Source organism: Talpa europaea, assembly GCF_964194135.1.
Source record: "Talpa europaea genome assembly, chromosome: 12".
NCBI lineage: Eukaryota > Metazoa > Chordata > Mammalia > Eulipotyphla > Talpidae > Talpa > Talpa europaea.
This window is the reverse complement of record NC_140079.1, coordinates 71038360-71326717: the sequence shown is the minus strand read 5'-3', so window position 1 is coordinate 71326717 and position 288358 is coordinate 71038360. Positions and strand designations below refer to the sequence as shown.

Sequence of the window (288358 nt, the reverse complement as noted above, 5' to 3'; positions counted from 1 at the left end):
GTGCTTGATTCCTCCTTCTTCTCTAGGTTTTACTAGGTTGGCAAACAATAAAATGAACATCAGACAGATGGAGAAGAGAAAAGAACAAGCAAAGAAATTATTTATTGACATATACACCTCTTGTATAAATGGGTGGGATTGGGTAAAACTGAGTGACTCACAAAAAAGATTTAAGTCCTTAAATAACTACAGTTAGAGACAAAGGATGTTGGGGGAGAGGACACCTACTTTCTCCACTGGTAAATTAAATGAGATTTAATCTTCCAGTCAAGAGTTAGATTAGTCTAGTTGTTAGGGGAAAAGGATGTTCTGAGCTCATCCCATACAGGCTTTGTGGACTCACCCCCACTCCAGACCAAAGCCATCAGGACATTGGGAAAGACAAATCCTGTCACCACCAAAGGGAGGGTGGCAGGGACCTGAGGGTGGAGTTAAGCAGCCAGGGTTGGTATAAAAAACCAAATACGTGGGCCTTCCGGGGGCTCGATCTCTCGCTCACCTCCTGGCTTCACGGCTCCCGGCTTGCGGCCAGCTCTCAGAGTGCCATTTGGGATTCCAGATCAGCGGACTTAAAACTTTGTCTTCCACTTCTCTCTCTGAGTTGGACATTTCCTCATTTGCCCTTCCCTTGTAAATAAACCTTTTATTAACCTTTCGTGTGTGCCTGCAGTAGAGTATTGATAGTCCTTTTAAGCGCGCGGGTGAGGACCCACAGTCAGGCACCCCGTTTTGTATCGGGGCTGCCCTATAACATTCTGGGTACAGCAAGGATGAAGCCCTTACAAAGGGAGAGTTTTCTTTATACATTTAAATATCACTTAGAAAAGGACAACTTCCACCCACTTTCAGAGACACTCCCTTGAAATAACCCTTAGTCCCAAGAGAAATATTTTGGTGGTGGCAGATTTTGTTCTCCTACAGTTGGGATTTCTGTATCAAAGAAATGAACAAATTGGTTAATAATTTTGCCAAACTGATGCTGCCTTATATAACAATCACATCGTTGTCATAATCACAAACACTGGATGTTTATTCATCTAATGAATAAGAAATACTCATTGTTTTAAAATCCGTGGTCTAGTTTTTGTGGATTTTTTAAAAAAGTATCATTGTATTTATTACGAAAGCAATAGGTGCTTGTTGCAGAAAAATCAAAACCCACAAAACTCGATCAAAAATATCCACAGTTCTGAGGTAGAACAGGAATTTAGCACAATGGTTACAGCCCTCTTCTCCCCCAAGCAGTATTTCTGAAAAGAGCTGTGCATGTTTCAGAACAAAGGGTCTTAAACCCTATTAATTTGATTCAAACCCTATTAGTTTATCTCATATCAGGTGCCACTAGTTATAAAACTTCTCCTGTCTTATCTAACAAAAGGTTAGGGGTCAGGTGCTTTTGATAAACAAAATTTTGATAAACAAAATTATCCCAGTCTGTAAATTCCCGCCCCTTTTGTTAAACTAAACTCATTCAATATTCCATCTGCAACCCCCGCCCCTCAAACTAAGTATACCAGCAGCTTGAAGACTCAAGAGGCAATACGTTCAGGCAAGGCCTGAACTTGCCCTCACTCCCTCATGAGTGTGTCCTCTCACCTACAATGAAGCTTCATTTTTAACTATTTATACTGACTCCTGCATGAATTCTTTCCACCAGAGAAGTCAGGAATCTCGGGGTCCTTCACCACACCTGGACTCCGATGGCTCTACCTTTCAAGTTGGGCACATTTCCCATTGTTTGGGTAAGGTGTCATGTGCATTTGCTAACATTTACTAGTGCAAGTTCTATGAGTTATGCACTTGTGTAAGCACCACAAAAATGAAGTTATAGAACAGTTACATCATAACGAAAGTGTCCTTCACGTTACATTATTGTCAACTCTTCCCCCAATTCCAAGCTCCTGCCAACCAAGGATAGTGTCTCAAATTACACTTTTGCTTTTTCAGAGTTTCACAACATGGCATTAAAAATGAATGTAGAATTTTGAGTCTAACTTCTTTCACTTAGTTTAGTGCATTTGATGCAGTTTTGCAGAGTGCGGGGTCCGAGGATTCACTCTGGGAAAGGTTTCACCAGAGCTCCCATTTTAGCGGCACGCGGCAGTTTCCCCAGGTGCGTTTCTCCCATGAGACAGACATTAGTTATATATAAAGAGCGGGTTTATTAGGGAAAGGAAAAGGGACATGTTTTGCTAAGAGAGGCCTGCATGGTTGCAGGCAGGCAGTCTTGGCAGGTCACGGGCAGGCAGGAAGCTGCTGCCCTGCAGAGGGATAGAGTGGGTGAAAAGAGGCACCTGCATAGTCACAGGTGGGCAGTGGGAGTGCTGCCCAGAGCCCGTGCGGAGACTGCACTGCTATAGTCCTTTTCTCTTTGGGAGGGGTCACTCCTCCGTGGAGTGGCCTGCTTTTTGCCAATGTTGGGTAACAGGCAAAACTAGAAAGGGACCAGAGATTCCAGGGTGAGCCCAATCTCCATGTCTTTTCTCTCAGGCCTGTGCTCCACCCCCTAGAGTGTTTGGGTCTCATGCCTTGTGATAAGGCACTGGTATCTAAAGGTCACGACCTCTATGGCTGGGTTAATGGTCATGTTATTCCCCTCCCCCCCCCACCTCCTTGTGTGAGTCAGGTTTTAGTCTTGGGAGACCTCCTTTCCAGTTTTTCTATTCTTGTCCTCCATCGCATTCATGAGTTAATGTTGCTATGTGTGTCAGTAGTTTATTTCCTGTGATGCTGGGTAGAATCCAATCGTGTGCATCCACCAAAGTTCTTTAAAAAGAAGGGATCATGCTCAGCGAAATAAGCCAGAAAGAAAAAGAAAAATACCGGATGGTCTCACTCATAGCAGGAATCTAGAAAACCTAAATAAGGGACCAGGAAAAAGAATAACTATAAGAAAGAAAAAACCAAAAATCAACAAACAACTATTGTTACAGGGCAGCCCTGATATAAAACGGGGACATCCTTTTCCCCCTAATGCTATGAATCAGAGACACACTATGGGGGGAGGGGCGGAGAAAGGAGGGATGGGGGTCAAAATAAGGGGGTTGCAATTGTATGGGGAATATAAAAACAAAATTTAAAAAATTTTTCAAGCAAAATTCATCCAAATAAACTTAGAGATCTAATTGACTTTATTAAATTGTTAGGGGGAGAAGATGTCCTAAACAAACTCCACAAACTTAGGTTTTACAGACTCCACTCCCGTCCAAGCAGAAGATATCCAGGCACCAAGGACTGCAAATCCCAAATGTCATCACTACTGAAGGAAGGATTGCTGGGAACTGAAGGTGGAGTTAAGCAGCCAGGCTTGATATATAACCAGAGACACATGGGCCTTGGTTGCTTGGTTTTTCACCAGCCTTCAGCATGCTTTTGGGGTCCCAGCTCAGCAGAACTGGTAGGATGCATTCTCCCATTTATCTCCTCTCTTTTTCCTTGGGTTATTCCTCTCTTCACTTCCCCTTTTTGTAAATAAACCCTTTATTAACCTTTTATGTGCGCCGGCAGTTGAGCCTCATTATAAGTCCTTCTTAAGTGTGTGGGTGAGGACCCACACTCAGGCCAACCCTTTTCACGTTGGGGTTCCCCTGCAACAAAATGATTCATGAATCAGGCAGCATCTCATCTAGCAAGTGGAAGGCATGCATGGGAGTTGCAATAAATGGAAGATTTTTATAATCACAAAGAGAGTGGGACACGCTATAAGCAAAACACAAGGAAGATTATTTCTGGCAAAGTCTCTTTCCCTTAGTGGGTGGCCAGGGGTTTTATCATACAGATTTACCTCACTACCTCTGCCTGGGAAAATCCAGATTGATTGGTTTAAAATTCTACTTTGGGGAGAGGATGGAGCTACAATTAGGGTAGGTGTGAAGTGTTGGTAGGGCTCAGATGGATGACTCCATTTAGAGCCTGTCGTTCCTTTTTTTGACAACCAGTTTCTCAGATAAGGAACAATTAAGTTGATTACAGTTTTGCATAATTCCAAATAAAACCTCTAGAAGTATTCACATGCAGATTTTTTGTGTGAACATATGTCATCATTTCAAGTGGTTAAAAAAATGGGGAAAGATTGCTGGATCACTTGGGAAGTTATTTTAAATTTAATAAAATTGTCAAACTGTTTTCTAAGGTGACTGCACCATTTTTCATTTCCACCTGCAGTGTGTGAGAGCTCCAGTTGCTCTGTGAACTCCTCAGGGCTTAGCATTCTATAGGAGTATGTTTTCTTTAAAAACTGCCAAACTTTCAAAGTTCTTGTAGGACTTGGCATTCCCACCTCCCCTGAAGAACAAGTTAGTTCCTCCTGGGCTTCATCAGCACTTGGTGTGGTCTTTCTTATTCAATTGTCACCTTTTGAATTGGTGCCTCGTGGAATCTCACTATACATTAAATTTGCATTTCCTAAAAATGAACTAGGTTGTGCATCTCTTTATGTGCTTACTTGCTACCTATGTGGCTTTATTTGTCCATTAAAAGAATGTAATTGTTTTCATGTTGTTGAGTTTTGAGAATTTTCACAAATTATGGGTACAAGGTATGTAGTAGCTATGTGACTAGCAAATGTTAAGCCATTTCTAGTGTTTCCATTTCATTCTTTCTTTGCCTCCCTTTTACTCTGGAAGTTGTCTCTCCAATGGCATGTGCTTTCTAGCCATTTTATATGCCCTACCTAATAGTGCCGACATCAGTCCCTGTCTGACTTTGGTTCTTTTGATTGTCTCCTGGCAGATTTTCTTTTCTTCTACTTTGTGAGCCTCACACTTTCATTGAAAGTCATCTGTGAGGATAAAGACTGAGGCACGTCGTGCGTATGTCTGGAAATGAGCATAGATTGTCATTTACTATGTCTTTTCTATGGGCACTGACTTAATCTGGTGCAGAGCATATCTGGGTCTGAGATCTGTTGTTGCTTTTTACTTTCAGTGTGTGCTATGTAAACTATAATGAAATGAGCCAACACTTTATCTGCAAGTACAAACAAAGCTTTTGCGGGCAGAGAGGCCTTTAGGGAATGACAGTCCATGTGCATGTTCCAACATGGGGAAAGAATGCAAACCTGGCTCCTGCAGGTAAACTAATAAAGTTCTTTAAAAGGGAAAAGAAAAATATGTGAAAGCAGCGGTGATTGCACATCCGTGCAGTGATTGTCTTTTCTGAAGCTGGTGTCTGCTAGCATTGATTGATTTCTATGAATAGGCTGGCCTCATCTCTCCAAATTCCCTCTAATTCCAGGTGTCAGGATGCTGTTTGACTGAGGCTGATGTGTTCAGTTATTCCCAGTTACCAAGCAATCCTGCGTGGCAGACATGTATGAACTCTGTAGTCTCTTAGTGACCCCGGATTCAATTTGGATGTTCACTGTTAAAAATTTTTATTCCATGACTTCATGTCATTTCACAACCACAGGCTTAAAATTCCTCAGTTGTTGTACCATCAGTTTACAAGTCTTCCCTTTACACTTGAACTAAGAAAACATTTGTTACATGCTCTTGACCATCTAGTGAGGAGGTCCCGTTTAGCTTGGTGGTTAAGTGCAGGTTGTAGGGAGAGCAGAGGGGACTCCTCTGCTGTTCTGGTCCAGCCTCGGTCTTTGGTGGGCACTGTCCCTGAGTCTTAGGGGTGAGGCTTTCATCTCCCCAGATATCGGAGTACTCTTAAATTCTGCACTGAGAATCTATTCCTACTTTTTCCAGGTGTAGAATAACCTGTTCTTCCCTTTTTCGGTATTTCATCTACCCCCTAAAGATGACAGAACTTGCTTCTCTTCCACCAGAGGATTTGTATTTATAGGGAAGGGCCAAGTAGGGCTTCTGCCAGTCTCACAGTGACTAATTATTACCATCCCCTCCACATACGCAATCACACACGCGTGCACACATGCACACACACACACACACATCCTCAAGTGGAATCCAGGCAGAAGTACAGGGTTGGGTGCAAGTCCTCCTGGTGACTGAGGCTCCCAGTGGCATGGTATTTTCATGCTGGCCCAAGGTCCACCTTGAGGAAGTCATTCTTGATTCTTCTATCTTGTCAGGTATTCAGTGTCTACTGACTGCCTGGGAGTGAGGAGGTGTTTTTCCCTTCTGGGAGGTACATCTGTTTGCTCAGATTTTTGCTTCAATGTTTCATTTGTGGCCCCAAACCTCTGATGTGTTCAGAAATCTGTAATTTTGCAGATGATTTTGCCTTTATTTTGTTGTTGAAAGGGTGGGAGCAAGACTCTAACTGAATGCATTCCAAGGAAAAGCTGACTCTTATTCATTCTTTAATGGTCTGATAATGCTAGTAATGTTGACAATGTTTTCACATTATAAGCCTTTCATAGTTGTCTTCTGTGAATTATGTTATTTATGACTTTAGCTCATATTGATTTCTACAACTACACAGAGTACATATTTCATATTCATCATCATACGCATTCATCAGATATTTATTAGACTGCAATATCCCTGAATATCTACATAGAGAAAAGCCCAATTTTTTAAAAAGATTTATTTATTTATTTTATAGAAGAACTGGGGTACATGTCAGAAGTGCGGGAGGGTGAGAGAATTCACCAGAGCCAGAGCAGGGAGCAGAGCAGGCAGATGGGGTGAAGACACTGCTGAGGGGAGCAGCGGGCAAGGCAGGAGAGGTCTGTTGCACCATGTGGTGTTCTCCCTGGCTGGCAGGGAATTGAACTGGTGCTGCAGAGGCTGTGGACAGCTTCACATTGCGGCGCTCAACCGCTGCGCCCCTGGGGAGGCCTGAGAAAAGTCCAATTTTTAAGTAAACTTGAGTGTGAGGCTGCAATGATGAGAAATAAAATTTTATTGTAATAATATGTTTAGTAGTTATCCAGAAATTGTTGCATGCTGTCTACTATGTTGGGGCAGAGGCCTGTGCACTGCCACTTTCTGGAGCTCATGGTCAGGTGAAGAGGCTGGACCAGGTATTCTTCAGTGAAATGTTGTTAAGGACAGTGGATCTGAATTGATCCTTTTCATTTAATTTTTTTTGGCTTTAATAACCTGGATGGAGAAGAAAGCAGATACAATCTGAGACGTAGCTGATAAGTTACCCTTCTATGCCGCAGCAACTCTGTTCTCCTATAGTGCATCCCTCTTTCTCATATGACCATCTCCTTCCCTCCCTTCTGATCATGTTTCACTCTCCTGAAGTTAATTTCTGGCTGATGTAGAGAATCTAACTTTAAAAGGACACGTGCACCAGTGTGTCCAGTCTACCTATTCTTACAAAAGAGACAGAACCAGCAGGTAATGTGGACACATGGGGGAGGATAAGGAGTGCAGTTGGGTGTAGAGTTAGGAGAGGTGATGGGCAGGAGCAAGTTATTCTGACTTAGTTTCCCTGCTGGACATGCAGGAGAGATTAAAGAGAAGAGTAGTTTATCTTGACACAGTTTCTAGATCATGGTAGATGTAGGGATGGCTGGATAGACTGAAAAATGTGTTCTGAGGTATACATGGTTTGTGTCTAGTTGTCTATACATCTATGAGAGTAGTTTACCCACAATGGGGCAGAGTATCTTCAGTAGACTTAACAGCAACATCACTCAGCTCTTTGCGGATTGTGTGGGCACCGTAGTGTGTATCTGCTCCAAGCTCATGTTCTGTCCATCTAACATGTGCATTTCCTGAAAAGGAGGTTCCTAAGTCTGTGAGATGAAAGTGAACTATCAGTGTCTCCACACCACATCCTGTCCAATAGCACCTGCCAGCTCTGTGAAAGCAAATGGAAAGTACCATCCCTTGGAGAGCTGACTTCCTTCAGGAGTCCCCACCTTATAGGCACTATGGTCTCCTGATTTCAACTGTAGTTTTTCTCCAGATTTTGACAGCTCGAAGAATGTGAGTCGAAGTTTATCCCCTTCCTCACAGTGGCTCATTTTCTGTTCTCCAAACACCAATACTTCCATCCTCCCTGTTTTGTCACTAAGCTCAAATGATACATGATTTTTTTTCTCTGTTTTCTGAAAAATAAAGTAAACACCCAAATCTTTAACAATCTCATTAAAGAATCCCATCACTCAGACATCAGAAGTGCTAGCAACAGCTCAAGAAAGGGAGGTAAAAACCCAGCTTTGAAAGTGGCAGTTCTATGTAGAGTAGATGACAGCAAATTCCAGTAGCAGACACAGTTGTTTTCTTAGAGCATGTTGCCTCTTGAGTTTCCTTTCCAGGCCCATGCTTCCTTCTGGGGGCTGGGTTGCCATTGAGCAGATGACTGGAAGATGGAGAAGATGTGTTTCTCCATCCAGAAGCCAGAGCAAGCAGAGAAACAATCCAGAAGGTGGAGGAGAGTCATTGAAAGCAACAAATCCAGGAAGGCAAGGCAATGATATAACACTTAGAAAAGAGTCTAAGAGTTAGAATGAGGGCAAGCAGAGTAAGTCACCAAAATGTGCCACCTATGCACATGGATTGCTTTGAATTGAAGGCAATCAAGTTCCTCAGAAAAAGTATTTTCCCAAAAACTTCATAATTCTTAAAATAAGTTAGAAAGAGACTAGGAATAATGGTTTCCTCTCAGAGACTTATCTGCATAGGATGCAACCATCTGTATTCCTTACCTCAGGATAGCATGTAATCATCAACTGCTTAGCTGTCTACGAGTCCAATAGTTTATGAAGGTCTTGCATATACAAAACTAAATTTTTGTTTTTCTCCTGTTAATTTGACTTTTTCCATCAGTCTTGTCAAAGAATCCAGCAGGGTAGAATGGAAAAGTTTTGACGGGTACAGAATAAAGTACAAAAAACAATTTATTGAACTTAGAAGATTGATGTACTTTCAGGTTTAGGTTAATGGGCTAATAAACCTACATTTGTGAATGGTTGACCAGACTGAAGTCTCAAAACTACAGTAAAGAACATGACTTCTTATCCAAAGGAACTTTACTTGAATTCTACAGAAGGACAGATTCCCCCCTCAGTTCCTTTGCAACTAACCCCAAGACAACAGAGACTGTCAAGAAGAGTCAGCAGGCCCCCTCTGTTCCAGATCAGAAGAAGTGATCACACAGTAATCCCCTGAGACTCAGAGTCAAATATTTCATTATTCTCACTTTGAACAAATCTTCTCATATTTACTCTCTTCTGTTTTCTTTTAATCACATCTTCAAAATCCTGTCTTATATGTTGGTCTCCTTGTTTAATTAATCTGATTCATTACTCAGTTATGGAAATATATTCAAAACAATGGTCACTTTAAATAAAGATAATATATATCTAAAGCACAGAGATGACTCAGAGGGAAAATATTTGCATATGAAGTAATCTCTTTTTCAGAAGCTATAGTGATAGAAGTTGAAATAGGACTGGGACAGCTGCTATAGAATAAAAACTCTGCTTATGTATTTCAGTTTTAACACATTCATTCTGCTTCTCTATAGTTTGGGGAGAGTCTATTTGTTTCAGGATTTTTTTCCTATAGCAAAAGGACTTTGAAGTGAGCAATTTTTAAAGTTTCTCAAGTGCATAGTAGAGAATGATCAATTCTTACTAATGAATATAAAATTTTATTTATTTATTTGTTTGTTTGTTTGTTTATTTATTTATTATTCATACAAGCACTGGGTACAGTCAGAAGTGCAGTGCGGGAGGGTGAGCGAATTCACCAGAGCCAGAGCAGGGAGCAGAGCAGGCAGAAGGACCGAAGTACACTGCTGAGGGGAGCAGCGGGCGGCAGGAGAGGTCTGCGCGCCATGTGGGACCCTCCTCCGGTGGCCGGGGAGCAGCCGGGGATCAAACCAGCACTGCAGAGGCTGCGGGCAGTTTCGCAACCCAGTGCTCAACCGCTGCGCCACCGGGGAGGTCCATTAATGAATATAAAATTATACATAGACACTTACCTTTTGGATAACAAATAGCCCATTCACAATTGTTCCAAGGGGCTGAGTCTGAAGCTTACTGATCTTTGGGGTTTCACCCGCTTTTCTCTTGATATGCAGTGGGACACTCATCTGTTGATCAGATTCAGCATCACACACAAGCGTGTTGCTGTTCACTTCTAGGAAGTGACTCTGCCAGTGATATTTTGATATTTTAATTGTTTTCTTTGGGGTGAATTTGTCTTGGAGCTCCATGTTGAAAACTTTTACAAGAAAGAAATTCCTCTCATTAGCCACTGTAGCATGAAACATCTTCTGCATCCCTCCGTGGGTCTTAAATTCTAATGGCTTCGTTACTTTCAGCACCATGACCATCAGAGGGTCTTTCTGTAGCCCTTCTCCCCTGGTAGGTTCCTGCTGAGCCACCGCCTGCTGCTCCTCAGGCTGGAGACAACACACGGGAGACATCAGTTAAGTAAAGAAGGTACTACTGAGGGAACCTTCTTCCATATACAATGCAAACCTCAGAAAACCAGCCACATAGCTGAGACCAAAAAAAGAGAAACAAGCTGAGGCAGAGGGACATGCCCGGTCCTTCTGAGTCCATTGATGCCATTAGAACCCAAGATGCCCTGTTCCGCCACCCACTGTGGTCTCAAATACTCATCACTCAGGCATGAAAGTCAGGAATGCAGGATGCTCTTGCAAGGGCAAAAGCCACTGCGCTCGCCCACTGTACCTTGATATGGGGGGAGCCAGCAGGAGCAGTGCCTGGTCCCATAGAGTCATTTCTGGGAGGTGCAGCGGCAGCAGGGATCTTTTTGGCTTGACTTCCTTTTTTCCCAACTGTTTTTCTTTTTTCCCCTTTGTATCGTACATCAACTGATTAAAAATAAGTAAATACATACATACACATGAACCCTAAGGAGATGAACAAAGGCAGCAAAGAAAATTTAAATATCATTTTAACTCAGGAAGAAAACAAAAGTATTCTTCATAATCTCTGTAAAATTAGGATTTTGAGTCAAAAGTCTCTCTCTCTCTCTCTCTCTCTCTCTCTCTCTCTCTCTCACACACACACACACACACACACACACATACACCTGCTGTACTGACCTATTGTGGATATAAGGTAAACACTTTCAGAGGTATAGGTACAGGAATACAATGATAAATGAAGAGATTTTGTTCTGATGATCAAGGACTTGCTTATTATGAACAAACTCTGCTACAGAAAACAAGTACAAACAATGGAAAATACCTCGAAGAATATTTTCCAAAAGCAATGGGGGAGCATCAAGAAAGGAAATATATAGATGAACCAGCCTTCTAAAGAGATTTTTCCAGGGCCTCCCCGGTGGCGCAGCAGTTGAGCGCTGGGTTGCGAAGCTGCCCGCAGCCTCTACAGTGCTGGTTCGATCCCCGGCTGCTCCCCGACCACCAGAGGAGGGTCCCACATGGCGCGCAGACCTCTCCTGCTGCCCGCTGCTCCCCTCAGCAGTGTGCTTTGGTCCTTCTGCCTGCTCTGCTCCCTGCTCTGGCTCTGGTGAATTCTCTCACCCTCCCGTGCTTCTGACTGTACCCAGTGCTTGTATAAATAAATAATAAATCTTTTTTTTTTAAAAAAAGAGATTTTTCCAAACTCCCTGGTTTCTAGCAGAACCTAAGAAAGTTCTATGACCCATTGGGAACTCACTAGCTACTCACTGAATGGACAGTGAGTGGGTGGGCAGGGGCCTTAATTGCTCCTCCTGGGGCCACCACAAGGCCACTGCACAATCTGGCTTGGACATCCAGGTCTATGCTCCAGTCATATTTCGTCATGAAAAGTCAACTTCTAGACCTGATTTTTAAAAGACCATGTCTCAAGAAGGCCATGTTCAATTTGTTAAGGCTCTCAGGTAGAAGAAAGGAGAGAAATGCCTGGAGCCATTCTTAGCTCAGGTAACAAGGGAATCACTTTCAATTTACCAGCAAGAATGACTTCATGATCAGAGCTGTTTAAAAGTGGAATGAGCTGCCTCAGAGGTAGCTGGTTCTGTCACAATCTTTTAAAGTGCAGAAAGTGGCTAGCTCTCTGGCAGGGAAGTTAGAGAGATGCCTGCTCTGACCCTTTTAGGGTAAGTTAGTGTATGAAGTCAGTATTTCAGAGAGATGCAGGTGAGGTCTCCCTGCTGTGCTGACAGCATAGGAGGGAACAACCAAGAGCGGCCCAGGGAGTGACCTCACACCCTCCACAGCACTGTAGCTGTTTCCATTTCACAGAGTAACACCAAGGAAATTCTGGGGAGACCACATCTACCCACCATGTAACTGTCATTATTCTTAATAATGGTGTGCAGATGTTTTATGATTTCATTTATCACATTCACCTTTGATTTTAATTGATTGGACTTTCACACATGTCGACCACATTCTCCCTCAACTTCCTTTCCCTGGCTGAGTCCTCTAATCCATCTCTCTTCCTGTGAAAGTCTGTCCCATCTACTTGTTATCAACTGTCTCTCCAAACAAGATTTTTTCCAAATCTGCTCTAGAGTTCTGAAAACACTATGAGGTGAGGTTGCGAAGAGAGGAGGAGGTAGCACTCTGTGTAGATGGGCAGCAGTAATGGAGAAAAAAGTTTCACCAAAAGATGAAAGGCAAAACCTACAGAGAGAAACAAAAAAAAAAAAAAAAAAAAAAAAACTGGCGTCCTACCAGGAGAGTGAAGGGCAGCCCAGGGCACAAGTGTATTTGCTGATCCGAAGTCGACCTGAGAGACCTGGGATGGAATTCTAGAGCCATAAAATAGAGACTTAATTGATTTCTTAAATCAATTTAACAACTACCAGTCACTCCTAAATTTTCAAGCTTCTTCCAAATTGCATCATTTTTACCTAGTTGGAATAACAAAATCATTACAACAAAACGAAGGAAAGATTAGAGGGGAAATTTGGTGCTATCCTCGAACAAGAAAAGAAAACTCATGTCTTCAGTGGAAAAAATAATAGACATTGCTAAAAATCTTCAGTTTGCCAACACTTCCAGATTCCTGGCTCAGAATCAGATAAACCCAGACTGTGGGTTACTTTGTCAGTTATGTGTCCTTGCTGCCACCACGAGGCCATCTCTAAGTACTGCCTCACCTGACCTCAGAGCACGGGACAATGACATGCAGATACTACAGTCATCTGCACATTACACTTTATATCCTCACTTACACTTGTCATTTATCCACGACAGAAATCATTGTAAGTGTGAGAAGCCATTTATCCCTGTCATGTATATATCAAACTATATAAAAGTTGATGCAGTTTTTGCTGCTAGAGTTGTATGTAAAATCCCAAAATGGTTGCATTGGGAGATCCTTTGGGAGGAGTCCACAGATAAGGTGATCCTCTTTTGCCTCTTTCTATCCATTTCCATCCATTCAGATATAAAGTCAGGATGTAGCAATAGCTCTTAGGGAACAAACTAAGGAATATAAGCCAGATGCAGGTACTTTCAGTGGCAACGGTCAGTGATTTATTCAATAATATGACAAGCAGTGTTTTAATGGGAAATTTATATTGTCATCAGTGCTAGGAGATATGGAGAAGAGGAAAGTATCTCTGGATTAAGAAGCAGAGGACATGTGATTGGAAGACTGCTGATGAAATGTCAGCTCAGGCCATGACGTGTCAGGATGAGGAATGCAATGGACAGATGATGTGGTGAAGAAGCTGGTTCCCACCCGCCTCGTTTACAATGTTTCAGTTTATAACTTCTTTCCATTAGCTTCAAACTTCCAGTAAAATTTGAGAATATTATAGACTTATAATAACAGGACTTTAAGAATTGAATGTTGAAGTCCTCTGTCCATGTCCATAGCATAGTGAAAAGATTAGAAGATGGCAAATGGATGAGAGATGAAGAAAAAAATACTAGATTTGTGGAATCTGTAGAAAACACTTCACTCTCAGTCCACAGGGGTCAAGGGGCATGCCTTAAGTTGGAAAGACACTCTGACAACATGCACAAGCCCGTTCCACCATGGAGCCACAGAGGGGGAGGTCCAGGACAGACAGACGAAAGGGCTGGAAAGGTGGGTGAACATTACCTTTCTCCTTCTCCTCCTGAAGATTTTCTGCCACATATCTGTAATTCAACTTCTTGAAAATACGTATGGTCTTTGTCACCGCAGAGGTGATCCCAGCACTTTGAATCATCAAGTCAGCTACCTCTGTCCTGTTTGCACTTGCTAGTTTGCTTTTGGAGATCTTAAACTCATCTGGAAGGAAGAACTTCAGTCTCTTCAGTTCCTCATCAGTCAAGTAATCCAGGCCCACAACTAACAGTATTCTCTTATATTCACTCTCCATCTTGCTATGCTGGGATCAGCCTGTAAGAAATTCCAGACATTTAATATTACACCGCTAAAAGTGAGTTCAAGGGCCTCCCTGGTGGCCTAGGGGCTAACTCTCAGCACTATCACTGCTAAGGCCTGAGTTTAATCCCCAGTCAGGGAGCTAACCCACACATGGCACAGCAGACCTCTCCTGTCTTACCTGCTGCTCCCCTTAGTGTATTTCAGTAAACCCACCTGTTCTGCCCCCTACTCTGTCTCTGGTGGATCCCCTCATCCCCCCCCCACACCTCTGGCCTATGCCAAAAGAAATTAATGTCTTTTATTATTTTTTTAAAGTGAGTTCTACATTCAACAGTCATACAGTGAGTGGTTAGTATCTGTTCAAAGAGAAAACAAACAGGACAAGGGGGATTTCGTTGAAAAGGATTTAAGAACATCTTCATTGAGCAAGAGGGCTACTCTGCCATGAAAGGACACCCCCCAGGCTGTAAGTGGGCCTGGAGTTCTTGAAGAACAGCATACAATTGACTTTGATTTTTTGAACTGATTCTCAGGAGCATGAGATAGACAGCAAAGTACAGCAGCTCGATGGACATGATTTGATAAGGCTGCCATAACTCTGCAGTCCAGCTAATCAGTTTGCTCATTCCTGGACTGTGATTTGGTATCATCACTAAGAAATCTTTATGTAGCTCACTATCAGAAGATTTTCTCCTATGTTTTCCTCCAGAAATAGTATAGCTCAGGGATTTTACCCTTAGGTCTGTTGTCTATTTTGAGTTACTTAGTGTGTGCTATGAGCTATAATGCAAGATGGTTTGGGTGTTTTTGCATAGAGATATGAATTTTCTCAGAATCAAATGATGAAAAGATGTTTCTTTCTTCATTGACTTGCTTTTGTATCTTTGTTGAAAAGCTATTATCCATGTAGAAGTGGTCAATTTCTGCAATGTTTATTCAGTTCCATAGATTTTTCTATCTTGTTGCAAATATCACACTACAAAAAAATTTAGATATGGTAATTCAGCAATGATTCCAGATAATTCCTTATAGTACTCAAGAGGTGATATCTTAACCTGTATTTTAAGAATACAGGAACATTATTTGGGTGCATAGGAGCTTCTTCCCTTGGGCCCAAAATTCCTAAACCCAAGCCTGAAACTAAATGGAAAGGAATTTCTGCATATAAACATTATGTCTCCAACACTTTTAAATCATTTTCCTCTTCTAAAGATATGAATGTGTCAAGCAAAAAATACTAAAAAATTTGAGTCTGAATTCATTTTTCCCTTATTGCTGAGTAAATCTTAATAGATTATAGATTTTTAGTAATTTAATGTAAGAATCACCCAAATTAGATATGAAGGGTGGGGAATTTTGGTGTTTGCAACAAGAATCTTATCTCCAATTTCAAAGAAAGATAGTATCAGGAAGAGTCTTGAGAGTAAAAAAAAAAACAAAAAACGGGGAATTCCTGAAGTGGAACAAAGTAAAGGAATTCTCAGTCCAGCAAGGTCCTTGGAGAAGCTTTCTGGAGAATGGTCTAGCTTAGAGGAAAGGGTCAGATGGGTGATGGCAATGGCAGAGATAATGCAGAGAAGCAGGAAAGTATGTCTGTCCATCACAGTGGGGTCTGAGAACAGAAGCTTAGGTGAACCAGAAACTTCTTTCATCCACGTGCTTCCCCTGTGCCATGCTGTGAAGATGAGAGTAAGAAGATTGATCAAAAAATTGAAAATAGGATTATTTTATGATCTAGGGGTGCACAGTAAGACAGAGCTGACCCACCTCAACAATGAAAGAAAACCTACAGAATGGGAGAAAATATTTGCGAATAATATATCCTTTAATAGAGTTAATATCCAGAATAACTACAGCCCGTTGAATTGTTCAGTTGGACAATTCACAGTGGGTGAACTGTGAGAGATATAAACTAAACTTTAATAAAATTTAGTAGAGAAAACTTAACAAAGAGTCAATATCCAAAATATATAAGGAATTCTAACAACCCAATATCAAAGAAAAAACAAAACAAAACAAACCCAAATAACAATTCAAAAATCGAGTAAAGGACCTGAATAGACATTTTCGCAAGGAGGACAATGAATGGCCATTGTGTATAAAAGTATGTTAATCATCACTAATCTCAAGGAAATGCAAATGAAAACCACAATCAGATGTAACTCACACCTGTTAGGATGGCCAGCATCAAAAAGACAATAAATCATAGAGGTAATAAGGATTTGGAGAAAACTGAATCCTTGTATACTGTTAGAGGGAATGCAAACTGATACAACCATTAAGGAGAGTAAAAAGATTGATCAAAAAATTGAAAATAGGATTATTTTGTGATCTAGCAATCCCACGTTTGGGTTATATCCAAAGGAAATGAAATCGCTATCTCAAAAAAGATATCTACACCCGGTATTTTATGGAACATTATTCATAATAGCCCAGACAGGGAAACATCCTAAATGTTTGTCAATAAATGGATGAAGAAAATCACACACACACACACACACACACACACACAGAGAGAGAGAGAGAGAGAGAGAGAGAGAGAGAGAGAGAGAGAGAAATACTCAGTCACAATAAAGAAGGAAATTCTGATGTTTGAAATAACATGGGTGAAACTAGAGCATATTATGCTTACAGAAATAAGCAGACAGAGAAAGATAAATATTGTATGTAGAATCTAAAAAACTTCAAAAATCAAGCTCCTATAAGCAGAGAGTAGAAGGATGGTGGCCAGGGTCTGGGGGATCTGGAAATGGGGAGGTGGTGATCAGTTAAAGATGATTATATACTGAAGAGGGACAGCATCTTGACCACAGCTGATAATTTCATGTTGCATATTTGAAATTTCCTAAGAGTTTATTTAAAGGATTCTCTCACACAAAAAAGGTAACTTTGTAAGGTGATAGATGTGTTAATTGACCTGATGGTGTTCATCACTTCACAATGCACAACATCAAATCATCTTGTACATTTTAAATATGTTACAATTTTATTTGTCAATTATATCTCAATATAGCTGGGGAAAAAGCATTTACTGAATACCTAACATGATGTATGAGACTCTAGGAAAACAAAAAAATTAATAAGACAAGGTCCCAGATGCTGGTGGCCCTGCCAAGTCTGGAAATAGACTTGTAATTTAATAACCACCACATCGCATGGTGGTAAATGTTGTAATTGAAGCACGTCCAGATGCTATGGGAGTATCTGTAAGAGAAGGGGCACTAACCAATCTTGGGAATTAGCGGGAAGTGGCAGAGCCTCCTTTATCTTCTGCTGCTGGGTTCTTTCTCACATTCCTCTTGATGTTGAAAAAGCACCTTCTCTGGCCAACTTGCTCCCCACCCTTGCTTATATTACACAGTGATAATATACTCACACAGGAATAATATATATATATATATATATATAATATAATAATAAGTAATAGTAATATATCCTGACATGCTGACATGCTATCTTATCTTAGTAAGCGCAAGCTCTCTGCTGAGTGAGTTTCCAGTAAGAACTAGTTCTATCCATAAACCCCAGAGAGACTCAGCGACTGGAGGCTTTGGGTTTCATGAAAAGTGGGTTAAGATGAGGATGGAAATAAGCGTGTTTCATGAAAGTCTGTGAGGCACAGGTACCCTCACCGCCCCCCTGCCAAGCCCCCGGCCAACTGGTCGCTGCGAACATTCACCCTGGAGCCTTATTTTCCCAAGAAATGTATCAGAGCCAGTGCCAGCTACAGAACCCCAGGCACAGAGGATGGAGCGGGGGCCACAGGCTGGAGAAGGCAGCTTACATGCGTGAACACACAGACAGCAAGACTTCCAAGGCCTCCCTTCCTGGACAGGGAACGACACCAGCTCATGTGATGAGCAGGATTTCCTTGAGGATGGATGACAACCAGCTCAGGCCACAGGAAACAGACAATGGGGAAGGAAGTTATCAGCACTAAAATCCAGTCTGAGGGAAGGGGAGCAGAGGAGGACACAGAGAAAGGCACACCATTTTTAAACTACAAAACACCAAGGAGAGAAGGTTTAAACCCTTAAAAACAGATGACATCCAGGGATGATGGTGTTGGCTGCTGGGAAGCAGCACCTTAGTAAAACAGAGTATCCTGTTAGCCCTGGAAGGAAAACAGCCTTCAGCCTGGTATCCTACACGCAGCTCATCACCTTACATATGTGTCAGGAAGGAATAAAACTTTTCAGGGAATGCCAAGTTTGGCAGTGAAGAGAAGTCTCAGAACCTAGTCAGAGAACAGCTTGTGCAAGTTGAAGCCAAAGGACAGAGAGTTCAGGAGGACACAGGCCGAGGGAGAGATGCTGGTCTGCCTGTGCTCTTGGAAAGAGGGGTTATTGACAACGCATCTGAATTTATTTTGGGGGGAATTTTATAACTTGGCAGTTAGGGAAACTGAGTGATCAGGATATAAACAGCTGGACAAATGCTTAAAGAAGCGTCATTGATCTCAGGAAAAAAAGGTGTCGAAGGATGCATGCAGTAGGAAATGTAATCTGCTACACAGCCAATGTGTTGTTTACAAAGCACAGGATTATAAACACCAAACGCTGGCTTAGCCTAAAATTGTGAAGTGCCTTTATGGGGGAAATCTGCATATGATGAAAAGCAATCCCGGGCTTTTTCTTCATTCTGAGAGTTGGATTTTAATTTGATAGTGACAAGTAGCACAGCCTGGCAGAAACGGTCCTTTGGTCCTTAAGATTTTCTGCATAATCAGAAGCTTTCCAATTTACTCTTGCTCCTTATTTCTCATTTACCAAACTAGATAAGGAAAAATGACCAAAAGCAGAAAGAATTAGTGCAACTGGTAATAAGCCACAGAGTGGCCCTAATTAGGACATGAGATGGACAGGGTAAGGGCTAGAAGGTTATCCACACACAAGGTTATCTGCATATTGTCTTAACTGAAGCTTGGTATGGCTGAATTGAATCTGAAAAAATGGAGTGACATGCCTGTGTGTGGGAAATAAATGTTGTGTGTGTGTGTGTGTGTGTGTGTGTGTGTGACCCTGGATCCTATACCCTGTGTGACTGAGATGTTGTTCAATACAGGAAAATGCCTTACAATCATGGGACAAAGGAGCTCAGGCACTTGGAGCCTCGTGTGCCCCTGGGACCTGATGTTCATTGGTTCAAGCCTGTCACGGTCATGAGGTTTAACTGTGGTTTTCCCAAAAAAAGTCCCAAAACAGATGCTTCCAAGGAAGTAAATTGTGCTCCTCCATCAAGCTCCAAATTCAGTGAATCTGTGGTGTTCAAATATCTGCTATTATGTACTGATGGCTAAAAATCACTGGTTTTAAGTTTTCTTTTCTTTTTTAAAGGTTTTATTTTATTTATACAAGAGCTGGGGTACAGGCCAGATGTGCAGGAGGGTGAGAGGATTCACCAGAGACAGAGTGGGGAACAGAACAGGCAGACTGATGAAATACACTGCTGAGGGGAGCTGGGGGTGACACAGGAGAGGTCTGCTCGCCATGTGGATTGCTTTGAGGCCGGCGGGGATTGAACCAGCACTGCAAAGGCTGCAGGACAGCTTCACAATGCTGCGCTCAACTGCCTGCACCACCAGGGAGGCCCCAGGTTTTAAGTTTTCTCCATTGTCAGGACTTTATTGCAGTCTACCATCAAACCCATGACATCTACCTTCCCTCTTTTGTTCCTTATTCCAAAGAAAAGTCAGCATTCTTCTGAAGAAAAGGGTTATGAGACAAGAGATGGACAAGGTTTTCACAACAGCTCCTGGTCTGGATGAACAACTGTCATTTCAGTAATATTCCTAACAACCCGCAAAGTACCATCATCACCCCCATTTTACAGATGAGGAAATAGAGGCTTTGGTGTGTTATGGGTAGTAGGGGTGTTTCCATTTTATTGAAGTGTCCCTAGTTTATAACATGGTACAGATTTCACAGCTTTATAACTGCTGTCTCCTCACCTACATTCCCTGTCCTTTGTTTTTTAATTCTCTGAGTTAGATGTTTTCTTTGGCCACTTTAGATCCATTCCAAAATGTTGCCTTAAATTTTCCTAGTGAAAGCTCTTACTATTTTCCCTATACGAATGTTTTTGAAGGCTATTTTTTTCTTGTTTGTTCTTGGACAATGATCAGGGCCCCAGGACCTCATCAGTGTCAGCATCAGATGTGTGGAAGGCACGATTCAGCTCCAGACACCACTGGGACAGTAATTTTTGATCCCTCTTGGAGGTAAAATTCTCTTTTAAGAGGATGCTCAAAACTTTCACTAAGAAAACTCTAATTAACCATATTATCATGAAGTAGCCCGTCTCAGACTCATCTTCATCCTGTGACCCTCTTCTTGAGTAACTTCCTACTGACCTTTCTTCCTTTTGGTTTTTTCTTCAAAAGAAAACACAAGGTTAAAGTCACCAGCTGTGAGCAGGAAAGAGGAATCACGGTGAAATGAGGGAGCTCTGAAGGCTGAACTTTCAGAACTTATCTCATGTGGTCCTAGGGAGAGGTTGGAGTCAGGAAAAAGGAAGATGATGAAAGATAAAGTAACATAAATAACACAGCTAGAAAAAATGAATGATGGGGTGAGATTAAATTTTCTGTATGCAGCCACTTTTGGTCTCACAAGTGAGGAGGACAGAGAAGCTTTTCTTTAATCAGATTCAAACTGTATGGTTTTGTGACACCTGAAAAAAGTGGGGCAGAGTCCATGCACAAAGACACAGTGTGTGAATGTGAGTGTGTGAGTGTGTGAATGAACAGGAGTGCATGGGAATGTGAGTGTGAGTGGCATGAGGAGCCTTTGTGGGGGCTGCAGGGAGAGGAGCATGGATGAGAGGAGACACACTCCATGTGGGAAGCTGAGAGGCAGAGGGTGTGTTCTCAAGTTCTTCTCTTCTTCGGTCAAAACACAACCCCATGGAAAGAGCAGCTATTTTTCCAGGTTCAGAGAGAGAAGCTGAGCTATGGGGAGAGACTACCTGCCTAGATTAAAAAGCCAGAAGTAGAGGAATCAAGAGTTTGATCCAGTTCATTTTTCTCCAGAACCTAAAATATAACAAAATATCAATCTCCTCTGCAGAAATAAAATACCAGGAAACATTCACACACACACACACACACACACAGAGTTCTGTGACATTTACCAATAGCAGACTTTCTAGGGATGGATAGAAAACCATAAGATCTACCTCCACATTTGCACATCAAAAGGCATCTGGATTTCCTGAAGGTCATTGGGGTGACACATTAGTCACATTGGATTCTGGGAGGAAAGCTGGATTTCATATCCGCCACAGATTACCTAGAAAACTAGACATAAAATATTGAAAAGAGGATTTGTCACTGCATTAAGAGGTGCACCTCTGGAGTTTTGATCTGCAAGTAGAGTACAGTTGGAAGAACAATCTGCATGGAATGTCCTGCATTTTGTCCTGACCAGGTCTCTCATCACTCACACAGGGGCATAGAAAACACAGATGTGTTGAAAACACAAAGATGGATGAGAAAGTGTGTGTGTGTGTGTGTGTGTGTGTGTGTTACATATGAGTTAGCACTACAGATAGCTCAATAACCTAGAAGGACCAGAAAAAGTATGCACCAAAAATCAGTAAGATTGATTTTCATAACTTTAAGCTATGGAACAAAGGGAAAAAAATCCTCAAGTGTCTTAGTGCATATTTTTTGACAGGGCCAAATTATACTAATTTCACACTTCCACATGAAATTTAAAAAATTCAGATAAATCCATTTCAGGTGGACTGAAAACCTGAGAGAGACAGATTTAATATCCAGAATACACAAAGAAATCCTGTAAATCTGCAAGAAAAAGACCACAAACCAAGAGAAAAATGAGTGAAAGACTTAAGAGCACTTTACACAAAAGATGCACAAATGTATGAAAAGTCTAAACTCATTGGGTGTCAATGACATGTGTACACTGAAGTGAGATGCCATTTCACAACCACCGAGGAGCAAGCATTAAATACGAAAAATCCAAACACTGGTGAGGATGAGGATGTGGATAGATGGGAGAGCCATTCCCTACTGGCAGAAGTATAAGGAGAAAGACCTGTTTGGAATACAATGTGGCATTATTACTAATTTTGAAGCTGCTCATACCATTCCATCCTACAGAAACTTTTAGCAGCACTGCTTGTTTAACCAAAAGAAAAACAAGACTAACTGGAAAACAAACAAATTGTGGTATACAATTGTGTCACTTAACAGAGGGTTAGTGTTCTGAGAAATGTGTCCCTAGGAGTCTTTGTCCTTGTGTGAACATCATAGCAGTCATAGCAGGCAATTACACAAATATAGATGGCCTATCGTATTCGGACCACTGCAGGATATGCAGCCCATCATTGACAGAAGCATTAAGTGACACATGAGTGAATTCAAGTGGAATATTATATAACCATGAAAACGAACAACAGTACAACAATAAGAAGAATGAATCTAACAAGTTGCAGAAAAATATAGATTCTATGATTTCATATACTTAAAGTATAAAATTACAAACTGTTCATTGATACAGAACTTAACAGAAAAGCAGAGGGATAAAAAAAACTCACAAAACTCAGGGTACTAGTTACTTCAGAGGAGAGAGTTCATGAGACCAGAGGGGTGTGTAGGCTTCGGAAATAGACTATATTCTATCTCATAAATTGGGTTGTATATGGGTATTTTTTGTGCTGTTTTACCTCTCATCTTAAACATGTACTTATAAGTATGATTTTGTGTACAAACATAGTTTTTCAACAATTTTAAGAAATCAAATATCAGGTTTTTTTTTTTTTTGAAGTATGGGTTATCTGGCATACCATAAAGCAACTTCACAAGTACTTATTGAAGGCTTACAATTTTTAAGACAAGTTTCCAAAATTGAGGATCTTTCTCTACTATCTTGTTCTGTATGCCTAACTTATTTTCAGTGAGTTTTTCTCATTCTAAGCTGCTTATGCTTGCAAAAAGATAAAATAACTAGAATATTGAAAATTATGATTTCTTTCGTTAAGCTCAGTTCTTTTGCTTTTGGGTGGTGTTAGTCATTACTGAATAATTTTAGTCATCACTAAAAAATCAGAAAATGCAGCCAGACAGAAATAGGAAAAAAAAAACCCAACACATGTAACCTCACCATCCAGAGAGACAATTTGGATGTCACATTTGTGAAAATCCTTTCAGATCATTTTCCTTGCTAGATACAAGGAAATAATTATAGTTAATATAATTATGAAAAGTGTGCTAATTTGTTATACATGTTTTATAATCTCACATAATTTTGTCAGGCTAATTCAAAGTGCTGGAAACTCAGAATGTGGCCCTTCTCTCTTTTCCTCTGCATCCTGAGGGATTTGTAAAGCAATCCAGTTGAGCCTTGATGGGGAATGGTTTTCATTCTGCATGTCAACTCCAATCAGTGGTGGCGGGTGAGCTCTTAGAGATGCTGTGTCGCCGCAGCTGAGCTGTGAATTCTGTCCTTGCCGAGGGCGGATTCCAAAGACAAGGCAGGTGAATGCTCAAGGCCACACCTGACAGCCAGCCCCAGGACCCCTGTTTTCTTGAGAACCCTCTGCTGTCTCTTTCCCCAACTAGGAGTTCTAGAACGTTCTCTACCAAATTCTGCACCCTCTCCCTCTTTCTTCTGTACAGCTTGTCTTGAAAAGTACCTGGTTGACTGACATGGAAAGTGTTGGTAACTTGATATCTCAAAGACAGCATGTTACATTAAAATATCAGAATAGGGGCTTCCCTGGTGGTGCAAGGGGTTAAGCCTCAGCACTATGAAGCTATCCATAGCCACTGAGCATGAGTTCAATCCCTGGCCAGCCAGGGAGCTACCCACATGGTGCGGCAGACCTCTCCTGACTCGCCGCTGCTCCCCTCAGCAGTGTATTTCAGTCAGTCTGCCTGTTCTGCTCCCCACCCTGTCTTTGGTGAATCCTCTTACCCCCATACCTCTGGCCTGTACCCCAGTTCTCGCATGCATAAATTAAATAAATCTTTTAAAAAATCATAATAAATGCCTGAAGTCAGCAATGGCCACAAGCATTTAAAATTTTAATAACCTAACCAGCAGTGACACCATATATGATCAAGAATTCCCAAGGAACAAAGTAAGAACATGGAAAAGGAGATGTCACAGTCTCTACTCATCCCTTATATTGATGCTTTTACCTAGATGCCTGCGTCAGGGCCTGGACGGTGATAGGAAGGATCAGTGGAGAAGAAAATGCAGAATAGGGAATTGAACTAGGGTCTGCTATATTAAATCTCAAAGAAATGTGGGCCATCACATCACACTGTCCATTTTATATAAAATCCCTGACTGTCATAAACCAGTTTTCCATTACTCTTGGTGGAAAGGGTCTTGGCAGTCAGAAGAGGGCACTGGTTCCCGGTACAACCTGAGCTTTTTCTTGCACCCAGTGCCCTGCTAACAGCCCAGCCCTCGCAGTTGAGCTTCAGGGGAGCCTCTTAGGCTTAATGGAGAGGGCATCACAGAGTGTGTTTACACCTGCCATCCTGGAACTTCCTCTCTTGGCCTTGTACCTGCTGCAAACCTGAGTCTTAACTGTAAAATAAAGGTGTAACATCTACCTTGCAGGGAGCTGAGAAAAGAAGTAGGTTAAGTGTGAAAACTGCCCAGAACAATGGCTGGCTCAGGGAATGAGCTTAATAAATGGTGTTGTGCCATGTATTCCGGCAGAATAATAAAAAGGACTTAATCGATAAATCACCATTTATTTTTACTTCAAACTTTTTAATGGATTTGGATGCTATTTATCCACAGCCTCCTTTCCCAGTGTGAAGAAACATTTTAAGTGACTGCCTCGCCAGCTTCTCATCACTTCTGTGGCCCACTTAGCTCTCCATGGGGAGTAACCACTGGCACATGAGTGTCCTCTCAGGCCCACATGCTGTGGGGACAGTGTCGCTCATGAACATTCAGGGCTGAGCAGCCGCCAAGAGCACAGGTGACACCCTAGGTGAGTATGTGAGGGCCAACGTGGAACTGGGGTACTCCAAGGCCTGTGTGGCTTCCCTCTCCTGGAGGGGTTTTCAGTGGCCTTTGGGAACAAAAAGATATCTCTTTGTCCCTAAATCTCATCCCTGCTTGTTATCTGGGTAAATCCCTAGACACTGGGCTGCCCTGGGATTGAGACAGCTCTAGGAGACAGAAAGGCAGGAATTTGGGGAAAGCCTCCCACCTCACTTCCCTCTTCTAAGGATGAATCTTTAAAGTATAGGGTATGGGAGAGTAAGCGTTAAGCCCCAATCTTAGCCACATCACTGAGTCTTCTAACAGTGATAACTAGGCCCAGCATTCTTATGTCTACCCCTCTAAGGATACACCTATCCTATGATGTCCTCGCTGCTTGATAAAGCATTTCACAAGCCCATTTTATGTAATTTTAATAACCAAATTGAGGTAAGTGATATTTCCCAAAACTTCATACAAAGAAAGCAAAGGCTGTTCATTCCAAGGGGAATTCTTTTCCACCCTCCCATTTTACACTTACACACACACACACACACACACACACACACACACACACACACACTGGTTCTCTGCAGCCCCCTCAGCTGCCAGGCTGCAGCAGGGACCCACATCTTGACAAGTCCCACATTCCACGCACACATGCATGTACACACACCTGTTAGTCATGGCAAACCCAGTTAGACATGGGACATATGTAGACACAGTAGGAGTGATTTACTACACCCTGGGCAATGCAAGTGAGCTCCAATGCAGGGTTCCAATCCTCTTGCCCTTTTGGTAAAGTCACCTGGGGAAGTCACTCAGCCTGTTTCAGTTTTCTTGTCTGTACAATGGGAAAGAGGGTGGTACCCAAGGATCACATCCATTAACACATATGACAGGAGCTGGGTGCTTGTTAGATGGCAGGAATGCCACTAGCTCATGTCGTTGAATCAGAAATCCATTTTCTAATGCAAGAACCGCAGGCATTAGGACCATGCACCAGCCAGACGAGACAAACAAAACAGGTGGCTTCTGCATGCAGGGAAGTGTTTCTTTCCCAGGAGAGAGCACCCTCATTTTCTTATCTTCGAGGTCTTCAGACAATTTATGGAAATACATTTATAGACATGGCCATGGTATAGTTCAGAGCAATAGCAGGAAAAGCATTTTCTATCACTAATCTGGCTTCTTCAGGACAGCAGTGATGCTTGCTCTTATTTGGAGACTATATACACCACAGTAATAATAATTTTAGCCTCTTAAATTCATCAGTGCAATACCAACTCCTTTTGAAGCAATTTTCTCACATTCAGCCTCCATCCCAGCACAGCAGGGACCAACCTCTGTGAGACACACAGGCGAATTACACACCAGCCTCTTTTTATCAGACCCACTCACACACCAGGCACCACTCTGCCCTGAGAAATACGAAGAAACTACACACACACACAGACTGTCACCTCCCAGAGCTTGAAATCTGAGGCAGGAGGGTTCCCACTCACCAAATGTGGCTACTGAAATGTAAAGTAAAATCAAGTACAAGTAACATGGATTTTCCAAGTCACACCAGCCACATGGCACATGCTTATCAATGATCAAGGCTCATGTCTCCTGCTTGGGCAGCTGGGACAGGGGGCACTTGTGAGAAGCTTTAGAGAAGAGATAAAGGCAGGTGAAAGACAATGAGAATGTGGTGTGAAAATGCTGTGATGGAGAAACAGGATGCTGAAGGAAACCTCCCTCCCCCTACTGATCCCAGAACACTTCCCAGACACAGTGACATCCCAGCCAAGCACTGGTTTACTCAACAAACACCCACCAGGTACCACGTGCTGGGGATACAAAACCAGTAAACAGAACACTCCTGATGGATAAACAAACACACACCCAAGATAATTCTGTTTGTGACAAATTGCTGTGGAGGAAAAACCATGGGGTGCCGAGGAGAGGCTGCTAGGTTGGCTCAGAAGCCAGGATCCCGCTGAGCTGGGGACCTGAAATCCACAGTGACACCGGCTTCATAGGCCTGTGATTTCCATCTGCTCAGCAACCCCAGAGGAGGCTCAATAAAGGCAGACAGTCGGGGTCTTGCAACAGAAGGATGGTGGAACAATAGAATTTAGAAGCTGGGATGAGTTATTGGCATTCTGGAGCGGGGAATCATGTTTAATAGAAAAAAATAGCAATAGAGAAGGCAGGTAGGGCTAATAGGAAGCAAGAAAAACAAGTCAAGGCTGCAGATCTGGAGGAGACAGGAGACCAGGACAGCAGGGTGACAAAACTGTAAGGGTAGCCAGAGACGGACGAAGTGTGTGCTCACGAAGTTCACACTGTGGGACAGTTGGGCACAGGGCGCAGGAAGGTAAGCAGGGAGTGTCACAGACCCACCTTACTGTGCCTTCCCAACATGGTGAGAATGACCACGTGTCTGTGTCTCAGAAACACTTGCCTTTTTTGTTTTTTTTAAATCACCTGCCAGAGCGAAGACAGGTGAGCCCACACCTACACCAGGTTGGCATCTGCTCAGCTCAGCACCCATGTACTCATGTTTCTTCCCCAGAAATTTGGACAGACTTTCAGATTCCTCTCATGTTTCCCACAGAAGCCAGGGAAGCCCTGACCTCCAATTGTGACTTGTGCTGGAGCAGGATGCTAACCTGGCAGCAGGGAAGAGAGACCCTAGAAACAAGGTGAGGGAGGCCATTCAGGTGAGGTCCAGTCCCAGCACAAGTAACCCCAATGTCACACATGAACTTGGCCCTAATAAAGCTTCCTTAGTGCTTAAAAAACAAAAGCTGGATGTGATTCTAGCTCACGGGCTGAACCATTCATGTTGGCTTCTGCTGTGGAAACCACTGGTACTCTGCCAGGCACCAGCGGCTGCATCTCCCCTAGACTCTTAGTGCCTACTGAGGTAAAAGGGGATTGAATAATAACACCTAGCAAAGATCCATGTGAATCACCACAGGCAAATACCACAGTATGCTGGCTGTCCTCCCGTGAGGCCTGGGGGTTCTCCCTCCCACCCTCCACACCCCACTGTCTCCTTACTCCCTGTAATGAAGCTTCCCCCACCTTCTCCCTAAAATGCTTCCCCCTGGGCATTTTGCTGTTGCCACTGCATTTCCATTTTTTTTAAGCCTGTTTTCCTTATAGACTATGTGCTTCTTGAAGCAAAGAAGAGTATTGTGTTGGTCTTTGCTTTCCTGATGCTCGGGGTAAAGCCTATTATATAGAACATCTGAGGGAGGGAACAAAGACACAGGTGGGGAGGAGGAGATGATACCCAGGGTCAGGCTGGAGATGACTGGTGAGATCCCAGGTGTTCTATGATGAGGGGGTGCACACATGACCCCCTAGACCTTCCTGACACTTGTGTCTCTCCAAGACCTAGAGAACCTGGCATGTTCCTCCCGACGGTGAATGGGGTGCTTCCACCCTCGACATTTTACCTACAGGAGGTGGTGGGGCTTCAAGAGAGGGGGCTGAGGTCACTGTGCCCCGATATGGCCCCAGAGGCAGTGAAGTCTGCTGTGTGGCCTTTGGGGGAATCAAGTGAGACACGGTGGTGGGAATCTTTGTAAGGCCCACAGGGCACTGACATGAGTGGAGATTATTGTCACTGAATCTGCCTCCATGTGGTCTCATATCCACACCCCCTTGGGGGTGAATGGAGCATGCTTTCCTCCCCAGCTCATTACTATGGGATTTGCACCCAGCACAAGGAAAGGGGAAGGCTAACCACTGTCTGCACCTCCAGGTCAGGCCTGTGCCTGACTAGGACTCATGAGGATGAGCTCATAGTGTACCTCGCACCCTGGGGTTACAGGTCTTCCTCTCTTCTTGTTTTCCTCTAGCACACTCTTGAGTGCAGAGAGGGGAGAGCTTCCCCTTGAAGACCGAATCTGAAACCTGGGAGGACATCGTAGGTGAATCTTTTTCTTGTCAATGTCTGCCACTTGTCCCCAATCCAACTACACCCAACTGAACCTGGGCCATGGGATCCAATTAAAACAAGGGGCTTTTTTGGAACTTCAGAAGCAACAGGCATGAAAGCTATTCTGAAAGCAATTTCCCCAGGAATGGTAACAGATACTCTATCATCCTGAATTTTCTGATATGTTAAGCAGAGCTAACAGGGATAACCTACATGTTCTTTTTGCTTAATAAAGTCATTCACCTTTCCCTAAGTAAGATGTAGGCTCTGTGTAACTCAGGGCATGTGAATGTTAAAATGTTAATGCTGAATATGGAGATGAAGATTATGTGCTCAATGTTAGAAGATCAGGAAAGTTCGCTGGGAGGAGAAGGAAGAGACTCTTGGGGGTGGCGTGGGGCGGGTGAGGCAGAAGGCTTCTCCCTGGCAATGGCAGCGCAGTGGTTCCTGGGCTGGGCTCTGCACCACGCTGCCCAGGACAGCAGCCCCACGCCACACGTGACGAAGAAATACTCGACATGTCCAACATGGGCGCTGGATCTTACATTGTGCTTAATTTAAGTTTAAAAACTCATACTCAATTTTATGTCAGGACACTTAACCATGACTGGGATGGCTTGAATATATAAATCTACCTTTTTAACTCTGAACTTTATGAAATCTAAATACAGAGGTAATATCTCTAATTAAAATTTAGCATCCAAGTTGAGGTAAGCTGTAAGAGTTAAATGCAAACCATGTTTAAGTAGATTCAGTACCAAAAAAGTAAAATATTGTATTTGTAATGTTTATAGTGATTGCACATTAAAGTGTTAATTTTGTGGATACATTGGGTTAAATAAAACACATTAAAATGGACTTGTTTTGCTTCTTACTTGTTTAATGAAATGACTAGAAAACTGTGCCACTCATGTTATGTTTCCATTGGACAGTGCTTGTCTGGAGAGTAGACAGCAAGGGCTCAAATTCCATTTCTATAACTTTCCAGCTGAAAAATAGACTCATCCAGGATTTTTTATGAAAATGGACTAGTAATAAAATCTACTACACAGAGTTGATGTGAGAGGTGAATTAGTCCATTTAGTTAACCCAGTTAACCCATGTCAGACACTTAGAATAGTTGATAATAGTGTGCTTAGTGCTTGTGTCATATTATTATAGTTATATTATACTATTTTATTTTATATACTATTATATTATATATAATACTATTATAATATTACAATACTATTGTTATATCAATGTTGTATCAATTATATCAATGTTACATTATTATATTATATTAAATTATGTTGGCTGGTAGTTGTTGTGGTTTCGAGAGCAGAAAGAAGCCAGGACTGTGAAATGTCATACAGACAGTCTTCTCTCCCTTATGAAAGCCTGTATAATCTGTCCGTGTGGACAGGTTATTGTGTCATACAATATTAAATATCACGTTATATCACTATGGTGCAGGACCTGATGACGTCCTCTCAACTTTTGTGAGTCCAGACTTTCACCGTCTCTCGGACACCTTCCCCGAGGCCCCCCAGGCACAGCTAATGAACTGTGGCTTGAAGTAACATATTCCTACCCTGAGCCAGGAGTCTGGAGGTGCTTTGCCCTGGAACCACCTGCTACCCACCAAGCCATGCATCTTCCAGAAAGTCACTCATCCCTCTGGGCTCTGAGTCTTCATAAATGAAACAGGGACAATGAAAAGTGCTGTCGTGAGGCTCAAATAAGACAGTGGGGCTGAGGGCCTGAGAGCTACAGGGCTGTGACAATGGCAATTCTTTTTCACTTTTAGAGTCACAGTGGCAGGACTAGCTTTTCTCTTTTTTTTTTTTTTAAATGTTCCTCTTCTATTCTTCAAGCTGCTTTTTTTTTTTTAGATTTTATTTATTTATTTATTTATACAAGCACTGAGCACAGTCAGAAGTGCGGGACGGTGAGAGAATTCACCAGAGCCAGAGTGGGGAGCAGAACAGGTAGACGACGAAATACACTGCTGAGGGGAGCAGCGGAAGTGGCAGGAGAGGTCTGTTGCACCATGCGGGACCCTCACTGGCGACCGGGGATTGAACTGGTGCTGCAGAGACTGCAGGCAGCTTTGCAGCCCAGCGCTCAACCGCTGCGCCACCAGGGGAGGCAAGACTACTGGTCTTGTCCTCAATAAGAAAACTGAAATGATCCCTTATCTTATGCATATTGCATATCTCATGCATATTTTAGAGGCCAGCACTTCGCCCCTTCACACTCCCCTTCCCACCACAAACATTCAGAATTACAATGTCTAGAAAGCATCAGGGAAGACTTTGGGGTGAGGGTCCTGGTGACATCACATCACTTGTGGTGCAGATAATTACACACCATTATTCTTACTCACTTGGCACAGGTACAGTCAGGAAGGACCAGTCTTATGGGGGATTGTGGTTGTCCTGTAACCTAAGGCTCAGCATCTACATAAACAGCCAGAATACCCAAGACTCATGGGGTTTCATCTGTCAATTACATTTCAATTTTTAAAAAAAAACAAACAAAAAAAAGTTAACGGACATGACTCATTTCATTAGTGAAGCCACATCCGTGACTGAGCTAACAGACAGCACAATTGATTGGGCAGTACTAGAACCACCTTTGGGGACCTCAGACCGGACTCATGGGGTCCCCAGGGATGTGTACCCAGACCCCACCCAGCTCTCCTCGGAAGAGAGCTCTCCCTTCTCAGCAAAATCAAAACCAAATGGCGTAGGGCCTAGTCAAATATGTTACAGAATATAGTGCAAGCCTCGTTAGAATGGAACTGGAGAGAGGTGGTGGTGGGATGTTATGAATGTACCAAATGCCACAAAATTGTTCACCTTAAAAGAGCAAATTTTATGTAGTGTGCATTTCACCTCAGTAAAGACAGAAAGAGAACTTGCTGCTAAATATTTAGACAAAAATTCTATCTGGAAGCAATTTACTTGGACTTTAAGAAAATGACTCGTCCCTACAGAATTCAGAACAGAGGACTTATGAGCCCAGAATCAAGGGAAAAATGTAAATATTGATCCTAAATATTTTTAAAAGGGAGAAAGCAAAACACAGGGAAAGTATAATATGAAAATAAATAACACCAGATGTGAATTTATCAATAGTCCCAATATAGGATTAAATGTGTCAGCTCAAAGAGAATGTCAGGTTGGAGTGACACAGTTCAACTCCTGTGCTATCAGTGGAGAACACACCTAAATCGTGAACGGCTGGGAAGGGAAGAGGGAGAGATAGCTCAGCCAAATATGAGCCAAAGAATGCCACTGGAGCTGTATTTATAGCAGAGGGTCTTTAAGACAAAGAGCATCATTCAAGACAGTCTCCGCACATGATGAAAGGTGGAAGTCACCAAAACAATAGAACCATTCTCGGCCATTCTCATAATCAACATTATTAAATAGACACACAGATTGATAGTCCCTCAGGACTAAACTGACCATGGAGCTGGGGTGAAAGCACACCGATCAATAAGTTCAAGTAGCTAAAATTCAGCAAAATATAAAAGAGTAGGATATCACAGTTAAAACTTTCATTTGATAGACATGGGGAAATATTTATAATATACTCAATAGGACTATAAAAGATGTGTTGACTTAAGGGAAAGTTGGCACATGGATCTAATTGGTTCCCCAAACTCCAGTAATTTAGCTGTGATTATGGAAAAGTATGGTCCAGTCTTAAAGAAACTTTCTGCCATGCAATGGCCAATAAGAAACAAAAATGAAAATGTATGAGAAAAATTTTTTAAAGCCTCCATCTCTCCTCTCTGAGTTTGCACAGTGAGTTTAACTGTTAAGCATTTTTTGAATTGCAAGAATAATGTCTACTGTAGTTTCGTACTCTGGAGTTTTGTTTTGTCATTTTTTTACAGTACATTTTTTTTGGCATTGAAGTGCTGCCCAGCCCTTGAGTTTCTCCTCCTTCAGCCACACATCAAAAACCTCTAAACATAAACACATGTCAGTGAGACGCTAGCAGATCAACACACCCAGAAAACCAGAATTTCTTGCACACTCAGCCTACGCCACACCCTACATACTGTTTTCTATTCCTGCGCAGCTAAAGGCATTTCCTGTGGCTAAGGTGTCGCTTGTGGTAAAATCAGAGGCGACTTCTATCCCTGGATTTCCGGAGACTTCCCCTCTTGAAAGTCATCACAGGGCTTTACCCACTGTGAAAATCCATAACTTCCTCCTTATTTTCTCATTAGCAGCTGGTTTCCCTGGGCTGTTACTGGAGAACTTTCTTTTTTTTAAAAGACTTATTTATTCATTTATACAAGCACTGGGTACAGTCAGAAGCGCGGGACGGTGAGAGAATTCACCAGAGCCAGAGCGGGGAATAGAACGGGCAGACCGACAAAGAAATACACTGCTGAGGGGAGCAGCGGGCGCGGCAGGAGAGGTCTGTCGTGCCATGTGGGACCCTCGTCAGAGGCCAGGGATGGAACCAGCGCTGCAGAAGCTGCAGGCAGCCCCACAGCCCAGCACTCAACCGCTGCGCCACCAGGGGAGGCCCACTGGAGAACTTTCCACAAGTCTTACTTACCTCATAGGATTTCCCTCCACAGCAGACTAGGTCTGAGATAGGCTTCACGGAATGGAGAGAAGAAAGGACAGGAAAGGCTCCTGCTTACTGACAGAGAGCCATGATAGGAAGGAGCCTGACAGGTAACCAGAGGAAGTGCTGCTGGCTGGCTTCTGCTGCCTGGCTTCTGCTGCCCTGCTGTGCAGAAGAGAAGCACAATTACCACGGGTTTTTTGGCTCCACCCCAATAACAGTTTTTTGCTTTCTGTTTCCTTCTTCATACAGATCTGAACAATTCTCCTCTGCAGTGAGATCTCAAAGATATCTTCCGTATAGGGAAATTGAAAGCCAAGAGATTCTTTTGCCAAGAAGACAGGGTTGTGATGGTGGCTTCGAGAAGGGCAGCAGCACCGGCACCTCCCACCGGCAGCAGTGGAGGACCCTCAGACTACACGGTGGGGTCTCCTGTAAAATCCAGGGGTGAGTGAATGAGTAATGCCTAGGTTAGGGCCACCTGCCCCAGGTGTGCCCCCTGGGACAGTAAAGCTCCAGGCAAGAAAAATTTCCAGAACAAAGTTAAAGTTGACACTGTGGCCAAGTTTCAGGAAAAGTTGGTGTTGAGAAAATTAGACAAAGGACAACGATGTGTCAATGGTATGTGGTCTCCCACTAGAGCCCCCAGGCCCCAAAACATTCCATTTATTCTTAGCAACTCACCATAGAAGACAGTGGACACCTTGTCTCCTATGGTGAAGATGACCCTGTTGGGGGACACATCACGCCACCCCATGGTGCGTTCACTAGGTTGCTGAGCCTGCATTGACCTGCCAGAGCCCAGGACTTTGTGGGGGCACACATTGTGGGGGTTTTTATAGCTCTCTCCATGGAAGTCAGTCTCAGCCCACAGGAACTTGCAGAATGTTCTTTATTAACCACCAAGATCTTGAGTATAAAGATATCTCGCTGGGCCTGCAGTGAGGTCGTCTCTACAGGGGGGCAAGTATTCTGCCTGGAGGTTGGCACAGTCTCTGGTGTTATCCAAGGGGAAACACAATCTAAAATTGGGAGAATCGCTTTGGAAAGCAATAAGATACACCCTGGTGAAGTCAACTAGGGTAGATCAGCAATCTTATTCCCAAGTACAAGCCCTCAAATAACAAAGTCTCATTATGAGGTTGATTAGAAAAACACAATCCAGCTAGAATGAAGCCACCTTATCAGAGGAACAGCTCTCCTCCATCGCTTGCCTTAAAGTCAGTTTCCAAGGGTGTCCTTGACACTGTTAAGAGAAGATTTACTGTATGTGATGAGAAAACTTGTGCACCATGAGATACAAGACTGAGTAAGGGTGAATTCTCCCTGTCTGCCTTGCTTCCTGTGTGTCTACTGACCACCCACCCTGCCCCCAAGTCTGGATCTATCTCGCTTTCCTGGTGCTCTCCTGGTTCACAGGCCTTCAGACTTGGACTGGACCCCTTCTGGTAGCTCTCCTGGGTCTGCACTTTTCAGCCTACAAAATCACATGAGCTGATTCCTTATTCTCTCTCCCTGAAGAGGCACACACAAATACATACACAAGCACACACATGCACATGCACATACACACACATTACAGCTTCTATCTCTCTGGAGAACCGTAACTAATGATATCCCCAGGGAATCCTCACCCCCACTTCCTCCAACTGCTAAGAGTACAGGGGTGCAGGTCAGACACTGAGCAGCCCCCCATTCTGCTCTGCCATGTTCCCACATGACTGCACCCACCCTGGGAGAGGAGATGGGGTCTGTCTAGAATCCTGTTTCTCTTTTCTTGACCTCCATTAACCTTCCACCTCCATTAACTTGGTTGCCTCCACTGCAACCACTTTCTTTTCTCCATGTGAAACAATACAAACACTTCACGCTCTGCCAACAGCCTTGTGCCACTGCAGCAAGTTCATCAATAACCATGTTTGGACAGCTTCTTGATTCATCTACTAGCCCCTCCTGACTTCATTCCTTGCTCATGCAGCTTCACTGCTCTGGTCTCCACCCTGAGCCTCCATGTTCTCACCCCAAAACACCAGCCCTGGCCTGAACCTCATCTTTTCTTCAAGTCCACAACCCTCCCCAATTACTCAGTTGTCAGCTTTTTCCACATGTGAACAGGGTTGCTGATCACAGCTGAAAACACACAAACTATAAATCAGGTGAAAGTAGACTATTAAAAAGTTCATGTGTAGCAGACAAGACTTCTTAGGAGTCAGATTGGAAAGTATGAAGAAACACATACTTTAATGAAATAAGTTACAAGAGAAGAATTCGGGGTAAAGAGACAGTAGACAAATGTAAGGGATTGTTAAATCAGACTTCTCTTCATGTGAACAGTTTTGGTCTCTATGTAATCTATATTTTCTGCACTATAGCTAATAATCTATCTCCTATTCATGTCATTGCATGTCATTTTATTTCTCTTATTTCATATACTGATCATGGATGAAGTTCACAGACAATACATTGAAATGGGAAAATGCAGTAATTAACCAAAATCAAATCAGAAAAGAACACGTTGTCTCCTGATTTGAAGAACAAAGTAAAATATTATCTGAAAAATGAAACACTTCATACAAGATCACTGGCTTTCTAGAGAATAAAGATTTTAGATTTTGCTTAGGAAAGTAAAAATCAAAATCAACAAGCAACTATAAACCAGAGACACACTACGGGGGGTTGGGGTGGGGTAGGAGGGATTACGATCAAAATAAGGGGGTGGGAATTGTATGGGGACTATAACCAAGATGAAAATGCATACGTGGTGCAAAAATGAAAAATGATGTAAAAAATATATAAAATAAAATAAAATAAAATAAAAATAAATAGCCTTTAAAAAAAAAAAAGTAAACTGGTGATGTTGGACACATGGTCCAGCAGGTGGCGCCCTGCACCAATAAATGAGAACTCTGGAGGGCAGGCTTACCTGTATTTTAAGAATTAAAATTGCCTCTCTGTGAAATATATATTTACACACTAAAGAGATTGTGGAATCCATGTACTCTATAAAACACACATACACGTGAACATAGACACATTTCTCCACTAGGGATCGGAGTCAACAACAGCATATTATGAAGACAAGCATTAATGAGCTGGTCATATAAATATATATGTATTTATGTTTGCAAATTGAATATCCTTCTCATAGACAATTCATCACTTCCAAGTGGGTCTTTAACACTGCCTAGCAGATATTTCACTATATTACCTCTGCTATACTATCATTCTTTCTTCACAATAACTAATCCAACCTTCAATGCTCTCTTTAAATATTCAACATCCTCTTTCCCACCACAGTTGTTCCCTGAAGATGACATGGCTGCTTACTTTCAAAGGGGGAAGGAGGGAGGAAAGAAAAGGAGGAGGTGTGCAGAGAGGAGGGGGGTGATAAATGTGATCTCTTCACCAGGACTCTGTAGCCTACTTCCCTCCACCTTGGAAACCTTGCCTCCTCTGCCCCAGCCCCCACACGCATATTCAAGCTCCCCTTCCCCATACCTTCATTACTAAGGGTTTTCAAATAAACTCGCACCTCTCTTATTAAAAATAAGTACAGTTGCTCAACGGATTTGGGTCGTGAGGGTTCATGATACTTCTCTGGTCGTGTTTATGCTTAGATTTTCCATAATTTAAAGAAAGATTTATTTATTTATTTGTTTGTTTGTTTATTTATTTATTTATACAAGCACTGGGTACAGTCAGAAGCGCGGGAGGGTGAGAGAATTCACCAGAGCCAGAGCGGGGAGCAGAACAGGCAGACCGACCGAAGTACACTGCTGAGGGGAGCAGCGGGTGTGGCAGGAGAGGTCTGCGCGCCATGTGGGACCCTCCTCCAGTGGCCGGGGAGCAGCCGGGAATCGAACCAGCACTGCATAGGCTGTGGGCAGCTTCACAACCCAGGGCTCAACTGCTCAACCTTCACAACCCAGGGCTCAACCGCTGTGCTACCGGGGAGACCCTCCATAATTTAAAGTTTTAAAATAGGGCCTCCCTGGTGGCACAGTGGTTGAGCGCTGGGTTGCGAAGTGCCCGCAGCCTCTGCGGCACCCGTTCGATCCCCGGCTGCTCCCCGGCCACCGAAGGAGGATCCCACATGGTGCGCAGACCTCTCCTGCCACCCGCTGCTCCCCTCAGCAGTGTACTTCGGTCCTTCTGCCTGTTCTGCTCCCCCCTCTGGCTCTGGTGAATTCTCTCACCCTCCCGCGCTTCTGACTGTACCCAGTGCATGTATAAACAAAAAACAAACAAACAAATAAATAAATAAAACATGCCTCTATTAAAAAAATAAATAAATAAATAAAATAGAGTTTTAAAATAGGAAAAGCTCCTGCCTTAAGTCCTGCCCTCTCCTCCACCCTTCGACTCCCTGTCTCATCTTCCTCCCACACTCCAGAGCTCTTGCCCTTGTGCCATTTAGACCCCGAAACAGCTCTCACCACTGATCTAACAGTTGATTTTTTTTTTAGATTTTTTTATTTTAACATTTATCATTTTTTTACATTTTTAGGCAATATTTGCTTCCCCCCACTCCCTCAGATTGAGTCCCCATAGAATCTCCTTCCCCAAGGCACCTGTGCACCATCACCACAGTCCCCGGTGCTCCTCCCTCCCTCCCTCTGATCCTTCTCCCGCCTCTTCCCCTGCAGTAGTCTCTGGTTTACAATTGTCTGTTTTTGCTTTGTTGTGCTTTGTACTGTTGTTATTATTTTTACACTGATGTCTTATTGGGTTCCCCTATATTCCTGTTAAAAGTGAAACCATCCTATATTTTTCTTTTTCCTTCTGGCTTATTTCACTGAGCATAATTCCTTCTAGCTCCATCCATGTTGCTAACAGCTGATTTTTAAGCCTAATCATTCTTGATTTCTCAGTAGCCCGTGCTGCTCACACAGTCCCTTCTGGAACGTTTCTGGCCTTGGCTTCAGGAAAGATAACCTCGCGGTTTCCCTCTTGCCTTTGTTGCTGCTGTGCCTCTCCCTGGCCCAGACGTTAGGGCTTTCCCAGCTCATTCCTAGGCCCATCTTCTCTGTCTCCTCAGGGAGCTCATTCATACTTTTGGCTTTGAATTCCACCTGCCCAGGTGAATCCCAAATCAAATCATCATTCAGACCCGGACCCAGCTCTCAACTTCATCTGTACATGACCTCCCTCCTCTTGGAATTCTCAAATATATAGTGAAATATCTCAACATTAAAGCTCAAAGCTGGACTGGCCATTCCTCCTGCATCTGGTCTTCTTCCCATGTTTCCAGCTTGGTCAGTGGGGTGTAGGTCAGAGGTCCTCCAGACTCCTCACCACCTCTCCTGTGTCCCAGGCCCAGTCCATCACCAATCCTGTCCATCTTTGCTTACAGATATCTCCAAAACCCACTTTCTTTCCACCATTACCGTCATCTCTGTCACTTCCTAATCCAAGCCCATGTCGCTGTCCCATCCACATCTCTCCCTCACGACCATCACCTGCACTAGCTCTGCTCCACTCTTTTTGAACAGCAGCTGCAGAAATCCATCCAGAATAGAAATCTAATCAGGTTATTCTCTGGCTTAAAACCCTTCGGTGGTTTCCCCTTGTTTTTCTGACAAGAACAAACTCCCTGCATTTTCTACAAGGCCCTCTGGGGTCAGCCTCCTGCCTCTCTCCCCAAACTCATTTCATGCCACCTTCTGTCCTGTTCTCTTCAGGCAAAGCGCCTTCATTACCGTCCTTTCTCCACTCCGGACCCCATTCCTCTGTTTTTCTGGAGGGCTCTTTCTTGCATTCTTTGCCTCGTTATTTCCCACCCATCCTTTAGACTCAAGTCTGGCAACGCTTCCTGGACCTGCTGCAGTGTGCTCTCTGAGGTTAGTAAGAGTTGATTGGGTTGTCTTGCCTGAGGCGGGTAGTGGGGCCTAGCCAGGCCCTGCAGATTCCTTCTGGTTCTATATTCTACTAATCTGTGTAGAGACATCCATATCTTTTTGAAAGAGAGTCATTCCGCCCCCGCCCCCTCCCCAAATTTGTATGTTTCAGGTCTTTGTAAACCCAATCCTATTTTCAGTACTTAATCTCTAAGAAACATCACAGGGAATCATTTTATCAAGTCAAGAACCATTCCTTTCAAAATTACAGATTCTCTGTATCAAATGCCCTTAAAATGAGATGCCCACATGTGGTCTCCTAGGAGGTCAGCTCCCCTCCACAAACCTTTCCTCCATAGATTTCTCCTTTGTTCACACCAATATTACATGTTCTGTGAGAACATCTGTCTCTTTTTGCTCACCATTGTATCCCACTACCTAATACAACACTTAGCACATAGTAGGTGCTGAATAAATATTTGGTGACTGAATAAATGAATGAATACTTATTCTCTCTCCAGTTTCCATCTACTTAACTGGTCTCTAAGACATCTCCCTTTTATTGCTATTGGATATGAGGGGATCACAAACTCACTAATATTGATATATTCCTTGCAAATCAAAACCACAATGAGATACCACTTCATACCTGTGAGAATGGCCCATATTTAAAAGTCCAGAAACAAATATCAGTGAGGATGTGGAGAAAAAGGAACTCTCATCATTCACTGTGTGTGGGAGTGTAGACTCGGCCAGCCTCTCTGGAAAACAATATAGAGTTTTCTCAAGATATTAAAAATAGATCTATATCTGCCATATAATCCAGCAATTCTGCTCATAGGCATCTATCCAAAGAACACAAAAATGCTAATTCAAATGGATATTTGTACTCCTGTGTTCACTACAGTACTATTTACAATAGCTAAGTTATAGAAACAACCTAAGTGCCCACGGATAATTGAGTGGATAAAGATGTTATATATATATATATATGTGTATGTATGTATGTAATGGAATACTATTCAGCTATAAATAAGGTGAACTCTTGCCATTTGCAACAACACAGCTGGGATCATGCCAAGTGAAATAAGTTAGGAGGAGAATGACAAATACCATACGGTTTCAGTTCTCTGTGAACTAGAGGAACAAGACAAAGGGTCAGTCAAAACCAAACTAGTAGCAAACTCTAGAAAATCAAGGCTACCAGAGTGGATGGAGAAGGGTGAGGAGCTAAGTGCAGAGTGGGTACAGTGGACTATGGTGGACTATCAGACATTAGTGGTGGAAGTGGCTAGGTACCCACATCAGAGGAGTCGCATCCTATATACCTCTGGCTCATATTTAGTATTGTAAGACAATATTACCTCAATAAAATAAACAAAAATAAATATTGATATTCTGTGCTTGTATAACTAGGGTATGCCAGGCATTACTTTTACTGTAAGATTTGGAGTCAGGTCATTATTTTGAAAAATGCATGTATAATGAAATAGAACCCCAAATTTGACTAGCATGTAGCACAAGTTATAAGACTTCAAAGAAATGCTGCACTTGACAAAGGCCACTTTAGATTCCGGTTCCCAGCACTGGGGGGTAACCCATCCTCTTCCCCACTGCTAGGGTGACACTCACCCACAAAAAATGAGAACATACTATTAGGCGATTATACATAATTTGAAAAGAAAAAAGTTTCATATTCCTTCCAAATAAATACAATTGGCTTTAAATTATCTGTTATTTTGCAAGGTACCATTTCTCTCCTCAAAAGTGGCATAGAGGTATAGCAAATGGAGGACAAGATTATTGGAGATGCCAGTGATTCCCAGAGGTGCTGCTGGGAGGTGCAGGACTGAGCTGGGGCCCTGCAGGACATAGCCACTGGCTTGGGTTCCTCCTCCTTCCAGCTCCCCAGGAGCTGGTCTTCAGCCCCATCTGCCTTCCCTGGATAGACACACTGGACTTCCTTGCCTGAGTAAAAGCCCTGCGTTGTCCCCAGCAGAAAGGCTCCCAGGACCTAGCCTTGGGCCTGCGAAGCCTTATTCCCAGCGCTGAACAAGACTTGTTGTGGGGTTGCTGCGCTCACAGCCCCAGAGAGAAACCTGGGGCTTCCACTGTGATCGCAGGGAAGGAAGCACTCTTGGGGAGCAGCTACCATCTCAGAGAAAGGATGCATTTCTTACATCCCCCTGATGCCACTCTGCCTGAGCATTTCAAGGGACACAAACATGTCCTTGGCTATGCCCCCAGAATGTTCACTCAGGATCCCCAGGACTAGTCTGATGCTGCAACCTGAAAACAATGGGGAGGAGGGACACCCACAAACAGAAAAGGGCGCTGGCATTTGCTTTTGCACCTACTGAGTAGCTAGTTACACAGACACTTCACTTTGACTTGATTTAATGCTAAGTATTATCTGGCTCCTGTTCAAGGCTCAGGAGACCCATAGGGTCAAGGTCACATAAACAGAGAGCAAGACTCCAGCCCCAGAGGCAGTGTTCCTGCCCTCCTCTCTTGTCTCCAGCTTCTTACCATGCCCCACATCTCAGCACGCTTCTTTTGGTGCAGCCTTCACAGACAACACCCCAGCACAGAAGCAAATAGATTCACCTTCCAAGAAGCACACGGGGAGAATGGAGCTCTGTCCCACCATAATTTATAGGAACTGCTAAGGACACAGGCATGCAAGGGTGTTTGGAGAGTGAGTGCCATTCCCTGTGGTTTTTATTTTTTTTTTAAATATTTATTTATTTATGCATACAAGAGCTGGGGTACAGGCCAGAGGTGCGGGGGGTGAGAGGATTCAGCAGAGACAGAGCGGGGAACAGAACAGGCAGACTGACTGAAATACACTGCCGAGGGGAGCAGCGGGTGAGTCAGGAGAGATCTGCTGCACCTTATGGGTAGCTCCCTGGCTGGGGATCTAACTTGTGCTACAGTGGCTGCGGACAGCTTCACTGTGGTGTGCTTAACTGCTTGCGCCCCCAGGGAGGCCCTCACTGTAGTTTTTAAACACAAACAACATGAAATTAACATTTCACTAGTAGGCAACACAAAGTTTTAGTGATGATAAATAAAAATAACTAGTTCCCTGGATAAAATATAAGGAACCCATGCCAGGTCAGTATCTAGAGATGACAAATCCCTTTCAGACAGGGACATTATTATGAAACCCACTTCTGCTGGGACCAACACCACCGGGAACCACAGTCCACACTCTGCTGCTTCAAAAAGGCTCTGGGTCCAGTGCACCTCAAACCTGCCCCCTCCCAGGCCACTGCCTACTCAGTCCACTGCCCGTGCCCTTCGCACTGTGCCCCACCTCCCAGTCCAGTCTCTTCCCTACCAACGGCCAAAACTGAGCCTTGTAACATGCAAATGGTCTTCCTTCCCCCTTCTGCTCACACCCATCAATGGTTTTCATTAATAGGAAGGAAAGCCTGGCCTACGATCCTTACCTCAGTGCTTGCCAATGGTCTCGGCTTGCCCCCAGGAAGTGGTTTGAAGATCTGGAGTGGTTTTTGTTGTTATGATGACTAAAAGCTACTTCTGGCTGGAGAGAGGAAGGAAGCATCAACCTAGTGCAGGTAGGTGTGCCTCACACAAAGAACCACCCTAGCAGAGGTTTTTGGAAGGACCTACTGCATACCTGTTGTATCTGAGCCTTGAGTCTATCTCATTTTTATCTACTAATAGAATTCTCTGTAGGTTTTAAAACTTCCTAAAATGCCCAGGAATGCATAAAACTATGTACTTTGCAAGGAGATTTAATTTGTTTGATCATAAATGTATCAAGAAGTGCTTCACCAGTTCTGAAAAAACAACACTGCAGTGGACAACGTCCCTTGTGGTATTAAGGCAGCCATGAGACACTCCTGCCTGGTCTGCAGGTGCAGTTGTGACATGGAGGTGGTCCTTCACCTTGGCATAGGACAGAGTCTGTCATCAGCATGGGAACTCACACTCATGGCAAAATTATTTCCTTTTATTTCTCCATCATATCACAACTAGGATATTACATTGATTTATTTTAATCATGTGCCTAAGGAGACTACATCACCTGTGAAGTTCACAGCAGGATGGTAAAAAGGCGAGAAAGACTGGGCTGATGTCACCAGCAAAGCATCACAGGGCAGGTATGTAGGGCTGAGCCCACCACCTTCCATGACATGTCCCATGTCAATCTCTGTGCCTAACTGTCCCCAATATGGCCCCTGCAGGCCACACTGACCTTGGAGCTTTCCCTCAAAGTCTTCAAGTTTGCGGCCACCTCAGGGTCCCTGTGCTTGCTTTGCTCTTTCTGCATCTGGATTGTCCACCCTCAAGATCTATTTGATCTTTCTCCTGGAGAGGTCTCTAGGACCCCCATGCTTCCCACCTGGGGCTCTCTCTCCAGCCCCAAGTTCCGCCATGGGGCCCCTACCTGCGATTCTGCAGAATACATTCAGCTATCTCTCTTTGTCTCTGCTTCTTGACAGGTGGGCATTGCTATTTTAGATCCCAGGGCCTGCAACATGGAAAGTGAAATATTTGTGAGGTGAATGAATTAATGCATAAAAAGATTGCCTGTATTCCTTATCCCTTGGAGCTATGGCTCTTTCTCTTTCCTATCTACATAATTTATAGCCAATCTAAGTCACCATTAATCTTTTCAAATATATCCATCAAATGCCAACCACAGACCATGTTTCAGGTGCTGAGAAGACAATAATAAATAATATGTAGCAGCCTGCAAACTTTGTAATTAATGATCACTTTCAGCACCTCTGCAGCATTTAAGTCCTAAGGTGAAGTAACTTTAAAAACCACCCATTTCTATCTTCTATTCTGCGTGTCTTTAAGATACAGTAGTCGAGATATTCATAAATGAGGAGTTACCTGTTGTGTATTAAGAAGAATGCTTTTATCACATATAGAGGAATGTTTATCAATGTGGAAAATCTTGCCCTGTCCTGGGGGCCACCTTCAAGTCCCCAAAACAGCAGCACTTCAGACTGAGGGAGTGATGGCTGGGTGATATTTGAGTAAATAGAAGCTTCTAGCTTCCCTGAGGTGGAGTGGCCATCAGGGACCTCTACTTACCTGGCTGAGAAGAAGTCCATGGAGACTCCACCAGCTGGAGAAACCCAGTCTGGCCTCTCTCGGGGCAGCAGGAGTCAGCAGCGGCCCAGCTGCAGGCACACAGCCACCTGGACGTCCCAGGCGGGGCTGACCATTCAGACTCTTGTTTCCCTGCTTTGTGGCCAGACACCTTTCCCGAATACTAAAGAGAGAGATGAAAGCAACTCAGACACTCACAATAGCCTATAAATTTGTCCAGAGTCTCATGATGGCCTTCTCATCTGTTTCTGCTTTTAGAAGCTAGATAATGTAACCTCGCTTTTCTAAGTGAGCTAATTAAAGTTCAGAGTAGTATTGCCACTTTGTCAAGCTGCAGCTTAAACCAAGATCTCCTGATTCCAAGTTAGAAATGGAAATGACTGACTAAGATCAGTTTTGGGATTTTATTCTCCCAGACACAGATCTTCATCTGTGGTATGAGCTGGCTTCCTCGTACCTCATCAGACATTTGACCAAACCTCTACCCACAATGACACCTCCAGTTCCTACCCCCAGTTCCTGGTCCCCACAATTTTGTGAAGCTTTTATTTCTAGAAAACTTCTAGAATTGAGCAAACATCCCAAAGGGGCTGTTACAACCTATACCCTTGGCCTAACCTCTGCAGGTGTTGAAAGGCAAAACTTCCTCTGAGTAATTTCATCACAACTGAATGATACAGGTGCCTAGAAAGGGAGAGAACTCTGGATTATGGCTGAAAAGTGGGCATGGCCCTTTCCTAACCTGCCTTCTCCTCTGCCTTCCCAACACACACACAGATAAGAGGTTAAAGCAAAAATATCTAAAATAAGCTGAGCTAACAACATGCAAAAAGGAGGGGTCTGTCAGAAATTTCTCATGTAACCAGTGTCAGGCAGAGGGCATATCCAGGGGACTGGTGGAAGAGAGGTACTATGGGAACTGGTGTCTCCCAAGGTAACTCAGAAAGTGAAAGCTGTGTAGGCCTGAATGCAAGAATGCAAGTCCCTTTAAAGCACTGCTCAGAAGAGTTTCAGGAGTCTCACTCTGTACAAACACACACAAGCCCTAGACACTAGAAACGGCTTCCCCTCCAGGGCTCCAGCCCTGGTGTGTCCCACCTCTTCTGGCCAGTCTGCTCACCCCCCCACCCCCCGCCCCAGCTTCCTCAGAGCACTCGCTGGCTGTCCTCTGACTGCCCATCCCCAGCCCCACGTGGGGAGAGGCTGACACCCGCAGTGGGAGGAGAGGTGTCTGCTCAGGTGTCCTGGGTTCACCTGAGGTGAAGGTCAGCTCCTGGCAGGGCTGCTTCCTGCAGCAAGCAGGCAAGGGCTCTTGAGCCTCATAAGCCCAAAATAGAAACCCACGCAAGGTCCACTCTGACTGAATGGGGCCCGACGGATGAGACGGGCAAGAGCAGACGTGCAGGCAGAAGAGAGGTGGTGAGAAGGTGACTTGTTGGGAAACAGAAATTATGAAAATCACAGAGACAGCCCTCCCAGCTCACCCTGCAAACTGGAAAGGCTACAAACATCTCTTAGGAAAGAGTGTGTGAGTGTAAGACTTAAGAGTTCCTGGGCACAAGTGCGTCCAACGTACAGCTGGTAATTTGTGTCCTGCTGTGCACTTCATTCCAGAGACAGAGAGCAGTGATGACACCTCAACTCACAGATGAGGGAATGAGTGATGAGCTTTAGCACAAAGAGCCTTGGGATTGCAAAAGTATAGCTGACCAGATAGAGTGGGCGGGCATTACCCCCGATGACCTGTCCATCACCTGATCACCTTAGTTAAGGTGGGTGCTGCCTTAGAGGACAGTGCACAATTCCCACTGCTATGGGACAACCTGCCTTATGTTCTCAGGTAAAAAGAGGGACCCCCATAGTCCCAGAGCCTGTGGCCTGACCTCCAGGTCACCATGTGCCAGAGAGTCTCCTATGAAGCACAGGACTCATCATCTGTGCGGTCGAGCGCAGCTAGGAGAAGCAGCAGACATCTGAATCTCTGCTAGACAAGGAAAACCAGCGAGGGAGGAATGGAAGAAGAAAGAGAGGAAGGGAAGGAAAGGAAAGCAGAGGCAGGATTCCTCGGGAACGGAGCATCCTTACTTCCCCAGGGAGGGATAGACATAATGGAGAGCCTAGGATGACAGCATACAAAATAAAAGAGGCACCTGCCTGGTGACCATCTCTGCCGGGACTCGAACCCGGAACCTCTGGATTAGAAGTCCAGCGCGCTCGTCCATTGCGCCACAGAGACCTCACCACACACACAGCATCAGCACCAGAACTGAAAAAGCACGTACCTTCTGCATCACCGAGCCATCTCAGCATCCTGCTCTCCCGCGAGCGGTGGGGGACGGGCGGCTGGAAAATCTGGAGTGGAGATCCACAGCCGGCTCCATCGAGCTCCTCAGCACTGTTCCTGGGGTCCCCGGGACCCAGAGGTTGGAGGAGGGAGACAGGGACCTTCCTCCCAGCCCCTGAGGCTCCGATGGAGCAGGACAGGACATTGCTCTCCTCTGCTCTCCATCCCTAGGGGAGGATGCACAGGCTCATTCTCATGCTAATTCAGCAGAGAGCAGAGCCAGTCTCCACTGCACCCCACTCCCACTGTAGCTGTTTCCCAGTCCCGCTATTCTCAGACAGGGGCTGGGCAGAGCTGGGGGATTCAGGAAAACCTTCCAGCAAGACAAAGGAGCGGCTTCCGTGAAGAAACAGTGTGAACACGACAGAGAAGCAGGAGCCGGGGCGCTAGCAACCAGTCCAGCTCAGTGCTGAGAGTTGTGTCTGGCAAGCCTGGGGAGGGGTGCCGGCTCTGCTGCGATGCTCCTTCAGCATCCTCACTAGAATTCAGCATGGGGGAGGAGACGGGGTGCTGGTGAGTGTGAGTGTGGGTGTGAGTGCAGGCAGGGAGGAGGGAGAGTGGCAGCTCCTTAATGAGACACAGATGGTCCTTACACAGCCGCTGGTGGGTACCTGCTTCCCTCCCCCACATTCCCTGGCTCCAACACCCTGCTGCTCTTTCTTCCCAGGCTGCCTAATTGAAAGAATGAGGATTTCTCAGCTGCCCGGGCTGGCTGGAGCTTCCTAGGACAATTAAATCAATGATTGATGTACTATAACATTATACAAAGGCCTCCATACCCAGAGTCAAGAAAACAGTTCCTATTTTTAAAGCCTCCTGGAGAAGACAACCCCATCAACACTGCTGGTGATTGTTTCCACGATGCCAGTTCTTCCCAGAGTCTAACCTAGCCCACCTCACCCTCGGCTGTCTTCTCCCAGCTGTTTCCCAGACATGTCAGCAGTGATGACACTCCCCATGACAGCACGTTGATTTAAAGGCTTTGAATCAGTGCTGGCCACCCACTGCCCCCACTCAGAAGATGATAGTAAAAGCAGAGCATGGCTCAGATGCCCCCTCCTCACTGTGTGACCCCTGGCCCCCAGCTCTGGGTATCACCAAACCGACTCCAGTCCTGACTCCAGACCGTTCCTTCTCACCTGTGAGACCAGGCGATGGGCAAGTGAAGAACAGTCTGACACCATGGGCTAGATTAGGCTGTCAAGGGCACTCCTGACTCTGCAGGACCGCTACTTTCCAGCCCATTCATAAAGCCCCCAGAGTGAGATCTGGGAGCAGATGGGGCCAAGGCGGCCAGTCAGGTGGGATGGAAGGAGAAAACTTCTTCTGTCACCTGGGAAAAGCAGCCACCCCACCTGAGTTGTCCTTCCATCTGAGATAGGAACCAGAAAAGTGGCTGATGGAGTATGCTAGGAACCCTCAGCCAGGGTGCAGAGGCTGGGCCTGTCTCAGCGCAATCACTCTGGGCATAGCCACGAGCCTGACACACACGTCTGGGCGCTGACCAGCAACGGCGGGACATGGAGCTCAGTCACCGGCAGCATGAGCCGCTTGGATGGAGTGCAGATTCCCGGGATTCTCCCCCGGACTTGTCAGTGTTCTGTTAGATATACACATACACCCCCCCCCAACTGCTCTTCATAAAGACATTGTCTAATACCTAAGAAAGCCACCCATGCCCTGAATTTTGCTCAAAGCTCCCCCTTCTCCCAGGAGACTGTTTGTTCTCTGCAACCTGGACAAGGGTCCCGGCTCTCTAAGTTCCTGGAGCTTCCGTATGGTTGGCAGTGTTCTTGCTTGGCCCCTGGGGGCCAGTGATGAGACCTCAGTGATGTTTAATTTGTAGGCAAATGGCATTGCAAGATGCATGGGAGAAAAGAAGGAATCAAGCTTATAGTCCATCAAATAAGGTGTTGAATTGTCAAATCCACACAAAGACACTGGGAGCAGAAAGGCCAGCGTTAGCTAGCTGCCTTACTCGCTTCAAAATCCTGAGAAAACCACCTAGCTTTTCAGTCTTCCATGTCTTCATTGCCGGCACTGGAGGCGATGATCAATGGTTTTGATAAACAGCAGCTGAGATCTCAAGGTGCACTCTGCTCCAGGAGTTATAATTCCTGACTGTTGTCTGGGCTGTCTCCTACCCCCGCAACACTCTTCTTTATCTTCCCCTCTCCCCGCCCCCAGCCACCTCTCCACTGGAGCATAAAACACTCTGACAACCGCCTTCCCAGGACCCCTTGTAATATCCTCAATCAACAAAAATACCCTGCTCTCGGCCCAGGAGCTTTTTTCAAATAAGAGCCGTCTCTTTGACATCTCCTGTTTCACTCCATCTCCCATAAATCAGATAGAACTTCTCGATAAGTGTGAATGATGCCTTTGAACTAAGTTTTTCAATTTAAAAAAGGAGGGAAACAATCAAAGAAATCAGTAGTTTTAAGGGGGCAGGAAAGATGAGGTTGAGCCATTCAAAATCACTGACTATGGTCCAACTTTTTATCTTTGCCTCATTTCAATGGCATTTGTGTCTATGTAAACCCTCAAGAAGATTAAGCCATTTCCTTCCAAAAAAAAAATCTTGATTCTGATGTAATTCTCCAAAGATCTGTGACTCAAACATTGCTCACGTCTCCAATGGAATATCACTCTGACCCACAGACAAGCTGGGGATGCTCACACATTATTTCATTCATAAAGTGTTGCTGGGATACAGACCATAAGTGCCAGGAAAAAAAAAAAAAATTACCGCGTTGGACCAGAAACAAAAACAATTCAATCCCACATCCTCCTGTGATCCCACTTACAGCTTCCCGAAAGGTGCCTATCCAACCAGTCTGTTTTAAATGCCAAGGGGTGTCGGATTTAGTGAGACAGAGGGAGAATATTGGAGAACAGAACCCTTATAGGCTGTGATTTCCTCTCAGTCCTTACGTGTCCTTAGTAATTCACATCTGCTGTGGGCAAATCCTCTAGAAGTAGTTTCCAAACACTATCTCCGATGTCCTGAGCTGCCAGCTCCCCGCCAGGGGCCAGCCCACCTCCTCCATCCCTCCGGGGAGACTGCCAAAGGTGCTTTTGCAGTGTCGGGTCTATGGTGCTAGGTCCCTCTGCAGAGCTAACAGGTGTTGGCTCAGAACCCCCAGCCCCTGGAGCAAGGCAAAATGGACATGCCCATGAGCCAAAAGCCCTCCAGGACTTTTTCAGGCAGTTCATCCTCTGGGGTCTTGCCTCTGTTCATTGGTCTAATCCTCTCATACATTTTTTGACCCACAACAGTGAAGTATTTATGTTCCTAAAGCTTCTTCCTTGCTTTTTTCCTCAGCCGAAGGCTCATTTTCCCCCACCCCCTTTCTCGCCCTCCAACCAGGAAGAAATGAGATAATTGGGTAGTAACTGGAATCAAGTTAAAGAAAGAAAACACAGAGCAAACTTTGGAGACTATTGCAGATTCAGTCCAGTCCAATTAGGTGGAACAGGCCTCTCACATCTCCCCAAAACTAGACTGGGAACCAATGGGCTGGACCTCCCAGGATGGTGGAGGCCACAGCAGGGCCCAGGCAGAGGCCAAGCTCGGGGGGAGTTTAAAGGAAGGAGGAAAATCTGGAGACAGGAACTCCCCATCCCAGCGGTTCCACCTCCCCCTTTCTCAACATCTCAGAAGCTGAGGGTTCAAGTGAGGCTCTCCGAGGACGTGACTTCTCTCTGTGGACAAGAAGGGTGAGGACAGGCAATCGCCGTCATGTACCACCAGGTCTTTCTGGGGACTTGGGGGAAATATTCTCTCTGCTTCGTGCAAGTACCCTACGGGCAAGTCCCTTTCCACCCTGTATTCAGGCCTAGAAGGTGGCCTCCCTCGACCTGCTCCTACTCCCAGGCTACCGCCTCGTGCTCTCTTCTAGCCCCAGTCCTGTCTTCCGGCTGCTTCTCAAGTCTCCATCCATTTCTGCTCCCTCCACAGGGTCCATCACCCTCAGCCACATCCTGGTTGTTGCCCCCTTCCATGGCACCTGCATCTCCTCCTCCATGCTACCTCACTTGGCCAGCACTCTGCCGCAGGCTTGCCCCGGCCCTGCCATCAAGTCCCTCTCCTCTGTGATGCTGGACTCCTGGTCACAGCCCCATGTTCTCATGGTCAAGGGCACCATCCAGCATCCACACCACTGAGCCTGGTCTTCCAGGCTCAGAGGCTCAGCCCCCTGCTCCCCTCTGCCTCTGCCCCACCCCCCTGGCCATTCTCCTCAGAGCTCCCGTGCATCCCAACCCCTGCCCCAGCACCCCCGTCGCTGCCGTCCCTGCAGTCTTGGTATCATCGTCCCTTCATCCTCAGGCCCTTTCCCTGCCACTGCGTTTCACTCTCCAGACCTCATGACCCACGCCCTGCCCCTTTAGTCCAGACCTTTCCTCTCCTTCAGCACAGAGCACTGTTCTTCTGAACTCCATCTCCCATCCATGTGGTGCCAGCCTTTTGGGGCCTGTCCAGAGGCCCTGCTCCCACGCACACTCCAGACATCTGGGGTCTTCCTGGCCCCACACACACCTGTGCTAGATCTACTTTGTCTGGGGCTCTGCAGCTTTGAAATTGGGAGGTCCCCGATGAGCCCTGCTAATCCCCAGCCTGATGTGACCAAGGGGATGGCTGGCAACCTGGCGCCTGGGTCTTCACCGTGGTTGCCACAGAGACTGGGCCTGGGCAACCTTCTCTTCTCCCTCCCTCCCTCCTGTCTTTCTTTTTTACATTTTAAAAGGACAAGCTTGTTAGGAAAAGGAGACAGATAAAAGAGATACCTGCAGAGAACTGCTGTAGATGGGCCTTCTAAAGGCCCGTGACTCTGTGACTTTAGGCCAAGGGGTGTAAGCACATTGGTTTTCCCTAACATTAGGAGTAAACTGGACCTTGCTTTTCACCTGGCCGGGGATAGGTCCCACCCCATTTGGTCTGGAAGGAGCCTTGAGGTGAGATGTTCATCCTTTGTAATGTGACAGTTTAAATGAAAAGACAGTTCCAATCCTGGGGACTAGGGTGTCCTTCCCCAGGACCGTCTGCTGACAAATCTTACCAGGTCTATGCAGTTTATCCTTGTCCGCATGACCAGCCTCCAGTCTGTCCGAAAGGACACGTAGCCCACACTCGGCACACAGGGTCCCTGGGGAGCTTGCCACCAGCCCACTAATGCCCTGCAGGCTCAGGCTAGGCTTGGCACAGTGATTCCCAGGGTCCTTCCTCACCCGTTCTTCTGCCTGTGCTTCTAAGAAGCAGTTTGAACAGACGTCGTGATGACGATACAAGTATTTTGAATTCTCTGTCTCACTTCACGGTCACAACTGTGCTAGGCTGTGGAGGGGTAACTACCATGCTCCTCCTCTTATGAAAGAAAACCTTGTCCAGCATCGCTGGGCTCAGGGGTGTTGGGGTGAGAGTCCTGCGTGTTCTGACCTCTGTCACCCTGTCACTGTCTAGGCAGGCCTTCTGGGGGACACCACCATTGGGCACGGGCTGCTCCCTTATGGTCTGCCCTGAGTTCTAAGACCTTTACCTCAAGTCTCTTCCTACCTTTGCAACTGTAGGTGGTGCCCAGGATTCAGAAGCTGGCACAGGGACAGGAGGGGCTAGTCAGGCCTGGGAAGGGTCCAGAGACAGGATGGGGGCTTTGGGGAGAGAACAGGGAAACTAGGGACAGGGCAGGAGGCCCAGGGACAGGACAGGAGGCCCAGGGACAGGACAGGAGGCCCAGGGACAGGACAGGAGGCCCAGGGACAGGACAGCAGGTCCAGGGACAGGACAGCAGGCTCAGGGACAATATGGGGTCTCAGGGAGAGGATGGAGGCCTCAGGAACAGGATGGAGTACTCAGGGAAGGATGCAGTGGGGAATGAGCAGGTGTGGGAGGGCCCAGGGACCCAGCAGCCTGCCCATCATGTGCAGGACACAGAAGGCACAGCACCTGAAGGGCATCTGGTCTGGGGAGGTCCATCCTCCCTCAGTGACCTCCTGATGCAGGGTCGTGAGCTCCACCTGCGCAGGCGGCCTTGCATCACTTGGCTGGCCGTGCACAGAGCTGCAACTTGGGTCCCACTATCCGACTTCTGTCTCAGGGCTGTGGTGTCCAGAACCTCTCTGGGGCCCCACTGGAAACTGTAAGAGTGTGTGGGAGCCAGAAGGGCTGGAGGGCGGTCAGAGCTCAGTCTGAACAGTCCCAGGACGTCGCAGGGACCAAGAAACCTCTTTCTAGATCACCGAAAGCTCAGTAGTTAAGTCTCATTTTCAACCTTAGGTGTCGGGGGCATTTTTACTGGACACGCTTATTGCCTTTATAAATTAAAAAAAAAAAAAAAGCTAATGTGAAGGTTACACTGATAATGCTAAGCAGTGAACGATGCTCTTTATTTTCTCTATTTCTGTAGTCTATAATTTTTGTCAACTCTCTCTATCTGTGATTACATAGATTAGTAAATGCAGGCCCACAGAAACTAAATCTCTCACCCAATATTACAAAAATAGACTGACCACCGCAGTCCCACTGGAAATGAGAGACTTGAGGCCTGACGTTTCTGTCAGCCTGCACGGAAGTGAGTCTCTGACTCAGGTCTTGTGTCTGATTCCTAAAATCACACAGTATGATGTCACCCAGTTCACAGTACCGGTACCTCGGTTAGGCTGCTAGGAGTAAAGGAGACCCCGAGTGCTGAGAGTCTCGACACTTACAGATGAGGGGCTCGGCCTTCTCTCCACCCCCGCTGCCCCTCAGGGACTTCAGCCCAGCTGCCACTAGAACGCTCTCCCTAAAGCCACTTCTGCTTCCCAGTCACCAGATCGAGTCTCACCTCACCTTCTGCACATCCCACATGGTGACCACGCCGCGTTCTTGAATGCACCCCCACTTTCTGCAGCATGTACTCTGTCCTGCATCCTGGCCCAGCACACCTCTTCCTTCTTAAACATCAGTGTCCTCAACAGCAGCTCTGGGTATGACCTGCTGCAAAATCACAACAAGCCTATTTTCACTGTTTTTTGTCATAAAAACAAAAATCCTCTTTGGATTTCTTGAAGTGAGCGAAAACAGGGACTAAGGTGGGTCTTTGGTAAAGGTGTAAAGCAAAGTGGTGTAACAGAAAGTTTGAAAAAGCAGGACTATCTGTGCTAAATAGAAGAGACAGGGACTAGCACAGGCTGGGCAGGCTGAGACAGGGCCCGCCAACAGGATTTGGATTTGCAAATGTGCAAATCCAAACTTTACAACATTCCAGTTGCACCTACGTGTTATTTGTACAAGTGTGTGTTTAGGACCATAACAAGGAAATAATTCCTCCTGTGGGCTGTGTTCAAAAACATGCCCTAACGTGTGCCTGGTGCTCTTCTCTTTCCCCGCTGAATGAACCTGAATGGCACCACAGCATGTACTACCAAGTACTTGGGCAGAAGGGGGTGTCTGAAAACTCCCCTGTTGTACCTCAGTGCCAGGTATCTGACCTGAAAGCCCAGTGGGCATATTTACTTTCTTTAAATAACCAACCTTGGGGCCTCCCTAGTGGTGCAAGGGGTTAAAATGCAACCTCTGAAGCTAACCACAGCTTCTGTAGCATGAGTTCGATCCCTGGCCAGGGAGCTACACACATGGTGCAGCAGACCTCTCCTGTCTCGCCTGCTGCTCCCCTCAGCAGTGTATTTCAGTCAGTCTGCCTGTTCAGCTCCCCACTCTGTCTCTGGTAAATCCTCTCAACCCCCACACCTCTGGCCTGTACCCCAGTTCTTGTATGCATAAATAAATAAATCTTTAAAAAAAAATAACCAGCCTTGCACGACTCTTGGGCATCTCAAATTCAAATGTGCAAATCCAGACTTAGATTTTCTCATAAATCCACTCTTCACAATCTGCTCAATTTGCTAATGGTCACCCCTTCCCACTTATTTATTAATTTATTTATCCCGCAAAACCATAAGCAAGTGTTGGATACCAAAAACGTGCTCAGCCTGGAGACACAAAGGTAAGGAAGTCACCACATCTGCCCCTTGACCAACTGCCGTCAGAAAGAACAGAACCAGAAAACCAGGCTGTCCAAGGCTGACATGGCCCAGCGGGTCATCCTCCCAAGATGAGGGCAAACTAGCCCTTCTTTTAAGCTTAACTTTCTGTGCTCCCCAGCATCCCCACCCCCAAGCCTACTTAAGTTGTGCTCTGCCCCAAGGCTTACAGCTCCCTAAAATGCAAAAGAAAACTCTTTCTGGGTCAGTGCTAAGCTGCCCTGGGGAAGCAGGGCTCCCCCTCTCTGGAATGCCTTCCCTCTTCCTCACCCTCACATCTGCCCAGAAGACTCAGCCCAGTGGCCTGGCTGTCTGTAACATCTCCCTACAGATGGACACACAGCCATCCCCTGGCACCAGCAAGCCCCATGCACGCGGCCACCAGCCTGGCATGCCGTTCTGCCATCACTTTTGTGCACATCACTCTCCCCCAGGTGTGATCAAATTGGGTTCCCTCTACCCATCCACTCAGCAGAGCTGATCCACAGTCGGCACTCAATATCTTTTTGCTGGGGGAAAAGAATAAACACAAATCGGCTGTTGTGAATAGTGCTTCCAGAACACAGGAGGGCCTAAGTCTTTTTGTATTAGGGTTTTCATATTTGGGTAAATACCTAGCAGAGGTATTGCTGGATCATATGGTATTCCCATTTTTATTTTTTTAAGGAGCTCTGATACTGTTTCCCAAATAACCAGAGAAAACAAATTGGCAAAGCACAGCAAAAATAATTCTTAGATTCAGAAAAATATACTGGCTACCAGAGGGGATGGGGGGAGGGCCTGGGACCAGAGCGGACATTGGCCCCGGGGCTTGGGAGAGGGTAAAGAGAAGCCTGCGCACATCTGGAGGTATGAAAATGTACCCCCTAATTTATGTTACGGTGCAAACAACTGATAAATTAATAAAATTTGAGGAAGAAAATAACCAAAGGGACTATAATAGGTGTCTGTCCTCCTAACCCAGAGATGTTCCAGAATACCACAATGACTGATTTTTATACTGGAAATAACAGAAGAGAATGCTTATAGGAGACCCAAGAATGGAGACTTCTGCAGCTCTGTCTCCACGCTGAAAAATCCAGCTTCCTGCAGAACACTGGGATTTACATGCAGCCAACAGCCTGATCCCCACCCCACGGGCTCCTGCACTGAACTCATCTGGAAACAAAACCAATCTTCCTCCATCCCAGAGGGCCACACAGAAATAGTCTCCTGATACCACGATCTCTTTCCATGGCTCAGTGTTTTCCAAGTCACTCACTCAACCCCCACTGTGCCAGTCACCTTGCCCCCTTCCTCGCTGGCTCCCATGAGGGACCCCAGAGGCAGCGCCTCCCTGCCATCCTGAGGCCACGACCTCAGGGCCCTCCGATATTGCTCCTGGAGTCGATCATCACTTTTTTAACAAATCACCTTTCAAATGTTTTAATCACTTAACACATAAGCACACGGCTACTGCAAAAAATTAAGTATATGATATAAATGACAATAGTCCCCATACACGTTAAGTCTCACTCCACCTCAAAATAATAACTGTCTAAGTTTAATATGTATCTGAATAAGAGAACTCATCAAGTGGCCCTGATGGCCAGGCCCTGCTCAAAACCCTTTGAATTGATTCATTTATTGAATGTTCACATCAAACAACCATGGGCGTAAGTTATCATGGTCTCTGTTTTACATTCTCAATTTTCAGAGAATCAAACACTGGGAGGTGAAGCATCGAGGTCCATGTGCCACAGTCAGGAAGTAGCTACTCATTTAAGCACACATTCGTGTGTATATGACTATAACACAGACACACATCGTTTTAGGCTTTTTTTTCCCCCCTATTTTGCCCAAAAGGAATAACAGCATGTGTATTTTTTTGTTTCTGTATTTGCACATAATACATTCTGGAGATCTCTTCTGTGGGTACCTGTAAGTTCATCTCATTCTTCTCACTGTTATGTGCTATTACAAAATGTGGGTATAACTTATTTAACCAATTCACTATTGATGGATGTTGAGGTTGTTTTCCATTTTTCACTAGTGGAAACCTTGGCGTGGTCCCCACGTCCACACATAAATCACAGCTCTTGGGTGAACTGATCTATTGCATAAATTTGCGCTGCTATAATGCAACCGGTATTTCCATTTTTAATTTTGATGAAGTCTGCCAAAATATCTCCCCAAAGCTGCACAACTTAGCACTAAATGAAGGTGCCTATTTCTCAGATGTTTGTCAATGCTGCTAGTGTCCATTGTTTTCATTTTAAGGATCTGATGGATCTTGGTTGCTTTAACTTGTATTTCTCAAAATCCAGATGCAGTGGATCATCTCTGCCAGTGTTCAATGACAACTATATTTTTTCTGGGAATTTACAGATTAAGAAGGCAGTTCCCTGTGGACACAGGGTGACTGGCACGGTGGGGTTTAAGGGAGGGCAGAGCAGCGGCCTCGCCCTGTTCCAAGGTGAAGGGCACAACAGGGGCAGCTCACATGAACTCTGCATTGGTGTCCTCCTTTGAGCTTCCCGACAAGCTTAAACCTGTGACTTAACTTTTAAATTCCACCACAGGTGTCTACAGTTCTGCCTTGAAGCCTGGGGGTTCTCATTCACTTAGGAAAGTCTGAGGAGAGGAGAACTCGTTTTCCTATGGCTTTTTTTAATATTTTATTTTATTTTATATAATTCTTACATCATTTTTCACTTTTGCACAGTGTATGCATTTTCATCTTGGTTATATTCCCCGTGCAATTCCCACCCCCCTTATTTTGGCCCTTATTTGATCCCTCCTCTCCTCCCCCGCCCCCGCCCTGTGAGTGTGTCTCTGGTTTATACTTGCTGGTTGATTTTGATTTTTCTTTATTATAATAATTAACAAATTCACTTTGTTTTGTTTTGCTGATAAAATGTGGTCCTCCGGCCCAGCTTTCTGAATTTGTTTGGCATGTGACATGAGTGTTCCCCGCGCAGGCCCAGCCTGCAGGCAGACCACCAGCAGGCCAGGCTGCACTCATGTGGGCCGTGGACCAGGGAGGTGGGGCGGGGAGGGGAGGTGGTGGCCACTCTCTGCTTCCCCCCAAGTCCCCACGCAGGTGTGACCCCGCCTTTTCTCCTGTTTCTAGATCTGTGTGTGCCCCTGGCAGTGCATCAAGTTGTTGCTACAACTTTAAAGTCATTTAGGAGAACTGGAAAACCCACTCCCTGCCCAAGCCCATGTGTTAAAAAAAAAAACAAAACAAAACATGAGTATTCTTGACTTTACTTTTCAAGGGAATGTTAGAATTTACAGAAAGAACTGACAGCCTTACCTCACAGAATCTAAAGCTCTCCCTTTAAATGCCCACTTGATTGTGACATACTTTGTTCCATTGTGACCGTAACAAAGGAGCAAAAGCAAGGTGTAAATAGTATATACAGGATATTTCCATTTGTATAAATGAAAAAGACATTCATTACACATACACACACACACAACATGCAAATACTTGTTGAGTCAGGTAGTCTTGCAGAAGAGAGTTTTAATGATGATATTTCTTTTGGGGTCGAGTAGGACTAGTAGTGTAGAATTGAAAAAGACTTACTTTTCTTTTTATTTCCCTTGGTACATTTGTTAGAACTTTGACCAAAAATAAAATAAAACTAATTAGTTCAAGAAAATACATATGTATATTGGCATCCATGCTTATACACATATAATAAATACATATGTCTTGATCATCTAAAAAAATAAATAAATAAATGCCGACTCGATGTTGGAAAGCCCTGTGAGGACCAAACTCTTCAGAGTCCAGTCTTCAAGGTGACCCTCGCAAACTCGATTAAAGCCACCTCACCAAACCTATTTCCCTTTATTCTCATCTATCAAAATTTCCATAAAACGACAATGTGCTTACAGGGTCCCAGATAGTCCACCCGCCTTCCCCACTCTCACCCTCACCCCACCCTCCAATAACATTGAAAAGTGTTAAATGCTTTGGAAACCCCATTGGGGAGCCGGTTCAGCTAGGGGAGCGGCTGTATTACAGCAAAGTGGCCACACGAGGGCGGCAGAGGATCGGGAATGGCTGGTGAGAGCGGCCACACGAGGGCGGTAGGGAGCAAGCCAAGATGCGGCAGCAGGACGCGCGGGAAGTTGCAGGGACTGAATGTGCCGGTGTGGGAGGATTTTAACATATTTTGAGAATGGGTGTCAGGGAGACAAAGCAGGAGCCCTCACCCTGTTCCAAGGTGAAGGGCACAGACAAAGGCAGCTCACATGCATTACTATCCTCGTTTGAGCTCCCCAGCGGTATCCGAGCCCCAGAGGGACCAGTTCTGCAGCCCTGGCTCTGGCTGCCGGCACTGTCCCTCAGCGGGTCAGGACTCACCTGGTGGTTACTCCAGAGCTGCTCAGCTTTCTGAGAGCAGATATCAGGCCCCCGCGCTTCTCGTCCACACCAACGCCGCCAGGGCCTTACAGGCCGGAGACACACCCCCAGGTATCTGCCTGCATTTCTAGCCAAGCACAGAGCAGTAGGAGGGAGACTGCCAGGCCCCACTGGCCCCACTGTAGACTCAGAGCCCAGACCTGAAGCTCTGGGGGGCACATCTCCTTGGGGCCATCCCCAAGGATCACTACTTCAGCATGCTGTGGGATTTTAGGACTCCCGAAAAGCGTAGGACCAAATGGAACATGAGTGATGGTGGGTTAGCCAAAGTGAGTCTAAAAACCAAGAACAACAGAAAGCACACACGAATAGCACCTGGTGTTCAACAGAGTCACCCGTGGTTGCCTCGCTTACCTCCCAGGACCTGTTCTGAGACCACCTGTTCTTCCCACCCCTTTCTCTTAGGGGTGCTGAGGTGAGGCCTTAGGACAGGAGGTCATGGGGGGACATTATATAGATGCAATAAAGCGAAAGAGACTCTTCGTCCACGAACCAGAGAGAAACACCTTAAATGGTAACAGGAAACTTATTTTGGCCTCAGACAAAGTTCTTGATTATAACATCAAAATATAAAATTGAAGACCATGGATTTTCTACTCCAGATGTGATGAGTGAATGTCAACTTCCCAGCTTGCTTTCACCGATGTTTAATAAGCACCTATTATGTGCCAGGTACTGTCAAGTCAAGTCTCCCTTCCATTTCTGATTTGATCAAAACTGACAGGTTTCTTTTCTCGTGATGCTTATGTCCACTGCAAGAAGGGACATGGGGCAACAGGTATACAAAAGATAAATTATAGGAAAATTGCCAAGGATGATAAGTGATTACCAGGGAACAGGAGGGGACACAAGCTGATGTGAAAGCAGAAGCAGCTTTGCAGAGGACCCTGGCCTGGGGAAGGCTCAGAGTGGGCGTGGTCAGACACACAGAACAGGGCCCGGAAGTCCAAGATGGATAAGGTCGACTGCACTAGACCTTGGAAACAAGGCAGAGGAAGAGGCATGAAAAATTTTCTTGAAATATCTGGTGATAGTTTTTAGTTTTAAAACTTAACACATCTGTGTTCTGATGAGATATTTACACACGAGCTTCTCTCAGGAGCCTGTGAGCTCTTTGTACAAAGAGGCAGCTGCCGTCTGGGCCTGGAGTCATCTGGGAGCACTTGTTAACATAAGGTTAGGAACCTTTATTATTAGCCGATGGCACCAGCGTCTCCTGGGAACCTGTATTATTGATATTTTTGCTGTGTCCCATGTAACTCTCACCTCAGGGGCAGAATTGGAGCCACTGGCTTGTTGGAAGGACCGGGCCATTGGAGACACCTAAGTTAAGATCTCAGCCCCATCCACTCATGTGTGACTTGTGAGCGCTTCCTGAGCATCTTCTCCACCTGTAACATGGAGCCAGCATGGCGAGAAGTGACAGGGTCATGCGTGGAGAGCACATGATGGCACGTGTGCCTGGTGCTCCAGGGCTGGTAGGTGAATGCTCACGTGCATGATGCAAGGAACCCATGCCTGCCGGGAAAGCTGAGTATATTCATGTACTCTGCAGTGCCTGCTGTTTTGAGCCTGGAATGTTCTTTGCACCAGCAGAGCCCAGGACCTCAGAGGGAGGAGGTGGGTCCTGGGCCAGAAATCAGCCTCCACCCTCTGTTTCCTACTCGGCAGCAGCGTTCCTCTCCTCCTCCTGTGTTCATCTGGCCTGGCTGTTGATTCAGCACCCCTCCCCCTTCCACCTCTACCCTCCTCCAAGGCAGAAAATAGTGCACTCAACTCCCCCCTCCAGTCTGCCCCCGAGATGACCCCCAGAGGGTTGCCAAGGCAACGCTGTGAGAAGCAGGTACCGCCCAGTGCCAGCTGTTTCTGTTGAGGGTGACCAATAGCCCTGTGTGTCCAAGACTTCCCCAGTTTTAGCCGGGGCAGTGCTGGAAAGTGCTGTCTGCATCTAGTGGGATAGTTGGTTGCCATGCCAGCCCCCAGGCTACACAGCTGCATTGCCATGCCCCACCGGCGGGGTCACGTGCTCACACTTTGCCTACAGTCTGTTGATGTCTGGGTTGCACAATACGCTGTGGGCATTATCTCACTTTACCCGTAGGATCAGACAAGACTGCACTCAGTGGAGCCAATTCAAGGTCATGGTCCGGATGGTCCCCAGAAGGGCCGGGCTTCTGAACCAAATGGTGGGTATTCCCAACCCATCCATCCACCACCGCCAGTTATCACTCTAAAATGCAAATCCAGCACTGACATTTCCCTGCCTAAACCCTTCAATGACTCCTTGTCTGCAGCATAAAGAGCAATCTCTGGCACGCATCCCCTCCATAAGCAGGCCCCAGCTGGGCTGACTGTGCTGCTTCTTGCTGGGCTGACTTTGCCAATGCTGTTCCCTCTTTTATAATGCTTTTCATTTTTTTAAAGATTTATTTATTTATGCATACAAGAGCTGGGGTGCAAGCCAGAGGTGTAGAGGGATGAGAGGATTCACCAGAGACAGAGTGGGGAGCAGAATAGGCGGACTGACTGAAATACACTGCTGAGAGGAGCAGTGGGTGAGACAGGAGAGGTCTGCTATGTCATGTGGGTCACCTCCCGGGCTGGCCGAGGATTGAACTTGTGCTGCGGTGGCTGTGGATTGCTTCACAGTGCTGAGGCTTAACCCCTTGTACCACCAGAGATCATTTTTATACCAGCCAACTCCTAGTCCTTCCTTCAGGCTCTCCAGGTAGCTTATCTTTGCTGAACCTCCAGTGCCCCATATATAAACTTGCTTTTGCATTGCTCACAGGGTGTGAGGATGTGTCTGCACTCCTGTCTCCCACTCGACCACGAGCTCTGTGAAGGTAGTTTTCAAGTCTTACTCAGTTTTGTCTTCTCCAGAGCCGAGCACCAAACATGGGCATCTTGCTATTGCATTTTTTTTTTTAACATTCACTTGTATTTCTTGATTCTAAAAAAAGCCAACCATCACAGTAAGATTGGTCTTAATTGTTAAGTATTTTGCATCCCTGAATATTCCTCTGGCCCTGACCCTTGATTATTACCCGCAAATAAAACAGGGCTCAAAAATGGGGTGGGAATTGAAGATGATCATTTTATTTTGTAATTAAAAAAATAAAAGCTGGGAGTGTGCAGATGTTTTAATAGACTGCAAGAAAACAGCTGAGTCAAACACCCTATTTCCACCAGCGTGGTACACAGCACATAAAAACTCAATGAACCATAAGAGGATGGATGGATGGTCAGGAATTGTATTCTGGACAGGATTTTTTTGTGTGTTCTTATATCCAAGTATGCACATTTACCAGGTCTGAACGTAAAATGACCAAACTCGTATTTGGTCTTGTTAACAAACAGAATGCCACTGTCAGACATTTTCTAGAACCACTCCTCAGAAGCAACAAATTAGTCAACCTACAAGCCATTCATTAGTACTTTACAGCCAAGTCTTGTTGTTGTATTACCCCACATGAACCACCAACATATCCAGAAGCCTTGGGTCCCGAAGACACTTGGCTATTTTGAAAATTAAAAGCCAACCTCAAAGGATGAAAATTTTCCACAACTGAAGATAATGCAAAAGGATGTGGCAGGCTCTAAAGTCAGTTCAAAGTGAATCTTGACTAAGTAGATGAAAACACGCACCTGAGTGTGAGAGTCATTCATCACACTCATTTTGGACAGGTCGTAGCTGTGTGAACACAGCACATGCCTGCGGGAGGCGTGTCCCGTGCTCACATACACACATGTGCTTCTGGAGAAAGTGGCGTACGCAGCCCACCTGGCTGGAACTACAGCCTTTCAGCTTCTCTCAGTACCTACTCTTCAGAGTAGACCATCTTTCCGATTCCACACCAAGCACTGGGTATAACAAGACTCAAGATAGATCACCCCTGGCCTCAAAGAACTCTCAATTAGAGGAGAAACACAAGCAGCCAAACCAGTGAGATGTGGTGAAAGTTGTAACAGCAGCAGCCTCCATCCAACACATAGACAGTGCCTGGCAAGGAGTGATGTTGGCCAGGTAGGAGGCTTCGCAGAGGCGGTGACACCTCCTCTAAGCTTGGATGGATAAATACAAGCACAAGTTTCATCAGGCTTAATGAGAAGACAATCCTGGGATAGGAAACAGCATGTGCAAAGACACTGAGGCATGAAACACGGTCCCGTGTTGGGGAAATTGCAAGCCATTTGATGTGGCGGGGGCGAGGAAGCAAGGACAGGGATGCAGACATATTTCCTGGGAGAGGCTGCAGAGACCATGTACCTGAAATGTAAATTTTGCTTACAGATAACTGTGTGTGCCTGCCGTCTTTCCAGAACACATCAATTGGCCTCCAGCTGAAGCCATAGTAGCACATGCGTTTATTAAGTGATTTCATTTTTGTTGAATTTATCACATAAAATTTCCCAGGTCTCTGCTTACCTCTGCAGGTCTCTCCTTACCAGCCAACATCGCTCTGTCACTTTTAACTATTTCCCTCACTTTGGCCACTTCGCTCCTTCCCCTGGCAGTCTCCTCCCACCTCCATGGGCCCCGCCATAGTCCATTGGGGGCCTCTTTTCCAAAACCCCCGCACTCTGTTCTCGCCTTTCGGCCCAGGGCAACACCCCTGTAAGATGCTCTCCCAACGAAGTGACAGGGAACAGGTGGCTGTGGACAAAGACAGAGGAGTGTCTGACACTTGGGTCTCTCCGCCCCCATCAAGGGCTCTTGGGCCAGCCACTTGCCATCTCCAGGCCTTGCCGTGCTCACCTGTGAAGAGGGACGATGCAGGCATCGTCAGGTGTCTGTGAGCTGCAAAGCTGTATAAATGGAAGAAAGTTGGTGCAGAACCTGCACCAGGAACAGTGACAGTGTCAGGATGGAAAGAACCTACGGCAGAGCCCACCCCTCCTTGCCATAGTGGTTATTGTTGGCAAACTCATGCTGTCTAGTGACTGGTGCTAGTCACACACATACCAGGCAATTTCATCATTAGCTACTGGCTTTTTCTGCCTTTCTGCCAGCTGGGGTGGGGGGCAACAGATGTGCGTGTCAGGATGCCAGGGAGGTGACTCTAGAGGTGGGAGGGGGTATAGTGTGAAGAAGGGGAAGGAGAAAGGGGCTTTTCCTACACCTTGCTTCCTATTACAGCTTGCCTCGCTTATTTTTTGAACCTATTAATATTATTTCCATTTTTTAAACTGACAGTGGGATATGTGGTCGGAAGATTGGTGTTTTGCTAGCTTGGTTTCCATTTCACACCGCTATTTGTTTTTAAAAACAGTAAACTGATAATGTACTTTTAAGAGACAGCATGCTAATTCATTTTGACCAAAAATCAGGGTTTTAGGAAAAACTCAATCAAACCGTATTTCTTGGCAGAGAAAGGGATGATCACTGGTTGCAAGGTCAAGCGGACCTTAACTACTGGATTTAGATCTGCTATTTACAAATTCCATAATCCCATTCAGCCTTTGCTTCCTCGTATTTGTAAGACAGCTAATAATTCCAACCGTGTCAGGGACTCGCAGGTACTTAAATGAGGTGCTGCGAATGTACAGCACCCAGCACAGTCTGCCAAGCAGTGGTTTCCCAGTAAATGGTACCTGTAATCATTTTTCTCGTGGGCAAGTTGCAGTCCTGGTTGCTGGCTTTTAACAGGTTAGAATTAAGATGCTGGATAAAATTGACCATTAAATTAGAGGTTGGTATTAAGATTAGTAGAGTCTGTAATAGATTAGGGTTAGGACTGAAATGAGAATTCAATTAAGGTTGAATGGAAATGCACACAGAGGTTATTATTAAGGATGGGGTTAATTAAAACTGGGTAATAGAAGTAAGTGAATGAGGAGTACTGGTTTAGTTGGGTGGAAAATTAAAGAGCAAAGCAACGTGGAAATCTAGGTGGAATTTACTGGTAAAGAAAAGTCACACCGGAAGGGTGGGGTGCAAAGTAGGGGTAAACCAAATCTGGAACTTTTCCAGCTGTGCTGGTTCCCCTTCCTTATATTTGTAAGATCTGCCCCCCCACGCCCCCACCCCTGAGTTCCCTGCCAGATTCCCTCCTGAGAGCCACAGCGTGGGGACAGGAATGTCCAGGGCCCACACAGCTGCGTCCAGCCAGCACCAGTGCCAGCGCCACATTCCACACCCCCAGTCCCTGGGCTGTTGCTGAGTGGATGCGGCATCCGAGAGCCAACCCCTCTGCTCTCCACTCCCCTTCTCTGCTCCTCCCAGCTTTCACTGTGGCTTCTGGGTCTTTAACCCAAGGGACAGCTACTTGTGAAAGTTTCTGGGAAAGACACATCATGTGTCACAGCATTTTTACATGGCAGTCGCTATAGAATCCCGATCCGATAAGGTTGCTGTGACTTCACCCACTTTCTTGATAGGGATGGAATCTTTGTAAAACTCTGCTCCTAGAATAGGGGGCCTGCAAAATGCTGGGTGCACATGAGCAGGGAGTTAGGGTGATTACGGACAAGGAGTGATTCCAAACAGAGACAAGGCATCTGCAGGAGAGCCGCCTTCGCTCTGGGAGGTCCAGGAGCGAGGGATGCCCAACTGGATGACTCTGGAGTCCCAGGAATTGGTCTCATTGGCTCCCTCCCCAAAACTCCCAATTCTGGCAGCTGTGTGAGCATGGACAGTTCCTCCTCATCTCTACATATTACCTTCTTCATCTGCTTGTGGCCATGATGAGGTCATCGTGAAGATTCCTCAAACTCAGTGCTTTTTTATTCTATAACTTTAAAAGCCAAGACCACGTCCTATTCCCAGGACCTAAAGTGCCAAACTGACACTGATGGAACAGAAAAGGGAAAAGGAGCCCCCTGGAAGGAGCCTTCGGTCCCATTCATAGCTCTTGGTTCTCTCTCCAAAACAGCTCTCCTCTCCTCCTGCCGGGTTCTGGGCCTGCAGGCACAGTGGATGGAGGTCCGGACCCTGGCCAGCCCAGCCTCAGGCAATCAAGGCGGAGGCGGGGCAGCTAGGAGGGGATCACTGCCAAGCAGCCGGTGGGGGCAATCCGTGAGAACTGGAACCCTGATCCCACTGTCCCCTCCAGGCCCCCCACACCAACCTGTCCACTCTTAAACCAGCTTAGATGATCTCGAAGGTTTCTTCTAGCTCCAAAGATAATCCTCTTTACCTATCAAGACAATTTAACTCAAACAGCATGATCCTTCCCTCCAAAGCCCAGCTCTCCCTTGGAAGACAACCTATGCCTTCCTTGAGGCTGTGGGACCGAACCTGGGCCCACCTGGGCCCACCTGCCAGGAAGTCCCATCTTCCCCATCTAGTTCCCCCGTCTCCTCTGCCCCCACAGTGCAGCTTCACCTCTCTTTTAGGTCCAAGTCCTCCATTTCACCTCTCAGAGAATCCCGGGGAGGCAGAAAGGTTCAAAGTCACCGAGATATGTCAAGACAGGCTGGCCAGGCTGCCAAGGTGGCAGAAACCTGTCCTGCAAGTAGCTCTCAAAAAAGGGCTCTCCCAGAAACCAGGCAAAACAGAGGGCAGCATTCTGACCATCCAGAAGGACCTCTCAGGGAATCTCTCTCTTGGCCTCTCCATCTGTGACTAATGTTTATATAGAGCTTTCCTGATTACAGAGGACTTTCCTCTTTCTTGTCCTTGAATACCTGGGTGACAGGGACTGCAGGTCAGTCACAGAGGCCTGGGAAAGATGACCCAAAGTGAAGGGCGGACACATGAGGGGTGAGCCACAGTCCTCAGGGCAGAAAGGGGGGTGATCCTGGAGAACATGTGCCCCAATCTCCCATCTCAGGGCAAAACATGACCTCACAGGGTTAGAAAACTCTTTTGAAATCATATTTTCCACAGCCTAGTCCAGACTTGTATTTTCTATCTGTATAAATTGGGGGGCAGGGGGTGCTTAGTTAATCCCCTTCAAATCTCCGTTGCACCTGTATAATAAGGGGTTGGATCAAATTTTTTCTAAAAGTCCCTTATTTATATAAAATTCTATAATTTGGGGATTTTAATTTGGGGGTTTTAAAATTTAGAAATTTCTTTGGCTTGCTTTTACAAAATTGGCTTAGAAGCATCCCTTTCTAAGATGTCTGGAGACGCTCTCAAAGATACCCAGTCACAGAGAACAGCGAACCCCACGGGCTCTGGAGCCAAGAGCATGGCAGACACCCCCCCCCCCAGGTTCTCCTCTATTTTCCCCAGGGGGATAGGACAGCCTGACCACTGTCCCTGATGGCTGCACCCTGAGATCAGCAGATCGGACCACTCACCCAGGAACCTCACAAAATGGACCAAGGACAGATCCTTTTCCTGTCCAGGGGTGATTAAGAACTAAGAAAAAATATTGGGGGCAGGACAGGGAGCAAAGTGTGGATATAAAGAGCACCAGGAGACACTACTCTCTTTTTTTATAGGCTGCAGTGTGATTGGGCAAGAGTCTGAAGTGAAGCCTCTGTTTTGGGAGGAAAGTGTTTTCACTGACAGGGATGGAGGGAAATACTGGCTCCCAGGCCTAGGGTTCTCTGCAAGCCCCCTATCAAGGGAAATTGCCCAGGGCCACCAACTGTTGGACAGATAACTAGAGGCTCTTGGGTCAGAGGAATGAAGGACATTAGTGTCTAGGAGAATGGTCAGGGGAACTGGCTACCCACTGGGGAGATGTCCCCAGGCAAATCGTTGATAGGGGGATCCCAGGGCTCTTGGGGATCCCTAATTGCCAAAGGATGGAGGGCGGGGCGGGAGGAGCCGGTGGGCACGCCCTTGCCCAGGTCTGCAGTGGCCGCTCTGGCCAGCTGGCCTAGGGCCCTGCCCGACTCCCCTTCGCCACCCCACACCTAAGAGGGGTGCGCGCAGGTCCCATCGCTGAGGCAGCTCGCTCGCGGCGCCCCACGCCCGAGCCCGGCTGGCGGGGCTCCCGGGGGAGCCGGCGGACCGCTCCACGGCGGCGCGCGGGGGGCGCGGGAGGCGGGGGCAGCTGGGAATGCGGCAGCCCGGCCCCCCGCGCCCAGCCCAGCCCCCCGCCTCCCCCCTCCACCTCCAGCCGAATGGTTCGCTCCGAGCGCCCTATTTAATCCCCGCGACTGCAGCAGCGCCGGCTCCCTCCCGGTCCCCGCCTCGGCCCGGGGCTCCCTAGCGGCTCGGGGCGCCCTTTCGGTCGGCGGCAGCGTCTCTCCCGCCCCGGCCCAGCCCCTGGGGGTCCAGCTCGCCGCGCGCAGCAGGGAGCCGGCCGGGACGCGCCATGGGGGCCCCCTGCGCCCTGCCCCTGCTCCTGCTCCTCGCCAGCCGCTGGGCGCCCGGAGGGGCCACCCTCTCCCAGGACGGTGAGTGGGGGTGGGGGCCTCGGCGGGGAGGGGGCGCCGGGAGGGGGCCCGAGCGCGGCGGCGGGCGGGGGAGCCTGTGCGCTTTGTTTGGAACCGGGTTAAAGTCGCCAGCCCTGCCGATGCCCGGGTGTCTGTCTCCAAGCACGGGCGTCTCTGTGGATCGTGGGGCGTCTCTGTGGGTCGCGAGGTGCCGGGCGCGCACCCCCTGGGCCCCGTCGAGTGTCTGCGTGTGCCCGGCCGGGTCTGCGCGAGCCGCCGGGTCTGGCTGTCGGTGTCCGTGCGCGTCTGTGTCGGTGTCTGGCTCTGCGTTTGTGTGTCAGCGTCTGTGTGTGTGTGTGTCGGTGTGTGCCGGGGGCGGAGTGAGCTGGATCGCTGTTTCAGGCAGGGCGTGTGTGGGGTGTTTGTGTATGTATGTCTGGAGGGGTTGGGGAGTCGGTGCAACCCCCCAAACTGCTGTCTGCAAACATTCATGCGCCCCGCCCGCCCCCACTCGCAGCGGAGCTCAGAGTGGGCAGGAGGGGGCCGGGGTGAGGCTGTTGAGGGGGGCGTGGGTAGGGCGGGGGTTGGGGGGGGCTTCTCGGAGGAGAAAACAACAACACAGGGCGGAGGGGCCCCGGGATGGCTGCGTCCCTGGCGGTGGCAGAAGCTGGGCAGGGAAACCCAGACTGGAGCCGAGCGGAGGAGGGGGCGGAGGGAAGGCTGGTCAGAAGGAAGGATCAAGATATTTGGGGAGGAGGCTGCCTAGAAAAGCCACCGCTCTCCCGGGGTCAGCACTGGTTCCCCCAAATGTGGGGTGGGGGGGCGCGTGCCTAACCCCTCGGTCCCAGCCTGGAACTCCAGCCTTCCTCCGTTTGTGATTGTGGAGATGTAGGGAGACGAGGAGGCGGGGCCAGGGTGGGGGGCTAGGGGGAGAGTCCCTCCCGCCCTGGGCCGGGCTATGTAGGTCAGCGCTGTGGGGGCACCTCAGCTTTCTTACAAGCTGTGATGGCTAATGGGGTGGCAGGGGCAGTTTGGAGGGAGACCTGGAGGGGAGCCACAGCTCAGAGCCTCGGTCCCAGGGGAGGGAAGGCAGACTGAGAAGGGACTGAAGGAATTCAGCCTCCTCCTGTCTCCCCCCCACCCTGTCGGGGGAGGCTGGGGGGTGGGGGGGCTTCTGCGGAGCAAAGGGATGTGGGGAGCATGAGGGGGGAGGGTGGTGGCCATGCCCGGCCAGATGCCAAGGAAAAACAGAGAGAGCCGCAGGGGAGGAGAAAGAGGAGGCCGCTCCTGGGTGGTGGACCCGCGGCCAGCAGGGATGGGCACAGGGCGGGGCGGTGGCGGCGAGGGGAGGGGTTGGGACTGAGGAGGATGATGTAGAGAATTTCATCTGAAGAAAACAGACCGGGAGCCGGGGTGCTAGAGGAATAACTGCTTGTCTCGCCTGACCTCCTCCCCCAGCCCAGCTCCATCCTGACAGAGGAGCTTCCCCATGTCCGGGGACGCTGGGGGTCCCCTTCCTAAAGCCGGCCTGAGGGCTCCTCCCTCCCTCCACCGACCAGCGTCCCTAAAGGGAGCTTCTGCTCCATGTTCACAGAGGCGCAACCCTCCTCTCCCCGGGTGGGGACCCCTTCCCCAGGCTCCTGCACGGGTGACCCAGCTCAGCCAGGCGGGGAGGGCACCCTAAGGGAGGGCAGGCAAGGTGCAAGGAGACCTGCACGTCAGTAATGAGCCTCTGCGAAGCCTGGACTTGGCGCTACAGCACTGCCTTTATGTCCTGCTGGCGGCCTTAAAGAGAGGCCAGCGTGACCTGGGCTACACCTGTTCAGCACTGGGAACCGAGGACCAGTCTGGCAGCTAAAAGGAAATAAGTTTCCCCAGAAAGCTGTGAGGTCTTCCACTCCAGGATGTAAACACTGGAGATCAGAACAAATCTATATACTCGCCAAGACTTTCCTCACCAGCTGCTCTAATCTTTCCTAGTCCTCAACGTGGGGCTCAGCCCCTACTCAGGCTTCAGGCTCAGAGGAAGACTCTGTTCTCTTGTTACTACAGACATCTCAGAGCAGTGGCTGGAGGGAAAGCCTGGAAGGCACTAATTTTCGAATAGAGAATTTCTAGAGGAGAGGTTGGGAAGTCTGGATGGGGAGAGAGGCCTGTTGCCGAGGAAGAGTCAAGTCCAACATTGATTTCCTTGTAGGGCATTATCTGCCCAGATGGTGGATCTGTCTGGGGTGCAGTGTCTCAGGATGCATGGATGTATAGGAAACTCACCCCTAGATCGTCTACCTAAACTAGTTCTACTCCTCATTTCACGCTGGGTGCGGGAGGTGGGTGCACAGGTTTACTGCTCATGGGTGGTAATCATGAAGGCCGTTCTGACCAGCATCACAGAGAAGGTGTGTGCCAACCCCCTGAGATGGCCTGGGGCCCTTGGGCAGGGAGATACCTTACCTGGTAATGTTTGAGCAAAACCAGGAGAGGTGTGGTGTGGAAGCTTAAGGACGAGATGCCCTAAAATACTAATGTTAGTGTAGTCAAAGGTATGTGGAGAGTGGCTGTGTCCACTTAGAATAAGGGAAGCAACCTTCATGTGCCACTGGGGTACATGGCTCCCTGGAGTATGGCATGAATTGTTTAGGCTCCGTGAGACTAAACAATTGTTTAGGCTCCGTGAGGATTGAAAGTCTAGAGAAAGGTGAATAGTGATCTCTGAACCTAACCAAGAGCATTTGGCTAGAAGCTCAGAAATGGTTTGGGCATCCAGAGTTTGGGGTACCCCTTCCTTCTTACATTTCTCCACTTAGTATTGGCAATTGCAGAAGCTGTCAATTGCAGTTTGGGGGATGCAGGCCAATGAACTTAATGTATGCTCTGGTATTCTCTCTGTGGGCAGCTCGACATCCAATACTGAGACGAGCCTTCCTTGGATTCTTCTTCTCAAGTTCCTTCCTGCCAGTGTTCTGCCAGGTGATCTGGTGTAGAGACAGATGGTGAAGAGCCTCCCTCTGCTTTAGACCAGGTTACAGTCGTGACACCCGCATTGCACTGCCCCACCATGAATATCTTTCCTTGGCCAGTGACCTTCTGTCCACTGCCATCCACCCTGCACCCCCTGGCCAGGTGCCCAGGCTAGAGCTCATGCCCAATGTGCCGGCGAGCCCAGCAGGCATTCACTCTAGAGCTGCCCACGGATCTGCCTGGCAGACCTGCTCTATCCAGTTCCTGCTTCTAGTTACAGCAGTAACTGTTCTGTTCTGTCTCAGTTCCTGTTCTCTTTCTAGCTGCAGCTGTAACCCTGGGGAAGGAGATGCTTTCCCTTCAGATTGTGCATCTTCTGGGCAGAAAAAAACTGGGCCCATCAGAGAGATGCTGAAATAGCAGAGTTTACTTAATTTCATGATCAACCAGTCTGTCTGAAGTGGGGCCCAGCTTGGGCACATCACCTGCCTATTCAGTAGTGATGCCCAGGAGTTTACCCTGAACTCCTCCTAGGCCTAGCAGCACTGCTGGCTTTAGTAGTTTCTTCGAGGGCAGCTGGATTTTTTTTTCAATCAAATAAATAAAACAAATCAAAAGAGATTCTCATTTGAAACAGAGAAGACCTATAACCTTTCACCCTTCTTAGCTTCCTATAAACCTGGGGTTCTGCTACATGCAGCTTGAAATTCTCTGCCCCCTGTACTGACAATGGAGAGTCATATTCATTATCATTCATGTCCTCTCTCAGTCTCTCTCTCTCTCTCTCCCCCTCTCTGTATCTGTCTCTGTCTCACTCTCCTCTCTCTCTCTCTCCTCTTGCAACCAAGCAGGAAAGGAGGCCCAAATCTAATTTCATGATTGCCTTGTTGGAGACATTCACTCAAGGAGTGACTCATAGTTCTGCAGCCATAAAATTCCACAGATGCCATCTTTTTGGTGTTCTGGTCACTTTGAAACAGTGGACAGAGTACTTATGCGAGTCACTGCAAATCAGATTTGATTTTGATAGTCCTTGTTATTACTACTTTCTGGAAGTCCAAACAATACTAGAAGAGGATTAAAAGCTGCTTATCTTTAAGTCTCATGCTAAGGAAAAAGTTTTCACAGTTACCACCGGAGAAATAAACCCCTGTGGCCAAGACAAGTCTCAGTCTCTGTTGTTTCCTACTCCAGTAGAACTTTGTCCTGGATCAACAATCCCATTTTGTCACCCACTCTCCAGAGTGGAATTCCACTTAAGGATAGTAATCTAGGTCCCAGATTCTTAATGAAAACAAGATGTGGACCAGACCAGCTTCTTAGTAATACTGAATGAAAAATCCTCCTGGGGTATTTTGTTAATTATATCTTCTCCTTTCATTTCTCATGTTAAAATTTAATATTTCTTGTCTAACCTTTGACTATAGGCCCATATACTGGAACATTTTGTTTTCAGGTTGAAGTCCTGTCCTAGAGTTCCACCCAGAGACTCTGAGAATAGCAATCAATCCCTACAGGGATGCTCGTAAGAGAGAAACAAACCATCAGCAAAAGAACCATTAGAAAAAGATTCCAGTCTGTAAGAACCCAGTCGCATTAACAATAAACGCTCCGTCTGATTTTTAAGTGGAGAGGAACAAGTCTCCCCTAGGACCAACAGTAATGATGATTTTTACAATGTTAACACCAGTCGATGCTGAGGGTCCTATAACCCAAATGAAAGTACAGTCAATCCGATTAGGACAAGGAGAGCCATCCTTCCCAGCACTGAGATTCAAACTCTCCAGAGTCTTAAATTGTGGCGATGTTCTGCAAAACTCAGATTCAGTGAAGCTACATGTTCTTCTCACACGCAACAAGTGCTAACAAGAGAGTTCTTTGTCCCTTCCCCAAAATTTCCCTAGGTCCCCCCAAAATGAGCAAATGTCACAGCTAGCACAGAGCACTCTAAGTCTTGAAGACAGTGCCCTTCTTAAGAGGCATGATCCATTCCTCTTCTCCAAGGATGAGGACTCTGCACAGCAGTTTGGGGTGCCTTTGAGTAGTCTGACCTGGATATGTCTCCTTCCTTATCTGGTGGTACTGCACATTTGGGCTTCCTCTGGCCCTAACCTCTCTGAGGGGACACAGGCTCTTGGCATTGTTTCCTTCACTAGAAGACAATCATAATTTATTTGCAATTGGTTGTAGCAAATTAAAACCCCTCCAACCACTAACACTTAAGTAATTGTCATAATTACTGAGGTTTATGTTGACTCCAGTCTGGTGATGCTCCTCACTTTTTATATACTCTTGGGTGTATACCTGACAGGTTCAAACAAAGCCCTTCAGGAGGCCTTTTACAGCAAGTGATGGGTCTAGTGTGATCCCAACGGAATCCCTCAGGGCTTCCCCCCTCAGTGGGGTTGAACAGTGGCTGCCTGGTCCAGGCTCCCTTGCGCCTGTTCTTTGTGGAACCACTACCTGTGCTTTGAGCTCTCCATGGTGCTGGCCCCTGATGGTGACACTCCAGGCTCTTCTTGTTGCTCTCCGTGGTCCTGCTCTCACACTAGCTTTATGATCTCTTTACTCTCCACAGTGCAGACTCAGGACAGGGTTGAAGTCTCCCTCCCCTCCACCACAAGCACACACATGGTCTTGGTTTTAATCTCTGACCTGCCCCACTAGGAAGAGAGGAACAAAATCATAAAATATAGATTTGGAGAGTACTCCAAGCCACCTAATCAACTGTAGGAAGGGGACAGGAAGTGCAGGTAATTCTGAGAATGCAGAGAAGTGCTATTTGAAATGCTCAGGATACTAGGGCCTCAAGTGACCTCAAATGGCCTCAAAAGAACTGAATGTTTTGCTATATATGGACTCACAGATTAACAACAGTGACAAAGTGTCGTGTTTTAGATCGGGACAGTATTGCTCATATATAACCAACACACATAGACACTATAAATATGGAATGCAAAGTGAGTCCTGTCCAGCTTATAAGCCTGCTCCTCTGAACACCTCGCCAAGCCTGATGACCAATCCTAACTGGCCTGCCATGGTGTTTATTCCCCCAGCCCTCAACTTTTGCACTAAATGCAGATACAATTTCTAGTGACAGGTTATCAGAATAGATAATGGAGGAATTCAAATATGAGGGATAGCAACAAAAAGCACCATAATCCTAATCATGTCCCCCATTGTCACAACCAACTAAATGGCCTTAAACATAACCATCTCAATTGCAGAGTCCAAGCCTTTGGTGAAATCTCAGGAGATGCATCTTTAAACTGGACTCAGCTAGTCTTTGCGGTATTCTGCCAATAAGCTGATGATGTCAAGTGCGGCAAGGAGCCGAGAATGCTCAGCCCCTGCCAGTCTGAGACTACATAGCCTGTTCCTCCCAGCAGATCAAAACTACACAAGCTTCTCTTCTCCTGGATGCTGATTTCCCCATGTCAATTTCTGCATAATCGTTCACATAATAGTCGATACTTGTGTACGACCTACAGCAGAATCTAGTTGGGAAGGCAGGATTCTAGGATGAATTTCCAGGACCCTTTCCCCATTTATTCATTTGATACAAGGAGAAACTTCCTTCCTCAAGGACAGGTAATGGGAGTGATTTATCTCCATGAGCGAGCCTTCAGGAAGACAGAATTAGGGTTACAGTAACAGCTGGAGTGTTCTCCCACCCCATCTACTCATCTCCCTGAGCCCCTGTTCTCATGAAGAGCAGACATGCTTCAGAAAAGATGCTAACCATTTTTTTTTTCAATATGTGTATAATTTTTCTGTCTGAGCTTTTACCTCTGGGATTTTTTAACCCTCTCATCTCTCTCCATCTTTCTCTTGGATATCTTTAGAAGGATGTTAGGACAGCTAAACAATACAAAGAACTAAGATGTTGTTTCTTCTAAGGATTTATTTTTCCTTACCAAAGCTAGACCTGCACTGATTGTGTATTGATTGCTAATTATAAGCACCTTTGGCTCATTTACTTCCAGTTCAGGGTCAGGAAGGTCAGATGCATCATCACCTTGCCTCAGGGAAAATAGAAAAAGAAACAAAGTTGCTATCTCAGCCAATTCATCTCTAAGCTAAACATTACTAGCCTCTACCCCTACTTCATGTAATTCCAGAAACAGGTAAGGTAGAGTGGACAAGCAGTGCTCCCAATACAGGGCTTCACTGGGAATGTGCAAATCCTTGTTTCATGCATTTATTTTTTTCTTCTATGCCCTAGCTCTTTGCTTCTGATTCTGATTCTAGAATTCTGGCCAAAGACTCAGATGGGGTAATAAGCTCCAGAAGGTGAACTGGTTTATTGAGTCTCTGACTTAAATACCTGATACATCTTGGAAATCCAGCAAGACTCTAATAAGTACACCGATGACAAGTAACAAGGGGCTTAGCAGAGCCTAGGTCAATCTTTGAGAGCCTGGGGCCAAGTTCTTTCATTATTATAAAATGAGGGGCCAGGTTTACCATCTGTTCCTAGTCATTTGTTCTCCAGTAAATACAAAAATGACAGTAGGACAACTGTACACACCCATCCTTACAGTTCTTCGTCTAGTTCTTAACAACAAAATCTTTCCAAACACATATATGTTTCCTCCCCTAATTTCTACCCTGTAATCTTAAATGAATATAAAAAGCACCATCACGGAGCCCTGGGCCTCACATATTACCATTTATCTTCAACTGCTGCTTAATGCCAGCTCTCTTCTGGTTTCCAAGCCCTGCAGTCCAACGTCAGTGACAGATGGACTGGGCCTGAGCCCTGGGGAGGCGAGGACTCGGGCACTCTCCTGGGGAGCCAGAGCAGAAGCGAGAACCTGAATTCTGCTTTGGGAAGAGTCTCTGAGCTTAAGCCATATGGTTTCCCGGAAATAAGAGGTTCTGATTAATAATGGGTTTGTGAAAAGGGCTCTGCATCTGGGTCATGAGAAAAACTGTGTTTATGTCAGGAAAAAAGTAAAAACAGACATAAATAGTAAAAATTGTAGAGTTTCATGTGTGTGTGGAAGGAGACACGTTGAGGGAGGATGGGATGGCCGGGCTGGAATATATACGCCTCTTGGAAAGCCAGAAATGGTGTGTGCACGTCAGGAAGAGGCAGGCAGCGAGGGCACAGGAGGAGGAGGTGTCTGGCGTCAGAACAGTGCTGCTTGCCATTTGGGGGGACTCGGAGGTCTGCAGACTTGGAAGGATGTGTCTCTTTCACAGAAGAGTTAAATTCCCAGAAAGGCACCAAGTAATGCTAATTGAGCAATGTGCCTGTCTTTGAAAAATACATTTTTTTAAGTGAGAAAAGTGAAGGAAGAAACACATCTCATTAGGAATGGGGCCGGGGGCCCTAGAGCAGTGTGGATGTGAAGAGCAAAACACATCTCTCCCTGTCGTGTTCCTGACCACTGCCCCCAACTGTCACCCACATCCTGGCTCCCATCCCCTGGGGAAGAGAACAGTGAAAACAAGTCAGTAAAATCAGACCCAGCAGAGAGCAATGTCTTGTGCCTGACTTCTAACAAATTAAACTTTCTCGCGGCATTGTTATCCTATCATACCAAGCCATCAGCCTGAAATATCTAAAGTGCAACAGGAAGGAGAACAGGAGAGGGCCTGTTGAGAAAGGGGATTCATCCTTCACTCAAACAGGCCCTGCGGGTCGAGAGGGTGCAGGGACACAGGACTGAGGCGCTCATCCCCAGGCAACTAGTTGCTCTTCTCCCCCACCTCACCCCCGCCCCCAAACATAGACATGTCCCTGGACTTCCCTGCCCATTCCCAGCCCAGTTTCCCCAGAGCTAGGTCTGTTTCCAGTGAGCTGTACTGAATCCTCTCCTCCATGCTCACCATTAGACTTCCTTCTCCCAAGTTCTCCCTAAGATGAGGAGTTCCCTCCTCCAATTCCTTTACATATGCCTGAAAGCAGCAAGACATATTCAAGGAAAGGGCGTCACGTCCGGCACTGGTTACAGGGCACAGGTACAGGTCAGACAGGGTCTGGCCTCCTGACTCTGTTGCGTTAGAGTGCAGACCCCAGGTCCCAGCTGTCCTGGTTTTTGAGCCTGTGTGCTGGCGGGAAGAAAGTGAGGACATGGGTGAAAGATCACGCCTGCCCTGGCTCAGGGCTGCTGTCGGTGGGAGCGGGTTCGTGTGTTAGGGGTGACCTGAGAACGCGTGATGAGAGCAAGGGCCTGCACGGAACCAGCTCCCCACATGGGCATGAGCTGTGCGCTCTGCCCCGGCCCCCTTCCTCCAGACTCTCCGTACAGAACACTGGACGATTGTCCAGAGCACACAGCCCGGTCCTAGAGCTCCTTCGGGATCAGAGCCCCTTCCTTTCTGTCCCCAGTCGCGGCTCTTGCTACAAGGCAGTATTGGCTACAGAGAGGCTTGTTTTTGTTGGGGGCCGGCCCCGGGCTCCCTCCCAGTGCCGATGCACCGAGAACACTGACTCAACAGCAAATCAAAGCAACAGCTGTCCCACCTCCTTCCCTGCCACCCACTTCCCAGTCTCTGCTCCTCAGAATCTTAACTAACTCTCAAGGCCCCCTCAGCCTACCACAGGCCCACTTCTGCCTCCAGATTTCTCTCTCTCTAGCTCAAGAATAGGACACGCTCCTCTGCTTTTCATCTCTTTAGCCTCATCTCTCACTTCACAATTGGGCTGGCCTTCCAGCTCCCCACCACACAGAAGCCAGCATCCACAAGCTCTCCTCAGAGCCCCTCCAAACCCTAAGGGCATGGAAGTGGCATCTGCCCGGTGGCCTCCTCTTTAGTTTAGTGGGAGCTAGAATCTGCCAGAGACCCCAGACTAGCACCTGCAGGGACAGTGTTCACAGACTTGCTCATCTCCCTCCAAGCTCTAGCCTGCAGGCAGTCCTGGGTTCTGTCCTCGCTGCAGCCTCAGGGAGACAGAAGCAGGAGGGGCAGGGTCACTGGAGGTGAAATCACACTAAAAGCAACTCAACCTCTGAATCAGAGCTGACGGTGAGTCCAGGCATGCCTGTGTGACCAGGCTCAGTTCCTTAAACCTCTCTGAGCCTTGAGTCTGCCTCTTTAAAATGAGAAGTTTGCACTAGATGCTGGGAAACATTCTTGTCAACCCCCAAAATCTGTGTGTCTCAGAACCACAGTGAGGGAAAGGTGTAGCAGAAAGAGAAGGAACCCTCTTATTTTGGCCCCAATCATATATATATATATAAAATTTTTTAAAAATTAAAAAAAAGAAATTAAAAAAAAGAAAGAGAAGGGAAGATATTTTTGAACTTTGGTAACAGGGGATCAGAAATGACATCATCTGTCCTGTGTCTGACAGAATCAAAAAGATCTGAGTAATAACTCCCCTGTCATCAGGGATCGTTGCAAAATGACCAGATGTGGACTGGATTGCTGGGTCCTAGGAAAACACGCAAAATATTGCAATTCATGGCAACTTAAAGTTTGATGCTTTTTTTTTTTTTTTTTTTTTTGTAATTTTGGATGTGGGGAAACATTTGGAATAGCTGGGAGGTTTTTTTGTTTTCTTTTTTTTTTTCAGTGCAAAAAGGGTTAACACCATGATCAGCTTTTTGTTTTAACCCCACCCTCACGCCCACCACAGGCAAGCTAGCCTCCTCATTCAGCCTGCAAAAGCTCAGTCACGCTCCATTCCAAGCCCAGGAAACAAAAGCCTTCATTTCCAACAACCTGCTCATGATGGAACCAGAGGAGTCTGCTGGTGTGTAGTCATAAACCTGTTTGAGCCACCTCAGGACCTTCCAAACCACAATCTCTTGGATCATCTGAGAGTGTAGAATCCTTGATTCTACACATTCTGGACCTATTGGCCATGCTCTACCAAGGGCATATGAGGAGCTTCTCACAGTGAAGATTCTGCTCGCCATCCTGCTTCTTGCCTATTTTCACTTAGACTCTGTGTGCCTCCTGGGAGAAAGGAGTGACTTGGGGCTCCAGAGACTGCTGGAAGCAGAGGGAACGTAGGTAAACAAGACTCCAGACAGCAACAGAAGTACAGAAGGAGGGGGGGTGGAGTGAGGTCTCAGCAGCCTAGCCAACGGTTGGAGAGGACCTAGTCAGAGAGAAGCCACCAGGGAGGTGACCGGGGAAGAGGCTGCAAAGCATGACTGAGCCCTCAGGTCTTGGAGCAAATCATCTGAGCCAGGAGACCTTAAAGAGCAGCAGGAAGTGATGAGCTCATGTGAATAGGCAGGCAACCCTGCAAGGGAGGCCAAGTACCTCCCACCAGAGGCCCCCACTAAGCAAGCTCAAGCTATTAGGAGATTGAGAACCCAAGGGTCAGACATAGTTGGAGGGGGATGGAAGTCAAGGAGAAAGAGAGTATTTTGACACTTGGTCCCTGGAAGTCTCAGACTGGGAAACCACTCAGAGAAGTAGCGTGATTCCCGCCACCTAAGAGCAAAGTGAATCCCCTAAATTCTTGGAGTTATTGCCTGAATCAGGACTCAGATGGGCTGGGTCCACTCTCCACCAAATGCAAACTCAGAAGCTCTCTGCTAAAGGAAAGGGAGGCCTTGGCATGAAGAAAAATGTGGGTTGAGTTCTAACTCTGAGGTTGCCACGGCCTGTCACTTCTGCAGTTGGCCCAACAGACACAAGAACCCACCTAGGGCAGGGCAGCAGCAGGGTGAGGCTGTCTGGCCTGGGGCCTGGCGTAAGGTGGGGGGGAGGGAGTGGGCACTGTGCTGAAGTGGGTGCCTCGGTGTTTTGGGCCACAGCCCCCAGAGTTTTCCCTCGGAGATCACACTCCCACCCACCTCCCATGGCGGTCGTGAGGAATAACAAGCAGGCTAGATAAAGAGTATTTTTAACTATGGAGTTAGAGAAATGCTGAATCATCATCATCACCATCACCATCATCATCAACTCCTACTCAGGAGCCAGTTTCTTTGCAGCCTGGGAAGTGGGGCATTGCACCCAGGAAACTCCAGGCCAGCCATGGACCTGGGGGGGAGCTGTCCCCTCATTCTACCATCCTAAAAATGTACTTGTGACCCTGTTCATGGCCCTGTGGCCCACACACTGTAGATTCCCAAGCAGACAGGACAGGAAAGATATAGCAGCAATTGAGATTTTGTGCCTTCTCATGGATGTCCCTACTAAAGTCACTTAAGTTGCAGACATCACATACTTTTATTCATTTGAGTCACTCATTTATTCAGTTAGCATTGAGTACTTACTATGTGCGTGTTCCTACACTGTGAGCAGAAACCAGTGAGTCTTCATTCTCACCTTTGCTACCCTTGATGTGAGTACACAATCAGGAAATCATAGATGATGGGGTTAATTTGTCCATTAGAATGCTGGGAATCCCAAAGATACTGGAGCCCAGAGGCAAAGAAACCAAGAATTAAGAAAGCCCCCATGCAGCTGAGGGCAAATGAGATGACCTTTAGTTTTAGCCCAAGTGCTAGTGCACAGCAAAAATATGAGGGTTCCATTGGTTTGAAGTGAACAAGACTGCAGCCTTGTAGAGCCCCACATTGAAGGCTCTTAGGGGTATATGAAATAGCCCCCAAAGATGAAGCACATTAGGAAATCCAATTAAAAATGTAATTCAGTGGGTACAAGTCACACCACCACCACAAGCACCCACTTCCAACTTGCTACACTGTTATTTTTATCATATTGCAGGTGGATGCTGTGAACAGGTGAGCCACCCCTGGCCAGCGATGTAGAAGGAGTCCCACCTCCACAGCCCCTGCCCCCACCACACACACACACACACACACACACACACATACACACACACACACACACTGCAAGCTTCTGCATAGGGAAGCAGAGTAGTGAAGATGTGCAGAGTCTGGACTTTGTGGTCAGAGGGATGTGCGTTTAAAGTTTGTCCATCCCTACACTTACTGAATAACTTCTAGTTAGTTATTCAGTCCTAGTTAGTTTATGAATAATAGTTAACTCATCCTTAACATACGTATAATGATAGCTATGCACGGGGCTGTTCTGGAATAATGAATATAGAGAACCTAACTTGGATCTTGACACACAGAAGGTGATCAATAAATATGGATTCCCTCCATCTTGTAGACTTCTGGAGCTCCTGCTTTGATGGTCCATCTCTGCCTTGGTCTGCTTCTTCCTAGCCTGCGTGGTTTGCTCTTTCTTCTTCACTGGCAGATGTTGAGTTGAGTTCTCACAATAGAAGATGCTCAGCATGTTTGATTCATGCATTAAGTAAATCTTTATTAAGCACCTTCTATATGCATTATGCTGTATTTGGGCCAATACAGGATACAGAGGTGAATCAGATATCAATCCTACCCTCAGAATCTCTATAATTTAGAAGGGATGCCAAGCTTGCAGTACAAAGTAGAGAGTGATGCATAATTTAAGAAAAGCAGATAAAGCATTCTAACTCAAAGAAATGGGAAATGATTTCCATCTGGGACAACCAGGGAAGACTTCTTGAAAGAGGTGGCCAAAATGTCAGCTTTAAGGATGGATAGGGCTTAGACATGTGAAGATGGTGAAGGGCATTATCAAATTATTATAGGAAAAAGGAATATATGCAGGAAAGTAAAAACTCTGAAGAATTCCAAATAGCATCATATGTCTGGGATATGGGCAGTGAATAAAGAAAAGACATAGCCACAAGAGCAATTCACATCAGAACGTATAGGACCTTGAAGGCCAGGCTAACAAATCTGGATGTGACAACGGGGAGTCGGTGAAGGTTTCCAAGCAGGGAACAGTAGGGCCCACAGGTCTGGAGCTCTTCATCTGCTTTTCTACCTGAACAGCATGGCCTCCCTCACTGACAGCCTGGTGGCCTGTGTCCGTATTTCCTCTGAGGACCTGCCTGCACACAATTCTCACCACCTCCACTCCAAAGTTCATACTGCCCTTTCAGACACGCTTTACATTTTCCTCTGCAGTCTGAATCCATGGAGGGAGTATATGCTGATGTCATAAATGATTGGCACTGTCTAAATCCACAGAAGGCACAAGGCTTTCACAAGCCAGGTTATCATTTCTGTACTTAGCTGTGTTTCCATTGATAGCATTATAATCACTCATCTGCTCCCAGGGGAGTGGCCATTCAGGATTTATCATTACGGGTGTACAGTTTTATAAAAACAGCAAGAAAACTTGCAGACATATTAATAGACAGTTCTCAAGAGGAGACATGAGGTCTTAAGTACTTTTCAGAATTAGAGGGAGAGAGATGTCACCCCCAGGAGATACCGGAAAAAAAAAAAAAAGAAAAAAAGAAAGAAAGAAAAGAAACCCACTCCCTCTTAGTCAGTTTCTTAAAACATTGTAGCACGGAATGAGTTTCCTGCAACCTCAGAGACTGCATCAAGCACACCAGGTGCCATTTACCAGTGATTATTTAGTTATCAGGCTCCTCATCTGAACCATTCAGTTAGGTTTGAATGACCTACATCACCATTTCATTTATTCATGTTCTGCAGAAAAAAAAAAATGCCAGCAAAATGCAGAAGAAGGGGAGGGGTGAAAAGACTATAAACAAGGAGAAGGGCGCCCAAGGGGAGTTTGGGGAAAAGCATCGCCTGGAGGGAGAGAGAGAAGACCTGTCAGGCTGGGGGCCAAGGGGTCTCTGCAAGATTAGGAGCAGAAGGACTGCACCAGTTAAAACTCCAGAGCTCAGAGTGAAGATACGGAGTGAGGCGAGCAGCCCCCTTAACCAGCTCAAAGTTGAGAGGAGGCTGATAACTCAACAAGTAACTTGCAATGCAAGGGGCTGAGATGCATGGGAAACAGGAGCGGCAAGAAGGCTTCCCTTCTCATGGGAAGGCTGAGAGGCACCAGAGAGAGGACGTGCCCTGAGAGGGACCGTCTGTAGGTCTTTAGGTAAGTCCTGGGCCTTTCGAACTCTGCCTCTGACAAGCAATTTTCTTTGGTTGGATGTCTCACAAGGCTGTCTGGACATTAAACGAATTCATGGCTGCAAATTCACTGGGTGAGCTGAAAACTACAAGGCAGGGTCCAGGCTGTTCTGTTCATCTGAGCTCAGCCTGCTAGAGCTCTGGGTGCTGCCTGTGGGTGGAGCAGCACTGGCACAGCAGCCCCCTCAGGGGCCCCATGGTCCTGTTCTTCCACCAGTCAAGCTTTAGCACAACCGCCCTCCACAAACGCAGCCAGAAAGGAGAGGAAACACTCACCGCTTGAGGTGGCCTCAGTCTGTGGGTCCTTGTCCTTGTTCACAGAGGGCAGCAGGGAGGCCCTGGCCCCCAGGCGGCTCTGCTGGATTTGGAGTCCCTCAGGACTCTCCTCAGCCTTCTCCTGCCCTGGTCCTAGCCTTCTTGCCTCTCTTCAACACCATCCTTGTCCTGGGTCCCTGCCTCCATCTCTCTACCTATTATTACAGCTTTTCCATTTTCTCTGTTTCCCTCCCCTCCCCGTTTGGATATTAGCTTTCTCCAGTTTGAGAGCAAAGTGTCTCAAACCTCCTGAAAGGGGCTGTAAGAACAGTGGGAGGAGGAGGTTTCTCCACAGAGGTCCAAGCTGGTTTCTGAGCCCTTCTTCCCCCGCCCCTCCCAGCTTTGTCCCTCCCCCCTCTTCTTCTGATTAGCAATTCTGTCCCAGTCCTGTCCCCTTTCTTCTCAGGGACCCTAAACTCACCTCCCAGTTCTCTCTCTAGTCCCCCTTAGCCACCCCTTAGCCCACCCCTTCTGTCCCAGGCCCAGTTCTCACCCTCCCCTGCACTCCACCCTTGTGTACCCCTGCTCCCCTGGAGCCCGACAAGTTCTGGGTCCCCGGAAGCTCCGGACTCTGCCCCCAGCATGAGCTCACTGGACTTTGCTCGCATGATTGGCTGCCTCTGGGCTGAGGCGGGAGACCCTGAAAAGACTCGCTCAGCAGAGTTCTTTGTCCCTCCGCCCCTCCAAGCTGAGCACCACAGACCCAGACTCCTCACAGCCACTAGTCCAGCTGGGCTTAGGAGGTGCCTAAGGGGGAGAGGGCGGAGACTGGGCCAGAGGTGTAACCACAGGGTAGGTGATGTCCAGGGGCCAGGGGCATGAGGGGGCTGGGGGCACAGGTGGACCAGAGACACAGGGTAGGCAGGAAATACGTGAATTTGAGTGTCCACCAAATGTTACAGTCTGGAAAAGCTGGGGTCACTGCTCAGCCCTAATTGGTCTTTCTTCAATGACATGGCTCTTACTTGAAACAAAGAAAGCTTTGGAAGCAGGCATTTAATTCCCAGCCTTTATTCTTCTATTTGTGTGACCTTGGGAAAGTCCCTTCATTCAGCCTCCGCTCTGCAATAGAAATGATAATACCCGAGCGCTTACTTTACAGGTTTATTAGAAGAATTCAAGGGCGCATATTTTCTAATCACCAAACCTGTTATTTTAGTAGACAATATGGTGCCGCAGAAAGAATCCAGGAGAAGGAATGGAAAAAAAATCTTTGGTTCTCCTTCATTTTTCTGTAGTAACCTCCAGTTAAGTCACTTTTAACCCTTGTGGGCTTCATTGTCATCATCTATGAGGGGGGAGAACTGGAGGAGGTGACCTCTAAGATCTCCTTGGCTCTAGGTTCTGTGACTGATAACATCTGGCATCCCCCTCAGGTCACCCCTGGAGAGGAGGAGGCGCTCAAGGCCTTTCAGAACTCTAGTAATCACCCCCCCCCCCCTTTGTGAGAAGCCCCTTCTCTTAGGGATCCTGGTGAAGCAGCTCTTCATGGGGGCCGAGCCTGCCCGAACCCCACAGTGGAGCACAGCCCCCACACTGTAGCAGTGCACACATAGGGCTCTTCCTTGATGGAGACTCTCTCCCCAGGCTACTGGCAGGAGCAGGATTTGGAGCTGGGGACTCTGGCTCCAGTGGACGAGGCCATCAGCTCCACAGTCTGGAGCAGCCCCGACATGCTGGCCAGTCAAGGTGAGAAACCAGGCCTCATCTCAACGGCCCTCAGACCTTCCGCATCCTCACACCATCCCCCACTCATGTCCCTCCACCCGTGTTCTCACCACTCATCACCACACGGCTCTCTTCTTTCCATTTGATTTTAGTTCTTAGTTTGACACCACCGACTTCTGCACCTACTCCTTCTTCCCTTACGACAGCATGAGGCAGCTGAGTCCCTACACGAGATGCTTCTAGAAGGAGTGCAGTCCTTGGGGGGGGGGGGGAGGGGAAGGGGTTCTTGAAAGACAGTGAAGGTAGACTACACCAAAAGGAACCTGGGACAAGGGGTTTACTAGTCAAAAAATTGGTTTGCGGGCACCCCAGCTCGGCCAAAGTCCTAGTTCCACCACTCCGATTTCATGGTAGACCTACATTCATTCGTTTTTGGTAACCAAAAGAAATCAGAGGGAATTATCGCTTTTATAACAAATGGCAAAAAGTGAAAGCAGTGTCAGCGTGGGGTTTGCAGAGCCCGTCCAGAAGTAGCGGCCTCCCGAGTGCCTTCCCGGGAACTGCTTCCCACAGGCTCCGTATTTATCCTAGCGTGCCCGCTTCTGCTATAGGTTAGTGTGACTTTAGGTTTCCTGTGTTACCTGTCACGATTTAGTAGGTTATTTTGGGGGTCTGGAAATGCTCAAAAAAAATTCCATATAAAAGAAATGCTTTTTTACTTGTCACCATTTTGGCCTGTGAAAGATTTCGTAGGAAGCTCTGCTTTTGGAGAGGAGCGGGGAGACCTGTGTGGCTAACAGGCAATAAAAAGCTTCCCAGGCTTTTGAGACATTTAAGAAATCTATCACTTCCAAATTTCCTCCGTCAACTCGCTACTCTCAAAACCAGTTTTAATTCTCAAGTAGATGAGTGACGTATGAAGGAAAGAGCAGCTGTGAGCAGAACCATCTAGTCCTCCCTGGGATCGCTGGCCGTGTAGGCAGGTCCTAGGCAAGCATTTCACCTCCATTGCCTCATTGCCTGCATCAGTAAGGTGAGAGACCTGGACTCCCTGACTCCTAGGATCCCCTCAGGGCTGATGTTCATGGTTCCGAGCACTGAAAAGGAGCAGGCTTTGTGCTCCAGGGTGGAGACTGCCCTGAGGCCAGCACTGGTGGATCTGAACTCAGGGCCCTTCCACACAGGAGCGCCCCTTTCTAGCTCTTGGAGTTCTGGTGACCTAGAAAGAGAGGATCAGGGGACAGGGCAGGACAGAGCTGGAGCCATAGGGAGCACGGGGATTAGACAATGTAGAAGTGCATCTCCAGTTTCCTATCCAGGGAAGAGCGATGCTGGTTTAAGTACGTGGCTAGAAAAGGCCTCTCGCCTTTTTTCAGAATCAGGACGGCACGGTGTTGCTTATTGCAGGTTAGTTCTATGAAGGTAGGTGCTGTTCAGTCACAGAAAATCAGCCCTGAAGAGGCGGGCATAACCCTGGGGGTGGGAGTCCCTGCTGCTGGGAACACGGGGCGCTGCTGGGTGGTGGTCACCAGGGTCCCGCAGCCAGGCCTGAGGAGAATGAAGGCACATTTGGGGTCCAAAGGGTTCATCCACATGATACCTTATTAGTCCCTGCTTTTTGTTCACCTGCCTAAGGAAAGAAGGACTAGAGAACATATTCCATCACATCGGAGGGAAACCGTTATCTCCTTACTCTTTAAAATAACCTCAGGATGGTGATTTGGCTCGTGTGTCAGGAGGCCGGGAGCCCTAACACAGGAGTAAGTTCAGGGAAATGATGCTTGACGGGAAGTTATTGCAGGCAAAAGTGAAAAATCTGTGTGAAATGTTTCAGTTTTTAATTTGTATCTTTTTTGTTTGTTTGCATTTTTACCAGCTGCTTCCTGTGCAAATGAATGTCCACCTTGGGGGCGGGGCTTCCCAAAGCTAGTTTCAGGCAGGAGTATCCCCTCTTCTTGCTCCCTTATTAGGGGTGCAGGAGGCAGAGGTAGAGGACTGTGTGTGTGTGTGTGTGTGTGTGTGTGTGTGTATTCAAGAGAAATGGTAGGGCCCTGTCAGCGAGAGGCGTGTGGAGGCTACACAGGTGGGCGCCCACAGCCTGGCACTGGGGCCCTGGACTTTGACTCAGCAACCTCGCCATAGGGGAGGTTTCCCTTTGTATTCAACGCCAGGGGAAATAAGGCCTGTCTCTCCCCACACCTCGATTGCTCCCTGTGAAGCCTTCAGAGCACAGAGACCGGCCTTGGATGTCTGCATGAGAGGAGGCTGTGGACTCACCCTGTTGTACTCCTGCAGACAGCCAGCCCTGGACCTCTGACGAGACGGTGGTGGCCGGCGGCACGGTGGTGCTCAGGTGCCAAGTGAGAGAACACGAGGACTCATCCCTGCAGTGGTCCAACCCTGCCCAGCAGACGCTCTACTTCGGAGAGAAGAGAGGTAGTGCCTCTTGATTGATCTCCCCAGGAGCCCCAGGGCTGAGGTGGGGCCTGCATCGTCGACACGTGTGCAGGAGTCCAGGGGCTGAGGGATGGGCTGAGAAGTAGCTCCTTGAGGCTGCACCACCAGGACTCTTCATGGGTTCTGGGAACATCAGTGGTCATCAATGGTTCTGGTCAACATCCATGACCTAATCTCATGTGTCCTACGAGCTACTGGAGTAACTGTACCCCAAGTGACTGCTGATGTCAGTGTGCCCCCATATTTCAGAGGGAAGCCTCCAGATTCAGCTCCCCTTTCACAGTTGATCTGAAGCCCCTGTACCCAGTGGACTAGAAAAGTGAATGAATGACCCAAAGACTAGTCAAACTCAGGAGTAGTTTTCTGCCCCCCAAACCACCCCAAAACAGACCCCCAAATGGGGTCTGGAGGATGAAGTGAAAGGTGCTGTAACACCCTGCTCCTGACTCTAGCCCTTCGAGACAACCGCATCCAGCTGGTCAAGTCCACGCACCGCGAGCTCAGCATCAGCATCAGCAATGTGGCCCTGGCGGATGAGGGCGAGTACACCTGCTCCATCTTCACCATGCCCGTCAGGACCGCCAAGTCCCTGGTCACCGTGCTGGGTGAGGCTCCCGCCCTGCGCCTCTGGCGTCCTTCCCCCGGAGCAGGTCCCCTGGCACCCCAAGGCAGAGCCAGGGGAGTCTCCAGCACTGAGGAAAGGGCATCCTGTGTGTCCTCCGAGATGGACACATCCATTGGTTCCTCTCTCTGCTTGCCGTTTGCCCTGGGACAAGGCTCTTGCTCTCTTGAGCTGGAGTTTTCTCACCAATAACAGCGGAAGGTGCCGTCTAATCCACCTCCCTCCCAAGACGGTGTGAGGAAATCCTGAGCAGTGCGGGCAGCTCTGCTGATAACCCCAAGACAAGCCCCCAATGGCTCTCCTGCTCTCATCCTGACCCTACGTAATGATTTCCTTCTCCACCTCCCCAAGCTCTACCCTGTCTGTGGCCACCCAGCTGCGCTATGGATGCATTCTCCATCGGGCCTCAGAGGTGGGGTATCTCCCCACCTCTACCCCCAGGACTCCCCTCCTGTCCTGTGGAGGAGATCACAGGAAGAGATGATTCAGTAGCCATCCACCTTCCGTCAACCAAAGTAGAGCCTGTGTAGCCTGGGCCCCCAATAGGCCGCCTGGGAGGGAGACCTGAGCATGACTTCATGGTGTTCCTCCTCTCTCTCCTGACCGCCCTGTCCACGCCAGGAATCCCACAGAAGCCCATAATCACAGGCTACAAATCGTCGTTGAGAGAAAAGGAGACAGTCACTCTAAACTGTCAGTCTTCGGGGAGCAAACCTGCAGCCAAGCTCACGTGGAAGAAGGGCGACCAAGTGCTCCAGGGTAAGTCCCAGGAGGAGCCGGGCAGGTGGGGAGAGCAGAGGAGAGGGTAGAGGGGCACCCGCCCACCAGTCTGTGTCTGTGCACATCAGGTGTGGTACAGAGAGCGACATAGAACCATGTGGACATGGGTGTGTGCGTGCGTGGGCTCACCTGTGTGCATGGATCTGCGTGCATGTGAGCTGTGTATACACATGTACCTGTGTGTGCCACAGGGCCCACACTCTCCATGTGTCTGTATCCACTCCCAACTCTCTGAGTTGGTCTGAGTTGAGACTTGCTGTTGATGGGGTGCGGGGAACCCTGTCTCTGGGTTAGGGCTCACCTATCTGTGTGCGCTGGTCTCTCTAGGAGAACCAACCCGAACACAGGAAGACCCCAATGGTAAGACCTTCACCGTGAGCAGCTCCGTGACATTCCAGGTTTCCCGGGAAGATGACGGAGTGGACATTGTGTGCTCTGTGAACCATGAATCTCTAAAGGGAGCCGACCGATCCACCTCTCAGCGCATCGAAGTGCTATGTATGTCCTGGGAGGAGGAGGATGCGGTGAGGTGGGGAGGGGAAAGCGGGGTGTAGAGGGGTTACACAAAGCCACCACACTTGCAGCCAGGTGAAAATAACCCAGGATGAGACTAGGCGGGGGGTCAGTAAACTTTCCTGTAAAGGGCCCCACAGCCAGCATCTTAGGCTGAGGACCACCTGGTCTGTGTCTCAACTGCTTTGTTGCTGTTGCTGCGATGCGTGAATGAATGAGCTGGCCGTGTGCCAATAAAGCTTTATTGACAAAGTGGGTGAGTTTACCAGCCCCTGGCGAGGCCCGTGTGTGCAGCAGAGTGTGCACTGTGCTGACAAGCAGATCAGGAGTGAGGGGGCCCAAGTTCTCATCTGCCCGCCACCTCCGCGGGCTTTGTGATGGTAAGAAAATTACTTTGCCCACTGAGCTTGATTCTTTTTTCACTACATGAGAAGATAAACATGGGGGTCAGCAAGGCTTCTTGGTGGAACATACTGTGATTTCAGGAAAATGCAGAGGCAGGAAAACTTCTCTCTGATATCACAACTTGTGGTCTTTCCCCTCTGAGTATTTCCCTCTGTGCCCCAGCTCTGCTCCCAGCCTCCCCAGGGGTCCCTGTCCTCTATGGAATCTGCCTTGAGTATCAACAGGCCCCTCCTCTGAGGAAGTTTGGAGATCTTAAAAAAAAAAAAATTGTTCTGAATGGACAAACCAAGGGGAAAGGAAAATAAAGTGCAAAGACAGACCGTATTGAGCTATATAATAATGCATCTTATCTGAAGGCTGGGTGGTTTTCTAAAATAACCAGAACCCTGTATCTCTTTGTTATGGACCAGCCAGGCCTGGCTTCAGTGCTATTTAAGTCAAGCTTGCCCCATTACTGAAACTTGAACCTGCGGCAGGTAGAGTGGCTTCTCTTTGACAGACCCTCTGTCTGGAACCTGCAGCCTGGGGTCACCCGGTACCCCTACTTGGAAGCTGTGCCTTTTTTCACCAGAGCATTTATTCTCAGTGGTTCTTGCTCCTTTTGCTAATTGTCATGAGTATACAAAAAAAAAAAAAAAAGAAAAAAGAAAAAAAAAAGAAAAGCCCAACAGGACTTTGGAAACTATGAGGTGTTTCTGCTTATTGTTTGACTGTGAGGCTTCATGCCCAGCCCCTCCTGTGTCTGAGTCCCAAGCTCTCTCAGGTAGGTTCCAGACCATCTGGCCTTACTCACCGGGGACCTCCGGGCCCACCTGTGATCAGCAGTCAGCCAACAATGCCATACCTCAGGCCCCGTGCTAGAGCTTCCTGTGGTCATGGGCCCTGCACACCTATCCTCTCACCTGGCCTGTTCTCTTTGTCTTATTTGGTGTGACGGAAGCACGTTCATTCCTGGCTAAGGTTGGCTCTGTCCTCAGGGGAGGCGCAGCTCTTTGTTGTTCCAAACCAGCATCTGGCTGTGTTGTTCTAAGCCACCATCTGGAGCTGGCCTCCGTGAAGCCCTGGGGCATCGGCGGGGGCAAGTGCCGTCACCCCTGTGTAGGGCTGTCTCCGTGGTATCTGTGCCTCTTTGCAATCAGAGAACCACTGCACCCTGACTGTTGCAAAGCCTGCATTTCATCTCTTCATGGACCACTAAAATCGGTATCTCGTGCCCAGGCGTTGCTACCTGTTGAAGCTTCTTTCAGAGCAGAGAGGATTGAGAGGCTGTGAGCCCATGAGCAAGTTCAAGTTTATTTCTTCTGTTGAAATTATGTGTTAGATCCATCAGCACGCTGGGCAGGGTGCTGGGCAGAGGATCCTTGTGCCCTCTTGTTGCTCTCTGCTCAGACACCCCCTGGGTCCCACAGTCCTGGGATTTTACCTCCATGAGGCGAGTGCCTGGCACATTCAGGGCTCACACAAGCTGGCGGAAGGTCTTGTTCACAGCTGCTGGGCTCTAGAGGCTTTTAAATGAGAAGCTGCAATGCTTAGCTGAGTGGTTTTAAGACATGGTGACCTCCTTCTCAGCGAGGGGTTTTTGCACTGATACCATCTCTTCTACAGACACACCGACAGCAGTGATTAGACCAGAACCACCACACCCCCGAGAGGGCCAGAAGCTGTTGCTGCACTGTGAGAGCCGTGGCAATCCCGCGTAAGAAGCTCCATGCTCTCCTCCCTTCCCTGCTGTCCGCTGAGCCCCTGCTTCTCTGAGCCTGTCTACCCAAATCCATCCTCTGATTGTGTCTCTTGCAAAGTGGCAGTTGCAGGGGCCCGGCCCTGGGTGACACCCGAGGTTCCCATAAGGAGCCAAAATTAGTAAAATGCAAACGAAGAAGTCTCCTTCTTCTCCAAAATGAACCCCAAGAGCAGCCAGTATTTGGAGTCCTTCACCAAGCAGCCCTGGACTCCTTGTGCCTAGTTGCTTCCGTTTCCTTTAGCTCCCCAGCCCACTGCCTTCTCAACCCCTCTGCTCTTGTTGCCTCCACAGCCCCCAGCAGTTTCTGTGGGAAAAGGAGGGCAGCGTGCCGCCCCTGAAGATGACCCAGGAGAGGGCCCTGCTCTTCCCCTTCCTCAACAAGAGCGACAGCGGCATCTACGGCTGCACGGCCACCAGCAACATGGGCAGCTACAAGGCCTACTACAACCTCAACGTGAACGGTGAGCCCCGCCACTCCAGCACCCTGCCCTGTCCCTCTCGTTCTCCGCTCTCACCCTGATGTGGAGGAGGTGTGGGGCCCCGAGGACCTCGCCCCAGTGCATTCTGGAGGGTATGGACAGGAAGCGCCGCAGAGCGTGGGATCTTGCTGCCTGGGTGGCAATGCTGACTCAAATGGCACCACCTCCAGACCCTGCACCCATCCCATGGCAAGAGTCATACTGTGTGCGGAGGCCCCGGCCTCCCTGCAGATGTAGCCGCCTCTCCCTCTGTTCCAGTGGGCTGTTCTTGATCGCCCCCCCGTGGCGAGTGTGGGTGCATGCCGCCCTCATCTCCTCTTCTGCAGACTCTGGACACTGCGCTTGTCTTCTGCTGCGTCTTCTCTCAGATGCCGCATCTTCTGAGGGACTAGGTGCTTTTTCTTCCCCAAGGCTCCTCCCAAGATGTGACCCCAGTCCAGAAGCGACAGGGAGCACAGAGGGCCCTCTATTGGAGAGCTGTAGGGAGACCTTAATTTTAGACCTTTCCTAAGATTAGGGGCCATGCTTTGTCGGGGAGGGGGCCCTTAGAGGCTCCCTCCCATGAAACGCCTGTTAACATAGTAGGGGAGCAGCTGGACGGGGTGTCTTGACGGGGTGGTCTGACTTCAACCTCAACACAGCATACCGAGCTGCTACAGGACCAGGAGCAAGGACAATGTCTGAGGCCTGAGGTCAAGAGTTGCTCCCAGAGCTCTCCAGATTGCTGGCAAGAGAAAGTTCCTGTGCCCAGGAAGTGACCCCTGCCCACTACCAACCCCCAGAGAGCTGGTTCTGGATCTTACTGACCCCCACCCCAGCAGGGTCCTGGACCTTGTTGACCAGGGTCCTGGACCTTGCTGAAAGTATCAGTCCTGGATCTTGATGATTCTCCTGTGAGGCCTTGTTGTCCCCCGGGAGGTCCTGGGCCTTGCTGCCCTCCTCTCCTGTTCTGAGAGGGGCCACTCCTGGGCCTTGTTGACGGTCTCTGGGGTCCTGGACCTTGCAGAACCACCACCCTGTGCTGATAGCAGGTTCTGTGGCGCCTCTGCTCCCAGTGCTGACACCTGGTGGTAGAGCCAGTTACTGCATCTCCTACCGGGCCTGTGGGCTCATCTATTGCGAGATTTCAACTCCCTGGAATGTGTTCTTTCTACCTGGAGGTAGTGCCTGGCAGTTGATGTCCCCAAGGGTTATTTGGCAATGGAAACCTATACTTTTCTAAGGAATTACCATTTCCATAGCCCCTGGAGTGATTGCCCGGCATTGATTTAGTGGGGACTGTGTCTAAGATGCTCCCTGAAAGAAACCAGTGGATGAGTTGCCTTGATGCCTCCGAGGACAACCTTGCACCACCCTTCATGCAAGGCCTGGGCCCATCCACTCCCTCCCAAGAAGAGCACAAAAAACGAGAGCACAAATGTTTTCTTTTCAAATAAGGTGGAGAAGGGCAAGGAACTAAAATGCTGGCCCAGTCAAGCCTGGAGACATAAGGTAGGAAAGACGGATGTGTAAGAGTCAATGAAGCGTCAAGACTCCAGCTGAGTCTGTGCAAGAGTGGTAGGTCTCCTACCGCTGTGCCTGGGGAGGGCTATACCTGCAGCCGATGTGATGATGGGCATATGAGGACACCGCCTCCCCGGAGCACTGGGACCCTGCCTGCGGCTGGCGCTGCCCGCTTGGCCTTGGCCTTGGCCAATACCCCACCCTCTGCAGATGGGCCTGCGGAACAAGTCATCCTGGGCAGAAACTCTCAGTCTCTGTCCCTGTTCATGCTGCACGCACTGGAGTGAAGATAGGAGTAAAGACCAGGCAGGCAAGAAACTGGGACTTTGCTGGAACCCTGAACCCTCTTACCAAGAAGGATCTCTGTTCCTTCCATGGGGGCCTCTGTCCCATATGTGGCGTGGTGCTAGAGAGAGCCACTCCCCTGTTCCCTCAGGTCTCACTGCTTCTGCCCTGGGTGAACCAGTGCAGAGGGTAGTCTGAGAAGCCCCTAGAGCAGCTATTCAGAATATCCAGGAGCAGGAAGATAAGACTGGGAGGATAGAGAAGGAATATTCTAATACCCCAGAAATAAAGAGAGTGAGAAAGAGCTGATTTAGATGTTGAAGAAATGATCTTTTGCCAACGTCAAGCTCTAGTACCATGACTTTTGCTGAAAAGCCTGAGGATGAGCAGATTTATCTATTTATTCTTGAATACACCAATTCCTTTTAACAATTACTGTGTTCCAGAAATTACGCAAAAAGCTAGGGTACAAGTAAGCCTTCTCCCTGCTGAATGATGGTGCTCATCCTCACAAGGTTGGTTCAGGTTCCCTGCTGCTGTCTGTGACTCCAGGCTGGGTCAAAGGTGCTATCAGGGGAGGGTCTCCCCAGACCTGACTGTGTGTACCCCTCCCTGCAGACCCCAGCCCGCTGCCTTCATCGTCCCCCAGCACCTACCACGCCATCATTGGCGGGATCGTGGCTTTCATCGTCTTCTTGCTGCTCATCCTGCTCATCTTCCTCGGACACTACTTGATTCGGCACAAAGGTCAGCAGCTTGAGGGAGTGTCTGGGGGGATTGGACTAGCTCAGGGTTTCAGGGAGGACATTCAAGACTCAGTCAGCCCCTTGGAGTGTTTAGGAAAGAAAAATGCAGCCATCCTGTGGTAACTAGGCACCAGCAACCCGGCACAGAGTCCCATCACCTGGGGCATCCACACAGAATCGGGTCTTCTCATGTGGTCAGCTGTGGCCCTGCCCTCTGTCTCTCTTCTCACCCTGCAGTCCTCGCTCACACGCCCACTGTGATGGCTTCTAGGGCAGTCAGACCACATGGGCTGGCCAGATGCAAGCCAGAGCTCAAGTGACCATTCACGAGCTGACAGTTTTCCACCCATCCTCTCATAAGGGCACACGCACAGGCACACACAGAACAGATGCGTGTGCAGACACACCACGCCTGTGTCCACACATGTATGTACAGCTGCCAGCACACGTACACCAGCACGTGCTCGCATGGATAAAGTCGTGTGGGTGGGTGCGTGATCATGTGCACAAGCTTTGCAGACACGTACATGTATACACATGACTGTGGACACACATGCATGTGCACAGATACATACCTGCTCGGACCATCTTGTGCCTGTGTGATGAATGCGATTCTAACTAAAGGCAGGATCTGTGGATGCATGGGGTGGTCAGGTGAGGGATGCTGGCAGCAGGTGCAAATTCCCTCAGGAGGGAAAGAAAGCCAGGAGCAGGTGTGTGCAGGGGAGAGTGGGAGCGCCAGCAGGGGACTCGGACGCTGAGATGGTGGACCCTGTTTCCCCAGGAACCTACCTGACTCACGAGGCAAAAGGCTCCGATGACGCCCCAGACGCCGACACGGCCATCATCAACGCCGAGGGCGGGCAGTCGGGTGGTGACGACAAGAAGGAGTATTTCATCTAGGGCGCCCTCACCTTCTGCGCCCCCCGGGCCCCACGGGGACTGCTGGGCACGACCAACCGGACTTGTACAGAGCGACCCCAGGGCCGCCCTCCCGCTTGCTCCCCGGCCCCCACCCCTGTACAGAATGTCTGCTTCGGGTGCGTTTTGTACTCGGTTTGGAATGGGGAGGGAGGAGGGCGGGGGGAGGGTTGCCCTCAGCCCTTTCCATGGCTTCTCTGCGTTTGGGTTATTATTATTTTTGTAACAATCCCAAATCAACTCTGTCTCCAGGCTGGAGGGGCAGGGGCCCTGAGTAAGGAAAGCAGAAACCTGGAGTGTGAGGCGAAGAGGTGAGGGTCCCGGCAGGGCAGGCGCGGGTGGCCTGGCAGGGGTCTCACCGGCACCCTGTCCCCCACGACAGAGCGCCTCCCCCACGTCCCAGGAGCGGGACAGTTGCCACAGGAGCCAGAGGTGGGGCTTCCTCTTCGTCACACCTCTTTAGCCGGGGACAGGGGGGTGCCGTCCTCACACCCCTCTTCCACCACCGTGGGCGAGGGGTGGGCAGGCTCCCCCGGAGTGACCACAGAGGGCACGCAGCCACGCAGGGGCCCAGGCTGCAGCACCGGAAGGACGCCGGGTCTGCAGGACGGGTGGATTTGGACAGGAGGGTGGCGGAGATGCCCCCATCTACCCCTTGCTGCCAGGGAACGAGCCCAGGCCCCGTTCACAGAACCGCCCTTGGAAGAGAGCAGGGCAAGGCCGCCCTCCTCGCTCCGGCAGCTCTGGGAGAGGCGCTGCTGCTGGGGGTCGGGACTCTGTCCTCTTCGCCAAGGGCCCTACCCCATCCGGGCCCTGGACGTTTGCACGGTCCCCCTTCTCTCACAGCTCCTCTCCCCCACCTCGGGCCGCGCCCCTCCTGTGTCCCCCAGGTGCCCCCTCAGCAGCAGCCAGGCAGATATAACAACAAAAATACTAAAGGCGCTTCACTGCTCTGAGCTGTTTCCTGCCCCAACTAAGGGATAATGTGAACTCTGTGAGTGTCAGTGAGTGTGCACGTGTGTGGGTGTCAGTGCCTATGTGGAGGTGTGTGTACGTGAATGTGTGTTCTTGTGGGTGCGAGGGAGAGACAGAGGGTCCTAGACTGGTGGGCGGGCCGTGGGGCACGACAAGGAGGCTTGGGGGCATGGAGGGTCCCTGTCGGGCTCTGTGCCTCCCCGGGACATGGCTCCACCCTGACATCACCCTGCCAGCCCAGTGCCCATCTGTCGTGGAGGAGACAGCCCGGCACATGTGTTTGCTCCGTTGTCCAGCCCATCTCTCCCTAAAACAGAGCACTCTGCCCCGCCTCGATTTCCCTTCTGGGAGCCATGGAGTCAGTGCCACAGCCTTTGCTATGCACCCCTCAGGCCTCTCCCTGGCACTGACCCTGGAATGACACCTCTTTTTCCCATAGTCTGAGCCTGGTGTGTCAAGGGCCGGAATGAACTCCCACCCCAGTGTCCCCCCATCTCCGCCCTGCTTTCGGTTTTGTCTTCCTTGGTGGGAGCTGGTTGGCATGGAGATGAGGTAGCCCTCTTCCCCCCTCACACCCCTCCCCACCCCATCCTGCCGGGCCCCCCTCATTCTCTGCCCCCCCGCCTTTCCCCCGCACACCCTCCTGCTCTGACAACTCAGGGGGTGCAGATGGGGAGCTGCCTCCCTTGGCAGCTCTGCTCACCTTCAGTTCAGGTACTGCCCTGTGACTCTTCCAGCCGCTGGTTAGGCCCCAGGCATCCAGGCACCCCCACCTGAGCCAGGGCCCCTCCTCTTACAGCAGCAGGGAACCTCAGGCCCTGGGCCTGTAGGGCTCCCCCACTCCCAGCACACGCTTTCGGGAAATGACTTTTCCTCTTTGAGCTGAACCACTCTGTCCACATTACACAGAAGCCATATTTGTACGGGGGCGGGGGGGAGGGCCTGTGCTGTGCGTGTCTGTCTGTGGGGGGGCGGGAGCAGGGACTGGGTCGTGTATCTTTATAATCTTTCTAACTCCTGTGCTAATCTCAGAGGGGCCACCCTCAATATATCTGATTACCCGTGTTGTTGGGTTGCCTCCTTCTTGCTACTCTTGCTCCTGTGAGGGTGTGTGTATGTGTACCCCCTCACCTGGCACCTCCCAAAGAGGGGGGTCTGTGTCCTGCCAAGTTACACCCCAAGGTCATCTCTGTGTGCAAGCAATATAACTCTCCGGAGAGGGAAGTGCATTCACCCCTTTGGCTGGGTCCTCGCTTCTAATGTGTTTGGGGGTGTCTGACAGTCACCCCCACTGCCATCTGCCAAGCTGGGCTAGGGAAGGTGGAAATAGAGGTGGGCACTTCAGCACCATCCCAGACAGCACCAACAGCCCCCCAAACTCACTTTCCAATCCCTGGTGTGGAACTGGAAGCAGAGCCAGTGTCCCGGGAGGGGCCATCTGTCCGGTGCCCCTGCCCCCCTCCCTCCACAACCCCCTGTGGATGGAGAGCAGCTGTTGGACAATTGGAATTAGAACACCCCCTGCTTTCCTGGACAGATGAAGGCACTGTCTTATCCAGCAACCCTAGCTCTGTGACTCACCCCTTCCAAAGACTGGGCTGTTTTCCCAAGCAAGGACATAAGATTGGGGGGACAAGGGAGCAGGCGAAACAGCAGAGGTCATGGAGAGTAGAGGCTGGGGCTGGGGAGGGGCAGAGATTGGCTTAAGGAGTCCACCTGCAGGGCGGACACGCTTAGTCTCTGCAACCCCCTCCCCATTAGAAACTTATGTCTTGCCAAGAGACCAGGCCAACTTAGCAATTTCCTAGAGCCTTGCACACCCAGCAGAAATATGGCTTGTGGTTACCCCACAGCCCCACAGTCCCCAGAGCCTGCAGAAATTCGTCAGATATGTCCTTTTGGATGGAAGAGGCGTCCACCATGCTCACAGGTGGCTCGGCCAGTGTCCAGCCACCCAGGGCAGCTTCATGTTGCAGCCCGCCCCCGCGCCTCCCACACACCCCATGGACATCTAGACCTAAAATGCATCACACACACCCAGACACCCGCTTGTCCTGGCACTCAGAGGTGCTCGAGGTGACAGCACATCCACACCCCAATGCAAACAAGCACACGCTTACCCCATCTGACACCAGGAGCCCTGCCACAAGACCCGCGGGGTGTCAGCAGCCACGTGTCCAACTCAGAGCAACACCCAGTCCCCCTCCCATACAATGGTTTCCATCAGCCCCCCTCCCAGCCAACAGACACCACCCCCACTCCCTCCACACACCACGGCCTTTGAACTCTTCCTGTGGCTGGAGTTCAGGAGATGGGAGGGTCCTGTGCTGCCCCCCTGGACTTCCCAGCATGTCTTATCTCTGTCTCACTCTCGCCCCCGGCCCCCTTCCTTCCTTGTACTTGAAGGAGCACGTTTTGGTGGAAAGCCCCTGGCTTCTCAGCCTCCCTTTCCACCTTCGGGAAAACAACCACTTTCGGGGCCCACCTTTTCCCTTTTCCGGGCCGTTCCCTTAGGTCCCACCAGCAGGATCCAACCTCAAAACAGGAAACCAGGCAGTGCCCCATTTGGCTGAGGCTTGGGCAGGAGAGGGTGTGGGGTAAAGGCTTCCTGGATGCCCCACCCGCCCCAGTCCTGCCCACCCCGAAGCCTCATTAGGCCCCGCACTTATCTCAGCGCCACAGCCAAGGACAGGCGCCCGGTCCTCCCTCTGCCAGCCTGAGCCAGGAGCCATGGGGAACTGTCAGCCCCGGGTGAGTGCAGGCCCGCAACCCGGCCCTCGGGCAGCCTGGAAGCCTCCCGCCTCCTCTCCTCTGCTCTCTTCTTTCTCTTTCTTATTTTAAGAATGTCTTCCCTTCTCTCTTCTCTCTCCCAGGCCCCCATTCTTTCCTCTTCATGCGCTCTCAGTCCTGTCCATCCGTGCTCTTTCCTCTGTCCTGCTCACACCTGTCCCGCGCTTGCCATGACCCAGCTCCCGCTCCTCACACTTTGACTTGGGGGCTCCGATGCACCCCCCACCCCCCCAACACCCCCTCCCGCCAGCTCCCTGGTGGCTGTGCTCTGATGGCGCCTTGGGCATGCCCTGCAGGTGGACTCCTCTGCCTTCGTGGATAGGAACTTCAGTCAGGAGACCCTTGGAGATGACATTTGGGAGGACATGAACATCTCCTATGACAAGACTGACTATGATGACCTTGGGCTGGAATCATCTGCCCCCTGCCACTCCTGTAACCTGCTGGACGAGTCCTCGCTGCCCTTCTTCCTCCTGGCCAGCATCCTGGGCATCCTGGCCAGTGGGGCCGTCCTCTTCGCGTTGCTCAGGCCGCTCTTCCATTGGCAGCACTGCGCTGACCGGCCAGTCCTGGCACAGCTGGCTGTGGGCAGTGCCCTTTTCAGCATCGTGCTGCCCATCCTGGCCCCAGGGCTGGGTGGTGCTGACAGCGGCCCCCTGTGCCACCTGGCCCATCTGGTCTGGTATGGTTCTGCCTTTGCCCAGGCTCTGCTGATCGGGTGCAGGGCCTGCCTGGGCCCCACATTGGGTGCGGGCCGAGTCCCAGGTCTCACTCTGATGCTCACAGTGGGACTTTGGGGAGCGGCTATCCTCTTGGCGCTGCCAATCTCCCTGGTCAGTGGCAGTTCCCAGGGACTCTGCACCCTCAGCAGGGGGTGGGGGACTTTGCAGGCCATACACCTTGCAGCCTGTTTTGCCATCTTCATCTTGTTGCCGCTGGGGTTGTTGGGAGCCAAGGGGTTGAAGAAGGCCTTGAACCGGGGGCCATGTCCCTGGGTTGATGTCCTATGGGCCTGGTTCATTTTCTGGTGGCCTCATGGGGTGGTTCTGGTGTTGGACTCCCTAGTGAGGTCCCGGGCCTTCTTGTTGTCTTCATGTCTGGCCCAGCAGGCCCTGGACCTGCTGCTGCACCTGGCAGAAGCCGTGGCCATCCTGCACTGTGTGGCCACCCCCCTGCTCCTGGCCCTGTCCTGCCACCAGGCCGCTAGCTCTGTGCTGCCCTCCCTCCCTCTCCCAGTGGGACAGTCTTCTCATCAGAACACCCTTGGAGGCAAATCCTAGCCCCTTTCCCACCTGCAAAGCTGTATTAAAGTCTATGCTGCTTTTATGAAGTGGGTGGTTTCTTATTTCATCTGGGAATGAGAGGAGAGGAAGGGGAAGGGAGAGGGAGACATTTCATGCCAGACGCTCCTGTTTTCCTAGCTGATCTGGGGAGGGCAAAGGATGCCCCAATATCCCCAGGGTACACAGAGGTTACCCTGGGAGTGGGATTTTTGTTGTCTCCAGGAAAGAGGGATCAGACTATAAGGAGAGGAGTTAAGCCTAAAAATCTGGAGGAAATGGCTGCCCAGGTAAAGGAAAAAGGAAGTTGCTGCTGAGAACAAATGAAATAGGAAAAGAACCAGGAGAGAGAAGCAGAGGGTGGGAGAGGAGCCGGAGCATGACCTTCCTACCTGGCCTGACCCACTTCCCTCCGGCTCTGGGTCCCTGACACCTGTTGGCTTAGTTTAGAGCCAAGAGTAGTGAGAGAGACGGGGACATGCACGCTGGTGGAGCTTTCTGTATCCAGGGAATTCTAAAAACTACCTCCTCGGAGTCATCGCTCTCACACCCAGGGCTCGGCATGCCCCTCGCCCCGGTGTGCGTGCCTCCATCTGCTGGGACCCACGTGCACAGTACATGCTGCTTCCCTGGAGGCTCAGCTGCTCACCTGTGTGCCCTCTGATCTCTCAGGCCCCTACCCCGCCCCATCTGCTCTCTGTCCTTATTCTGAGATATGGAAGCAGGATTTATGACTCACTCCATCCCCAAATGAGTTTTGGTTTCTATACCTAGTCTTTTCTGTGTAGGATGTTTAGAGGGAACTAAAATCAAGAAGTTTTGAGGCATGAAATACTTAAAGGGGAGGAGTCTGATTCATCTGGGGGAGAATCCCCCAGATTTCCCCAGCTCTGGAAACAAACCCCTTTCTCTCCTGCCCCCACACATCTTTCCCTCTGCCATCCACACCGTGCCCTATCCGGGCACCCCTTTCCAAAATATCCCCCAATGTTTTAGCTGTGTCATCAGGACACTGGCGGGTTTCTCTCAGCCCCCATGTGCCAATATTGGGGGATGATTGGAAAGACAAGGAATAAGCCCCTCTTTCTAGAGGAAACAACTTCTGTTGCCACCAACAAAGTCACCCTCAATCCAGGATGCTATGTACACGGAAAGAGTTCCTCCCTCCAACCCAATTAACAGCTGGGGAAGCTGGAGAGGTACCTTACATCTGTCTGAATCCAGATAGAGTCTTTCCATTTTTCAAAGATGTGCTAAACCTGGCTTCTCCCCTATACCGTTTCTGATCGACTCTTTGGGCTTGGAGACAAATAGGAGCCGGCGGGACAGGAGCAGAGAGATGACTTAGAGGATCCCGGTCAGGAGCTGCTTGCAAAAGGCTGGGGGATTTTCCAGGTGGGTGCGGTGACAAAGCTTCCGAGTCCCCGCCTCCCGTCTCTTGGCAACTGCCAGGTTAGCTGCTGATTGGTGCCTCCTAAATTCAAAGGCGGGACTCAGGGACGACTTTCGCTGCGGGAGACGTTCCGAGACCGAAAGGCAGGGGAGAAAAAGCAAAAGGAGATGAATGGAGTGAGGGTCGCAACCACACTTCACGAATGTCCCCCCTTTCTCTTGCTGCGCCTCCGCCCGGGCTCGCAGCTCACCCGGCCTCTGGTTCCCTGATGAGGCTGGATTCCAGGCTGACCGAGTTGAGGGGAGCATGAGGGACTTTCCCTTCCCGGATCGTCCAGGGTCAGCAGGTGGCAGAAAGGCTTCATTTCAGACTGGGGGGCTTGGCTTATCTGCTCCCGGCCGCGCCTCCAGATGGAAATGCACTCCTCTGGGGACAGTTAGACCCCAGGGCTCTGAGCTCTCACATCTCTCCCAGGGACCGCAGAGGCAGCCGCCTGCAGCTGATAAGAGGTCAGAGGGAGCCGCCTCCCCAACTCCCCTGTTGGCTCCGCAGCCCCTCGGTGGCCTTTCTCAGTCCTTATCTGGGCTGTCTTTGGATCTCTTCTCTGAGTCTAACCCTGACCTCGGTCACACCTTTAAGGCTTTCCTTGGTTGTCTTACTCCCTGTTTAACCCACGGAGCAGCACCAGCCACTCCCAAATTGGTCTGAATCTGGCGTCTTTTCTGCAGCCCTTCAGGAATACAAATCCGGTTTCCTTAGTGCCCTTAAGAATTTAATCTTAAGGTTGGCAGGGACTTAGCTGTGCATGAGTTATTGGGCCTCCAGGCTAAAGAAAAAGTCCTCTCTCGAAAAAATGAGAGCAAGGAGGCCAGGGGGCGGGAGCAACAGCCCTTGGGGAGGCGAGTCCGGTCTCCAAGGAGAGAGACACATGCAGGGGGGATGAGAGAGGATCCTGGCTACCCCCCAGCCCATGTATTTCAGGGGCCCATTCACTTCAGGCTGGCCCTTGAGAGGATTTCAGAAACGCATAGCTGGCTCTCATGCCCTCTCCCCCAGCTCCGCTGCTGTATGGCCAGCTCATCATTGCCTCCCTCCAGAAGTGCTCTCAGAGGAATTCTGATTGAGAACTTCACTGGGATTTCAAACCCAATTCATCGCCAGCTCTAATTGCCAGGGATTTGCATGAAAACCGTCGTATGCTATCTAATTATTCTGACAACCGCAGACCGCCGTCTGGGCACAAGGAGAATCGCGGCTTTAATTAACAATAATGCACCTTGCAGATGAATGTGACTGTTTAGGTTAATTAACAAGTCCAAGTCCTTCCAAATCATCTCTACACATCTAGGTGATTTGGGTGGGAGGGGATAGAGTAGCCACAAGGGGGAGGTTCAGAAATCGACTTTCATCTTCTTAGAACTGTTTGGTAGGTCAAGGCAATCCACAGACAGACCGGCCTTTGGTTGTTTGGTTTAAGGAACTTTTGGGACGTTGCTTTTGGGGTGTTTCAGGACTCTGTATCACTCTTAGAGCCAGGAAACCCTCTGACACATGCGTGTGCATGAGAGGGGGAGTCCTGTCACTCTCCAGCATCTCTCCTTCATGGCCCAGGTATTTATGGGCTTGGTTTCCAGCAGGACACCCCGACTTTCCATCACTGGTATTTCTCCCATCAGTTTTTGGATGTCTCTGCCACAATGTAAGGGCACTCAAAGTTGCCTGCACCCTAAGGTTTAGCAGATAATGTCTTAGATTCCAGCCTCACCCTCTTGAGGGGCCAGTTTGTATTTTTTCTGAAGTAGCTCTCTCATATAGCTCCCTCCAAAGCAGGATGATTAAACTTTGGGAGATGAGGACTAGGGTCTTCCGGAAAATCTGATGAACTTCATGAGCAATACAGCACCACACCCTGACTGTGGCATGCGGTTCCACCCCTCTGCACTTAGCACTGAAGACAATGCATCCACACTCCTGCAGGGCTTGGGCAACTTGGCCCTGGCTTTGTCTCCCACAGGTACTAAGCTTGAGTCCTGGTGGCCGAAAGCGGTTCCTGTTCCTTGAGTGGAGTATTTCAGTCCAGGCTTCTATTTCGGGGCTGAAGACCTTAGACAACTGCAAAACCCCTGTCCCGAGAGTCCCTGTTCCACTGTCACACATACAGATGTAGAGAAGGAGTAGGAGCCAGCCGTTGTTCTTACACACTCTTCTGAGGTGGGCGGGGTAGATTCTGGAAGCCAGAACCATGAAGGCCAGTGTCCCAGAGGAGCAGGCCAAGTGTGGAGCACTGTAGCAAGAAACTGCACACATTTGCTGGCCCTTTTCTACAACCCGAGCAGAGGGGAGGCACTGAGCCTTACTCCTCCCAACATGATGCAATCTTTCCCTCAACCTGTACCAGGCCTCCCTCTTCAGTTGCCTAGTGGTCAACAGCATGGGATCCATGGAAAGCTCTGGAAGCATAAATGGAGCAAGCTGGAGGGAAGGCACTGAGGCAGAACTTAAATAAAACTTAATAGAGATTGATACCAAGCCAGTGTTTTAAAAAGTGATTGCAAAATACAGAATGGAAGAGACTTGGCTCAACAGAGGTTGAGCCACAGGCTATGATGATTCAACAGGGTATGTGGTGGCCAAAAAGCTAATGCAGCCTCACGTTGCCTGCAGACAGTGGACAGGGCAGGGGAGAAGCTCTCTCTCCTGCCGCCAGCAGGCCAGCGTGGGAATAGCAGGCTCAGCCCTGGGCACCCCAAGCAGAAAGGGCCAAAGTGAGGGTCATGGAGACATCCCTCTCTTTTGGAATGGGGACAGGGGAGAGGCAGTGGGTGGGTGGGAGACACTGGCCATGGAGAAGTGTAAAAGGTGTCCATCTCTCTTTATCTAACTGGACACTTGCCCCGTGAAAGGGCTGTCACACATATGTGGCTGTGAGCAAAGTGGGGGAGGGAGCCATGGACTGTCGTGGAGGATGATGGAGACTTTGGTGGTGGGGATGGTAACATGTATCTGAAGGAGTGTGAACCTATATTTCTAATTCGTATACATAGACATTCGAAACCAATGTTACTGCAATAAAAAAAAATACAAAACTGAAAAAAAAGCACTAGAAACACTAGACAGGAAGAAATAACAGAGCTTGATTTTGCTGACATTTAGGAAGGGCTTACAGCTATTGGATGGCAGATCACAGGATGGGCTGTGGCGTTGTCGTTCATTTCAATTACACACATGAGCACAGGTGCACGTGCCTGCACACACATGCACCGCCATGCACTGCACACGGCACTGTGTCCTTGTTTTAAATAATGAGCTTGGCAGTTAAGGGCCTTGCCTGTGGAGTTTAGAGACAAATATGAGAGGCAGAGATTAGACACAGAAACATATGACGAGTTACAAATCTGCTGTAAGAGAGCTTAAGAGGGCAGAAGCATCTGAGTCGAGTTTATGGTCACAGGAAGGACTCAGGCCAGAGTGGACAGAAGGAAATCATTGCCCTGTAGGAGAGGCTGTCCTTAGCACTGGTGGCGCCAGAACCACTCCTGCGGATTTCACCCAAACTGGCAGCACATCAGATTTGTCCAGGGAGAGAGTTCCAATAGTCCTTGACTCAATTCAAGATATTGAGAATCAGAATTTGGGGGGACCAGAAGTCTCTTGAAAGACTGTGACAATTTGTAAGGCAAAAAGAGTGAGAATAAAATTGCAAACTCTTTGATTCTGGTGTCTGGGTCTCACTTGGGATGACTTTAATCTCTTTGCTTGGATCCTGGAATTAAATTGCTCTGGTTTGGGGCTGGATGCTTTGGTATCTTGGGATTTGGTTTGTAGAGCAACTAAGAGCCAAAGTGCACCTGACCTGAATTTTTGCAGGAGACAGTGTCGAGCTGGTTACCCACCCTGCAGAGAGGTGTTGCTGGAGCCTGGGGTCCCTCTAGCGGTCAGAAGCTGCCACTGCCACTCCTCTCTCCAGACCCGCGTTTGGCCAGAGTGGCTTGCAACCTCAGAGCGCGGGGAGCCCATGAAAAGCGGCAAAGAAGGCTAAAAACACACTGCAGGGAACTCTTCGCTTGAGTCATCACTAAGAACGAGTCCGTAGAGCTAGGGAACTGTTCTCCAAAGCCTTCCCCCATTGCCGTGGCTCAGATGGTTTTGATGAAGATAATTTAGAACCAGTGTAGACAGCCCCCTAGGCACCCATCATCCACAAGGGGTTCAAGGGATCTTTTCCAACTGCCTGGAAAAACACAGGATGTTTGTGGGCTGGTGTTGGGTGAGTCTAGGTTTAGTTGAGAGAGTAGCTATGGCCTCTGAGTCCTCCACTTACCTACCACTTTCCGAGTTTCCATTTTCTCATCTAAGAAAATGCAGGTAATGGCATCTGCTGACCAGGCTCACAGCTCCATAGAAAGACTAAAGGGTGGAAGCTGTGCAAACAGGTATAGCCAGGAGGAAGCACTGCACTTAGTGGTGAGAAGAAGGTACCCCAACAACAGCGCACCAGGAGGGACTGGCTGCTGGGAGGCCCACCCTGCCCCCACCTCTGTCCCCACCCCTGCCCCCATTTCTATCTTCATCCTTGGCCTCCAATGTCTAGCCCCACCTCTGTCTCCCACCTCTGCCCTCACCCCTTATACCCCCAAACTGCCCTACCTCATCCCCTCACCTCTGTTCCTGCCCATCTCCCCATTTTTGCTCCCCCCACTTCTACCACCCATGTGTGACTCCTATCCCTGCCCCCCAACATCATCTCCTCAAGACCTGTCCACTGTCTCACTTAGCCCTGAACCAAAGTGCCAAGAGCATCTGCTGAGACAATTCAATAGAAAACTCTGAGGTAGGAGAGGTGAGCTGGTGGGGTGATGTGATGATAGGGGGGTGAAGTGGTAGAGGGACTGTTGGTGAAGTGGGAGTGATGGTTTTCCTGCCTTTCAGTATTATTTGGAACAGCCCATTAAATGTCCTTTAGTGATCAAGAAGCAATGCTACCTGGGCAAAGTCTTTCATTACACTCTGCGGTGACCAGGGACCCCAAAGTGACTGCATCCAGCCCTTACAAGTCCCTCCTGGGCTCTGCCCTGGAATATATGTCGTGGAGTCTCCCTGTATACATGGTAGAGCAGTGGGGAGAATCAGCTTTTCAGCTTTTGCAAGCTTCCCCCAAACTCTTTGGAAAAAGATGAGAGCCACATACTCCACACCCATGCCTTTCAAAGTGTGGGCTGTGGATCCCAATATTGGCAAGACAGGAGCCTGCAGGGAATGCAGATTCTCCACCAGGCCCCCTGTTGATTAGAATAAGAACACAGGGGTTGTCTGCCCACTGAGGTTTGAGAACACCGCAGACTTTTGGATGTTCTATCGGCTCCGTGTCCACTCAGGGTCCTCTGTCATCCCCACCTCCAGCGAGGCCAGGCCCTGTCTCCCTGAAACGGTCCCTTCTCCTGTCCCCTCATTTCCAGACCCGCATATCCAGATCCTGTGCTCTGCAGGCAGAGGTGTGCACAGCCAGTTGTGACCTCCCTTTCAGAACCTGTGTCTAGGCCCCATGAGCTGTAGACAAAGGCCACGTCTCCCCATTCCACTGGCCAAGCTTTGTCTGCATTGCTGACCCCAGCGGCTGTCTGGGGTCAGCAGGAACTGATATGCCATGTGATCTGAGTGGAAGCTGGTGGGGGGACTCATGTCCACCCCTTTGCCCATGTGCATCCCTGAGGCCTGAAACACCTCAGGGCTCTCTCTCAGAACATGGAATTCCTCTCGGGGATGACAAATCAAGCAGCAGACACTAAGAGCACTATAAGAAATGTTGCCACAGGGAGGAAACAGGAGAAAATCAAGTAGCTGATGGGGAATGAGTAGCAAAATAAGAGGGATCCCAAGGTTAATGGCCAGCCTTGCCCTTTTGTGAGCAGCTGTGCAGGCCTTGGTGTGGGGTGTTGGCCCCAAGGCACAGATCCAACTCCTCAGGGGACAGGTGTGGGGGCCACATTTCCAGCCTCCTGACGGGCTCTCAGACTCTGGCCTGGCCCACCCCAAACAACTCACCTCTTGCTGGAGAGATTCTGCCCACCTGTCCACATCATACTTCGAGCCTCCCCCCAGGGTAAAACCAAGCCTTCCCCAGAACCTGTGATCCTCTCTCACCTCCCCAAGCTGCACAAGAACCTGACACGATGCAGGACAGGCTGCTCCTATGGCAAGCTCCTCTTTCAGGCCTCCGGCTGTGTTGCATACCTCCCTTTGTCTGGCCAATGCCTACCTGTCCAGCAGGCTTGGCATAGTTGTCTGCTTACCTGCCATCATCCTCTGTGTCCTCTACTGGTGAGCGTGTACCTTGCCATGTACCTTGCCATGCTCCCCAAGTGTCTTGGGCAGAGAGTGACTGCCCCGTGTCCAGAGTGCTGGCCTGTGACTTAGGTGTCTATGCTTCCTTAGGTTAGCATTTCCAGAAACTTGTGCCCTGCTGGGCATGAGGTGTGCATTTTATCATTGAACTTGCACCTGGGACAGAGGTTAAGTACCTGCCCTCTGCAGGCTGATGGGCTCTTCACAGCAAGGAAAATAGTCTTCATGCTAGCAATTGTGCAATTTATCCAAGTGTATCTTGCTGAGACTGGAAACTACTGAGAAATGAACACAGATCTGTTCTCCAGAGCCAGGTCAGGCCCACCTCCCTCCGCCCTGAGTCAGCTGGTGGCTGTACTTCCACCCTGGATTCAGGTGGAGACCTCACCTGGAGGGATCTTCAGGTGAATGGGGTTCAGGCTTCTTGTTTCACACAAGACGGCTGGGACTGGGACATGTGGATGCTCCCCTTTTATGGTGACCTTGGAGAAATAGGACAAGACTTAGCCTGTGGGATGAGAGGGACTGGGCTTGGGAAGGGGACATGAACAGAGTCCACCTTCTCCAATCAAATCAGGCAGAATCAAGATTATATATTTATTGATCGTGAGCCTGCTCGGGCGCCCTAACTCCTCCCAACCCAGCTTTGGGAGGTGGTGGCTTGAAACCAGACAAGTTTCTTTGCTGGCCACCCCCTCAGCAGAGGGAAAACAGGCAACTTCAGACCTGGAGCCACTTCCTCTGGCCTTGCTGGAGGGGCCACGGCCACCTGGAGGAAGCAGTCAAGTGCATTTGCATACATTTGCATATGCTTGCAAATGCACACATCCAGCCTTTCTTTCTCAGGCGATTTTCAGTAAAAGTGATTATTGCACCTCAGGTTGTCATGGATAGATTTTGTTCTTCTCACTTTCCTTCTCACCCACCCACAGCCCTGAGCCCCACACTCCATGAGTGTGTGCGATTCTGGTGGGAAGGGAGGTGAGAGAGGGACAAGGTCTGAGCCAAGTGACCCCCAACAATGACACCTTCAGGGCTCACCAGAAGACAGCGACAGCCCTGAGCAGGGTCACTGTGCATAGAGAATCACACCTGCTGTGCTCACGCTAAGAGGACCACTGTGCCCAGCCCCGGTTCCTGTCCTCCCAGCAGCAGCACCTGCCATGCTTGCAGGCAGGGGACAGCTAGACTGAGCAGATGTTCTTGGTGTGTCCCACACTTCTGCATGGTTGTGGGGCAGCTAGTGCAGCAGGTCAGTGAGCATGGGATGAGCGTTATAGGCATATGAGCTGTGAAGCCAGACAACCGGCTCCAGGAGCCCCTAGAATCTTTTCCCTATTTCCCCACATCTTCACACCTCTTCTCACAGAACAGCCCCTCTCTAGGATTTGGCTCCTAGTGGATTCTGCCAAGCAGCCTGGGGTTTAGAGCCTCAAAAAGACCCAGAGGGAGACTTGTTTGCCAGGTTCTGGTTGTAACTAGTTGGCAGCATGACTTGATGCTTGGAGGAGACAGGAAGTCAAGTGGGCTGGCCCTGTGCTCCCGCACTGAGACCAGGCCGAAGGGTAGCAGGACATCCGGACCCTTCTCTTCTGGATTATTAAGGCAGAGATAAGACCTCCTTGCTGGTAGTTCTAGGGAGATTGCAGACTCAGAGAGCATATAAGTTAAATGAGTGCACTATTTCACCAATTTCATAGATTCCTCATTCTCGTATATAAATTTATCAATTAACTAATCAGCTAAGATCTTGGAGCACCTCTGTCAGCTCTGAGGTGCCACTAGCTGAACCCTACAGGCACTCAACAAATACTAGCTAATTTTGCTGACTCAGTAAAGGGCTGTGCAAACTGCTATCATGGACACAGAAATTAAAAATGTACAGATCCTGCATCTAAAAACCATCTCAGAGCCTAGGCAAGTACTTGAAATATTTTATTAGTATTGAATAATTGAAGGTGTGTAACACAGTTGTTGACCGCAAAGTCAGAGAACAAAGGTGAATTCTCAGCTGTGTGACATGGGACTTGTCACACAACCTCTCTGAATCTCACTTTCTACTAATGGTAGACGAGCAGGTACCTAAGACATAGGGTTGTTTGGAGCCTTAAATCAGCTGACATGGAATGAACTTAACACATTATTTGGCACAGAGCCCTTTCAAAATGTTAGCTGAAAAAAAGCAAGGCATCATTAGGTCCCAAAATATATGATTTCGAGTTCTCCAATTTTTAGAATTAGAATTAACCTGAAAAACCCTGTAATCCAATGTTTCCCAAATAATGGTCTGTGGATTGTTGTCAGTGTGTGACAAACTTCTTACCAATATGCAGTGAAATGTAAAAACAAAAAAGATAATCTAGTAGTAGACTCTTCTTTCTTTGGTGTCCAATGTTCTTTTTCAAATGAGCTGATAAAGACAGCTAATCCTGTGTCAGCCCTCCATTTATTATTATTATAGTTGTTGCTTTGTTCATGACATTCGAGTCTGAGGACCTATCAGGCCAGCCTCCACCCAGTAGAGAGATTTTATAATATCTCTCGACTCCCCTTGAAAACTCCTGGGTCAGGGTGCTGTCTGCTGTTTTGCTTGCCTTTTAAGAGCCCAGACAGAGCTAACTGAACAAATCTACCCTCTCTACTACACCAACCCTCTGTTAAATAGGCTAGGGGCATCCACAATAAAAGAGCCATGTGGAGGGCAAGAAGACCATGTGTGTGGCAGTGCTTTGTGTATGGGGAGTGGCACACAAAGGCTGTATCCAGAGCTACAGGAGAGGTCATTTCCATCAGCTCTTAGAGAGCACAGCATTCACTCTGCCACCCTGTGACTCCTCTGGACATGGGTGGAATGGCTAGTGAATGCTTCCCACAAAGCATTCACCCAGAATGAGCATGGACTAATCAACTGTATGGCAATGAGACAGAGCTGGAATGGAGGTGGTCTTCAGGGTCTTGATTATGGTTCTGTAACTATTATTCCTTTCTCCCTCCAACCTGGGCATTTTGCAACTGCACCACAATATCCGTGTGTCTTGTTTTCTTCCTGGCCAGCTAAAACCCCCAGAATCCAGGTACAGTAATTAATGGAAGCAACTAGAAACCTTTTCCTTTAAATTTCCTTTTCAATACTATGACAATGTTTATATAGCTTTTTCAACTTAGAGATCTCTTTAGAAAAAATAGCAACAAAAATAAGAGTTTAACAGGACTGCCTTTCTTTTGACATCTGTTCCTATTTTATCACCTCCATTAAGCCCATTATGTCCTTCTTCCTGTTACGTGGGCTATCCCCTGAAAAAGCCATATGAAATTATTATTTTTCCAAAGATCAATGCACTCTGCTTTTTTAATCCATAACATGCTGTGCTAAGAAGTGGTGTAAAGTAAGTAGGAATAAAACGCAGAGACTCAGAATGCTGAGTATGGAGCTAACTGACTTGGATTGAAATCTCAATTCTGCTACTTCTTGGTTTTTTGACCCTGAGCCAGTAATTTACCCACTTGTTACTTAGATTCTTCATCTGTTAAAATATGATAAATATTACACCTACTTCACAATGTTCTTCTGAACAATCAGTGAGTTCATATATGTAAAATGCTGAGAATGATCCCTGGCAAACAATAAATCCTTGGTAAATATTGGGCATTCGCAGTATTACTGTACTTACAGGATCATGTGAGTTTTGGGATTTATTATGAGTTATGCTTTCCCCCCTTTCTCCATTGTGCTGGTCTTTATTCAATCTGAGCTCATCAAAGAGCTCTTTATGAAATCCCATGGGTTTTGTTAGCTGCCTGCTCCTTTTTTTTTATCAGGATGACTGATGATTATTTTATTTGAATTCCATTTCTAAGAAATGCCCATCCCATTAAGGAATGGTGTTCCATCACTATTTTTTATCGCAGGTCATAAGATCATAATTCTTTACTCTAAACTTTTAGAAATCTGCCCTGATGTCTGGGGTACACCAATCTGAATATTTTAATTACTTTATTCATACATTGCCTGCTTCTCAAAAGGAATTGAGATGTTATATCTTATTAAATAAGAGGTCACCCTCTCGTTTATTAGTTTTCAGAAATGCCATTGGAAACTGGGGGCCTTCCTTACTGGTCATAATTAAGTCCTGAATAGCAGTTCCCCCTCATTGCTTTTTCCTACCTACCGAGAGATTAAGTTGTCAGCAAGGCGAGAATTCATCAGATGTTCTGCACGAGACTTCCAGCAGATGTCCTGCTAGTTGAAGTCCCTCATCACTACTAGATCTTGCCTCTCTGCCAATTTATGCAATTCAGAGAAAAGAGATTAGAGAGACAACTACATGCTAATTGCCCATGTGCCGGCCTCATCTTTTCTGTAAGAACGAAAGTTTCGGGAGGACTCCCTATTATCATCACCCTTCATGCATGCCTGAGACTCTGCTAGATTTATTTTTTTATTATTATATCTATTCTTATCTAGACTTTAAGATTATTCCTTGTCATGGAGCTGCTTTGAAAGCAATATTGGTTAAAACTCCTTGGATATCTGACTCTGGGGCAGAGTACTGCCACATTCCACAAAGTGTACCCCTCATCTGGATCCCGGGAGAGGGTGCAAAATAGCCAGGTTCTTCATGGGCTTCTTTCTGTGGGTCTCTGACAGATGTCGGATCATCCCAGCTGGCCTGAGCTGTTGTTGGTGGGTTCGCTAAAAGTACTTCTATGAGTCTTCTGTCTGCATAGTAATTCTTGGTGTCTCCTCTTTCCTCATAGAAGGAAAATGTCACTGTTCATAATGTTCATGATGAAGTTAAATCGGATGTGAGTTCCTCAAGGGCAGGGGGTGACTCTGGCTTGCTCCAGATATCAAAGAAAGTCAGTGAAATGCAGTCAAGCAACAACCAGCACTTACTGAGCATTCACTGGGTGTCCGGCACTTTTGTTGAGATGAAAATACAGACAAGAATAAGCCACAGCTTTGCTCTCAAAAACACACAGGCAGAGTGGAAACAGGCATATAAACAGATGATCGTGACAAAGTATGGCGAGCACAGTGACAGATACCATCTGCCTGTTTCCAGGCACAGGGCAGGACACCCAGCCCACAGAGAGGCTTCCGGTCAGTGGTGATGCTGAGCCAGGTCTCCAAGTTCAGCAAAACACTCTGCTGTAAACAAGTGCAGCAGCTTCCTTCTGATTAGAGAGACACCAATCAGTGTGCAAAATGAGCCCCTTGGGAATGGCACCTGGGGTAAAAGAGCACCCATAACTCAGGGGTCGGGTAGGAGAAATGGTCAGGCGGCTGTGAGCAGCCCAGACAACAGCTTCCTGAAGAGGCTTTTGGGAAAATATGAGGACCCCGAGAGATGAACACCCCTATGAGCAGAGGGTGGAATCAGCCTTTCTTGGAGAGGATCTGAGAGAAGAGGAGAGAGGAGTTACAGAGTGGGGGAGGGCAGGGGCCAGGGGTGGCCAGGGCTGGTGTGCAGGGGTCAGGCAGCTGGAAGAAGTGCCTGCATTAAGGGACCATTCTGTTGAGATACTCTTGAGAAGGGAAGCTGGCCTGTCCACATCTGGACCTGGCCACTCTGTTTTCTGAGGCTCCAAGTCATTGTGCATGCTCTGGCCAGCCTCAAAGATGGTGACCACAGCTCAGTCAAGCTAGAAGATCATGGATTTCCTGAGTTGACTCATGGAAGAAATACTTCTGGACACTTGAAATCTCTAGAAAATTTCTAGTCACTAGTTGGATGGAGGAAGAGTTGTTTCAAATTTTCTTCTATCACATCCACTTGGTAAGGTGCTCAGAACCTTGGTAAGGTCCTCATTGAAACAACTTCCCAGTTGAAATGGGACCTCTGTTGCCCAGGACAGACAGGGGCTGGCCAGGTATAGGGGGTAGGGGCGCCAGGCAGAGGGGAGGATGTGAGCACAGGGAAGAAAGGTCTGCACAGAGAAATGGGCGCAGGTCAGTGTTGTGTCCCAACATGGGGGCAAAGGTGGCAGCAGGGGTCGGAGAGCTTTGCACACACATCAGGGACCATGAATCTTATCTGACATGCTGAGACATGACATGTTGTGACTTGATTTGGAGCTAATTTAGGTAAGTTACTTTGGAGGTTACTTAGAAAGTGGCTCTAATTGACCTGATCAGAGACAGGATGGCCTGAACTAGAAGGTTATAGGAGGACAGTGGGGGTAAAAAGAAGGGATCAGTGTGAGGAAAATGAGCTGAACATGACAAGAGGAGCAGAGGAAGGGGAAGCATCAGCAGGATGCTGTCTGCCCCGAAGGGCTGCCCGATGTCTGCACGGGCTGGGTGTCTGTCGATTATTTATGTCTACAGATCACTGTCCTCTCGATAGCTTTTCCTATTGCTCACACTGAATGCTGCTGGGGTGAACACTCAAGGGAAGTCAAGGGATTGATTCCAGTCTCAGGTCACTCATGTGTGGTCACTCACTGACAATGTCACTGCATTTCTATCAAAGTAGAGAGTTTGACCAGACCTGTTCTAAGGCCTTTTCATCTCTGACTTTTCCAGTAAAATATGTGGACTGATACTGAAAATAGACCATAATTTATGACAATGTTTTCATAGGAAAATGTAGTCCAAATTTCAAACAACTAAGTTAAATGAGTTTTGGGGAGAACATTATAATTTAAGGGCTGCCAGTTCTCTCTTATATCATTTTCCTTGTCCCCCTCAGGTATAATTTCTTCATGAATATAAGTCTTGCCTGTCCAACAATTTTTAAAGAGACGATGACATATTTTTTGGATCCTGTGTGATACCTGGTACTGTGCCAAGCACATTTTCACCACTCAAAATTGACTTGCGTCAAATTAAATTGTGTCTCTCGGCAGGGGTTTGATTTTGAACCCAAATGCTGCAATACTTCAGGTAGGCATGCATTCCTTCATCCGTTCAATCACCAAATACTTACAGAGTTCATAACCAGGTGCAAAAAAGAATAAGACAGCAATGGTTTACTCAAAGAGTGAATAGTGTCACAGGTAAATATATGTACAGGGCTCCATGTGAGCCAAGGGGGATGATGTGGAGTGGGAGAAGGATGGATTGTTCCATCTGAGATGATGTGGTGAGGCCATAAGAGAAGGCAGCAATGATGTCTATTGAAGAGAGAAAGGCACTGTCTTTGGGAGGCACGATACCTGCTTTGTCACCATGGAAAGTTCTATAGCTATTAACCCTGCTTGCAAGTCTTCCAGCTGATAACTTAGTGATGTCAGGTGGGATTCTGGTGCAGCTGTGAGACCTAGGGGCAATTCTGCTGAAGGGAAGACCATCAGATCAGCCAATAGTCAGGCTCCAGCCCCTAGTTCCACATGTGTAGAGAGATCACTGCACACTTCTTAATTGGGGGGCTTTTGGCAATCAGCCCAACATGTCTTACCCTCAAGTTGTTTCATTGGAAATGCCTGCTAAGCTTCCTAAAAGATCAATGGATATGAAAGTAATTAATGTCGTAGCCAATGGTGCCTGGGAGCTTCTATGGTCTGTGTAATTGTCCACAGCACTTTATGTATCAATTTTTCAATTCTCCTGGTAACCCTAGGAGACAGGTTCTCTTCTATCCTGTCTGTACCATTGACATCCCTTTGGCATGGCCATGCACCAGGAAGAGGTGGAAAAGGTCTCAAACCCAGGCACCGAGGCTCCAGAATCCACATTCTCTGATAACACTGCTCTACAGCCTCTTTTCTGGAACAGTAAAACTTTGCATATTCAAGGTGAGCAATAATGTTGCTAGAATGCAGTAGAATAAGAGGACCACATTGAAGACAAACAGAGGTAGTAACATAAATAAATAGGAGAAAATGCACATTACATAAATCTTAAGAAATGGAACTATTCCTCTTTTACCAGCTTCTTGGCAGGTTGTTCTGCTAAGGAGATATTAATTGCAAATGATATTAATTTACACAAACTCTTAGCACTTGAAAGTCATGTAGCAATTATCCACTCGAGTCTTTTCATTGAATGTTTAAAGATATGCCCAGAAGTTTCAGCAACTTAACTGAAGTCACACTGTGGCAAAGTAGAGAATATAAAACTATTTGCTAAGTGCAGAATTTAGAATTAGGATTGGGATATTGTTAAAAGATAATACTAGAAAATTTCTGCTGGGTGGTGAGTTGACCTCCTGTTTCAGTGTATTTCTTAATAATTGAATAATTGAAATGCTTCTCTAAGTTATTCTAGAGACATCCTCTCTTCATTTGCAGTGCTTCTTGTAGAAGATAACTTTGAGTAGGACCTCATTGCTCTAATTGCAGTCTCATCACCTGCTGTATGACATAGCAAGTCTATGAATTTATCTTCTTTGACATTCACAGCATTCACAGGTGGTTGCTTCTCCAGTCTCTAAGACTGGAGACTTCATATAGCTGGATTTTTGTTTTCCTACTATAATCATTAAAGGGAGTTGCCTTTTTTTAGACTTGGGTTTGAGCCTCTTACCAGCACTCTTTGAATGCTTTTTAGTTTGGAGGGCAGAAATCTCTTTGAGCTGCCTGGAATCCAAGGTTCTGCTACTTTGGACTCTGGGCAGTGATTGAAGCCAACCTGATAAACTGATTTAGCTTATGTTCCTAGCTGATAAAGACTTTCTGTGTAATTCAGGCACAATGTGTGCTTCAGCAGGGGCTTCACAAAGGAATTTAGGGTTTCAGGACAGAGCCTCTGAGAGGCAGAAACTTGGGGAATGGAGCATAAAAAATAATAAATGAAAAATATGATAAAAACATAAGCAAAACTACTACCTTTGAAAAGTTTGGCCCGTGCCAGAAATATTGCAGAGACAGAACAATATCTCCTTAACTGTTTTTAAAGTCAAATAAAGATCAGACAATTTTTGTCTGACTTTACCTATCTTCTGGTTTTTAGAGTATCTTCAATGCAACCTGGGGAGAAGACTGGATCACATGACTCTATATTACATTCTGTTTCTCATGGAGGTTTGAGTTTGGGAGAAAAGAGAACTTTATTTTTGGATGTGCCAGAGCAAACACAGGCTTAAATCTGTGTTGCAAAAGCCAAAAACATAAGTTTAAAGGCAACTTTTCAATTAATCAATTGACCAACCACTCAAATTAAACAAATACCTGTTACGCATTTTCAAGACATCAGGATATAGGAAGGATTTATTCCAAACAAGACCAGAGTGAAGGCTCTCCTGGCTCAGCTTCAGAGGCACCTCAGGGCAGGGAGGTACTGGTTTTGCCCCGAATGCCTGGGCCATGGGGTCCTCCCTCCAGAGAGTGGCCTTAAGAGGACAGAAGTGATGTTTGGTTCAATGTCAGGGCTCAAGCCCGCTGCTATGGTGTAGTCAGGACATAACCCGTTGGCTCCAGCCCAGTGCCCTCGAGTTCAGGATGTTGGCACAGAAACAGGTGCTATCCATCTGGACTGGTGAAGGCACATAATCTTCCGTGAACATGTGATAAAGGAGGGGGCCAGAGCAGCCCCCAAATAGCAGGCTGTGCAGCTACTCTTGCTGCTGAGTGTATTTCCACTGTCCCCACACAAGAAAGGAGGGAGTCACTCCTCCACTTCAGGCCTGGGAACCCACACCCTTTCTCCATCACTTCACCCGATCCACCCCTCCCCAGAGCTGTTTTCATGTTCAGAGACCCTTTACTGCAATATGCAAGCTCTCGGTACACACGCCATATCTGGGTGAGTAATTATAAACACAGTTTTATTACTCCCGCTTGCATTTGCTGACTCATAGAGTAAGTCTTCATTGTCATCACCATCCTACTTCCTCCCTTTGACTTCTTTTTCCCCCAAGACCCAACTCTAATTCCAAAGTCATTTTCTTCACTTCTCTGGGTCACCAAGGAAGCAAGGTCCTTTCTATCTTGCCCTCAAGTTCCACACCTCATTCTGAAGCCAAATCTCTCAGCCCACCTGCTAGATTACAGCCTGGTGAGTTTCTCTCTCCAGCCTCGGATTTCCCTGGACAAATGAATAAGTGGCACACATTTGAGAAAACTCTGGGGGTCTGGCAAGCACAAGTCAAGAGAGATGACCATGCAAGAGGGATGGTCAGGCTTCCTGGAGTTTCACCCATCACATCCCATCTGAAATGTTGGTTCCATATGGGGAACACTGCCCAGATGTCAGGGGACCTTAAGGTCAGGAAGAGCGAGGGCCTAGAACCACATAACCACATAAACCATTTAAAATACTTATTGAGTAACTTTACTTCAACAACAGGCCTTTTTGAGTTCTACTGTATTATGCTAAAAAACCTTTGGTGGAAAATTTGATCTTCACAATGACTGTATGAGATACAAATGACTATTATCCCCGTTTTAAGATAAGGATAGCAAGGGTTATGGCATGAGGTGACTTGCTCGGTCATAGAACTGCTATGTGGTTGACCCAGGATTTGAACCCCAGCGATCTGACATTCGAGACCCTGTGCTCAACACCAGATCCCAGGGCTTTGTGCTGGGCATCCACACATCAGTGAAGAAGACAGACGGCGATTCTGCTCTCACGGGGTTTATAGTCCAGTTGTGCTGACACACGCTTGTGGTGCACTGTGACGAGGCTATGGCACACTCATGTACCTGTGGTAGAGCATCCCTGAACTTATTGTTTCCTGCCTCTGTCCCTGTAGCTATGCAGTCAGTGAGTGCCAAATTAGTCTACCTAAGGCACTGAAACTTCAAACTTACAAAATGACAATAAAACCTCAACCCTTCTCAAATGTAATATGTTTACCAGCATGAACCAAAAGGACTAAGGAAGATTATACTAGGAAATGGGAGACTCAAAAATAACACAGTAGCATGGAAACCAGTACAGAGAGTCCTCAAAATTTCAAAACTAGAAATACCACATAGTTTACCTATTCCACTGTGGTTATCTATCTGAAGAATATGAAAACACTAATTTGAAGAGATATGTGCACCCTCTTCCTCTTGTTCATTTCAGTGTTAGTCACAATAGCCAAGAGTTGGAAACAAACTAAGTGCCCAAGGACTGATGACTGTGTAAAGAAGATGCAGTTATATACACAATGGAATATTATTCAGCTATAAAAAGATGAAATCCTGCTATTTGCAATAACATGGATGGCCCAAAGGGCATTAAGCTTAGTGAACTAAATCAGACTGACAAAGACAAACACTGTATGATCTCAATTATATGTGGAAGATGAAGTAGCAAAACAAAGTGAAACAAAAACAAACCTTTAAATTCTGACAACAGAATGGCCATTACCAGAGGGAAAGTGGGGCAGGGGCACAGGTAAAATGGATAAGGGGGCTCATTTGTAAGGTAGAGGATGGAAACTAGAACTTTGGTGGTGATTTTAATGTGGTATAAATACAGATGTCGAAATATAAATCTTTATACCTGAAAACTTACATTATGTTGTAAATTGTTACCTCAATTTAAAAAATAACATAAAATAAGTACAGTAGATATTTTTACATACTGAAGGAGCTGGCTTATGGAGGAGCAAGTAATCAAAGGCCCAAATAATCCTCCAAATGTGTTTATAGGCCTGTAGCCTACAGCACCTAAGCCTGGTTTGGGGGATGCTAAAAGGAATCTAAACTATTAGTAAATAAGAAAGGCACACCTGAGAACTGTAATTGCTACACTGACTGCTTTTCAGACAATAGGGAAAGATCAATGAGCAGTCAATGGGCAAAGAGAATGATGAAACCATGAAGAGAAAAGTAGTAAGAAATAACCGATCCAGGTTATTGAAAACGAGCAAACATGTTTTTGCTAGGTAACAAACTGTCTGTTAATTTTATGGGATTTATTTCGGAGGAGGAAATGGCACTTGCTTAAGATATGCTGAGAAAGTCCTTCAACATACTAAATAATCATTTTTGCCATCTTTATTGTAGTATAATGTGATCTGGAATTATTCTTCTATAATGATAATTTAATTTAACATTTTTTCCAAATGCCTACTGAGTTTGCTTAATGACATTCAGTCTCTCATGTCTCATGGTTAGCAATTATATTATTTTTATTATTCACTTCATTTAGTTACTATTTTATTTACTTTGGGAATTCTATAGAATTCGCCTATTTTATTATTAGCTCTGTTCATGCACCACACAAGGAGTTTTAATATTATATATTTTTAAATTATCTTGATTATATGCCAAGCTAATACAGAATACTAGGACATTATTTATAAAAGTAATGATACAATGAACTCTCCTCCTGATTTAATAAGTGGGGTAAAGAGAAACATAGCAAAGGGTCAGTCAAAACCAAACCAGAAATAGGGGCCTCCCTGGTAGCCTAGGGGTTAAGTATCAGCACTATCACCTCTGTGGCCTGAGTTCCATCCTGGTCAGAGAGGTGACCCACATGGCACAGTAGACCTCTCATGTCTCCCCCACTGCTCCCCTCAGCAGTGTATTTCAGTCCATCTGCCTGTTCTGCTCCCCACTCTGTCTCTGGTGAATCCTCTCACCCCCGCCACCCTTCCCACCTTCTGGCTTACACCCCAGTCCTTTTATGCAAAGAAACAAAACCCAGAAATACTCTTAACATCTGCCTGTAAAACTAGCCCAACTAGAGGGGGAGGGTGTCAGGGTGGAAGTGGTAGACTAAGGGGCCTAATGGAACATGGAGGAAGATTGTTGGGGGGCGCTGGTGTGAAAATATACACATGTACAGAGGTTTAAGTCTGTAACACGCAAGCAGATACAGTGATGTAAACCTACTTTACCTCAATAAACATAATGTGGGGAAGAAAAAAAACAGCTAGCAAATACTCCCCTGGCCCCATTCATTTGCTTTGTTTTGCTTGAACTGGCAATGTAGGGGGGAGGGGTGGTGAGCATTTTAGGTTTAGGAGTCAGTGCTCCAGGCTGGGGACCTGCCTCGGTGGCGGCCTCACACACCACCTGTAAGATCTTGAGCAAGATGCTTAAGCTTTGTGAGCAAATACGCCCTCACTTGTAACCCTGAGGATAATCATACACACCTCAGAGAAATTAACAAATGCTCCAGACCTGGGGAAACCTCGTGAGTTTCCTGCTCCATTCCCTCTTCAATCCGCTGTCACAGCGACGTGTGTGGTGTGGAACACAGTGCAAGTACATAAAAGCATGAGGCCAGAAGCCAGGCAGGAGGGAAGGTCATGTATTCTTTGGAACACATTAGTTATAAATGACAGAAATAAAACTGGAATTAGATAAGAAAAAGAGACAAGAATAAAAGGATGTAATTGTTCGTATAACTCAAAAATTCACAGTAGGCGAGGCTGGGTCTGGAGGCTCAGAAGTCTTCCTCTAATCTCTTGGCTCTTATTCCTCCGTGTTGGGTTTTTTCTCCAGAAGGCATTCTCTAGTCTGTAACAAAAATAGCTGATGGCATTTCTATGCTTACGTGGCCCCTAGAGCTCATCATTTTGAAGTGAAGAAACGTCAGAGGTCATATCAGTCTCTGAAAAACCCTGTTCCTTCCGGGGCTGCTCTCCCTCTCCCATCCCTGAGCGGAGCAGTGGATCTGAGTGGGGAGGGCAACTCTCAGGGCATCACCTGCTCATCTTTGTAGGACTCTCCTCTCCCTCGTCCCTGTCTCTTCTAGTTACAGGTTGCATTTGAGGTAAAGCCCAGAAGGCAGCGTGTCTTTTCATAACCAATCCCCTGCTAATAAGTTCAACTGAATGTTTAAGACACTTGCTAGAGTCAGCAACACTGATTCTGGCACAGAGATCCCTGCCCAAAAGCCCCATAATTTAGGGAGGTTCACTTATGGTAAACACACCCCAAAATGAATTTATTAAAAAGCACACTGGTGCTCCTGCCTTAGGGCTCTGGTGTCCAGTGTTGCTCTAAGAACATGCATAGAACCCTGACATCTGCTCTAATACCCAGAACAATACTTCTCCATGCCTCTTGTCCTTTGTCCTCAAAATATAAAGCAACTGTGTCCAAATAACATTAAGTCCGTGGGTAGCAGCACTAGACGGTGGATGCCGCCTAGCAGGAGAGCAGGTTTGAATGGCAGGAGCTTCTAGGACAGAAAAAACAAATTAATTAACTTGTCAAATTTGTCCTCTTCAATAATATGAATGCAGTAAGTTCTTGTATAAAAGATGATCATTTCCCAGCAGTGCCCATTGTCCATTTCCTTCTTCTCTTTGCATTCCAATTTGCATTTCCACAGAGACTCCCTGAGTAGCACAGCTTACACATGCAGAAGAGAAATGCTTCTCAATGTTAAACAATTCACATTACTCTTTTTTTTTTAAGATTTATTTATTTATGCATACAAGAGCTGGGGTACAGGCCAGAGATATGGGGGGTGAGGGGATCCACTAGAGACAGAGTGGGGAACAGAACAGGCAGATTGACTCAAATACACTGCTGAGGGGAGCAGCGGGTGAGACAGGAGAGGTCTGCCTCGCCATATGGGTTTCTCCCTGGCCGGCCGGGGATAGAACTCATGCTGCAGAGGCTGTGGATTGCTTCACAGTGCGGTGCTTAACCCCTTGCACCACCAGGGAGGCCCCAATTCACATTACTCTTAAGTCTAGATATTTATAGCCAATATAACAGACACAGCACTGAATCCAAACACTGGCATATAAATAGACATTGAACTCTAGAATTGTGGTTGGTATTAATTTTAAAAATAGATTCAACATTATTTAAGTCAAGTTTTAAATATTAAATAAAACTGTTTAAAAATAGTTTTGAATTAAATTACTGATATTTATTAACTATAATTCATATTTGTCTTTTAATTTTGGCAGATTTAAATATTTTAGAAGAAAAATAACTTTACTGAAAACAAAATGATCTTGTTTGTAAAATCTATTCCTACTTAATTTCCAGTTTTTGGTGAAAGCATGTTCAAATTTTGTACAGTTGAAAGACTTTAAAAAATTCTTTAGATCAATGAGTACAAGTCAGAATGTGATAGAAATAAAAAATTAAGAAATTTAAAAGTGTCAACGTACAAACGGATAAAGAAAATATTGTACACTCATACTGAAATATTATTCAGCAGTGACAAAGAGGGAATTTCTGCCTTTTACAACAACTTGCATGAATTTTGAGGGCATTATGCTAAGTGAAATAAGTCAAACAGAGAATGTCAATAAGTGTAGGATATCGCTTATATATAGTATCCGAAAAGCCAAACTCAGAGGAGCAGATAATAATACCAGGGGCTGGGAGAGGGTAAGTGGGAGGATATTGGTCAAGGATACAAATTTCCAGCTTTAAGATGAGCGCATTTTGGGGAATCTAATTCCAGCATGGTAAATTATAGCTAGCAATACTGCATTTTTACTTGAAAGTTATCAAAAAAGTACATCTTATACGTTCCCACCACAAGAAAGAAATGGTGATGCGGTGGCACAATGGAGGTGTTAGCTAACACTATGGTGGTGATCATTTTGTAATATAGGTCACATGTGCACCTTAAATTATAATTTTACATGTCAATAATAGCTTAATAAGACTCGGGGGAGTGCAGCAATTTGAGTTCATGAAAGAAAGAAGTTGATATAACCAAGATGAAAATGCATACATGTTGCAAAAATGAAAAATGATGTATGAGATATATATAAAAAAAATTAAAAAATAAAGAAGTTGGAAAGAAAGAAGTGAGATGAACTATTTAGAGTTGAAAAGAAGTTGAACACTTTCCTGACATGCGCGACCCACATGAAATTTGTGATTTTATTACAAAATTTTATTAAAGATTTAATTATTCATGTAAATAATACACATGAATAAGAAAGCTATTCTCATCAAAACTGCAATTTGAACAGGTGAAATAAAGTGCCTACCACTTCATATCCTTGACTAAATGAAAATCTAATTACTAGTACAAACAGTGAGAATGCAAAAGAGAATTACTCAAATCAAACTTACAATTTGGAAACATTAAATGTAATTTGAACTGCCCATTGGAAAGTGAATGATGAAGAAGTTTGAGGAAGACTGAACCTCTTGAGCTTTATCAGATGAAAATCTTAGAATATGGCCATCATTTCCTTTCAATAACATGTATTTTTCAGCAAAACCAGAATTCAACTCAAATTGATGTGTCTGTACCAAAATTTTAACTTCAAATTCATAAGATTGCTTTTGGTGCAATACCAACTGCATAATTTATATTTATCACTAGAAAACGTGTCCTCAATTGTGTTAATAGAAATGGCATCTTTGGAACAATTCAAATATTTCATACAATAATTTCTAGATCCCCTACAGATTAAACATCTTGATGGAACACTTATCAAATTAGCCTTACAATCACCACTGGGTAGATCTTGGTAATGTTACTAACTATTGTGAAAACAATTATAGTTAGGTTAAACAAGGTAAGATACTAGAAGAATTAAATGAAGCAATAGAAGATCCTTAAATTATCAATCATAATCTTAAGCAGGAAATAAAAATAAGTTTGTGGTATCCATAGTTATTTGTTAAGAACTGGTGCTTGCTATCAGTATATATTAGCAAAATCTTATGAACAACATCACCAATATAAAATATTTTTAACAGAGTAAAGAAATATTTCTCATAATTTTAGAGAAAATGTTTTTCCTAAGTCAAAAGAAACAGCATGTGAAATATTTAACAAACGTAATATTCCAACAGCACAAAAGATATTAAAAGGGAGTAAAGGCATTTCCATAACTGAGGAAAAGGTTAATATAAAAATTCTGAAATTAGGGCCTCCCCTGGTGGCGCAGCGGTTGAGCGCTGGGCTGCGAGGCTGCCCACAGCCTCTGCAGCGCCGGTTCGTTCCCCGGCTGCCAGGGACACACACACACACACACACACACAATTCTGGAATTAATTTCTATACACACTATTTTAAGGCCATTAGAGATAAGGGTATAGTCTCAATTAAAGAAATAACTACATGCTGTTATTTTTGGCTTTCTTTGTAATATTCCAGCCCTAAACTTTTAAAAGAGCTTAAGTAATGTTATACCAATCTAGATACTGCTTTAAGAGATAACAAGAAATTGTGATATAAGTAATAGTAATTTATATGATGAAATCTAAATATTTTGCAATGTACCTTGTGGTAAAGATAATTTATTATGTTGTTTGCCCCATTGAGATGTTTAAACATAATAGGTAAAACCTACTTGTTCATTTTCAGTTAAATATTGTTTTAAACATTGTCTTGCCAGTCCCAGTTGCTAGTATCTTAGAAAAACAATTTTTTTTAAAAAACTAATAAAAAACTAACTGAGAACCACAATAACTCAAGGAAAATTATCTAATTTGGTGTTGATTTCAACAAGACAAATATTTTGTGAAAATATTGATAAAAGAACATAATTAGTGATTTCTCTGAAATGAAGGCAAGAAAACAAATTTCTTAAGACAAACACATTTTTTGAATTGTGTGTTCATTTCATTTCTTATCCAAAGATAACTAATCCATAAACTAAACCCCCAGACATATGCATCTCTACATAATTTTGGACATCTTTGATATTTTGTCAGCTTTCAGTCATTTCAAAATCATAATTTTATACATATTTTTCAGTATCTAAATTTGTTTAGGTAAGATTTTAGAACCTATTTTATTTACAATTTTTCATTTGACTTAGTGCTTTTCTATATTTAAATACATCATATGGACATCCACTCACTGTCACACAGCCACAACTGCTGGTTCATTTAACAGGGTTCTGGGTGGGCAGCTCTTGCTTTAAAAGAATTTCTCAACCCCAGCTCATAGTTAATGCAAAGTCCATGCCTGATCCATGATTTCCTGGCATTCTCAGAGGTGTACAGTCTCATATTCATCTGTCCCAGCATTAGTTCACTTCATAAATGGTTTGTGTCTAAGACACGCTGCCCATTTATTCATTCACCCCAGTGCAAAGTCCCCTTTTCTTCTACTCGTGGTGTGCATCAGACTTGACTAAGAGCTCAAGATGGCGGGAGGGCTAAACTGTACAGAAATCACTGTGCATTGCACACTTTCAATAAATGCTGGTCATCTCTTCCCTAGAAGTTGTTTAAGCCACATACCCCAAAAGATGCTTAAGTCGATGGTACCTAGATGGATTCATGGACTTCTCCATTTCTCTCTCATCTCCACCTCCTCATGCCCATCAACTCTGAATTCTTTTCAAACTATAATGCAGAACAAACCTCTGTACATTTCCTCCTCTGAAACTTGGTTCCAGGTTTTAAGGGACCATCTATTACATTACAGCACACAAAAACACAGAGTCCCTGAGATTATCTTTAATAAGATCCACCTCCTCGCCTTAGAAGGCAGCTTTTGTTTTAAGCAGCAGCATTCTTTCTTTTCAGTTTCACCACATGTAGTTTAATGACAGCACAAGGATATAAACTTGCAACCTACCAGGACACGGGGTGCGGCTGGTGGGTGTTATATCCTTTCAGAATCATGTAATAATTAGACTGATAGCTTATTTCTTTTTCTCTCTTTTTTAAAATTTATTTTTATTTATTTATTATATATATATATATATATATATATATATATATATATATATTTTACAACATAGCCCCCTGTGCTCCTCCCTCCTTCCCTCCCCCGGCCCCTCGCCTCCTCCTCCCCTGCAAGATGTGTATAATTGTCTGTTGTTTTTGATAGCTAGTTTCAAGTGAATCCTCTTTGCAGCAGAAGAATGAACAAAGTTAAGTCAGATGTAGCACTGTGGACCTGAAAACAACTTTCATGGGCTTGTGGGAGTGGGGAAGAGCCAGTCCATGGGAGGAGGGTGAAAACTCACTGGTTGGGGAGACCTGAACAGGACTCAGCTCTGTAAAGGGAGGGAAGAGGAACTATAGTGCTGTGTCTGCTTCATAATAGAGACCTGAGCTCACCTGAGAAGAACCATTTCTCTCCTTCAGTCCCCTTGGCAGAGCCATCAGAGATAAGAGGGTGGAAGGAACAGGAGAAGGCAGATAAGACACAGTCTCACACCAGGGGACACAAACCCACTAACAGACTGGCTTCCATAGGTTATAAGTGCTCCTCTCCCCACCTCACCACTGGATCCATGGGGCTACAACATGGCAGTGAGTTATAATAAAAAGAACGGCTTCTGAGGAGGAGTTCTCAGGGAATCCCAAAGTCTATACAAAAACAACGCTACAGGAAGAATTTGAAGTTTTCGGTACCTTCAGATATGGCAAACATCACACACACTCATAATTAACATAAAACATCACTTTAAATGCTTACATATCTCAGTTTTCATTATCCAATATATCTTGTCTAGTACTCAACTGAAAATTACAAAGTATGTTAAAAGGCAAGATAAAAACATAGTCTGAAGAGACAAAACACAAATACAAAGGAGGCTCATGTATAACATAATCTTTGAAATTATCAGACAGGATTTAAAATAATTAATGGTGATGCATTAAGAGCGCTAGTAGAAGCCATAAACAAAGTTAAAAGACAGGTGTGAAAGCGAGAAAACACTTGCAAACTGTATTATATGGAAAGGAGCTAATACCCAACATATATAAAGAACTCATACAACTCAACAGCAAGAAAAATAAACAAATAAATAATTAAATAATTCAAACAATCCAATTTTAAAAATGAGCAGAAGGCATACAGAGGCCAGCAGGTACATGAAGAGATGCTAAACATCACTTAAAACCACAGAGCTATCACCTCACACCTGCTGAATGGCTGTTACCATGCAGACAGCAGATACTAGGTGTTGGTAAAGATGTATATGAGCTTGCTGATAATCACCAAAATCACAATTCTTTAAAGTAAATACCGATTAAATTGTACTTTATTTAAATTTAAAACTTCTACTATTTAAAAAGCTGCAATTAAGAGAATGGGGCAAAAAATCCATATATTGAGGAAAAGTGATTGCAAAGCACATATCTGATGTAGGGATTGTATGCAAAATACACAGGAAGTTCTTAAAACTCTACAATAAGTAATCAAAACCTTCTTATAGGGGAAAATATATCTGAACCTTTCCTCTAGCAAACGCAGTGGAACACACTTCCCTCATTAAGTGTGGGCTAAGCAAGTGACCTCCCTCCAAAGACCAGATTTGTAAAGAAAGGGTGAACAAAGAAGTGCATTTCACACTAAAAAAAAGAAGTGATTTTACTTTGGAGAAACTTGACAAATGCTATCTCGTCCAGGTGACCAAGGTCAACTCAAGAGCAGTGTGTCTGGAAATGATGAGAATGACATTTTCCTCTGAGGCCTTACCTTCCAAAATGCATAACCCCAGTCCAATCAGAAAAACATCAGACATATTTAAACAGAGACAGTTTGCAAAATATCTGACCAATACACCTCACAACTGCCAAGGTCATAAAAAAGAAGAAAGTTTGAAAAAAATGTCACTGCCCAGAGGCATCTGAGGAGACACGATGACTAAATATAATGAAGTGACCTATATAGGATCTGTAAAAAGAAAAAGAATAGGAAGTAAACCACATAAATCTGAGTGGAGTGCAGCCTTTGCTAACAATGATGTGTCAATTATGATTCATTAATTGTGACAAATGTACCTACTGATGTAAGCTGTCAGGAGCAAGGGAGACTGACTCCAGGTATATGGAAACTCTGTACCATCTTCCCAATTTTTCTGTAAATGTAAACCGGTTCTAAAATGTTTTAATTACTGAAGAAAGAAAAAGACCCAGCGTAGCTTTGAGGGTGGGACATCGAATAAAAAAGGGTGAAATGCACTGTGATGTTCATTTTATTGGATGTACTCTGTGGTGTGCTCACCTCAGGGACATCGGTGGTCAGCAGGCTGGGCGTTTTTGTTGTGAAGTGGGGCTATGGAGTCTAAACAGCTGAACCCAGGAATCAGATGGAGCTATTTGAGGCTTATCTTCAGAAAATTTCTCTGGAAATTTCTGTCTTATCAAAAAATCTCAGTTGCTAAAACTGTGGCCTGGATTTTCTCAGACATCTCTGCCTGGAACCCTAATTTTAGTTTGGTTGATGTCTCTTGATTGCACTAAGAAATGTGGGGGATGCATCGAGACCAGAGAATAGCTGGTCCTATGTGCATGCTATGCCCCAGAAGAAAGGCTCCCTTGGTCCTTTACTGGACAACCTCAGCTCAGCAATGGCACCTCGGGCTCCTTGGTCATGTTTTCCCATTCCCAACCATGCAAAGCTCTTACTAGTAAACTCCAACAAGGTTATTATATTAGTTTTCTGACTCTGTTGTAAGCAATCATCACAATCTTAGTGACTTCAAACAGCAGAAATTTATTCTGTCACCAATGTGTAGGTGAAAAAAATCTAGAATCCAGGTGCTTGCCATGGTGTGTCCCCCCTTCTTTACTTCTCCCCTGTATCCCTTGAATGTGGCAGCATAACCACAGTCTCCATGCTGTCTTCACAGAACTCCCACAGAGTGTGTCTCTCTTCTCTTGTTCTGTCTTGGGTAAAGACACTCGTGTTTAGATTTAGAATCCACCTTAACGCAGGATGAGTCTCATCCAGAGAAGCTCACCTAACTGTATCCACAAAACCTCTTATGAGGCACTCTGTGAGGTTCTGTAAAGGTGGGCCTTAACCTTGGATCCAGGGGGGCTGCCTGTTGAAGGCCACCACGTCTTTTCCTAAATCGCAAAGAATTTTTTACCTTCTGTCAGTTGTCCTGGCTTCATCGCAGGTCAGCATTCATCACTTTTGCTTAGAATTACTTCAATTAAGTTGGGGACTTTTGTTCAGAAGGCTTTCATTTCTTTTTTAAAAAATGAGATTGTGAGTTATTTAAAAAATAATTCATTCCAGCACAAACCATAACCTTTAAAAAAATATGCCATTCTGGGAAAAAATAATAAAAGGGACCCTTTTTAAAGGTAATAAACTAAAGATATGAATCTGATAAGCAGCCTATCTAAAATATGCCACCAGCACTTAAGATCTAACTTGTTTTATAAACGTGATATCTATATTACACTCTCTTGTAAGCAGTAATTAATATACTCCTCTGATAAGCATGCTATCTATATTACGTTCTCTGCTAACTCTTCTGATAAGCATGCCATATTTATTATAGTACCGGCACTTAGTATCTAACCATCTTATCAATGTAAACAAACAGAAGGGAACTCCCAGTAAAATAAAACCAGCTACTTCAGACAATTGGAGCAGCTTCATCTTAACTGCAAACCCAAATAAGACAATGTTTATTTAACTGCAATTCCTGTAAATTTTGCTCTAACAGATGGGAAGTCATCAGCAATGTGTTTGTCAGCTTACTCCAACCTCATTTTGAATAGTTCCTGACCCTTATGCTCCCCGCCCCCAAGTCAAAGAACTCATTGGAAACAAAATATTATGTAGGCATTTTTGGATAGTTGGAAAAAGTAGTTGTCTCTACAGAGTATGCTACTCTACGAAGGGGAGTTGGGGCAAGGGCCATCAATGATTAGGACTTAATTATAATGAGGACTCAAGGATCAAGGTAAAAGAGAAAGTCCTATTGAGAGTAACCAAGAACACTTTTAGGGAAGGAACAAAGTCAATACTTGTAAATGACAATGGCAACTAGGGTATAAATAGAGTTAGTAAAATCATCTCTATGGTCATCTCTATAATCGATGACCAAGATCACAGACCAACCCTGAAAGGAAAATAAAACAAATGTGGGTTTCCTATTAAAAAAGAAAGGAAGAGGGCCTCCCTGGTGGCGCAGGCAGTTGAGAGCCACACCGTGAAGCTGTCTGCAGCCTCTGCAGTGTGGGTTCGATCTCTGCCAGCCGGCGAGAATCCCACATGGTGAAGAAGACCTCTACTGTCTCGCCCGCTGCTCCCCTCAGCAGTGTATTTCGCCAGTCTGCCTGTTCTGTTCCCCGCTCTGTCTCCAGTGAATCTTCTCACCCCCCCCCCACACCTGTGGCCTGTATCCTGGTTCTTGTATAAAAATAAATAAATCTTAAAAAAAAAAAAAGAAAGTAAGAAGGGAATTGATGTGTCCAGTCCCAAGAAGCTGGCCAGCATCTAAGACAGTGATTTGAAATGTATAAAGAAATTACAAAGCCCACTTCTTGTCCAAAGTCACACAGAATGTGTTGGGAGAGCAGGACTTCAACCAAGGTTCAAGTATATCATACCTTCCATGGCCCTTTCTGCTTCTCTGTGGGGAAGTTTATTTCTGTCCTTCCCCCAAAGAAAACCAATTGGAGGCACACATGGAGTAAGGATTACAAGCTTCCCTGACCCCCGAGTGGTCGTTGGTTTCCCCTTAGTACCATAATAAACTTATCTCAATATTTACTAACATTCTGGCGTCAAATTCTTGCTGATTCTTTCACATACATAGCATTCCTAGATGTCAGTTAGAGTCCAACTGATTTTTGACATACACATAAAATTGTTTAAAATGGCTTGAAATTTACCATTCTACGCCTGATGTGGAGTCCCAAAACCTCTTACAATTTCTGCAAATTCACTAGGATTTCTGTTTTATGATTGTTTTTAATTCTGATGTATTTTTTCTCAATCTTTGCTATTTACTTAATCACTTTTAAACACCCAATATTTCATCACATCCCGTAACATTAATTCTGGTTTCTTGATTCTGTTAGATCTCCCTTGCCCTTCCTTTCCGTGTCTGCTGTCTTTTCTTGATTCCACATCAACATAGAAGAATCAGCACTGTTCTCTTATCTGCCACAAAGTAGCCCTCAGCCAGGTCCTTGTTGTTTTGTTTTGTGGCAGAGCTAATAACAGAAAGAGATGGAAAAAAGTGACACTATAGAAGCTCACAGGAAACTGTATAATATCTGATAACTCTAAAGATTAGCCAGTACACGCCAGTCACGGCATTCTCCCTACACCTTTTCTCCATAGAACAGCATGGCTGCCAAATGGCTCAACCTCTACTGACAGCTCCTATTTGCAGAGGCTGCCCAAGTTCAGGACATTTCTTATGCACAGCAGCCATGAATCTCTGCTTATTTGTGTCTCACCAAACAATGGAGTGTCTAGGAAGGAAGAAAAAGTGGGAGCTCAACATTGTGACATAAATTGGCCTAAAAAGGTAGGTTGTAATGGAAAAGATCCCCTTGTTCCAGAGAGAAGGGACAAGTGGTCAAGGAAAGAAATTGCTTTTGGTGGCACCGTTTTCTGCCATTATGTTTAATTTGCGATATGTCACACCACGGAGTTCTGAAAGGAGTCTGAAATGAGATCCTAAAACTAGGATTTTCCATCAAATAAACCAGCTGACCTGAGTTCTCTAGACAGTCATCTAACAAGGGGAGGGGTCAGGCTTTGCCTGAATGAGAAAAATGGTTTCTTGTAAGAAATCTGTGCAAATGAGAGAGAAGTTTAGGTTTTACCAGCTTTCCAGCAAATCTACCTTTGTTCCTAAACAGAACCTTAATACTCTTCTGAGTTCAACTAAAGCTTAGCCAGGTCCATCAACTTACCTAGAATAGAAAGGAGTCATACTTCCAACTGGCCTGAGCCAGGGCACCCAGAAGTTGCACTTATAGAAACTGTTGTGCCTGCAACCTTGACATTCACTCACTAAATGTATAAATTTATAATTGCTGTAGTTGAAGTATAGCTTAATAATATTAGTGCAAACTTCCTTCCGAGTTTACTTTTGAAAGTCTTATTTAGTGAACTTACTTGTTGAAAAATAATAACTTCATAATCTTTTTTTAAATGTACAATGATCAGTAATTATTAAGCTTTTAGAAAATACTAGGCATAGCATTTCCTGTATTACCACTTTTAATCTCTATAATAACATTTCAAAAAGAATGTACTGTTTTTATTCTGTAAAATGTTTATATTTTACAGATCTAATGAGGCTGATTAGAATTTATATTTTTCCTGGAGTGTGGAGAATAGGTCATTTTCAAAACAAAGGGATCTGTCCTGACAGAGGTCAAATGCTGGTTCTTGTAATAGACTGTCCTTTGAGAACAAGAAATTCAGCATCTCCACAGGAACCCAGTTCATCTCTAGGATTCTGTGTGTATGAGCGAGAGTTCTTCCCCATCAGACTTTGTCCAGTTGAATGGGACTAAAAAGAAGAAGGCTAGCCCTTTCCAGTGTTGCCACAGTCATTTCTCCTGTGAGCAATCCTTTCCAAAGGTGTGCAAATTCCGTCCAGAATATCCATTCTCTAAGGAGAGAGCCCTTGTCTCAATCTGCACTGTGATTCCAGTGCCTGGTATAGTGCCCATATGGGGAGGAAATATCCTAAATCTGGATACAGGGACACATCGGGGGAATCTAAGAGACATTCTACAATACTCTTCAAAATAGCATCTCAAGAACAAAAAGGAGGACTGGGGAGTTGTTCTGAATTTCAAAAGAAGCCTTGAGAGACATAGCAATAACACGCCAGGTGTAATCTAGGGTTTGCTTTGAACTTGAGAGATACAGTAACTCCCCTTGATCCATGATTTCACTTTTCATAGTTTCAATTATCTGTGGTCCAAGAATACTACAGTAAGATATTGGGTATTTGGGCCTGACAGAATGTCTCCTGCAAGAAGGGTGGTGAGAAAAAGGGCCCTTCTGCCATCTGTGAATGACCAGAGGTGACACCATCCTCATGATGAGCACATCAAAGGAGCAGGTTGAACACCCAGAGAGATCTAGAAATTTCCATGAAGGACATGGGCACTCCAGATGTGTCCATTGACACCACACTTTACAAAGTTGTCTAAGTCAAAGGAGTAAGGAATGCCCTATGCTGTATCCTTGTGTAGTAAGAAAATGTAATGAGGATGAAGTTTCACAAAAACAAGCTGTATATGTTGGTTACCTATGTACCTGTCACTTAGTTTAAAAATCTACAATGTGGATAAGAAATAACCATTGATTGTCAAAGTTTTAACACTACCCAAAAAGGGGGTATTTTGGTATTTTTAGAGAGGAAGAAAAAGAGACCACAATCACGTAACGTTTACTATAGTATATTATTACAATTGTTTTATTTTATTACTAGTTATTTTTGCTAATTTATTACTATAACTAATTTTTAAATTAAACTGACATAAATACACAAATATGTATGCAGTAAAAAGATGGTATATTTAGGATTTAGTATAATTCTTGGTTTTAGGCATTCACTGAGGGTCTTGGAGCAACTACCATATTTCAAAACCTTTGCATAAAGGTAAAGAATCTCAGCTATTTCACAGACTTGGGAAGCTAAGAATATAAAACATTTTTCTCAATTATTACTTCCCAAGACAATGACAACTTTCTATTAAGAGCTACACAACTTTGAAGGAACTGTTAAGGATTTTGGGGGTTCTCTGGTCTCTATCACCCCTGGAGATAAATGTGGAGGCGAGTGGAAATGCTGAGGTCTGATCCAAGAGGGACATGAATCCCCAAGTAACTCCACTTGAGACTGAGTTCTTCCATAATCTCCAGACCAGTGAGTTGCACCATCTATATTATAAGCACAGACTTGGAATGAGCAAATAACCTAGGTGTGTGGTTGTGTGTCTTTTCTCTTCACTTTGCAGGGCTTTTTTGTTTATTCCCAGAAGGTGACTAGGGTCCACTTAGAGACCCAGATCCCAGGGTGACCAGGTTCCTGCCGTTCTCTCATAGCACATCCTTGCACAATTCTGCTGAGCCTGGGGCAGGCATTCCTACCCCAGGGAAAATTCTATGGTTTATCACTTCTCTGAGTGTTAGCAGTCCCCAAGAACATTTCCTCCTCCTCTTCTTCTTCTCCAGGTATCTTTCTCAGGTAAGATTATGTTGAAAAATCACACCTGTATGTTGAGAATATTTTTTAAAGGTGCTAATAGAACCTCTTCAGCCATGTTATTGAGTCTGTGGTTTATTATTTCTTTGCAAGTTTATATATTAGCACATATGTCTGTATATATAAATATATAGTATGATTTTAAAGTTACTTCTGTATTCTATTTTTTAAATTGATCCATAGTGATTGCCAAGGAGTTAGCAATCTAATAAATATTCTATAGCACATCATGTGCTTAGTTTCCAAGTAAGTACTTGGAAGCTAAACAGGAGTATTTTTTTTTTAAAGGTGTGTGTGTGTTTAGACTTAAACATCAGAAACACAAATCAAAATTATCACAGAAATTTTTGTACTCTATTTCTGATTTAGTGAGTAGTTAAATTTCAATCTTCATTTTAATGCATTTATTTTTCTCCCCAAGTAAAATATGATCTATAAAATGTCATTCTTACTCTTTCCATAAATTATGTTCTTTTTCTTTTATAATGGTTTTAAAGTTAATTCAGTAATATGGAGTACTTATTCAATGTAAGTCAAGTTTGTTTTTTTAGATATATAACTAACACTATGCAGCTTTTAATTGTAATATAATGATCTAAAGTAACATTTTATGAAAATAGCTTGTTTGTTTTATATTATTCAAATTTATAAAACCCAAATAAGGGAACAGGAGAAAAACAAATTGCAATAAAGTAAAAATCAAAATCAACAAGCAACTATAGACCAGAGACACACTAGAGTGGGGGGTGGGTGGAGGAGAAGAGGAATTAGGGTCAGAAGAAGGGGGGTAGGAATTGTATGGGAAATATAACCAAAATAAAAATGCATACATTATGCAAAAATGAAAAATGATGTAAGAATTATATAAAATAAAATAATTTATAAAAAATAAATAAAAAACAAAAGTGCTAAGAAAAATTATTTTTAAAATTCTTTAGAAAATTCTTAATGTTATAATACTACGGATGTAGTTTTAAATTTAAAAGAAAGAGAAATCAAGATTGATTTAGCCAATTTAAAATTACACAAATATTCAAGATCTCAAAATTCAGGTCACCCCTTTCTGACTCATATGATTTCACTGTCCAGCAAGTGGCTAACTTGCTATTTATCACCCAGATATATGAAAAGAATCATTAAACCCAAATCATCAACCCACAGACTCATGAACTAAATGCATATTTTTTGTTTTAAAATCTGAATTTTGAGGTAGTTTGTTGCATAACATAATTAAGTAGAAATATGCCTTTTATTGCTAACCACTAAGAGCCTTAACTTAGACAACTTCCGTTAGCTCTTCTCATCAACTAGAAATACCCCAATTAGTTCATTTCATAAGTAGATTTTGGACTTTTAATATAAATTAATCATGGTGATAGATGCTGGAGATTAAATTTTAGGGAAAACATACATGACCCATATGTTCATAGATTTAAAAGTTTTATAATGTATGATGAGTAAAAAAAGTTACAATAACTTAAAAATAGTTGTTATTAGGGACAGAGAATAATATTCCAGGATAAAATGTTTATAAATTGTCAGGTTTGAAAACCATAGATTTAGTTTGTAGCATAGCTATACTGTTTCCAGATCCCAGGTACTATCCCAAGCTTTTCTGGGACGTGCTCAGTTTATAATCTTCAAAGTCACTTTCTCTGAGTTCCTAATCTCCTAGCTGATGTCCTGATCCCAGGTAAAGGGCATCATCTTAACCTAACACCCAGAAATGACTTTATGGACAACCTGGCAACTTAATCAAATGCAGAGTTACCTCTCCATTTCTGCCATGGGCAAGGCAGTCTCCATTTCACTATTTTTTTTTCAGAATTCTCACAATATTCTGGAAGAATGATTTATTATTACTATAATGTTAGAATTGTCTTGATGATAACCAAGATGAAAATGCATACATTGTGCAAAAATGAAAAATGATGTAAAAAATATATTAAATAAATAAATAAAATGACAGGGTAAAAATGTAAATACTATTCATTTCACTATTTTAAAGCTATTGTCACTGGAATCAGGAAATGTCCTTAGTCTTGGGGCGACCCCAACCCCTACACACAAAGGAGGTGGCTCCGGCAGCAGTTGACAGGTGCACTCATCACACAGAACTAACAAGAAATGCCACAGCTTCTTATGCATATCAGGTTATTAGATGTCCCCTTAAGAAAACACAGAGACCCTTTGTGGGAGATGAATAGTATGGTTCAGCAGGAAACAGAGCCACTAAAAGAAAAAGAAGACCCTCCGACTGAAACAATAGCCCAAAAAGCAAACACATTTCTAAATAATATCTTGGTTTGGTTAATGTTTACCATTTATAACTTTGTCTTCTGCCACTGGATCAGAGGCCATGCCCCCGAAACACAATATAAGCAGACAACAGGGCACATCCCTCCATTGCTCCAGCTACCCTCTCTCTGTTCCTGAAACCAAGAAGGACACAATGAAGACGCTTCTTCTGGGCACCCTGCTCCTGGCCTTTCTCTCAGAGGTGGCATCACTTCCAGGAGGTTGGTACTGAACTTTGTTGGGAAAACCTTCCCTCCAAGTCCCCAGAGACATGGGGGACAGTACCCTCTATTGTTTTCTCTGATGCTGTTTAGAGGAAGATGTGGATGAGGAGCTAAGTAACTTATGGCTGCCCCAAAACTTAATACCCAAAACACTTATTATCTCACACAGCTGTGATCAGGAGCCAGAGAGACCCTCATACTTCCTGTGGTCAGGAACCACATGGCATCTCACAGTCCCTGGGAGAACTAAATTCCTGTGGCTCAGAACCAGGCAGTGTCTGAATTGGCTTATTCTGACTCAAGGTGTCTCACTGAATCAAGGCTGCCATTTCATGTGAAGGTTTGCCTGAGCGGGATCTGCCTCCATGCTCACTTGCCTGATGATTACCAGAACTCAGTTCTCATAGGTTGTTGGGGTGAGACCCTCCATTCCTCGCTGGCCTTTGGTCAGAAGCTTTTCTTGGTTCCTATTGCAAAGGAGCTGGCTTCTCCAAGAGAGAAGTGACCCATGTAGAGGGAAAGTGCCCTATACATAAGTAAGTCTCCCACATCTAATCTGAGGAGTCACAGTTCTGCAGTTGTCTATTTGTTAAAAGCAAGTCAGCCTGCAATCAAGGAGAGAAGCATTATTTTCAGATATTTTTTAAATCAGCACAGATGCTGATGAGTAAGGCTGTGCCTGGCATAAGGAAGCCCCAGGGCTGAAGGAGGGAATCTGCCTTTGCTGATGACATGGAAACACCTCTCACTCAAGAGACTAAGAAGAATGTGAAGCATATATTAGAAAAATGGAAGCTATTACAGGGGCTGGTAGTTCATGTTCTGATCCTCCTCCATCCTTAGGCTGCACACGAGAGGAAATCATAGAAGGATCTTAGACTCTAAATGAGAGAACCAGTTTCTCCCAAACTTTGTGAAGTTGTTGAGCACTGATGCCCAGTTTCTTCATCTATGAAATGGGGATAGGAATAACTTCACTCTTACTAAGAGTTGTTATGGCCAGGTAAAGGTAAAGTGTACTTTATGAATGAGGCCAGGTAAAGGTAAAGTGTACTTTATGATGTGTTAATGTTATGAAAAGTTAATTTTGATTGACAGCAAAAAGACTTTAATATTCTGGCAGCTCTTGCTTTTTCCTTTCTATTAATTCCATAAGGAAATATGGAATTTTCATCTTCTCAAGTTCAAGAAAATGCTTCCCTACCTTATCACTATCAGCAATAAGTTATTCAAAACACCATTCTGGCTAACCATGCTATTTCGTTCCGGGTTCATATAGTGGCAAGATCACAAATCACACAGGAGAAGTCGATCACAGAATGTAATTTACTTTCCCATCCTCCAAATTCTTGTCGGAGTGACTAAAACACTCTCTCTCTCTCTGTCTCTCTCTCTCTCTCTCTCTCTGTGTCTCTCTCTCTCTCTCTCTCTCTTTCTTCTCTCTCTCTTTCTCCCTCCCTCTCTCCCTGTTGATATGCGTAATCTCTTCCTCTTGCCCTCTCCCCTAAATGCTCTGTTCCAATTCTTTGTTCAGGGTGAGCATTTCTTAAGAAACCCTTGTATTTAAGAAAATAGGAATCCATGCTGTGTTTCCATTTCCTAGTATAAAGCAAAACTAACTCAATACAGGACTTCATACTGCTTGTAGGCTATGCCTCCCTTGATTCAGTTAGTCATTATGTTCTAATTTATTTCCAGACCATAATATTTGTTAGATTTGCTTTCCTGAGCAAGAAAAAACAGTTGATTTTCTAATGATCGAGGCGTCTTCTCTCAAGGGTCTTAACAGGAAGTAAATCAATGATAAGTAATTCCTTAATCCTGATGTTGCAGCCATGGGGAAGCAAGCCATGGAATCCGGGCCCTGAGCTGGCACTGAGCTCCAGAGGTGGAGCAGGGGCTGAGGGTGCCGGGAAGAGCGTTGGGTTGGCACTCAGAGCTGCTGGACAGGAGTGGGAGCTGAGGGTACGGGAAGGGCACGCTGTTCTTTCTACTCTGACTTTGCACTTTGACTGGGGGCCCAGCATGGTTCCAGAAGAGCCATGGCAAGCATCTCTAACCTTAGCTCCCGGTGAGTCCCGGGTTCATCTGAGGACTGATCCTTGGTGGGAGCCTATAGAGAGCCTCACATGTTACCATTGATGAGTTCCAGTGTGTTTCATTTCCCATGGCTGGGTTTGCTGTCCCGGCCATACGAAATCTCTGGAGAAGATAGGACTGAGGGTTGAGACCGGGCGTCTTTGCTCCCCCTTTCTAACAGGACAGCAGTAGTCAACCTTGCCTTTTAACACTAACCTTTGCTCCTCCAGTGCTGAGACACTGCGGGCACTCTGTGAACTTGAGACACACCCCGCAAGAACTGACAGAGTGTTTGTCATTGTCCCCTCTCCACAGACTTGAGAGGGAAATCACTTATTTTCCCTCAAGAATCAACCACGGCCTACGTGTCCCTGATCCCCAAGGTAAAGAAGTCACTGAGTAACTTCACGCTGTGCATGAAAGCCTTCACAGACCTCAAGCGCGCTTACAGCCTCTTCTCCTACAGCACCAGGTCTCAGGCCAACGAGATTCTCCTCTTTGTTAACGCACCCGGAGTGTACAAGCTGCACATCGGGAACTCTGTAGTCACGTTCAACGGCCCCCCGGTTGCGTATGCCCCAATTCATGTGTGTGTCAGCTGGGAATCAGCTTCTGGGATCGCTGAGCTATGGGTGAACGGGAAACCCCTGGGGAGGAAAGGTGTGAGAAAGGGGTACCTTGTGGGTGCTGAGGCCAAGATCTTCCTGGGGCAGGAGCAGGATTCCTTTGGGGGAGGGTTTGACGCCAAACAATCCTTTGTTGGGGAGATATGGGAGGTGTCCTTGTGGGACAAGATTTTTTACCTGAAGAACATGTGTGCCTACTGCCCCAGTGGCAACTTGCTGACCTGGCACAACCTGATTCATAGAGATTATGGCTACGTGGTAACCAAGCCCAGGGTGTGGGCTTAGGACGCCCTCTCCTGAGACATGATTTGTGTTTTCTGATAATCATTCCCACCTTCTCTTTGAAATTAAATGCAATGGCTCATTTTTTGTTTCCTGACTCTGTTAAGATCACGTAAATGACATTTCAGAAGGACAAGGGCTGGCCAAGCCATAGTCTACATTATTCCTTGTTGCAAACATTACTTTGGGTGAATTGCTCCATCATTTTCTGCAGCATCAGACCGTAGAAACACACTGTTTTCAGCATGAACGCCACGTCATACAGTGCTGTGCAGCAGTGGGGAGCTCGGGTGCGACAGTCTTTTCAGGAATGGGGTGCTGTCATCAACTGGATCCCCAAAGAGAATCTTAAAAGGATTTTTTCCAGAGCAGGGAGGTAGGAGTGCATCCCTTGCACCTAGCCCAGACAAGATTTGGAGGCATTCAGGGAACCCAGATAAACAAGGCATTCATCCAGGGCGGGGAGGGAGGGGACCCTCCCCACACTCACTCTTGGGTTGTTCTCCTGGAGCAGCTGCTCTGAGGAGGCACCACCTTCATTCTCCCGGTGCTCCATAATGAGACGATTTCCTGCTTGGCCCTTCTGCCATTAGGGTTTTCCAGGTTCTTTGTTTGACAAACACTTTCAAGGCATTTCAACAGGCACATTTGGACAGGAGTGGGGGGTGGGTGGGAGATGTGGATTACATGCTATTGTTTTTTACGTGAACCCTTTATGAACTGGAAGATATTTAGCCAGCTCTGCCTTTTTTTTTCCCCTCCTGACCAAATAATCCTAAAATCTTAAACCTTTCTCATAAATCATTAAAATTGTCCCCTCTAGAAGGTAATAACAATATGAATTGGGAGCCTCCCAGGCTCTTATTTAGACAAGTGTTTAGACTTAGAGTTTCAATCAGGCACCCAACTATTCACGGAAGACGAGTCCATCAATGTGGATGAAGAGGGCAAAGGCCCAGGAGCAGCGCAGGCCCCACAGAGGTGTAATGGAAACCAGCAGCAGCTCACGCCCAGCTTTCAGACAGCAAGCATTAGTTGGAAAGGAGTGAGGACGCCAGGAAACAAATTTAATATCAAAATTGATCTATCCTTTCACATGTGTACACAGTGCACCCTATTCATTACCCAGGGAAAGCACAGACACCTGCCCAGAATTGGGCAGCTGGATGGGACAAGTCACTTGCCAGCCTTGCGTGGAGGAGACCTGTGGGAGATGCAGGCCTAAGGTGAGCTGCAACAAAATTGGAAAATAATGTCATGGGTCTCCAAGGCAGGTGACAGTGCTTGAAGCGGCTAGAATTTCCGTGGGGTGTTTCTCCCGGTTTGCTACTCTTCCTGCTGCTCAAAGGAGAAAGTGGTGATCGGGCAAAGGTGGTTTTGACTGTGTTCCTAGCCTATCCTGGACACCACCCATGCTCTGTTTGAAGTTTTAGAGCTCCATTCACACCTGACATTTAGGTTGATCTTTCAACACATTACTTTCACTTCTCTGCCATCCAAAGCTGATGATAATCAGCCACCCTCCTACTTACTTCCCTCCCTAGCCTTCCACCATGTGAGCAGTGTCTGCCCATTCCCCAGGTGGTAACCTATGAGACAGATGGAAGGTTATAGTAGAATGATGGTAAAAACAAATTTAAGTTAAGGAAACTCTTAAGTTTTTAGCGCTGCCTTGCCACCAAATCCTGCGGCTTTCTCTAGGTAGATGATGAAATATTTTGAGATTACAAAATACCCAGAAAATAATGGGATATATATAGGTCAAACTGTCCAAAATCCTAGAGGAGAGATTTCTTGCCAATAGCACGATAGAGGGCATCCTTGACCTCCTTGTTCCTTAGGGTGTACACCACCGGATTTAGCAGGGGTGTGATGACCGTGTAGGTCACTGAGATGAGCTGGTCCTGACCCCTGGCGTTCTCTGACTTGGGCTTGAGGTAGGCGATGGAGGCACAGCCGTAGTGGATGATGACTACAGTGAGGTGGGAGGCGCACGTGGCAAAGGCCTTCTTCCGGCCCTCAGCCGAGGCGATCTTGAGGATGGTGCAGATGATGAGGACATAGGAGATGAAAACCAGGCCCATGGGCACCACAATAACCAGTGAGCTGATGATAAAACTAATTATGTCATGCACAGTGGTATCAGCACAGGACAGTTTCATCACAGGTCGGAGGTCACAAAAATAATGAGCCACCTTTCTGTCACAGAAGGGCAGTCTGAATATACTGGAAATCTGAATTACGGCCACCAGCAGCCCAATGCTGCAGGCACCCCCCACCAGCTGGATGCACATGCTCTTGTTCATGATGAGCGTGTACCTTAGGGGGTTGCAGATGGCCATGTAGCGGTCATACCCCATCACTGTGAGCAGGAAGCAGTTGTTGATGGCCAGCGTGATGAAGAAGAACATCTGGGTGGCACAGCCAGCCAAGGAGATGGGCTGATCCATGCCGGCAAGGCTGGAGAGCATGCGTGGTATGATGACGAGTGTATACAAGGTCTCTGAAGCAGACAGCATGCTGAGGAAAAAGTACATGGGGGTGTGGAGGTGACGGTCAATGCTGATGATAGTCACTATGATGATGTTGCCAGCCAGGGTTAAAATATACAGTGTAAGGAACATGACAAAGAGGGTGAGCTGGTGCTCACGGAAGCTTGAGAAACCCTGGAAAACAAACTCACTCACCACGGTGACATTCTCTCTCCTCATTGGAAAATCTCAGAGCCCTCAGGCATCAGACAGAATGTGTCAGTCCTGGGTGCTTTGCTCAGGAGGGCTCTGGAGGAATACCTGCCCCGTATTGTCTCAGGTTGATGGGACTGCTCTTCCCCTGTGGGTAAAAGACAGAAAGACACACTAAAGAAACAACTTCAGTAGAGATTTATTTATAAAGGGAGAATAAATGGGGATAAGATCAGGTAGAAGGTAGGCGATGGAGCATACCCCTGGGCAAGCTAAGAGGCTTCCTGGTGAGTCAAGACACAGGTATTGGGTCTCCCTGGTGGTGCAAGGGGTTAAGACACAGCATTATGAAGCTATCTGTAGCCACTGCAGCACGAGTTTGATCCCTGGTCAGGGAGCTAACCACATGGCATAGTAGACCTCTTCTGTCTCGCCCACTGCTCCCCTCAGCAGTGTAATTCAGTCAATTTGCCTGTTCTGTTCCCCACTCTGTCTCTGGTGAATCCTCTCCCTCCCCCGCCCCCCACACCTCTGGCCTGTACCCCAGTTCTTGTATGCATAAATAAATAAATCTTAAAAAAAAAAAAAGACACAGGTACTAGGGGAACATGGAGGCCAAAGACCAGGAGAAGCCTAGTTATATTTGAAAAGAATTTCCTCATAGTTTGCAGTTTGAGATTTTTGTTTACCTAAACCAAATTTGCCAACTTCTTCCACTTCATTTAAGTCACACAATTTTGAGCATTTCCTTAAAGATCTTTCCTTCTCAGTTGCCAAGAAAGATCTGGTGTTTGCTTTCTCCTGTTCCACTTGTCTGCATGAAACCTTTTCACAAACCATTTGTAGCTTTGACCTGACTGTCCCTCTCCCTACATTGTTTTTGTTTTTTATTTTTTTTTTTTTTTTGTATTTTTGAAAAATTGTGCTCCTCTCTGTCTTCAATACTGAAGTTTCTCTTAAAGTCTCCTCTTGCTCAAAGTCTTCTCAAGAGAAATTGGGTAGCTAGCTGGGTGGGACAAGTTACTTGCCAACCTGTGTGTAGAGGAGACCTGTGGGGGAGGCAGGCTTAAGGTGAGCTGCCAACAAAATTGGAAAATAATGTCATGGGTCTCCAAGGCAGGTGACAGTGTTTGGAGCTGCTAAGATTTCTCTGGGGTGTTTCTCCTGGTTTGTTACTCTTCTTGCTGTTCAAAGGAGAAAGTGGTGATGGGGCAAAGGTGGCTGTGACTGTGTTTCCAGCTCATCTGGGACAACACCCATACTCTCTTTGGAGTTGCAGAGCTCAATTCGCACCTGACAGTTAGGCTGATCTTTCGACCCATCACCTCCCACTTCTCTGCCCTCAACAAGCTGGTGACTACCACATACCCTCCTGCTTATTATTCCTCCGAAGTGTTCAGTTGCTAAGTGTGTTTCTGTGATTAGTTCTCATGACCTGTGTGCATGTGTGAGTTTTCTAGCATGTGCTTAGATGTGAATTTTCACAGTAGTTGGACTCACTGCTGACTCTGAACTTTGGATATCTCCAAGGAGAGCAGTTTGTGAGGTTCTCCTCTACTTCCTATCTCAAGGGTTATTGGGGGTCAGAAAGCTCTCATCTCCAGGAAATTTAGCCATAATAATTATTCTTTGTGGCACTTTTTCATTTACGAAGAGTTTTCACATATATTATTCAACAGTATAAAACCCCATATATTAGTTAATTATCATCCACTTGAAGGTGAGGACACTAAGGTTTTGAACATTTCCCTAAAGATCTTTCCTTCTTGGGCCTCCCCTGGTGATGCAGGCGGTTGAGCGCAGTGCTGTGAAGCTGTCCGCAGCCTCTGCAGCACCGATTCGATTCCGGCCAGCCAACAAGGGTCCCACATGGTGCGGACAGTCCTCTTCTACTGTGCCCACTGCTCCCCTCAGCAGTGTATTTCGTCAGTCTGCCTGTTTTGCTCCCCGCTCTGTCTCTGGTGAATCCTCTCACCCTCCTGCGAATCTGGCCTGGACCCCAGATCTTGTATAAATAAATAAATAAATCTTTAAAATAAATAAATAGATCTTTCCTTCTGAGTTGCCAAGAAAGATCTAGTGTTTGCTTTCTCCTGTTCCACTTTGTCCAAAATTAATGTCCTAGCTCTAACCTTCGAATTTGAAGCCAGTGTGGTTTATCCTGTACCACAACTGCCTGAGAAGCAATGTGAGCACAAAACAGATGAGAAAGATGACACCTTTTTAGGTTAACATTAATTTGTTCATGTATTTGTCTTGTAATTATGTCATTAATTAATTGATGCATTTTATTCACTGTGGGGATGAGATTACAATGAAAAACTGGAAAATATTGGGAAAATTGGATATATTTTTGATGTGTATATCAAGAGAAGTAGATGGAATATTAGCATACTAGTGACAATACACATCCATTCTCCTTGATTTAATATTCCAACTTCCAATTATTTATTTAAGGAACTAATCAGAGGTATATATCAGATATATGTGTAAAAGGGTTTTATGATATTGTTTATAATAGTGAAGATCAAAAATGAATAAGGGGATGATTGAATAATTATAACATTTATCTAATGGGATCTATGATAGGTAGATAGATGAGAAACCATTAATTTGTAAAAAGCAAAGAAAAGAAAAATGTGGAATAAGCAAAGTAAGGAAACACATTCATAGCATACCATTTAAAAGGCTGGCAGTAAATAAATGTTAAATAGGTTTTTTTTCTGGGTGGTGAGTGAAGACTCTTCAATTATTGATCTCTTTATATCGCTGGACAACCAGATTTTCTTCTCACTTACAAACACAAAAGCAAAATTTCCAAGTTTTCTCCCAAATGGAACTGTATAATAAATCTGCAGGATTGATTGAGAGGAAATGGTGAACACAGCAGGTTATTTCCCATGGAGAAAGGAAAGTTGACTGCATGATTTTAGATCTCCTTACAGTATGAACAAGCACTTTCAGAAACTTGAGCACCCACAGGCCAGATCCTTGGAGAACTAACTACAGTGTTTAAAGAAAGGTTACAGTTGATGAAAAGAAGACCTTTCTGAATGGTGCTGGAGGTAGAGTGTGGCAAGTGAGGTCTCATCTTGATGCCAAATTTAAGGAAACACCAAAAGAGTTCCATAACCAAGACAAATAGAATTTAAGACAATATTTTTTCTAAAAAAGTAATCCAAAACTCCAGAAAGAACAATATATTAAAATTTTAAATAAAGATAGGATCAATTCTGACCATTCTTACAGTGAGTTACATATTCTTGAATGGGGGCAGATTTTAGAATTTATTTACTATAGATTTTGAAGAACAGAAAAATATAAAATGCTTTCATAATACGGAGAAAAATCTAGAGCAAAATAGGTGTTCATTTTCCTTGGAGTTGTATTGATAGGTTAATCCTTAACCTTCCTGTTTAACTTAGATTCAAGATATACTACTGAGCAAGATAAAACTCCAATCTTTTGCAACTGGAAAATCAGTCCTACCTACACTAAAAGAATTGAAAAAAAATGAATAAGTAAGGTTAGCTATAGAAGAGAGAAAGTTGGATTGAGCTCAAGCTCAATTCCTATAGTTCCATCTTCTCTCTTCTCATACCTCAGAATCTATCTGAAGAGTGACCCCACAGGGACCGGAAGGTTATTTAGGGCAGAGACAATATAGCAGTCTCCTTCTGTGGAACCACATCACCATGGAGAGCAACACTACCCCAATTTTGGTCCCTTAGATTCTGGAATTTTTAGCTAAAAATCTCCCACCCTAAAAAAAAAAGTGAAAAAAAAAATCCTTCAAGAGAAATCATTTCCTTGCCAATCTGAGACAAGGGGTGAATTTTATCCACTTTGCTACTCAATTTTCCCAGATGGAAACATGCTGGGAAGGCTCATGGACTCTGTAGGTAGCTTTAAGTCCTTCAAATAAAACTGATTCACAAGACCTTACAGTAAGGAGGTAATTTTAAAGGACAGCATTCCTCACAAATCATCCCCAAAATTCTGCTCCACTGCTTCCAATGATTGGAAATTCATTATCTTTCAAGTCAGTATCCCCTGCCTTTTTTTTAAAGATGCTGTTCACTTTAAAAAAAATAAAATTAGACTTTTCAGATTATAAAATGCTTAAAGGAAAAAAAATCTGTACAGAAGGGTATAAATAAAAAAGTTAGCCTTTCCCTCTTCCCTTTCTCTGGTCCAGAGGTAATCATGATTTATGGGTTTTTTTAAAATTTATTTATTTCCATCTAGGATATATTTGTGTACAACTTAGCATATTTACATATAATTTTAATTCTATATAGTTAATTTTAATTCTATGTAGTATTTACATATAATTTTAATTCTGTGTAGTTTAATTCAAGTGGAATTAAACTGCATATACCAATTCACAACTGATTTTTTTTAGTTTCATTTAATATTATATCTTGAATATTTTTTGTCACAGTACTTAATATTTTCTTATAAATGCAAAAACAAAAATTCTAAGTCTTCTCCAAAATAGAACTGTACAGTAAGTCAGTCTGGGAATTATTAAGTACTGTAGCTCTATCTCATGCTTCAATCCCATACACGCCAACCCATTATGTAGATCCATACAGATACACTATCACCAATTCCATTGCTGAATAATTTTAAGAAAAACCATTATTCTTTATTGTCTCTGTATCTGACTCTCTGCAACTTACCACCTCCCCACATTATCTAAACACTTATTCCCTTTCAACCAAAATATTCGAGCACCTTGATCATGGTTATGATAAATTTTATGTTCTGGAGTCCATTAGCACAGCCAGATGAGCATGAAGAAATATAATTGTCAATGGACATTTGAATCAATACAACCAGAGAGGGAAAATAGTAAGATTTTGGAAAACACACAAGATTTCTCACTTGTATTCACTTGTGCCCACAGCCACTCACCACTTCTGACCTTGGCAACCAGAAAGAGTGCAGGCACTTCCCAGGCAGTGATTTTCACATGAGATTGAAGAGACTGATGTAGGGGAAGGATGGAGGTAAAGTACCTTGTGTTCATGGGGCATGTACTGAATCCCATAGGGCAAAGAGGTCTCAGCTGTCTAATATCAGAGATAAGTTCAAATTATTGCTGTGCTTCCTGAGGCTGGCTGGGGGCCCTACTTCCATAGTCTTGAGAGGTGGCCCAGGAGAAAAAAAATGCAGCATCTTAAGCTTCAGGTTTCAGGAGTTTGGGATATTTATTTTCCCCAAGAGGAGTACATCCCTCTGCCCCAAGTCTCCTGGGGTCATGCCTTGCAAAGTTCCTCTAGGGTACAAAGGTGGGGAAGATGACACCCAGAGTGGGTCTCAAGGGCTTCATTAGGAACTGGAGAAGCAGATGAGGAACTCGCTTTTCTTTCTTCACTGACTGTCTCAGACTGTTGGTGTTTCAGAAGCTAACACTGCTTTGAGTTTCAGTCAAGTAAATCATATGCATGCTGGATATACTTAGGAAGGAAAGACTACATCTTAGTTTCTTGGGATTAGAGATGTAGCCAACTTCCTGAAACTTACTCAAAAAATATTATCAAAACCAGCAAGAGGTTAGAGGGGCCAGGATTGCTCTTGTCCAGTTTCAGTCTTTAGTCACCTTCATCAAGTCTCACTGCACATATATCTCAGCCTCTCTTCCATTTAGGGAGATTCCTCTCCCCAGTGTGGAAAGGGAAGAAGACACCTTCAGACCCATTCCTCATGTCCTATTAGTTCCTTCTCATCCTGATGGAGAGTCAAAAAGTCACCATACATCTTTACTCCAGAACATCTAATATCTGGCTCAGCACTGCCCTCCCCATCAAGGTGGTCCCTGTGTCCGTGGAAGATGCTTGAAGAGCTCTTTAAATCTATCCCATAACCGGGATTGTCATAAGGATCTTCAACCCAGACTAGGAATTTTCTTTCCAAAATAATCCTATAAACACTAAAACATCTTGGTAACGAGGTTTCCAATATCTTTTCAACTCATATGCAAGAGTTTACATACATTTCCACCTATGTTTATGGCAAAAATGGGATGATTATTATTTTTGTAGCCTTCATTGTTTTTAATAATATGAAATCTTGCTATATGAACACTTTAATATTCAGTTTGTTTTTTTCCTCTTAACAGCGCATTGTGAATCTTTCCCATATTTGTAAACTTTTTCCTACATTGTCACTTTTAGAGCAATGCCTGCCTTCTCTCGTGGCTATTCTCTATGCTATATTGCAGCATGGCTTGTCTGAATCAAAGTTCAAATGAACACCACACATTGTATTTAGTGGTTAAATTTTCAAATTATTTTTTAGTCTTGACCAGGGTTTCTCAACAGTGGCAGCCCTGACTGCACTTTGCTGTGTGTGGGGGAATGAGGGTGAGCCTTAGGTTACAAGATGTTTTGCAGTGCCTCTGGTCCCTAACAACTAGCGACTGGTAGCATCTCCCCTCCCCCACTTTACTGGAGACAATCAAAAATGTCTCTAATATTGCCAAATATTTCCAGGGGTGACTGGGGGTGGTGTGGGTTGGGGGGATGGCAGAATTTATTCTCTGAGCAATATTGGTCTAAAGCGTTGTTATCCCTCACCCTACTGTCACTGCATTGACTTGTTTAAAACCCAAGTCAATTTCTTAGTTTCTGGATATCTATTTACTCATTGTATCATTTCATTTGTTCTTCTATATCCTGCATTTCCTATATACTGGAAGTTAGTTCTAAAGGTTTAATTAGATTCAAGTTCAGCTTATTAAATTAGTCATGTGTTGCTTAAGGACATTCCTGTCAATGATGGACCTCATATTTAATTATGGTCTAGGTGTGCAGTAGGCTGTAGCACCTAGGGCTGTATACGTACACTCTTTGACATTCACTCAATGACAAAATTGCCTAAGATATTTCTCATAATGCACATATCCTTGTTGTCAAGTGACTGTATGTTACTGTATAACTGCTTATTAACTATATAGACTATAAATCATATTATGCTGGGCTAATTTTGATAATTTTGCATTGAATCAAATAGAGCTGTTAAATAAAAATAGAGGATAATCAGTTAAATCTGAATGTTAGAAAAATAACAGTTTCAGGATAAGTATATCTCAAATATTGCATGGGACACAGTTATACTAAAAAATGATTTATTGATTATCTAAAATTAAAATCAACTAGATTTCCTGTATCTTACCAGGCAACTCCAACTAAGAAGCATGCAGCAACTGGTTACCCCACTATAAGCAATGCTAATTGATCAGTGTTGCAAGTGGTCATGGCTTGATGCTCTATTCCAATTGGTACCATCAACCTTTTATCCCTTTTATCATTTCATCTCTTGGTATATTTTGTGTAAGTCCGTTTTTATTAGGAATTGCAAAAAACTGTTTTTCTAATCATGTCATCGCTACTTTTATTTGACTGAGTTTTGCACAGCAGTTTCTTACATCAGTTAAGATGAGGAGGCAACTTAGAAATGGGTAGAGTCTGAATTTAAACGTGGGTCCTCTAATTCTGAGTCTAGCATGCATTCTGTTACGTCGAGGGAAAAACACTGCTCGCTTTTGCCTTGTTGATGAACCATGACTACAAATAGTGATAACCTAGCAAGTCTATGCCAGTCATTAGAGTGACACAAGATGGCAGAAATATAGCACAAGGTGGTAATGGAGCATGGAAAATGAAACAAACTGATTCTCCAGTCTGAAAAAGATAAAAGCTCTAGAAGAAGGGTTAAAAGAAAAAAGTATACATAATTAAAGAATCTGTGTCTTTATTCCAATTGCCTTTCATTCTGGCCACAAATTCTCAGTAACACATTTCAGAATAACCCACACAGTCACATTTGTAGCCATGGACGTGTGTTCGAGAACAAATGGCTGTATTTTCTGAAAGGACTAGTGTTTTCATTCACCAAGTGACTGTGAAAGGTCAAAGGAGATGCCCTCTTTTTCAGACATGTAGTCGGGAGGAGGGGTATCTGCAGATCAGAAGCACTAGGCAGCCGGAGGAATTTTCACCTTCCTTTTCATTTATTGACTTTGTTATACTGTATTTCCAGTTAATTAAATTGATAGTTAAATACCCTGTGATTAGAATAGTAGGAAGAGGATTAGAAGGCCATATCATTCCTGTATTTTGCATTACTCAATAGGATTGCCAGGCCATCAGTCATAGTAGAAATATTCTTTGATATATTATAGATAATATTCTAATTACCAGAGGAATTAATTGAAGAGTATGTCTTCAGGTGCTAGTTTTTTCTATGAAAAGGCAAGATTGATGGTTCTCATGGAAGACAAACAATTGGAGATAAGGCTTTGTCAGGCAGGCCTCCAGAGTCCTTCAAGAGATTTTTTTTAGAAAATTGCCTTGAAGGAAGAGAAGCATGATTTATTATGTCACAGCATCATGATAGAAATAATCAATGAGTTAATTGCTCATTTATAACTCTAATAAATATTTATCTAAACATTCCCTGTACTACTAGGCACCAGGTAAAGAGCAATGAATCAAGCACATATTGTATGTGTTGAGGAGCGAGACAAGAAAAGATGCAATTTTCATATATTGTAATGCATACTTTGATAGGATAAGAATGGAGTAATGGAGGAACAATAGGTAACCTTCTGGCATGCATATTAATATATTAAATCACTTATATTCACTAGGAAGCAAAAATCACATGGAGATGACTGATCTGGAATACTTAACATTAAAAATGAATGAATTAGCCTTTTGCATTATCCTGTGAATTTGAGTAATGTTCTGGAGACTGGTCACCTTTGTGAGCTCACCATTGAGATCTGGGCTTGCATGACTGAAATACACACCCGGGACAAGGAAGGCTACACCAAGGTTTTCCTAATTACTAGAGCCACTGGATTTCATTAGGTTCTTCTACTTGGAAACTCTGCTGCATTCCACACTGTTAATCACTCTTTGCCATGAAACTGTCTTCTTGATTATGTGACCCCACTATCTCTGGGTGTTTCTACTAAAGCTTGCTGGGGGGGTCATTTAGCATCTGGCGTGCATCTGTCATTCTGCTCTGCAGAGGGCATGTGAGAGTCACTTAATTTGGTGATTCAGTGAACCTGAGGTTTTTAAGAGAGGTTCTACTACGCTGTTATCACTTCAGTGTGTGATTAACCTAAATATCTAAATTAACCACCCACTCAGCCTTTATCACATTGCTGATTTAATTCTCTGTCTTGTTACTACCTGGTATGTTTCTGCTCATTTATTTGTTCATATCGTTATTGTATTTTCCCCCACATTGGATTATTTAGTCCTTAAGAGCACTTGGTCTTTCATCCTTTCCTCAATTCTAAATCTTCAGCCAAAACAAACAAACAACAGGAAGCTCATAATTTAGTTCTGTATCTACCAAGGATTAATTGCTTGGTTATAAAATTTGCATAAACCATGCTCCGGGGTTCAGACTTCTCAATCTCTAAAATGAAAGTGTTTAAAATGATTACCTGTAAGGTCCTTTCCTATTTTAAAATTGCATATTTTTCTCTACTCTGAAACAGAATAAAAACTGATCAGGAAACTGAAAACACCATCTCTTCTCCAAGTCACTTCTAACAAATGCCCCATAGTCTTCTTCAACCCTACCATCCTTCCAATACTCAGCTTTCAACTCCTTTCTTCCTTTGACTCCTACTTTCAAATCTATTACACCTCCTGTCATCTTTTTTTTTTTTTTTTTTTTTTTTACTTCTGCCAGCTCAGAGATGGGCCCATAGAAGGCGACATTGCTCTATGTCCTGAACTATCAATGTGCAGGACAGACAGGAGCAGGAACACTCATCAGGCAGGCAGCGGGAGCCTCTGCTCTTTGGGGACCACCACAGGGCCAGCTTGTTGCAGGAACTTGTCTTCTTGAGACCCCACAGTCTTAGTTGCCAAAAAATGCTTGGACGTTGGAACTGCAGAGGGCTTTTGAGCTCAAGTCTTCCAACCTTTCCATTTCATAGACACAATGTCATCAAAGGAATGTTATCTCGTGAGACTATTTGAAGTTGCTCCTTTTTTTCAATAACTACAACTCTGACCCCCTGCCAGTTGGGCAGCCTACTTCCTTAATGACATCTTAGACAATTTCATTATCTTTTAATCACTTTGTGTTATTAAAACAATCCCACTGGAGTTATTAAACACAATCCCGTTTTTTTCAAAATCTAATTCTATGTTCTATTTGAGATGTTCTTCCTCTCCATCAACCCTCCCCTCCCCCACTTTGGCTTATGACTCCAACGACTTGATAGCTGTTGGGAAGTGAAAGGTGGCGGCCACACCACCCAAACCCCCTTCTCTTCCCAACATCAGCCCCTTCTTTATTGTGAGGAAACAGAATGGAGAATTGAAAGCAACTGTCCACAGTGTATTGTCTGCCTTGTTTTGTTGTAACTGTGCTTCTTGTACGTGACAGTGCCTCCTCCGGGGAGGGATGGTGGTGATGTCTCCTTTTTGTTAGTTGTTGCCATTTCCATAGCAGCACAGATTGTTCCTCCTTGGTTTTCAGTTTCCCACAGTAGCTCTGTCACAGGAGCATGTCTGCAGCACGCTTACCTCTCACGGCCGGTCTGTCTACCTTGCCTTTCCTCAGCTCCCATGGTGGGCAGCCCACTCTTCAACATTTGGTTATTGGAGTTCCCATTGCCCAAAGAATGGCTCTTGGAGGGGGGAGGCAGAGGGCTAGGCAAGGTGGTTTAGCCCCCTACCCATTGCCTTATGTTTTGCCCAATTAAAACAGAAGTGGCACTTTCTTAGTCTTTTGCCACACAAGATGGTGGCACTATTGGCTAACTTGTGGCACAAACTTTCAGGTCTGGTCTTTCTTTCCTGACTTTTCCTACAAATTTAACAGCAATAGGTGTTCTTTAAGAATAATGTTTCATAAACCTTCAGGGAAAAGGTAGCCGGGAGTTCGCAACTTGGAAGTGGAGGTAATGGCTCAGTGATTAGGTTGTGGGAAAATATGTTGGATGCCTGTCTTCCCCTTATTTAAGGGTCTGGTTATTCAATCCTCTATCCTTCAAGTCCTGGCCCTACATTCACTCTGTTGTATCTGTCATCTCATGAGAAGCAAAGATGGAACAGCAACTACTTCATAAGATTCTTGAGAGTAGTAATGGAGCTAAGGTTTCTGCTACAAAGTGCTCAGTAAGTGTTACAGTTGCTGTTGCTATTCTTACATTTTATCATTTTAGTTGGAATACAAAGTAGTGTCTCCATTTTTATTTCTGCCTGTGGAAATCAGGTTTTTGACAACTGAGAGGTGGGTAGCAGGAGCTCCCTTTTTATTTTTGCATCTTTGTATCCTACATGGTTCTCAGTGCATTGAGAGGCATATGGCAGGTGCTTCACAAGTTAAAGGTTACAAGGCATGTAACCTTCTCTGATACAAGTCATGTTTCTGAAATGCAAATATTTCATCTCCTGTGGGTCAACCAAGGAATAATGTCAATATAATATTGATCTTAGTTCATACAAATTTTTCCTAGCATGTTAATATATATATATATATATATATATATTTTACTACCAATGTATAGCAATTGAACACACACCTAACCAGCACAGTGGAGCACAGAAGGAAGAGAGAACCCCTACAATGGCCCTCCACATCAAAAGTTTCTTCTTGGGTTGGTTTTACCAACATTTGTCTGGGGAGTGTTTATTGCCTGGTTTTCTCTGACCATGTGAATTTTCTACTTTTACCTCCTTCCATTGAACTACTTTACCTTTGAAGAAGATCAAGTCCTATGTCTCCTGCTGTTTTTTTCATTCATTACCTATTTAACATCTTCTAAATGGCTTCATTTATTTAATAGAAATGCTAATATTTATGCTAGAGCTTTGGTTCTAAGTTTTGCATATTTTGCCACAATATTTTTTCCCAAGAAATGGCTATTTTAGTGTGTGCTTTTGCATAAGGCAAGAACTTTTAAAAATAAATGCATATGATGTTATAAGAGAAACACCTGTGTTAAGTTCAAGAAAATGTTTGTGAAATGAGAGAAAACCATTTCTCTCTTTTGCCTATTCAACAATTAATCTTCAACTATTTAGTTTATCATCCCTCATGCTTTGTCTCTGCCTACTGAATCATTTCTACCAGCTGACAGGTGTTCTAGCATCTCCTATAAAGTGCAAACCCTCTCTTGACCCCACATCTTCTTCCATCACTGTCACATAGCAGAACTCAGAAAGTTGTCTACACTTCCTCACTTGTTGTCTCTACTTCCTCCCTTCCTACTCACAGTTTAGCCCACTTCAACCTGGCGACAACATAGCAATCCACTGAAAGTGCTATTAGGAAGTTCCCCCAAACTTGCTTATTACTAGATCCAGACAGTAAATTTATTCTCTTCACCTCTCAGCTGGATTCTATATAATCAACCATTTCATCTAGAGTTGCCCACTCTTCTCAGTTTTAAACATATGACAGTGGTTCTCAAATTCATATATCTAGCTCAGACATGTCTTCTGAACTCCCAATTCCTATAGCTGCCTATTTCTTATAAATACTTAGCTAGCACAAATACACTTCAAACGAAAGCCAACTAGAACACTTAACTTCATCCCTAAATCTTGTACTTCCTCTGTGCTCACCATCTACCCAGTGAGCAAAGCCAGAAACTTAGGAACCACATTTTATGATATACTCACCTTCTAGTTTGTCAGCAAGTTCTGTTAATCTATCTCCAAAATATACCTCAAACACATAAACTTTGCTTTACTTCCACTGCTACCTCTCTAGGCCAACCTATTATCATATTTTATTGTCTTCTAATCAAGGTTGAAATATCCGGAGTCAGAAGTTAATCTTGTCAACAACTTTTCTCCAGCATCAGATGTGTGTAGAACTGTAAGGAGAGAACTTAGCTCATTTCTATATCAAGTGACAATGGGAGTTCTCTCCTATAAGGAATAATGCAATAATGTAGAATACAAAATTATAAACAGGCCATGATGTTTTGGTCTTTTTGATGGAAATAAAGCAATTTAGAATTTATTGGAATTCCGGTGGTTGCAAGGCATACCTGTGGCAAAACTACAGACAATGAGAACGTCTGGCTGGCCTTGCATCATCTAGGTACTCAGCTATCAACAAGAAAAAATAAATGCTGGTCAATGATGTTACAATAGATGTATAATGAGTTCTATTTCCAGTTTCTTTACAAAATGATATTACACCATCTGATGGAGAGAAGATCAAAGAGTATGAAACAGAGAATCAGAGTTGGGTATCTGCAGTCTATTCAATGCTATTTTTTCTAGATTTTATCATGGTTGTGCCACTTTTCAACTTTTATATTTTATAATGTATCACCATTTATTTTCTTATTCTAAAGAGTCATCCCATTACCTAATATTGCATAGTCATCAATTCAGTTTTTTAAGGAAGGTTCCCATATTGTGGAAGTTTCAGCACCTGACACTTGATCCATCTCTCCTATCTATACACACATGTTAGTCAAATCAATATAATTCCCAGTCTTAATATAAAGAAGAAACAAAATGCAATTTCTTTATAATAAATAATCCTCTATACCCAGGATGAATGTGACAGCTATAAATGCAACCTGATATGAGGCAGTGGAATTGGTGACACAAATTTCAGGAACTTTATGGAGAGCTATTGGAACTATTGGAGAGCTGATTTTGTGAAACAGTGAACAATTCAAGGACACTGTTCCAGGAAAAGCAAACAATGCAGTACTTTGTTTCCTGTAAAATCCAGTATATATGAAAAAGTACAAAATAAACTTTATATTTACTTGTCAGTCTGGTTCAAGGCTCAAATATTTATGAAGTGTCTGGCTGGACTTTCAAAAGTTGTACAGAAGTGGGACAATTTTCATTATGCAAAGCTGTCCTGGTTATCACAGGACATTTGGCTGCCAGCTAAATGTTAAAAATGTAAGCTGCACACCTGTCTCTGAAATAGGCAACAAGCAACAGCTCCTCACAGTCCAGTTAAAAACACATACAGACATACATACATACAGGGGCACACATACACACATACATACATGTGAGCACCCACACACTCAGCGAGTATGATCTAAGAGGTTTGGGTATTTCCCTGACTGTCCTCATTCTCAACCCCTGAAATACCCTGGTCACAGGACTATTTGGGCAGGTCCTGAAGGATTAGGGCTTCAAAAGTTACCTATTAAAATGCAAATGTCCTTGGTCTGGCTGAGACCTCTTGTCCTTATCTGCTAACAGCCTAAAGGGATCCCTTTAGGAGAAGGCTTTTTCCATTTTTTAACTGTGTAATTCTGGAAGGAAGCATAAAATAGACCTGGCCTCCCACTGCATTTGGCTAGAGGGCTGACGCTGTAAGAAGAGTTTTCTCTGTCTAGTACAGCTCCCTAAAAATGATCTCAGGACTCCCCAGAGCAGCCTCCACCCCTGCAGACCTGTGAGTGTAAAGGGGCTTCTGCTCCTTGCAGCACAGAAACTTAAAGGTTCCAAGCTGCAGCCTCAGGGCACCATTTTGCTTCTGGATTCCCAACACTGTGTCCTCAGGATGGCCCAGAAGGATAAGAATGGAGTTGTTTCTCATCTGCTCTCAAGTCTAAAGGCTCTTTACAAGTAATGATACTAACAGTAATAGTAATAGCATGCTTATCTGCTGACTCCATTCTAAGCCTTTGACTATATTAAATCACTTAATTCAACCACAGATACCTTGCCACCTCTGTTTTACCAGTGAGAACAAGGCACAGAGAGGTCCAGTGATTTGCCAAGAGCCACACAACCTATCAAGCCCTGGGCTGAGAATCAAACTCCTGTTCTTAACCCATCTTAGAATATCATAGTTAATAATTTATTTTAATTCTTTTCATTTTTATAATTTTATGTGATGACCTGGCATTAAAACAATTTTTTATACCATCGTAGCCCTGAGAATTATCCTCAGCAGACGTATCATTCTGTTGTCCTCATTTTGAAGGCAAGATTAGCCCCTGTAACTACTGCATATGCCAGAGGAGATGAAAGCAAGTCCAAGACTTTCTTGGTCTCTGGACTAGAACATTGTGCTTACAAGGTCAAGGTCATGATCAATTTTCCTGAGCCACCTTGGGTGCAGCTTATTCCCTACAAGAAGAGGGAAGAGGCCTGACTACAAGAAGAGGCCTCATCTGGAAAATGAGTGGCTGGTTGCATATCCCAAGACAGGCAGGTGATGTCTGATGCCCACGAGTCACATCATAAACAGGGTAAGTCATGCTTGGTCCATGGCTCAGCCCTGAGGAATTTTAGGAGCCCTATCCAAGGATTTAATTGGGATTTTGTAGTTTTAGGGAATTCCCAAGAATTGTAATACGAATTAAGAAATCTTTTATCAGTCTATTGCATCCTTATCTATACCCAGAATATGGCCTTGACATAGACCCCTAAAACTTTTGACATGGCCTTGACCTAGACCCCTAAAACTTTTGAGCTTCCACTACTTTTTAAATTGACTATCTGATAGGACTTGACTATAAACAGTCTGTAGGAAATCAATCCTACAGAATAGTATGGTTCCTTTTAATTTAAGTGATAGCATATTTTATTAAAATCAGTTGCTTGAAATGTATTTTGTAGCTAGTCTTCATTCATATCTTTCTCTGAAAAACTCTACTATTTCCCTTCCAAGTTAGAAAGAAGTTAGTTTCTTAAAAATGGCAAAGGATCATCTTTGGAATTATTTCCGGGAGTCTCTCTTGTGAGAAGAACCTCTGTCCACATCAAGGCTGAAGCTTGCATAGCCAGTCTCTGTCTCTCTCTGAGTGTCATTTACTTGGGGAGTACTGAGCATTTCCATTTATTTCTTTTGGATCCATCCAAAGCACAGAACCATTCAGAAATTAAAAAATTTAAGAAATTTAAAATTTAAAAAGAAATTTAAAAAATGAATTAAGCCACTGACTTTATTATGAAAATCCATGAGACCCCCATTTGGAGTTCTCTTTCCTAAGTGACTACCACTCAGGCAGCAGAAGGGAGGCCAGGTTCACTAGCCCTATGAATCTAAAGGAAAAAGACAATCATCTCTTGATAGCTCTCCTTTTAGGCATACTTATGAAACATACTAATTTGCTAACAGCTCTACATGGCTGTGGATTGCAAAATCATCCCCTGCAATCAAGAAAAAGAAGTGTAAAAAAGGAAATTGCACTAGATCAATGATTTCTATTTGTGGATTATGGATCCCTAGAAAGCCAAGAAACTTTTGTGTGGAGACTTTGAATGCATGGACAGTCAAGTACAGTGTAGACTGAATGAACAGGAATACATTTTGCATTAAGAGGGTAGATCTTCAGCCATCTTTCCTGGGTTCAAACCCTAACTCTATAACTTAGTAGCTGTGTGTCCTTAGACTTGTCAGTTAACCCCTTTGTGCTTGGCTCCCTCACTCTATAACCACATTCAATTAGTGGGAGGAAGTGAGAAGACAGGATATTCTATATACTTAGCCTGGTCCCTAGACTTCATGCCAAGCAGCCTTGTCCCTGGTCCTTGAAGATCAGTAGGCACCTACATGCAAACAGACAGTTGCTTTTCTCTTTTATCATTTCACATCCAATTTTATCTGGCCACAGCCTGGTGGGGGAGAATCTAGAGAGGAAGAAGCAATAGATTGTCACTTCTGTCTGCTTCCCAGTTTTGGAGAACAAAAAGTAACAGACACCCTGTGGGTGATCCCTGTTCTGGCGGCATGACTCAAATCACAAAAGCTCTTCTACTAGGGCTCTAGCTGCAGGGACACCTTGCCATTCACAGACCCCGTGGTTCAAATGAGATCACATGAGCTTCTTTCTCCAGTGCCACAAAGTAAAATATAGGTTAAGGTTTCCAGGGACCAACAAAAGGTGAAAATTGGAAGATAGAATTGCTGTTGATGAGTGTTGAAGATGGAGACACAGATCAAAAGCTTGTGGTAAGAAGTGAGATTTAACATACTCTGTTGACCTTGGTGAGCTCAGGCCCTGCTATTGTGGGCTGGGGACAAGAAGCTGGCAGCACATTCTATCCAGATTGTAGATATAAAATTTGGAGAATTTTTTTTTTTAAAAATAAGGTAAGTATGTGTGGAATCCAACTGACATATCAACCTGTTTTGCAAAGGGGAAGCTGAGCAATTGCTGAATCTCAGTATTTATTTGTTCCTTTTGAATGGTTTCTTTTTCTGGTTTTGTTCCTTTGGCTGCTATGAAATTAGGTATGGCTTCTTCTTTCTGATGTTGATGTTGCTGGTTTTGGTTGTTTTGTTTTAGAGGTGGATGGTTGGTTTTTTTGTTTTGTTTTGTTTTGTTTTGTTTTGTTTTTTATTTATTTATACAAGCACTGGGTACAGTCAGAAGCGCAGGAGGGTGAGAGAATTCACCAGAGCCAGAGCGGGGAGCAGAGCAGGCAGAAATACACTGCTGAGGGGAGCAGCGGGCGGCAGGAGAGGTCTGCGCGCCATGTGGGACCCTCCTCCGGGGCCGGGGAGCAGCCGGGGATCGAACTGGCGCCACAGAGGCCACGGGCAGCTTCGCAACCCAGCGCTCAAACGCTGCGCCACCGGGGAGGCCCTGTTTTGTTTTGTTTTTTAATGAATGGCTTTGGTTGACTCTACTAGTTCTTTGATGCCACTGTTACCAAAGCATTACCCTCATGTCAGTGCTGGCCACTGAAACAAAAGCTTTGGAATATGAACAAATGAAGTGTTTGACTGCAAAACATATAGTCACCGGCTAGGAAAACATATATTCATGGAGCTCCACACCCTCACCTACTCAATAGGAGCTGTTGGGACAGTTGGAGACATGGAGACAATTTTAAATATTTGAGTCTTGGAACAGTGATTGTTTCTGAAGAACAATTGTAATCTAGCCTCACTGTCTAGGGAAAAAAAAGAGTGTCCCATGAGTTACTTGGAAAGATTCACAAAAAGTGGTGAATTTCTCTGACACTTCCCAGATCTTAGTATTCAAGTATTGTCCTCTGACAACACCCCCAAAACTATATGTTCCCCACATCTCTCCTCTCCTTCCCTCCTTATCTTCATCAAACAATTTTTCTTGTGTTCTAGTCTTCCTTTATGTGCTTTCCTTCACAACATGAAGAGAGTGAGATCGTTTCCATAAAGTGTGCTGGCATATGATCTTAGTTATTAAATAAAGCATCCTATGTGAGCTGCCAGTTGCCTTGACCCAGTTGAAATGCATGTCTCTCCCAGTTGAAATACATGTCTTTAATAAATAATGGCAGTTAAAGAGGGGAAGATGTATTTATTGGACATCATTTACATACCCGTGCTGTGTAATGCATTTACACATTTATTATTTTTTAAACTCTTATTAATATAGTAAAACAGTATTCTGAATACCATTATTATTCTACTTCACAGGGAAACCTTAATCATATAATTCTTAGGAATATCTGAATTCAGATCATTACACACAAGCAACTTTCACTTTTCAAAATAGCTTGTTGTTTTCTTAGAAGAGCTATCTCTAAAACCTTGGGGCCAGTCACTAATCTTTGTTATCTGAGAGTATTTATGAATCTTTTTAGCCCCATATTCTCTAAATCCATAGAAGCTGGAAGCTTTGGTGAGATATGTATGTTCAATTTGATAGACTTGATTGAGGAAAAGCACAGTGTGATGACCTAGGCTCTTGCTTACTTTCCAGGGCCCTGCCCACTTCACAGTCTTGGCACTGCTCATATACATACTGCATGTGGGGGAACAAACAAAAAACAAACAAAAAAACCTGGAAATGGCAAGCCACCATAAATCTCATGGCATTTATCATCTCCATTATTATAATCAATACCAAATCCCAGAAGAAGGTGACCTGCTGTGGCCTAGAGCTAAAAAACAGGAGAACTGAGCCCGGAACCTGGAAGGGGGCAACTGATGTGGGTGCAAAGGAGAAAGGCCGTCATGCTGGAAAATTAGAAAGATGAACATGGACAGAAGCTCGGGAAGAAAATAAAACAAATAGGGCCGAGATGCCTGCAAGTTATGGTTTGTCATCTATTTCCTGTCTTGTGAGCCCTGTCAGGACCATGAGGAAAAGCAGAGGTCTTTGACAATATCTCCAGTTTGGTCAGGTAGTGGAATCATTAGGGAATCAGATAAACAGATAAATTTGGATTTTTGGATTAGGGAATCAGATAAATCAGATAAATTTGGATTTTTTGAACGAATAGATCATCAGGAAATTAGGCAACAAGAGGGTAGGGAGCTCTGATCAAAATTTATGCAGTTGCCAACTTATTCGTGGACATGAATAAACATGGTCATGATAAGGAGTTTTACTCTGGGGTTAGATTGTCAACGTTTGAATCTGCACTTAGCCGTTTAGTAGGTGGGACCACAGACGAGGTGCTTGAAGTCTCTGGGTACCAGTCTTCCTGTCTGCAAAATGTGGATGATGGCACTTACTTCACAGGGTTATTGAATGATTGAAATGAAATAGCAGCCATGTTTAGCACAGTGCCAGATGCATATCAGAATAATTAACTGCTGCTGTTTTCATCTACTCTCCCCTCCAAGTTGCAGCCTAAAGAGTTACCCATGATGAACAATGTAAGAAAGCCCTGACTGTGTGCTAGGCCTGTGCCTCTCTCCCACCAGATTCCAGGTATGCATACAGAGGTGGGAGGGGAAAGCATAGAGCTGAATATCAATTTGCCCAGTTAGGCACCATCTGAAGATTATCTTCAGAGAAATAGACAAACCCAAGCATAACTGATGAGCTAATCAGATATGACACAGAACACGTTTCCTTCTCCTTTTTGGTTTCAAGTCTGCTTTAGGGTCCTGGACCTCTCCAGCCCAGTCGGCACCTGGGGCAAGAGGAGATGCCTCCCATCATGTGCCCCTCTGTCCTGCTGAGGACCGCTCTGACACTTTTCTGTGAGTAGAGGGTCAGACACCCCTCCTGGGGGGCAAGGTGGACCTCGGAGCCATGGGTGGGAGCATGGACAGGCTTGTGGGGACTTCTAGGCCATGTGTAAACTATGGGGCATTTCCCAGGGATTCTGCAATGGAGATAAGCCGATTAGTAGCCGAGACTGGGTTGAGCAGTGCCTAAGATGAAGCCAAGTGGCAAGGCAGTTGCAGCTGCTCTGGCAGCTCCCAGAAAGCAGGAGGGAGGTCAAGGAAAGAGAGAAGCTCCATTTCCCCCTGGGTCAGGCTGCTGAGGAGTGGTTAACCCCCACAACCCCAGGCTGTGCACCATCGCCACTTTTAGATCCTGTCCTCAGGAGTAAAGGGACAGACACTAACTTCTCCTCTCTGGGCTTTTGCAGCTCCAAACAGTGCATCAGCAGATGAGTCCCCTGCACTTGCTCACATGAGTTTTGGTGTGTCTCTCTCCCTCTCTGCTTCCCCTCATCCCTTTGTCTCTGTTTTCTAATGACCCTGGACCTGCCCTCTCTGTCCAACCCACTTCTCATTTCCACCTGGCCATGTTGTCTTCTTTCCCACCTTCAAAATTTCTCACACACAATTGCATTCTCTTACCACCCCCATCTCTTTAAGGCAACGATCTTGTCAGTCAAACATCTAAATGACTCAGTCTTTTGTCCATAATTGCCTTCAATTCTTGCATCATCACCATCATTGTTATTGCCATTTTATAGTTGAGGATGTGAGGTTAAGTGAGTTGTTAAAGTTCCACAGCTAACAAAGGGCTGGATTTTCACATCCGTCCCTTGGATACAGGTCTGGTTCTCTCCCGAAGGCATTCTCATACTCCTCGTCACCACAGAGCTGCTTGCTTCCTTGGTTTCTGTCCAAAGTCACTCTACATTTCTTGGTTTCTAAAAGCCTTTAAAAATCAGTCCTCTTGGTGCTTTTACCACCTTCCAGAATTGATACACATTTTTCACTCCATATGCACTCACAATATATAATCATACAAATTTTGGGCTGGGAGATACCTTGCATTCATGTAGCCCAACACCTTTATTCATCTACTGTTCACTCATTCACCTGTTCCATAAGTATTTAAATGAACACTCACTACATACCAGTCTTTGCACCTGGAGAGAGATTGCTGTCCTCATTCACAGGGATTGAAACTGAAGTCAACAGGTATAGAATTATCCTCTGTCACATAGTAAATATGTTGGTTTGTTTGCTGGTAGCCTGTCTTGCATCCCTTCTTTCTACTCTGGGTTGGAACCACCACTCTTTCCTCCTTCCCTTAGTCTTTAGGAGCAGGACAGTTTCCTACCACCAGCAGTGAAGAAGAGAATGACGATTGATTGACTATTGTTTGTCTGCCCTTTGGGGCCTGGGCAGTTTTCAATGATTATTTTCCCCCTCTAGATATCTCTCTACAGTCTGATCTTTCTGAAGCTACCAGGAAATCTGAGGTATCCTTGTATCCCCCATGGAATAGAATATTTCGGGGAGAGAATGTGACTTTTACATGTTCTGGGGACGATACCCTCCAATCTGACTCCACCAGCTGGTTCTTCAATAACACCGATTTAAACGTGACAAGCTCAAGTTTTGACATTGTGAATGCTAATCACTTGAACAGTGGAGAATACAGATGTCAGAACAAAAATTTTAACCAAAGTAAACCTGTGTACCTACGTGTCTTCAGTGGTAAGTTTCAGAGTCATGGAAACAGATTCTTCATGGGAGTGTGGCCATCTGAAGGTGGGAATGCCAGTTACTCTGTGATTTAGGGCAGCAGGGTGGGATCTAAGGGCTCTCCCTGACAACCTGTCCCTCTCTTCTTCCAGTTCTACTCCTGTCTGCCCTTCTGCTTTCATTCAATATTTTACATTGGCCATCTCCCAATGTTATTCTACTACTCTATCCCACCTCTGTCTTTTCTACATAGTTGCAGATGTGTATGTATATACATACATATATATATAGTCAAAAGGAAGGTGGATGTATAAACATGCAAAGAACTGTGAATATGAAATAGGATCAAAAAGTTTAATTTTGAAATTTGCTCTGCATAATCCATGGGCCATGACCAGCATGTTAGGCTGTATTTTTCATTTTGAAAGATATCAGATATAGTCCTCATTTTCTCTATTTTTACTTAGAAAAAAATCTTATATTTACCTCATCTTTGTCATTCTTCCCCTGCCAACAACGAGCTCACATGCTTGGGCACATGGGGATCAATGCTTAATGAACAGAGTTATCATCCTATTTGTATGGCTAGGTCTTTGCTGTATTTTACTTTATATTTTAAATATAAAAATATTTTTAAATGTCAACATGTTTCATATTTTCCTTTTATTATTTGTTTATGCATACAAGAACTGGGTTAGAGGCCAGAGGTGTAGGATTTGAGAAGATTCACCAGAAACAGAGTGGAGAATAGAACAGGTGGATTGACTGAAATACACTGCTGAGGGGAGCAGCAGGCAAGACAGGAGAGGTCTGCTGTGCCATGTGGGTTAGCTCCCTGGCCAGGGATCGAATTCAAGCTTCAGTGGCTGCAAATAACTTCCTAGCGCTGCGACTCAACAACTTGTGCCACCAGGGAGGCCCCAAATTTTTCTCTTGAATGAAAAGGTGTTTTAATGTCCATATTCAAATTCCAAATACAAACAAATGCAACATAGAACTGCTTCTCCATTTTCTTGGAGTGGATTCTAGAAAAGTCCTCAAGGATTGTTCCTAAATAAAATACGCTTTTACAAATTAGCCATATTTTCATTCAAAATTCTCCTTTAGTGAATGTTTTCAACTCTTAAAATATTAGTCATAGAATCCAACTCATCTTTTACTGACTCATTATTGACAAATATTTGTTAACTACCTACCAACTCCCAGGTATTGTGTTAGACACTGAAGATATAAGGGACAGACATGGTCTCTGGCCTCTTGAGGTTAATATCAAATGAGGAAGAGATGCTAACTAAATACACCAGCCATCAACTAAAATTCCAATTCATGTTCTGAGGAAGTTTTGAGGACAACTATGATTAATAGAATTAATGATTCCTATGAGGTAGAAAGGGGCATAAGAAACCTTCCCTTAGGCTGAGGCCCCCTCAGCAGAGGATGTTTTTTTCTGTCTCATTGACTAATGCATTAAAAGGCCTGGGTTTCAGACCTTCCATGAAGGAGTTCAGCATGGCTGAGATCAGAGAGACATTAGGGGTCCAGACTTACTCTCAGGGGGAGAGAGGATTTATCAACATAGAAGATAGGTTCTCAGTGTTTCATTTTGCATTTCCTTTCTAGCAAACTTAGACAAAAATATGGGTTAGTGATTCTTGACACACACACTCTATATGGCCTTTCATTATCTATCTATCTATATATCTATCCACCCATCCATTCATTCATTGTTAAACAACATAATGAATGCTCTTCAGACTGGTTGCTCCTTCAGGCCACTGCTGAGGAGGTGATAGAGGGTGATACCCTCTTCATCAGGTGTCATGGTTGGAAGAATTGGGAAGTCAAAAAGGTGACATACTACAAGGATGGCATAGCTCTCAAGTACTGGTATGAGAATCACAACATCTCCATTGCCAGCGCCACCATAGAAAACAGCGGCAACTACTCCTGCGTGGGAAGCATTTTGAAGTTTCAGTATAATTCTAGTTCCCTCAAAATTACTGTAAAAAAAGGTGAGCTGAAAAGAAAGGTAAAGAGTCTGTAGCAGGGGAGAGGGGCCATCCGAGCCTGAAGTGGTTGCAGCTGGTAGAGTGGGGCAGCTGTGTAATCTTGGAAAGTTGGTTAGATTTACAATCAAGAGATGTGAATTGAAAATATCCCTCATCTCTGTCTTAGATCTTATTTGTTTAATGGTAATAGTAATACCTGCTCACATTATGGAATTTTATGAAGATTAAATGTGGTAATATTTGTGAAATGGATTTGTAAAATGTTAAACACCATCCAAGCATAACAGATTGCAATTACCATTTTGATCTCAAAGTCATCTGTTGCTCCTGGGGAGAAGAGTTATGTTTATCAAATGGAAAGGGAGTTTCAAAGTGGAAAGAATGAAGAATATGAAGAATAGACTTGAGGAGTCTATTCCAGCCCAGGCAGGTGAGAAAGGAAACCAAATCTGTAGACTCCCTGCCTGTGTATCAGAGAAAACAGAAGGTATGATAAGAGAAGGGAGAGCAGATGGATTTCCTCTGGAGCCCGTGAGAGAGACTACTCCTTCCAACCTTCACATAAGAGAGGGAGCTTTCCAAATATTTGCCTTGCAAGGGGGAAGTTAGACTTTTTGCCTGGAAGATTTTAGTCAGACTAATATCTAAAAAAGCATGAGAACTGCAGCCAGTATTAAAGTCTAATGGCAGTTCTCTGTTAACTAATTTGAGACCTAAGCACCATTTAACTGTCTCTGGCTTCTAGTATTCTTATGTATAAAAAAAAAAGATTTGGTTTACATACCATTAGAATCACTTAGGAACTTAAATATTGATGGCCCTCTCTAATCCCTAGAGATTCTGATTTAATGACTTGGAGTAGGGCCTGGCCATCAGTATTTTAAAAAGCTTTTCCAGGTAATGGAAACGTGCAGCTAGTATTGAGGGCCACTTGCCTACATGGTCTCAAGGGATTTCTGGCTGTGATTCGTACAGTAATCATAAAAACTAGAATATTGCAAATTGAGTACCAGAATCACAAAATAGTAGAATTGTAGGCACCTTAAAGATGATCTTGTCCAATATCTTCACTTCATACAACAGGCAAGCAAGATATGATGACTGATTGATAAATAAGTAAACTATGACTCCTTGCCATCATTTGTCTCCTTTCATCCCCAAATCATATGAGGAGATCGGTCTTAACCCTAATAAAGTGCTCCTCTTTCCTATGGCCTTCCCACTAGGGCACATTGGCTAGTCATGTAGCAGTTAGACAGGGAAATATTCAGGATGCTCCAGGAACCCAAACTCAGGAGCTATGCTCCTAATCTTCTATTGTGCTGAAGCCGGAGGAGTAGGCTGGGCCCTACTCTTAGGGAGGATGACGGCCTGAATCTTCAGTCCCTAATGTGAGTTCTCTTTTTTATTGCATCCAGGTCCTCACCAAAACATCTACTGGCTACAGCTTCTTATCCCATTGTTGGTGGTGATTCTGTTTGCTGTGGACACAGTATTGTTTATCTTCACCCGGCAAGAGTTCAAATTTCTTTTGATGATTAAGAGCACCAGGAAAGGGGGCAGACCTATGAACCCACGTTATAAGTCAGACCCCAAAAAGAACTGACACCATGGTTTAAGACCCATTTGCAGCAGCAATTGCTCTCAGTCGTCAAACCCAGCTCAATGTACATCGAAAGGTCTGCACTCAAGGTTTTATACAACTGCTTAATTATCCAACCCAAACTGATTCAGTGGCATGTAATAGCTCAATAAACATCAGAGAAATGAATAAACAAATTCATTCATTTATTAGCATCTGTAAAAGAGAAGTGCAATTAGAACAAAATAAGCATGAAATCACGTAATATGAAGCTTCTAAGTATTCGAGGCTTGCTAGTTTCTTTTTTGCTTCTAGAGGCAGAACCATGAAGTTCTAGGTTAGAAATGTCCCCTTTTGACTTCTGTAAGCATGAGCTAGGAATGAGAAGCTGTGGCAAGATGCTGTGAGGTTGATGCCACCTTATGCTCTTTTAGCAATTCTGTGAGCTTCTTGTGCTTGGCAGACTCTGGGGAGGTCTTGAGCTGTGTGATTCTGGAGATGAGGCTTGAGGAAGCCACTGTAATTATTTTGCCCTCAAATAGCTCTTAAACTTGTACTTTGAAAGGCCCTGCAGTCATCCCCAAACTAAAGACACTTGGAGAAATTCTAGTGTGTAGGAAGAACTTTCATCCCTAACATCACTGAAGAGATCTCAGCACAGAATGGAGACCTTTTGGTGTGTTGATTCCCTTTCATTTTATGTCCTAACAAATCCATCAGAGGCCCAGGCTTCTCCCATGGAGTGAATGGCAGTAAGAGTCAGACTCTTTTAAAGCCATTCTCAGAATGAGACTAAGCCACACATAAGGAGACACAGATCCAAGTACTGGCTTTTGTTTTCTAGGCTTGAAGTTTGGGAAAGTATTATCCCTCCCAGGTCTTAGTATTTTATTTGTGAAATATGAATGATAATAGTCAGCTTGTCTACCTGCTAATGTTCTTCTGAAAATCCAGCAGGAGACTGTATCTGGAAGTTCTCTGTAAATTACAAGGATGTATAAAAAATTAGAGACTTCTAGCAAGTTCAAGACCCATTCTTTGCTCCCCTCACCTCTGCCCATGGAAATAGTCACACCAGGCCTTGGGGAGGGCGGTGGGGAGGGAAGCAGCACGTTGTTAGTGTAGAATCTGAGTTCACAAGGTCAATGCAAGATCGGGGCACCTATGGTTTACCTATGTTCTACAACTTAGTGAACTTAGTGTACCTAAGGAAGAAGTACACCTGGGCAGGGGAAAGTCACAAATATCCATGAGACTACTATGACTGCTTTTCTGCAAAGGATGTCTTTGGCACATAAAGCAAAGAGGGAATTACTAGAGATTTATTTTTAACAGGTATCTGGAATGAAATTCCTGGGAATTTTATAGGGAATACACAGCGATGTAAAAGATATAAATAAAAAATAAAATTAATTCATAAATTAAAATAAGAAATTCCTTAATACTTATCTACTTTGAAAAAAAATCATTTTGGAGAGGTAAAATTGACCAGATTCCCAGAGAATAGCCTTGTCATTCAGTATCATATAATAATAGGCCTAGTGAGTAGAGAAGAGATGTCTCCAGCAACAATGAGCCAGGGAAGGTCCTCATAGGGGTGTGTGGTCTCATCCCTGCCCTAGAGAAAAGACAGGTGGTCGGTTCTAGATTACAGCTTTGATACCACAGCCTTGCCACAACATCTGTGAACACATCTTGTTTCACTGTTCCATACACAGTATTTGATGCAGCAAGAAAAGAATGAGTCACTTACTCCTTTATTGGGTCAAATGAACTAGAGTTAAATAAAACGAGAGCTATTTGTATGAATGGATGTCCACCCTTGATCAGCCTTGAACGCATCTTCTGGGGGATTTTCTGGGTGCTTGAGTATCATCATTTTCCTTTACCTCCCCTTGACCCCTTACTCCAAGATTGTGAGAGCTATGGATGGAGCAGGAACCTGAAAGTTCAAACTGCTATTAACTAGCTGTGTGATTGGGGCATGTGACTACCTGCAGTGAGATTCCATTTCTTCTTTGTAAAAGGAATTGATGGACATGGTGGTCTCTAAGTTCCCTTCACTGTGTGCCTATATGCACCTGAATTTCAGGTTTGTCTCAGACTTGTGTCTACCATCGATTTATATCTATTTTCTTCTTGGTATTCATACATCTGTCCCATAGGGAATGTAGAACACACAGTTAGACCTAGAATGATTCATGCCCCCCACAAATATGGCATTTATAAAGGAGTTTTAAAAATTTTAATGTACGTGAAATACTTTTACTCTATGCCAGAGAAGGAGTATGTATGTTAATTGGAATAGACAACTGGAATAGAAATAATTCCCCCAGTTTACCCTTGGGGTCTCCTCTATTGCTTCAAACCTCTTACCAAATTGCTCTAGGGCAGTTCGCAGAGCAGATTTTCTCTCCTGTAACTGCTGTTCCAAACTGACTTTCACAAATCATCACGAACTCCAGTAGTTGGGGGTTGTTTTACTTGGTAATCAAGCCATAGCTCCCTACTAGTGGCCAATGGAAGACAAGTTTCCCTGACAATCTCAAAAGTGGAAACTCAGAAAAAATCCACCTTGTTAGTATGTTGGAGGGTTGAGAACTTGAACAAAGGTTTGACTCTTTCTGTTCTCATTAAAAGAAAATGGGACAGTAAGCCACACTCTTGAACACAGCAATGGGAGCTTTATGTTGAAAGTGGCAGACACATTTGGCCTGAGTCCTGAGCAACCTCGGAGAACAGTACTGATTTCCTGTCTTGGGTCATCTGCTCTGCTCACAATAGTTGGAACCCAGCCCCTGGCCCCATCTGGGCCTCCAATTCTCATGATATTTCCACTACAAATTTTTACTAATGTGCCAGGATCACTGTCAAGTTCACTTGTACTTATCACTTAAACTCCCACACTCTTTTCCTTCTTGAAAACTGAATGACATATGTTCACTTTTAGTCCTTCCTGTTATTTGCAATCTTTTAAATATCACTGAGAGTGGTCAGAAACCTCTCTGCAAGGTAAGGGCATCAGGCTGTAATAAAATTGAAATTGCTCTAAGAGTTTTGAAGACAAAGAAACGGTTCCAAGAAAAATTCTAATTTTTTATTTTTTAACCAATTTCCAAGGAGTTAACACTGCACTGCTGCCAATTAAATTGAGTCACAGTAAATATTGTTCAATTAATAGATGAAATTATTTGTTTAACTAAAATATAGGAGCCAGAAATCTTCTGCCTTCACTAGAAAATATCAAGGCCGAAAATTTGGTGTCTTCACTTACCAATTGCTGTGTCAGAAATGCGAGCCTGAAATATTGCCGGTTTTGGGGTCTCTAGGAGACAGACTGAACAGAGATGTGAGGTAACAAGTTTATGAGGGAGTGGGCTCAGCATCAGTATCTGGGGGACGAGAAGGAAGTGGAAGTGGGCGGAAGTTGAAATGTGATGTAGTCACAGAAAAACTTCAAACCATCTCATAGGTGAGACCCAGAGCTGGGAGATCCCTTCACAGTCACCTCCTGTTTTGATGATGGAGAGTCTTTATCCTGACATACACTCATCATGGAGGCTGTCTGCCCTTGGATGGGTGGGGCTTTGAGGAGGGACTCAGCGAGAGCTGTCAGCCCAAGACAGCATGACATTGCCCACCGCCTTTACCTAGCTTGTTATCTAGATTAAGCAGAACTACTAAGCAACGATTTTTATGAATTTTTTTTACTACCCTCACAGAAATGAACTGGTGCTATCATTTCTAGGAATCTGGACATGAGGGCAAAAATATCTTTTATCTCTGCTCTGTCCTTTTAAAAATGAAACATATTAACTTGCTTAGAAGATTTGATTGTCTGCACTTATTGGTCTTACCCACAGCAACCAGCAGACTGAGGACGCTCTCCCAGGTGGTGCATTGTTTGCAGGGTTACCCCAAGGATCAACAGGACTCTGGGCACTGTGGGAGCTGTGTTTGAGGCTCAGGCTGGAAGGCTGAGGTTGGGGAAGGGCGGGGGGGCTCCTTGCACCAGAGCTTCTGCTTGCACCTGGCATTCTCAGAAATGAAATGTTGTTTTTAACATTTTTCATGGTTTGAAGTTCTTAGGCGTTCTAAGAAGAAATTTCTGAAGATTAATCTCCAGAGGCTTAGGAGCTTACTGGAAACTTTCTTATATAAGTCAAGCTTCAGACTTCTGCTCATTAGTACATATGTTTAGAAGCTGTAGTAAAGTGCTTACATTTTTAACACTATTTCAAAGAGTTTAGGGTCTACTCTGCCAAAGGAACTATAACCGGCTATTCCTGGCTCCTCCCAACCTCCATCCTTTTTCTTGGGTGAGTCACTCTAGCATGTTCCACTGCACAATTGGAGTTTTCTTACCCAGTCATGTCGAGACCATCACATCTCTAAGAGTAGATTACAAGAGAGGCTCTAATGTCCCCAGAAAAGTATATGCATGTGGGTCTATTCATATACTTACTAGAGAGTTTGCACAAATTGCTCTGACACCCTTAATAATAAAAAAGTGTCTCTCCAAGTTGGTTTCCAAACCCTTTGTTAAATTTTTAGACCCTGCTGAACTTTGTGCCTTCAATGAGTTGTGTAACTAACACATTCTCGGGTGTGTAGCTGTGTACATGTGTGAGATGGAACATGGATATGGGTGATCCAGACAGCATACACCCTCCCCTACATTCTTAAGTATATGTCTATCCATTGGTCTCCTCTCTGTAGTAGGGCATGGGGAACCACTATTAGCTCAAGTGGAAGCCTCCAGTTTCAAACCCATCATCTTAATTTATTCTTCCCGATGCCGTACTTATAGACATTGTTGAAACAGCAATAAAAATCAACATGTAGTTATAAAATCAAAGAAAACACCTCCAACAAACTTGCCTCATTAGTCGGAGAGGGGCTTCCGTCCCACAGCTCTACACAGGGCGTCCTTGACCTCCTTGTTCCTCAAGCTGTACACCACAGGGTTCAGCAGGGGGGTGATGACCGTGTAGGTCACTGAGATGAGCTGGTCCTGAGCCAGGGAACTCTGGGACTTGGGCTTCAGGTAGACAATGGAGGCACAGCCATAGTGGATGATGACCACAGTGAGGTGGGAGGCACAGGTGGCAAAGGCCTTCTTCCGGCCCTCGGCGGAGGCGATCTTGAGGATTGTGGAGATGATGAGTACATAGGAGATGAAGACCAGGCCCATGGGTAAGACAAGAACACAGACACTGACAACAAAGGTGATGATCTCATTGACAGTGGTGTCTCTGCAGGCCAGTTTCAGCAAGGGTCTCACGTCACAGAAGAAGTGAGAGATGACAAAGTCATTGCAGAAGGGCAGGCCAAATACAGATGTTACCTGGACGATGGCCATGCCCAGGCCAATTCCCAGTGACCCACATGCCAACTGGACACAGGTGTCTTTATCCATGATGACTGAGTACCTCAGTGGTTTGCAGATGGCCACATAGCGATCATATCCCATGACCGTGAGTAGGAAGCAGTTGTTGATACCAAAAGTGAGATAGAAGAAGAGCTGAGCAGCACAGCTGTGGATAGCAATAGGCTGGTAGGGATTCAGGAGGCCAGCAAGCATACGGGGGATGATGGCCACAGTGTAGCAGGTCTCAGAGAGGGACAGGATGCTTAGGAAAAAGTACATGGGGATATGGAGGTGCCGGTCTAGGCGAATGATGGTCACAATGATGACATTGCCAGCGAGAGTCAGCAGGTACAATGTTAGAAAGACAATGAAGAAGATAAGCCTGTGCTGTCTCCCAAAGCTGGAGAAACCTTCAAAGAGGAACTCAAGCACAACCGTGGAGTTTGACTTTGACAGTGAAGAAGGTCTAGGTCTAAAATAGCTAGGCAAAGGGAAGAAAGGTATGGTGAGTCAACAGGAAAAAGGAGGCTGGACCAAGATCTTCACTAGGGGGTGTGTCCTCCTCTGGGCAGATTGTGAACTTCATGGTCCATCAGTATTCAGCTGTTGGTCAATTGCTCAGGGACATCACATTTGCCCACCATTTTTTGGTGTAGAAGAGTGACCCCAGCATCCTACATTTGGGAGCAGAGATCTGAGAAATCTGAGGGAAAGTAGAGACAAAGTAAAGGACATATTTGTAGAAATAATTACCCAGCCATTGAAGAGGTAAGTCCAGGGTAAGAAAGAAACACAGCTCTCTAGTTCTTCTTCAAATTCTCTGGATTGAGGTTGCTGAAGATCCAATGAGAAGAGTGACCTAGGTGAAGGACAAAAGATACACGAGCTAGTGTTTTTTCAACACTCAGAACTCACTGTCACACCAAGTGCCCCTGAGGGTATAGGATGATTTCTCCCTCAGCACGCAGTCTTGCTTTTTTCCCCTCAGCCCCACACTTAAAATCCACTGTGATTGTGAAAGACTAGAAAGGAGAGCACTTCTACTAGATATTCCTTTTGTAGACCCTATACCAAATATCTTCTAAGATCATGAAAAAGGGGTTGATAAGACTCTGCAGATATTAGCTTAGCTCCTTGAATTCTAGCCGAAAGCAGCAAGAGGATGGAATAAATCTGAGGCTTTCCCTTGAAATAAGGAATAGGTTTTCCTAACGTGAAAGCAAAGATAAAATATATTTCATCAGAGAAGGGCCAGATGTTCTATTTTTTACTTCAGTTTTGCATATTCCAAATTGTGAGGGGATAGAAATGAGCTTACTCCATGTGAACTCAAAATTAGAGACTGTACTGGGGTAGATTTAACCTTGTCTCTTAAACCCACATCTACTCCTGATAAATCCCACCAGGGATAACCAATACCTCCACACAGAAAGTTAAGAATCATCCTAATTACCTCCTTTTTCTTTTCTACACTAAAAATAATGCTTCCTGAAATGCTCTCCTTTCTGTCCTGGCCTCTTGATGCTTTCTCCAACTTCTTACTACCATTACCATGCTTCGTACTGACACATGGTCCCCTAACTAACCTCCCTCATTAAGACTGACCTTAGTCCAAGTCTTCCTCCTGAATGTTGTCATAGCATTTAATTAGAAATCCTGCTAATGGGGCCTTTCTATATAAATTCCTTTCAATTTTAAGCATGATATTTACTACCTATGTTGTAAATTGATTATAGTAATATTTCATAGAGTTTCCATGAGTAATAAAAGGGTTAAAGTATTTGAAGCATTTTACATAGCCCTTGACATATAGGAAGGCTTTATTAAATAGTGAGTTTATAAGTAGTTATTCCTTCTTATTTTCCTCCAATGAACCAGTTCAAATATCTAAGAGATACAGGGTAAAGGCAAGAGACTTCAGTTGAGCATTCTAGAGTTCGGAAACAAGATGTAATTATCCTAGCCTTGGTTTTGAAAATGTCATCATTTCCCTTCCAACTATTCACAGGTACTTTTTTATGCTCTTTTAAAAATCATTCTTGAATTGGATTGACCAGAACTATGTGCTGCTACTTACACGATCCCAACATGGGGTGGATTAGATGGAATAAGGTCTTCAGTTTTGCTTCTAATCCACACCCCCTTGAAGATGCCCAACATTTTACTTCTCTTAGATCACAGCAGTCCATCCTGAGAATATATATAGGGGCAATCTCAGTGACATCTAGATTGCTCCTGGGTTATAATTGATAGTTTGGAACTCATCTCTATAAATCACAGTTTTCATCACACTTAAACACTTGAATTGAAGCTCATCCAGGTTAATCTTATAATTCAATTCCACTTTCTTGGCTAGAAGGTCTTACTCACACCTGTAGCCTAGAATATTTCTCTTTCTTTCTTCTTCCAGACCATTTGTCAGCCCTAAATTCAAAGACCAGCTTTAAAACACTCCATGCTGGCACCATTTTGGGGGAGACCATACTAGAACAGTCAGAATAAACGAGGTGCAGAATGGAGTGGGGAAATGAAAACATTGACAAGAGAAGGATTCTCATCATTAATAGGGTTTAGAAAATATAGGTGAGGAAGGGAAGAGCAGAAACAAAAAGCAGGGAAGGTACAGATAGTCAAACCCTCAAAAGTCAGATAGTGTCTTTGACTTTGGAGCTCTTATTAACATTTCTTTTTTTCATATAAATGTCAATAAATTAGAAAGTTAAAGTTCACCCTTGGCCAATCATGGATAAGGAAACTATCTACATTTTTTCTCAAGGAAGAGAACTTATTTATCTTATTGCCCCGATTTTGTTAGTTGCCTGTGAATAATAAAATTTTGCTTCAAATTCAAATAAAATCACTTCTTTGGTTACTCAATGCCCTGAGAAGTCATAAAGTATCAGAATGGTGCTAGTGCTATGAGAACAAAGATGACTAAGAAATGGCCCTTGCCCTCAGGGAGCTTAGATTTTTGCCCTGCACTTTGAATGGGACCCAGTGAAAGGCATCTGAAGTCGGACAACCCTTCTCTCTACATGACTTTACACATCCATATTGACAAAACCTTAGAAGTCACAATCTTCTCTGTGAGGGATCAGATTCCCCCTTCTATAGGGTGTCATTTTCTGTATGATAACTGAGCAGATGCTATAATAAGCATCCCTATCCTAGCAGATAAGGAGGTGAAACTCACCGAGTATTCTCCTTGGCTCTTCCAGGGAGCTGTTCTCACACCTCAGAGTCCCATCCTTCACTGGAAGTTGACTGCCTACAATAACAGATAGGGTTCTTAACTAATAATTATAAACATGCTTCCCAGATTTTTGTCAATTCCCTTCTTCAAACTATTTAAAACCCATTAGTTACTGGAGTGTAGATTATTTGATTTAAACGAGCTATTTTACTAAATAGTCTATACGTTTTCTTATCTGAAGGTCACTAAAATCACACCAAGCAGAGCTATGGTTTAATGGGAATTCCCCCTTTGCTGTCAAAGCTTTAGATCCCACCCAGAATATGACAACTAAAAGAAACCCGAGAGTGAGGAAATAATGCCTATCCCAGCTTTCACTTCTCGTGCCTGAGAATAGAAGGACAAAGAAAGTCACATTGATTTCCTCTAGATTTTCACAGGTCCTCCTGCTAGAAGAAGCTCCTGTTTGGGTCACAAACATATCTGCCTTGAGGTTTCTTATGAAGGTGCAAATTGTCTGCCCCAGACCCCAGGGTCTGTCTTCCCATACAGCATTGGCTTCTCCCAAGTGATCAAGAGCGGAAGACAAGATCCAAACAACAGGGTGCCTGGAGACCTCATTAACAAGGAGCTCATTCCCCAAGCCTGAGATTAACATTTGGGAAGGAAGCATTGACTTGGCTATTAGGAGAAATATCTGGATGGAAAAGACTGATTTTGGAGTTGGTCAGGATGGCCATTATCCTGCTAAGATACATCTCACAACTTCCATCCATTTCTCTAAAACCTAAGACATTGTGGAGTGACTCTTCCTAAACAGCAGAAGAGAAGCAATATAGGGTAAGGTAAAAGGTATCAGGCTTTTCTGCCCTTCTGCCATCAGGATAGATGATGGATCCTTGTCCTGAAGGCATGCCTGATGGCGGGCACCTGGAATAGGGTGTGGGCATAGGTAGATGAGATTCAGCTGAGCTAAGACTGTGCTTTTAAGGGCGGCGTCACGGGGATGCCAGCAGAAGCTGAGAAAGAAGCCGATGAGAGAAGCAAAGAAGCAGAAGCAGAGAACGCCAGAGAGCCCAGAGAGTGCGGATTTGCTGGGGGCTGGGAGGACTGCCAGCCTCCCGGCCCCCCAGCACCCCTGCCTGCCATATGCCTGGTGAATCCCAAAAAAAGACCTGCAAAAAACCACTGAGGACTCTGACTGCTCCTTTACCCGGTCTGCATGGGATCAGAAAACCTGCACCGTGTCATTCCTACCCGACAAGCAACAATTGTCAAGCAGGGTTAAGCATGAGCCCTAAAACCAGGCATCCTCATACAGATCTTCAGACACTGACACTGAAGCCACATTTTTTTTTAAGATTTATTTTATTCATGTATGCATACAAGAGCTAGGGTGTAGGTTGGAGGTGTGAGGACTCACCAGAGACAGAGTGGGGGAGCAGAACAGGCAGACTGACTGAAATACACTGCTGAGGGGAGCAGCGGGTGGCAGGAGAGGTCTACTTCACCATGTGGATTGATCCCTGGCTGGCCAGGGATCGAACTCGTGCTACAAGGGACTGCAAACTGCTTCATAGTGCTGAGACTTATAACCCCTTATGCCACCAGGGAGGCCTATGAAGCCACTTCTAAGTCTCGGTGTAGAATTATCAATTTAGTCTCTGAATTCTGGTGTAAGAATGTCTATCCTTTTAAACTCATGCCATCTGCAGCAACATGGATGGAGCTGGAGGGATTATGCTAAGGGAAAGAAGCCTGAAGAATAAAAAGGGGGAGGGAGAGAGGTCAAAACAGGGGAGGGAACCGGTGGCGCAGCGGTTGAGCGCTGGGTTGCGAAGCTGCCCGCAGTCTCTGCAGCGCCGGTTCGATCCCCGGCTGCTTCCCGGCCACCAGTGGAGGGTCCCGCATGGCGCGCAGACCTCTCCTGCCGCCCGCTGCTCCCCTCAGCAGTGTGCTTCAGCCCTTCTGCCTGCTCTGCTCCCCGCTCTGGCTCTGGTGAATTCTCTCACCCTCCCGCGCTTCTGACTGTACCCAGTGCTTGTATAAATTAAAAAATAAATAAATAAATAAATAAATAAAAAATAAAAAAAACAAAAAACAGGGGAGGGAAGAACACAAGGGATAGGGGAGATGGATTCCAGCTGCTATGGTGGTGGGAGAACTAGAGAGAATACACCAGAAGGGAGAAATCAAAAATTAAAAAAGCTATAAGAAAATAAGTAATAAAAAACCACATACTTTTATTATGGAAAAATATATGTAGCAAGAAATTTACCACTTTAAAGTACACAGCACAAAAAAAAAAACATTTATACTTTTAACTGATCTTTCTCCTCATTACCTACTTAGCACACACCCCAAATTCATTCTGGAGTCCCTAGCTTAGTTTCACCTGAGGTCTCAGCTTTGGCAGGCCTTGGCCATGCATGGTATTACTAAAACCTACAGAGACATTAACTAGTGTAAGCAGCTTTGAAATAGATAAACATTGGCACATGATTGTCACATGTTATTAAGTCTTTAATCACTTTCTTTGCATTGATCATATTCTTGACTCAATTGCAAGCACCTTTAATTATAGATGCTCATCTCCTGTTCCCTAAGTGTATACCACTATTAATAAAAATAATTGCTAACACTTATTATGTGTGCATATTATATGCTAGATTCTAAGTTATGCAATGAACATATATTAATTTATTAGTCCTAATAATAACTGCATAAGGAGTCATTATTATACTCATTTCCAGGAGAGAAAACAGACATAGACACATGGAACTTTCCCTAAGAGTCTGAGCTGATAAATGGGAAACTACAACTTCAATCCAGGAAATCCAGCATCAGGAGTTTTACTAATACAAAACAATTTTCCATAAAATATTGGTTAACCTGACACTGTGTTAATGTCAGCACTGCTAGTGATAGCAATCTAAGTCATCCTGGTTATGTTCATTTGTGCTTAAATATGTATTCTCCTCTTTTGTGAGGAGTTTTTCGTACATGTTAGTTAGGTCAAGTGGCTTGATGGTTTTCAAGTATCTATACCCTTACAGAGCCTCTGTCCAACTGTTCTATAAAGTACTGAAATAGAATTATTGGACTCCCCAACTATACTTGTTGAATTGTTTATCTCTCCCTTCAATTGTAATATGTTTGCTTAATTTATTTGGGGGTTCTCTTGTCAGGTGCATATGTTTCTAAAATAGTGATTTATAATCTTATATTTATAATTTTTTTAAATTTATGTTAACTAATAATTTTATATTTATAATTTTATATGCTTCTAACATAGTGACTCTTTTATCACAATTAAATATATCTCATTGTTTCTTGGAATATTCCTTGCCTGAAAGTCTACTGGCCTGGTATTAATATACCCATTTATACCCTCTTATAGTTACTTTTTGCCTGATAAATCTATTTACAACCTTTGCTTTCAATCTATTTATTTCCTTGAGTCTAATGTGTATCTCCAAAATAGTGTTACAGTTGGATCTTGTTTTTTTAATTCAAACTGACAATCTTTCCCTTTTGATAAAAGGATTCAGTTCATTTACTTTAATTTAACTAATGGTATGATTGTATTAATGCTTTCCATTTGTTGTTTCTTTTAATTTTTCTTTTTCCATTTCCTATCTTAGAAACAATATTTTATTGCATCATATTAATTATTCTGCTGATTTTGAAGTTGGATTTTGCAGTGGCTGTTCTATACATATTTAAATGATCAAAATCTAGTTCAAGTTAATACAGATTTGACTTCAGTGAAATCAGCAATATCCCAATATATCTCTATTTCTTCCTTTCCTCCTTTCATTCTATAATTGTTATATATATTACATATTTATTTTTATAAATCTAAAAATATAAAGCTGTTTTAAGCCATGTTTTTAAAAGAAATTAAGAGAAAATAGAAATACATATATGTGAATAAGTATACACAGATATTCATATATTCCTTCATAATTACTTACATGTTACACATACACAACATTTCTGGTTTCTCTGTCCTTTCCTGGATCTGATCTACTCTCTTCTGTTGTTTTCATTCATCCTCAAGAACTTCCTCTAGTGTTTTTTGTATGCTAGTCCTGTAAGCAACAATTCTCTCAATCTACACATTTATTTTGCTTAATTTTAAAAGAATGCTACTACTGGACATAGGATTTTTTGTTAAAATACTTCCTCCCTCTTTTGGCAACTTGAAAGCCATTTGACTATCTTCTGGTATTAACTTGTCTTGGTGAAAAAGTCAGTTGTTAATCATTTGCTTTGAATCCGTGCCTGATGAATTCTTTTTCTCTGTTTTTAAGACTTTGTATTTGACTCTCAGCAGTTTGATATGCCTGCAGGTTGTTCTCTTTAAATTTATCCTAGTCAGGATTCATTGAGCTTCTTGAAACTTACTTAATATTTTTCATCAAATTGGGGTAGTTTTCAGCCATTATGTGTTCAAATATTTTTTCTGCCTCATTTTCTGGAAATTCCACAGGGAAATCTATGTTGGAATGTTTACTTTGTTCTACTGACCCATCTGAAACCAAATGCTGGCTTTTAATGGCAATTCCAAGCAGTGAAGTTCCTACCCACTGAAGTCAGGTGGTGCTGGGGGTATGTGAGGATGGGCAATCACAGCATGCCAAGAAAAAAAGACCACAGACATTTTCTCTTCTCACCTGAAGTTCTAGCAATTCTTTGAGCATAAATTTTTCTCAACTTCTGGGCCTCCCCGGTGGCGCAGCGGTTGAGCGCTGGGTTGCAAAGCTGCCCGCAGCCTCTGCAGCGCCGGTTCCATCCCCGGCTGCTCTCCGGCCACCGGAGGAGGGTCCCACATGGCGTGCAGACCTCTCCTGCCGCCAGCTGCTCCCCTCAGCAGTGTACTTAGGTCCTTCTGCCTGCTCTGCTCCCCGCTCTGGCTCTGGTGAATTCGCTCACCCTCCCGTGCTTCTGCTGTACCTAGTGCTTGTATAAATAAATAAATAAACAAATAAATAAATAAATCTTTAGAAAAAAATTTTTTTTTCCTCAACTTGTTACCTTCCTTTGGTCAATTTCCAGTGCCCTGAAATGTTTTCTATGATCATCTCATTCAAATTCTTTTTTTTTTTTTTTTTTTTTTTTTTTGCAGAAGGGCATTGTTGACCTTTTCTTGCCACCATTACTAGAAGTTCTGTCTGTTCAATAACAAAAACAAAGAGAAACCCCACCAACTGGGAGAACATTTTTGCACACAACACTAATGATAAAGGACTGATCACAAAAATCTGCAAAGAGCTGATGAGACTCAACAACAACAAAGAAAATAATCCAGTCAAAAAATGGGCAGAAGAGCTAAAAAGAAACTTCTCTGAAGAGGAAATGCAAATGGCCAACAGACATATGAAAAAATGTTCAACATCACTTGTAATCAAGGAAATGCAAATCAAAACTACCATGAGATACCATCTTACATCAGTGAGAATGGCACATATTAAAAAAACTAGCAATAACAAATGTTGGCGAGGGTGTGGAGAAAAAGGAACTCTTCTGCACTGCTGGTGGGAGTGCAAACTGGTCTAATCACTATGGAGAGCTGTGTGGAGATTTCTGGACCTACTAAACATAGAGCTTCCATATGATCCAGCAATTCCACTCCTAGGTATTTACCCAAAGGACACAGAAACATCAATTCCAAAGAACACCTGCACCCCTATGTTTATAGCAGCACTGTTTACAATAGCTAAGCTTTGGAAACAACCCAAATGCCCAAAAATAGATGACTGGATCAAGAAGATGTGGTACATACATACCATGGAATATTACTCAGCATTCAAAAAAGATAAACACATGCAATTTGCAGCAACGTGGATGGAGCTGGAAGGGATCATGCTCAGCGAAATAAGCCAGAAAGAAAAAGAAAAATACTGGATGGTCTCACTCATAGCAGGAATCTAGAAAACTTAAATAAGGGACCAGGAAAAAGAATAACTATAAGAAAGAAAATATCAAAATCAACAAAAAACTATGAACCAGAGACACTCTATGGGGGGTAGAGGGCGGGAGGGGAGGGATTGGGGTCAAAATAAGGGGGTTGAAATTGTATGGGGAATATAAAAATAAAATTTATTGTAAAAAAAAAAAGAAGTTCTGTCTGTTACAATCTAAGTCATTGCCTCCTGTGTGGGCAAGTTACATCAGGAAGCTGGGAAATATGTGAGGGAATAAATTCTAGATTCATTGGAGGATGGAGAAACTGTTCAGACTGGCAACATGTATTGATATGTAGATGTAACCAGAGATTGTGGACTTGGTGCATCTGCTCAAGGATGAAGTAACTCTGACAGCTTGCTTAGTTGATTAACTAAAATATGAACCCAACAATGGAGAGCTCAATAGTGTCTGTTCCCTGCAGCCTGTGGTGGAAGATGTGAGATGTTGTCATTGAATGGTGCCCTGATTTCAATAGGGAGAACAAGAACCCAATGAGTCAAGGCCCAGGGGTACCATCAGATGTGAGGAGCTCACGTGGTTACTGAAATGGGTGGTGGCAGAGACCAGAGATGCTTGCTTAGTGAACTCTAAGTGTCCCTAGACTGCATCTAACAGTGTCCCTAAGACTGAAATAAAATAGAAGCTGGATCTGTACAACAGCTGTAGTATAAAAGTAATAATGTGTTTTAAAAATCTCGAGGACTGGTCAAAATAATTCTGACTTGTGTAACCATAAAAGAGAATCATGGTTTCTCAGCCTTTTGCCAGGCTAGAGCCAGTTTATATTCCCAGTATCCCTGGAATGACCATAAGTCCTCGAGGATGTACTGTATGGCACAAATACATATGAAAATTTCCCTTGTAATCTTCCATCAAGGAACCTGCATCCATTTGTCAGAGTGCCAGAATAAAGGGGTATGTTCTTTGAGGGGAGATTATTGGATAGTGCCTCTGAAATGACACTTATCCCTGAATGCCAAACAAGGTCTTCATGGAAGCTCACGAAAATCAATAAAAAAATGGAATTTTGGCTTGAATTCATTTCATAGTGGATACAGTGATCCCCAAACACTGATTATTTCTCCAAGTATATTTTAAAAATAGACACCCTTGGCAACATGTTGCACATCTACTACCTCAATCCACTTCCTGAATAACCCATGGTTGTGTCAATTTTAGGTACACTCTAGAACAAAGAAGACTCTGATGTTAGTCCAGGGTGTAGTATAAGCAACGCCACTCAAAGAGAGTGAATTATTTTTAGAGATTGAGATTTACATGGTATATTTATAAGATATATGCGGTCCTGTCACAGGGCCTCTCCTCAAGGGGACTGGCCATCCCTTCATTCAAGTGTTCATCAAAGCATTGGGTAAGACACTGTGATGATTCTCCATTGACGAGTCAGATTCTGTCATGGCCCAAAAGGAGGATCACAGTGTAGACATCTCCTATTTCTGTGAAAAGCCACTTTATTTCTCTAGATAAGCATTCTTCTGTGAAATGACTCCTGAATCATTCTGAGCCTTGGTAATGGAAAGATACTTGCCCACAAGTGCCCTGTTGTGAATTGGTCTTATGTGTTCCTGGAGCCTGAGCCAGCTCCTTGCCCACCCCTAGCCCCAGCTCTGATCATGTTTCCGTGCACAAGTGCAACAGTTTCCTAATCGACCTTTTTGTTCCTGATCTCACTCCTCCAATTTATTTTTCACAGTTCTTTTTTTTTTAAGAATTTTTTTTTTAAGATTTATTTATTCATGCACACAAGAACCAGGGGACAGGCCAGATGTGCAGGAGGGTGAGAGGTTTCACCAGAGACAGAGTGGGGAACAGAACAGGCAGATTGACTGAAATACACTGCTGAGGGGAGCAGCGGGCGAGACAGGAGAGGTCTGCCGCGCCATGTGGGTAGCTCTGCGGCTGGCTGGGATTGATCTCGCACTGCAGAAGTTGTGGACTGCTTCACAGCACTGTGCTCAACCACCTGTGCCACCAGCGAGGCCCTATTTTTCACATTTCAACCAGACATTTGAAATGCACCTTTGATTGTGCTATTCACCTCCTTGAACTTTTCTGACTTGACATCAACCTTCTGGGAAGCTTGGAGAGGGACAAGATCCATGCAATAGCATTCCCTATTTCCTTCTTACTTCATCTCACCTGCAGGTTCTCTGTGCAAAATCTGGCTTTCTTTCGGTTTTTAGAATAATTATTACTGTGAATCTTTCAAGTCCTTCCCTTGTGTTTTCCCTCTGCTTTAAATTCTCTTCTGAAACTTTACCAAGTTGACCTACATTCATCTTTCCAATCCCAGTTCAAACATCATTCCTCGGAAAGATATTTAAAAAATTCATTCTTTTTTATTGACCGCAAAACTTGGCCCTTTTATTTACATGTTCTCTTATGATCCTGCATTTTTACTTGTAACATTTATTTTTGTTTGTAATCACAAATTGATTTGTGAGCGTGTTTGCAGTCTGGTATTCAAGTTGTGCACTGCACAAGGAAACTTGATTGAGAGGGTAACAAAGGATGAAATCCAGCCCACAGTCCACTGACAGGTTAGACAGCTAGTACGAAGCTCCGTTGTCCATATGAAGGGATGCCCTTTGACTAGTTGCAAAAATACACTGTACATCAAATGGTGTGCACATGGGCTGCATCTACCCAGCAGTGGCTCCCCTTTCTAATTAGCACAAAGATACCCAATGGTTAGCAAAGCCTCCTGCGTTCGGAAGCCCCGTGGGAAGACACACTATGACTGTTTGTATTGTTTGTACCTCCGATGCTTAGCATAGTGACTGGGACAGAAGTAAGTGTTCATTCTCCTCTTGTTCTCCTCTCTGTTTCAACAAATGAAGGAATGATCTTCAGATATAGAACAATAGACATGAATTTATCTTCATATTTCCTCTGGGTCCATTGATTTTTTTTTATCAAAACACATTTCCATTTCTATAATGCAAGTTGTTCTTGTGAGTCAGAAAGCAAAGACAGGGTTTTGTTCTAATAATTACCCAAGTTCCTAATCAGACCCCTGGGATAGAGCCCCAAGCTCCCTCTCTGCTGACACTTGAGCCTGGGAATGGTTGTCAACAGGAAGTCCCTAGTGCCCTGGGTCAGAGGGATCTGGTCCTCTCTGGGGAATGAACTCTTGGGGGTTTCAAGAGACTTCACCTCTGCAGGAAGACCCTCTGAGGCCAGAGGCATTGATGAGCCTTTAATTGTCTCCACACCCCATGCTTCCTGCTGACATTCAGAAAATGTAAAACTTCTTAGGTTTGTGATTGCATTTTTCCCCTCTTGAGAGAATCCTATCTCAGTTCTGTTCTTGTTTTGTTTTGTTTTAAGTTACAAACACATTAACAACAAATTTTTTTCATCTCCTTTGCCAACTTTGTGAGAAGTAAGTGGTCGTTGGTAGAAAAAAGAGAATTGATTTTAATTTTTCTGAGTTTCTAGCTTTTCCCATTCTGGTTTCTGATGATTTTCTTGAACATTAACATTTCATACTCTTGCAGTATCTTGCATGATGAGTGATTGAGACCAGGTACCTATAAAGTAAGATTATTCTCATAAGTTTCATTTTCAAATAATGGAAGACTCATTGAAATCATAGAGGCGAGGCAGTAAATAAGAAAACCGTCCTACTCCCAGAGTTGTCATCCACCACTGACATCCCCGGAGTCTTTTGAAGGAATGAGGCTGAAGGTCAGGCATTTTTCATCCCTGTTTTTTCCCTCCCCTCTGCTGAACTGTATGCCTGTATATTCACTCAGTGGGGTTTGGACTGGATACAAGTGCCTGAAACTCAGAGTCAGACATACTTGTGCCTCACACCTGGTCTTGCTAGAGTCCAACTAGTAGCTTATCCTTCTGAGGTTCTAGTCCTCCATCTAGGAAATGGGACATTTTATTTCTGGGTAAGGACTGAACTTTCCATTATATAGCCTGTCCAAATAGGCTAGCTGGAGTATATTTTAACCAAACATTAGTTTATGCATTTTGGTTGTTAATTATCTGAGACATTTATTCAGAGTGTCAGGACTAACTCTATTGTTTCATCAGATTTTGAGATCTATATGCTACCTGGACTCTCCTTACTTGTTATGCTCAGTCCCAGGTCAGGTTCTTTGTACTGCTTCCATTCAGCAGTGCGACATGGGGATAGCCAAATCACTACCAACAGGAAGATATGCTTGGCGTAGTGTGTGTGTGTGCGTGTGTGTGTGTGTGTACCGAGCTGGAGCTGGAAATTCTAGAGAAATAGATGCTAGACTTGCAGCAGGCAGAAAACATTTTCCTCTGAGCCTCGCCCTCTCATCTGACATTATAATGATGTTAGGAACCAGAAGGAAATTGGACAATACATATCAAGTGCGTGTGTCTTACTCTTCTCGGAGACATCAAAAACAACCAGGACAAGATTCAGTTATTTCCTCAGCTTTCAAATAAATGTCTCCCGAATGCAGGCACATAAACTGTATGTTGTTGTCACATGTAGTAGTGCCTCGTGTGTCATTATCTCAGTTATAAACAAAATTGTCTTCTTTGAGGTCTTTCAAAAGGAAAGAGCTGGGAAATAGGATGAAGCAAGCTGGGTACTGAGTTATCTCTGCCTTGAGCCACATGTGTGATCTTAGGCAACACCTTATCCTTTAGGGAATTAAGTTCCCTCACATTTCTGCTACATAGTTTTGACTATTAAATGTATTATTACTTGAAGAATGAAGGAAACTGTAAAAAGCAAAGAATTCATATATGTTTTTAGTATCTTTTTGAAGAAGAGAGCTACTCACCAAAGTTCAGATTGCAGATTGGAAAACTAACGCAAGGTCAATGATCTATGTCCCTGCTTAATGATCACGGTTTGACAGCATCTCCTTCATTCACCCGTGTTTCCTGCATTGATCTTCCAGGTCTTTTGTCTTTGGCACACTCAACTTGTGCAATTTAATGGGCTCTGTAGACTGAATCGCATCCTGTGCGCCTCTATGCCACTCTTTCTGACTTTGCTTTGCTTGAGTATTTCAGATAGTCCATCTGCCTGATGTACCTTTAGTGGAAGAGACCCTGTTCCCGCCTCTTCCTCCCTGGTGGTGCTCATGCCAGTATTTTGCTTAGCTTTCATGTGCCCCAGCTGTGCTGTGGCATGCATCTTCAGAGGTGTGGGTCTCCTCCTTCAGAGTAGAAGTTCAAGAATATTCCTTCATTTAACCAATAATTATTAAAAGCTTGAGATATGACAAAACTTGGGTTAGACTCTGGGGATGTGACAAGTTGAAATCTAGCTGAAAATAATCTTGATAAAGGTAAGAAATAATTGTAATGAATATACAAGCACTATCATATAAGAATGAGTGAAAGATGGGAAGGATACCAAGATGGTAAGAATGACCTCAAGGGAGGCTTAAACACATTGATTTTTGTCTCCCTCCCCACTGCATATGTCACACATCATACATCATCACAGACACAGGAAAATGCAGGAAAAAGTAGAAGTTTTCCCATAATTATAGCATGCAAAACCATACACTACTAACATTTAAGTAATTTCCATTCACTTTTTCTATGCATTTTTTCATAATTGAGGTAATTTGGCATATACTTTATCATATCCCACTTTTTACCTTATTATTTTCACTGAATTGCAAAATTTTCACATGTATCCTTTAATAAGTGCAAAATATATATTTTAGAAATAATACTCTTAGTTCCTGTTTATATAGGTTATATATATTCATTACTAGATCCTTGTTTCTTCATACATTCATATAAATGTCTTTATTTTCTTTACAAAGAGGATCATATGACCTTTACTGTTTTGTAATATTTCTTCTATTTAACAATATCATAAATGCTTTCTTCATATATGTTAAAATTGTTATAATATGCAGTATTCATTGAAAAGGTGTATAAAACATATATACAGTTTAAAAAAAATAACAAAACAAACACCTCTGCCCAGGTAAGAACTAGAGCATGACCATATATCTAGAAGCCTCAGAAAGCCTTCTTTAAATCCTTCAGATACATGCCAAATAGTCACTTCCATGAATTTCAGGGTAAAACATCTCCAGGGTTTTAAAGAAACAGATTACCCTCAAACAATATATTATTTAATAAATCTATATAATTAATAGCTAAATTCATTATTTAATTGTTAATCTTGCATTTTTTGAACATTATATAAGTGGAATATGTACTACACACACACACACACACACATCTCACAATGATTTGCAGCTATTATTCAAATTTATGATCCTGCAATTCATCCACATTTAATGATCTTCCACAGGTGTCTGTAAGCTTTCTGTAAGGCTGGGTTAGATAACATTCTAGTCGGCTGCAGCCACTCAACCCTCCCAGGGCGAGAACAATCACTCACAACTCATGCACAAATGGCTTGACAGCATTCCAACAAAGATTTATTTACAAAACAGATAGTCTGTGGGCTGTGATTTGCCCACTCCTGCTTTGTAGTTCATTCATTCAATGTTTATTAATACTTTATTATTGTGAGCACTTATTTCCATTTAAATATACTTTCTGCATGTGAAGAACATTTGGTTTGTTTTGGTTTATTTTTTTCTATTATAAACAAATCTGCTACAAACTCCTCGTGTGCCTGCTTAGTTTTTCTGGATTAAATGGTGTATTTACTGGTTCACAGGACATGTTCATTTTCAACTTTAGCAGCTGATGTCAAACTGTTTTCCAGAATGATTGTATCCATTTACTTTCCAGCAGGCAGGGAACTGGAGTTTCCAATTGTTCTGTCTCTGGTCATTTTGCCTTCTGATAGGGGGGAAATGGTCTGTGGTCTTAATTTGTGGTCTGTGGTCATTTTTTTCCCTGACTACTAATCATTTCAAAAATCTGTTCACTGGGCCTCCCCTGGTGGTGCAGCGGTTGAGCGCTGGGCTGCGAGGCTGCCCGCAGCCTCTGCAGCGCCGGTTCCATCCCCAGCCGCTGGTGAGGGTCCCACATGGCATGGCAGATCTCTCCTGCCATGCCTGCTGCTCCCCTCAGCAGTGTATTTCATCGGTCTGCCTGTTCTGTTCCCCGCCCTGGCTCTGGTGTATTCTTTCACCCTCCCGTGCTTCTGACTGTACCCGGTGCTTGTATAGATAAATAAATAAATCTTAAAAAAAAAATCTGTTCACTTGCCATTTGTGCTTCCTTTCACATGGAATTACTGTCTTTCTTCCCAGCCTACCATTTACTAAGTCAATCTGTTCTTTTTTTCCCTAAAGCCATTCTAGATGCTAGTTATTTGGCTGTTATTTTTGTCATTAATTTATTTTCCCTTTTCTGTCTTTTTTTGTGATTTATTTTGGAAAAACAGAAGTTAACTTTCATGTTATAAAATTTATTATTATTTCATTTTGTATCTTTTACTACTGCAAGTTTTTTAACTGTCTCACATATTATCGTCTAAACATTTCACAGGGCATTTTTTCTTGTCTGTTTCTTTATAGATCTTTGGTACATCTGAAATTGGTTTTTTTTTTTAATGGTGCAACCTAATCTAATTTCATTTCTTCCCATAATGATAACCAACTCTTCCGTTGCTTCCTACTAATCTGCGTTGCCAGCTCTGTGGTGAAGAGCTCTATCTCCAAATGATGTGACTGTCTGTATAACAACACCACACTGCATCACCATAGCCCAGGCTAAGTAATGGTATCTGAAGGGCAAATCCCCTCTTCTTGTTTTTCTTCATCAAGAGTATTTTGGCTTCTCTTGGATCTTTGCAAGTCCATAGAAGTTTTAGTATCAGTTGTCAATCCAACAACCAACCAACCAACCAATCAAAGACAACCCCTTTGGGATTCTGACTGAATCCTATGGAATTCATAGATTTGGGACATAATAGTTAATTTCCAATTCATAAGCTTGCTATATCACTCAAATTATCTCAGTCTTCTGTAGTGTTTCTGATTAAGGTATTATAATTTCTTGATAAAATTCTCTGTTCCTGGATGCTTTATATTTTTAAGTTACTGTAAATGAGAGCCTATTTAAATTTAATTTTCTTTCAGTTTGTTGAAGTATAGAAATGTGAGGTATTACTACAACTAAATTTGGTGCCGAAAACCTTGCTAAACTCTTCTAATGATTCTAATAATTTATCAGTAGTTTCTTTTGAGTTTTCTAAATACACACACACACCACCTGCAAGGAATTTCTTCCTAAAATTTTCTGTCTTTACTTCCAGTTCTAGGAAGGCAATTGTCCCTGAAAAAGCCAATTTATTGGCTGAGTTCAAATTGGGTCTTTGTGTTTATTGAATCTTTGCTCTGGGCAGTGTGCTTCTCTAGAGGTAGGGAAGTCTGGAACTGAGATGGGGTTGACCTTCTCTTTATTTTTCAGAGTTGAGATTCTCCATGAAGACAGCTAACCACGCAGAGGTAAGAGAGTTTGTTTTCCAAGGCTTCTCCAACTTCCAAAGACATCAGCTCACACTCTTTGTGATGCTTGTCACCCTGTATGTCCTAACCCTAGCTGGCACTGTCATTGTTGTGACTATTATCCATATTGACCATCACATCCACACCCCTATGTACTTCTTTCTAAGTGTCCTCTCCACCTCAGAGACATTCAGTTCCCTGGTCATCACCCCATGGATGCTCTCCAGCCTGTGGGCCTGAGACCAGCCATCTCCCTGGAGGGCTGTGGGACTCAGCTCTTTTTCTTCCTTGGCTTTGCCATCACCAACAGCCTCCTACTGGCAGTAATGGTGCTAGGTGGCCATCTGCAACCCACTCCAATACTCAGTCATCATGAATTGGAGGATCTGTGTCATACTGGCATCCTCAGTTGTGCCACTGGGTTCTCGCTCTCACTGATTTAGGCTGTGGCCATTTTCTGTCTTTTTGCAATTCATTGATTTGAGCATTACTTCTGTGATTTTCAACCAGTGCTGGATCTGGCGTGTGCTACCCCAGTCATCAATGATATCCTAACCTTAATTATCAGCCTATTGGCCATCACAGCCTCTGCCACCTTCCTGTTCATCTCCTTTGTCCTCACTATTTCCACCATCCTCAAGATCGCCTCCACAGAGGGCTGGAAGAAGGCCTTTGCAACCTGTGCCTCCCACCTCACTGTGGTCATCACCCACTATGGCTGCACCTCCATTGCCTACCTCAAGCCCAAGTCAGAGAACACCAGGGGTCAGGACCAGCTGATCTCAGTGACCTACACAGTCATCACTTCCCTGCTGAATCCTGTTGTATACAGTTTCAGAAACAAAGAAGTTCAGGATGCCCTACAGAGAATGGTGGGTAGAAAATACCCTTCCTAAAATGAAATCTCTACACAAAAAGCTGTGTATGACTTCCAGGCAGAAGCTTTAGGTAAATCCATGAGTCAAGCATTTCAAGTGATTGGTGATGTCCCATACATCACAGCCAGGGCCAGGGCAAGAGTGAAGCTGGGGGCTGGCCTCTAACAATCGATTCTCACTCCCTTGACCTCTTTGTTAACATAATTAAAACACAAGTCATTCCACAGCCCTCTACACAGAAGCCTGTTGGCTCTATTCCAGGAGATAATTAGGAGGTCAGAGTGTGATTGGGTGTTTATCACAGTTTCAATTTAAAGTGATCCATCCACTTTGCTGAAGTATAAACCCCATTAAAATCCCCACTCGACTGAATCTTCTTTTAACATAAATTGGAAGCTTGAACAAGTAGTTACCAGAAAGGATATTGTGCAGAAATCAAATTGCCCTGTGTTTTAATAAGATAAGCAAAGCAAAAATATAGATATGTTTTTAGAAAATGGGTTTGGAATAAGCTAACAAAATTTTCTAGAAAAAGTATTTCAAGCACCCCACTGAGTTTCCGGCCACTCACACGTGGGACCCCAAAGGAAAGGAAACAGGGGGTGGTGTGGGGAGAAGGGAGTTAGTGGAGGAACCTAACCACAGTGACAAGACTCGGCTCTGGCCACATGAGCAGGGCTCACAGAGTTTGGCCTGTTCTTCATCTGTCTCTTCTGGGTAAAGACAAACCATGTGACATCTTCTGGGGTCGGAAAAAAAAGTCTTCCTCTTGGACAGATGAGCAACAGACTCAGTTAGAGAAATGGAGGCTTAACTCAAGGAGCGACTGCTGAAAAAACTTATGATATTGGTTAAAAGGGGAGAGAATTAGAACAAGATCCTAAGTGGAGGTTCCAATGATAAATGCGTAGAGGACAGGCAGAACACAGGAGGGTCAGGAGGAGTCAAAGAGAATTTAGAAAACGCCCTTTAATCAGGTCCTTTCCAGCCCTTTGTAAATGGAGTAACAGGAAGGAAAGAGAATTAAATGGAAATATGAAAAAGTACCTTTCATATGAAATATGAAAAAGTACTTGCTTTCTGAAAGCAAGTACCTTTCTGATGAATTGGCTGATTATTTAAATTGCTATTTCCCTGTGATGGAATGAACAGTCCGTAGGCAGGTATCCCAGGTCTTCCACCTAGTGCCTTTATCTCATTCCTCTGAGATGCAGGACTTTCTAAGAAGGACCTCTGGAAAGTTAGAGCCAACCCTCTGATTGTATCAGTCCTCCCTTCCTTGCAGCAGGGCTTAGATGGCAGGAGCAAGGGCACACCTTCCCCAATAACTAACTAATTTTAATGACCTGAAATTAAGTTTAATTGATTAATATTAATTTTATGTTTAACCCATTTTATTTTGGCAGAAAAATCTAAATTCATCCAAACTCTGTAGATGACATCATACATAGTGCTTTGGTACATAGACTTTTAATATTCAAAATCATTCTTTGTAAACTAGAAGAAGCTTTCTTCTAGAAAATTTTGCTAAAGTTAAAAACTGTTTCAGCTTTTAAGACAAATGTTTTAACTCTGAGTTTAAAAAAAATCTTTTTGAAATTCAATTGACTGCTTTTTTTCCTGAATCCTTTTGGGTTTGCCCTTCCCTAGGGCAAATGAAGTCCTCAAACAATGTGGAATAGAGAAACAATGGAATTTTTTTTCTTCTGTTACATTTATACATTTGTTTCCTGTGTCAATAACATTAATTGTCATGTTTTATTATCTACTAGAGCTCATTAACTGCCATTATCCTTCAGTTTTTGTGTGGTGTTTTCTTGTTTAAATTTTTCATAAAAACTTTGGAAGCAGCTCCCTACCATCCACACATACTCAACACAGTCACACATATGCATGTAAATCAAAGTGTACAATTATTTTATTGGAACCTTATTGCATTTATGAATGAGTTTATGGCAACTTAATAATCCTGAATATCCTTTTTCAAAAGCATAGTGCTATTTTCCATTGGTTCAAGATTCCTTTTGAATCAGAAACTTAAATTTTTCTATTATAATTTTCTTAAAGTTTTATAGATTTAGGCCCATAGTCTATTTTGAGCTACTTCTGAATAAGTTGTGAAATTTAGGTAGAGGTTCAATTTTGCTTATCTTTCTCCAATAGCTCCAGCCCAATTTGTTTAAAGGCCCCCATTCTCCATCAAATTGCATTTGTACATTTGTCAAAAGTCAGTTGAGTATTTTTCTCTCTGTCAGTTTCTGGGTTTTCTGATCTATGTATCCATTGCTCTACCAGTACTATACTATCTTGATTAATGTAGCTACATAGTAAGATAATATACAATAGAGTGATTCCTCCCACCTTGGTCTTTGTCAAGATTGTTTAATTAATTTTAAGTTTTGTATATTTCCATATCAATTTTAGAGTAAGCTTGTTTATGTCTACAAAAACCTGGTTGGGATTTTTGTAGGAATTACATTAAATCAATAGATCAGTTTAAGAAAAATCGACATCTTTATGATGTTGAGTCTTCTAGTTTATGAATACAATATGTCACTCTATTCAAATCTGCTTTGATTTCTTTGAACAGCATTTTGTAATTTTCAGTATACAAATCTTATACATGTCTTGTTAAGTATCTGACTAAGTAGTTCATTTTCTTTGGAAAAATTTAAATGATGTTGTGCTTTTAATTTTGGTGTCTTCATGTTACTATAGGAAATGTGATTGATTTTCATGTGTTGATATGTTATGATCTTGTTTAATTCATTTACTAGTTCTAGAAATTTGGGGGAAAAATCTATTTTTGTAGATTCCATGGGTCTTCCTATATAGACAATCAGAGAGATAGTTTTATTTTTCCTTTCTGATCTACCTGCCTTTTATTTCCTTTTGTGGTCTTATTGCAGTAACTAGAACTTCCATTTTCATGTTAAAAAGGAATGGTGAGATCAGGCATTATTACCATTATTGCTGATCTTAGGGGAGAAACATTTCTGTCTTTTACCATTAAGTAAATTGCTATCTAAAGGCTTTTTGGACATGCTCTTTCTCAAATTGCGGTAATTCCCCTTTGTTCTTAGATACCATTGCTTGACTGTTGATCTAGCCTTGCATTCCTGAAATAAATCCCACTTGATCTTGGTATGTAATTCTTTTTTACATTACTTAGAGTGTTTTGCTATTATTTTGTTTGAAATATGTGCATCTAAATTCATGGAAGATATTGATCTGTAGTTTGCTTTCCTCATATGGTCTTTGCATGACTTAGAAAGAATGATCTAGGAGAATAATTCTGTTATTATCAACTTCTAAGATGAATTGATAAGTATTCTTTCCTTTTCTGTTTCCTGGAAGAGATAGTATAAATTTGATGTTAATTTTTCTTTCAATATTTGGCAGAATTCTCCAGAAAAACAATCTGCATCTGGGCCTCCCCTGGTAGCACAGCGGTTGAGCACTGGGCTGCGAGGCTGCCTGCAGCCTCTGCAGCACCGGTTCATTCCCCAGCTGCTGGCGAGGGTCCCACAAAAAACAACAATCTACATCTGAAGATTTTATTGCCAGGAGTTTTAAGTTATGAATTCAACTTCTTTGATAGCTATGGGATTACCCATATTATTGTCTAATAATTATAACATTATTCGGATTAACTGTTTGAGTTCCAGTAGTTTGATTTTTTTTGAACAATTGGTCCTTTCTTTCGAGTTGTTGAATCTAATATATAAACATAAGGTTGCTCGCAGTAATTCCTTATTATTCTTCTCTATGTTTTCTTTCTTTCTGCTTGCTTTGGTTTACTTTGGTATTCTTTCCCAGTTTCTTGAGATAGAAACATAGATTATTGACTCGAGAGGGTTTTCCTTTTGAATTTAGTTCCATAAATTTCCTGATAAGCACTACTTTTTAACTAAATTTACATAGTATAATGTGTGTTAATTTCCATTCTTTTCTGTGTGTTCTTTCATTTTCTTTGAGACTTTATCTTTGACCCATGAATTCATTAAAATCACTTTGATTCATTTTTATGTTTTCAGGGCTTTTCTCTCTTCTTCTGTTATTGACTTATATTTTGTATCCTGGATATTTTGTCTATTATGTTGGAAGGTTGGTTTCTATTTGGCTTTTATTTTAGCAAGTTGTCATGCAGTTTAGGGTAAGCATGTAGTTCCTAGCCTTCCTTTGAGGGCAGTGGTTCCAGTGACCATTTAATTTTCAAAGCATTTTCTGTGCTATTTTCGTCAGCTTGCTCCATCTGGTGTGACCAGACCTTGCTGGTGCAGATTGAGTAGAAAACATTTCCCCAAAGTGGGCCAGGATATGAAAGAAGCCTTATCAGTGGGGAAAGACCTTGCCCAGCCAAACACTTTTGGAGTCAGACACTCTTGCCTAAGGTGATAGAGAGTCTCCTTCTCATACCTAATCCCAATCCCAGTGCTTCCTGTTCCAGTGCAAACCCTGGATGGTGAAGGAAAGGGTAAGGTAGAAGGAAATTTCATAAGTGAGTTTGTTGTGGGGAATGAGTAGTCCTGATATTTCTGATGGGGAAGGGAAATTTGGGTATCTCTCAGTGGTTGGGGGGAAGGATAGAGAAGAATTAGAGATCCTGCAGGGAGGGAGGGAAAGCACTTCCACCACCACTCATTGTCAGCAAGACTCTCTAGTGGATTACTTTGTTAATGGTGCTGAACTCACTTGGTGATGTGGGAGGGCTAGGAGGCCTATCTGGGCTGCCTGCTATTGTTAACTCAAGGATCAGGAAATACTGGGACTTGGAAGCCTCATTTCAAGATGGGGAAATGAAGATTACCCCCTCCTTTGGCTGACACCTAGTGCTGGGGTCCCAAACAGCACTCCTAGAATTACCACCTCCTAGAATTCTCCTTTGGTTGCTTCTTGGGTCATTCCCAGGAGTTATAGTTGAACTTATGAAGGAGAAGTAATGAGAAATAAGTGTATACCAGAAATTCATTTTTCTGTATAAGAAATTCATCTTTTGATATAAGAAATTAATTTTTCTATAAATGTTTCAGATTCCTTAAATTCGTTCTTTGACATTTCTTATAATTTTGAGAATGATGTCTTTTCTGTCATTATATAATTAATTGACTTTTAGTTCTGTGTAGCTAGGGAAATAATAAATTTGAACACACATCATTTATGGAATCATCTTAATGTGTATAATAATATTTCAGGGTATTCTTTAGGGTTTTCTGAGTATTCTATTATCACCCAGAAATGATAATTTTACATTTACTTTCCAGTTTTTATAGCTTTTAATTCTTTTTCTTGTTTTAATTATGTTGGTCAATATATGCAGGAAAAGTTAAACAATAATGGTTATAGTGTTCACTCTGTCTTATCATTTCATTTAATGGGAGCATTTCTCATTTCCTCCAATAAATTATCCTTTTCGGAATCTAGGGGGAAAGGCATATAATTTTTCTACTTTAATGTATTTATCTGGTAAAATTTATTAAAAGATATAAAAATTCAGAACCCTTCTGTATTACAGGAATAATAGCTAACATATATTGAATACTCACTATGTGTTAGGCATTTTTCTCAGAATATGTTTTAATTAACTCAGTTTATCTTTGACAACCTTATGACTTAGATACTATTCTCATCTTCACTTCATGGATGTGGATATTCTTATTAACTCCACTTTACAGAAAAGGATCTGAAGCACTAGAGTTTAAATAACATGTCTAACTCCTAGAGTTTTGAATTTAAGATTTTTTCCTTGATCACCTTTTGCCATAATATGCTGTTATTTTAGTCTACCTCAGTGAAATTTGTCAGTACCATGTATATTTGTGTGTGTGCTAATTAAAACAAGTTTTGTTTTCAATGCTATTCACTTCACAAAATAATTTGAAAGGTTTTCTTTTTTCTAACTTGACAATTTTTAAATGACCATTGGATTTCTGTATTCCTTAAAGGTCTGGTAGAGTTATCTTCTGACTTTGTATCATATCATTTTATAACCAGGAATTGTGTAGAGCTGATACTTTTTCTGTGAAGGGTAGCTCTTTGATAACATTCTCTTACTTCTGCTAAAGAAAAGTTTGCTGCTTTAGATTGTTCTTGTAGCTGGAAATAAGGGGACGTCCAAAATTTATAATTACAGCTCTAATCTTTTCGGGATCCAGCTTTGTCTAACGAACCTCCTGCTTTTGACATTTCCATTTAGATGTGTAGGCTTATCTCCAGTAAAACACATAAAAAGAAATTAGTAGACATTCCCTAAACTAATCACTGGTAACTTGTCTGCCTAGTCACTCCATGGAAGACCTGTAATTCTGCACTGAATCATATCTTTTCCTCCTCCTACTCACCACCATTGAATATGTCAACATTTTTATGCAAAGAGGGGCAAAGAATCACCTAATAACAGTACCACAGGGTGCAAAGCAAAATAAGGTTTTATGGAGGAAATCTCAAGCAGAGAAGTGTCCCAGATGCTGCTAGCCAGTAGGTTAGCTGTGTCTAACTCAGCTGTCACATCAGGGATGGCATATAGAAAAGAGGAGCAGGGACCATCTAAGTGATTTTGTAACAACAGATACCTCTGAGTTGAAATAGCCTATTAAAAAAGGACCATCAGGAACTCAGCTACTGTCTTTCCATCAGTGTGTGAGACCGCGGGTCAGCTCCTTGCCAAACCATTGAAACGGGAGAGAAAGGAGCCTGTGAGTGTGCTAGACCAGTGTCCCAGACAGCCCCACTTACAAGCTAGCTCACTAGTTTATGTATTTCCTTCCATCATATCTGAAATCACTATTATCCAGAAACAATCTCTGTCCACTCTCCTTGTTTATTCTTGGTGGGTTTTTTTTTTTTTTTGGCAGTCATTTTTTATAAATAGCCAAAGAATGTTTTAAAATGAAAATCAGCCAGAACAGACACACGGACCAATGAAACTGAATAGAAAACCCAGAAATAAACCCACAGATTTATGGTCAACTAATCTTTGACAAAGGAGTAAAGAATATGCATTGGAGCAAAGAAAGTTTGTTCAACAAATGATGCTGGGAAAATTGGGTTGCTACATGCAAAAGAAAGAAGCTTGACCACTACCTCACACCATGCACAAAAACCAACCAAGAATGGATTAAAGAACTAGACATAAGACCTGAAATCATAAAATATATAGAAGGAAATATAGGCGAAACAATACATGACATGCACCTCAAAGACATCTTTACAGACACATCACCCAAAGCTGTGATAGTAAAGGCAAAGATCAACAGCTGGGACTACATCAAATTAAAGAGCTTCTGCACAGCAAAAGAAACAATAACCAAAACAAAGAGAAACCCCACCAACTGGGGGAACATTTTTGCACACAACACTAATGATAAAGGACTGATCACAAAAATCTACAAAGAGCTGATGAGACTCAACAAAAACAAAGAAAATAATCCAGTCAAAAAATGGGCAGAAGAGCTAAAAAGATACTTCTCTGAAGAGGAAATGCAAATGGTCAACAGGCATATGAAAAAATGTTCAATATCACTTGCAATCAGGGAAATGCAAATCAAAACTACAATGAGATACCACCTCACACCAGTGAGAATGGCACATATTAAAAACAGTAGCAACAACAAATGTTGGTGAGGATGTGGAGAAAAAGGAACTCTCCTGCACTGCTGGTGGGAGTGAAAACTGGTCCAACCACTATGGAGAGCTGTGTGGAGATTCCTCAACCTACTAAAGCTAGAGCTTCCATATGATCCAGCAATTCCACTCCTAGGTATTTACCCAAAGGACACAGAAACATCAATTCCAAAGAGCACCTGCACCCCTATGTTTATAGCAGCACTATTTACAACAGCTAAGCTTTGGAAACAACCCAAATGCCCAAAAATAGATGACTGGATCAAGAAGATGTGGTATATATACAACATGGAATATTACTCAGCATTCAAAAAAGATCAACACATGCAATTTGCAGCAACATGTATGGCGCTGGAAGGGATCATGCTCAGCGAAATAAGCCAGAAAGAAAAAGAAAAATACTGGATGGTCTCACTCATAGCAGGAATCTAGAAAACCTAAATAAGGGGACCAGGAAAAAGAATAACTATAAGAAAGAAAATATCAAAATCAACAAACCACTATGAACCAGAGACACACTATGGGGGGTGGGGGGCAGGGAAAGGAAGGATTGGGGTCAAAATAAGGGTGTTGCAATTGTCTGGGGAATATAAAAATAAAATTAAAAAAAATGAAAATCAGACCATACTCTTCCCTAATTAAAACTATCTGATGAATTCCCATTGCACCTGGAATAAAAGTCCACTTTCCCCACCACGGTCTCTAAGGCTCTACCTGTGTCATTAAGGAGGACCTCATCTTCCTTACCCAACTGTTTCATCTACACTAATATCCACCGTCTTTCTCCATTAGGTGTTACATGGCTTTCATTGTACTTATCACTATCTGAAATAAAACAATAAGATAGAAAATAAAGGGTGGAAAAATACTAAATAGAAAAAAAGCAAAAAATACTAATATAAACTGAACAAATCAAAGTTCCTGCTGTCATGAAATTTAATTTCAAAGAGGCGCATAGATGATTTTCAATGTATATAAGCAACACGTAATGTAGCTTTAGGAAGTGATAAATGTTTGAAAGAAAAACTAAAGCAAAGAAAGACCAAGGGTGGTGGTAAAATGGCAGCTTGTTTAGATCCAGGTCAGGAAAGGCTGCTCTGAGGTGACAGAAGAATGAAGTGAAAGAGTGAGTGAGTCACAAAAGAACCTAGTGGAAGTGCTCCAGGCTGAGAAAAGAGCCTGAGGAGAACCATCCTGGGCATGTGTGAAGAACAAACAGGCCACAGAGTGGAGACCCAGGGGCTCCACTGGGTCTGAGGAGATGATGCAAATCATGGCCTCACAGGCTGTGGTGTGGACTTTAGCTTTTATTCTAAGAGGATGAAAGTCCTCTTAGGGACCATCGGGATTTGATTTATGCATTAAAATCTTTACTCTGGCCACTGCTAGATGGAAAATCAAGTCAGAACCTTATTGCTGTAGCCCAGGTCAGAGGTGATGGCAGCTTGGAGCAGGTGTATGTCAGAGTGAGGGGTTGACCTGTTCAGGAGTAGACATCCAAGTTGAGATAAACCTATAACTTTGGAGTTTGGAAAGAAATAGAGATTTAAATTTGGAAACTGGAAGAGGCCACTAGGTTGTAAATGTGAATGCAGAAGTGACCTTGGCTGAGCTTTGAGGTGCTCCAACATACTATCATGAGGTCAAGAAAAGGAGAGAGGATAGGCATTGAGGGGGGGGAACCAAGTGACCAGTGGAGAAAACATTTGTCTTGGAAGATATGGAAGAACATTTAGAAGTTGGAGGACAGAAAAGAGTATGTGAAAAGATGCAAAAGAGGGTGAGGAAGAAAAGGGTCAGCAGGATCTTTTTGCATGAGAGGAAACCTTATGCCAAGGTTTTTTTTAACCAAGGTTGGTATCATGTCAGCCTTTTCTGACCCAGATCCAAACAAGCGGCCATTTTACTACCATCCTTGGTCTTTCTTTGCTTTAGTTTTTCCTTCAAACATTTATCACTTCCTAAAGCCACATTACATGTTGCTTATATACATTTAAAATCATCTATGTGCCTCTTTGAAATTAAATTTCATGACAGCAGGAACTTTAATTTGTTCAGCTCCAAGTTACCGTCACCTCTGACCTGGGCCACAGCAACAAGGTTCTGACTTGATTTTCCATCTAGCAGTGGCCAGAGTAAAGATTTTAATACATAAATCAAATTCTGATGGTCCCTAAGAGGACTTTCCATCCTCTTAGAATAAAAGCTAAAGTCCACACCTCAGCCTGTCAGAGGGATGCCCAGTAACATCAACACCCCCCTTAGAAGTTAAATGTCATGAATTTTAGGTAAGACCAGTTATCAGAGGAGTGCATTTTTCTACAGTGATGCTCAGCTGTGTGGGCACTGTGCATGAGAGGAAACCTTATGCCAAGGTTTTTTTAACCAAGGTTGGTATCATGTCAGGTAAGACAAGAGCACCAGAATCAAAGGTGAATACAGGTCAACCATTGCCTTGTGGTTCCTCAGGACAAAATTCTGGCTCAGCTATCTTCTAACTTTCTGGAGAGTTCTGTTGTCTACTGAGCTTTCCCATTTCTGAATCCCATAGGGCAAGATCTATGGAAATAAATAAAGCAAATTGGCTATATTCCTATTATTTTAGTTCAGAAAACAAGAAGAATCAGCTCCTAAAACCAAGCAGGGTTCTTGATGACAGAACAGCACAGTTTTCTGGAATCCAACATCATCTCAGCTAGAGCTCACTTGGGCTTTGTAACCATGGTTTTCCAAGACTTAACTGTTTAAAAATAGAATATTTATTTAAAAATTAACACAACAAATAAACCACTGCTGTTTCTACTTGCAGTGAAAACAGCATTAAGACTCCCACAACACAAGTCCAGGTCATCAAGTAAGCATGCCCCACACATAATGAGATCCTCTGGCACCCATTGGCTTCTTCCTTTGGCTCCCAAGGGTGCCCAGGAAATGTATCCAGAGAGGTTTCCTGCACATCAAAGTTACTCCTCCCACTTGAGGGGATATCTGGACTCGACCTCCAAGGACAACCCCCACTCACCCCTTCTGCCTCCTCCCACCAGCCCTAGGGCACAGGAACAACTACATTCAGATGCTTTCTCCATGACTTGATCTGCAAACTCTGTGGCCAAGGGACCATGTAGCTGGACTATATCTCCATTTTTTCTATTAAATCACAGATTTGCAGGAATAAGGGTAAGTGAGATTTGGAAAAAGACTTCAGTGGTTTACAGAGGAAGCCATGTGAACAATAAAATACCTATGTGAGGTTGATTTTGTTAAAGATTTCAAATACGACCATCTGGAAAGAATCCTGGTATCTATGAATACGTGTTTCGCTTTTTCATTGACTTATATATTCAAAGATTTGTTAACCCTAAGGATCCCAACTTCCGAGAATTGTAATATCTTGGGTAATCTTGGGTAATTGTAGTATTTACAGTAATATAGAATGTGGCTGCCACTTCTCAGCCATGTCCTCATGTCTGTATTCTGGTCCTCAGATGAATCACAGCCCACAAAATACTATTTATAATGACTCATGAGGTATGTTTACAGTTACCATAGTGTACACATAGGGATCAAGCATCTTCCTCCATCAAGAAATGTTCCCTGGCATCAAACATAAAAATTTGGGGGGAATGGGGACAACCCCACTTAATTTCCTGCCATAGGCTCTGAAGGATAACTAGGTACCAACCCTTCATACTTCTGTGTACATTTCCTTGACTAAAGATGGTGAGTTTATGAAAAAGATAAATTTAATTTTAAGAGCACCGAAGAAGCAACCCTTTCCTATTTACCCAATAGTAATTCATTCTACTATGTGGTTAATTTGCTTTACTTTAAGTGAAATTCACCTTTTAAGAAACTCCATCTATTCTGTTACTGAATTTATTCTTTATCCTAACTTGTATATAATTATATGCTGGTTTGTAACAGGGTAAAGGTCACTGGAAAAGTTGCACATTCTAGTGTATTTTCTAATTAGATGTTAACAGTGTCATGCTTCTTCTAGTGCTATGACATTATGATTCCAACATTAAAATTTAGACCAATTCTTTAGTTGATAGCTGCTGTCACAGGCATAGACAAGCAGGGGAAGGAGACAGAGGTTAAAACACTTACCCCATCCTCTTCTTTAAAGAAAAGCACACCAGCATCCCACTTCCTAAGGAATTTTGTGCTCAACATTTTAGTGGTCACCCTGGGATCACCAAGAGTTAGGGTACCCTGTCCCTGTCCCCAAATGCTGTTTCATGTAGCCATGTGGACATGGTGGGGCTGGGGGGGCGCCTACAATATAATTTCCTACAGAGGAAGGAATCACGTACACAATCAGAGAACATGGGTTCATAGCTCTTGTTTGTCCTTTGGTGAGTGTGTTCACAGACAAGCCCCAAACAGCTCTGGCCCTCAGTTTCTGAATCTAAGAAGAAACAGTAATCTTTGTCCTCCCTTCTCTGCTGGATGACAGTGAAATTAAATAATGGACATCAATCTATTTTGTCATCACAAATGCACTATAAGATGCTTTCATTACAGAAGAGACAGTGTGGTTCTAGATTATCTTGGTGTGTGAGGACATGGAGAGAGAAAGGGAGAGTGGGAGGAAGAAAGAAGAGGGAGACAAGGAGAGAGAGAGAGGGAGAGGAAAATGATTTTACAGAGGACATGGACTTTTGTGTAGCTTTGGAAAATGGCGCCCGGGGAAAAGGAATGCAGGACAGAAATTGAGAGTGTAATATCATTAGATTTGAAGGACTAGATAGGAATGCAGTATGTAAACCACAGTGAGCTCCACCCAGACCCTAAAAGCTCAGGAATCAGTAGGTAGCTATGGAGCCTGGAGCTCTCTGTAACACATCTGAACTTGATGACATTCAAAAGTTTTTTGAATCCTAATGTAAGTATGATGCTTAATAGTTTAAACTTTTTCTATCAACAATTCTATAATGGTATCTTCACTGCATCTGTCTACATATAAGGAAGTTGGTCTTTGAGATGTTAATTCCTTACCCAAGATAAGTTAGCACATGATAGAATTCAGATGGGTTTACAGCACTTGATTCTAAAAGCCATGAACATTCTTCTAAGTGAGAAAAGAACATTTCTCTACTCTCTCTATAAAAGAAATAAGTATGAATATGAATATAAATAAGTAGAGGCCCAAGGTAGATTAACCACAAGAATTTGCCCAGCCTACTGTTTGATGGAAATCATCCATCTAGGTTCCTTATATGATTTTTTTCCCTTCTTTTTTAGATACCACATATGAGTCAATGAAGAGCAAGAAGCACACTTTGGTAAGTGAGTTTACTTTGCAGGGTTTCTCCAGCTTCCCTGAGCTGGAGCTCCTTACACTGTACTTTTAACCTTGGCTGGCAGTGTCATCATTGTAACCATCAGTAGCACTGACCTTTGCCACCTGGACCCCCCACCTCACTGGGGTCACCATCCTCTACAGCTGCCCTTCCATCACCTACCTGAAGCCCAAGTCAGAGAACACCAGGGATCAGTACCAGCTGATCCTCTCAGTGAGCTACATCATCATCACCCACCTGCTGGACCCCATGTACACCCTGAGGAACAAGGAGGTGAAGGAGGTGCTGCAGGGAACTTTCCTGACAGGATGGTCCCATCTCAGTGAGGGTCTTGGAAGATTCTCCAGTGGAGAAAAAAGGTACAGAGGTGCCCTTCCAGGCAGAGTTAAAGTCCTGGAGACTTTTGAGCAGAGGTTGATGAGGGGAGGAGGGAACATATGGATAACAAAGTCAGTCATTTGAGAAAGGAAGGTTCTCCAAAAGCAAGTAAACCTGCACCTCTCAGTAAGCAAAGACAGTGCCAGATTTCAAACATAGGAGAAAGAACTGAATGGTAGATGGGCTGTCTGGGAAGCCTGAGACATGGTGAGATAGGATGGTGCAAAGAATCAGGAAGATGTTTTAAAGCAGGACTGAGTTTTTAAGATATTCTATAATTTATCATATTCTCTAACAAGCGTATTCTCTAATCTTTTGTGGACCTGGATTTTCCCTAACCATTAGAGCTACATAGGCTTAACACTGAACTGAAATCATTCTTTTATGGACAATTCAATTTCTTTTCCATCTTACACACCATAAATAAATGGATATCAGAGATAATAAGCAGCTATAAAATTCCTCAGTCCTTGAATATCTTTTTCACATAATTCTAGACTGACCATAAGGGAAAATAGATAGCTAAATGTTCTTAATCATGTAAAGAGAACATTTTTGGAAAGTTATTAAAATCCCCTGGTAAGAGGGGCACAGTGGACTAGGGTGAGGGACTATGGGTGTCTGGGTGGTGGGAGTGGTGTGGTAACATACACCTGCAGGGTGTGATCCTATACCTCTAAATAATATGCAGTGTTGTGAACCAAAGTAATTTTGACAAAATAAATACATAAATACTTTTAAAATCTTCTGGTGATCTAGTAAAAGAAAGAGGCACCCTCAAGTAATCATATTGGCATTATTATTATTGCTATCATTTAATTTTTTGTTTTATTATTATTTTATTATTGGCATTTTTATTTATTGTATGCAAAAGTTGTTGGTGAAGCAATTCCACTCCTAGGTCTTTACCCAAAGGACACAGAAACATCCATTTCAAAGAACACCTGCACCCCTATGTTTATAGCAGCACTATTTACAATAACTAAGCTTTGGAAATAGCCCAAATGCCCAAAAATAGATGACTGGATCAAGAAGATGTGGTACATATACACCATGGAATATTACTCAGCATTCAAAAAAAATAAACACATGCAATTTGCAGCAACATGGATGGCGCTGGAAGGGATCATGCTCAGTGAAATAAGCCAGAAAGAAAAAGAAAAATACCGGATGGTCTCACTCATAGCAGGAATCTAGAAAACTTAAATAAGGGACCAGGAAAATGAATAACTATAAGAAGGTGAAAATCAAAATCAACAAAAAACTATGAACCAGAGACACTTTTGGGGGGATGAGGGGCGGGAGGGGAGGGATTGGGGTCAGAATGGGGGGGCTGCAATTGTATGGGGAATATAAAAATAAAATTTATTATTTAAAAAAAAAAGTTGTTGGTGATATTTTATGTGAATGATTCCCACTAATAGCCTTTGAAGACATTTTGCAGAATGGATTGGAAATAAGCAGTGCATGGGGGTAAATGAGAGTCTGCAGCAGGGTTAATGGGGTGAGAGGACTGGCAGAGTCTGATGGGTAAAGAGAATGTAGTGATGTCATAACTTTGTAATTCAACAAAAGAAAAAAAGACTCAAACTATCAATTTTTTCATTTCAGATGGTTAAGGTCTTGAATTAGCATCATTTTTACTGAGTTCCAGCACTCCAGTTCCAGCATTCTCCCTTGTAGCTGCCACCCAGCTTCCTACAGCCTCCAACTCAACAACATACAGTGACTTGTGGTTCCCCAGTTCTCAGTTCCTATCCTTGTGCCTTTCTTTTTTCTTAATTCATGTTGTTTGTTTGTTTGTTTAGTTAGTTAGAGTGTGTGTGTGTGTGTGTGTGTGTGTGTGTGTGTGTGTGTGTGTGTATAGAAGAACTGGAGTGTAGGCCAGATGCACAGCAGTGAGAGGATTCACCAAAGACAGAGTGGGGAACAGAACAGGTGGATCTACTGAAATACACTGCTGAGGGGAGCAGCGGGAGAGACAAGAGAGTCTGCTGCGCCTTGTGGGTTAGCCCCCTGACTAGGGATTGAACTCAGGCCTTAGCAGTGACAGTGCTGAGTCCTAACCCCTAGACCACCAGGGAGGACACCTTTTGCCTTTCTACAGTTTATTTCCACCTACTGGGAATCCATACCATCACGCTCACAGCCCACCCAGCCAGGGTGCTTTCTTACTCATTTTGAAACACCAAACCAGAGCATCTCTTTTTTTATGAGCCCACTAATGAATCAACCAACCCCCAATCTTTCACATCCCAATCTCCAAACTCATTCATGTTCATATAATACTGTAGCAAACATTTCCTGTGATGTTTTTATGGATGAAATGGGCAGTGAGTGATATTGTAATTAGGGAGTGTCACTTCTCAGTTGGTCTCTTTTGCTGGAAAGAGCACAAAATCATAAGAAGACTTGAATTTAAGACTCAATTTTGTCCCTTCCCAGCTGTGCATCCCTAAGGAAGTAACTGAATCTTTCCTTTCCTGCAAAATGGGGGTTACCAATGCTTGCTCTGTTTCTCATACTGTTGTAGAATCACTACACTAGAAATTGTTGTGATAACCACAGGGAGTGTTAAGAAATAAAATGCAGGGCCTCACCGGTGGCGCAGCTGTTAAGCGCTGGGGTGCAAAGCTGCCCGCAGCCTCTGCAGCGCCGTTTCAATCCCCGCCTGCTCCCCGGCCACCGGAGGAGGGTCTCACATGGTGCGCAGACCTCTCCTGCAGCCCGCTGCTCCCCTCAGCAGTGTACTTCGGTCCTTCTGCCTGCTCTGCTCCCTGCTCTGGCTCTGGTGAATTCTCTCACCCTCCCGCGCTTCTGACTGTACCCAGTGCATGTATAAACAAAACAAACAAACAAACAAAAAATAAATAAATAAAGCATGCCTCTATTAAAAAAAAAGAAATAAAATGCATTATCATCATTATCACTATTGTTATTTTAGCAAACATGATCTCTATGCTTTTACCACTCCAATTTTTTCTGGTCATTTTATATTACTTCACTAATTAATTTTGACTCCTACCTTCCTCCCACATACTCTGAAATTTTAATTGTGAGTGCATCCTTCGGTAAGTCTGGAGGTCATACATTTGTAGTGCCTTACAAAAAAGCATTTCCAAGTTTTGCATTACCAACTTTTGTTAGCAATTTCAGCAGTTAATACCTGCAGCCTGCTCCATACCAAGCTCCTCCCCTCCTAGTTCAGCAGATTTCAAACTCTTTACCAATACCCACAGCACCCAGTGAGAAATGTACATCACAACATATGCCAGTGTTCTTCTATACATCTACACACACAAATACAAACAGAAACAAACATTCACCAAACAGTACTTAACCTTACTACATGCACTACATTCTGATGCCTTTCATTTCTGGTGCCAATCAATTCTGGTCTATTTCATTTTTTAAATATCCTCATGAATAGAGGTGTATCTAAATGCCTTTTGACTTAATCCTCCAGTATTAAGAGTTAAAATCCACAGTTAGCTGAAGTCAGTATTGAAAGCCTATATCATCAGATTGTATCTCTGGGATACTGAGATTAAATTTAAATCTTATTCTAAAAGCTTGATAACAATGGAATTTAATTATTAAACATTCTGTAGTTATATTTAAACATTTGACATTTCAGAGGAGAGATGTTTTGTCTTCACTGTAACTGCTAGATCATTGCAGCAGACACTAAAACACATTTGGGATGCTAGGTACAAGCTCACTTTTCAAGTGAGAAATTAAGATGATGGAGAAGAAAATATTTGGTGGGAAGTACCTCATTTTTCTCCAATACATCTTTTTTTCATATTCTTTACTAAACATGTACTAAAGACAATTTATCCTGCATTTTTTCATAAGTGACATTGGTGGCAAAATTGAAATCCTGCTAAATTCATTTACAAAATTTGGGAAGAATCATGACAATGAAATTGAGGTTAAAAATAAAGTTCTTAACATTTTTCTTATTTAATATTACAAATATAGAAAACTAATTTTTATAAAGAATAGAGTTCTAATAATCTCCATTATACTATTTAAATATTTAAATTTTATAAATATTGACTTTAAAAGGATATAATATATTTTTTAAAAGTGTCTCGAACTATAGTTCCCATGAGCTGACACAGACTGTTTTATTTTTTATTTATTTATTTTTTAAAGATTTATTTATTTATACAAGCACTGGGTACAGTCAGAAGCACGGGAGGGTGAGAGAATTCACCACAGCCAAAGCGGGGAGCAGAGCAGGCAAAAGGGCCGAAGTACACTGCTAAGGAGAGCAGCGGGCGGCAGGAGAGGTCTGCGTGCCATGTGGGACCCTCCTCTGTGGCTGGGGAGCAGCCGGGGATTGAACCGGCGCTGCAGAGGCTGCAGGCAGCTTCGCAACCCCGCGCTCAACTGCTGTGCCACCGGGGAGGCCCAAGGATATAATATTCTTATAAAGCTATCTAATAACCAACTCCTAATATCTGTATTAAATATTTTCCCATTTATTAACTATTTAAAACTATTAAATTTGTCAATAAAATTAACAACTCTCATAATTACCATCAATTATTATTGCCCTTTACTCTTATAATAATGCATGATTCTATTGATTGATAGAATTTTAGATCGTCAATAAAGTATGTAAAAACTATTTTAGTCTAAGTCACAGATAGAATAATTAAATATATTTGAAAATGCATACTTTAATATTTTTTAAAAATTCAAGTTACTTTAGATGACTGATGTTGTCAAATTGATTAGAGATAATAAATCTATGCTGTTACAAGATACTCACCTGCAAATTCAAATAACATAGGGGAAAACCTAGATGACTTTGGGCATGGTGATCACTTTTTCGATACACCAAAGACACAATTAATGAAAAAAGGATTAAGTTGGACTTCATTAAAATTAAAAATTCTTGCTTTGTGAAAACAATGTCAGGAGAATAGTATAAGTTGCAAATGGCAGCAGAGGAATATTTGCATAGATACAACTGATAAAAAACTAATAGTCAAAGTAAACAAAGAATAATAAGGAAAAAAAAAAACCTGGTTTTAAAAATGAGCCTTAACTGGCCTTAATAGATGCCTCAATAAAAAAGATACACAGATGGGGGCCTTCCTGGTGGTGCAAAGGATTAAGCACCACACTATGAAGCAATACGCAGGCTCTGCAGCACAAGTTCAATCCCTGGCCAGCGAGGAAGCAACACACATTGTACAGAAGACATCTCCTGACTCGCCCGCTGCTCCCCTCAGCAATGTACTTTGGTCAGTCTGCCTGTTCTGTTCCCCACTCTGTCTCTGGTGAATCCTCTCACCCCCTGAATGTCTGACCTGTGCTCCAGCTCTCGTATGCATAAATAAATAAATCTTTTTTTAAAAAAAGCACACAGATGGAATAATCATTTAAAGATGTTCCATATCATATGCCATCAAAAAAATACAAGTCAAAATAATGAGATACTACCACTCGCCTACTAGAATGACCCCAATTCAGAGTACTGACAACATCACATGCTGCTGAGGCTGTGGAGCAACAGGAACTCTCATACATTGCTGGTGGGAATGCAGAATGCTGTAGCCATTTTGCCAGAAAGTTTTTCAGTTTCTTATAAAACCAAACATACTATTACCATATAGTCTAGCAATCACATTCTTTGGCATTTCCTTAAGAAAGCTGATAACTTATGTCGACACAAAAACCTGCACATGGTTATTTACAGCAGTTTTATGTATAATTGCCAAAACTTGGAAGCAACAAAGATGTCCTTGAGCAGGTCAATGGATAAATAAACTGTGGTCCATTCAGACAATGGAATATTATTCAGTGCTAAAAAGAAATGTACTATCAAGCCTCAAAATTATGGAGGAAACTTAAATATACATTACTAAGAGAAAGACACCAAACTTAAAAGTTGTATGAATGCCAAAAAAAGATCAGTGGTTGGGGGCAGGAAGATGAATAGGTGGAGCACAGAGGATTTTTAGGGCAGCAATACTATGTATGGCACTATAATGGACACATGTCATTATACATTTGTCCAAACCCATAGGATGTACAAGAGAGAAACCTAATGTGAACTCTGAACTTTGGGCAATTATGATGTATCAATGTAAGTTCATCTACCATAACAAATATACTAAATGTGGGAAAGGCCGAGCTTGTGTGGAGGAGGGTGTGGGCAGGAGTTATATGAGAAATCATGGTACCTTCCCTTAATTTTTCTATGAACTTTTAAAAATATAGTCTTAAAACTGATTGCATAATATTTTAGTATGATAATAATAGTAAGATATAAACTTTTACAAATAAGTTGGTGTAAACTACAAACTATCAATCCAAAGCAAATTGCCTTGCACTCACTTGTGTATCTCTAGACAGCAGGATATGGAGAGTAGAAACTGAGAAAGACTTTTAACTAGATGAAACAGATATGGGACTCTGGTCGAGTCAACAGCATCATAAGACTTGGTGTCATTTATATGAGTCATAGGATTAATTCTGGTTAGAAAAAAAAAGTCGCTTGAAGCAGTGGGCTACCAGGGTTAGTAAAAATACCCCCTTCACTCACAGGATGAGCAGTGGACAAAGGGAAGGGGCTGTTCATGGAGCTGATTGCTGAAGAATGTTAAGAAATTGGCCTAAGAAGATAAATAAGAAGCAGATCAGAATTGGAGATTCTAGTAATAGGAGAACAAGGGTAGGAAAGGTAAAAGGGGAAAAAGAACAAGAGGTAACAAAATAATGTTAGAAAAGCCACTTTCCTTAACAGTCCAGGTGACTATGGTGAGGAAAACGTTAAACAATCATTTCAAAATGTTTTAGAGTGAGCATGCTAGTTTTGTGATATGTCAGTAGCACAAGATCATCTCTCCATTGGAAAAGCAAAAATGTGCACATAATCACCTCTTGATGTCAAGGTTTAAATAAAAGCACACATTGGGCCTCCCTGGTGGCAGCAGACCTCTCCTGTCTCACCCTGTGCTCCCCTCTGCAGTGTATTTCAGTCAATCTGCCTGTTCTGTTCCCCACTCTGTCTCTGGTGAATCCTCTCACCCCTCCACACCTCTGGCCTATACCCCAGCTCTTGTATGCATAAAGAAATCTTTAAAAAAAATCTTGAAGAATTCAAAATAAATAAATAAAAGCATATATTTATACTGTATTTTAGGTAATTGCTGTTGATGTTCTTTTTGTACTTGAATTTCCTGTTCAATGTCTCTACTCTTTTTTTTTTAAGATTTATTTATTTGTTTGTTTATTTATTTATACAAGCACTGGGTACAGTCAGAAGCGCGGGAGGGTGAGAGAATTCACCAGAGCCAGAGCGGGGAGCAGAGCAGGCAGAAGGACCGAAGTACACTGCTGAGGGGAGCAGCGGGCGGCAGGAGAGGTCTGCCGCCATGTGGGACCCTCCTCTGGTGGCCGGGGAGCAGCCAGGGATCGAACCGGCACTGCAGAGGCTGAGGGCATCTTCGCAACCCAGCGCTCAACAGCTGTGCCACCGGTGAGGCCCAATGTCTCTACTCTTATAAGGCAGGTCTGCTGGGAACCGGGAAATGTCTGTATTTCACTTTTGTTTTTTGAATTATAGTTTTGCTAAATATAGAATTCTTGATTAACAGGTTTTCCCCCAGTAATTTAAATGTGTCATTCCATTGACTCTAGACTCCTCTGTCTGATGAGAAGCCAGCTGTTCATCTTATTTTGGTTCCCTTGTATGTAATGAGTCATTTATCTCTCGTTGATTTCATGATTTCCTTTGTCTTGGTTTTTTTTTTTTTTTTAACAGTTTCTATGGGTGGCTTTCTTTGTGTTTATCTTTTCTGGAGTTCCTTAGATGGATAGATTATTATTTTTTTAATTTTTTACATCTTTGTTCATTTTTAAACAATATTTGCTTCCCCCCACCCCCTCAGGTGTAGTCCCCATAAAGTTTCCTTCACCAATGCACCTGTGCACCATCACCTCAGTCCCCTGTGCTCCTCCCTCCCTCCCTGAATAGGTTAATTTTTTAAATCAAATTTGGAAGGGAGGTCAGCACTGTACTCATAGTGGAAACTGAGGAAGGAAGACACAGGCACATATCTTTCTTTAGGAGACAGCAGTGTGTGATGGATCTCCAATGTCACCCTTGGCTCCTCTCTCCTTAACACACTTTCATGATTGGGTCAGACCATGGATTTGCTGAGGAAGAACTGGCATGCCGTGTGGCAAAGCACTCTGTTCTCTGTCGTGTTAATCTGAGTTGGCACAGCTGGAGCCTTCCTTCCTTCCAAAGAATGACTTACTTTAGCAACAATGAGCATAATATGGGGGCATTAAAATTTATTTGCCTATTGCTTTTCAGCTGTTTTAGAATTCATGGAATGTAATCACACCCACAGACATAAATTGCATTCCTCTTTTCTCTCATTCTTCTACAAATGACCTTGTGTTTCTATTTAAGAAACCTAAAGCATTCTGAAGTTTTTTTTTTTTTAAAGCAAACAAACAAACAAAAAACCACAGCCTTATTAGACCCACATTGCTCTTTCACTGTTGGTTGCTCCTACTTTTTGCCTCTACATAGTGAAATGAAAATCACTTAGATCTGGGATTTTCTTTTATATCCTTTCCTGAAATATTTCTACCCAGTACCTTGACTTCTTCATTAACTTGACTTCTTCCTACCTTCTCTCATTCCATCCAATTCTTTTGTTGAATAGTGTAGCTACTGTACAAAATCCAAAAATAAAGCAGATTTATATTTTAGTATTATTTTTCATTCAACTTCTCTCCTGTCCCTTTTGATTTCCTGAAAAATACCACAAAATAACCTTTTGATGAACAAAACTGAGTTTATTTTTACCTTGATAAGGGAGAGTACCACTTTGAAAAAATATTAGCATTATTTGTTAAAGGAAAGTGCAGTTAGGCAATTTATGATGCCTTGGACTCTGGTTTATGGTTAATTTTTCAAATCAAACCATTTAGGATCAGTGGACTTAATAAAATAAGACTTTTGAGATTAAATTTGCTGTAGAGAGTTAACAGTCATTTTGATGCTATATGTTAAAAAACTGAAAAGTTTGATGGTCATAGACATGAGTTTTTTGCAGAGGCTCCTATAAATAACAATATGTAGTATACAACTCTTGTTTTCCAGGTAAGATTTTTTTTTTAGAATAATACCCCAAGTTGATGAGGCAATGAAATAGTAAAGTTGTATTATTAAAAGCAACCAAATAAGAAACTCATGTGAATATAGTCAATAGGCACACTCCCTCCTTTCACCCATTACCCTCTATTCCCTCCAGGAAATATACAGTATAAAAATACACAGCTATGCCTTACATATACAAGCACATCTGCTCACAAAAACATTAATATTTTCCCCACTGATCGAACAATATCCTGTTCAGTAAGTATGCCATAGAATACTTACTATCTGAATTTTTTAATGGTGGGATAATTTTCCACTTTATAGATACATCATAATTAATTAGCTCAGCTTATTATTAAAAGATATATTTTTGCAATTGTTACCATTATAAATAATTCTGTAACAGAAAACTTTGTAAACATGTCATTTGCCACATAATTCAACAGGGAAGTGAAAAGGCAAGGTTCAAGGCTGAGCATCCCAAACTTCGATAGCAAGCTGTGGATTTCTCCATAAAATATTATCAAGAGATCTTTCAAATAGAAGGGATCAAAATGCAATTTTCCATCTTTATGGCTCAAAGAGAAAATAGAGTATAATAGGAGGCAATGGGGCATGGAGATTAAAAGCATTAAATCTGGAGCTACATTGCCCAGGATCAAATCCTGATTCTTCCAATTCCATAGGCAAGTTCTTTAATTTCTTGTGCCTCAGTGTTGTGCAACCATCCCAAGCCAGGCAGGTTCAGTGTTGATTTGGGTAGATGGAAAAAGAATCTTTGAGCCTTAGGTATTTCTGACATACATTTAATGCTGAAGAAGGGGACTGGATACACAGGCAGAGAGACAAAGACCAAAAAACCAAAAAGCAACTGAATCTCCTAGCCCTCTTTATACTGTTATGGGCTGATAGTTATATATCCAATACATTGCTCCACATGGGAAACATTCTCAAAGTTCCAAGCTTTCTGTGGTTTACTGGATGGCTAGAAGGTGAAAAAGAGCCTGAGTTATTCCATTTTTCTTACACTCCATTTTGTTTTATTTTGCTTTTACCTCTAAAAACAAAATAATGATAGTATTATTAATGAGCATCTTCTTCACTAAGCTGTTGTGAGGATTAAATTAATTAATATATGCAAAGTGGTTAGAGCAGTGTCTATAGCAAAACCTATATAAGTGAACTCTAAAACTATATAAGGTTTGAGGCATCCAACCAGCAGAGATACTAAACATGGAGTGCTTAACAAGGAAGATTTCCTGTGACCACTTTAAAGCAGAAATTGGAAGCTAAAGAGAAAAGTCAATAATTATAGCAAGTTTGCATGCATGCAATCAATTTTATAACTTACACAATACCATTATGCAATTAACCCATCTTTCTTTACAAGATTAGTAATAAAATTCAAAATTGATCTTAAAGGGAGGGGAAATCCACATAAACACATTAATTAATTAATTTGTTCATCAAATGTTTTTTTAATGCCTCTATATTTAAGGTATGTGGATTTAATGGCTAGTAGATTAGTTTCACAATGAATATTTATTGAGTTTACAATGCATAGGAAAGTGTCCCTGATGTTAAGAAGTTCAGAACATCATAGGGGAGAAGAGTGAATGTGAAGACAAGACAGAAACAAGTGCAAGAAGGGAAAGTCATTAGTCATACAGGATGCCAAAGAAGCTTGAGGAAGGGCACCTAACCCTGTCTAGGGTCAGAGCACAGTATCAAAGAGGCTTTATTGGTGATAGTAAGGGGAAGCTGTCAGGGGCACCTAGTTAGAGGGATCGGCATTTTTTAAATATCGGCATTTTTAAAAATCACTACAGTGTTTAAATACCGATGTTTTGGAATCAGCAGCTCCTGCAATTGAATCGCATTTCACCTTGGGCAAGGTCTGATCCTCTCTGTAAGATGCTTTCCTCATTGATGGATAATATTAGAATCTAACTCAGAAAACTATTGTGAGGCTCAAATAGGTTGATTCATAAAACAATGAATGAAAATGGCTGACGCAGAATAAAGTCTCAAACAGCGATGGTCATGATGACTTGTCATTATTAGGGATAATCATTTTTAGGAAATACAGAGTCCTTGTGAATGGGCTGTGTGATTCATAGTATCTTTAAAGATACTAAGTCCTTGGGGACTTCTATAAGGAAGAAAGAGAAACTTAGCCAAGTACCTGGGGTTGAACAGTACTTGGTGTGTGGGATTTTCCAAAACACAAAGGTTGAATTTGATTGAACTGAATATGTCATCGTGTAGTTCTTAGTATATTGTGTGAGATGAATGAGTCCATATTAGCTCAGTTCTCACCACTCATGCTGCCTTGAAATGAATTGCATTCCTCTCTGCCCCCGCCACTGCAGACTTCAGAGGCTCTGTCTTATCAGGCTCCCTGCACACAGGAGCCCTTGTCCCTCTCTTAAGGGTATTTTTCAGCTCTTGTCTGACTTTCTCTGGTAATGTGGCTGGGGAGTCACCCAGACCAAGGGATGGTGAAGCCAGAGCTTTTGTGAGGTTGCCGCTTTTGTTTTTCTGCCTCTTCATTAAACCCAACTTAAAAAAAAAATAGGTCTATATGTTTAGGAATCAGTGATAGTGGCTTTAAATTAAGTTTCTTTCAAATTAATAATTCAGAACACTTTGTGCTTTAGTCATAGTCTATGTCCTCTTTTTCTAATGTACTTTTTTGTATTTTCTCACTGAAACTTACCTGCTTCTTCCTGCCAATTGTAAAGTAATTCCTGCCATTTATTTTCTCTGACTTCTATTCTTCACAGAGTGTATACATTGCCATTAAAATGAACAACCGTCTGCTTTTACCTTTATTACTGACCTCTAATTTTTCCAAAATAAGAAAAAAATACTGTTCCTTCCTTCCCTGTTAAATTTTGCTTTACATATTGAAACGATGGAGATTTTCTTTGGGTCTCTTGCATCTCTCCATTTCTTGTGGCAGAGGCACAGACTGCCTTGGTTCCAGCTTTTTACATCAAGGACATTTGTGTTGTGCACAGCCTTTGAGGTCAAAGGATAGGGCAGGTAAACTTCCTGCACATCAGAGGAGATTTGGGCATTCCAGGCTCAGAGTCCTCTTTTTTAATGTGACTCATTTATGTTCAGGTATTTTTTGGCTCTCTGTGTGACGCTCAGAGAATCTGTACCAATGCCAATGCCATTGTGGTGAGTAATGACATCTATGTCTCAGCCTCAGGAGTCTCAAGTCATCTGCCTGCATGCACAAAATGGCGGCAGGCTAACTTGTAAGCTTGCAAGTAAAATGCACCTTAGACCCTTCCCAGTTCTTGGCAATGTCTTCATTCCAACTATCTTAACTCTCTAAATATGGTTCTTCTGAAATATGCAGAGTGGGGGTTCCTTCCTCACTCCTACATTCAAGTGAAACACTGGAGTTGACATTTTCCTGAGATATTTGCAGAACTAAGGGGAAATGCTCTGTAGAAAATAGAGATTTAGAGAAATTCCAAGAGAATACCAAGCAGAGACACTTCCTCACAGTCTTCTCCTTCCGCTTCCACCTTAGAACTTCCAATTGGCTTATTATAGCTCCTTTCTAAGACATACACAGACAAAAAAGGTGCTTTCTAACATGGAAGACCACATTGAAACAAGCAAAAAAAGAAAAGATAAGGAAATTAGGGGGAAAAGAGAGACTGCATAGAAGAGGAATAAAAGTTTGAAATATATACGCATTTAATATGCTCAAAGTGATGAGAAAATAAAGGCATCCTTGAAATAAAAGCAGAATTCTATAGCAAGAAAAAAATTGGAAAATAAGATAATTTCACTAATAAATTAAAAAATTGTAAGACAATATAAAGGAGTCTTCTAAAAAAGAAAAAAACACAATGAAACCATAGAAGAGACAGGATAAAAAATGTGAGAATAAATAGAAAAGGCTTAATGTCCAATAAATATGAGTTCCAGAGCAAATAAATAGAGAAAATAGGAAAGAGGCAACATCAACAAAAACAATATTTCAAAATATTGAAGATCATAAATATTCAATAGTTTGAGTGACTAACACAGTGGAAAAGAGTAACAGCACACCCATCAAAAAGCATCCTCAAGAATTCCAGGATTATAGGGATAAAAGAAAAATGTTAAAACTTTAAAAAAGGCTTTATAAAGAGGGAAAAATAAAAAAAAGGAGATAATTAAAATGAAATTAGACTTTTTAACATTGACATTGGAAGTTAGAGAATAATAAAGCAATTCCTTCAATATTGTGAACAGCAAACTATTCACAACATATGTGGATATAATAAAGACTTTTTCAGAGAAATAATATTTCAAGGACTTTACATGCCATATTCATGTTCTTAAGAAGTCATTGGAGAGGTGCTCCATCAAAATGAGAGGGCCAGAGAGCAGAAAACTAGCAAATGTAAGAGATTAGAGGCACTCAGAATACTGGTGGAACAGATACAAGAAAGAATGCTAAACATCACTAATCACCTCTCACCTCTGGCCATGTTAGCAAGCACCTTGTTTGTGTATATCATTAAAAAGACAAGCAATAACAAAAACTGAAAGGATGAGGAGAAAGGAGAGCCACATGTATTGCTGGTGGGAATGTCAATTGGTGCAGCCACTATGGAAAACCATATGGAGATTCTTCAAAAAATTAAGAACAAAACTACCTTATGATCTAACAATTCTACTTCTGAGTATTCACCCAAAGGAAATGAAGTCAGTGTATCAATGAGATAGCTGCATTCCTGTGTCCATTGCAGCATTAATTCAAAATAGCCAACATATGAAAGCAACCTAAGTCCTAAGTGCCCATCAATAGTGTCCTTGTATATACATAGACATTCATGTCTATATCAATATATGCTGTATTATATACTTGAAATTTGCTAAGAAAGTACATCTTAAGTGGTCATACCACACACACATATACACACAAAGGTAATTATGTGAGGTGATGGATGTGCTAATTAGCATGATTATAATAATCATTTGAAACATATATCGAATCATCACATTGTACACCTTAAGTATATATAATTTGTCAATTATAATTTAATAAAGCTGGGATGGAGGAAGAATGCTGGTAAAGGAAAACTCCAGGATTATTGTTCTGTAACAATCCTATACATTGGAACAGGTGGAAAAAACTCTAGAACAGTAAACTAAAGCTAAAAAGAGGCTAACTAGCAGGCTAACTATTAGAAGGATGGATGGATGGATGGATATAAAAATTATTTGGAAGGATGACTGGATATGTTTGACTATATCCAGCTATCTTTGGAAAGAGGTTTTACTGTTTTGGTAGAAAATTTGACTCTGGGTTAACCATAGATATATGAAAACTAAACAAATAAAAGGGTTCAATTACTAAAATTTAGCAAGAAAATAAAAATTGTATATTTATAGTGTGCTGCATGGTTCATTTGTGAATAACATTTGCATATTATAATAATGTATGTCTGAAAATAGATTTAATTTCTACTGAGAAGATGACAGAGAAGTATGTGGGCATGTTCATGCTTATGCATTATAGATGGTGTTATAAGTTACCTAGGAAGTTAAGACCAAATGTCTACAATTTAGGAATTAAGAAATACCATTATATTCACTTTATTATAATATAGCAGAAATGTGGAGGATGAGAAATAACATGAAAAATAGGTACAAGAATGGAAAGTAGGTGCTTCTAAGAAGAACGAATCAATGGTGAATAGAAAACGGATGTTTTAAAATGTAGCACTGTTTTGTATTCCGGGTCCATATTTGTATTATTTATCAAAAATATATTTAATATGAAAAATTATGGTTAACTCTTGGATGGATAGAAATGGTGTATCTTTCTAATCAGAAAATGGCACAAATAAATTAAGCAATCATATCAAAACCTGCATATGAAATAAATGGAGATTAAGAAATCAGAAATCTTAGTAAATGGAAAATATAAAATAAGATGACAGTAATACCTAACAATTTTTCTAACTACAATAAATATGAATTATTAAGCATCAGTTAAAACAGAGTTTCTCAAACTGAATTTTAATAATCTGGCTCTTCACTATTAAAACACGGTCAGATGGAAAGGTTGAAAACAAAGATGTTAAAATGGTATTTGGAAAAATGCTCACAAAAAGGAAGTTGATGTAATATTACTAATATCAGACAAAATGTTATTCAAAAGGAAAACCAAGGCACTATTGATAAATAAAACAATCCTCCATTCATGAATATAAGGGGTCCTAACAGCGTAGCTTCAAAATGTTTATGCAAAAACTGATAAAAGCATAGGAGAAATTGACAAACACCCAATCACAGGAGATATTACCACATTTCTCTTAGTCATTTAGTAATAAAATAATCAATAGGCTAAAAATAAACAATGTACTATAAAATGTTCTAGTGACAATGAGCAAGTCCGATATAAGCTCCAACACAGAGATAATATTCACTATTTTGATCCTAAAGACTGCCTTAATATCCTTGATGTAATATAAATAAGTCTCATGGACCAAAATGCAATAAGATAAGAAATCAGCCCTTCCCAAAGTAGCCAAACCCTTTATTATCCTTCACAAAAACACTTAGATTGCTTACAAGATGTTACCATTATTCCAAGCACTTTCAAATATTCTTCAATTCTTGCAGCAGTTGTTTGAGGTGGGTACTAGTATTTCCCATATTTTACAATTGAGGAAATGTGGCATGGAGAGGTGGCACAGAGAGGTAGAGCAGCTTGCTCAAGGTCACATACAGTGAAGAAGAGTGGAAGGCAGACCAAGTCACCCTGAGTCCAGAGTCCAAGCTCTTGATTTTGTATTCAATCTATTCTAATAATGTAGACACCTTAAATAAGCTATGAGTTAAAAAAGAAGTACAAATGCAAATTTTAAAATAATTTGTACTACCCTTAGCAAAAGCACCAAGCAGGGAATCCTAGGCGGTACGTCAGAAATTAACAGGGTAATCCTCAAGGCAAGGGCCGGTTCCACGTTCCCTGCCCCATCCTAAGGAAGGGTAGAGCTGAGCAGGAAGAAGTTAGAAAAGGAGGGAGAGCAATGAAGAAGACTTAGAGAAGGTATTTGGAGCACATGTGAAGAAGCTGCGCTTGCTTCTTGGCCTTGGACTTATACCAAGGACTTGGGGTACATGAAAGGAGACACTTAAAAGAGACAAAGATGTGGGTGAGAGACCTGTGTGTTGGGGGAGGGGGTAGCAATGGCAGCCTTTATCTTGACTTGTATTTTGATTTTGCTCCTTTCATCCCATACTTGCCTGTCCTCTTCTGCCCCTTTCCTATGGGTTCCCATCAAAAGGTGCCTTAGATTTGTGGTAAGATTTTGGGCCTCTGGTTCTGCTTTGGTCCAACCCTGTTTGGCTGGGCATTTACCAATGAGGGGATGGGTAATTTAGTGTTTAATTATAAACTACTTTCACTATATGCTATCCCTTTTCTTTATTGCACACTAATTGTGTTAAAGTTATTTTCTACTGAAGTTCTCACCTACTAGAGTATGTTTTGTCTTGATGGTAGAACCTATTTAGAGCAGGCAGGTTTGAGGGTCCTGGGGTGCCCCACACCCTGTCTGCTAATAGAAGTACTTATCAGAAAGAAATTTATAGCTTTAAATATTTACTATGAAATGAAAGGAGAAAATAAATAGAAATTTTATTTCAAAAAGTACTAGAAAAACAACAAAATAACATAGAAGGGAGAAACAATAATGAAGTAGAAATTAATTAAAATATAAAGCAATAGAAGTGTGGGTTTTTCATTGTGTATCTTCAGAAAGATTAATTTGAAAATAAAACTTTTCCCACTTGATTTTGTTCATTGTATCTCTCTAACTTATCTTGATCATAGTTCTTAAAAGTTTTATTTTTAAAGTAAATATCCTTGGACAGCTACAGGGGCATGGATGAATAGAATAATTATAAAAAGTATACCTTGAACAACTTTATATAAACCTATTTTAAAAGTATACCAAATGGGAAAATTTGGAGGAAAATATAAATTACTATCATTATACCAAGAAGAGATAGAAAATTGACTAGAATAATAACCCTAAAAATGGAAATGGTAGTAATGAAAAACCTATTCTTTCAAAAAACAAACTAGCAACAACAAAAAACACACCAGGCTCAGGGCATAGAAAGGTGTGAAATTTCCCCAGCATTTAAAGAAGCTAATTGCAACCCTTTGGTGCTAAAAATAGATAAAGTAGGAAAAGATAATTATCGGCCAATAATGGGTAGATAAAAAATAGCAAATTGAATTCAAAAGCATATAAAAAGACCAAGTAGGGTTTTCCTTAAAAATGTATGAATGAGTCAACATTAGGAAAATCTATTAATGTAATTTACCACCCTAACCCATAAAAGCATAGAAAGCACCTAATTATATCTACAGATACAGAAGAGGAACTAACTGAAAATGTAAGACCATTTAAGAAAAACCTGCCAACAACCCAGAAGTAGAAGGGGAGGTCCTGAGTCTGACCAAGGGTGATGTCCAGGACCCGCACCAACGTCACCTATAAAGGGAACTAATGAGCAGCATTTAAATGAAAACTTGAAAAAAGACAAAAAGGCCTGTGTAACTACAGCATTCAATCTGTGATACAGTTCATGAGAGACAATAAGAGAAAAGGAGATATAAAAAGACAGAATGGAAAAGACACAACTGCCCAAATTTGCAAATGCTGTAATTAACAACACATTTTTCTCCTTTTCCAAAAAACAATACATCCATTCCCGATTTTTTAAATTTTTGTTTTATTTTTTTTAAAAAGATTTAGTTATGCATACAAGAACTGGGGTACAGGCCAGAGCTGCAGGGGTTGAGAGGATTCACAGAGTAGGGAACAGAACAGGCAGATTGAATGAAATACACTGCTGAGGGGAGAAGCGGGAGAGACAGGAGAGGTCTGCTGTGCCATGTGGGAAGCTCCCTGGCCAGGGATCAAACTCGGATAGCTTCATAAGTAGCATCTTAACCCCTTGCGCCACCAAGGAGGCCCGCCAATTTTTTTTTAGTCTTTTTCAGATAAATATCCAATAAAAATCATATATATGTGTACATAAAAATACATTTTTTTAATAATTTCTATGTTGGGGTTTCCTTTCCTTTCTCATGTTTTCAGTTATATTTTTAATTTCAAAGAGCTAAATACTTAAATACGGCTACCACAAAAGCTGGGAAGGAGGCTTGAGAGGCTTATGGCCTGTTACTCCAGATCTAACCCAGGGAAGCTGTTAGCTGCAACCTGGTGATTCTGTTTTTCTCCTAGTCCTCAGTTAGAAGCCTCTCCAAGTGCCATGTCCTCACACCACAGGGGATCCAGCAGTGTCACCTCCTGTGCCAGAGGAGCTTCTGCCTGCCTGGGGATTCATGTCCCAAAATGTGAAGTGGGGAGTTAGACATGCCCTCATGACCCTCGCCTCTCGGGATGTCACCTTCTCTTTCTCTTTTGTTTTCTGGGAATATTATTGAGTGGAAAAATGGTTGTATAGCTATGACATAAAATTTAGGTAATAAAAATCGTTATAAATACTGAAAACAAAAAAAGTCACTCAGAAAGGGTTTTCCAGGCATATGTTTCAGAAGTCTCAACAGAACTTCCAAAGGGCTTAACTGTCAATTTAGTCTAAAATACAGTCCCCAGGGTGTCCCACTGAGCAAGCACCCTGACCCTCCTCTACCCTCTGCCATGCCCCTGTCTGTGGGGTGGGATGCAAGAATGCAACAGAGGACTCTGGCTAAGTGATCCAGGTTTCCCCTTTACACTAGAAAGTATGATCTCTGAAGAGACATCCCCCATTTCCTCCTTTTTCCTGCCTTAGCTGTCACCAGAGCCCAGGAGAGCAAAGGTCAGGGGTGCGGGTCAAAACAGCGGGTTCCTGAGGGCAGGCTTCAGAGGAGAAGGTTCTGGCCAGACAACCCTAGATCTCCGCAGCACTAGATCGGCTGACCCTCCGAATCACAGGCAAACCCCACTCTTGGCTTCTCTCCAGTTTTAAGAATGAGTCTCCTCTGTCATCTCCTCACATGTCCAAAAAGAGAGAAGCATCCTCTGACCTGCAAGGTGCCGGGTAAAGACTGCTGTTATTGATGAGATGTTGGGTTTCAATGAGTGGGGTCCTTGTGTTTTCCCTGAGAAAAGTTTCAGTAGTTCCCCTTTCAGCAGTGAAAGGCAACTTTAAAAAAGAGACAAAGGCATTCGGTTATATCCAAGAAGAAGGGAAGGGAGAAGACACGCGCACAGACACTGGCGGGCAAGAGAGCTGCCTTTTCCTAGAGCAGAAACTGTACTGACAGGGTGTCTTTGGGGGACGGGTTATTCCTTTGTGGCATTGTTATCTATTGTTAGATTAATCCCTTCTAGGGTATGACAAGGAAGGATTCTCTATAATGGCCCTCAGTCTCCATGCCCCACTTCTGGGCTGCACCTCAGGATACTCTTAGCAGCCGTCTGCTCTTTCCACAGCTCTCTGTGCCTAAAGGTTTTCTTTTCTATAGCTGGTTTAGCAACTATGTTAATCATCTCTACCCTCACCTCCTGTTTCTGGTCTTGTGTAGACTCCACCCTAAATTTTCTACCCTTAGAGATCAATAACCTTCTTGCCTGAGGTGTCAGGGAATAACCTTAATGTCCTCATTCTATGTGAAACCAGAATGATAAAACCCTCACTTAACTACCCATTTTTTGAGATCTGTGCTCATTTTTATCGACATTGGAGGGGTGCTATAGGCCAGGCCCTCTGCTAAATCCTACAGGCTCTCTGCTGTGACCCCTCATCCCAGTGTTCTGAGGGAGGTGTTAGCGCTGCCTTCATCCAAGGAAGCTGAGGCTCCATTCCAACCCTCTCCATCCCACACATGCCAGACTCCAGAGTCAAAAAAGAGGTGGAAAATGAGACTGGACTTTCCTATCAACAGAGATTGGAGAAATTAATGACAAGAAGCATACATGAACATGACAAAAAGAAACAGGGGTGTGTGTGAGTGGCGTGGTGTGGGGACTGTGTGCATGTGTGCATGAGGTGTGACTGCAGTGAGTGTGTGGTAGGGTGTGTGTGGTGGGAAATGTCCATAGGTGTGTGGAGAGTATGTGAGTGTGGTGTTTCTGTGTGTGAGGGGATCTGCATACGGGTGGGGGGGGGTGCACACATGTGGGGTGTGACATACAGGCAGAATCCAGAGTCACAGGGCATGGCGATGAGAGAACAGATGAGATGAAGGGAGAGAAGCAGAAATGTAATGGATTGTTTGCCTGCTATCAAGAAATCATTTATACACAGGAATTCATATAATCTCCATAGTAACACTATGAGTAGATACAGCTTTTCCTTGACATACAATGGGGTTGCATCCAAATAAGCTCATTGTCAGTTGAAAATATTGTCAGTTGAAAATACAATTAATTCTCTAACCTACCAAACACCTTAGCTTAGCCTAGCTGACCTTACCTGAGCTCCAAACACATCATCCTACTATGGAGCAAGGTTGTTCAACACAGTCAATTTATGGGAAAGTGTTAAATATCCATGTAATTTATTGAGGACTATGGAGTACTGGTTGTTTCCTCTGGTGACCCCAGGGTTGACAGGCAGCTGCCCTGCCCAGCATCTCAATACCTATATTGCTAGTCCAGGAAAAGTTAAAAAATCAAAATTCAAAGTAGGGTTTCTACTGAATGTGTAACAGTGTGATATAGCCATAGAAAGGGGACGTTTCAGGTTCCCTGCCCCACTCAAGGAAGTGTAGAGCTGAGAAGCAAGGAGAAAAGAAAAAAAAAAAAGAAGCAGAGAGAGATGGAGGAGGAGACCTGGAGGAGGCACATGGAGCAGAGAGACATGTCAAGAAGAAGCTGCGCTTGCATCTCAGCCTTGGACTTGTACCAGGGACTCAGGGGACATGGAAGGAGACACTTAAAAGGGACAGAGTTGTGGGTGAGGGACCTTTGGGGAGACTGACAATGGCAGCCTTTATCTTGACTTGTGTGTTGATATTGCTCTTTTCCTTCCAGACTTGCCTGTCCTCTTCTGCCCCTTTCCTATGGGCCTCCATCCTAATGTGCCTTAGACTTATGGCGAGCTTTTGGACCTCAGCTGCCCTGCTTTGGGCCAACCATGTTTGGCTGGGCATTGACCTCCGAGGGGATGGGTAACTTTGGGTTTTTAACTGGAAACTTTTAATTATATCTCTCTCTTCTCTCTATTGCACACTAATTGTGTTAAAGTTATTTTCTATTGAAGGTTTTGTGCACTAAGTATGTTTGTCTTTATGTAGCAGATGGCAGAACCCATTTAGAGCAGGAAGGTTTGGGGGTTTCAGGGTGCCCGTCACACTGCCCAGTAACACTACTCTTCACCCATCTACAACTCAAATCCCAGCACAGCCTGCTGGACAGGCTCCTCTCCACCACCTGCACTGTCATCACCCCCTTCTCAGCCCTCAGGAACAAGGTCAAGGACACCTTGCTCAAAGCTTTCAGCAGAAAGCTCACTCTTAGGTGCTGGCCCATCTCAATAACAATGAAATGAAAAGAGTTTGGTGGGGTAGCATTGTGAGGGAGCCATCAAATAAGAGATAGAATAAGGGTAGCATGTGCCTAAGACATGAGAGTTATTAACCAGCAAAACAAAGAAGGAAAAAAGAAATGGGTACATTTCCCAAGATGGGAAATCTTGATAAAAATCAAATAAGATGAAGCATCTCCAGGTGCTCTAATTTGATTAGACAACTTTTCCATTATCCTTGGCATGGGGGGATGTAAACCAACAACAAGGGTGGGAAGAATGCGTAGTAGCACATCACAGTAATTCACATTACCTGGACCTGGCTTCAACATTGAAAATCAGGGGCACTAAACATCACTTGCATGTATCACTTCTTGTGCTACATTTTACACTACAATTTTTTATATCTCCTCCATTAATTATTTACCTGTGCCCACAGCTACATGTATGGACACTCGGCAACTATCAGACACAGGTTCCAATAACCTGTGTTCTCAAACAGGTTGAGAAGATTAAATTTTGAGCAACTTAAGCAAAAAAACATAAAAATGGTTTCCTATACATTAAAGAATTTCAAAAGAAGAGCCCTACCTTGCATATCACATTCCCCCACCCAGTTGCCCTAGGGAATGATGAATTCTGGGCTCTCTGTGGGGCCCTCCCCAGCTCTGCATGATGGAAGGTCAGCTGCTCATAGCTGCCTTGCCCTCTAAAGAATTGCCACTGATTGGAAGGGGGCTTTCTTAGAGGTGGTACATCCCTTACTCCTACCCTTCATCAGGCAAGTAACAGATGGTACAAAAGACCCCCCTATCTTGTCTCAGGAAGGACCAATGCTAGGGTGCAATTCTAGAGCTTTCTGTCATTCACCTGCACAGAGTCCCTGTATCAGGCTCTGCTCCTAGCAAGTCCATCTAAGCCAGATGGTATCTAGCCAGTCAGACACTCATGCTCCATTCTGCTTTCTCTTTGCATCTGATGTATCTAGAACGGTGTCTGAGAGATAGAAAAGGCTCAATAATCATCTCTTTCAAAGATAGCAGGAAGACAGCTGTGGGCAGTTAAAATATAATAGCAGCAGCAGGCAGTTTGCCCCCCTCCCACTTTTCTATCACTATTTAATTGTTTTCAGACTGTTTGCCCCCTTTGTGAAGCCCTCTCTGGATACTTTTATTGATTGCATCTCAGACAGGAGACTTTAATTTAAGCACTTGAATCATCCTTACTGTAAATCTACGAGGTAGGTACTTTATTAAACTTATTGTAGAGTAGAGAAAGCTGAGACCTGAAAATATTAATTCCTCAAGGTTATACAGCAAACATGTGGCAGAATCAGGATTTAAACACAGGATTTAAATTTAGCCTGTGAAGGTGGAGTCGCATTATAAGTTCACAATGATCATTTTAACCAGCTTTCTCCTTTATCATAACCAAAGCCTAGCAGGAGAAGATGCTCCAGACATTGTGGATTTATACGCAGCTCAAGCCCCAGTAGAGTATCCTGTGGTCTTGGAAATCAGACAGGGAGCTACATATTATAAATGCTTTTTTTCCTGAATATCTTGGAGTATCCTTTTCCCTCTCAGCTCAGCAACTAAGATGAAAGAAGGAAAGAAAGTCCAAAGTAGGCCAAGAGCCACTGGAGAATGCTAAGGGTTGGCCTGTCAGATTACCAAACCCTGTGTCTAGTCTCTTAGCGTACTGGCCACGCTGACCCTTTCCAGAGGCTGATGATCTGAAGAAGAGTATATTTAAGCAGAGTCATTTTCAAATGGCTGTGCCTTTGAGCCCAAAGGGGCTTCTCAGTCCCAGGGCCATGATAAATATGTGTCCTAAGAGATTTACTTAGTCTCCCTGGCCTTTGTGTCCTATCTGCACTAGGGCTGACACTGTCACCCTCCAGGGTTATAATCAACAGTGAAAACTGTTATGGCCATAACATTTCCTGGCACAGGGGAAGTGGCCGAGGCGGTTAGCACCTCCTCCTCCAACCCCCGCACTCACTGCTCTCCAAATTTACCCTAGATGTGGCACAGAAGCCAAGTGAACAACAGAGTTCTGATTTAGAGTCAGCTCCCACTTCCCAAGAGGTCCTGACAGACCTCCTGGTAGCCTCTGATCCTATTTCAGTAGAAAGAACCTGCCTATTCTCTCAGGGTCTTCAAGGAATTACTTCCCGGATACACTTTCCCATTTTGATGAGCTACTCAGTGGCTTCTGCACCCCTATCCCACACCCCGTCCCCTGTGGTCTACCTACTCACAGCCCCCAAATTACTGCTCAAATGTCACTCTCTCTCCTCTCCTCATTGCCTCACATCACTGAATAGAGTCCCAGAACCCACACAAACACCCACATGCACATGCAGCGGGAAAAAAAATACGCAAAACATGTGCACCTATGTGGATTGTACCAGAACTCATTTGAAAGTATCAATGACCAAAAATCATATTTCTCCTTTTCAGAATTTTTTCCCATCAATAGGTACAAATGGCATAACTATTGTTGTCCAGCTATTACCCAGTTGTAGAGCCATAAGGTAATTTGAGGTTAAAAAATGATCTTTTATATTAAAAAAAAAGAATGGAGACCTGTCCAAGATTCAGGTGACATGGATAGAGATAGGGTGGGGGACAATGAAAGAGCTGACATAGGGCCTCCCCGGTGGCGCAGCGGTTGAGCGCTGGGTTGCGAAGCTGCCCGCGGCCTTTGCAGCGCCGGTTTGATCCCCGGTTGCTCCCCGGCCACTGGAGGAGGGTCCCACATGGCGCGCAGACCTCTCCTGCCACCCGCTGCTCCCCTCAGCAGTGTACTTCGGTCCTTCTGCCTGCTCTGCTCCCCGCTCTGGCTCTGGTGAATTCTCTCACCCTCCCGCGCTTCTGACTGTACCCAGTGCATGTATAAACAAAAACAAACAAACAAATAAATAAGTAAAACATGCCTCTATTAAAAAAAAAAAAAAAAGAGCTGACATAACCACAATCATAAACAGGACAGAGTTCTTGCCGATAAAGGACCTTTGTTCTCAAATGAACTTTGTGAGATCCCAGATGATATGACTCGAATGCTCCAGCTGACTATATTTGTAAGTGATGGATTTCCAAGGCACATCTGCTAAAAAAAAAAAAAAAAAAAAAAAAAAGAAAGAAAACCCCACAATTCAAACATGCCTATTCAAGCATGTAAAAACCAAACTAAATAAACTAGCTTCCCTGCTTAAAGCAAAGCCTTTCCAGGCTCCCAGAACCCTAACCCTAGGATTGAATAAATGAACCCCACAGATAAGAGCTGTCTCTGGGAGTGTCTTCTCTGATTTTGACTCACAGATGCCCAACCACTTCCCTGCTGGTGTATTTTTTTTTTTTTTAAGATTTATTTATTTATTTATTTATTTATTTATTTATTTATTTATTTATTTATTTATATAAGCACTGGGTACAGTCAGAAGCTTGGGAGGGTGAGAGGATTCACCAGAGCCAGAGCAGGGAACAGAACAGGCAGACTGACGAAATACACTGCTGAGGGGAGCAGCGGGCGGCAGGAGAGGTCTGCTGCGCCATGTGGAACTCTCGCTGGTGGCCGGGGATCAAACCGGCGCTGCAGAGGCTGCGGGCAGCTTCGCAGCCCAGCGCTCAACCGCTGCACCACCAGGGGAGGTCCTGCTGGTGTATGTTAATCCACTATCTACTGGGCACCCAGCACTGTCCCAGGCTCTCTGACTGCCCCACTCCTTACTGCACCCCCACAACATAGCCATGGGACCCTCCCATAACAACCTTCCCTTCTCAGCCTCCTCCTGCTCAGCTCTCCCATCTTGCACACGAGGTGGACACACCTAAGTGTTCAGAAGAGCAGGGAGGTGGGACTTACTGCCCAGGGGCTGACTTTGGTTTATTGACGAGTGACAGATCTTATCACAGCTGGAGGAGGTCTTCATAAAGTTGTGTCTGTGCTTCCTACACTTGATTTCTGGGGAAAAATTACAGGCTAACAAGTGTGGAGGGTGCTGGTCTTCTATCTTGGGACCAATTAACTTCCCCCAGATCAGATGGCCCTCCAGTTCCAAGTTTCTTGGTAGAAACCCTGCTGGTATTTAAGACAATCCTTCCTAGATGGCGCCTCACATGGATTCTGGGACTCTTGGTGTCTCTAATTGTTATCAGCACCCCTGCCCATCATCATAACAATGAAAGCTCTGATGTCACAGTAGTTTGTGCCAGAAGCCTCCCAGAAGACAAATGTCTCCCATGACTTGGTTTAGTGTCAAATGATTTTTCCTACTGGGATAAATTTCTATTGCAGATTTCTCCTCTTTTAGCATTCTTAGTATAAATGATTAACAGCTGGTCGCCAACCTCTTTTTTAAATAAATTTTTATAAACTGGAAGGAGGTCTCCATGCCTACTAACCTTCATCACCAATGTGATTTACTTTATGCAAAGTCTTTTTATGAATATGTATAACCAAATCAGAACATAATTTAAATACTCTACATGAGCTTACTGTCTAAGGGACAAAAATGTGAAATATTACATAAATTGTGCTGAGCCCCAGCATTCCACAAAATGATGGATCTTTAGTGTAACTCTGCTTTTTATATTCAGGCTCTGTTTGCGCTGTAGGTGAGGGACTCTTCAATTTGCTGCATCCTCCTGGGTACGATGTTTACCTCTGCGAGTAGGTGGGTGCCTACTCACACCACTGTAAATTTGCCTTCCAGTTTAGGGAAGGTGAAATTGTAGCCAGTTTATTACATAGATGAACAGCACTGAGCCTGTCAGCAGACCTCTATCATCCCAACAGCAGCCAGAGAGGGGAGTGGGTGGTTCAGAGCTACCTTTTCCTTCCGCAAATGAGAAGGACCTGTCAGAGTCTGCTTCCTTTCTACTTTCTAAAGGATGTACAAAGGGATGATTCATAATCTTGAGAGAAAAGAAATCAGCCTCAAGTCAACCCCTAAACAGATTGCTTTCACAGTCATGCAGAAGCCTGAGCAGGAGAGGCTCAGATGGAAAAGGTGTTAGAAAGCCACAGCAATTGTGAGAGGAGGGTCAGCACTGGTGGGCATAGAAAATGACCCGGATGAACAGGAGAACATCAGAGCACAATGTGCTTGCACAGAGGACCGAGGACTCCCGATGGTCTTTGAATGATGGGAAAGATTTAAATAAGAGAGAATGCAGGGAGGGCAGTCCCCAAAGCCAAGGAGAAGGAAGAGTAGGTGAAGTGGAATGTGCACGGGGAGACTTGAGGCTCTGGGGTGCATAGGAAAATGTAAAAGATGGACCCTGTAAAAATATTTTGAATAAGTTTAAATCAACCCAGGGATTAATTTTAACCCACTGGGAAATGCACCCTCAGGTTGATAGCTAAGAACTAAATTCAATCTATTTCATGAAAGTGCTGAGCCTGCTTTCCTAAAGATGTGTAATATTTGCTCGTCTCCATTTCAGATTTAGTGACACTCAATGAAGAGACACAACCACACATTTACCACTGAGGTTATTTTCCAGGGTTTCTCCAGCTTTCATGAGCACTAGCTCACCCTCTTTGTCTTGTTCTTGTACTGTACATTTTATCTCTGGCTGGCAACGTCTCATCATCTTAATATTATCTGTAATATTATCCATCACCTCCACCCCCCATGTATCTCTCCCTCAGTACACTGTCCACTTCAGAGACCATGTACTCCTTGGCTATTCTCCTACGCATGCTCTCCAGCCTCGTGGGCATGAGCTAGTCTAGCTCACTGCCTGACTGTACCATACAGATTTTTTTTATAACCTTTGGCATCACAAATTGCTTCCTGCTAAATCAATGTAGCATGACCAAAATGCAACCATATGAAACCCCCTGAGGTACATACACATCATAAACAAGAGGGTGTGCACCCAGCTGGTGGGGGGTGCCTGCAGCATTGAGCTGCTGGTTGGCATGACACAGGTTACATCTATGTTCAGGTTACCCTTCTGTGTTACAAAGGTGGCCCACTTCTTCTACAACATCAGGTCTGTGAGGAAACTGTTCTGCATTGACCGGACTGCCAATGCGATCCTGACTTTAATCATCAGGGTCTGGCCTTCATCTCTACATCCTCATCACCTCCGCCATCCTCAAGATCACCTCAGCCGGGGGCCGGAAGAAGGACTTTGCCACCTGTGCCCCCCACCTTACTGTGGTCATCATCCACTATGCTGCACCCCCATCGCCTACCTCAAGTCCAAGTCAGAGAACACCAGGGATCAGGACCAGCTGATCTCAGGGAGTTATACCATCACCACCCCGCTGCTGGACCCCATGTGTACCCTGAGGAACAAGAAGGTGAAGGAAACCCTGCTCCAGGCTGTTGGCAGGAAGCTTTCCTGACAATATGGAAAGTGCTCACCTGAGACTCTTCACATTCACCCAAGGTGGGAACATGAGAAGGTGAACCGCATGCCCTGGGATCCCACATGGGTACAGTAAGGAGGAGGCAATGTGGGGAACAGCAACAATCAACTGAGAGTTCAAAGCTATAAATAAAACTGTGATGAAGTATTGGCTCTGTTATTGTGGATAAATTGAGAAACAGGACAGGCTTTGCCTGAAGAGGAGGTCAGAAGTGTGGGTCAAGGAATTTTCACTATCTTGGATATCCTTCTGGCTACACACCCAGTGAAGGTGACAGCAAATCCCTTGGAAAGAATAGACCCAGGGCATCCATCCCCCTACAGTTCCTTCCTTTCTACAAAATAGCACAGAGAATGGGACCCAGCTGCTTAATGTTTAATGACAAAAGTGTCAGCCTCAGGTACTGGAATACTTTTTCTGATCTGAATGAAGGCAAACCTCAGCTAACTAAGAAGATAGCTGGGATCCAATGAAATAAACACACATTCCCTGGAGAGTGAGGCTGCCTAATCCACATGGGGCATGCTCTGGGCTGGGACTGTGCAGCTCTCAGGCAGCTCCCAGGATGCCTATCACTGAAGGTTCCTAGAACTTTTGCCACCAGGCTCTTCAGAATTTTTATAGCCAGACACTATGGAATCAGAAGTTTCAATTGCCGCACCTGGTCCGTGGAGGAACTGACCACAGACCCTTTCTCACCTGCCCTGCAGTTCCCATCTCTCCAGAATAGTTGGCTGCAAGAAATCACCTCAAAGGAGTCTTTCCCATTCCATGAGTGTCTGGGCTGCTACTCACTTTGTGGCCAACAGCTCTTCCATAACGGGCTCCTTGACACAGACACCGTGCAGCCATTATTCACTGGTCCCCTAAACTGTCGTGGGAGCCCAAGGTAAGGCTCTCACTGTGCAAGGGATCAGGTTGAGGCAGGAAGGAGAGGCACAGAACTTCTATTCACCCAAAGCTGTCACCACCGAGGCTGCTCACGTGGAGAAAGTAGTTACCGGAGAATTTGCACTGAGCAACAATCCACTTCAGGACCTCAAGCTCCCCAACTATATGAAACCTCATCCCTGAGCCTTTTGGGAGAGAGAAATCTGTGTCCTTATGAAAAGGCCTTTTGGGTTCCTCGCTGTAGCCAAAGGAGACCCCAGAGGGAGAGCATATCAACAGCAGCTGCAAAGTCTTACTAGTGCAGAGCCAGCTAAGATTTCAAGGAGCACGAGCACCCACTTTTGCCAGTGTTAAATCACGTCAGAGAAAAGCAGCTCAAGATCTGGGAGCGAACCTGGCCCTAAAGCTAGGAGAACTATGATAAGTTGTGTTTCTGGTCTCTGGACACACGGGCATGCATGCAGACACACTCACATATACGATCACCAGCACACTACTAATATCATGGACTGGAATGGCTGGATGAAGGCTCTAAACATGTAACGGGAGTACAGAGGTAAAAAAAAGATTTGTTTTAATGAATATTCTGAATATAAATAAAGGCCAACCTATTCAGGTCTTGGCATCAGTCATTCATTCTCTCATCACATGTGGATCCAAGAGCATCAGAGGGTGACACCAGGTAGGACTGGGTAGGAGAGACCTGCATCTCTGCCCTGGCTTGTGCACTCCTGTTCTGAGGGAAACCTCCAGCCGCTCATGTGTTATGTTTGGTAAGAAACTCAGTTCTGTCCCCAAAGAAAAATAAATGTTGTCTCTATTGATCAAACTCTATCTATCTATTCTAGTCTATCAAATTCTACCACCAAACCCACTCCCCTTAAATGAGGAGAGGTCTCTTTACAGAGGCTGGACCCCCTCAGGCAACTTCCCTTAGAGCCCATTTTCCGGCTTCACATTGCTATCAGGAGACTGGAGACAGCCTGGCTCCCACCTAATTGCTCCATATTCCTGGTTGAGTCACTATAATTTTCCACATCCAGGGGTTCCCCATGTTTTCAGAATGTCATCAATAATCACAAACAGAACCAGGTGAACCAGGACTGGAGAGGGAATGCTATCACAAGGGATAAATCAGAACTTGGTCTCAGAGACAAGGTGAAGCAAACTCCCTCTTGCCGATCTCAGTGGGAAAAAGCAGAAAACCATTCATCAAAATATGAATTATGGGTGAGTTCAGTTGTAAACTCATGTTGAGTTTGAGATAATTATAGACCTTAAGTGGAAATCACCAGCAGAAAGCTGAAAATGGGGGTAAGAAACTGGGAAGAGGAAAAGGTGTCAATGTAAATAGAAATCGTTAATTGAAAAGGGGCAAAGAAGTTCCTTCTGCTGCAGAAAAATTAAAGTAAAAGATTAAATTAAATTTTACTTTAATGTAAGCAATTCTTTATGTGATTGTTTGGTTTATTTGCTGTTGTCATTGTGTATGCTCTAATGCTTAGTAGTTTTACTATTTACCTACCACTCTTTGTTTTATCCTCTTGAAATGAGGGGAAAACTCTGTTATCTGTTTTCTGGAAAAGCAGAAGACTGAAATTTTATTCTAACACCAGCAATATGATAACTTTTAATAATAATTTTCCAACTTTCTCCTTTCAAAAGAGATCATACCTGCTTCCAAAAATCATACTGTAACCAGATATCTTCTAATTATTTGCAACTACACATAAATGTCTTTTTCAAAGACATTGTCAGATTCCTATGTATCCAGAAATTTTTCAGATTACACATAAGGTTTTCAAAATAAATATTTAGTTTCCCAATTACAAAGTAAGATGCTTATTCTGGAAAAGTTAAGATAATATGAAAAAAATACATAAGGAAGAACATAGGAATGATTTTAAAATCCAATTAACTGGACATTATAGTTAGCAGGCTTCCTGTATTTTTTTTACATTGAGATGCTACTTTATATAAAAGTCACATTTTGCTTTTTTACTTAATATAGTAAAAGTGTTTTCTATACTATTACAATCTCTTCCTAAGCATACTACCTAAAGTCTGCAAAAAATTCCAACATATGGATGTCCAATATTTTGACTAACTAATTAGTTTTTACCATTTGGATTGCCATCCCATTTTTTTTTTCAGTTAAAAAAATATTGTAGAAAATGGTGGTGTCTATTTTAAAAAATAATCCATTTGCCTCATTCTCACATGAAACAGATTTAATATAAATACCATTTCAGTTAAATGCAAAGAGGTATGTTTCATGGATTCTAATAAGCCCAGGTCCTCTCCGTATGAAAAATTCCTATAGTCTACAAATATGATCAACACTTTTTTTTTCCTGGATAATAAATACAAACCTAGAGTTAATCCTTTTCTGTCAATGTATTAACCCCAAATCTCTCTTCTAATAACTCTATTTCCTTTCCCTTTAAAAATCACCCTAATTACTCTCAATCATTTTCTGCCATAAAGCTCACTGGATTTCAGTTATTATAGTGCCCCAAAGAATGACAGGAAAGCACATCTACTTTATTATTTTAGTACCCAGATGAGTGTGTCCCCTGTGATAAGATGCTATCTTGGCCTTTTCTGATGTTTCCTCCTGGGATTTGATAGTAATGAAATGTACACATTGGGGCCAGGGTACATGGAGTTCCAGACAAATCGTGGGTTAAAAATTAGTTGACCAGCAGTTTATAAAATTTTTTTCAAGCAAGGCAATTTTTAAAAACATAATCTTAGTATAGTAAAGCCTCAAAGCAGAGATACAGAGTGTTTTCTCTACAAAAGGCTCCTGCCTCTCTTCCTATGCCTTAATAGAGTTCTACTTTGGTCTCCCTTACTCATTTCTACCTGGCCAGTTTTAGTGCAGGATCTGCAGCTCGGATCTTCTGTGGCATCACAGGGCTAGAATAAACTTGGGGATGATATAGTATAAAGTCCTCATAAGTGAGGTACCAAGTCTTAAAAACTTAAGGGACTTGTCCAACGACATGCAGCTGGCCATCCCACGACTTGTGTGAAACTAGTTTATTTTCCAAAATATTGTTATCCATAATAAAGATGGATGGTCAGCTGAAACAGGCTAAAGCAGGGTGAAAATGGAGCTCCCCTATATTTTCCTGTGGAAAAATTTGGGATGACTTTAGGCTTAAATTAGTGTTTTGTTTTGTTTTTTAACTATGAATGCAACAACTTGAACAAGACAGAATAAAAGCTAGAACACAATCTGATTCAAGACCCACCCCCTCCACTCCAGTACTGGTGATGGAATGGAAAGAGGGGATACCCAATCTTGCCTTATCCTCTGAACAATCATGAATATTTCAGTCACTTTGTCCTTCTTGTGCTGCTATTCCTTCAAGGATTATGGGTTGAGGCATCATTGTCAGGCCATAAAAAACTTGTACTGATTTTCTCCCAACCCAGATAAAGCTTTCAGGCACTACAACACGGCGTGCTGTGTCGCTGACTCCCTGAACTGTCTGGGGAGGGGTCCTGGGAACTAGGGGCTGGGCTGAGCCACCATGTTGATCCTGAAACACTGAAAACATGACATGCATGCATAGTATCTTTTTTGACTGACTTTGGACTGTACCCTATTCTCTGCTCAGCTGACGCCATCTGTGGGTAAGATAGACCTCATCTGCATGCTGGCCTATAAAATTTTCTCCTTTCTCTTTCTTAGCTCTCCTTTTCTATGTAAATAAATCCTTATTTCTTTTTGTGTGTCCTGCATTCTTAAGTGTGGGGATGATCAACCAGGTCAACCTCAACCCCCTTGGGTTTGTCCCATTTTATTAGTTTTTGCTTTGGTGGGCAACCAGCCACACAAGTCACTGATGTTTTAAGCCAAGGTACCTCTGTTTCTCTTAAGTACCACATTTTGCACAAAGCAGTTCACTATTAAGTATCTGTGGAAGGGATGAAATATCTGTGAAAAGGGAAGGGGAGAAGGTGGAGAAAGTATTTCAAATATAGATTTAAAAAAGGGGGGAATAATGAATATAAATTGAAAGTGAACTATAGGCTGGATATTTGACTTATACTCTAATCTTATTCTAACAAATAAAATATGAATGTTATCTGTACTTCGTTGCTGAAGGAAATAAAGCTCAAAGTTAATATATGGTATAGAGGCCATGGAGAGAGAAATTCAACATGCCACCCAGCACTTCTCATTGTCTTTACAACACTGCTCTGCATGGGCTACTGGAACAGTGCCTTGAAAGGCCTCCTTGCTTCCACCCTTGCTCTGCTCAGAGCAGCCAGACTCTGTAAAATGTCCATCAGGTTGTGTCACAGCCTCCTGCCACCATTCTGGTGGCTTCCCTTTGCATCTAGAATAAAATATGAATGTCTTCCCCAGGTCTACAAAGACCTACCTGTATCTCAGTCTCACTTGCTCACTCCCACTCATCCACCTCCAGCCACACTGCCTTCCTCCTGTTTCAGCTGCTGCTCCCTGCCTGAGTGCCCGTTTCCAGATCAAGGCATGACCATCCATGACCTAAGGACATAATTCAACTCCCTCTGCCTTGCCCACTGTGTAAATGACATTTTATTGGTAGGCAACCCCTCCCATCAATGTGTTTGATCCATGACTGCCTTTGCACTGTAATGCCAGGGTTGAGAAGCAAAGTCAGACACCATGTGGGCTGCAACGCCTGAAGTTTACTTTGCAACTGGTCTTTTTCAGAAAAAAAATGTTGCCAACCTTGCCCTAGATTGCAATCTGTCTCTCAGAAGAGATTTCCATCTCAAAAGTCACTCCAGGGTCTCCCAGGTGGTGCAGCGGTTGAGCGCTGGGTTGCGCTGGGTTGCGAAGCTGCCCGTGGCCTCTGCAGCGCTGGTTCAATCCCTGGCTGCTCCCCGGCCACCGGAGGAGGGTCCCACATGGCGCGCAGACCTCTCCTGCCGCCCGCTGCTCCCCTCAGCAGTGTACTTCGGTCCTTCTGCCTGCTCTGCTCCCCGCTCTGGCTCTGTTGAATTCTCTCACCCTCCCGCGCTTCTGACTGTACCCAGTGCATGTATAAATAAACAAACAAATAAATAACTCTTAAAAAAAAAAAAAGAAAATAAATTAAAAAAAAAAAAGTCACTCCAAGGAGGAGCCTTGCCTGACCACAGAGTCTGAACTAGTCCCTGACTACATCATTTCACCCCAGATTACAGTCCTGATACCACTTATTTTACTCATGTACTCATTAACTTGTTTATCATCTAAGTCCTCACTTTTGAAGACATGTCCCACAAGAATCGTGACATCCTAAGTCTTATTTACAACACTTGCCAGGTTATTAATGTAAAATAATTTCTTGGTACATATTTTAATGAATATATATTGAAGTGGAAAATATCAAGCTGACCTGTTGATTAGCTGAAGTTGGGACATAGCCTGTAGACTGAAAGTTTTAGGGCACAACTGACAAGCCAAGGCCACATGCACCCTGAAGCATGCATTCCCAGATGACTGTCCCCCTTGCTTTAGTCAATAAATACTCTGTAACGTAGTTGTTCAGAGCTCAGACTTTGGAGAGACATCTCCTGCAGGCCCTCCTGTGTAAAGCCTGCCGGGGTAAATAATTCCCTCTTCCTCTCTGAGTGATGCCTGCTTCCCTGACGGAATTCTGCCCCTAACAATATGATGGAAACCTTGCTTTTTTATTATTCCAAAAGTCAATAATTCTACCATCTTATACTATTTTCTAACAATAGAATAATGTTTTGGCTAAGGAAAGAGCCACTGCTTTTGCTTAAGCAAGTTTTGCTCAATTCTGCTGATGTATTTTAGAGCCAGAAGAAAGACATCGCTCCGCCCTCAGGAAAACCATCAAGTCTATGAAATGCAGGGCACGCATTTGGAGAGTTTGCTCCAATGGAACAGCTCTAGCTGCAACAACCAGGAAAAGCATCTGGAAGGTTTCCATGAGAAGAGGAGTTGGTTCTGGGTTAGTCCTAGAAAATATTTCCAAGCAAGCAGTTTGTCTTTTGAGCTCAGCAACTTTGTTTTCCTCCTCAAGCATTGCCTCCTTACAGCATTGATGAATGATGTGCTGCTGACTAATCCTGGTATATCCAACACACCCCTTTCAAAGCTCACAGCAGATAGCCACTCCTGCTCCCACATTCTTTTCCTTTGCAAGTTTCCTCATTTGGGACTAGTTCCTTAAAGACTTCTGTCAGCTGTTGAAAGTCAATTGTGTTACACTGGACAGGTACGTAAGTGGGCTCGCATAGCCCCTGTCCCAGGAAGCCAACTGCCTTTCCTTGGATTAAGGAAGCAAGGTATTTCATTAAGAAGCAAGGTATTTCAAAGCCTTTGGTAAGCCCAGTTACTAATTTTACCCCAGATTGCCCCTTGATGTGTGATGTGCTCTTATGCAACTCTTGCTCAGGGTCAGAATCTGCTGTCACTTTACAAATCTATGGAATGAGGCTCGAGGATGACATGGTTTCTAAGTCCTTTCAGTCATAACAGACTGTGCTTTAGGATGATCACACATACTTGAAGGCAGAGGCAAGTGCATGGGGTACAGACTCCCACATCAGCTGTGTGGCTTGTGGAAAACACCTTCATTTTTCAGAGCCTGAAACAACAACTCCCATTTCTTCTGGGGTTATGAGAATTATAATGAGCTAATTGCATATAAGATACTTAGAACTGTACCTTGCTAATAAACAGAAGCTATTTTCATTAATATTTTTCTAATATGCTTTAGTCTCAATAAATTTAAGGTAGTATGATGCTGAATAGACATAAGTTATCTTTTTAATGAAGCAATTATCTTAGAGAGGAAATGAGGCAAACTAGCAATAAATTTGGAGAACTGGAACAGCCTGGAAGAGTTGATAACATGGGTTAACAAGGCATAGGTCCTGTGTCAGCATCCAAAGGGTTAGTTAGCACAGCACCACACATGGACTAAAACCTATTTTTTACCTGAAATCAACAAATCTTCTCTCAAGGGGAGACTATTAAGGATCCATGGGGGTTATAAGTTGGAAAATAGAAGTTGGCCTTTATCCTTGAACTCCTGCCTCATGATGGAAGCTGTCTCATTAAAATTTGGAGAGAAGGGTGTGAGTTATAACTAGGCTGTGCCAGCCCAGTGTGGTTGAGAGTGGCTATCTTAAGCTAAGGAGACTTGGGTCCTTGAAAAGCTCCTTATTATATTTACCAAATTTCTTAGCATTGAAAACCTTTACTTTCTCAACTTATCCAATTTATTCTGTGTAATGAAATGAAGAAAATCATATTCCCCAAAATTCCTCTTAGGGAGACTTTGTATTTATTCAAAAGAAATTACTTTCTTTGGAGTATGAGACCCTAAGGAAATGCTCAAGTAACACAATATAGCAATTAAATTGTTCCGCCTAATAAAGGGATGAGGAATTTTAATAAGAGAGAATCCTGGAGAGGGAGAAAGGGGCCAGTGAGGAGTGGGTGGAAGGAGTGGGGTGAGAGAACCCCAATTGACTGAGTGGCAGAGAACGGAATCAGGAAAAGCCTAGAAACATCTAGCTGGAGTGGGTATTGGGGTGTATGCTTTGAGTGAGCAGGAAGCTACTTCATCTGTTTCCCCTAAGAGATCTTGGAGAATGCCATTTTATTGTTCACCTGGGCTTTTGTGGATTATTCTGTAGACCCAAAGAAGTGCTGAGCTCTGTGTTCAAGTTAGTATAGGGAGAAAGCAGAATGTTCCAGGGAATCATAACTCAGAAGATGGTGGAGGTGGAGAAGGAGCTAATATCTGAGTCATACATAATCATATTTCTTTATGTTTCTCATAATATTTTTAATGAAGTTTTAAAAAATTACCTCATCTGTACTCCTATATGGTAAAGTAAGACCAGAGAGATAAGAGAACTCAAATTGTGATAGGAAGACTCTCTCAAAGGGGAGACAGAGACTTACAAGTTAGAGTTCAGGGAGTAGTTTTGCAGCCTTCCCTGTAGAATGCCCCCTCCAGAGCCCTAGGCAGCTTATCCCTTGGAACATTTTATTCTTTCTTCATCTAAGGCAGAGCTGTCTAAAAGAAAGATAATGCAAACCACATATATAATTTTAATTTTTCTAGTATCCAAATTAAAAAATGTAGAAATGAAGTAAAATTAATTTTAGTAATACATATTTAATCCAATAGTTCTGCAATATTACCATTTCACCATATTATCAGTATAAAAATATTAATGAGGTATTTGACTTATTTTATACTATCTTCTATATAGTGTGCATTTTACTCTTACAGCACAGCTCAACTCAGAATAGCACATTTCAAGTGCTCAGTGGCCACAGAGTTTAGTGGCCACCATTCTAAACGTCTCAATTTAAGGTATGAATCCCATGCACAGCTATACTCATGACAAGTAGAGGTAATTTCCAGCTGGATCTCTAGACAAATTGACAGTGAATCCATGCTGGGAAAAGAAATTGTGTACATTTGTGTATTAAGAATATTTTCTTGAACTATGAATAAATGCTTTAAACAAGAGAACCAACAATCACTGAGTATTACCATATGCAGCCACTGAAATAGATGCTTCTACGTATTATCACATTTAATCCTTTCAAAAAAGTATCTGCTAAAGGATCATGATCTAGATGGAAGTAGTGAACTTGGACCCATCACCCTCCTAGCTCTGAAGGTCAACAAGGTGAGAGCCAAACACTATTTCTTAAGACTCCCCTGAAATTAGGGATATCAGTGTGATGTAGATTCAACCCAGAAGATATGCCTGACTCATACAGAGGTAGGTTATGGAGACTGGGAAGCTCAGGGACTGACTTTTCAGCAGCAGCATTAAAGCAGGGTACCATTTTTCAACTTCTACAGTAGATATTGAGAAGCCACCTCCTGGGCATTCATATTTCTGGGTAGATCAAAGCAAGTACAGCATGGTTCTGGAAACAAAGGCATCTTTATACTTGTGTGGACTTCCCAATATTGTGGGTTTCCAACAAGAGCCATTGCGGTATATGTTCCAGAGCAATTCACATCCAAACTGAAAAGAAGTTTCCATGATGACGTAGTTCTGTAGTGTGAATGCAGAAGTTGCTTGTCAACGCTCATTCATGCTAGACCCTGTTCTTCCTGCTACACCCACAGATGCCCTGCCACACCCACAGGGCATCTCACTGACTCACCACATCAGAGCTGTCACATTGACTGGGTGTGGTGAGTTCAAGATGACTTGCACACTGGAGTACTCAGTATGACACTGGTACTACAGAGAGTGAGAACTAAACCCTGGGCATCAAGAAATTTGCCACTTCAGTTTTAGGGTTTCAATAATCAGATATACGCCCCTCCAAAGTAAAAAGCAGATTGTCATTTCTTGCATCCTTTACTACCTAGTAGGAAGCACAATTCCAGATGTGTCCCTGTGGGTTCTGGAGGCCATGCAGCCCACATCTAGAATATGAAAGCATTGGTATTGACATAGATTCATTCAAATCTTTTCTCTTAACCCAAATCTCTCTATATGATCTTTATTCTGCCTTCCTTACTTGTGACCCTCTCCCTGGGGAAGAAGAGTCTGTTCTCATGGCCAACACTAATCTCTCCATTTGTAACTGAAGACAAGCACTGTGTAGTGTTCTCAACCGCCAAGAAAAAATTATGCATTTCTGCCTCCAGGGAACACTGCCATTTTCACAGAGTATGAATCAGAAACTGCTGATGCTTCATGAAATAAGACAGATGACTCTCAGGGCCGCATCGCAAAAGGACATGCTTAATAAAGTGTTCGTTAATTCATAATTTAGCAAGCACCTGCTTATGTGCCTGATTAGCAATGATGAAACAAAGATAGGCAGGACCCCAAATTTTCAACCAGCTGACTCCTGCTGTGGATTCTTGATATGGCATATTAAGAATTCTTATAGGGCATATTTTACACAGAGGACACTATGGGAGAATGCATGCTTGTCCCCAAGGAAAGTACAGTGTTTCTGTTTTGATGACCTGGGCCGGTTCACATGTGCTGCCTACAGTCTCCTTCAACTGATCTGATGAAGCATAGACTTAAAGTCTCGGATAATCTCTTGGATTTTTCTACCAGGTCTAGTCCAAGAATTTGCCCAGATGATTTTCTTTTTTTTTTTAATGAGGGGCAGAAAGATGATTTTAAGAGTAAGAACTTGTCTTCTAAGGCCCAGAGTGGAATGACCTCAGGCCTCAGTCCAGGTTTTCTTCTGAGTCCCTTCCAATCTTTTGAGGTACAGGGAAGCTCTGGAGCCAGAGGGAGCAGATATTATCACTGCCTCAGCCCCACTGGAAATAAGAGAGAAGGGAACAGTCATAACCCCACTGACAACCTTCTTGACAAGACATATCTAACTTCTTTGATCCTCCTGGTGAAGAAAACTTGCTCTCCTGCTCTTGTTTCCCCAGTATCAACACTGAAGCATAGATCTTCATAGATCTTCAAGAAGCTTGAGATCTTCCTCTATTCCATTCTAAAGTTGAGAGTTTCTTGTGTTATGAATGTCTGTCTTACTTTTCTAGACCTGTCAGAAAATAAATAACAATAAAGGGATAGAGAAATCAATGTTACATAAAGTCCAGATAGAGCCAAATATAACCAGAATTTAAACTCAGGTGGTGCTGTCACATTGTTGCCTGGATAACTCTGAAGGGCTGCCTCCACTTAGATGCATCACCCACTCGAATCTTGTAGCTCTACTTTCTCCCACAATGTTGCCCCTATTTTGAAAATTATGACCCTCCCCTGCCATTGTGGGGACAATAAAAACTTTGGCAGTCATAGTGATAAACTCTTAAAAAATCTTTATCCACTTCACATGTGGAGTATTCTCTTTATTTCATTTTTTTAAAGAAAGAAACAGATTTAAAGATCAAATCAGCTACTTGTCCAGGACTCAAATCTAGCACTTTAAACTCAAAGACAATTCACTCAAGTGTGTAATACAAAATTTGCAAATGTTCTTAGAACCAACATCTACACTGATCCTCACAAATCCTTGTGAAGAGAGCATGGCAGAAACAATTGACTGCATTGTAAAGAAGAGCAAAGTGGGGCATGTTCCTGTGAATTTGCCAAGCTCTGATTCTTTCTTTGCTGAAACTGCCTTTATCCCCATCTCTATGCTCTGATATTCCATCTTTGTGTAACACCACTGTATCTCTGGCCAAGGTGGTAGACAGAGCAGTTTATCTGATCCAACTGGCTCACTCTGATTCCTCAACTAGGAATCTGGAACTGGAGCAGAAAGATATTGAGGAGGAACAGGGAGCAGAAATGGAGACAAGAGATGGTGGGGAAAGATGAAAAGAAGCTGTCCTTGTAGACAGAACTCTAGGGCTTTGGTTAGAAAAACATCCATCTGAGAGGGAAAAAAAGGAATTTTTTATGTTACAGAGAGAAATAGAGCTAAAAATTTGAGAAAGAGAGCTAAAACTTCAATTTCATGATCTAATTTCTTTCTGAGGTCTGGTTATATTCTTTTCCTTGAGCTAGGTGGGACATTTCTACCACTTACAATGAATTTTTCCTTTCTTTAAACGAGTACTGGTTGATTTCTGTATTTGCAACCAACATGAAAAATAAGATTTAAAGTGAGTACATTTATCCAAGATCGCATTGCCAGATAATGGCTGAAAAATTCAAAATCAAAGTCTAGATCTCTGCTTTCCCATCAATGATGATGAGTTATTCCATCTTAGACACATTGGCGTAGATCAAGAAAATAAATATAGAAAGATTTGTGTATTAGATTCAGAAGAGAGACAACACATAATCAAAAAGGCCAAGATGATTCTGGTAGGTTGAATGGGGACCCCCAAAAGACACCTGGGACCTATAAACATGGCTTGGTTTGGAAAAAGCCTTTGCAAATATGATTAAGTCAAGGATCTCAAGATGAGATCATCCTGGATTACGTTTGGCTTTATAGTCAGTGACATGTATCCTTATAAGAAGAGAGAATATGGGAAAACATGCACAGAGCAGTCAGTGTAAAGAAAGGCAGAGAGGTCCTCCCTGGTAGCGCAAGGGGTTAAGATGCAACCTATGAAGCAATCCGCGGCCACTGCAGCAGGAGTTCCATCCCTGGCCAGGGAGCAACCCACATGGCTCAGCAGACCTCTCCTGACTCGCCTGCTGCTCCCCTTAGCAGTGTACTTCAGTCATTCTGCCTGTTCTGTTCCCCATTCTGTCTCTGGTGAATCTTCTCATCCCCCACACCCTCTGGCCTATATCCCAGTTCTTGTATGCATAAATGAATAAATCTTTTTAAAAAAGAAAGGCAGAGATTGTAGTGATTTAATTCTACAAACAGCAAAGATTGCGGCCGCCTCCAAGCCACTAGAAGCTAGGAGGGAGCCACAGACTGGACCAGCCTATGGGTGTCTCCATTTCAGACTTCTGACCTCCCAATTGTGAAAGAAGAAATTTCTGTGGCTGTAGTCTCCAACTTTGCAGTAATTTGTTATGGTCACTTCAGTAAACTAATACAATGATTAAGTATAAATAAATATGAATAATGAGAATAAATTAGAGAATGATAACTTAAGGATAAATTATGATAGCTTGGGACATATAAACTATAGTGCCCACATGAGCAGGTTAGAAGTTAGTAGTTGTACTAAAGATAGAGCTTCCATATGATCCAGCAATTCCACTCCTAGGTATTTACCGAAAGGACACAGAAACACTAATTCCAAAGAGCACCTGCACCCCTATGTTTATAGCAGCACTATTTACAATAGCTAAGTTTGGAAACAACCCAAATGCCCAAAAATAGATGACTGGATCAAGAATATGTGGTACATATACACAATGGAATATTACTCAACATTCAAAAAAGATAAACTCATGCCATTTGCAGCAACATGGATGGAGCTGGAAGGGATCATGCTCAGAGAAATAAGCCAAAAAGAAAAAGAAAAATACTGGATGGTCTCACTCGTAACAGGAATCTGGAAAACCTAAATAAGGGATCAGGAAAAAAATAATTATAAGAAAGAAAAAAATCAAAATCAAGAAACAACTATGAACCAGAGACACACTTTGGGGGGGGGGGGGAAGGAGGGAGTGGGGTCAAAATAAGGGGGTTGCAATTGTATGGGGAATATAAAAAGAAAAAAAAAGAAAAGAAGAAGAAAAAAGTTAGTAGTTGTTTCCATTCTGATCATCCAGTCTTTACTCACCACCTACAAAGTTCTAGGGAGGGAGCAGCTACGGAAGATACAGAGATGAGGAGAAGGCATGTGGGCTTGAGGAGCTCACAATTTTTGAGCCTGTGTGGGAGGTGAACTATTAAGATCCAGGCTACTAAAATTTTCAAATTTATTTAAAAGTTATTTTTGGTGAAGAGCTAATGAGGGTTTTTTCTTTTTCTACTAGGGGAGAAATAAAACATCTTTTCCCATTCCTCACTGACATGTCTGCTATCTGCTCCTCCACCACCCCACCACTCTCCCCCTGCCTCAAAAGAAACAACGAGATGCTTCCTACTCTGGGTGCTCCTTGATGGAAGAGAGTGCTAATCAGTACTTTCTGCATATGTTTCAGAAACACAAATGTCTGTGCTTCAAAAATGGAGCCCACCAAGACAATCAGGATGGTTTGTCCAAAGGAGGTAATGATGCAGCCTGTGACTTTAAAGGGAAAAGTGGGTGACACAACTCCAGGGGAGTTTAATTCCCTAGAAAAGGAAGAGAAACGGGTGGATTAAACAGGTGTGATGTCATGGAAATCTGCATGCCCCTCAAACACAGCAGCACCCCATAAATAGAAAGATCTCAGAGGGAAGACAGTTGTGTGAATACCCATGGGGACTATAGTCTATGCAAAAAGAACCTATCTGACATTACTGTGAAATCAGAATATCTAAAGGCATGTTTCATTTGTTGCTAAAAGGAGAAAAGGTAGATCATGGGACATGAGGGGCTTTCTCTCCCTCCTCTTTCTCTTTCACTAAAAAAGAACAACCTATATGATTTACAGAGGAGTGAGTCAGATTAACATATGGCTGATGAGTTCATTTGCAATTTTAATGAAAAATTGAATTTCCTATAATGTTTAATGTATAAGGTGTTTTGATACATAAAATGAACAATGTATGCTTTATATGTTTCCCCAGGTGATGGTTACATCTCAGGGAAACTTATATAACTTACATAGAAGTTAGGTATTTAATGAAAGAATATTCTAGGAGAAATTTGCCACAGATTGCTCCAGAAGAACCTGTGAAGATTTCGGGAAGCTTCTTAACTAACACAACAGAAACAGCCCTTATATATGTAAATTCCCTTCTCTTGTCATACTGTGTGCTCCTAGTTACTGATTATAAAAGTTCTGCAGCCTCTCCTTTACCTCACTAAGGAGAGCAATGTCAGCAGTACAAAGAACCTGACACAACAAGAATTTTTCCTCTGGGGTCTTCTATTGTGAGTCACAATGAAATTTTGTTTAAAAATTTTATTTCAAAAATTTTTTTTATTTTATTTTATATATATTTTTTATCATTTTTCATTTTTGCACAATGTATGCATTTTCATCTTGGTTATATTCCCCATACAATTCCCACCCCCCTTATTTTTACCCTAATTCTGCCTCCCTTCCCCTCTCCCATTGTGTGTCTCTAGTTTATAGTTGCTTGTTGCTTGTTGATTTTGATTTTATTATAATTAGTCTTTTTCCTGGTCCCTTATTTAGGTTTTCTAGATTCCTGCTATGAGTGAGACCATCCGGTATTTTTCTTTTTCTTTCTGGCTTATTTCGCTGAGCATGATCCCTTCCAGCTCCATCCATGTTGCTGCAAATTGCATGAGTTTATCTTCTTTAATTGCTGAGTAATATTCCATTGTGTATATGTACCACATCTTCTTGATTCAGTCATCTATTTTTGGGCATTTGGATTGTTTCCATAGCTTATAGTAACCAAAACAAAGAGACACTCCACCGACAGGGAGAAAATTTTTGCACACAGCACTAATGATAAAGGACTGATCACAAAAATCTACAAAGAGCTGATAAGATTCAACAAAAACAAAGTAAATAATCCAGTCAAAAAGTGAGCAGAAAAGCTAAAAAGGAACTTCTCCAAAGAGGAAATGCAAATGGCCAACAGGCATATGAAAAAAATGTTCAGCATCGCTTGTAATAAGGGAAATGCAAATCAAAACTACAATGAGATACCATCTTACACCAGTGAGAATGGCACATATTAAAAAAAAACTAGTAACAACAAGTGTTGGTGAGGATGTGGAGAAAAAGGAACTCTCCTGCACTGCTGGTGGGAGTGCAAACTGGTCCAACCACTATGGAAAGGTGTGTGGAAAATCCTCAACCTGCTTAAGATGGAGCTTCCATATGATCCAGCAATTCCACTCCTAGGTATTCACCCAAAGGACACAGAATCAAAAGGCACCTGCATCCCTATGTATATTTCAAAAAAATTTTTTTATCATGGGGCCTCCCCTGGTGGCGCAGCGGTTGAGCGTTGGGCTGCGAAGCTGCACACAGCCTCTGCAGCGCCGGTTCGATCCCCGGCCACCGGTGAGGGTCCCACATGGTGCATAGACCTCTCCTCCTGCCCACTGCTCCCCTCAGCAGTGTACCTCAGTCCTTCTGCCTGTTCTGCTCCCCACTCTGGCTCTGGTGAATCCTGTCACCCTCCCGCACTTTTTATTGTACCCAGTGCTTGTATAAATAAATAACTAAATCTTTAAAAAAATATATTTTTTTTATCATGGATAATATTGTAATATCCACACACACCAATAACCAATAGGGGTCCCCTTGGCCAACCTGGCATAGTAGGTAAACAACTTCAAATTGACTCATCCCCACCCAAACTTCAGCCCACATTTTCCTGAGCTGCAAAAGACCTAGGTCCCAGTGCAAAGCAACACAGCAGAGGGACAGACAGACCACAGAAACTCCTGTGGGCTTTGATGAGTGGGACAAACTTCATTTGATTAAGAAAAACAAAGAATGTGACATTTGTTATCCCTGGAGACTTGCAAATTGATTCAAGCTTACTACTATTTACATATGGAGATGCTGTGCTTAAGAAAAGTGTTTATTCTATGGAGATCTGTGTGGAGATTTCTGGACCTACTAAACATAGAGCTTCCATATGATCCAGCAATTCCACTCCTAGGTATTTACCCAAAGGACACAGAAACATCCATTCCAAAGAACACCTGCACCCCTATGTTTATAGCAGCACTATTTACAATAGCTAAGCTTTGGAAACAGCCCAAATGCCCCAAAATAGATGACTGGATCAAGAAGATGTGGTACATATATACCATGGAATATTACTCAGCATTCAAAAAATATAAACACATGCAATTTGCAGCAACATGGATGGCGCTGGAAGGGATCATGCTCAGCGAAATAAGCCAAAAAGAAAAAGAAAAATACCGGATGGTCTCACTCATAGCAGGAATCTAGAAAACTTAAATAAGGGACCAGGAAAATGAATAACTATAAGAAAGTGAAAATCAAAATCAAGAAAAAACTATGAACCAGAGACATTTTTTGGGGGGTGGGGGGCGGGAGGGGAGGGATTGGGGTCAGAATGGGGGAGTTGCAATTGTGTGGGGAATATAAAAATAAAATTTATTATTTAAAAAAAAATCAGGCAAGAAAAATAAAAGAGCTACCTTAATTGTAAAAAAAAAAAGAAAAGCGTTTATTACTCAAAAATCAGGGTAATTTAAGCAAAGTTGAATAATGTTGACTAAGACTTCTCTTGATTTTTATAATGATTTATTCATTATGCATTAGTATAAGAAAAAATTAAACTGTATATGATCTGTCAACAGCTTTAAAAATGCGGCTTAGTGATAGTCTTTAAATTCTCTTTTCTTTGATAGTAGAACTCTTAATATATTTCCTTGGCCACCAAACTTAAAAAACCAAAAGAACCCACTGGAACTAAAACCAATTATATTAGAAGCTGAGCCTTCATCCTATGATTACTGCCACCCCAACTTCTTCCAAACTCTCTTCTGGCCCTCTTCTCCCCTGAGGCTCTAGCAGCTTATCATCTGTGTCTTGTGGTGGCAACACTGGCCACTTTCAATCACTAGCTGAGTCCCTCTGGGCCTTGAGCTTAAGGACAAGTTGGTTCTCCTGCTGACTCTCCTTCTGGTTCTGAAAGTGCAAGCCTGCAGACTCAGCACCCGTGACATTGACTAGTTGTTTCACTGCTCTGCTGCTGCCCCACCAGCCCAGCAAGTCTCCCTCTTAACCTTTAGGAACTGCTCTCAAGGCATTCAAGTTTCCAACTCTGAACCATGTCCCATCCAGCCCCTTTGGTCGGGGTTAGAAAAGGCATTCACTGCTTATAATAACAAAACCCAAGGAGTTTCTGCTGCCCTTTTAAATAGACAAAAGCAAACCAAAAAATGAACCATAGAAATCTGATTGTAAAACTGAGGCTACCAGTGTGGGAGGTAGACATCATGGACCATGGTGGAGACTATGGGTGCCTCGTGGTGCACTAGTGTGTTAATCCATACCTGAGGTGGTGGGGTCCTGTATCTCTGAATATATACAGAGGTATAAACCAATGTCACAATTTTTAAAAATTATAAAATATGCTAAAAATAAATGCTTTGAACACCTACTAATCTACCAATAAAATTAACTTACTGTGCATGTTTTGTTAGGAATAACAATCAAAATGCACAGAGTCTCTGCTATTTTTCCAGTAGGTAGAGATAGAAAATAAATAATTACCAAGTAAATATCTGTTAGACAGTAATAAATGCTAAGGAGAAAAGCAAAGTAAGACAAGGGGCTAGAGGGCGGGAAGTGCTAAGGTGGCAGGGGAGGGAATCATGTTTTGTTCAGGAAAGTTCAGAAAGGCATTAGTAATAGACATTTGCTGCAGAAACTTGCAGGAATGAGCAAGACAACCATGCAACTTTCTGGAGGAAAAGGCATTCTAGAAGAATGGGAGAATCATTTTAAAGCCCTGTAGCAGAACAGTGTTTGGCATGTTGGAGGAAGAGCAAAGAAGCTAGTGTGGGTGAAACCAGTGGTCTCAGAGTAGAGTACTGAGTGCCCAGGGTAGTGGTCCTCAAACATGGCTGCATATAGGACTCACTTGGGGAGTTTGAACAACAAACAAATGGGGTAAAAGGGAGCATCACTGAGACTATGACTTAATCAGTCTGGGGAAGGGCCTGACATTAAGACTTTTAAAAGCATGCCCAGGAGATTCTAATGTACAACAAAGTCAATGCAAAGTAATTGGAAAGTTGGAGGTTTTCCAGGTAAGTGCAATGGAGACAGAGGAAACAAGGGAGATGAGATTTTGTGTATTCATGTGTACATACAAGTATACATATATATAATAATGACCCAAGAGAACTAAGCTGGTAAGTAGGGGAGTTAGAACAGGATTAGAGGGAGTAAGGAACAGGGTTCTAATCAACAAATCCAGGGTCCTCTTTGGGCTGAAGTTCCCTTGGGGACTGGAGGGAGCAGTAGAAATGGAGGCAGTGGTGTTTTAGAGATTTAGGGGTGCAGTTCATGAAATTGAAAGATCCAGGACATGACCATAAAAGAGAGATAGAGAACAAAAAATTATTAGGGGCTAAGACAAAAATGGAGGGGCGAGAGGTGTGGGAGAGTCTACATGGTTATCAAAATCACTAAGAATTATGACAGTCATATTACAGAGTGATAGACATCTAGGGATTATCAAAACTCAAGGACTAGAAGGGAGTAGTCAGTGATGTCTACCAATGACTATAACAGATGGATCAGATGGTAGGAGCTTCAAAGCTGAAAGCTTTTTAAGGAAGGAGGAGGGAAGCTGCACTGGAAGCAGTGATGAGGGCCAAGAGCTAGCCTGCCCCAAGCTCAGGATACACAGGAAGCAGGAAAAAAAAAGTCTAGTATGAGACAAGGCACACAAGAAGCAGGTTTCAGTGAGTAGAAAAGCAAAGGAAACAGTCAAAAGAGTTTTAAGATATTAGGGACTTCATTTGGGAGTTGAAGGGGTAGGTGAGCAAATCAGACAGTGGATAAAGATTTGAGGGGAGTTGGCATTGACTGGGGCACTCAACAGGGGTATCTGAAAGCCCTTCAGGGCCTCTCCTGGTGGCACAGCAGTTGAGTGCTGGACTGCGACCCTGTGCGCAGCCTCTGCAGCACTGGTTTGATCCCCAGCCTCCGGTGAGAGTCCCACATGGTGCGCAGACCTCTCCTGCCGCGCCCACTGCTCCCCTCAGCAGTGTACTTCCTCGGTCTGCCTGTTCTGTTCCCCGCTCTGGCTCTGGTGAATTCTCTCACCCTTCCATGCTTCTGACTGTACCCAGTGCTTGTATAAATAAATTTTTTTTTAAATCTTAAAAAAAAAAAAAGAAAGAAAGCCCTTCAAACCAGGTTGGCGCAGATTAAGGGCTGTGTAAGTGTCAGCTGTTACTAACATTATGGTAACTGAGGTGATCAGAGGTAGGTGATGAAATTAAGACAGATAGATTTTGGGGGTGATTGTATTGATGAAGCTGGAGGGGGTGGAGAGGATAAAGGTAAAGATTGAGATTTGGTGGAATTTGGACCTGGTACAAATGGGAGTAAGTACTGAGAGCACTGGTTCAACAAAATCCCATAAACTTAAAGAAAAAGCATTTGAGGAATGAAATCCATGAACCCCTAGAGAAAAAAAATATGACTTCAGTGGACCTGACATTTTTAAAAATTCCTGAATGCTAGAAAACAGCAGGGCAGCAGCAGCCCTTGGTGGGGTGGTAACTCATGTCCTCCCTTCAGAGGGGGAGGTCACACACCTCTCCCAAGTGCGGCCATCCTTGGAACGCTTCTGCCGAGTAGCACACAGGGCGTGACAGCAGATGACGTCTGAGGCCGTCACAAGAGATGGTGGCCTTCTGCTCTCCTCCTTGGGTCCCTAGCTCAGTGGGATCCACCTGCCACCTTCTGTGGCCACCAAGCAGCCCCGTGAGTAAGCACAGTGGGGGAAACAGAGGCCCTTCTCCAAATGCCACTATAACTCACCAGTGCAAGTCTGTGCCATGGGAGCTGCCCTCCAGCCCGGGCCAAGCTTCAAATGAGCCCAGCCCTTACCCTGGGCCTCCTGAGAGACTGAGCCAGCACCACCCACAGAGACTGTGAGATAATAAACTATGATTGCTTAAAGCTGATGAATTTTGGGTAATTTGCTATATAAGTGGCTGGTGTGTTATATTTGAGCTTTGCCATGATGCTGAATCTATACAAATATTTCAATAGAAATTCTTCCCTGTCCTCTTATCCCTGTACCCTTCTTAAGTTGGACACCTGCCATTTTAGGCAGAGGATGGATATGGGTGGAAGTACAGGGTTTCTCTTCACCCCATTTCTGAGTTTTGATTAACAAACATGTCATCCTTAAGTAAGCCATGCACTAAGCTCAGACAGCAGGTTGTTGTTTTTTTCTTTATAACATCCCTCAAAGCATACAAGAGAAATTGATTTCTTAGTAATGCACAGCAGTTACACTAACTAGCAGCCACTCTTGCCAGTATAAAAGGTCTGATTGTCTACAGATGTTTGACCCTGAGGCCACTTTATCCATAGCTTCACTGGTTGTTATTTTATTTTATATCTACCACAATTTATTGAATTTTCCTTTGAAGCTACAAAAGCAGGACCTACCTGTTGCAACAATAAAATGACCATAAATATATAAAGAAAAAGTCAACAATCTTCCCCTTTCTCAGTTCCCAAGGCCATTAATGTTAACGGTTTGTTCTCTGTCTTTTTACCCCTTTTCTTGGCTTATGGGCCAATATAAAGATATATATTTCCCTTTCTTTTTATTTGTCTTACACCAGATGAATTATTCCACAATGTGCATTTTTTAACTTAAAATATATTACAGGTGTCCTGTCTTATTACTAGAAATCGATCTAACTCATTGCTTTTATATAGCTGCATAATATTCCATATAATGGAGCTATCATTTATTCGGCCATTCTCCAGTTGATTTTTAAAAATATAGTACAACAACCATCCTTTCTATTATATTTTTATAGATTTGGATTTCTATGTATTTAGACCTTATTCCTCAGCGGTTTATGAATTGAATCAATGGTAATTGTTTTTTTTAGTTTTACAATAATGTTCCGGGGCTTCCCCGGTGGCGCAGCGGTTGAGCGCTGTGCTGCGAATCTACCCACAGCCTCTGCAGCACCCGTTCAATCCCCCACCGCCAGTGAGGGTCCCGCATGCCACGCAGACCTCTCCTGCTGTGCCTGCTGCTCCCCTCAGCAGTGTACTTCATCAGTCTGCCTGTTCTGTTCCCCCCTCTGGCTCTGTGAATTCTCTCACCCTGCCATGCTTCTGACCATACCCAGTGCTTGTATAAATAAATAAATAAATCTTAAAAAAATATATATATTGCAATAATGTTCCGGCTAATTGTTCAAAATCCTTGTAGTCTTGCACAGTTTCTTACTAGTGTAGAGGGTCCTGTTTCTTCATGCTCTTGATGGTGCTTTATAAACATCTGCAATTCAGCTTATAAACATCTACAATTTAGCATTATAAACATCTGCAATTTTGCTTGACACAGTATCCTGATAATCTTTTGACTCCCATTTTCCTATCAGTCAGGCTGAGCATCTTCTCCTGTGTTTGGGACATGGGCCAAACATAGGTCTTTATAAGATTTTTCTGAAATAGATAACAAGAGAAGATGGACATTTTATTTTGTTTGTTGCACTTTTTTTGTTTTTGTTTTTGTTTTTAGTGCCCTTTTTGGTTTCAACAAGTTGAATGGATAGTTTCAAAGTTTCCCACATACCTACTCCTTACCCACACACACCCAGCCTCAGCCACCGGCGGGGCTCAGCACTAAGGGGCCACCTTGGTCACAATCCATGAGCAACTCTGATACATCATGAGAAACTAGTCAGTTTAGAGTGTCTCTCTGAGTCTTATATACTTGTGGGTTTTGGCGTATTTACAATGGCCATATACCCACCATCACAGGATCATACAGAACACCTTCACCTGTGCTCCACCTGTTGACCCCCTCTTCCCTCATAAGCCCTGGGTGTCGTTTATATACTTAAGTCTTCCAGCACAGACTTTCATGAGCAAGTTAAGCTCTTCCTGAAACAGAGGGACAGGTACGATGGAGGTCGGTGCTGGAACTCTCAACTATAGCCTGAGACTTAAGACAAGAAGATTGAGGTAGGGCCTCCCCGGTGGCACAGTGGTTGAACACTGGGTTGCGAAGCTGCCCTCAGCCTCTAGAGCGCCGGTTCGATCCCTGGCTGCTCCCCGGCCACCGGAGGAGGGTCCCGCATGGCGCGCAGACCTCTCCTGCCGCCCGCTGCTCCCCTCAGCAGTGTACTTCGGTCCTTCTGCCTGCTCTGCTCCCCGCTCTGGCTCTGGTGAATTCTCTCACCCTCCCGCACTTCTGACTGTACCCAGTGCTTGTAGAAATAAATAAATAAATCTTAGAGGAAAAAAAAAGAAGAAGATTGAGGTGGCTGCCGTTGCCAGCTTTCATGCATCAGGGGTTCATAGTTTCTTAGAATCAGAGGAAAGAAGAGAGACACTCAACCTGTTGGTTCAACTAGCATTGAGGAATCACAAATTTACCCCCACATTCAGATATGCAGAGAAAACACAGATTCTGCATTTTATCTGTAACTAATCTGCTTGCCTTTCAGGCCCCTGTTCAGTGGCAAGCAGGAATAAATACGTGCTTTACATAGTTTAGTCTTAGTTCAATACAGTAATTTGAATAATTCATTTAGGTGGTGGTCTGTCACCTGGAGAAAAATGCTTAGCATCTCAGAGAAACTTCTAAACAGTTTTCCTCTCCAAGATGTCATCTGGAGAGTGTGAGAGGGATGGAGGAGTGTCTCACCAGCAGAGGCAGGACAGGGGTCTCCAGGTCTATTTTATTCCCCTTGTTAATATCCCTGCTGCTAATCTCCTATATTGAGTTTATATCCACTTGACTAAGCCAAAGTATTCAGCTACTGGGTCAAATTATTCTAGACATTTCTGTGAAGGTGTTTTGAGATTAAATTAACATTTAAATCAGTAGACTTTGAGTTTGTACTCAAAGGAAGGCAGACTCTTGCAATCAATGAAAGATCTCAATAGGAAAAGGCTGATCTCCCTGGAGAAAAGAGGGCATTTCACCAGCCGGTTGGCTTTGGACTTGACCACTTTCTACTTTCCCCAGGTCTCTAAGGGAGACCTGGGGATTGGCCTCCCCAATCTCATGCATCAGTTCCTTAAAATAAATCTCTTTTGTTTCAGTTCTGCCTGTTGGTTCTGTTTCTCTGGAGAACACCGGCTAATAACTCTTATGCTGTAGTCTATGGCTGGTGAGTAATATCTGCCCTTTGGGTTTGGGCTACACTCCCATGATCACCAGCTCTGTCTTCCTGAGCCCAGCAGGACACCCAGCTCTCAAGTGTGCACCATCCCTTCCATCCGGGCCCCTGGGTTGACCTTCCTTTCCAACTGTCCAGTCTTGCTTGTGAGTTAACTTTCCTTGCCACAGTAGCCTCCCAGAAGTCCTTTAGCTCTCAATTTGGCACCCACACCAACCATTAGTGATAGTGGCCTGGTCACTAGCTGTCCACCTACTCAGCTCTCTTGGCTGGGCTGGGCTGCTCAGGTGTGGCCTCGGGGCTCCTGCATGCCAGGCACCCACGGTCCCAAATCAGGTCCCCATCCTTGACATCAACCCAAATATCTCCCTCTCCATCCTGCTTAAAATGCACATAATAGCTCTATAAGCCATCAGTGCGACCCACAAATAAATGAATGGGCAACTACTTAAATTATATGCTCAAAAAATTCCAAGGAAATTGTGGGTACTAAAACATGTTTAAAGACTACTGCGCTAGAGCCAAGCAGCGCCTCTCTTAAGGATGTCATGAGAATTTAATTAATTTTATTATAAAATTTCCAGGCACCTTCAACAAGGAAAGTAGTGAAGACCCTTCCCCTTTCCCTCCTCTTCAGAAGGAAGGATCTGGGCTTTAGTAGAAATAGAGTCCTAGCAAAGGGAAAGATGGGAAAAACAGCCATGCTCATAAGAACAAAAAGGTTATAATTCAAGCTAAGATATGTGAACAAAGCAGTTGCTAAGAAAAAGAGGAAAAGTGGAGACAATGAAAAGGGCAGGAATGGGCCAGCTTAGCTAGAAAAACAAGCATGCGGTGCTGAAGCCTGTTTGCAAAGCTGGGCTGCTGGCCGGCTCCCTGCCTGGCTGAGGCTGCAAGATGAAATTCAGGCTCAAGCCCGGATTCAGGGCAAAGCTTCCTATCCTGACAGGCTGAAAGGTAGGCTCAGCTGTGAGACAGCCCTGCAAATTTGCTTCCTTAACTGGGTGTGGCTGGAGAGCAAATTCCATGGAAAATAGAGCCCAGTGGCTGGGGCCCCAACGTAGGTAGAACTGTCACCTGAACTTTCTGAGCAGACAGGGCCGCTGGCTCAGATGTGCAGGTAGACAGAGGCACAGGTTATGGTCTCTGCTAGGGAATGCTGCAGGTGGGAAGGTGGTCCCTCAAAGATCTCCATGCCGGTTGCTGCCCTCTTCTCCTTCTCTCTGACCCCTGGTGGTTAAGCCCTCAGAACCCCCAGTGATCTCCAAGAGGTGAGCCCAAGTGGGCCTCCAGGGGAACTGGTGATCCATCTTGATCTCTCTTTTCCTACTGGAAAAGCTGGAGGGCCACGTGGGACAGGCTGAGAAGGGATGCCCAGGTCAGAGTGAAACCACTCCTTTTACCCTTCTTACCCTGAGGCCCAGGGGAAACATACACCTCATACCAGCTACTAGATTTTCATGATGGTGTCTTGTTTGTGGATAGTTGCTAGCTGGCCTTTTGTGACGGACCGGAGCGGGAATGGCTATCCTGAGAATATCACCTCTGGGGCTGCAGCAAATTAGCCATCTACCTCAGGCCCACAGCCAGGATTCAGGTCTGTGTGCCGGTGACCCAATGCATGGCTGAACCTGACTCCTCTCATGTCCCTTGGTGAATGGTGCTGGAGACAGACCCAAAACCAAATGGGGCTGTAGGTGGGTTGTCAGAGAGTGGAGCTGTTTCAGGGCTTGGAAGCCAGGATCACGGTCAGCAAGTCAGCTGCCTGGGTGCTGGCCTCTCAAATCAGCTCTGGGGCTTTTCACCCCTGGGGACCTCACAGTCTCACCGCTGAATCAACAGTTCTCACAAAGCAATTTTGTCTGGGGATGGGTGCTGGTATATTACTGTCTAGGGGGCATGGGAAAGAGGATGTAAATGTGGCCACCTTGCTAATCTTGTCCTTCCCAACTTATATAAGAGCAGAGCCTGCTACTCAAAGCTGACACGGACAGCAGCAATATTTAAAATTGGTAATATGGTAATACAGCAAAATCATGTTGGATTTATTCCAGGCATACAAAATCAGCTTGACACTTCAAAATCAATCAATTTATTTCACAACAATTACAGAAATAAAGAGAAAACTATATCATCATCTCAATGGATGCAGAAAAAAGCCTTTCATGAAATTTAACATCCAATGATGATGAAACTCTTCGCAAACTAAGGCAAGACAAGAACACTATATATTTATTGTGGAGCGTAGATTTATTTGGTGACATTATTCTGGCTGTTTGAAATATATTTTGGTTTACTCCTTAATTCTCTCTTGCTTAGGGTAATAAAGAGCTGATTAATGAAGAGCTCTCTGTTTAGAAAAAAGCATTTCACAAGCTCAACAAGGCATTTAAGAAATTAACTGAGTTTAATAGGCAGTTTGAAACATAGACAATTCAAAAGAAGAATTAGAAATAGAAGGAAGGGAGAAATTCCAGTAACAATGCCACTAGAATGCCAGTCACATACATTTCCCAGTTTGTAGATGGGATTCGGTGACATAAAACATTTTGCCAGATTTCAAGGATAAATTCTTCTACTACCTCCAGGCTCTCAGAACTGGAAATTCATCTCATATCCACACAGATAGAGACTACCCAGACCTTCAGGTCTCTAACACTAATACACAAGCCTAGTCTTTATGGAACCCATTCCCATAGAAATCCCATTCCTGTTCTCTCTCCTCTGGGGATGAGCCTCCCCCAAAGTATCTCTGCCAGCCTTTCCTCACCAAAGGCTTCACATCGATGATTCTGGAAGCAATATTGTAGTCCCACTGCATAAGCTATATTCTCCAATTCTCAGCCCAGCAAGAACTCACTCACTGTCCTTGCACCAAAATACAGTGAAAAGAAGGCTGCACTTATTTCTGCAGAGTTGTCCCCTGCTGCTGCAGAGCCAAGCTCCCCTTGCAAAGAGTATATTTCTTTAGGCAACAAAAACCTCTTATGTTGTCTGTCTGAAAAAGAGAAAATCAGAAAAATATTTACCTAGCAGAATGTCAGATAGGGGAAAAAAACAAAAAACAAAAAATAAAACAGACCGAACACTTCATTAGTAATTTCTTTTCTCCCTTTGCTGCAACCCCCAGCTTCTCTTACCTGCCCATACCAGTGTGGGCACCATGCCATGGCTCCTCCATAAAAAATACCTTCTTACCTGTCAGTAAAAGACCTGACATAGCTCAGATCTTCGGGGTTTATACACATGAAGGTGGGTGTGGAGTGTCAACAATTGTGATTGATTTTTTATTTCTGCACACAGGTGCCTGAACTTGTGAAAGGAAGGTGGGGGGTGACCCTTGGAAGAGAAATCAATGGTAGTTAATTTTAAAATAACTGCTACTGCCTATACCCCAAGCCCTATGGCTCAGATTCCAGTAATGAGAAGATTCACAATCATCTGAAAGCATTCAAGTTCAAGGAAAGGATATATACCACCACAGCCCAGCACCCCAGGAGCCCAAGTTTGGATTTCCTGGCTTCACTCTAGAACAGTTCTACTTGGCCTTCCAGTTGTCACTGCCACCTTTTCTTTTATTTTCTTTTATATATTTTTTACATCATTTTTCATTTTTTGCACAATGTATGTGTTTTCCTTTTGGTTATATTCCCCATACAATTCCCACCCCCCCTTATTTTGACCCTAATCCCTCCTCTCTTCCTTCCCCCTCCCCCATAGTGTGTCTCTGATTTATAGTTGCTTGTTGATTTTTATTTTGATTGTATTATAATTAGTCTTTTTTCCTGGTCCCTTATTTAGGTTTTCTAAATTCCTGCTATGAGTGAGACCATCCGGTATTTTTCTTTTTCTTTCTGCCTTATTTTGCTGAGCATGATCCCTTTCAGCTCCATTCATGTTGCTGCAAATTGCATGAGTTTATCTTTTTTGAATGCTGAGTAATATTCCATGGTGTATATGCACCACATCTTCTTGATCCAGTCATCTATTTTTGGGCATTTGGGTTGTTTCCAAAGCTTAGCTATTGTAAATAGTGCTGCTATGAACATAGGGGTGCAGGTGCCCTTTTGAATTGATGTTTCTGTGTCCTTTGGGTAAATACCTAGGAGTGGAATTGCTGCATCATATGAAAGCTCCATCTTTAGCAGGTTGAGGAATCTCCATACAGCTCTCCATAGTGGTTGGACCAGCTTGCACTCTCACCATTATCTGGGATAGGCTCCCTGAACATGTGGGACAGACTTTTAGGGTCTAATTGTTTGGTTCTCTTATCTTGATCAGAACAGATTTCCCAGAACAATGCTTCCCACCCGCCTCCTTTCCCTCTGCTTCTCTCCTCTCCCAGTCTCTTCCTTTAGTCCCCTCCCTCTTCTCTCCTATCCTCTTCTCTCTCAAGAGAAATTTTTAAGTACTTGAACTGTGAAAAAAAGACAACTTACTAGAATTTGCAGGACACAGTGAAGGCAGTGGTTGGAGGGGGGAAGTAACATTGAATACATATATTAGAAAAGAAAGATCTAAGTCTACAACTAAGAAAACTAGAAAAAAGAAAATAAATCCAAAATAAGCAGAAGAGGGCCTCTCTGATGGCACAAGGGGTTGAGACACAACCTCTGAAGATATTCTCAGCCTCTGCAGCACAAGTTCGATCCCTGGCTGGTCAAGGAGCTATCCATATGGTGCAGCAGAACTCTCCTGACAAGCCCGCTGCTTCCCTCAGCAGTGTATTTCAGTCAATCTGCCTGTTCTGTTCCCCACTCTGTCTCTAATGAATCCTCTCACTCCCCACACCTCTGACCTGTACCCCAGTTCTTGTATGCATAAATAAATAAATCTTTAAAAAATAAAAAACAAAGTAAGCAGAAGAAAAGATCTAACAATTAGAGCAGAAATCAATGAAATGGAAAACAGATAATTAATAAAGATAAATCTAAAAAACCAGGAGTCAGTTCTTTGAAAAGAGCAATAAAATTGATGTCTTTATCCAGGCTTAACCAAGAAAAACAGAGAACAGACACAAATTATTAATATCAGGAATGAATAGGGACATCTCTACCAGCACTGTGGACACTAAAAGGACAATAAAGGGATACCATGAACAACTCTATATTCACAAATTTGATAACCCAAATAAAATGAACCAATTCTTTGAAAGACAAAATCTGCCAGAATGCACACAAGTTAACTGACAATCTGAATGGGCCACAGCTATTAAAGAAATTGAGTCAATAATTAATAACTTTCCAAATCAAAAAGCACCAGGCCCAGATGTGTCAATGTAGATTCATCAGCTGTGACAAATGCACCATCTGGTGGGGTTATTGATAAAGAGAGAGGCTGTGCGTGTGTGAGAGCAGGGGGCAGATGGGAAATCACTATAGCATCCCCTCAATTTTGCTGTGAACCTAAGACTATTCTGAAAATAAAATGTTTTAAAAGACAACTTACAGACAAAATGAAAAAAAAAGTATAAATCATATATCTAGCAAGGGTCTAGCAGCCAGAAAATAAAAAGAATTCTTACAACTTGACAATAAAAAGACAAATAACCAAATTAACAATGTTTTAGAGTATGTTTTTCATACTGAAATGCTTTGGCTTATTTGTTGAAAAAATAATTTATTATATACCCATAGATCTATTTCTGTATTCTCCATTCTGTTAAATTGATTTTTATATAGATTATTATTCAATTGTGTCTAGATTAATATAGATTTCTGGGAAATCTATATTCTTTCTTCTTTTTAAAAGTTATTTTGGTTATTTTGCATTTACACTTAAATTTTAAATTGACTAGTGAACTTTTACCTTTAAAAGGCTGGGATTTTGTTAAGATTGTTTGAATTTATATGCTGACTTAGGAAGAATTGATATCTTAACAATAGTCTTTTAACCTACATGCAAAATACACATTTTCGTTAGCCATGTCTTCCTTAATTTCTCTCAGCAATTCTGTATTTTTTGTGCAAAGATCTTTACATATTTGTAAAAATGATCACTGATTATTTTCTTTTTAATGAAATGTAATGGCATGAAATTGTTTGAATTTCTAATTGTTGCTAATATATAATAAAATAGCTCTGTATACATTAGTCTTATATTTTGAAAACTTACTAAAATACTTCTTAGTTCTAGAATATTTGCCATTGTTTTCCTAAACTTTCACGTACGTAAGTAGATAATATATGAATAAGAGCAATTTATACTTATTCTTTTATAATTTCAATGCATTTATTTTCATTGCCTGTTGCACTGCTTAGAAACAACAGGACAATATTGAATGTAAGTGACAAGAGAGAACACGCTTGTTCTGAGAGACAAAACACTCAAGTTTTTCACCATTAATTATGGTCAGAAATGTCAGTTGAGAAAATTCTCTTCATTGCTAGGTTGCCAAGAATTTTTTCATAAACAGGGACTAAATGGTGTCTAATAGTTTTCCTGAATTAATCAATTGTGACTTTTCTTTTTCATTATATACATGGTGAATTCCACTAATTGATTTTCAAAGATTAAACCAACCTTTTATTACTGGCAGAAAACTTACTTGTTCCTGCTCTATGATCCATCTTATATATTGTTAGCATTTATTTACTATCATTTTCTTAATGTATGTTGCATCTATGTTTATGAAGTATACTTTTCTTCAGATTTCTTTTTGTGTGTTATATATAAAGACTTTTTGTGATTTGGGATTTGAATAAAGTTGGCCTCATAAAATTAAGTATAGGCTATTCTCACTTTGTCCATAACCTGCAAGATTGTGAAAAATTTATTCAAGTTCTCCCTTTAAATCTTTGATAGTATTGACCATGAATCATTGCAGCCTGGAGTGTTGTTGGGGGGAGGAGGTGATTGAATTTAATTAATTCCATGCATAGATATAGGAACAGTCATCTGAAGATAGAAGATTTTCTATTTCCTCTTGGGTTACATTTGATCATTTCTGATTTTCAAAGATTTTACCAACTTCATGTAAGTGGTTCCTTTGTATTGTGATTTGCTTTTTTTTTAAGTTGGATTTTTTTCCTGTATTCCTATGTACATAATTTGTCTTTTTCCCTCTGACTGTTTTAAAGATGTTTTCCTCTTCATTGCTTTTCAGCAATGTGCCTTGGTACATTTGTGTGTGTGCACATTTGTGTGTGTGCACGTGTGTGTGTGCTTCTTTTATTTGTACTCCTTTGAACTTCTTATTATGTGGTTACATTATTTGTATCAAATTTTAAAATGAGACTGCTATTTTTTATCCAAATATTTTTACTATTATTCTCTCTCTTCTTTCTTTCTGGACTGTAATTGCTGTTTGATTTTCTTCCCACAGTTTACTGAACTTCTGTTTATTGTTTCCAATCTGTTACTTATGTTCTCCTTTCTGAGTGATTCCTATTTCTTTTCCTCCAAGTTCAATGATCTTTTCTTCTGCAGTTTCTTGTCTGCTATGAATATTTTCCACTGAAATTTTCATCACAGATAATTTATGAGTCAAATGTACACTTAGCCAAAAAAAATACATTTAGTTCTTTTATAGCTTCCATTCCTCTCTTCATTTCATTTGTTTTATTTTAATTTCCGAACCTATTTATAAAGTCTGTAATGTCTTAGCATCCTCGCCTCTCATTCCATCATTCTTTCATTCCTTCATCTTTCTTTTGACTGACTTTTCTTCTAAGTAACATTTTCTGGCTTCATATGTCTAGTTGTTTTTTAGCGAATGTTGGAGATTTTATGTGTGGAATGCTGCTTTTTTTCCTTTATACCTATAAAGTGTGTTGAACTTCATTCTGCTATGTAAACAGGTGACATGTGTTTACATACATATGTCATCTACTGAGCTCTGTGTTTGATCAGGCATGTCTCATTTCTTTTGGGGGCTAAAGCAGCCCTAATCCTCACGTGTGGTCTTATTGGGGTCTCAGTCGAAACCCAGGATGTTGAATTGAGTTTCTCTGCTCTATCTGGTCAGACACCAATGTCTGAGTGCAAATTTGAGTGCAAATTTCAGAATCTCTGCTTAACTCTCTCCTCCCAGTAATTGTTCTGCTGCAGGCTATGTCTGACCCACTGTATGTACAGCTCAGGATTCTGCTGAGGACCGAGTGACACAGGTACATTCCTGCAGCTCTTATTTCGTGCAGCTCGCTCTTCTCCCACCTCTGCCCCACAACTTCGAGTCACATCACCAGCTCTAAACGTCAACATTTGTCCTCAACTCAGCAAGATACCATGTTCTGCTTGGACCCCACTTTCTATGCCATGTTTTACAAGGTGCCTCCAGGCAAGAGGCCAGGGCAACGATGCAACTACACTTTCATATTCTTCTCTCAAGAATCACAATCTTTCACAGCCTATTGTCCAAAATCTGAAAATGGTTAATTCACATGTTTTTTCTATTTTACAATTTTTTTCTGGGGAAAGGACTCATCAAGTAGGAGTTCCTTCCTCTTGACTGGTAATAGTATATCATTGATCTTACACCTTTTGTCCATGGATTGCCCCTTCTAAATTTATTGTCCTTCTACTTCAAAGTCCCCTTCATTACTTGCTCAAAGAAACTGAGCTGTCTCCTTGGCAGCCAGCATAACATAAAGCTTCATCAATATGGGTGCTGCAAACTCACCGCACGAGGAAGGGAGCCCCTTCCTGGCTTCAGAGAGGTGGGTTCTTCAGCACAGGTTGGCTCCACCTGCATCAAGCCCCATCACACGGCAGCTGGTCCAGTGTCCTGCTCCTGTGTGCACAGCCATCACAGCACCCAGAAAGAAAGTCTTCTCAGCACCCCTCAGTGCCCCGCACAGTTCCAGTGAGACACCATCCTGAATGGCTTTCCCCTGCACACTAGACGGCAGGTTTCTGGCAAATTTCCAAGTGTGACTTCCAGCAGCTTCTCCCAGCATGGCACAGTGTAGTGTGTCTGATGTTCAAGGGGCCAGTGGTCAATGCTGTCCTCAGTAAGTCTGGGTCTTAGCCATTGTGCAGCAAAGGCTGCCTCTGCTTTGGGTGCTCATCAGGTTTTCAATATTCATCTTTATTAAATTACCCTGAATGCACACATGAGGTTTCTGAATCACAGCAGATTTCTTCTTATGCTCATGGCACAATCAACAGTCAGAATGACATTGGCACATTACTCTCTCTACATTGGCAATACTGCAGGGCAATGTGATAAGAGCCAGACAGGAAATATATCCTACACAAGTGGCAGGCAGCTCTATATGCAGGACAAAGAAATATGAATGTTCTCTTTTATAAAGAGGAAAGAGACGATTTTTCTCCCTCTCCTGCTGGGAGAGTCTAGTTGGGGACAGGATGCAAAGGATCCTTACTCTAATCCTTTGTTATGTGAATAAATCTCTCCAGGGGGAGGATAACCCAATGCCTATGATTTTAACAACCTAAGTTTCTTCCTAGCTCCAAGTTTTGCCCCTTTTGAAACATACATAAACAGGGAGATAATGCTTTAACTTAGGTGCCTAACCAAAAAAATGTCTAACCTTTTTGCTCTTGGGGAGATAAGAAAAGCTTTATTGTATGAAGCAATTAATTCCACTATTAGAAAAACAAGTGACTGCAGATTGAAATCCTCATTTTATATGGAAAGTAAAATGTTCCCTGGGGAAATAAAAGCCAGTATTGTATTCTAACAGTGTGTGTATTTCCATGGCTCAAGAAACTGAGATTTTCATAGGAACACTAAAAATTCCAGAGAAAAAATATCTTCCCATATTCCTCTTGCTTAGCCCTAGGGAAAATGGTGTTCCTTACATGAGAATTATCTTTATTAATTGTTACCCAATTTCTCTTTGCTCCAGGTCCTTGCTGTAGTTAATAATTCTTAATGGTAAATTCCCTATTCAAATTACTGAGTGGTTTTTGTTTTCCAATTGGATGCTGACTGATATAGATTGATAATTTATCTTCTCATTCATGTGTTTCATTAAGGCATCCAAAGAATTGCTACTTCATGTTCAATAGATCCATTTTGCACAATTTCATCAATATTGCTGATAAGCGTGGTGTTTTATGAAATGTCATGGCATGCAAGATGCCTGGGGTCAATATTATGAGACAGCAGCAGAGTTGTCATAATTTTAAGGCAAGACTGTGGAAACAGACAATTGACCCTCCCGGGGGAAAGCAACAGCTTCTGGTTGTCCTTAAAATTGGCATGAAGAGGATGAGAGTGGATCAAGATGTGGTAAATATACACAATGATATATTACTCAGCAATCAAAAATGATAAAATACATGCCATTTGCAGCAATATAATGCAGCTGGAAGGGGTAATGCTAAGTGAAATAAGTTAGGAGAAAGATGAATACTGGGTGTGTCACTAAAATGTGGAAAATGAAAAAACCAAACTAAGAATCAGAAAGAGACCAACTTAAATACTAACCCCTGAAAGCTGACTATAGAACTGAAGCCTCCAGAAGGTAAGAGGGTGTTGGGGAGGGGTTAGAACAAAGAGGGAAGGAAGCCCAATGGACTATATTGGTGGACTATAGGTGACTTGATTGCAGGTGCCTTATAGTGGAGATACCTGATGGGAAAGATCCTAATGTTACCTCAATTAAAAGAATAAATTGATTTCCAAAATGTGGCATAGAGAAAACGGTTTTACCCAAGGCAATAGCTACATACCAAATGCCAGGTGCTATGTTCATTTGCCTCAGATGAAACACTACATCTGTAGCAGCAACGGCAATTGGTGCCAGTTGGTTAAGTTTACAATAGTCCACAGTCATTTTCTAACATATATCTGACTCCTTCATAGGACAAGCTGGAGGAATTAAATGGGATTGGGATGGTATTATCACTGATGTTTCTTGCAAGTGTTTTACGGTGCTGTCAATCACTACAATTTTAACAGTAACATGATGCTGCTTCTGTATACTACCTTGGTAGAAAGAAGACATTTTATGGGCTTCCACTTAATATTTCCTGCCAGTGTATCAGGGAGCCACCACTGCGGGAGGGGGGTTATACCCATTGCTAAGAATTCTCATTTACATTCAAGAAGTGAGGAGATAGCTACAGAGTCTGTCCTTGAGTCAAGTGACCCGGTGTGTCCTTGAGTCAAGTGACCCGGTGTGTTTGCTCAGTGACCTGAGCAAACCCTGCATCTTTCACCTGACTTGAGTCCACACCCTGGGACATCAGAGTTCCTCAGCCAATTTCCAAACCTCTGTCAATTCACAGATCCAGAAACCCTTGATTGAAAGGGAGGCCACCTCTCCTGGGGAAGTACCCTGCAACCTTTCCCCAAAGGACCTGTGCACATACCCTAGAGCAACTGCATTGAGGAATAGGAAATACAGGAACCTTTCAGGGATTACTTGACATTGAACCTGAAAAGATGCTAATATCTTGAGACGCAAAATCTCACTGTGGCCCCCTCAATCAAAATGAGGGTCAGGTTAGCAGAATGCCATGCCTTATAGATGTCAGTCTGTCTAGCATTACTCTTGAGCACCTAACCTTCCAGAAAAGAGCAAGAATAGGCCCCCAAAATGGCATCATTCTTTATAAGAACCAGTCTGGCAAGCAGGTTGATTATCCTGGACCTCTTTCATCATGGATGGAGCCGAAATTTGTCTTTGCTGGAATAGACACACATTCTGGAAATGGATTTGCTTTCCCTGCCCATAATGCTTCTGCCAGTACTACCATCTGTGGACACTCAGAATGCCTTCACCATGACCATGACATTGCCCCCAGCAATGTCTCATCTCAGGACCTCATCTCAGAGTAAAGGAGATACAGCAATGGATGTGTGGCTGTGGAATTAACGAGTCTTACCACATAGTCCTTCATCCAGAAATAGTGAATGTATTTGAAAGATGAATAGCTTGCTAGCAATTCTGTTACATCGCCAGTTGACAGATACCCTGAGGTACTAAAGTTCTGTTTTAAAGTAGGCACTGTATGTTTTGAATCAGACAATTATATAGTCAGAATTCATGGGTCTAGGAGTTAAGTAGCAGAAGTGACTTCTTTCACTGCTATTATGCCTAATAACTTACCTGCAGAATTTTTCTTCCTGACCCAGCATCCTTGAATCCCACTGGAAAATAATTTCACCGGGGAATGCAGAAAAAGTGGTTTGATTTCATTAGCAGATAAGACTGGCATCTGCTGTTTGTGGCCCCAGCTGTCACTGGTTTCAATTTGTAGAAGTTTTAGAAGTTTATTGAGTCTTGTTTTATGACTTGTGACTTTTTTTTCTCTTGGTTCCATAGGCATTTAAAAGGAAAGTCTATTTTGCCATTGATAGTTGGAATGTTCTATAAATATCATTATGTCAAGTTGACTAAAACTATGGAACAGCTGTTCTATGTGCTTATTTTTCTTCTACTCATTCAATCAATTGCTAAGAGAAGAGTACTGAAATCTCCCATCAGAATTGAAGACTTGTCTGTCTCTTTTTTTAATTTAGTTTTTATTTACTTTGGAGCTCTATTATTAGGAGCATGAACATTTAAAATTGTTACATGCTACTAATGAATTAGCCCTTTACTTTCATGAATAGTTATGGTAATATTTCTTGCTATCTATTTCTGACAATAATTTTTTTAATTATTTTTTTAATTTTTGACATCATTGCTCATTCTTAAACAATATTTGCTTCCCCCCACCCCCTCAGGTATAGTCCCATAGAGTTTCCTTCCCCAATGCACCTGTGCACCATCACCTCAGTCCCCTGTGCTCCTCCCTCCCTCCCTCTCATCCCTCTCCCTCCTCCTCCCCTGCAGGATGTCTCTGATTTATAATTGTCTGACAATTTTTAAATGAAAATGAAAGACTTTTTTGATAAGTGAAAATTGATATAATTTCTTCACTACCAGAAATGCTAAAGGAAGTCTGGAAGGTATAACCACTTCAGAATAATTACTTTATGTGATTTATCTTCCTCTATCTTTTTCTTTGTTTTATCCATTCTGACAATGCCTTTTCATTGAAGTTTTAATATATTTAGGTTGAATATAACTACTAATACAGTTGGGTTTAAGTCTACTGTCCTGCTATTTTTTTCCTATTTTGTCCCACTTGTTACTTGTTCTTCCCTTTTTATTTCTTTTGTATTAAATAAATACTATGTAGTATTCTATTTTATTTCTCAGTTGTCTTCTTAGTTATGCACTGTTGGATTATTCTTCTAAAGCCTTATGGATTAACATGTGCATTCCAAATTTATTACAATCTTTCTTAGATTGAAATTGTACCACTTCGGGCCTCCCCGGTGACGCAGTGGGTTGAGCGCTGCCCTGTGGAGCTGTCTGCAGCCTCTGCAGCACGGGTTCGATTCCCAGCTGGCCAGGGAGATTGCCATATGGCGTGGCAGACCTCTCCCGTCTCACCCACTGCTCCCCTCAGCAGTGCTTTCAGTCCATCTGCCTGAGAGCTTTCTGCTCTCTATCTGGTGAATCCTCTCACCCTCCAATGGCTCTGGCCTGTACCCCAGCTCTTGTATAAAAATAAATAAATCTTTAAAAAAAAAAGAAGAATTTGTACCACTTCTTGTTAAACAAAGGCATCTAATAACAGTATAATTACATTTGCCTCTTTCCTTCTATACTTGTCATATGTATGACATCTATATATATATATATATATATCATTAACCTCATAATACTGTCATATTTTTCTTTAAATGATAATATATTGCTTAAAATAACGAGAGAGAAAAATCAATCAAGATAACCCATTATATTTACCATTTTCAGTGATCTTTACTCCTCTTTGTTATTCTTGAACTTGCATTGATGTCATATCTCTTCAACCTGAAGAACTTCTGTGAGCATTTCTGATAGTACATAAGTTATTTCAGTTTTCACTTAACTGATAATATCTTTACTTTACCTTCATTTTTGAGCTATATTTTTGCTGGCTATAGAGTGACTAAAAGTGCCATTCAATTATTTTCTGATTTCCATTGTTTCTGATTAGAAGTCACATTATTATTGATATGTAATGTGTAATATGATACTATTTACATTGTCACTTTAAAAAATTTTTATCATTGTTTTTAAAGATTTGACTCTTATATATGGATTTCATGTTCTTTTTATATATCTTGGTTGAAATTCTTTGAGATTCTTGAAACTGTACATGCATATTTCTCAGTAATTCAGGGCTATTTGGTCAATATGTCTTCAAATATTTTCTGATATATTTTATTCTCTCTTTTGGAGACTCCAGTTACATGGATATTAGAATTTTTATACTAATGCATTATGTAGACAGCTTTTGACTATGGGTCATATTTTTCTGCTTGTTCCCATGTTGAACATTTTGTAATTGCTACTGGGCATTATGGACAACATGTTACAGACATTCTAAATTCACTCAACTTGGACATTTGTTATCTCAGAGTAGGTACAATATCAAAAAGTCTCCCCATAACACAGTATTTTTGACTTGTTAAATCATTAATAAAAATAATGCTAATAAGGTATTATTACCACTTACCATAGCACCCATCACATCTAAATTTCCCAAATGTTATCTCCCTACCCACAAAATTACACATACATCTATCTGTACATACACACACATTCACACATCAGCAGCAGCAACAAAACTGATTTGGTTCTTGCACCCTTTAAATACGCTCTTTTAGAAGTTAAGCCCCATGTGCCACTTATTATCCATCTACCTTTCACTTGATTTTCTTTCTCCTCTTTAGTATCTTCTAAATCTTCCTCCCTTCTCTCTATCCTCCCAGAAACATTTGTCTCCATTAAGAAAATGTTTTACTCTACTTGTGATTGGGAATGCTGCAACTATTTTCTCCCCTAATCCATCATGCTTTGCAAGTAAGGAATGTAGAAAGACATCAAATGGAACTGGTCTTTCTCTAGAGAAACTACAAAGTCAACACGAGAAAAACCATATTTCAGCACCTTTCAGATCCGTAATCTGCTTCATCATTTTTCTTAAATGGTAAATTTTGAAATATCTTAATTCTAGCTTTATATTTCATGTTATCCAGCAATCAGTTTTAAGTTTGTTATTGTTCTGGTTATGGCTAAAACAATCTGGTGTTAATCCAGTTTCCTTCAAAAGAAGGATTTTTATCCCCCAGCCAGTTTTAAGTGGCTAATTAGTAAATAAATCAATAAATATAAACTGAGCTTATGGAGCAAGTGAGAACTGCTGATAGGCAACAACAATAATGTCAAATATGTTCCTAAGTTTGTAACCTCTATTCTGCTATTTTCTATTAGTTTACTTTAGCTGAGAGACACCTATAAGGAATGCAGAGGGAATATTATAGGATTGTTTTTACCTTATACTGAATATCTACACATTCATCTACCCAAAGGTATGTTAAATACCTACTATTTGCCAGGTTAATATTTAACAAGACAATGGCCATTGAGATGAATAAAATGCCCCACTTTCAGCCCTAAGCTTCCAGGCTGTCTGCTCAGTCTCCTCCCTGTTTCTTGCTCAGTCCCCTTCTCTCTGGGGCTTTAGTTGACCCAATATCACAATAAGTTAATTAAATATCATGTCTCTATGAATTTTTTTCTGACCTTCTAAATAGAGTTGATCAACTCTCTTTTTTGTACAGCACCCCTAGCCCCAAACAACAACCGTGTGTGTGTGTGTGTGTGTGTGTGTGTGCCCGCGTGTGCGTACACCCCTGCGCCTGTGTCTATATGCAGCAAGTTTCTGTGCTTTTTACTATTTTGGTGTCTTCCCCATTGCACTGTGAGTAACTTGAAAATCTCCACATTATTCACTATTGCAGTCCTGGAGCTTGTTAACCTTGACACACGATACTGTAGAAATGCAATAGATTGAATGGATAAATGGCATGATGGGTATTTTTCCTGATGAACAAAAGAGGTGAAAAAAATAAGGCTGAAAGAATAGAAATAATTGTAATGCATAAGAAAAGAAAGATGGAACATGGGCAGAACAGGATGTTGGAGAATGATGAAGGCGCTACAAAAACAATGAAGATAATGAAGATAGTCTCAAGTTGGCCAGAAATTTAAGTATTATGAACAGATTACAGGAGACAGCAATAAAACACTCACTGTTCCTGATTCAGTCTAGTGGTGGGAGGGGTCTTCCATGACCAGAGGCCCACTCACTCACACTGTGGTGCTTCTGTACAGGCTGCTTCTTCCAATGAGTCTAATATCCTGCAAAGTGTGTCACACAACTGACATTATTAGTGGGAGTTCACACGAGTGTTTGGGAGGAGGGTAGGGATGGTGTTTAAACTGTTAGGGGAGAAGGGATGGGAGTAGGCAAGAAAATCCTCAGTAAAAAAAGAGTGACTTCTGATGTCCACCTCTCACCCCTCAGCCTCCCCGCTGAGAAACACATCTTCATTTCTTAACTTAGTGAAAAAATAGCAGTGCCCATAGAGGCATAAATGGACAGGCCAAAGAGCACTTCTCTAAGAGAATGTAAGGAAATTTTGGGAGGAAAATGATCTGTGAAGGGGGGTCAGGTCTTATTTCATATTTCTGTTGCAATTTTTTTTTAAAGATTTATTTATTTTTGCACACAAGAGCTGGGGTGCAGGCTAGAGGTGTGGGGGGGGTGAAAGGATCCACCAGAGACAGAGTGGAGAGCAGAACAGGCAGACTGACTGGAATACACTGTTGAGGGGAGCAGCAGGCAAGACAGGAGATGTCTGCTGTACCATGTGGGTCACTCCCTGGCCGGGGATTGAACTCATGCTGCAGTGGCTGTGGACAGCCTCATAGTGCTGTGTCTTAACCTCTTGCACCACCAGGGAGGCCCTCTGCTAGGATTTGAGGTACTATGTACACCAGACAAAATTCTTCAGGAATAGTATAGAAAAGTCACATTCACACTTGTACTTGCAATTTGGTGAATAATTTTAAAATGTTCAAAACTCTCTAAAGTCCATCCATGTGCCTTATAAAGACCATCAACCTCAGTTGAAACACATCTTCTAGAAGGATCTCAGAAGCTGGAAAATCAGGGTCATGAAGGAGACTGCAAAGAGCCTCAGTTTTCAGCCACTGACCTCCCCACATGGGGATCTGTGGAGCAGACCAATGAGCAGATGCACCAAGACGATTTCTGTGACTCAAAACTGAGAGAGAGAACTGACGGATAGAAACTGATGTGGGAATGGATAGCAAGGGTGCCAGATGTTTCCACATCTGTCTCTTAGTATCTTCCAGCTCTGGCTCAGAGTAGAGATAAACTCTAATAGGAAGATTCATAAACCCAACTATCCCCACAACCTTCCTCACTGCACATATAAAATAATGTAACATGGCTATGCTTAGTTTGAAATAAATATCTGAAGAAATATGAAGTTTTCACTATTTACTGAAAAAAGGGATTTCATAGCATTTGCTTTAGATTCTGCCATCAGTACAGCCGACACCTAAGACAACTACTTAATGCCACTGAAACTGCTACATAAAAATTAAAAAGCTAAAAAGCTCCCATAGGTTGACAAAAAGAAGAGCTCTTGTGAAGTGTGCATCTGGATAAAAGTGCAGTTACAGAGAAAAGTCACCAGTCTGTTCTCTCCCTGCTTAGCCTCCAGCAAACTGTAGAGATGTTTGCTTGCTTGCACAGAAATGCATGCTGAAGGAGCTGACATGGCTGGATAATGACAGACACCCCCTTTTTTTATGAAGCTGCTCATTTTTCAGTCAGCAAATTAAGGAAACCCTTTCTGCAATGACTGTTACTCAGCAAGTGATTTAACTCCTGAGAATGAAAGTCCCGCCCGCGCTGTCTCTGCAGTGTATTCTCCTAAGGTCTCCCACACCTGTTCCAAATGCCTCTCCCTACATCTCCTCACTCGACTAGGTCAAGGATGTGGCAGTCTGAGAGAAACAAGGAGAGGTTTCAAATCTGAAATCCTCAGGCACGAAACGAGTAGTCTTCTCCCAGTTTGGAAGGATTCTCACAGCCAGTAACGAAATTCACCAGAACAGAAACCTCACTTTCTGCCTTGTCCATAGAACATGCCTTGTTCTTAGAAAAGCATTTCCATTCTGACATTATTCTTGACAAACATTGTATTTGGTGCATTTGTGCATGTGGCATATTTGTGTGTAGATACACTGGACTAGAAGTCACCTGACAAGATGATTCAATCTGTTAAGAAATATTTCTGCCCACAGCTCTGCTCTGGGCATCCTTGACCTCCCTGTTCCTCAGACTGCAAACAACAGGGTTTAGCATGGGGGTGGTGATGGTACATGTCCAACTCTACTGAGCTTGAAGTAGGTGATGGAGCCACAATTGTCAGAAAGAACACAATGAGGTGGGAGGCACAGGTGGCAAATGTCCTCTTCCTGCCCTCAGCTGAGGAGATTTGAGGATGGAGGAGGTGATCAAGAGGTAAGAGATGGAGATCAGACCCACAGGTACAAAAATCACAAATGAACTTATTCCATAATTGATGAACTCATAGATAGCAGTATCCGCGCAAGAAAGTTTCATGATGGGTAAATGTCACAGAAGAGGTCCACCACTGAGTCTCCAAAGGGCAAGTTGAACATGGCAGTGACATGGAGAACTGCCATCACCAGAACAGTATCAAAGGACCCACAGACTAATCTAGCACACACTCCTTTGCACACAATGACTGTGTAGCTCAGGGATTTTCAGATGGCCATGTAGTATGCATAGCTCATTGCTACGAGCACGTTGTTAGCGGCCAAGAACATCTGGGTTGCACAGTCTGCTGAGGAGATGGGCTGGTGATGAAAAATGAGACTGGAGAACATCTGTGGGACAATGATCAGTGTGTACACAGTCTCCAAACTGGCCAGCATGTTTAGGGAGCACACAGGCATGTAGAGGGGACAGTCAACATAGATGATAGTTATACTGATGAGTTAACTGATGAGTTTAGCTGGAGTTAAAATGAGGATGGTCATAAAGTGGGCAATCTGATGCTTTCCAAAGCCAGAGAATACTAGGAAAATGAATTCTGTCACTTCTGTAAAGTTCTTTCTCTGCATGCTGCTACATCGATGTTTGAAAGCAATAATGACAGAATTCCCATCAGCAATTAGACTTTTCAAGGAGCAATGAGAGCAGAGATAGTGGTCCCAACTCACCCTTTCTGGCCTTGCACATAAAAAGAAGACCACCTGTGTATCTATGGGGCTTATATATGTGAACTTTCTCCCTGGAGAACAAACTACTTCCTGTGCATGAAGACTTTTGACAAATGTCCTCCTTACATACACGCTGATGCGAGGAAGGGGAAGAGGGTATCAAGGAGGAAGTCACACCACATCCAGTCAGTGGTGATATCCTCTTCTTAAAACACCACTTGCCAGGGCCTCCCCTGGTGGCACAGTGGTTGAGCACTGGGCTGCGAAGCTGCCCACAGCCTCTGCAGTGCCGGTTCGATCCCTGTCCACCTGCGAGGGTCCCACATGGCACGCAGACCTCTCCTGCAAGGCCCGCTGCTCCCCTCAGCAGTGTATTTCATCAGTCTGCCTGTTCTGTTCCCTGCTCTGGCTCTGGTAAATTCTCTCACCCTCCTGCGCTTCTGACTGTACCCAGTGCTTGTATAAATAAATAAACAAATCTTAAAAAACAAAACAAAACAAAAAAACACTCGCCAGGGGGATTACTACTAATGTGTGTGTGAGGAAAAGCATGGAGATGAGAACTTCAGAGAGACATGACACAGCAGAATGAAATATTCAAGGAAAAAAAACTTTGAATAGTCAGAGGATTTGGTGACATGGTAAACCAAGGACTTTTTTTAATTAATATTTTATTTTATATAATTCTTACATCATTTTTCATTTTTTTTATTTTTTATTTTTTTATTTTATTTTTATATTCCCCATACAATTGCAATCCCCCCATTCTGACCCCAATCCCTCCCCTCCCGCCCCCCACCCCCCAAAAAAGTATCTCTGGTTCATATTTTTTGTTGATTTTGATTTTCACTTTCTTATAGTTATTCATTTTCCTGGTCCCTTATTTAAGTATTCTAGATTCCTGCTATGAGTGAGACCATCCGGTATTTTTCTTTTTCTTTTTGGCTTATTTCACTGAGCATGATCCCTTCCAGCGCCATCCATGTTGCTGCAAATTGCATGTGTTTATCTTTTTTGAATGCTGAGTAATATTCCATGGTATATATGTACCACATCTTCTTGATCCAGTCATCTATTTTTGGGCATTTGGGCTGTTTCCAAAGCTTAGCTATTGTAAATAGTGCTGCTATAAACATAGGGGTGCAGGTGTTCTTTGGAATTGATGTTTCTGTGTTCTTTGGGTAAATACCTAGGAGTGGAATTGCTGGATCCTGTGGAAGCTCTATGTTTAGTAGGTCCAGAAATCTCCACACAGCTCTCCATAGTGGTTGGACCAGTTTGCACTCCCACCAACAGTGCAGAAGAGTTTTGCACAATGTATGCATTATCATTTTTGTTATATTCCCCATACAATTACACCCCCCCTCTTATTTTGACCCTAGTCCTTCCTCTCCCCTTCTCTCCCCCCACCCCGTAGTGTGTCTCTGGTTTATAGTTGCTTACTGATTTTTATTTTTTACTCTGTACTAATTAGTCTTTTTCCTGGTCCCTTATTTAGGTTTTCTAAATTCCTGCTATGAGTGAGACCATCCAGTCCAACCACTATGGAAAGCTGTGTGGAGATTTCTTGACCTACTAAACACAGAGCTTCCATATGATCCAGCACTTCCACTCCTAGGTATTCACCCAAATGACACAGAAACATTAATTCCAAAGGGCACCTGCATCCCTATGTTTACAGCAGCACTATTTACAATAGCTAAGCTATGGAAACAGCCCAAATGCCCAAAAACAGATGACTGGATCAAGAAGATGTGGTACATATACACCATGGAATATTACTCAGCAATCAAAAAAGATAAACACATGCAGTTTACAGCAACATGGATGGAGCTAGAAGGGATCATGCTCAGAGAAATAAGTCAGAAAGAAAGGTAAACCAAGGACTTTTATGCAGGCTTTCAATTAAGTTCTAGTTCTGAATCTGGAAACCTTATTTCAGAGATGCTATGGTCCAAACAAGTCATCATACCCCCAAAGCATCATCACATCACTGAAATTATTCACTCGAGTCCCACCAAAGAAATCTTTTTTGCTGATTCCAACAGTCCTTTCAAGAAGTGAGTTGGGAGGAGAGGACCGTGATTGAGGAAGCATTGCTAATTTCCACTGTCTTGAAAGATTTAGGACAATTCAAGGTATGGAATATAGGTGTCAGAGTTAAGAAGAGGAGGAAGAAGTCCCCAGCTACTTGGGGCCAAACAGGCTTAAAGATTTTAAAATGTGGTGAAGACAGGCTTTGACTTAATTATGAGAAATAACCATACTAGTCCCGCCTGTCAAAAAGCAAGTCACACCAGTCGCATGGACAGCGTGCTGCTGATTCTGCGATTCTCCATATAGTGACTATTCCTTGTTCTCTCTTTTTTCATTTTCAGAATTACTGAAATAAATTTCCTCTTCCAACTCCCATCATTCCCTGAAAGTTGGCTCTCTCATGTTCACTCTTATGAAACTGTTCTCTCAAATCTAGCCAAAGAAATCACCATTGCTAAAAGCTGTCAGACTTCACTTTTTTCTCCTTTTTTCTTATGCTTCTCTGAATCATTTGACACTTCTGAAAACTCTGCCTCCGGGAAGCATTCTCTGACCTTGGTTTCCATGACACTACACTATTTTTCTCTCTTCCCAGAGCTCATTTAGCTACTTCCAATAAACTGCTCATTCTACCTACTGTAAATATATAATTATGTTCTGTTCTCTGGTCAAACTTTGCCCCCCGCTTTTTTTCCCTCTTCATACTTTCCTTACTTTTTTCAGTTATAATTTCCATGTTGATTCCTCTCAAAGTTCTATTTGCATCATCAATCTGTCTCCCAAGCTTATGGGGGATTTCCCTCTGGACTTTTCCACTTGCAAACATAATAAATCTTATGCTTTCAAAAGTAAGCTCAACATCTACCCTTCTTATATTCAGAAAAAAATATTCTGGTCACCGAATGTGTGGAGTTTCCCTATAACAAGCAATTCTCTGTGATTCCAGCTGGGTATCCAAAGATTCAACTCAATTCTGACACCATCTATCAGGAGGTAGCATCAGATCCATAGGCTAAGGACTTAGTCCTACAAAAACACCCACCCACTCTCCAACACTTCAGACATCAGTCTCAAGCCCAGGCTGTCATTGGTGCTCCTGACTAGCCAGCTATAGATTGGATGTTCCAACAATCCCCTCCTTGGATTTGATTAATTTGCCAGAACAACACATAGAACTCAGAGAAACATTGCTTATCAGACTACCAGCTTATTATATAAAAGGAAATAACTCAGGAATTGTCAGATGGAAGAGATGCATAGGACAGGTATGGAGAAAAGACACAGAGCTTCCATGCCCTCCCCAGATCTCCACATGTTCACCACCCTGGAAGCTGTCTGGAGCCTGCCCTTTTCTGTTAGTATGAAAACTTCATTACGCAGGTATGACTGATTAAATCATTGGTCATTGGTGATTGATTCAGCCTCCAGTCCCTGACCACTCTCTCCCTCCCCCAGAAATTGGGGGTTGGAGGCACTAAAAGTTACAGTCCTCGAATCACACTGTTGGCTCCCCTGGCAACCACCACCCATCCTTGAGTTATCTTAGGACTTTTCAAAATCACCACATTGACATAATAAAAGGGTACTTTATTTCTCTTATCACAGGAAATTTCAAGGATTTCCTGCCAGAAATCAGGACAAAAGAAGCAATTATGTGTATTTCCTATTACAAATCACATCATACAACACATATACCTAAACTTGTATTCAGAATACATCAAGAATTCTTACAACCAAATATTAAGTCACATTTTTAATGGAAAAATACTTGAATATTCCACAAAAGAAGATATGTAAACAGCCAATAGCATGGAAAAGAATGTTCAACATAATAACATCGCTAGCCATCAGAGAAACGTAACACACATACCACCGCACACCCTCCAGAACAGCTAAAATTGAAAGCTTAATAAGTGAACAAGTAACTATAAACTAGAGACACACTATGGGGGGGGAGGGGGAGGAGAGGAGGGATTAGGGCCAAAATAAGGGGGGGGGGTGGGATTGTATGGGGAATATAACCAAAATGAAAATGCATACATGGTGCAAAAATGAAAAATGATGAATTATATAAAATAAAATAAAAAATTAAATATTAAATAAATAACAGAAAAAGAGAGAGAGAGAAAATAATAATAATACTTGGTACTGCCAAGTAAGTGAAGGACTGGAACCCTAAGCATTGGTGGTGGTAATATAAAATGGGTATAACCAATTTGGAAACAAATTTGGCAGATCTTTAGGAAAACTAAATATGTACTTACCCCATGGCTCAACATTTTTTCCAAGGTATGTACACAGAGAAATTTAAGATTGTGACCCCACAACGACCCATAGATGCATGTTCCTAACAGCTTCACTCCAAAAGTTTAAAACTGAAAATAATTCACATGTTTGTGGTGGAGCCATACAATGAAATACTGCTCAGCAACAAAAGAAAGCGATAACTAATACAAACAGCAACACAACTGAGTCTTAAAACATCATACTGGAGGGCTTGGGATCAAAATAAGGGGGTTGTAATTGTATGAGGAATATAAAAATAAAATTTAAATAGAAAAATAAAATTAAATTAAAAAAATCATACTGGTCAAAGCATACACAAAAGAGTGCAGTCAGAGTCTATTTATATGGCACTCTAGGAAACACAGCTTTAAAACTGCTAGAAAACGCAATATACTCAGTGGTTGCCAAAACAGTAAGGGAAGTGACTGCAAAAGAACAAACACAGGGGAACTTCTGGGGCTGAAGGAATTGTCCTTATTATGGTGGTGGTTATCAAGGTGTACAAATTAGTCAAAGCTCACCAAAATTTATACTTAAAATCAGTAGTTTATTGTATATATATATTGCATTTATATTGTGTGCTATTGTCTCATGTAATTTAACTTTGTATTATACAATAAATATTGGTCACAAATAAGATTCTATCCTAAATCTTTCACTGCTAGACCCTTAGATTGGCTCATTCGGTGTAAAAAAAAAAAAAAAAAGCCCAAAACACGAATGTCTGGGACCTGGGAAATCTGGAAACTGATCTGGAATTTGTTGATATCAAAACATGTCATTCTGGGCAAATCACTTAGAAATTACCTTTGGTGGAGCTCTGTGATAGGAAGAAGCCATACAAGAATTTTTTTAAAGGGAACAAAAACAAAAATAAAAACCACAGTGTGAGACAATGAAAGAGACAAAGAGACAGCAAGCAAGGTATTTGCAGATTTGTCCTCTTGGGGAAAAAAGAAGACTGAAATAGGCTAAGACAATTCAGAGTTGGTGCAGCAAAAGTGGTGGTCATGAAGACTGTATTCCAAATAAAATAAGAGATTTAAAATTTTGAAGATGCAAAGAAAAAACAATTACAGAATTCATTGACATGTACAAGAAATCACATGTCTATTACTTAAATCTAAATAAATGAACCTGTTACGAAAAAGGACAAAGCTCAAAGTATGTGACTCAGGCTAATCTCCTGAAAATTGATCTTGTGTTAAATTCCCCTTGCAGAAAACAAATAAACAAACAAAACCTTATGGCCTCTTCTCCAGAGAACTTGAAACAAATTCTTGGAGGAAAATTCTTAAAGTGAATTAACTTTGTGGTTCTCCATCCCAGGAGTCCAAGTCCTGGCCATTCCAGACTCAGGAACAAGTAGGAGTAAAGCCTGATTGAAGAAAGATGGGCATGCATTGGTCTCCAGCACCTGTCAGTTCTTGTCCAACAGCACCTACAAAAACCTGGTGCCTCTTAACATCACTCCCTCTGTCCAGATACACAGTAGCTTGGGAAAGAGATGTGTGCCATGTACATGGGCCCTACTTCTGGAAGTTCTGCCCACAGAGGAGGACATCTCTTACCAACTTAGACATTGACATGAATCTCCACAAAAAACCCACAGATAGTCCTGCTCTCCTAGGTCTCTTCCTTAAAAGTTCCTGAGTGTCTCAAGGGAACACACTACAGACAGGTGTCAGGGAGTTCTTTTTGAAAATTGGACTTCTTTATTTTTCCTAAGTGATTTGTTCTTTGTGATTCCTGTGACCATCTTCTAGGGTGTTCTCTTTCCTAATCCTTGACTTTGTTGAGGGAAACATAATGGACACTTGTATATGCAAGAACCATCATCTTTAAAAAATGGACTTATTCTCTATAGTATTTCCAAGATAGAGGGCATTTGTGTAAATAAAATTTAGTAATTCCTAGGGACACTCATACGTTAATAAATTCCGTTTCATTAGGATAGATTTTCATAGTAAATCATTGCTGGAATATTACTAGTTAGGTTCCTTCTGGGAGACTTTCCAATGGGCATATCATGTTCCTGGCATCTAGAGTTCCCTCTCTTTGCCCAAAATGATCCTTTTCTGACTAATGCAAGTCTTTTTTCCTTGATTTCTTGTATCAGGAAATACTGATTTCATCAGGATTCTTCTGAGATTATAACAAGTAATGTTTTCATTTTTTCTTTGGATACAGGCTGCTTCTTCTCTTCCCTCCATGGAAGTTATTATGGAATGGTGTGAAGACTTTGATGGAGTTTTCCTTCCTTGTTATGCCATAAGCCCATTCCTTCAGCCTAGGGCTAGGTTCTTGATTTAATACACACCCAAACCCCAGGATCCTAATCAAGAGGTTACATGGCCTTTTTCCACACAGTACAGCTAAATGTATTTAAATCTCACAGCATTTCAAAAGTCAGAGTAAGGAATTCTCGAGAACCAAAATAAAAATAATTGGTGAGTCTAGAAAAGGGGTAGGCAGGAGGCCATTATACTATACCCATAACTTTTCTATAAGTTTGAAATCTTGTTAAAATAAAAATTCTTTAAAAAAAAAAAAAGTTAAGGGACTAGGAATCAGTGATGGCATTGCCCTTTCAGATAAGCTGAGATTGAAAAGAACTCTAGTATCTAAGCCAAAATGAGGAATGTAGACAAAGAACTGAAAAGAAGAAATAGATACAACCACAAAATAAAGGACAGAATAGCAGCAATACACTTTCATGTAATCAATAGTTACTCTAAATGTTAATGGACTAAACAGTTTAGCCAAGAGAAGCCTTGATCGAGATAAAGGAAGAGGTTTTGGAAATGACTGATGCTTGGCTGAAGAATTTATGAATGTGCTTCAGATAATTTGTAGAGTCAAGAGTTATGGAAGATATGCAGATCACTATAAACTCAGGGAAAGACTGAATCATTTGAAACATGAGTCAAAATAGAATTTGGGAATTAGATTTACTTTATCATCCCTAACCATAAATTAGCTGAGAGTAAGATTGAAACATACTGCCCCTTTCATCTTAAGTACCTTAGTGAGTGTTACCTAAGGAAAAAAAAATTCTGATATAGCACGACAAAACTACAAAGACATTGAGTGAAGAATCACACCATCTCTCTGTTGACCACTTATTGGCAGGAAACAGAAATTAAGACCTAGAATTTAGTTTTCTACATCACAATTCCAGTGCCCTATTCCTTCTCTGATACTTTTGACACTGTTAATGAGTTCCCCCAAGGTCTGAGAAAGACTTCTTCCAGAAAAGTAAAGAGGAGAATTAGATTTCCTTGCCTCTGCTCTCCCTACCTCTCCTTCTTCCACCTGATCAAGAACTTTCCGGAGAGGGCTGTCTCTTCCAGCTGACTTTTTATACACATCCATCTAGAAAATCAGCAAATGCTCATCCCCTTTTTTCCTATATAATTTATATAATTTCTATATAATTTCTATAATTTATATATATAATATATAAATTATATAATTTCTATATAATTTCTCTTCTTTTCCCTTTGACCATGGGACTCCTCTATCTTCCCAGGCAACATTGAATATCCCTTTTTCCCTCCAAATTCATACTTTATTTTTCTCAAACTAAAAAAGAAAATGGAAAGTTTAGTACAAAGAATATTTTTCTTGAGCCACTGAGGTTAAATTGCCAAGACAGGGTTAATCACCTTCAGTATTCCCTACAAACAAGGATCTTCACTTGCATAACCACAAAAAGCCAACAAAAAAAAAATCAGGACATTAACATCTATTCATTTTTGTCATTGAATCCTCAGACCCCATTCAATATTTTCCCAGGGGTTCTGATCAATTATTGGAATCATTAAAACAGAAGAATCCAGTTCAGAGACTGGCTTTGCATTTATTGGCTTGTCTTGTAAATTTTCTTCAATATGAATAAATCTTCATCTTTCCCAACCTGGAAGGCTCTAAGGATTACAGTCCAATTATTCTCTTGGACCTCCCAGAATTTGGTTTGTCTTGTGTTTTCTCTGACTCAGGTCATGAATTTTCAGCTGCCTGGAGATGATGCTATGTCTTTTAAGTGCATGTTGTCAGGAGCTACATGATTTGAGCTAACCTATTTCTAATGTCATCCACGTATATTCTTGATTAAAGTGTTATAAATCAAAATTCTTTACTTTGAAATAATTCTTTTTCCTTCTAAATTAATAAATATCTTGCAGTAAGGTCATTTGAAACTCTATAAATATTTTGTTCTTCATCAAAACTATATATCCACCTATATAATTTTGGACTTGTTTGTTATGTTATTCAGTGGGTTATACTTGTTTTCATTATTTATACTGATTCTCTAATTATTTCCAATCTAGTCTGTAGGGTGCTCTGGCTTTGGTGTCCTTTGGACAGTTCCCTATTATTCTTTGATCATTTCTTTCCTTTCTGGCACAAAAGCAAAGTGGTCCAGACTCATTGTAATTTCTCTGCCCCAGACCTGGAATTAGCCATCTCTCTAAGGATCCCTGCTTCCTTTCAGTGCAATATGGTATCTGGAAGGCAAGATCTGGATCTTTTTCTAAGCACATTTGCTGAAAATGCTAACACATGCACACACATGCTGACATACATACATATACACATATGCACATGAACACACACACATTATGTAAACATTCACAAAAACAGCATCTTCTCTAGCTCCCAGACCAAAAGCAAGGAGATGACCATCTGTGAGCTCAGAAATAGAGAATTCAGTGCTAGCATTGGGGTGACAAGATTTCCTCCAAGGTCGAGGAGGAGTCCCCCTAGGTACACACCTGCACCAGCTGGGAGTCTGCCTCACCATTGCTGAGATTGGGATCAACACAAGTGTCTTGGAAGGTGGGTTTGAGGCAGGGCTACTATGTGGGTGCTCACCCCAAACTCTGCTGGGGCAGCAGAATTTTGTAGAGGCAGATTTGATCCGAGCCAGTCCTTTGCATAAGGGATTGGGGACACGTGGACTCTGGGTTGTCTCCAGAGGAGATCTTGGTTCTGCGTCGGGGTATCTCCTTCAAGCCCAGGTCCTGCACTGGCAGGGTCTGAGCTGTTAGGGGGGACATGCTCAGAAGCTCCAAACAGAGTTGCAGTTTTGTTCCAACAGCACAGAGTTACTGGGAAGGCAAGACTGGCTCTGAAAACAATTACACTTGTGCCCTTCAGCTACTACTGTTTCCCTTGAATTTCCTACCTAGTGAACTGCTTAATTTACAGTAAAATACAAAGCCTCCTAGCATCTGCTTGGTATTTTCATGGCCCCCAACACCTCTCATTTGGGGATCAGATTTTGAGTTGTGCTTTCATTTAGATACCGGGGAACAACCAGGCTATAATAAAAAGAAAACTTGTTTTAGGTAGGGGAGATGGGGTGGGCAGGGAAGAGGCCTAACACTTGATACTAGGAGAGTTTTTGAATTTCCCATTCACTGAAGGTTGTTCCACAACTATGTATGTGTATGGAATTTAATTGACGGCCTGCTAGGTTGGGTCTCCAGGTCACATTTAACAGAAGAAGAAAGGTGGAACAGGGCTGGGGTGCATTACCCATTAGGTAATGGCTCCTTCTTCTTTGGCAGCCCACCCAGACTGATTCTAACAAAATGCAAGCCTGGAGGTAGGAGAGCAAAGCTGTCTGGGACCACATGTCCAAGGCAAATATTCATCACTGCCAGTGGCCCTGGGACATTACAAAATAATGGGTGATCGTAACAGTGTCCCAAAGTCATCAAGAAAATACTATGTTCTGAAGAATGCACATGTCACCTTTGCTTAAAAGCCTTGTAAGAGTCCCATACACTTATAATAGAAGCTAAACATCTAGGAGCCTGCAGGATGTGAAGGCCCTCGTACAAAACCTTCACCTGCTGACTCGCATGCAGTAAATGCCATTTACTACCATCACTAATAACATAAATGTATACACACATATGTCACTGTTCTTGTCATGCAAGTGTGTGACACACTTCCTGCTTTTAATTGGTGATTAGGGAGAGTAAGTTTCAAATCTCCCTTTCCAAACAGAAAAGCCCCAAAGCTGTTGAACTTCACAGGGCTCCCAGCCAAGCACCACTCAGTGCTTTAGTCCTGGTTTGTACAGAAAGGCGTCAATAAATATAAGAAATGAACCCTGGAGGGGGCCTCCCTGGTGGCGCAAGGGGTTAAGACACAAATTATGAAGCTGTCCACAGCCTCTGTAGCATGAGTTCGATCCCTTGGCCAGCCAGGGAGCAACCCACATGGCACAGCAGACCTCTCCTGACTTGCCCTGCTGCTCCCCTCAGCAGTGTACTTTAGTCAGTCTGCCTGTTCTGTGCCCCACTCTGTCTCTGGTGAATCCTCTTACCCCCCACACCTCTGACCTGTACCCCAGCTCTTGTATGTATAAATAAATAAATCTTAAAAAAAAGAAATGAAATGAACCCTGGAATCAAGATGAATTCAAGATTTTAGTCAAAAGAACAACAAGAAGATTTGAAACAACCACAGAAAAATTGATAAGAACAGATGAAAGGCACAGCCATAGCACAGCACAATAACAATGTAGCAACAACAGAAGATTCTAGAAATAAGTAATGAGGCACTCCAACACTTGTTAAAATGATGTCCAAAAAGGCCCAATATGTATGGGAATTTAATATCTACTGGACGTGATAAGCCCCCTCCCCTGAGATG

The 288358-nt window shown here is 43.3% G+C and overlaps 7 protein-coding genes and 1 pseudogene across 10 annotated transcripts; 5 read left to right on the top strand and 3 right to left on the bottom strand.

Annotated features, from left to right (window-relative positions):
- Nucleotides 1-7684: 7684 nt before the first annotated feature.
- LOC311181675 (interferon-inducible protein AIM2-like) lies at nucleotides 7685-14180 on the bottom strand (the record flags this gene model as incomplete). The annotated part of the gene is made up of 3 exons (XM_084250117.1): nucleotides 7685-7978; nucleotides 9859-10281; nucleotides 13842-14180. The coding sequence occupies 3 exons, from the start codon at nucleotides 14178-14180 to the stop codon at nucleotides 7685-7687; spliced, it is 1056 nt and encodes a 351-aa protein (XP_084106243.1).
- A 54416-nt stretch (nucleotides 14181-68596) lies between these two features.
- CADM3 (cell adhesion molecule 3) lies at nucleotides 68597-95956 on the top strand (the record flags this gene model as incomplete). Of its 3 annotated transcripts, XM_084248462.1 has the most annotated exons (10): nucleotides 68612-68693; nucleotides 85409-85510; nucleotides 87785-87925; nucleotides 88399-88551; nucleotides 89190-89327; nucleotides 89676-89846; nucleotides 91872-91962; nucleotides 92299-92468; nucleotides 94893-95021; nucleotides 95805-95956. In XM_084248462.1, 10 exons carry the CDS (start codon nucleotides 68612-68614, stop codon nucleotides 95921-95923), a joined length of 1296 nt encoding a protein of 431 aa, XP_084104588.1. In that variant the 3' UTR covers nucleotides 95924-95956. The 3 variants fall into 3 exon arrangements, with proteins under 3 accessions (XP_084104590.1, XP_084104588.1, XP_084104589.1); XM_084248464.1 differs by lacking the exon at nucleotides 85409-85510 and having other exon boundaries at nucleotides 68597-68693; XM_084248463.1 differs by lacking the exon at nucleotides 85409-85510 and having other exon boundaries at nucleotides 89676-89708.
- A 4115-nt stretch (nucleotides 95957-100071) lies between these two features.
- Nucleotides 100072-100986, top strand: ACKR1 (atypical chemokine receptor 1 (Duffy blood group); the record flags this gene model as incomplete). The annotated part of the gene is made up of 1 exon (XM_084250116.1): nucleotides 100072-100986. The coding sequence occupies one exon, from the start codon at nucleotides 100072-100074 to the stop codon at nucleotides 100984-100986; it is 915 nt and encodes a 304-aa protein (XP_084106242.1).
- A 478-nt stretch (nucleotides 100987-101464) lies between these two features.
- Nucleotides 101465-140956, top strand: LOC311181673 (mucosal pentraxin-like; the record flags this gene model as incomplete). Its single annotated transcript, XM_084250115.1, has 2 exons — nucleotides 101465-101600; nucleotides 140361-140956. The coding sequence occupies 2 exons, from the start codon at nucleotides 101465-101467 to the stop codon at nucleotides 140954-140956; spliced, it is 732 nt and encodes a 243-aa protein (XP_084106241.1).
- Nucleotides 140957-142731: 1775 nt separating this feature from the next.
- LOC311181672 (olfactory receptor 10J1-like) lies at nucleotides 142732-143664 on the bottom strand (the record flags this gene model as incomplete). The annotated part of the gene is made up of 1 exon (XM_084250114.1): nucleotides 142732-143664. One exon carries the CDS (start codon nucleotides 143662-143664, stop codon nucleotides 142732-142734), a length of 933 nt encoding a protein of 310 aa, XP_084106240.1.
- Nucleotides 143665-143887: 223 nt separating this feature from the next.
- Nucleotides 143888-168858, top strand: FCER1A (Fc epsilon receptor Ia; the record flags this gene model as incomplete). Its single annotated transcript, XM_084250113.1, has 4 exons — nucleotides 143888-143924; nucleotides 164971-165255; nucleotides 166998-167255; nucleotides 168671-168858. The coding sequence occupies 4 exons, from the start codon at nucleotides 143888-143890 to the stop codon at nucleotides 168856-168858; spliced, it is 768 nt and encodes a 255-aa protein (XP_084106239.1).
- A 4697-nt stretch (nucleotides 168859-173555) lies between these two features.
- Nucleotides 173556-277264, bottom strand: LOC311180555 (olfactory receptor 10J3-like; the record flags this gene model as incomplete). The annotated part of the gene is made up of 2 exons (XM_084248484.1): nucleotides 173556-174592; nucleotides 277193-277264. 2 exons carry the CDS (start codon nucleotides 277262-277264, stop codon nucleotides 173720-173722), a joined length of 945 nt encoding a protein of 314 aa, XP_084104610.1. The 3' UTR covers nucleotides 173556-173719.
- LOC311180556 (olfactory receptor 10J1-like) lies at nucleotides 191765-192684 on the top strand (annotated as a pseudogene). The gene has a single exon. The product of its transcript is annotated as an olfactory receptor 10J1-like (transcript).
- Nucleotides 277265-288358: the final 11094 nt, after the last annotated feature.